General features: G+C 37.8%; 9 protein-coding genes and 1 long non-coding RNA gene across 12 annotated transcripts; 5 read left to right on the forward strand and 5 right to left on the reverse strand.

The window, feature by feature from the left end:
- Positions 1 to 5,257: 5,257 nt before the first annotated feature.
- Positions 5,258 to 30,592, reverse strand: LOC125249202 (alpha-2-macroglobulin-like). The gene is made up of 34 exons (XM_048161435.1): positions 30,443 to 30,592; positions 29,240 to 29,420; positions 28,981 to 29,137; positions 22,909 to 22,961; positions 22,797 to 22,817; positions 22,440 to 22,605; positions 22,250 to 22,334; positions 21,899 to 22,010; positions 21,666 to 21,786; positions 21,442 to 21,551; positions 21,179 to 21,349; positions 20,857 to 21,087; positions 20,522 to 20,734; positions 20,285 to 20,434; positions 19,912 to 20,037; positions 18,838 to 18,931; positions 11,375 to 11,507; positions 10,956 to 11,181; positions 10,759 to 10,885; positions 10,560 to 10,681; positions 10,410 to 10,461; positions 9,881 to 9,964; positions 9,623 to 9,799; positions 9,369 to 9,444; positions 9,015 to 9,171; positions 7,982 to 8,056; positions 7,738 to 7,900; positions 7,444 to 7,637; positions 7,139 to 7,351; positions 6,905 to 7,023; positions 5,969 to 6,050; positions 5,804 to 5,887; positions 5,597 to 5,702; positions 5,258 to 5,475 (listed from the first exon to the last, which is right to left on the reverse strand). The coding sequence occupies exons 1-34, from the start codon at positions 30,526 to 30,528 to the stop codon at positions 5,435 to 5,437; spliced, it is 4,308 nt and encodes a 1,435-aa protein (XP_048017392.1). The 5' UTR covers positions 30,529 to 30,592; the 3' UTR covers positions 5,258 to 5,434.
- A 17,831-nt stretch (positions 30,593 to 48,423) lies between these two features.
- Positions 48,424 to 58,515, reverse strand: LOC125249208. Of its 2 annotated transcripts, XR_007180512.1 has the most exons (6): positions 57,748 to 58,515; positions 57,582 to 57,644; positions 57,235 to 57,306; positions 57,071 to 57,124; positions 52,895 to 52,972; positions 48,424 to 49,785 (listed from the first exon to the last, which is right to left on the reverse strand). It is a non-coding gene; the product is annotated as an uncharacterized LOC125249208 (long non-coding RNA). The 2 variants fall into 2 exon arrangements; XR_007180513.1 differs by lacking the exon at positions 57,582 to 57,644 and having other exon boundaries at positions 57,748 to 58,514.
- Positions 58,516 to 61,101: 2,586 nt separating this feature from the next.
- Positions 61,102 to 80,081, reverse strand: LOC125249199 (alpha-2-macroglobulin-like). Its single transcript, XM_048161431.1, has 34 exons — positions 79,927 to 80,081; positions 79,249 to 79,429; positions 78,990 to 79,146; positions 78,436 to 78,488; positions 78,325 to 78,345; positions 77,973 to 78,138; positions 77,773 to 77,857; positions 77,482 to 77,593; positions 77,252 to 77,372; positions 77,028 to 77,137; positions 76,765 to 76,935; positions 76,444 to 76,674; positions 76,124 to 76,336; positions 75,887 to 76,036; positions 75,613 to 75,738; positions 67,439 to 67,526; positions 65,282 to 65,423; positions 64,789 to 65,014; positions 64,592 to 64,718; positions 64,393 to 64,514; positions 64,243 to 64,294; positions 64,079 to 64,162; positions 63,821 to 63,997; positions 63,634 to 63,709; positions 63,261 to 63,417; positions 63,087 to 63,161; positions 62,843 to 63,005; positions 62,549 to 62,742; positions 62,244 to 62,456; positions 62,009 to 62,130; positions 61,830 to 61,911; positions 61,545 to 61,628; positions 61,361 to 61,466; positions 61,102 to 61,263 (listed from the first exon to the last, which is right to left on the reverse strand). Exons 1-34 carry the CDS (start codon positions 80,010 to 80,012, stop codon positions 61,223 to 61,225), a joined length of 4,314 nt encoding a protein of 1,437 aa, XP_048017388.1. The 5' UTR covers positions 80,013 to 80,081; the 3' UTR covers positions 61,102 to 61,222.
- Positions 80,082 to 82,311: 2,230 nt separating this feature from the next.
- On the reverse strand, positions 82,312 to 97,218 carry LOC125249200 (alpha-2-macroglobulin-like). Its single transcript, XM_048161432.1, has 34 exons — positions 97,065 to 97,218; positions 94,901 to 95,081; positions 94,642 to 94,798; positions 94,088 to 94,140; positions 93,976 to 93,996; positions 93,623 to 93,788; positions 93,428 to 93,512; positions 93,112 to 93,223; positions 92,882 to 93,002; positions 92,668 to 92,777; positions 92,405 to 92,575; positions 92,084 to 92,314; positions 91,764 to 91,976; positions 91,527 to 91,676; positions 91,253 to 91,378; positions 89,037 to 89,124; positions 86,472 to 86,613; positions 86,022 to 86,247; positions 85,825 to 85,951; positions 85,626 to 85,747; positions 85,476 to 85,527; positions 85,312 to 85,395; positions 85,054 to 85,230; positions 84,864 to 84,939; positions 84,490 to 84,646; positions 84,316 to 84,390; positions 84,074 to 84,236; positions 83,780 to 83,973; positions 83,475 to 83,687; positions 83,240 to 83,361; positions 83,059 to 83,140; positions 82,774 to 82,857; positions 82,590 to 82,695; positions 82,312 to 82,492 (listed from the first exon to the last, which is right to left on the reverse strand). The coding sequence occupies exons 1-34, from the start codon at positions 97,148 to 97,150 to the stop codon at positions 82,452 to 82,454; spliced, it is 4,314 nt and encodes a 1,437-aa protein (XP_048017389.1). The 5' UTR covers positions 97,151 to 97,218; the 3' UTR covers positions 82,312 to 82,451.
- Positions 97,219 to 100,429: 3,211 nt separating this feature from the next.
- Positions 100,430 to 140,220, reverse strand: LOC125249201 (alpha-2-macroglobulin-like). Its single transcript, XM_048161433.1, has 34 exons — positions 140,080 to 140,220; positions 139,226 to 139,406; positions 138,954 to 139,110; positions 133,952 to 134,004; positions 133,815 to 133,835; positions 133,463 to 133,628; positions 133,261 to 133,345; positions 132,935 to 133,046; positions 132,707 to 132,827; positions 132,483 to 132,592; positions 132,220 to 132,390; positions 131,905 to 132,135; positions 131,585 to 131,797; positions 131,348 to 131,497; positions 131,062 to 131,187; positions 127,522 to 127,609; positions 120,203 to 120,344; positions 119,735 to 119,960; positions 115,897 to 116,023; positions 108,819 to 108,940; positions 108,669 to 108,720; positions 108,505 to 108,588; positions 108,247 to 108,423; positions 108,058 to 108,133; positions 107,695 to 107,851; positions 107,521 to 107,595; positions 107,277 to 107,439; positions 101,884 to 102,077; positions 101,579 to 101,791; positions 101,359 to 101,480; positions 101,177 to 101,258; positions 100,892 to 100,975; positions 100,708 to 100,813; positions 100,430 to 100,610 (listed from the first exon to the last, which is right to left on the reverse strand). The coding sequence occupies exons 1-34, from the start codon at positions 140,163 to 140,165 to the stop codon at positions 100,570 to 100,572; spliced, it is 4,314 nt and encodes a 1,437-aa protein (XP_048017390.1). The 5' UTR covers positions 140,166 to 140,220; the 3' UTR covers positions 100,430 to 100,569.
- A 1,372-nt stretch (positions 140,221 to 141,592) lies between these two features.
- On the forward strand, positions 141,593 to 156,786 carry LOC125249205 (alpha-2-macroglobulin-like). The gene is made up of 33 exons (XM_048161438.1): positions 141,593 to 141,746; positions 144,790 to 144,970; positions 145,073 to 145,229; positions 146,577 to 146,629; positions 146,738 to 146,758; positions 147,197 to 147,362; positions 147,475 to 147,559; positions 149,748 to 149,859; positions 149,972 to 150,092; positions 150,207 to 150,316; positions 150,409 to 150,579; positions 150,661 to 150,891; positions 150,999 to 151,211; positions 151,299 to 151,448; positions 151,609 to 151,734; positions 151,919 to 152,018; positions 152,505 to 152,625; positions 152,833 to 153,058; positions 153,129 to 153,255; positions 153,333 to 153,454; positions 153,560 to 153,611; positions 153,692 to 153,775; positions 153,857 to 154,033; positions 154,195 to 154,270; positions 154,462 to 154,618; positions 154,871 to 154,945; positions 155,027 to 155,189; positions 155,290 to 155,483; positions 155,576 to 155,788; positions 155,903 to 156,021; positions 156,320 to 156,401; positions 156,485 to 156,568; positions 156,670 to 156,786. Exons 1-33 carry the CDS (start codon positions 141,661 to 141,663, stop codon positions 156,784 to 156,786), a joined length of 4,272 nt encoding a protein of 1,423 aa, XP_048017395.1. The 5' UTR covers positions 141,593 to 141,660.
- A 4,470-nt stretch (positions 156,787 to 161,256) lies between these two features.
- On the forward strand, positions 161,257 to 177,620 carry LOC125249204 (alpha-2-macroglobulin-like). The gene is given in 35 exon segments (XM_048161437.1): positions 161,257 to 161,369; positions 161,458 to 161,638; positions 161,748 to 161,904; positions 163,514 to 163,566; positions 163,657 to 163,677; positions 164,971 to 165,136; positions 165,246 to 165,284; positions 165,287 to 165,326; positions 165,405 to 165,498; positions 165,609 to 165,726; positions 165,812 to 165,921; positions 165,991 to 166,161; positions 166,254 to 166,484; positions 167,823 to 168,035; positions 168,157 to 168,306; positions 172,237 to 172,353; positions 172,517 to 172,592; positions 173,117 to 173,261; positions 173,504 to 173,729; positions 173,800 to 173,926; positions 174,004 to 174,125; positions 174,224 to 174,275; positions 174,356 to 174,439; positions 174,521 to 174,697; positions 174,876 to 174,951; positions 175,145 to 175,301; positions 175,560 to 175,634; positions 175,716 to 175,878; positions 175,979 to 176,172; positions 176,265 to 176,477; positions 176,591 to 176,712; positions 176,811 to 176,892; positions 177,094 to 177,177; positions 177,256 to 177,361; positions 177,459 to 177,620. Coding segments are annotated over 35 exon segments (4,269 nt in total). The 5' UTR covers positions 161,257 to 161,283; the 3' UTR covers positions 177,500 to 177,620.
- Positions 177,621 to 180,187: 2,567 nt separating this feature from the next.
- Positions 180,188 to 209,283, forward strand: LOC125249203 (alpha-2-macroglobulin-like). The gene is made up of 34 exons (XM_048161436.1): positions 180,188 to 180,455; positions 195,275 to 195,455; positions 195,560 to 195,716; positions 196,574 to 196,626; positions 196,735 to 196,755; positions 196,942 to 197,107; positions 197,223 to 197,307; positions 199,137 to 199,248; positions 199,338 to 199,455; positions 199,570 to 199,679; positions 199,772 to 199,942; positions 200,033 to 200,260; positions 200,368 to 200,580; positions 200,668 to 200,817; positions 201,191 to 201,316; positions 201,480 to 201,561; positions 203,701 to 203,821; positions 204,029 to 204,254; positions 204,325 to 204,451; positions 204,529 to 204,650; positions 204,746 to 204,797; positions 204,878 to 204,961; positions 205,043 to 205,219; positions 205,381 to 205,456; positions 205,649 to 205,805; positions 206,076 to 206,150; positions 207,395 to 207,557; positions 207,645 to 207,838; positions 207,931 to 208,143; positions 208,257 to 208,378; positions 208,476 to 208,557; positions 208,759 to 208,842; positions 208,921 to 209,026; positions 209,124 to 209,283. Exons 1-34 carry the CDS (start codon positions 180,370 to 180,372, stop codon positions 209,162 to 209,164), a joined length of 4,281 nt encoding a protein of 1,426 aa, XP_048017393.1. The 5' UTR covers positions 180,188 to 180,369; the 3' UTR covers positions 209,165 to 209,283.
- An 812-nt stretch (positions 209,284 to 210,095) lies between these two features.
- LOC125249207 (pregnancy zone protein) lies at positions 210,096 to 224,581 on the forward strand. The gene is made up of 35 exons (XM_048161451.1): positions 210,096 to 210,641; positions 210,808 to 210,988; positions 211,237 to 211,387; positions 211,468 to 211,520; positions 211,777 to 211,797; positions 211,894 to 212,062; positions 213,692 to 213,776; positions 213,871 to 213,997; positions 214,076 to 214,202; positions 214,315 to 214,424; positions 215,512 to 215,703; positions 216,345 to 216,542; positions 216,633 to 216,845; positions 217,535 to 217,684; positions 217,763 to 217,933; positions 218,093 to 218,186; positions 218,323 to 218,532; positions 219,294 to 219,408; positions 219,518 to 219,743; positions 219,814 to 219,940; positions 220,018 to 220,139; positions 220,303 to 220,354; positions 220,516 to 220,599; positions 220,688 to 220,864; positions 220,952 to 221,027; positions 221,162 to 221,318; positions 222,058 to 222,132; positions 222,214 to 222,376; positions 222,477 to 222,670; positions 222,763 to 222,975; positions 223,077 to 223,198; positions 223,287 to 223,377; positions 223,821 to 223,883; positions 224,024 to 224,129; positions 224,212 to 224,581. The coding sequence occupies exons 1-35, from the start codon at positions 210,556 to 210,558 to the stop codon at positions 224,250 to 224,252; spliced, it is 4,542 nt and encodes a 1,513-aa protein (XP_048017408.1). The 5' UTR covers positions 210,096 to 210,555; the 3' UTR covers positions 224,253 to 224,581.
- A 1,354-nt stretch (positions 224,582 to 225,935) lies between these two features.
- Positions 225,936 to 238,830, forward strand: tbcela (tubulin folding cofactor E-like a). Of its 2 annotated transcripts, none has more exons than XM_048160364.1 (9): positions 225,936 to 226,132; positions 227,658 to 227,836; positions 228,427 to 228,599; positions 228,730 to 228,869; positions 231,404 to 231,585; positions 232,773 to 233,029; positions 233,207 to 233,333; positions 233,649 to 233,765; positions 235,878 to 238,830. In XM_048160364.1, the coding sequence occupies exons 3-9, from the start codon at positions 228,458 to 228,460 to the stop codon at positions 236,194 to 236,196; spliced, it is 1,284 nt and encodes a 427-aa protein (XP_048016321.1). In that variant the 5' UTR covers positions 225,936 to 226,132; positions 227,658 to 227,836; positions 228,427 to 228,457; the 3' UTR covers positions 236,197 to 238,830. The 2 variants fall into 2 exon arrangements, with proteins under 2 accessions (XP_048016321.1, XP_048016322.1); XM_048160365.1 differs by lacking the exon at positions 225,936 to 226,132 and adding an exon at positions 227,488 to 227,503.
- Positions 238,831 to 240,520: the final 1,690 nt, after the last annotated feature.

The raw sequence follows: 240,520 nt of genomic DNA on the forward strand, positions 1-240,520 counted from the left end.
CGGCCACCATATATATATATATAAAATTTTACACACAACTACATGATATTAAGTGTTAGTGCATACACACACGAAGTTTTCAGTAGCTTCAAGTCGCTGCAACAGGCCCAGGTTTACAGATGGATGGGTCCAGAACCTGGAGATTGTAAAAGTGGGGCAGAAAACTGTCGTCCGTTCAAAGGTATGCTAATGTTTTTAGCACACACTCCTCGCTCTCTCTCATCTATCTGCATGCAGTCAGAATTCAACAAACCTGTGTGTGTGTGTGTGTGTGTGTGTGTGTGTGTGTGTGTGAGTGAGAGAGAGAGAGAGAGAGAGAGAGAGGCGCGGGCGCGATCGAACAGTGGAAACATAAAAACATACTCCGTCATTTTGTTCATACAGGACATCTTTCAAACTGCAAAGTGTTTACTTATATTTGTGTACACACAATAAAACACAACATTGTGCTTTTGTCAAAATGTAAACTTGTCAAACTGTAACCCAACCAAAATCTCACACACACGCCATGGTTTGTTGAATTCTGACTGCATGCAGATAGATGAGAGAGAGCGAGGAGTGTGGTGCTTAAAACATTAGCATACATTTGAACGGACAACAGTTTTCTGCCCCACTTTTACAATCTCCAGGTCCTGCATCCATCTGTAAAAAAGACCTGTGCCTGCTGCAGCGACTTGAAGTTACTGTATAACACAGGTAGACGGCATCTTGAACACTGCGTTCTTCCCTCCATGCAAAGAAGTCTGGCGCCTTGTGCCGCGGATTCCCAAAATGCTTTGCGTTCACCACCGGGAATACGTCATGATGACGACACATTAGCAATCCCTATTGTGTCAAATACTATTTGTACTTCACTCCCGTTTCAATATCAACGAAAAAAATCATCCTCTTCAAATGAGCAAAAATGTATGGCAGGATCAGTTTCAGCGGTGGTCACGCTGAACGGCACAGATAGGATATTACGGGGTATGTAAAATGAGCAGTGTAATTTTTTATATGTTTGGCGGACGGTATTTTATTTTGATAATGAACAGGCTGTGATGTCAAGTTTGCAATGAATATGTTGAGTGCGCACGCGAGGCGCCGGCGCGATCACTTCAACTGTTTCCTTATACCAGCAGAAACAACTTAAATACTCCGTAATTTACAGATATGAGTAAGACAGTATTCGATACTGCGAAGTTTACTTTTATACACTCACACTAAAAACAGAACATTATGCTTTTGCAAAATAAAGAAAACAGGATGCGCTTTTTGCCATCTCGGTTTCCTTTCCTTGAACTTGTTTGTGGAGCGCCGCGCCTCACAAAACTGAATCAAACTCAGTAGTAGCTACTATTGGGCACAGTTTTTTTCTTTCGCTTTGTTAATCAATTAAGTCAAATATATTTTGTTTATTTATTCATTTTAGACTATGCTTTTATGAAAATGCCAACCCATTTTTTAAGTCTCGTGACACAGGGTTTGAAAACCTGTGATATAAAGAATACATATAAATTAGCCTATATATAAACTTCGATGACGATGTTTTCTGAAACTTAAGCGTGCAAGTTGCATGTTTTGCATTTTGAAGGGAATTTGTGACTACAGAGAGAGCTATTTGTGTTGTTGGATATCGTTTTATTGAAATACTGTGAGGAGACACAGAAGAACTGATAAAATACTGGTTAAACAAGTATATGCCCATACACTGGCAGTTTCCACATGAACGCGCTCGCGCACAAAATAACTACGAGTTTAAACATCTGATTTCTATGTCGAGGGCTGTTTGTCAGACTTTGTTGGGCCTAATACATAATGCCATGGTGTTTTACGCACAAATGGTCCTTAATACACACCATGAGTATGCCAATGGTTTCCATCACCTTAACGCGCATTTGAACTAACGCAAAACTCAAGATAATCTGCGTCTGCCTATTGAATTTCTTTGATAATTCTGGACAGTAAAAACGACCATAGGCTGCTATACGGTCATTTCAGCGCTAATGTGTGCACTTAGGATTTATTACGCATTTAGGAGAGTATTGCAAGAAGCTGCTTACATTAATCTTACTTTGGAAAAAAATAAATAAATGCAATCATTTTTTTTCATAACAAATTATGTTATAATTATAGGCTTAAATACCTTGGTATCAACTTAATGTTATCATCAATGGTATAGGCCTAATTAATTCAATTCAAATTTATTTGGTTTGTCATGATTAATTTGTGTCCATAATAAGTAAAATAATAAAAAACAAAAAAAATAAAATAAAAAAAATCTTCTAACAAGAATAAACACATATGAACAATGATTAAATTATTAATGTATTATTAATTATTTTTAACTAGCCTATCTTGAAATTATCCAAGCAGCGTTTTGCGCTCAGATGTGATGGCGAAATTACCTAAATGTGATTACAGAATATATTTAAATTAATTATCCATCAAATTGTCATTTTCTCCTTACAGTCTTGCGAGTTAACAATAATGCCCAGTAAATTACTTTGTGAACAAAGGAAACATTTTGGCATTAGGCATTAAAAATGTAGGCTAAAAGTTTTACCTTACAAATATAATGGGAACATGATTTATTGAAAATATTTGAAAATATAAGTGGTTCTTAAGTCAGTACTTTTTAATGGCTTGTCAACTTTCCATTCCTCCGCTGCGTGGCTCTAGTCAGCGCTGGATTCAAGCCACCACCGGATTGTTGTCAGCGCGAAACACATTTTTGTGCACGTGAATTCTTGTCAGCGCTTGAGCGCTGGTCTATGACTGGAAAAATAATCGTTGCAAAAGAAACGATACATAGCCTAGCTGACATGTTGCGTTAAACTGGCAAATTTTAGAATGTTGTAGGCAATTCTTTTGCAAGTAATTATACGTTTAATCTTGTCTTGCCTGGATCTTTGGTGTAAACTCGTGAATGCCCCCCTTTTAAAAAATCTTGCTTCCAATGCCCCCCGTTGGTCTCTGAACGCTCTGACGGTACCGCCCCCGTTGAGAAACACTATACGCTAAACCAATGCAATCTGAGCCGGAAAGAGAATTGATTAGTTCGTTTCATAATTCTTTCAGGTTTTTGAGTCCTTCCTTAATCACATGATAGAACCATAAGCTAAACCAATGCAATACAGTCAGGCTGTGTGACCCAAGCACATTATATTTCTAAGTAAATAACTTTAACTCTCCAGTTTTATTTCAGTTTGTGTTACAGCTGTTAAAGCTGAAGTTATCATAGCCTTAATGTTTTAAACTAACATTAATAATTCAAATTCAAAATGTTATTTGCTTTTAATTTATGTCATTATGTCCTTTTTGAGCAATCTTCTTATACATATATTAGACCAATATGTCAAGTCTGCCTAGGAAAAGCAATTATTATACCAGCAAACTCAAAATTGGAGTAAAAATGAACAAACTAGGCTATAAATACTTTGTATTGTATAGGCTTGGATTATTATATTATTATATAGCCTAGTGTTTATTTACAGATAGACAGTCAAAAAGATAAATTAATCAATATTTTATTTATAACAGGGCTTTATTTATTTATAAAATAATAACACACCACAGATCCTCAAGAAACAGTAACAAAAACAGTGACAGAAATGTCAGAAATAGCGTATGGATCTGTCACGTGCTTAAGGAACGACTCAAAACCCGAAAGACTCACGAAACGAACTAATCAATTCTCTTTCCGGCTCAGAATGCATTGGGTTAGCGTATGGATCTGTCACGTGATTAAGGAATGACTCAAAACCCGAAAGACTCACGAAACGAACTAATCAATTCTCTTTCCGGCTCAGAATGCATTGGGTTAGCGTATGGATCTGTCACGTGATTAAGGAACGACTCAAAACCCGAAAGACTCATGAAAAGAACTAATCAATTCTCTTTGCGGCTCAGATTGCATTGGTTTAGCATATGGGGCTGCCTGTCACTTCATTAAGGAATGACTTCACGTCATTTGACTGAAGACTTGTCAGACAAGAGGTGAGATGAGCTTAATCAGCTTATCATAAACTGAAGACCCAATGAATTAATAATTTCTGAATCTTATAGCATCGTAGTTTTGTATTGTTTGTAGTGTGATCAGCGTTTGCATAAGTAGTAGATGTGTTGGGGAAGTAACACGTAACATTTTAATTACATTTTGCTAAAATGAACAAAATGACTCGAAAAAAGATTCGTTCATTTTGCTGAACGAGACTCAAAAGTCTGAGTCGGTAAAATGATCCGAACTTCCCATCACTAATTTAAAGGGGCCGCACGCTTAATCGGTGCATATGTAATAATGGCTCAAAATAGGCAGTTAAAAAAATTAATAAAAAAAAATCTATGGGGTATTTTGAGCTGAAACTACACAGACACGTTCAGTTGACACCATAGATTTATATTACATCTTTTGAAAAGGGGTTCTAGGGCACCTTTAACAGTTCAACAACTCATTCGTGGTGCCATTAAGAAAATATTTATTTTTTATTTTTATATTTTGAATTTTGAATTGCATTTAAAATAGATCTGTTGTGCTTTTAATCTGTTAAAAAAAAGAAAGAAAAAAAGAAAGACAATACTGAAATCAAGGGTCAAGAATCACCTACACCCACTCAGTCAGAGCGAGATGTTTGTTTATTTGCAATCGTTTGACGTCTTCTAATGTGGTGTCTGAAAAGATTTTATCATTAAAATCTGTCAAGCAAATAAATGAGCAATTAAATTTTACTTTTACTTGAGATTTTACACCATGATTAAGATTTTACCATGTTTATTTTTATGCCTGACTTATAATGTTAGTAAAAATATTGTTTGTAACATTGGGATGGATATGCAGATCGGCAGGTGCACAGGAAAAGCACAAGATTTAGCAAACTTCCCAAATTATTATTGTGAGTTCTTCTGGTTTTTAGAAATAATAGCTTGTCTTTTCCTGATTACCTGGCTGTGATGGGATGAGTGAAGTTTCTGACCTTTCAGTGACTTTGGGTAAAGTGATTTGTTATTGATATTTGTTCATATTTTTCATAATTTGGTTGTTGTTTGTTGATGCTGTTCAGTTAATAATGAAGAACAAAAATATATATTCCAGAGCACAAGGACCTACAGTGGATATAAATTGTCCTTTTATAGTGTGTCAAGACAAGATAAAAAAACTGAGCTGAGATAAGATTTTAAAAAAATCACAAGATAAATAATAATAATCTCATCTGATTCTCAAAATGTTGCCATAGCATGTAAATGCTACACATTCATCAATTCAACCAGCTCACCATAATGTGTTTTCATCACTTTTATTAAGCATATGCATTGTGAATTGAATAGTCAAGGATTGGCAATGATGGATTGAAAATAATTTTGTCCAGGATAAAGAATAAACATTATAATATTAAACATTAGAGTGTTCAAACATCTTTATCCAAGCTGAACTACAAGGCGACACACTTCAGCAGCTTCATTCACAGTGGAAGGAGTACTCGGCCTCTGACTGATCACCTGAAGGAAAAGGAAGATGTTCACATTCATACAACAATAGAAACCTGTACATGGAATAAATCTGAATAAACACTGTGCATCACATGATCAAAACATTCAACATTGGCATATTAAATCTTACTTGTTTGGTAGTAATCGTACACTTTGACCACAGCTGGCTTGAGATTCTTCACCTGAAGAACCTGTTTCATTTGTAGCTGGTAATTCATTGGAATGTTTTGTGGGATCTGCAGGAGGAAACAAACTCATCAGTCATGGACATTATGGATAAAGTGTTTTTGAATCGACCTAATGACATAAAATCATATGAATGTTGCTGTTCTCTCACCTCCTTCAAATAAACAATGACATGATCATCTTTAGAATCGACCCGTTCCACAAGTGATGCGTATGTTGCAGAAGAAGTTCCAAGCTGTGGAGAAAAAGTGTTGGTTAATTTCTAAATAGTGAACTCTGGAAATGTTAAATTTTGTGATGAATCACTCAAATGCACCATTGATGTATCAGCTGTGAATCCAGATAAGAGTTTAATATCCACAATGACCATGTTAGTTCTTTCCTGCAGACCATCATATCTGGAAAAGAGCAAATGAAAAGGTATGGTTCTTAAATTCCTCATACTGTAAATTTACAAATAAGCGAGCACAAAAGCCAGAATAATTAACAAGACACATGCAGAGATTTTACACTCAAATTATGTGTCAATGATAAAAAAAAAATCTTGTTTCTCAAGTTAGTGTTTAGTGTTGCAGTTTTAACTACTGAGATATGTCATTTCAGTTTATATTGCTTTTGTGTTTATTAAGATGTTAAAAATATTCAGTAAAGATTTATTTGTTAGTTAACGGGTAACACTTTAGAATACTGATCCTTCATTAATGAATAACTATACAGGAACAAATGAGTAATGCCTTATTAACACTAGTAACTACTATTAACTAACAAGAAACTCTGATTAATGAATTAGTAAGTAATAGTGCTTAGTTGAAGGTGGTAGTTCAATATTAGCAAATCAGTAACTACTGTTTTTTCATTCCTCCCAGAAAACTACTAAGAACTACTAGATACAGGTTCATAATTAACATGAATGATGCATAATGCATCATTACTTAAACCTCAAAAATTTACAATGACTTACTAGAGAGTTATCATGTTTCTCACTGTAGAATACTGATCCAAATAATTAGTAATTCCTTCTGATGGATTTGGTAATACTTCAGTCATTACTAGTGGGTTACCATGATCTTCACTTTAGAATTAAATAATGCATTGTTAATAATGCATTACTCATTAATGTGTAAACAATGCATTATTCATTTGTTCCTGTGTAGATATTCATTAATGAAAGACCAGTATTCTATAGTGTTACCAGTTAAATTTAAGTCATAATCATGCTCAAGTCTTTTGACTGGAATACAAATTTTCTTACTTGACAGTGAAGTTCAAAATGAAATTTTGTCCCAATGATTTGCAATCTCCCTCAATCTTAGCTTCAATGCTCAATGTTTTAGCTCCAGTAGGAGTGGGAATGTTGTAGAACTGAGCCATCTGAGAGAATCAACACAAACAAAAACACATTCATAAATCATCTCACAGCAGAATAACCATAAAATGCCAAGAGAGAAAGTGAGTGTGAGTAAATGAAGCTGGACACACTACAGACCTGCACAGACACACAGGTCGAGCCCTTCACTTCAATGCTGTATTTGGCTGGAACGTTCTGCAGCTGCTTCTCCTGGTACAGTAACTTGTTGTCCTGATTGACCTCAAAGTGGTGAGAGTCTCCTGCTGACTGTACAGTCACTGTGCTGGAGCCGTCAGAGCTGAACACTTTGGTGGCGTACAAAGACAGAGCCTGAAGAGCCACCACTGTGTCCTGGGAAATAAATGAGTTCAGTAATGTCACTTTTACTCATTCACACCAGCACATTCAACAATAATGTGTTTTATTGGAGTAGTTTGAGTAACCTGTGTGGAGGAGAATCCTCCATAGGCATTCTGCTGCTTCACAAGCCAGCTGACAATCCTGTTAGCATAGCCCAGATCAGCTGTCGTGACTGAATCTGCAGTGAGAACAGCTAGCAGCACATATGAGCTGATCTCCACTGCCAGAGAATCAGAGTCATCAGCAGATGCAGACTGAGACCAGTGGAGAAGAGACCCTTAATGACAAAAGACACAAGAGTAACTCAATGAGCATGACAAAAAACAATAGTACTGTCATAAATGATGACAGAAAGTCATCAGAAACAAACCTCTTACCATCTGAAATAGCAACATCCTCCAGTTTCTTGAAAAGCTGCTGTCGAGTGTCCGTGTCTCTAGCCAGACTGAAAGTGTAGGTGAGCAGAGCAGTGGTGTAAATGTTTTTGACATCCTCAATGACGGACCTCAAGCATGACAAACCTTTACTGACGACAGGATCCTGTGACAAAAACAGAGAAACAGACGCTGTGAGTGTCATTTTTCTATGAGTTTATATTGTGTTTCCTGTAGATGAACTTACAGTGACTGGAGTTTCCAGTTCAAGCAATGATGCAGTAATGTAGGCAGTCATGGTCACATTATCATTCACTCCACCCTGGAATATATGGGAAATAAATTATAAATAAAGCACTCAAACTAAAGAGTTAGTTCACCCAAAAATGAAAATTATGTCATTTATTACTCACCCTCATGTCATTCTACACCCTTAAGTCCTTCATTCATCTTCGGAACACAAATTAAGATGTTTTTAAGATAAAAAATGTGACTACAGTGGTTCTACCTTAATATTATAAAGCGACAAGAATACTTTTTGTGCGCCAAAATAACGACTTTTCAAAAATATCAAGTGATGGCCGATTTCAAAACACTTCTTCAAAGATTTACGAATCTTTTGTTTCGAATCAGTGGTTCGGAGCACCAAAGTCACGTGATTTCAGTAAACGAGGCTTCATTAAGTCATAAGTGTTTAGAAAAATCCAATAGTTCATGTGACTTTGGCAGTTTGATATGCGATTCGAACCACTGATTCAAAACAAAAGACTCATAAAGCTTCAAAGCAGTGTTTTGAAATTGGCCATCATATTGTTGAAAAGTTATTGTATTGTTTTTTTGGTGCACAACATGTATTCTCGTCGCTTTATAATATTAAGGTTGAACAACTGTACTCACATGAACTGTTTTAAATATGTTTTTAGTAGCTTTCTGGGCATCTGAAAGTGTTAATTATCTTGCTGTCAACAAAGGCATCACTAAGCCATCAGATTTTATCAAAAATATCTTAATTTGAGTTCTGAAGATGAACGAAGGTCTTACAGGTGTGGAACGACATGAGGGTGAGTAATTAATGACAGAATTAAAATTTTGAGGTGAACTAACCCTTTAAAGGAAAGTTTATCTAGACAAACTTGATGTTGGTTTAAGAGAGTCTAAATATTTTACCAAAAAAAAAAAAAAAAAGGTTTTCTAAACAGTTACCAGGCCATTTCTAGGTGGTTGCTATGGTGTTCTGGATAGACAGAGAGAGAGAGATACAGAGATAGAAGTTGACAGACCTTCATTCTGTTGTTGAACAGTCTTCCCTGTTGGATGAAACAGCCATCTGAATCCCGTCTGTTTATCAACCATTCCTTTGCACTCTGAATAATTTCGGGATCAATAAATATGTATTTCTGTGCTCTGCCAAAAGACCTCAGGACAAAAGCAGTCAACCTGGTGGTGTGGAAGATATAATTCAAAAACTTTCATCAGGTGTTTCAATGAATTCCATCCATCATCAATCGCAAAACAAATAACTGAATTTAGAGACACATTTTTAAATGTGTTTTTTGTATCCTCTCAGGTTTATAATTGTAGATTACCTTGATATTATTTCTGATTAACAAAAGTAATAGTGAAAATATATTTACCATGTATTCCCATCACCATAACCAAATGTGCTGTATGATCCATCAAAATGCTTGTAGTTCATTTGTCTCTGGTATCCTGTTTAGTGTGATAATGGTTAACACTTCAACAGTTTGTTTGGGTAAATTCAATGTGTCTGATGATTCAGCTTTACTGAATGATATTCAGGTGTGTTGAAAAATGTATAATTTGATATCAAACCATCTCAGTATTTTCTTATTCTTAGTATTTTCTTGAAATGATTTATGTCTCTCACCGCTCTTCAGGAAGCCGGTGGCTCTCTCTCGGATGGCTGAGGTGAGCTGCTCCGTGTTCTCCAGATACTGCAGAATGTAAATATTGGGAGAAAGAACAGCCATGTTTTGTTCTCCACAGCCGTACGGCATCCGTAATAATCCGTGAAGATTCCTCAGTGCCCGACCCAACATGTCTCCTATAAACCATACACAAGTTAAAATATATTTTATAATCCAAACCCAATCTCCTAATTTCTGCTTGTATTTGTAAATGTTACCAATGACTGAAACAGTGGATCTGGCTGATCCCTCTATCACATCTTTAGGAAGAGTCAGAGCCACTTCCTCTGAGAGAATGTCACCTATGAACCAGAGAGACAGAAACACACATCAGTGATCAGATGAGTAACACTATAAAATTAACATTCTAATATCATCTGTGCAGTCCCAATAATAATAATAATATAATCACAAGCAGGAATTATTGAGATTCACACATTTTGGAAAATGGGAGAAAATAGCCACAATTCAGCAGAGACATATGAGAATAGTTTGGATACTGTATATTTTAGCTCCCTCTACTGGTACTCAAATTTGGTGTGTCCTCAAAATGTTCAATATGCAATGTGTACTAATTTTGATGAAGTTGGAGTTTGTGTTTAGAATATAAAGACCCAATTAGTCTTTACAGACTGTATGACAAACATATTGATGAGTCAGAAAACCCCCAAAACTGAACAAAAGCAAAAGGGTTCCATCATCATCAATGCTTGTACACCAAAATTGATGAAATATTTGCAGACAAACCCTTTGGACACAATAACCAGCTGTGGGTCTTTGTCTTTTCAGTTCCTTCCGCCTGCAGAATGAAACAATAAAATCCACATATCATACTGATATAAGCAGCATTATGATCATGAGTAAATGATGTCTGAAATCTGTTTGACGTGCGCTGACCTGTACAAGCAGACTTCGTGTGACCGTGTCAATGCGTCCTCTCTCTGGGACGCTCACAATCTCATTGTCACACACAGTCTGGGACGCCTCTGCCTCCGCACTGACTGTAATATTCAAGACTCCTACAACACAAGACATGTACGTGAAGATACAACAGACACAAACACTGAGAAACAATGATTCAGACTGGAAAACTCACCAAGAACAGAAGGAGTGAGGATCCATTTAAAGGTTTTTCTTCCATTAGCACATAGACAGGATGAATACTGATCATCAGAGGAGGCTTTGAGAGTGTAGTCTGAGGAAGGAGCTGGAGTCACTTTAACCTGTCAATCAACCACACATGATTAGTGGCATATTTGATATGATTTGATAAGACTGGGTGTGAAATCTCACCATGATGCACTTGGACAGATAGTTGAAGACAGTGGCCTTCAGCTCAAAGATCTCCCCACGGATGATGGAGTAAGGCAGAGAGAGCTCCAGGAAGAAGGGCTGGAAAACTGTCAGCTGAGCAGGAGGAGCCAGACCCAGACCTTCAGAGGACAGACAGAAGGCCTCCGTCTCCCAAGAAGTGATGGTGTCAGGAACCGTGACAGGAACCTGAACTGATCCAGAGTCCCTGTGGAGGAATTACAACAATAGGTATATCTGATTCTGTCTTGGGCATTTTTCTTGTAATAACATTCAGCACACACAGAATCTGCAAAGCAAGCAAGGTATTTTCTGTCCTGTGGGTGTGAGGGGAGATGATGTATTAAAGATAAGTAATCAGATAAATATGATGGTAAATGTACTGATGATGCTTCACATACCCCACTTCAGCAAGTTGCCAGATCCACGTTTCTGGAAAGACGGTCCGAATCGTCTTTGCTGGAGAATCTCTGTCGGTGTTATCAAAATCACTAATTTGTGACATCACTGCTACTGGAACATGTTGATACATCACTGGGAAAAAAAAGTGTTATTTTGTAATTTTAAGTGATATATATGTGAACAGCATGTCAATATAACCAATTATATACTCTAAAAAATCAAAAGTTGAGAAAACTTAAAAGTTTAAGGCAACAAACTTCAGCAGATTTTTTAGTTCTCAACTTCTTGTATTCAGTTTATACAACAAAAAGTTGAGAAAACTCAAAAATCTCCAACAAAAACAAGTTGAGAAAACTCAGAAATCTGCTGAAGTTTGTTGCCTTAAACTTTTAAGTTCTCAACTTTTGATTTTTTACAGTGTAGTATATACAGTCATAAGTTAACATCAAACAGAAGGCAGATCATCATTTTAATACACATTATTTTATTTTGATATACAGATTTATTTTAGCGTTGTCAGAGTGTTCTAGTTTTAGTTTATTAGTTTTTATTCAGGGGTCAAGCCCTAAAACGACTGTTGTATTATGGAGCTGGAAATATGACAAAATGATTTGAATTTGAATTGTGTAAATTTGAATTATAGACAAGTGTCATTTAACAGAATTGAATATTAAGTGCCATTTTATATAGTTTTGAATTTGAATTTTTTAAAACTTGAATCCTGGACATTTGATATTTAACGAAACAGAATTTTTGTTATGGCATAATTTTCTACATTTGTATTTTCAAAATATTCACTTCTTTAAAATGCAATTTTTCTCTTATTTTAATTGGATAAATGGAGGGAAGATAATGTGCCATTACTTGTTCTGTGTTTCAACTCACACACCTCAATGGTTTCCTCTAAACACACTGGATTGGTGTGATGGCTTTGGTAGGATAAATTATTACGACACACTTTCACCCATGATTTACCAGGTACAGGATGTCCGTAAGTTTATCTGTGAAAAAGGTACAAACAACTGATCTACAGCCCAGGGTTGAGTAAAGCAACTAATATATTAGGGTGGGGGTTACGGTATCTGAGCCCAGAGTAAAAAAAAAAAAAAAGAACACAATTAACAATTAAATCAAAATAACTTAATTGTGCTAAGAATGGAAGAACACACTTCTCTCTAGGAAATAAAATAAACTACTCACTTTTTGCAAACCTCAATTATCAGTTTCTCTTCTTCAATACTTACTTCATTTGGGCTTTTTACAGTAAAGTTTTATCTGCTTCGCAATAAAAATAATATGTCTTCACCGTGTGAAAAGGGTTCATTGCATCAGCCAAATCCAGCAGTAAATATTTTAAGTAAATGTTACTTAAATAGTATGTTGGAAATGCACATGTTTTTAAAGCCTTGTCTAGATTACTCAGGATAAGACGTGCAATATGTAATTATACAAAACATGTTTTTGCTACAAATCCAAATTAAGAGAGCTACTCAAATTATCCAAGTAATTTTTTTTTGTTACACTTACAGTCTCAATTATTCATCTTTATCAGTGTTCTTTCAACTTAATTTTGATTTAAAATTCATCATTCAAGGAACATTGATTTGTAACATTCCAAGAACATAAAAATGTCTAGTTTCCTTAATGTTAGTAGAATGTTATATAAAGGTTAGTTTGATATTCGTGAAACATTCTTTCAGTGTTCCTGAAACACTCCAAAAACAGCATTACCAGCTTCACTTATTACTAACCAGATTAACTTTATTTCTGTCAGACGTCTACAGAGGTTCTCACTGAGAATTAGCAGAGGTTTAGATGTTGATGTCTTATTGAAAATGTTATAAAAATGTACAGTTTTTTGAATTTTAGAACAATGAATTTGGTGTTTCGAATTAGTTCTTCATGTTAAAAATGTGAAGCTGTATATTAAGAAGTGAATATTTGCAGTCTAAGAATTCAGAACAAAAAATACACTGTTTGAAAATACATATGTAGTGCCACATAATACATGTATGCCATAAAAAATTTCAATTTTGTTAAATATCAAATGTCCAGGATTCAAGTTTAAAAAAATTCAAAGTCAGACAGCTGCCTTCTAACAATCAGAATCCTTAGAAATGCTTTGAACAACGCAGAATGTCAGTGGAGAAAGGCATATATAGTTCATCATAACATCGTAATATTCATCATACACCTGCCATATTGCTAAATCTACCCAATTTTTCATATCAACAGAAAAATATACCGGCATAACCAGGGACGGACTGGGACTAAAAAACGGCCCTGGACTTTGACTAGGCCCGGCCCAAAGCAATCGGCGTGCGGAAACTCGACAACAACAACAATAACGCCTGGCATGAGTGTCACAAGACTGTGGCTCATGATACTATACCATCCAAATTATAGCAATAGCACTGATGTTGACTAGATGTTGTGTTAAAAGCATATTACTCTAGTTTAACTTGAATACTCGTATAGCAGGGGTCTCAAACTCAAATTGTCGGGGGGCCGTTTCTGTGATTGACACCTCATAGGAGGGCCATATTAACATTCAAGCGCAAGAAAGCGCAACATTTCAGAAAATTTACTTTCCTTTGCATTATTTCTCATTTACTTCAAATTTCATTAGGCCTACTAAAATATTTTTATACCTATACTATAAATATCTTATTTACCATACTAAATGTAAACAGCAATGTCTCTCTCATTGTTACAGAGTGTAATATAATTATATAATACTATTACTAATATAATACTACTAATAAAATAATATAATACTACTAATATAATACTATTAATTGCAATAGTCTGGTGCGACTTCTCACATCCAACAAGGTGCATGGAATAAAAAAAAATAGTATTTTAGGAACAAAACCAGCAACACTTGTGGCATGGAGGGATCAGAAATAAACAAAAAACTGGAGCTATATATCAACTTTATTTTGCCAAAAAATAAAAATCTCTCATTGTTAGATACATTATTACTTTTTAATATCTAGTGGAAGTATTTTCCCTTTCTTTATGTTAGCTTAAATGACATTAAAATTTTGCACTGAACAACACTGTACTGAACAAATACAATCCCTGAATACATCTGTACACTCTTCTGTTTCTTGACAGACACCTGCAGCGCTTCTGCTCACACAGCTGAGACACATTTGACCAAGATGCCGTTTGAGCATCGGTAACGTTTAATGGTTGCATCGGACGCGTTTTGGTGGTTTAAATCAACGTTCGTGACTTAAAGTCGAGTGCTTTTACTGTAATTTAGGCAAACGCGCTCATAATAGAAGCGATTGAGAGCGCGGCTCATGGTTGCACAGCAACGACAGACGCCACTAGAGCGAAAGCGCATTGGAAAGAAGGAGAATGCGGCGCGGCCGCTTATGTGACGCGATATGTGAATGTCCCTTTGAACGGCGACTTTTTCTTTGCATATCAGACAGGTAGCAACTACTCTTCCACTTCTTCTTCTCCTTATTTGGTGGCCACGGCCAGTGCAGCTGGCATTCAACTTAATGGTGCATTGCTGCCACCTACAGTACTGGAGTGTGAAACAGATTAGTGGGGGAAAAAACAGGTGATGACTGCATGTGTGGCGGGTGGTGGGCCGGCCCGCCGGCCGTCCTGGAGTACCGGCCGTTCTGTGATTCTCCAGATCACACAGATGGCCAGTCCGCCCCTGGGCATAACCTTGTTTTGAGACTCCCTTGCGTGGTCAGGTAATGATATGCTAAAGCCCGCTGGCACGTTGACGTGATTGGTTACAAGGTAGTTTGTAATGTCTCCTCCTTCAAATTTTACCCAATTCTTATGAAAATTGTCTCAGATGATCTTTGGACAGATCAGCACAGAAATGACTGAACAGAATTTTTTTATTCATCTTTGTTCAAAAGCTACGATGTTGTGAACTTAACAATGAACCTAAAATTGGTTCAGAGGCTGTATCGGCCAAACTTTGATCAATCGAAATGAAAATTGGTAAGTTTCATCAGAACCATTATCTGATGGTCCATGCCAAATTTGGGAACAGCACCACCTACAGGTCATGAGATATGAAAATGGCTATTTTTTAAAATCAGAAAATCATGATCTTGGTGTCTATGGATTCCTTGTGTCATGCAGACGCCGAGGAAACCGATCGGATAAAACATCAGTCAGCCATTTTGTCATAAATTGCAATATCTTTTAAACGATTTAACGTATAATCACAAAATTGGGTAGGGATCATCGACAGCATGTCCTGAAGGTGCATCAGAAGTTTGAGCACAGCTCCACCTAGTGTTCCAGACATATAAGGATTTTTGCAAAAATGTTTATAACTTGAAAACATTGTCCAATTTTCTGTCATTTTGTTACCTGATTTATGTTGATTCTGACAATGTGTCATATGTCATTTTCCCTCAGTGTGCCTGCCCGCCATATTGAAGTAAATGAAAAACATTTTTTTTGCTGCTCCGCCTACAAATTTTGTCCAATTTTGTCCAAAATCTGATCAGATTATCTTTGGACTGAGTCACACAGAAATGATAGAACGGATATTTTATATTTGTTGACTTACGCTAGTTAGTTTAGCATGCTATCCAGTTGCTATTCTTTCTATTGTCACTCTTCATCTTTCAGGTAAACCATAAGTTACATTACCATTAAGTTAATCTGGTTAATTTGGTTAATATGCTAAGTAATGCCCTTTTTTTTTTTAACTCATTCTCACACAGAAGTGGTGCAAAAGTTGCTTCTTTTCCAGACATTGTCTCTTTCTGAGAATGATCTCATCTGAACTTATTAAATATAACATGCACTGCATTTATATACAAAATCTGCATTTTGGGTTTATCCTCGCTTGAAGCACTGAACCCCAGCAGTACACTCTCAGAAAATAAAGTACAAAATTGTACCTTTAGGGGTACAATGATACAAAGGTACAAATTTGTACCCTTGTGATTTGTACCTTAAGAGACCAGTTTTGTACCTTTGGAGACAATTTTGTACCTTTATTTAACAGTACAAAAATTGACCCTTCAAAATTGGCTTTGACAGCGTACAATCATTGACTATAATGAGATATATATATATTTTACACACACACACGCTGAATTAAAATCAGAATTTATTAAATCCTTTTCATTTTCACATTTTACAACATTTCATTTTAAACATTCCATATGAGGCCATCTTGCCGGGTGTTAAAAATGAACACTGAAGCAGTGTTAAAGTTAATGAGATAATTGATTGATGATTGAGTGATGATTGACAATTAGTGGAGACACCTGATGTTAATAAGCAGAATCATTGAAGAAACAACAAGAGAAAAAGAGAGAGACACAACAACTACAACTGACTTCCAGCCATTAAACATTACACTTATTATTAACCAGTTTGATCTTATTTCTGTCATACATCAACAAACGTTCTTATTGAGAATTAACAGATGTTTAGATGTTAATGTTTTAACGAAAGTTTAGTTTGAAGTCACCATGATGGTGAAAAGCATTTCCTTTAGTTGGGCTCTTGACTCTATTTATTTACATTAGTTTATCTCTGGCTGCTCCAACTTTGTGTTTGTAGAGCACATTTGTTATGGCCAGAAAAGCTATGATCTGAGCTAAATGTGATCAATTTAGGTTAACAATGCTTTGGGAAGCGCAGTCATAATGGTTGTGTTTTCTCATTGTGAAATGGGCAGATTCATTGGTGACATCCAAATCCAGTATTAACCAGTGATATAGATGTTATATTATTTCTTTATAGTAAATCTGTTACCGCTTGAGATCCAGCAGAGCTTTTATAATCTGAAGGGTTTTTTTTTTTAAACACACACAGACATCAAGAATCAGCATATGACCCTCAACAATGGTGACAATCAAACAAAGTGCTTCATGTTGCAGTGCATGATGGGAGCCACCAATCAAAACTCATCCATGGCTCCCATCATGCATTGCTGCATGAATAAATCATGCAGCTGAATTGTCCTGTAAATTGCGTAGATTGTTCATGTTTGCTTTTATTTTTCTGTTGTTTTGTTGTGACAGTAGCTTGTTTTGTGATGTTCAGAGTTGATCTGTTTGTCAGTATTTTGTATTTATTTATCGTCACCGTTCTTGAGAATCATATGCTGATTCTTGATGTCTGTGTGTGTTTAAACACTGATGCTTCAGTGCATAATGTATTATTCTTAAAAAAAGTAAAATCACAGGACTACAATCATTAATACTAAAGCTACACAGCAAGCACACGGTCAGAGATTAAGACTCTAAACTACATCAGGCCATTGCATGATGATAAAATCATTATATTATATGGTGACCATAACAAATGTGCTTTACAAACACAAAGTTGGAGCAGCCAGAGAAAAATTAATAATAAAAGGTAAAGAGACAAGAGCCCAACTAAAGCAAATGCTAACCTCTTTTATGGTGACTTGAAATGAAACGTCCAATAAAACATTAACACTTTTTTTCTCTCTTTCCTTCAATGATTCTGCTAATTTACATCAGGTGTCTCCACTAATTGTCAATCATCACTCAATCATCAATCAATTATCTCATTAACTTTAACACTGCTTCAGTGTTCATTTTTAACACCCGGCAAGATGGACTCATATGGAATGTTTAAAAACGTGTTTTAAATGAAATGTTGTAAAATGTGAAAATGAAAAGGATTTAATAAATTCTGATTTTAATTCAGCGTGTGTGTGTAAAATATATATATCTCATTATAGTCAACAATTGTACGCTGGTCAAAGCCAATTTTGTCCCCTTTTTGAAGGGTCAATTTTTGTACTGTTAAAGGTACAAAATTGGTCTCTTAAGGTACAAATCATAAGGGTACAGCCCCAGTGACAAGCCATTGTACCCCTAAAGGTACAATTTTGTACTTTATTTTCTGAGAGTGTAGGTGAAAACATGTCGTCCGAGTGGCACACAGCGATAAGCAACAAGCATGTGATCTAAAGGTTGTGGGTTTAATTCCTGCCAGGTACAGCTTTATGAAAGTGTGTGTAATGTTGTTACTTTGATTCATTTTGAGTTCATTCTCACCTTTACTTCTGAAATCAGTTTTTTATGCACATTCTATTTCTGCTGTTTTGCCCTGTATTGTTGCTTGCAGCTATTTTAGTTTTGGACTTTAAGACTGCCAACATTAATACATTAATTTTAATTTAGTTTTAAGTTATATAGTTAAGTTAAGTTTTTGTTACCCATAATAACACTGATTTAAAGTTAACTAATAAACGCAAAAAAAAAAAAAAAAAACGCCAACAACATACTTTTTCTACTACATCACTATAATTGTAAAATTGTAAAAATTGTTTAATTACAAATTAAACAAATTACAAATTGAACATATTTTATTTAAATATATATATATATATATATATATATATATATATATATATATATATATATATATCATAAACACCTACAGTACATACCTTAGATTGCAATAACAGTACATGTACCTATGTCATGGTATCGGTGATACATCAAGCCTCTGTATGACAGACACTGAGGGACTCGCACAACCAAATTTGTTGCCATCTTCAATCCCACTCTCTGTCAAATGGAAATTCAACTTACTTTTAATTGTCAGCATAATCAAGAAGACGTTTTTATGCATTTATTTACTCTTACTCATTTACTTTATATATATATTTATATATATACATATATGTGATCAGATATGGTACTGCATGTGCAATATACTGCAGATATATTTACTCATGCAGCATAAACACACATATATGGAGAAATGTATAATTAATATATTTCTTGTATTTATTTACATTATAAATGTTTCATGCTTTTTAAGCTAGTTAAGAAAAGTACAAGAACACCAGCATGTACTAATGAGTCTAACAAAGAAACTATCACTGTGCTGTAAAAAGCATAGCCATTACTTTTTAAATAAAGTAATTACAATAATAATTGTTTCTGGCCAATCATTAACCTAACCACAGACTCTACTCTTCAGCACAATGGTAACCCCAAAAACTCAGACATACCAGAAAAACTTTTAAATTCCAAAATAATAAAACATTAAACACTAGTATATCTCCTCCATAATTAATATTGAGCAAAACACATGAAATAACATTTCATTTTAGCATTTACTCTCCTTTAACAGTTGGAAGCAAAGCATGTTGGGAACTAGAAATCTGTTGTAACCACTGATTGTAACTCATTCAGTGAATGTGTGTATAAATGTGTGTACATACAATCAAATCTATATGGGAACATGTATGTGTAATATATGTATACAATAAAGGATTAAACTTTATGAACAGTACATGTAATGCTATTTTTGCCTTTATTTCTAAATATTTTATGTGTATCAATACATAGCCATACATGGTCAATGCATATATTGCAGTATATTGAAAAATATAAACACTAGTTTCCCCATATATGGAAATGCATTATGTAATGTATTATGCATTATATATTGCAGTATATTCCCGAATATTTTTGTTCCATAAGGGATCTTCTGCCAATCATTATCTACTGCACTGCCACACATATAATCCACCTGTTACCTTTAAGGATTCATAGGCGTTATCTGTCGGCACAGCTCGACGGGGTCTCACATGCAGACACTCCCGCTCATCTTCAACAGCATAAGGATAATCTGACCCCGATTGCACTGGCAGCAGGTTGAAGAGCTGTGACATGTTCACACACTATCAGTATGATTTCTAAATAATTCAAGTATTTTCCAACAAAACTTTAATTCCATTTTGGTAAGAAAGAATGAAGATTATAGTTAAATCTCCTGAGATTGGGATGTCAGTTTAAACAGTGATGGATCATAGCAGTAATAACGAAAAACTGTTATCACTTGATTCACACTGTAGATTCCCACTATGAAGACACATTTAATCAATACTAAATCTTAAAGCATCTACACACCTTGTCAGTATCCAGGCGTTCTCCTGACTTCAGGATCAGGACGCTCTGATCTACAGCACTGAGGCCGCACAGTGAACCAGGCTGAGCTGAGAGCTGGAGAGTGTTTTTCTCACCAGGAACTGCTTTAGCAGGAGAAAACTGCAGAGACACCTGTGACATACAGTCAATAGAGTTTATTTTAGAATTGAGTCAGTAATACAGTTTAAAGAGGCTCATTTCTAAAGCTAAAATACAGACCTTGTTTTTGAAACACTTTTCAGTGTCGAAATTTTTGCTACTAGCAACAACATTTTCACTGGGCAGAACACAGTACACCAGAATCTGCATTACTGGAGCCAGATCTGCACTAATAGACAGTTTGAATGACATTGTGTCACTTGCTACTCCATTAGAAGATTTCACTTCAACCTTCTCATATCCATGATGAACGATCACTCCTCTGGACAAGACCTGAAACAGACAGATGACAAACATCGATAACAAACTGACTAATGTAAACAATTACTGTTTACATTAAAAATTTAAAAATTAAGTCATCACTTTAATAATGTACATACTGCACATGTTCTCACCATATAGACAATATCCGTTTTGAAGTCTTCAATTGTCTCTCCAACAAAATAATACTTGATGGTGGCTGTAAACTCAGAGTCACACTTTAATGGTTGCTCAGTATTCTCTATAATCAGTTCACTTAGTGTTGGATTGTATGGAGCGGCAGGCTGGAGGAGCTGAACTATTTTTTCATCCGCAGAGATGTAAGGCTTGTTGCGGCTATAACGGACCTCTTGATAGAAACTTGCCTGGATAACAAAGAATGAAAAAAAAATAACTCATGCAATTAAACTCTTCAGGGAACACAAAAGTAAACTAATTGAATACAAACTCTCTTACAATCAGATTAATATCACTTTTAGAATGACTGGATGTATTAATAGAGAAGCTGGCCAGTCCATCGCTGTCTGTAGTGAGATTTAGGAGCAGTTTTGGGGACCAACTGTGACCCTCCATTAGATAAACCTCTTTGTTTTGAATCGGTGCGCCCTTGAAATTTGAGAGTTTGATCTGTTGAAAATATGATTTTAAAGGAATAAATTAAGGAATAATTCTGTACATATCAATGGTGTTAAACAGAGACAAACTCATTTTAGACTCACTTTTCCTTCTATAACTGATCCATGTTCATATGTTTTGGGCAGGTCAGTAAATGTGACTTTACCAATTTCATAAGTGAGAGATACAGATTCAGATTTGGTCATGGTGATCTCTGTAAATAGTAAAAACACCAAAATAAATATTTATTCAAATAAAAGTAAAACATCAAAAATGAGAAACTCAAGAAATGTATGTAACGTGGATCTGATCAAATCCAACAGCTCACCTGTTCCTTCTTCTGTAACCATTGCCTCAACATCAAGAGAATTCTGAAGCCTGTCCTTTAGTGTGGCGTTCAGAAAGACTGATGCATCTAAGGTATGGACGGCACAGCCTGTCTTTTTTATCTAATTATAATGAATGAACACAAACATAGCATATTAACTAAAGAGTGGTTTAACTGGATAAATGGAGGAAAGATAAAGTGCCATTACTTGTACTGTGTTTCAACTCACACACCTCAATGGTTTCCTCTAAACACACTGGACTGGTGTGATGTCTTTGGTAGGACAAGTTTTTACGACATACTTTCACCCATGATTTACCAGGTACAGGCTGTCCGTAAGTGTATCTGTGAAAAAGGTACAAGCTAATGATCTACAGCCCAGGGTTCAATTCAGCAACTATATTAGGAAGAGGGTTACAGTAATTAACTGACCCCAGAGTTAAAAAAAAAATAAAAAAGAAGAAGAAGAAGAAGAAGAAGAAGAAGAAGAAGAAGCAAAACAATTAAATCAAAGTAACTTAATGGTGCCAAGAATGGAAGAACACACTGCTCTCTTAGTGCAGGAAATAAAATAAAGCACTCACTTTCCGCAAACCTCAATTATCAGTTCCTCTTCTTCAACGCTGACTTTATTTGGGCTTTTTACAGTAACTTCAAACTTAGGCAAAACTAGAAGCCAGAAATTAGAGTTATTAGTAGTCAAATAAGATATTAATATACAAACATATAATTGAAATTCTTCCCATGCAACACTGCAATCGTTTGTTGACTTACCATATTTTTTCACCTCAAAATTATGTGAGATCATCCTGTCACTAATAAAAGCCTTCAGTTTGTACATGCCTTGATGGGCCTCTGGGTTTAATTCATAAGAACGCTGCAAAATCCATCTTGTTGAAGAAACATTTGTCCATTGACCAATCCGGTTACCTTGACTGTCCTGTTTAAAACCAAAGACACAGTTCAGATATTTAGTTACAGTCAGCTACACATATCCTGACCATCAATGAAGAAATGTTTAATTAGCCTTCTGAAAACACATTAATTGCAAACATAACAGATTTTCTATAGTGTTAATAAGATTTAAAAGGTGTGTTTGTTGTGACTGTACAGAAGGTTTTGTGTTCTTACCTCAAGAACCACTGAACTATACTGTAAAAGAGCAAATAGTAATTAAAGATTAAAAGCCATGTTTATTTATTAAATGTCTATTTATCAATGCAAGAGAAAACACACATCAGACCTGCTGATCAAGGGGTGCAAAGTTTGTATCCATGGTAACAACTCTGAAGTTCACTGTAAAATATAAATGTGTATTTCAAAAAAATAACACTTACAGTCAGTATTTCACTCATGCAAATGAGCGCACTGTGTGTGAACGTAACAGTATTAAGGGTGAAATACAGGGTTAACGATTGTATTCTGCTGCTGTGTGAACATGTCTTTTGAGCCAAATTCAACTGTCACAGTAGCCTGCTTTAGCCGTCATTTTACAAAACAATCTTTCCAGTTTGCATCAGCTGACCAGTTAGAATTAAGTAGGCCTATACCAGACAACTATTATCACATGTAATGATCTATAGCAGGAGTTTCAAACTCCCGGAGGGGCCACAGAGTTCTTTTTCTAACTTCGCTCTGTGTTTCACTATGGGATATCGCTTTGGGCGTGACCAACTACGGAAGCTCCAATGACACCACGTCTGTCCTTGACAGACAGGTCGATCTGAGATCAGGCTCCATCCCACCTATATCACTCAGGTCGACCCCTATCGAGATCATTTGTGCTTTCTTCCTGTGAGGGACTACAAGCTCTCTCAGCACATCTGACGTCGTTGCTGATTTCGCTAAACTGTTCATCAGGCAGACCGCCATTGGATTACGCCACCGAACGCGACATCAGTGGATTGGATTGGATTGTGTTGAGTGACATCGTAAATTCTGAATAGTGTCCACGTCAAGGCGAGCTATTCTGTTTAGACTACATCGTATTAAGTTACGATCTTCAGTGGCGTCAAGCCAACTTCAGGTTTACGCATTAAGGCGAGACGTTGGAAGGGATAACTACCCGACGATAACCTTTTTCACTCTTCAGCCATCATGTCGACGGTCATTACCCCCGCCAAAGGGAATGAGTCGAAGAGCAGAGAGGCTGCATCCCGCCCGTGTCCATCGTCATGTGGAGCAACCATCTCGCGCAGGGACCCTCACCCAATGTGCATCGTGTGTATGGGCCCAAAACACACTCAAACGTCGCTTGCGGACACACAAACATGTGTTCACTGAGCATCATACGTGAGCTACCACGAGCTGGGCGGACATAATGGAAGCCGAATCCCCGGATATGCCTCCTCTGTTCGAGGGCCTTCTCGCACAGGAGGAAGAACCGGTTGACGAGGACGCAGAGGGCGATGCCAACTCTGACCTCCTCGACTTAAACATGGATGATGAGGAAGAGGAAGATAATTCTCCATTCCCTATCCCACAGTCTAGACCCCCCAGCACGACTGACTGAGCCTCACAGGCAGACAGTAACCTGCATGAGGTGTGTAAACGAGCCGCGGCGAAACTGGGTCTAGCTTGGCCCGCAGCACAAGATGCGGAAGGAGAAGAGAGAGACCTTTACGACGGGAAAAGGCTGCCGCCTGCTCAACCTGCAGCGAGACAACTCCTGCCCGCTGTGCCTGCTTGCATGAAGGAAATGTCTTGCCATTGGTGCAGCCCCTTTAAGAGCAAGCTCCCGGCCAAAGGATGTTCTAAGCTGGAGATTCAGGGGATGGGAGAGCTGGGGCTGGCCGGACTCCCAGCGATAGAGTCTTCAGTGGCCTATCATCTCCACCCGAATGGGCGCTCTATTTCTGCCTCATCTCAAATTTCGTTGCCGAGCAAGATGGAACGCTTAACCGCGTCCGTCTATCAGAGGATGTATAAGTACGCGGCGCAATCAGTGTGCTCACTGAACGCAGTGACTTTATTGTCAGTGTATCAAGCTGAGATTTTGGAGGAGATGGGGCGACAGCTTGACACAGGAGTACCGAACCCAGCACTCTGGGACGAAATATGTGTGGTGAACGATTTAATTCTCCGCTCTTCGCATGGAGCGGTTCAGGGCTGTGGCCGCGTGATGGGTCTGGCCGTGTCAGGTGAGAGAGCGTTATGGCTAAACCTGTCAGGATTGGGTGACGCTCTGAAAGTGGAGGTGATGGACGCAGCGTACGATCCAACTAAAGGTCTGTTCGGTCCAGCTCTCGAGAAAATGAGAGAAATCAGCTCCCTCAGGAAACAAGAGGATGAAACTTTTAATCTCTGTTTACCACGCAAGCAAACACCGCGTCCACCCTCTCAGCCAGCGCGACAGGGCTTTGCAGTGGCCGCTGCAGCGAGAGGGAGACAGACGGGGGCATTCATTTGCGGCTGCGGCGGCTAGGAACCGCCCACCCCACCCCGAGGAACGGAAGAAGAAGGGTGCGACCTGACACTAAAACGTTCCCCTTCACTTCTCTCTCCGCCTGCAAAGAGAAGGAAGGTTTCCAGCCCTGCGGTTCTAAGTTCGGTAAGGGCTGTTTCTGTATGTTCTCCTCATGTTCAGAGAATAGAGGAAGATGTTCATCAGTGTCACCAAGCACTCACACGGTGTGTTCAAACACCCACTGTTTCAGGGGAATACATAATAAAGAATGCACTATCGCAGCCAAGCCACGAGCTAAGGGCGATATGCTCCCCAAACATAAAACACACAATAAATGTTTCACTATCGCAGCCAGGCAGACTGCCAAGGGCAATAGGTTGCAAAAAATCCAAAATAAAATGTGCCCCCCTAGTTTCACCACAGGAGGGAGCACCTGCTTCTCCGGTGGTAGCCAACGCAGAGACTGTTATGACGTCATCAACACGCACCCACGAGGGAGAAGTATACAGGTGGACTCTCTCGGCCCGCATACTCAATTGGTGCGCATGCACTGCTCACCCGTGGGTTTTAAACACAGTTCTACGGGGATACAGACTTCAATTTGCCATGAAACCACCCAAATTCAATGGTATAATAGCCTCTGTGGCCGAGGGAGAGTCGGCTCGCGTCTTGATGGCCGAGATCGACACTCTTTTAAACAAACAAACGATCAAAGTGGTGCCAAAGGAGGTAAGCTGTCAAGGCTTTTATTCCTGTTACTTTGTGATTCCAAAGAAAGGGAGCACGTGTCTGCTTTCTATATTAGACCTCCGTGTGTTAAACAAGCACCTACGAAAGTATACATTCAAAATGTTGACACACAAAACGCTTTGTCAGTCCATCCGCCAGGGCGATTGGTTTGTGACGATCGATCTGTCAGACGCATATTTTCACATAGACGTTTACCCGTCTCACAGGAAATATCTCAGGTTTACATTCCGAGACACTGCTTACGAGTTTCAAACTATGTCGTTCGGTCTATCTTTAGTGCCGAGAACTTTTACCAAATGTGTGGAAGCAGCACTTTTTCCGTTGAGGAACAACGGAATAAGAATATTGTCTTACATAGACGATTATCTGATATGCTCCTCGTCAAAGGAGCAAGCGGTCAGAGACACAGGAAGGGTGTTAATGCATCTCAGCAGCTTGGGATTCAGAATAAACATGAAAAAGAGCCGCTTAGAGCCCGCGCAATGCACAGAATATCTGGGGCTCAGAATAAACTCTCTCTCTTACCGAGTCAATCTGACAGAGGGGAGAATCACGTCGTTCACTCAGTGTCTCTCCCGTTTTCAAACGGGGAAAGTAGTCCCGTTCAGACTGTGCTTACAGATGCTGGGTTTAATGGCTTCAGTGATTTCGGTAGTACATTTAGGACTTCTCATGATGAGAGACTTTCAGCGCTGGGTCGTGCATCTACGTCTGTGTTCCTGGCGACATCTCAGTCGACCGGTGAGAATAACTCATATGTGTGTCAGAGCGCTCAGACATTGGAAAAGCCCCGCGACACTCAGAACGGGGATTCCCTTGGGGGCGGTGTCGTCGAGAGTTACTATGACGACGGACGCGTCAAAGGGCTGGGGAGCAACTCTGATGGGCAGAGCGGTGAACGGTGTGTGGCCTCCACAGCTCATTCACAAGCATATAAATTACCTGGAGTTGCTGGCAGTGTTTCTAGCACTGCAACATTTTCTGAGCTTCATCAGGGGCCAACATGTTTTAGTGAAAACAGACAATTCTACAGTGGTTGCATATATCAACCGGCAGGGAGGCACATGCTCTCTTCAGCTGCATCAGTTAGCGAAAAGGTTGATCGTGTGGTGCAACACAAGGCTTTTATCAAGGGATATTGAACAGGGGAGCAGATTTATTGTCCAGAGGAAATCCTCTGTACGGGGAGTGGAAGCTTCATCCCCAGGTAGTGAAGCAGATATGGCAGAAGTACGGTCAGGCTGCCGTAGATATCTTCGCCTCCCAGGAAAACACTCAATGTCCTCTGTATTTCTCTCTAGCAGACGAAAATGCACCATTGGGTGTGGATGCTCCAGCCCACCCATGGCCAAACGTCCTGCTGTATGCTTTTCCTCCTCTGAGCCTGATTTCACCCACACTGGCCAGAGTGAGGGAAACGGGTTTGTCACTGATAATAATAGCTCCACGTTGGACATCCAGACATTGGGTGGCCGAGATAGTTCAGCTACTGGCAGGTCAGCCGTGGCCCCTTCCTCCCTGGAGGGACCTCCTGTCTCCAGTGCTCAGTGAGGGACATATTATGTTTTCTCCAGGATCTGCTAGATAAAGGGAAGGCTTTTTCTACCCTGAAGGTATATTTAGCAGCTATTTCTGCTTGTCATGTTGGTTTTGGTGACAAGACAGCGGGTCAGCACCCCTTAATAAGTCGTTTTATGAAAGGGGCACGCCGTAAGAGGCCAGTGGCCAGACAGATGGTCCCTTTGTGGGATTTGTCATTGGTTTTAGAGGCCCTTTCTCAACACCCATTTGAGCCATTAGAGGGCGTTGGGTTGAAGTTTCTCTCTCTTAAGACAGCACTGCTTGTAGCACTGGTGACTGCTAAGCGTGTGAGTGACTTACAGGCCCTGTCTATCAGCCCGTCTTGTTTACAGTTTTCTCCAGGGTTTACAAAGGTTTCTTTTCAACCTAACCCTGCTTTTGTACCCAAAGTAGTGGACTCTTCTTATAGATGTCCAACTACAGAGCTTACAGCTTTTCACCCTCCTCCTCTCTCTTCTCCGGAGGAGGGGAGGTTGAATGCATTATGTCCAGTACGGGCGTTTCGTGTGTACGTGGAGAGAACAGCAGGTTTCAGAAGGAATGACCAGCTGTTTGTGTCTTGGGCTACTCCTCGTAAAGGGAAACCTTTGTCGCGTCAGCGGCTGTCCCATTGGATTGTAGATGCTATATCTCTAGCATATAAATGCAGAGGATCTCAACCTCCTGAAGGCTTAAGGGCCCACTCCACTAGGGCAATGGCCACATCATGGGCCTTACTTAGTGGAGTTTCGGTTCAGGATATCTGTGCGGCGGAAAGTTGGGCTACGCCGCACACCTTTGTGCGGTTCTATAGACTAAATGTGTCAGAGCCATCTGTAGCACATGCGGTGCTAGGAGCCAGTGGCTTGGGACCCACATAATCGTTATGTATAGCATGTTGTGCAATCCGGGAGTGGTCTATATCTCCCATAGTGAAACACAGAGCGAAGTTAGAAAAATAACGATGGGTTACTTAACGTAATCCCGGGTTCTTTGATAACAGAGTGAGGTGTTTCACCAACACTTCCCTCCTTGCACAGGAACGGGAAGAAATCTCTCTATAATGATCTCAATAGGGGTCGACCTGAGTGATATAGGTGGGACGGAGCCTGATCTCAGATCGACCTGTCTGTCAGGGACAGACATGGTGTCATTGGAGCTTCCGTAGTTAGTCATGCCCAAAGCGATATCCCATAGTGAAACACCTCACTCTGTTATCAAAGAACCTGGGATTACGTTAAGTAACCCATCGTTTAGGGACCATTTATACAACACCTCTTTCAGAAAAAAAATTATGCATTTTGGCTGTTCATTTACATGACAGTCATCCTTATCTGCTTTCCTTATCTTTTCTTCTGCACACCATTTTTGTTTACAAGTTTGTAAATCCATTGAACTGTTTACTTCATACTCTTTTACAATCTGCTGGTTTGTGCAACATTTGTCATTTTTGACCTATGGTGCTACATCAGCTTATTGCATGATATTAACATGCTTTACTTGATGTATTTATGTTATATCAGCTGTGATCAGGGTTTAGATGTCAGTGACACCAGCATTATTTACTGAGGTTTAGCCTTTGAAACATTCACAGCTCACCTGTCTGTCCTGGAAGATAGATGGGCTTATCAGTCTGGATAAAGGTCAGAGGATGGTAAGGCTTGAACATGACTTTTCTCTCTTCAGTCATCTTGAAAGTCTCTCCCTGAAGTTCGACATTCATTTTCTGCACTGATTCTTCTTTGACCAGAGGAGCCTGATGAGAAATAATTTGCTTTCACAACCTGCCATCACAAAAACTAGATGCATTATGATGAAAATGTAATAATATATTCATAATAATGTGCTAATGGCAGACCTTGAAGTTAAAGCAGCGATGAAACTCTTCCTCAGCTTTCTCCTGCAGCAGTAAAGTGCTCTGGTCACCATGAACCAGATGAATGTTCATGACAAGGCTTTCATTGGGCTTGAGAAGACTTGCACAGAGTTTGGCCTCAGAGCCCGACTCAATCACTGCTGGAAACGTCACCATGAAAGATCTGTCCAGAGACAATGATCATACAATATTTTTTGAGATAGATAGGTTAGATACACTTAAAAATTAAGTGGGGGTGAAAATCAATACAGTTAATTTGCTATTGATCAACTGAGAAGTGTGAATACAAGAGCAAACTGTGTAATGAAGTCTGGTGACTTTATTACTTTTCATGTTTATTCAGAACAATATTGCCCTTAAAAATACACTGTCATTAATTATGAATGATCTTATACATGCCTTAAAAGGTGATAAAGAGGATTTTTTCGTCAACTGAGAATCCAAACACTGTTAGTGAGTTTTTGAAATGAGCGCATGCGTAAGAACAGCCCCCCTCCTTCACAGCTCATTTCAAAGGAACGCCTCCCAAAACTCGTGCACGAGTATTGGAAAAACAAGTGTTTACCATTGGCATTCGCTGTGTCGTGTTAGTGGAATTATTATGTCGGACTCACCGCAGGTAACTCATAATCTGCAGTTGTTATTCCTGTCTCCTGACAAAAACATTGCAAGCAGCGCCACGCTCGTCTCTCACAAGGAATGTCACGGCAGTGATTGACAAGCCGGAGGGCCAATCGTTTACTCGATGATCGCGATTGATGAACGATTGGTTGATAAGCGATAAGGCCCTACCTCGTGCACAGATGATGTATATTAATATTATTACTTTCAGTGCACCTAATAAATAGTCTTTTATCAGTTAGTAAAGACAGTTTCAAGTAATATTGCAAAAATGTATAAAACAAAACATCCTATTTAGCACCTTTAAATTGTCTTTCAAACAGCAAACCTCTACTGTGCAAAACAGATCAGTTAAATAAATACAGGAGAAATAATCAAGACTTATTTTACACAATGACTAATGATATGATCATTTATCACACTTAGATTCATTGTTAGTAGTTTATTTTGGTACCGGAACATTAAATGAAATTTACTGGAATAATTTTGCTATTCAAACAAACACAATAGTGAATAACTGCCTTCCTCAGTAGAAATTAAAAAATATATATAAAAAAAACTTACGGCCTTGATGTTTGTCCATTAACACTGATCAGGAGGAAAGAGAGCAGAAGGAGCTCTTTCCAACAGCAGCTGAAATTCAGAGCCATGATGACGAGCGATCATCCAGGTCATGAGATGAACTGGACCGTCTCTTTTAAAGGGACTCTCATGCTAAAGGAGGTCCTTCAAAACATTTGTATTGATCATCTGATTAATGATTCATCTATGTAGGCAATGCAGTTCAAAAACCTGTGCTAATATGCAGTTTGTTGGTTTGTCCAAAAATTAATTTGTGATGAGTTCAAGTGGGCTCAGTTCAAGTAAAGACATACAAAAGCTTTACTCTTGCACACATTAGAATTAACATTCAGTTCATTATGAATGTTCCTGACCACATAATTCAGAGTTGAACTTAAAGGTTGCATGTTGGAATATTCAAGCATTTAAATATTCTAAATAGTCATTTTATTTGCAGAGATGCATGAGACGTTATGAACTTCAGTTCTTAGTAGTCAATAACATGCAAGAAATCAGCTTCTTTAAAGTACATATAAGTGTACATGAGATCTTCTGAAAACAAACTCCTACTCTTATCCTTATCTACAGTGAAATGGTCAGCTACTGACCTTTAACTCTGTGTAGACAAATAGTGGGCCAAGACAACTGATAATACATCAAACTGAGTGGGAGAGATACTGTAAGCTGCTGTTTGTATTTGTAAGTTCTCTGTCTACTGCCTACACAATACGACTAAACATGACTACTGAAAGTCACCTAAAATCTGTTTTGAAAAATTAAATATGCTGCTACCTGAGATTATATGCTATAATTACTTCTCGTCCTAAACAGATGTTCAGTGTCATAGGTTTCATATGTATTTATATTTCAAGACATAATATTAAATATTTCTGAAGTAAATGTTAATTATTATAGCATCGTTTGTTATGTCATTATCTTTAATTTCCTGAATATTACCTTTATCTCTGGAGAGAAAAAAAATAGTCTGGCTTCCATACTCATTGCACTCATCTTTCTGAGCAATCATTCCTGTATTGGTTTAGTGATTATTTTGAACCTTGTTCTGTTTATCTCCACTGCAAATTTTAGATTAGTATTTTGGATCTCTCTTCTGGTTTTGACCCTGTTTTTGGTGTATTCTGGTGTTGGGGATAAACAGTTTAGGACCCTTGAAACCAGATATGTTGAATAAAGACCCGGAGTCAAAGTTTTAAAAAAAATGTATAAATTGAAGAAAAATTTAATGAAGAATAGTTTGCAGTTGCATCAGCAGAAGCCAGCTTCAGGTCTCACAAGGAGTTCATAGGCCGCTCTGCGTACGTTCACATTTCCACAATAATTATACTCTAACAGAGTCAACTAACTACGTCATTAAACACCTAGTCTGGTCTTAACAATTTAGGCCACTTCAAAATTTAACATTGCTCACCCATGCTCCCCTGGCAGGTTACAATTGTACAAAATAGACAATAGGTTTTCCCTCGAAGGACTTAACTAGAACAGAATATTCTACAGAGCACATAGTGCATTATTGACCTTCAGTCCTTACACATAGTCGTCTTTACATCAATCTTTGTGATTTGGTTTATCATCAAATTCCTTGACTACAAAGCAAATATTTATTCTCTGGAAGCCGGGCTAAATGAGCAAGCGCTGTTACTGGATTCCTGGCATGGGCCAGACCCTCAGTCACTACTCAGATACTAAATACAGAAATTGCCTGTAATCATAAACACCAGGATCTATACACTGGTTTTTAGAAAAATATAATTTCCAATTCATTATATATTACAAGGTAATGGATCGTAAATCCACTCATTTCACTATATCCTTATAGATAATTTTTAATATTAAAAACAAAATTGTGGTCTAATTCAAAATAAACAACAACAATAAATAAATAAATAAATAACTAAGACCCAACCTAATCCATCCAAGTATTTTAAGTTTCTTAAATCATTGTTCAGTTTACAGTCTATAGACATAGCATGTACCACCTTAATTGTAGAACATCTTTTAAATCTCTTTTTTAAACACCTTTAAAAATAGAAATAAAAGAAAACAAATTTACATGACCATAACCATTTCAATTATCCTTTTCAATAAAACATAGAATTGTTACTTTTACTTAATAATCATTTTGTTAAGATTTCTTTTCACAACAGATCCATTATAGCCCACAAAAAAATAAACAATATAAATAAAAATAAACATAAACCTAAACCTTTGAATTTTAAAACATTTCGTTAAAAACCTTTCATCAAAATGAAATAATCATCAAAACATATAAATTTAGTTAGAGTAACAATTTCTTTGTCTTGACTGATATCTTTATCATGACATTCACTGTTAATAATACTCAATACCTAATTATTATTAATCTGAAACTCAATTTTCACAACATTTCACAGTATTGAGACTGTCAAAAGTACAGCATTCAAAATAATTTAATAATAATTAAGACTTCCTTTAAAGTCAGTTTTAAACTCAAGTTTCTTGTCAATTATAACTGCATAGGCTGACCAAAATCTTAACCCTCTTCTTTGGCAGGGATCTTTTTCACTATTACTCACTGCACCAAAATTGTCAAACAAAAACACAAATGGACAGATTTTCTTCCATAACACGTATAAATTATACAAATTTGTACTATAAGACATTATCAATTTCTTTAAAGCTGTTTTTTAAACAGTTTCTCTTTTTTTTTAATCACAATAATTTCAACTGCTTATAATTTTGTCACTCTATCCCATCAAATTGTTAGTCTGCGGATCTAAAAATATATTATCGTTACTGTTTCAGTCCCACTTATCTCTATTGTTTTGCAGAAACCAAATTATTGTTTTTCTCAAATCCCTAGGTTGCACAAACAGCCTGATAGCTTCTTTCACCTTCAACCCTTATTACATAAATTGTATTTCTCTAGACATCTAATGTCATGCATCCATTTAATGGATAAAAAAAATAATAATAAAAAAATAAAAAATAATAAATAAAACTTTTATCAATTATATTCACTCCTCCTTTGTTTGCCCACCGGCCTTCCATAAATTTGAGGGGTTTCTCTGGATAATTTACTAGTGACTTAGCCAATGTGTCACTTTGTCTCTGCCGTCAAAGCTTATGACATTTACATTTATCATTCTGATCAAACAAAGAAGACAGTGTTTAAATTTAGACAAGGGTTTTTAACCCATGGACGGCAATTTTCAATTCCACAATTCCAATTTATTTAAATGTTCTTAAAAATACTAATCCAGAGAATAATTAAAATCAACATCATAAATGACAAAAGTCATAATTACCATTAGCAGACAGAGCTGGATATCCAATCCACTTAAAGCTCGTCCCATGTTCTGTATCGTCTTTTCATAAGATTCAATCCGAAATATCGGCTTGTCAAAATTTGTCATTTCACTTAACCCATCTGTAATGATAAAACACTCATTCCAGAGGTTAATGACATATACACACTGAGGACAGATTATTTCCCCAAACTAAAACATACAAAACATAAAGTTCAGTCAGCCTCACACACACTAGACACGTGAATATGAACCTGCTCATTGTCAAGGTTGGCTTTTTGTTTTAATTCTAAAAACACGTTTAAATTTCCCATTTTCCTGTAGGTTTTACTCTTATGCAGTCTCAAATTATGTCTCTTCACTATAATTTGTTTTCAGAAAAGTCAGCTGGGTTGTTTTGGTTCTAATCTCATTGCTTTGTTTAAGCTTTAGCAGGCTGATAACAGACAGACAGAGCTCCATCCTTTTCCTCCACTCAAGCAGTCTCTCTCTCTTACTGCACTAATAATCTTTTCAACAGAATCACAAGTCTGTAACTTAGACAGAATTTAATATTAAATTATTTTATAGAACCCTTTGTTTTTCGCAAAGGTTAAAATGTAAATGTTTAACTTTCAAATAAAAACCATTACCACCATCTAAAATATGTTATGCTAGTAGCCATTTTTGAGGTTATCTTACTTTAAATGCTGAATGTACTTATCTGTCTCTTGACTCTTCAAAATCAGTCTTTATCTTTAACCACCACCATGTCTACGAATTATTCTCTGCCATGTCCAATGACCTGCAGGAGTAAAAACTATAATACAGACACATTAGTTCAAAATCAACACAGCCTCATTGATTTAGTGATTCATACTGTTGAATCTAAAACTTCTATACAGTTCTTGCCAATAGGGCAACCAACATTATGTTACTAAACTTTACTCTGGTCTCCCCAGAAATTACGGACAATCGCCTCATGGTTTCAGTCGGCTCTTGAAAGCTCATTCCCATCAGCTCTTTGTCAATAATCTTCTTCTCCTCAGGGTCTTGTCCCCTGGAATAGTTGCATCAAGTTGTGGGCTTGTCACAATGAAAAACAAGCCATCTTAGGAATGCGGTTTCTGGTGAGTGGTATAGAGGAGCATTTTTGGGGCAGACTGCTGTACCTTTCACAGCTCCCCCCTTAACCCTCTGGAGTCTGAGGCTGATTTGGGGCTTGGAGAAGTTTTGACATGCCCTGACATTTGTGCTTTTTTCAGTTGTTCATAAACATATAAATGACAAAAGTGTCATTACACTGTATTCAGCACAAACTAGGCTACAATAATATGTGAGGAACATGTATGTACATGTTTGTATTTTTGAAGGAATAATGTTTATGCGTGGTTATTGAAAAAACAAAAAACTTAAGTCACTGAAATAAGGCCAAAAAAAGTATATTAAATCTGTGTTCACAAGACTTTTGGGTATTGGAAGTTGTAGACTAGAGTTTTTGCTTCAGAATTATGTAAAAAATTATGCTGCCTACTCCTTCATATAAAACAATATATTGATTTAGTTTTTGTAAGACACTTTTTGTCAAGAAACACAGTATGCGTGGAGGCATGAATCTGCATGAATAATGGGCCATTTACACCTGAGAAGACAAAAGAATCACATAATAATGACCTGAAATGACTTGCATATTAATGAGGCCTTTCAGTCAGATAGGCTGTGAAAAAACCCCGTGTAATAATGTCTCAGCTCATCATAAACAGCAATACTGTGAAATATTATTACAATTTAAAATAATGGTATTCTATTATATTCTTTAAAATATAATGTATTTCTGTGATGCAAAGTGTCTGAACAATTATGTTACCTCTATGGCATTTCATATAGGCTTTTAGCTTAAAAGCATGCACATTTGGAGAAATATTGATGGATTCTTATATATTTATGTCAATTTTCTATACTGAGAAGTAATATTTATTGTCATCAATATGAGTGCTGGATACTATGTTTTCAATTCATACTTGCAGCCGGATGGCGCTCTCTGTGCACATTTAGTCCACAAATTATTCTAAAGAAGAAGAGGACATTTCAGGAATGGTGTTTTTAATTCACACTTGCAGCCGGAGGGCGCTCTCTGTACACCTTTAGGCCACAAATTCATATAAAGAAAAAAAGGAACTAGGAACTAACGGCATGTCTTCTAGAGATCGCTAACCATTGCTTTAACATCCAAATAAACACTTTTCAAGACAATAAATACACGATTGAAACAATGAATGCATGTATTGCCTCTGAATTTTCTTCTGAATAGCGCTGGCTCCATGGGCGTGGCCGCATTAGCGGATAATGAGCTGAATCACAGACTTCTGACATGGCTCTCTTTTCATACAGATTACATAAACACAGAATGTTTGTTTTCGATTTGACTTGCACGATTTAAAACCTGTCATTTCAACGTTTCATTAGACGTAAGTGTCATTTTTTTGTCATTAGTATTCATAAGTTACAGTTCATTTTCTGAGAACTATCAGATTGGACTTCGTTCAGAGGGAGAGGAGAGATCACGCATCATGTTAGTTTTCTTTATTTTACAAAAAGCACAACATTGTGTTTTTACTCTGAGTGTACACAAATAAAAGAAGACATTCTATAGTTTCAATTGATATATTACTTATGTCTCTATGACAAGAAATGACGGAGTATTTTAAGTCTGTTTTGCTGCAATGTGAAAAAAATCCTGCAAAACGCGCCGGCGCGTTTTCAGACCTCAGGGAGTTAATGATGCTGCTGGCCTCACAGACATCCTGCTCAACTCTCATACCCATCTCACATAAACACCTCCCTCCAGGGTAGATGCCCAGTGGCGGCGGTAACCCCTTGCCTTAGGTTGTCCTCTGTCTGGCCAAAGAGGATCTAACCCATCATTGAGAAATCACCATCGTGCACACTGGTACCCGCTCTTTCCCATCATGAAATCTTTGACAGTTTTCTTCAAACATAATTAGGTGTTTTCTGCAGCTTCGGGAAGTTGCATTCAAGAGCCACCAGAGCCATTGGACTGCCTAATAGTGTTAAAACATGGAGACAGGTTAATTACAGCAGTATTTAATCACTGAAATCATTTGACTGTGCATTCTCTGAGCAGCAACATATTAGTGCTGAGACTATTCTCAGTGAATTTAATTCTCACTGTCCATTCAGTGTAATGTTCTGTCAGCCATATTTTAGTCAAAGTTAATACTCACCTGAAAGAGATGGAGGCGGCGATCTTTAAACAACACAGCTTTGGCTTCTGCTTGATGAAACTGCAAGGTATACTCCAAAATCACAGTTACATACTGGTCCAATCCAATTAGGGTCATAAAGTTTTTACTTTTCTCTGAATCGTTCTAGATGCATCCCAGGCAAACAAGAAACCCTATATCTATTTAATATTTCTTTTTATTTTGTAATTAACTAATAGCTTAATCCCTAACTGTCTGAATCACTAAGTTCGGGGTACCCCTATCTGATGTGGAAGAGACAGAGTTAGGTTCACGGTGCCACTGGACCTTCTCAATCCAGTGCCTTAAACTCCCTGTAGGGGTACCTCTGTACACCACGCCGTGTATTAATCACTTTGTGTCCCTGTATTGGAGTGCGTTCGATGCGCTGCCTGCCGTCACGTGGCTTCAGCGACTTCTTATACTATCAAATTCAATGATCATCAATATCATAAATCTAGTATAATTAGTGTACCTCCCCGGCCTCCAAATCTGGTTCTACGGTACTCCTCACTCACGTCTGAGTGAAGCTCTGCTGCTCTCCTGCCCCAATCTCTTCCACTCAGACAGCCCTAACCAAATAATAAAACAGCTTCCTACCTTGTTTGTTGTTTAGCCAGGGATGTCACCGAAGAATGAGTGCCCGCATAATCCTCCACCATAAACTGTTGGGGATAAACAGTTTAGGACCCTTGAAACCAGATATGTTGAATAAAGACCCGGAGTCAAAGTTTAAAAAAAATGTATAAATTGAAGAAAAATTTAATGAAGAATAGTTTGCAGTTTCATCAGCAGAAGCCAGCTTCAGGTCTCACAAGGAGTTCGTAGGCCGCTCTGCGTACATTCACATTTCCACAATAATTATACTCTAACAGAGTCAACTAACTACGTCATTACTTCAGGTTGAATGATTCTGATCGGCTAAGAAAAATAGACAAGATTAGAAATTTTCCACACGTGGACAGATAGTAAGAAGCATATCTCCCTTTGTCACGGTGATGACGAGGGGACCCTGGATTTAGGTACCGGATGTCCTTTTGGGGTCATGACATGGTGTCTGCTGGTCTCAAGCAGAATGCCAGTTGTCCAGTACAAAGGGACCTGCACAGAACACTTAGCGCACATACACGATTCACAGCTTCTTCAAGGCTGAAGTTGATCTGAGCTCTGCTCTGAGCAGGAAACTTTCCCAAAACATACTGATAACATGTTCTTTTCTCTCAGTGAGAGGTACAGAGGAAAACAGATGCTTTAACATACATTGAAGAAGTCATTCAAATATTTTAACAGAAATATAAATGTTGATTAATAACTTAAAAGATATATATTGAAGCGGCAGTGGATTCCAGAATCCACCCCTTCACTGGCATTAAAGAATACTTTACATCAGGGATTTAATCTTTTCAGACACATGGACCTCTCACCCACACTCTCAATCAACCCTGGGACTCTAAATATAAAAAAAGCTAGATTTTCAAATTAACTTGGTAATGTTGTAACGACTGAGACAAATCAGACACATAATTATTTGTTACATTTAACAAATAATTTTTAAGGCCCACTCTTAGTAATGAAACATCCCCTGAAAAGAGCCATCTAGAAAAGGCCTCAGTCACAGGGCTACCATCAAATAAGATGGTTTTATTGCTGTGAAAAATGTGGTCACATGGAAAAGCAGAGGCCATAGGAAAGATCCATAGCCCTTAAAACAGACTTTACCCCATCGGGGCCCATGGGCACCAGCAGGCCTTGATCACAATCTTCACCCTCTGCCCGGGAGAGAGGACTCTCCCAACTGAGTCACACTGTAATTCCTTCATTCCATCTCGGAAGAAAATAGCAACTTTACCATCACTGAACGGGCAACCATCAGCTCTTCCTTCTTCTCTGCATCTTCTGTTTGCCATTCTGCATGGCCTTATCAGTTGGCGTGATCTACACCCAGCAATGTGCTTACCCATAGAGAGAGAGAACTCTCTCTCTCTCAACCAAACCGAGTCAAATTAACTATGCAAATTCATCACAACTTCTTCATTCAATGCAGAAGATATCGATTGAAACTCATTGAAATCCTTCTTCAGGAACTTCACAAACTGCTTCCACTGCAAAGGCCATGCAAGTATCGCACATTTAATTATGTGTTTTGAAAATAATAAGCTGATGGTTCTTTTCATGAAAAAATAACTCTTTTTGATAGCTTCACTCCCTATTTCCCTTTCGGTTTCATTCTGTCACTTTCCATTTTACCCATGTATGTGTGTGTGTGTTTGTTAGATTAGTTGTGTTTGTGATTTAGTTAATAAACTTGTGCACAATACATATTTGGTTCTGACTCTCTGCTTGCAACAAAGTCAATTTAATGATTCCTGGTCTTATTGCACACTCCAAATGCTGTACATGCTAAGAAAGAATTATTTTTCGGCGGCCATGAAAAGTACTCTTTCCTTAAAATTAATAAATAATTAATAACTAACAATTAATTGCTGGACGAACGGGTTAGTTGATTGTGGTATTAATTCTGCTACATCAAGTTAATTCTATTAACTGATCCAAATTTTCATAATTAATAATAACAAGTTATAATTATATTAATTTCCCTTGAGCTAATTTGCTACAATGTCTTCTGATTGGCCTGCAGTTGTTGTTGTTGTTTTGTTTTTCTTGCAGCTTATACAGCCCAGTGCTGTCACAGAAACAAGTGTTATATTTCATGACACCAATTCAGTGGTTTCTGTATGTATGTCAGACAATATGGATAATTTGAGTGCTAATCTATAAATGGATCTTTAAGAGCATTGACTAACATTATTTAATTACATAATGCTTAATGTCACAGTTCCCGTGTCTCCCGGACTCCATTTCCCATGATCCTCCTGTTTCCGCACCTGCACTCACTTCCCTCGTCTTCTCCCCATCATCACGGATCACCTGCACCTGGACTTCCTCATCAGCACTCCCTTTATAATGGACTCACTCCCCTCACTCCTTGTCTGGTCTTAAATGTTACCATATGTTCTGTTCTTGTAAAAGTTATATTCTATGTGTTTGGATGTATGTTAATCTCCTTCGTTTAAGTAAAACCCTTCTCTGTGGATCTCTGTGTACAGCCTCATCTATACACCAGCACACATGTAACAGAAGACCTGACCAAAACAACAACCGGATTTCCACAAGATATGGATATGTTTCTTCTCTCCGAGGCTCCTACTCCTCCCGTACCTCCCACTCCTATGTCGGCGAAGGATCGGATCATTGGACTCCTGCAGTTTGGACGTTCGCTGGAGAGGTATGTGGAGGAGTTTGTTGAGTTAGCTTTGTTGACAAATTGGCCAGATGCTCGTTTAAATGCCCTGTTTCTGGACGGACTGGACGAGAGCACAATCCGCTTTGACGAACCTGACAATTATGTTTCCTTAATCGATACTATTAATCTGATTTTGTATTTAAATGACTCCAAATTCGTTGTTGAAGAGGTTCAGGATTATAAGTGCATATCTCGTCCAGTCCTCCCGGAAACACGGTCGGCCTGGCCAGTTTGTCAATCTCCGTCTTCCTCCACATACCCCTCCAGTGAGCTTTTCCCCTGCACCCTATCTGAGCCACACCCCTCTATTATGTCCGGGCGGTCCAAAAGGAGGAAGAGGAAGAAGGCTAAACACACGCCAGTCTCCGCAAAGTCATGGTCGAGCCCTCTCCAGTCTCCACAGGGCCCTCTCCAGTTCCTATCGGACTTCTGATTATGTACGAGGGGATGGACTGGACCCCTCTTCAAGCCTTTCCAGTAGCTGCCAACGAGCCAGCGGCTCCAGTAGCTGCCAACGAGCTAGCCGCTCCAGTAGCTGCCAACAAGCCAGTGTCTCCAGTCTCAGCCGCCGAGCCAGTGTCTCCAGTCTCCGCCGCCGAGCCAGTGTCTCCAGTCTCTGCAGAGCCCTCTGCTCCAGCTGCCGCCGCCGAGCCAGCCGCTCCAGCCGCCGCCGAGCCAGCCGCTCCAGCCACCGCCAAGCCAGCCGCTCCAGCCGCTCCAGCCGCCGCCGCTCCAGCCGCCGCCGCCGAGCCAGCCGCTCCAGCCTGTCATGAGCCCACTGCTGGCGCCCACAAGCCCACTCCAGCTCATGCTTTTACTCCAGTTGAGCCTACCCTAAAACTCCCCAAGTATTTTTTTGGGGGGGGCCCAGTACCTGTGGGTGGGGATCTCCTGGGCGGGGTTTCGGGGTCACCAGAGCCCACCAAGGCTCCAGACCCACAATGGCTGCCTTCAGACACTGACCCACCATGGCCTGCTGCAGCTCCTGACCCACCATGGCCTGCTGCAGCTCCTGACCCACCATGGCAGCCCACGTCTCCAGACCCGCCATGGCAGCCCTCATCTCCTGACCCTCCATGGCCTGCCAAGGCCCCTGACCCTCCATGGCCGTCCGAGGCTCCTGACCCGCCATGGCCTGCCGAGGCTCCTGACCCACCATGGCCTGCCGAGGCTCCTGACCTGCCATGGCTCCAGGGCGCCCACCCTGTCACAGTTCCCGTGTCTCCAGGACTCCATTTCCCATGATCCTCCTGTTTCCACACCTGCACTCACTTCCCTCGTCTTCTCCCCATCATCACGGATCACCTGCACCTGGACTTCCTCATCAACACTCCCTTTATAATGGACTCACTCCCTTCACTCCTTGTCCGGTCTTAAATGTTACCATATGTTCTGTTCTTGTAAAAGTTATATTGTATGTGTTTGGATGTATGTTAATCTCCTTCGTTTAAGTAAAACCCTTATCTGTGGATCTCCGTGTATAGCCTCATCTATACACCAGCACACATGTAACACTTAAAGGGATAGTTCACCCAAAAATGAAAATTTGATGTTTATCTGCTTACCCCCAGCGCATCCAAGATGTAGGTGACTTTGTTTCTTCAGTAGAACACAGATGATGATTTTTAACTCCAACCGTTGCCGTCTGTCAGTTAAATAATGCTAGTGGATGGGAACTTCTACTATAAGAGTAAATAAAACATGCACAGACAAATCCAAATTAAACCCTGCGGCTCGTGAAGACACATTGATGTCCTAAGACACGAAACGATCGGTTTGTACGAGAAACCGAACAGTATTTATATAATTTTTTACCTCTAAAACACCATTATGTCCAACTGCGTTCAGCATTCGGTTAGTGAGGTCTGATCGCGCTCTGACAACGGCAGTGATGTCTAGAGGTGCGTTCCATCTGGGTGTGCCTCATACGTCCTGAAAAGTGAATCTGCGGGCTCTTTGATCGCCCCCTGGAGGCTGGATGCAGTACAGGTCATAAACCCCGCCCGCTCAATGCAGACGAATGAGACTTAAGCTAAAACATAAAAATAAATTATGCTTCAAATAAAATTTTCCGAAAGATGGTTTTGGTCATTTAATGTAGTTGTTATCACACTGATTTATATTCAATTGTTCATTTTTGTGATAAGTTTGATTTTAGCTAGCAATTTGGTGCTATAGAAACGGGGCATGTCATCGTGATTCACAGTTGATTGACAGCTTCTCTGAGGACTGTCGGAGCTTCGAGGGGAGATTGAAGATAAATAACTATTAATTTTCAATTTCTGTGTTATTTCACACCGACAAAATGAGCTGTTCAGCAGTAAACTGTACTAACTGACCTACAGGATCTGACGGATATCTGAGCTTTTCTCGGTAACATTAAATGTGGACTTCATAAGCTAATTAATAAACGTTATTAGTTAAGATAACACGCCTAACGTTAGCCATGACGGAAAAAAAGCAGGTGATCGTTATCTGGCAGTTATAATTATTTTTATGGGTATAAAATAATAATTAGCAGGATAAAACTAATGATAGCCTACTCTAATTAATTATAGAGCATTGTCTACAGCAATCGATCTCCTGTAACGTTAGTTTAAACATTTTATTTAAAATAGCAGGACCGTTTCTGACATTTTAGAGTTTCTAGAGGCATATTATATTGAGTTAATCTACTGAATTTGCTGTTTCAAAAATATTATTGCTCTAGAACAGTGGTTCTCAAACTGGGGGTCGCGGAATGATTTCAAGGGGTCGCGAGTTCGTTTGAATTCTGTATTTCTGATTACAAAAAAATATTTTTCAATATTAAAAAAATAAGATTACAAATAAATATTTTTTGATTTCTAAAGACAGAATTGATTAGAAGGTTTTTTAAAAAAAAATGTAAATAATATTTCGTAACTCTAAGATATGACGTCACCGTGCGATAGTATTGATAGTTATCAAGACTGCACGCAACTGCACGTGGAAACTGCAACTACAAGAATGGATAAATTTGTAATTCGCAAGGTTAAAAATGTTGAGGAAATTGTGGACAGTCTGCCTGAATCATCATCAATGGATGTACTGCTTCCGTTTGGCTCTACTTATTTGTACGAGCAGACTTTTTCCGCTGTTACATACATGAAAAATAAATACAGATCACGTCTTGATGTTGAGGATGATCTGCGAGTAGCCGTATCCAACATCAGCCCACAGATTACGCTTTTGTGCACCGAAAAACAAGTGCACCCATCCCACTGAAAGGTAAGCCTAAATACAGTAAATATTATGGAAGTTTGTTTCCGCCACGTAAGAAAATATTTGAAAAGATAATTGCGATTTTTTTATCTAAAAATTGCGAGTTTACATCTCGCTATTCTGACTAGTTTTCTCATAATTGTGAAATATAAACTTGCAGTGCGAGTTATAAAGTTATAAATTATATAAAGTCGCAATTACCTTTTTTATTTTTTTGTTCTGTGGTGGAAACAAGCTTCCATAGGAAGTGGATGTGGATTTAAAACAACTTTTTTTTTGTTTATTGTTTGTGTATTCTGTGGTAGTGGGTCGCGAGTTCTCGTCAATGTTAGTTTAGGGGTCGCTGGCTAAAAAGTGTGAGAACCACTGCTCTAGAAAACAGAATAGCCTATTATTTTATAGGTAGAATTTTAAATTGTGTATAATTTATATAGCCTATTTAAAATACATCAATGATGACGCAGCCGTCTGGGCGGAACTTTGATACCGCGAAGTTATCCACTGACGAGTCTTTCTGCGCATGCCCAGGTTCCAAACTTTTTTTTTTTTTTGACGTTTTTGCGTAACGTGTCAGCGCCCATCGGCGTCCGTTTTGGCTTCAGTTCAAAACAATGTAAGGAAGCGGCGTTGCGTCGTCCATCTTTTTTTACAGTCTATGGTTCCATCAAAGTCCCTTTAAGACAAGTCATTTCACTCGGCAGCCATCTTTGAAATGCCTCTCGGGCATTCTGGGCATCATGCAGCTCCTATCTCTTTGAATGGGGAAACATCAAATTCTCCAAAACTGTTCGCCAACCTTACGATTAAATTTCATATTTGAAATCACCAATGAAATCTAACATCAACCGGCTCATAAATGTAATTTCTAAACGCTTGAATCATGACAAAAAATAATTTTCAGGCTGGCTCAAGCTAATGCGCATGCGCAGACCTAAATGCGCGTCTCCTCGGAGGCTGTCTGACTGTTTCTATAGAAACCGGTGATTCTAACGGTCGCTGAAGTGACGCGATGACTTTACCAGTCAGCGATTGGCTCTTATTTAGAAGGCGGAACGGTAACACTTTACTTGAAGGGGTGTGCATAAGACTGACATGACACCTTCATAATCATGACATGACACGTGTCATGAATATGAAGGAGGTTTTATGCATGTTTATGACAACTGTCATTAAATGTCATTTGCTCAATTATGTCATTTTTAATGCAAAGATGACATTGTTTGAGATGTCTTTGTTACGACAACTTGACATAAACCAACACATCATAACCTGTCAGTGTCTTTGTCATGACAACTTGACATCATTTAGCTTTATCGGTTAACATTGCATTAAACTGTCATGTAGTTGGTTTTGACATGAGGCCATTATAATAGTGTCATAAATATGTATCTTGAGCTCAAGTACAGTGGTACAAATTGAACTTGTCATTAAAATGTCATTAAGTGACAATACTCTGACAAATAATTTTATAACAGCGTCATGACTATTTTTCATTTCATGTTTTTTTTGTTTTGTTTTTTGTTTTTTTAAGTTTCCTCCAACAGAAGGTCAGATAATAGACAATTTCAAATTTCTTAAAAAAATTGACACTGTTATAAAATAATGGTAACACTTTATTTTAGGGTCTTTTAACTAGTTGCTTATTACTATTAGCATTCATATGGCTAAAATATTGGCTATTTATTAGTACTTATAAAGCACATATTAATGCCTTATTCTGCATGATCTTATTCTACATTCTTAATCCTACCCAATACCTAAACCTAACAATTAACTATAATAAGCAGTAAATTAAGAGTTTATTGAGGGAAAAGTCATAGTTAATCGTTTATATATGTGTTCTGAAGTGTTACCAAAATAATGTAATGTAATGTTAACCCATAAAGCTGAGTAGTTTTTTAAGTTTGATAATTAATCTGCTATGTCATGTTTATGACAGGTTATGATGTTTTGCTAATGTCAAGTTGTCATGACAAAGACACTGACAGGTTATGATGTGTTGGTTTATGTCAAGTTGTCGTAACAAATACATCTCAAACAATGTCATCTTTGCATTAAAAATGACATAATTGAGCAAATGACACTTAATGACAGTTAACATGCATGTTATCATAACATGTTATCATAAACATGCATAAAACCTCCTTCATATTCATGACACGTGTCATGTCAAGATTATGAAGGTGTCATGTCAGTCTTATGCACACCCCTTCAAGTAAAGTGTTACCGGCGGAACTTGTTCCGCTATATTGCGTGTTAAGGCCTTTGCACACTGAGTCCGAAATTTTCGCATGTGTTTTTTTCGTATTCGCAATCCTAAAAATTTGTCACGCACAGAGTCCTTGCACACTGAGTCCAATGCGTTGTAATGAATGCGTTGCGAAAAAAATCGCAAAACAATACAAAATGAAGTCTTCAAGCAGTGAGCACGTTGTCTCCTCTCTTCTTAAAAAGAGAAAAAGAAAGAGGAAATATTGGGTCCATTCAATCCCGAGATTGCATAGAGAGAAAGGAGAATTCACCTCATCAAGGAGCTGCGGGATTATCCGAGCATTTCAAAGATGTCAGTGGCTCTGTTTGATGCTTTACTACTGGCACAATCTGACTTTATATTCGGTCTCTTTGTATTCCTCACGTTGTTTGTCATTCAGTGCTGCTGTTTTGTGCTGTAGGCAACGTGGATCAACTTGTCAGATGGCATTCTGGATTTTTGCGTTCGCGTACGGTGGCTCTGAATTGTCAAAACGTCTCTCAAAATGCGTGCCACGGATGCGAAAAACGCAGAAATTCGAACCTGATCCGAATATTTTTTTGATGGACGGAAGTTTCGCATGCGAATTTCGGACTCAGTGTGCAATGACCTTTACACTTTCTCCCACTCAAAACAATACGAGTGACACGTCTTGTGTTATTCTATAGTCTTTGGTTCCATTCGACTGTAAGTGGACTGTGAAGTGGACTTCACAGGGTATTTCGCCATCTTAAGTGAGATTCCATTCCGAAGGGAGCGAACATGTTCAGTTCGAAGGGCACTGCGAACGGCATAGGGAATAAGGGAACATCGATACATCACTTCACAGGAAGTAGAGAGGTAAAATTACCCAACTGTCATAGACCTTTTTCACAAGAATCGGAAATCACGTGACGCAGGGTAAAGTTAGTTCCGCTATGAGTCTACGGCTATTAGATTGATATGCTCTTTTCTCAAATATCGCTTCTTACCTTTTCTGTTTTGTCTCTTTTCCAAATAGCTTTTCTATAATCTACAAAGAAATTTTCTACTTGTTTGTAGCTTATACAGCCACTCAGACCGTTGATCGAATTTACCGGCAGGTGGATTTATTACGAGCCGTAAGCTACAGTAAAGGCTACGCAGCTACTCATTCAGCAATTTCCCAGATCGTATTACGTACGACGAACATTATTTATATAATTTATTAATTAAAAAAAAAAAATTAACTCCCAATATATACTTTAATGTGGGATATAAAGTCGTGAGATACATATATTGTCGTGAGTTTAATACGTTTTAAAAATATATAGCATGTTAATCTCATATGGCATCACATCCCACATTCAAGCATATGTTATAATTAATCCTGATCGATTAAAATGATTAAACTAAAACAATTTCCAACACCACACTGTACACAACTATCAGTCTTTGCATGTTACAACAGCACAACAATACTGTGCATAATACACACTTTAAGATGATGATGACAGGAAAATGAGTGAGAGATGACTTAAGTGTTTATATCCAGAAATATCCAGGGTGCGAGCGGTCCTGCTTCATGAATCAGAGGATCGGGCTTGTGTGATAAGGATCTGCCAGTCGATCATTTCCCCAGCACGTCGCTAAAAACACTCTATACATCCCAATATGTGCATACTATCCACCCTAAATAGTACTGAATATTACTAATGTCACATAGTAGCCTATGCACGTTGAGACGCAGACACTGTCTTTACAGCACATGGAGCGCGATAATGCACAGCCGCGCCAAACAGACACAAAGAATATAACTAGTTTAACCGCCATCACTTCGAATTATTTATTAAATGTAGCTCTTAATGAGAGCGCTGTAGTCTCACCAATAATTCACCAAGACCGTTCAAACATTTTCATGACATTTAATTCGTAAAACGACTTTGATTCCCGAACTGGTTCTGATCGAGGCTATCTATCACTGTAACCGGAAAAACTTTTACACTGCGTGGCCCATTCCGGAAGCCAGAAACCCGAAAGTGTGAAAAAGGTCTATTGTGCACCGCGTCACCAGTCAGAACTACGATGAAGCAGAGCAGTTGAAAGAGTTTAACGGCTCTCTGGTTTTGAGTATTCATATGTAACCCAGTAGAATAAAATTCTACAGGTATTGAGTTTATTTCACTTTATTTTGTTTTGTTCTTGCTCAGAGCTAAAATTTGAATGGAATATACCACTCTTAATATTGCTGTATAAAATGTGGGTGTGTATGCCGTTAAGAACACGAACAACATATCCGATTTGATTATCATACACATCCCACTGAGCAAAGGGACGTCCAAAAGACGTAATTTCGACGTCTTTGTCGGACGTTGAAAAGACGTCCCCAGAAGAGCCAGAATGAAAGTTTTTATGACGTCTTTTTTCGACGTCGTTTGGACGTCTTTTTTCGACGTCGTTTGGACGTCATTGTTGCACGTTGAACAGACGTCCCATGAGGAGCCAGAATGAAAGTTTTTATGACGTCTTTTTACGACGTCATTTGGACGTCCAATATTGACATCTATAGGATGTCTCAAGAAGGTTAAAATTTAGTTAAAATGTGTTACAAAATCAACTGTAGACTCACTTTAGACATCATTTATACTGCTTCTGCGTCAAATAAACAGTTACACTTTGCATTCAATCAAAACATTTATTTCAATGTGAAGTCCATATGTGATTGTGTGTATACCCAGAAATAACAAAAACATATAATAGTGGGTTAAAAAAACATATTTTATGAGCAATTCCATGCAAATATCAATCTTACTGAAACATTTTTTGTGCATTTAGTTCTGTATTTTACAGCATTAGCTGTGTTTTAATAGAAATTTGAAGGAAATCGCTATTATCCACCACATGTGAGGGGTACACTTAGCAAAATTACATCTTTATCCAATATTGCATTTTTAGATAAATATTTGTACCTTAATTATATAATAAATAAATTAATGATCAGTTGTTTTTTTTTATGACAGCATATGTTTACATGATCTTGATCAATAACACATATGATCAACAACGAAATAGATGTGTCGGTCAGTTAGATCATTTTAAAACTTCGATAGCCACAACTTATAGGTTGCAAGTGCGTCTGTCTCTGATATGAAGATTTATTTTAATATGGATCGCACACTTTAACGTTGACCTAGATAAATGTGCACGTTTTTATGCTAAGTATTAATGCACTTACATGACATGGAGGCACCGGCGAGATCACTTGCATTTTATTCCTGACATTTCCCCGACACAATAATTATTAGGCTATTTTTGTCGGTGATTTGCAGCAAGCTTTCTGCATGCGCTTGAGCGCGTATTAAATTATGCCTAAATATATCAAAGGCTCATTATGGTTTATTATATTAATGTAATGTATAGTCAACTAGAAAATTTTTATAGTCAGATAAATTCCGCTTTCAAAACCATCACGTCTGTAACATTGATCTTTACTAAATGCGAAAACGCAAATCAAAATAAAATAGATATTTTATGTTCTGTGAAGAGTCAACCATTCTCCATTTGGTAGATACTGTTGCTTTAGGTTTGTGCATTGTAATGCACATTAAGTCAAACAAAATATGTTGTCTGTTTTTTGTCATGTCCGCAAAGCAAGTGTATTTCCCTCATCTAAAATATAAAACACAGTTATAGGCTGAAATTTTTCTGATGTCTAGACTCTATTTTCAGGGGTTTAGAAAAATATAAACAGATGATTCAATATATTGGTAATGAATACATTCTATAAATATTTATATTTCAAGTTATGCCTGCAAATGTCTCATCCATAATGCTGGAATTGCTCGTACATAACATTTAGAAACAACATAAATAACAAATAACAAACAACAATCCATAACATTCTTATGAAGTCTTTTTAAAAATATTTTTGTGTGCGTCCCACTCCTTCCTTTCTTGTTGTGCATGAAGGTGCTCAGAAGCATGTTCATCTCAGCATTATCATCTCCTCTCAGTTGCATCTTGACTCCATTTCATTACTGCATCTGTATAGGATTGGAAAGACAGAAATTATAAATTTGCAAAAGCAGCCTGTTGTCATACACCAAGTACACATTTATATATTAAGAAAATGGCAAGGTTTGAAATCACTTCATAAATTCATAGCTTTTGCAGCACTGCACCAACTGTACTCTATTTTCCTTTGCCTCATGATTTTTATTTACAATAATGACATCCGATGTACAGAAGCCAATGGCACGTCTTAGTGGCACATCCAGTCTGTATTGGCAGTGTCAGTGGCTATTAAGGGTGTAACGGTTAGAATTGCTCACGGTTCGGTTTGTATCGTGGTTTCAGTACAGTTCTGTATGTGCTATTCAGGGAAAAAAGGATTACCATCAAATAAAGAAAATAAGAACAAAGAATCTACAATCTACTACAAGCAACAGCACAAATAAATTCAATAGAGCAAAAGATACAAACTTTCCTTTTGGTATCTTCACTTAAAAGGCCCTCAATGGTTCAACCCCAGAGATATGGAGATCTTAATGTGGCTCCATGAGTAAATTGGTAAAATGTACACATTTTCAGTGGTCAAAAACCAAATGTGGGTCACTTTCCATACAGCTGATACTTTTTTTTGTTTTAAAGAGCAATGTCTGAAGAACAAATAATGTTGAAACTAGAAATGTATCTTGTGATTTTCTATTATCTCAGTTGCATATAACATACCTGAGTGCCCTAAATACACTTTTTTCCAAAGTTTGCATGCCTGCAAATTATTGAAGATATCTTAATATCCTTCTTAATATCCTTCTAGATTCTCATTCTTAATAAACTTTACTTTGCGAAAGAGACAAAGAGAAAGTAAGTAGACAAGGAAGACCCCTACAAACTATCCCTGCATCTCAATCAGCTCCCTAGCTTCCTAGATCGTGTATCAGTATACCGTGTAAATGAATGTGGCCGACTCCCTGATCAGTGCCCTAACTACTGAACTAGGGAGCTGATTGAGACACACGCTATGGGTGCTCTGCCAGCTCTTGGCCACACCAATAGTGTATTATTTCTGTATTTTTACTGTTTGTTTTTTTCTTTTACATTCAAAAAAAAATGTTGAGAACGTTTATTTAATGTCTATTCACTACCGTTCACTTGCACTACTGTCATTGTGACTTATTTGCACTACCGTTTCTGACTACCATCTCTCATATGTTATATATATGCCAGTTTATATCTGCATTTTTATCTTATTTAACTTTATTAAAGGTGCTATAGAGGATGTTTTGTTTCATACATTTTTGCAATATTACTTGAAACTGTCTTTACTAACTGATAAAAGACTATTTATTAGGTGCACTGAAAGGATTAATATCAATATACATCATCTGTGCATGAGGTAGGGCCTTAAAAACATCAGCCAATTGTTTACGCGTTCATCGCATAAACGATTGGCCCTCTGGCTTGTCAATCACTGCCATTATATTCCTTGTGAGAGACGTGCGCGGATTGGCCCTCTTGGCCAATCATGCAGTGTATAAAACAAAACATCCTCTATAGCACCTTTAATATCATAAATATTTTATTTGCACTAACGTTAAAGGAACACTCCACTTTTTTTGAAAATAGGCTCATTTTCCAACCCCCCTAGAGTTAAACAGTTGAGTTTTACCGTTTTCGAATCCATTCAGCCGATCTCCGGTTCTGGCGGTACCACTTTTAGCATAGCTTAGCATAGTTCATTGAATCTGATTAGACCGTTAGCATCGCGCTTAAAAATCACCAAAGAGTTTCAATATTTTTCCTATTTAAAACTTGACTCTTCTGTAGTTACATTGTGTACTAAGACCGACGGAAAATGAAAAGTTGCGATTTTCTAGGCTGATATGGCTAGGAACTATACTCTCATTGTGGCGTAATAATCAAGGAACTTTTCTGCCGTATCATGGCTGCAGCAGTGCAATGATATTACGCAGCGTCTCTTACAAACGTCTCCATGGTTGCAAGGCACGTTCCCTGTGCAAGCAGGGGCTCACGGGCGCTGCGTAATATCATTGCACTGCTGCAGCCATGGAACGGCAGCAAAGTTCCTTAATTATTATGCCAGAATGAGAGTATAGTTCCTAGCCATATCAGCCTAGAAAATCACAACTTTTTATTTTCCGTCGGTCTTAGTACACGATTTAACTACAGAAGAGTCAAGTTTTAAATAGGAAAAATATCGAAACTCTTTGGTGATTTTTAAGTGCGATGCTAACGGTCTAATCAGATTCAATGAACTATGCTAAGCTATGCTAAAAGTGGTACCGCCAGAACCGGAGATCGGCTGAATGGATTCGAAAACGGTAAAACTCAACTGTTTAACTCTAGGGGTGTTGGAAAATGAGCCTATTTTCAAAAAAAGTGGAGTGTTCCTTTAAGCACAAGTGCCACATAATGTCAAATCGCTTGGGTATCACACAAAACGTCTCGAAAAATGCTGGCGATAAGCGTGTGCGATATTCGTCCCGGTGTGTACAGGCCTTAAGAATCTAGAAGGATATTAAGATATCTTGAATACTCTTAGGATGCTTTCACTCTGGCAGTTTAGTTCGAAATGGGGCACGGTTCACATGAAAAGTTGAGGCAAAAAACACAAGAAGTGCTTTTTACCATTGTAGAAATTGTCACTGTTGGCATATAATGAAACAAAGATTGCTGAAGTCAAATTGTTATTTTGACCCCCTCTACAAAGTAGTGGATTACTCAGTAAATGAGTAATGAGTTCATGGTCAGGGACTATTTTTTCCATCGGAAGGAATGCTTTAGTGAACGTTTACTTCATAAAAGTTGCATTGATACATATTTTTGGCTTTAATATTTGTATTGTGTGGTATCCGTTTTATAAAAGCAATAAGGTACTCAAGGCTAGTGCTGTATCATGAATAAGTCACGGTTGAAGGGGTTACTTTACTTCACGGCGTGCCTAACAAATGCCCTTCAGCTGTGACTTAGTCATGATACAGCACAGCCTCGAGTACCTTATTGCTTATTTTCATCACTATTTATATTTGTCTTTCTACAATAAAAAAATTAACAAAATCAAAATTTTGAGCTGGGGACCTCTAATTGATTTGACACAGAATGACAGTGTAAGTTTGAGATTTTACTTACTAGCCATATTGTTCATAACTTTGAGATGTTATCTGACAGGAGGTCCATTCAACTCTGCTGGCATCAGCATGGAAGAATCTAGGAACATAAGTGATTTGTCAACAATATTATTATATAATGTTAGGTTTGTTAGAAATACAGTACCATGCGAAAGTTTAGGGAACCCCTTGCAGAATCTTTGAAAATGTGAATAATTTTAACAAAATAAGAGAGATCAAAGATATTTACATATAGTCCACAAGACAAAAAAATTGCTGAATTTATTAAAATAACCTGATTCAAAAGTTTGGGAACCCTTGGTTTGTCACAGTCACCAGCACCGGCACTACGTTTCCCAGCATCCCTCCTGTTCCTCACCTGCACATGATCATCAATCACCTGCACCTGATTCCACCATCATTACCACTCATCAGCACTCCCTTCATAAGCAGTCACCATTCTCACCACAGTGTCTGGTCTCGTATGTTCCTTGTGTTGTGTTGCGTTTTACCTGTTCCTGTATTATCTCCTGTTGGATTACTAAGTAAAGACTTGTTTAAAAATCATTTTCTTCGTCGTGTGTTCCTGCGCAAGCAACCCGTTACAGAAGACCGGACCTCCCAAATGGATGAATGGGAAAAATTCATCACCGTGACACAGGAGAGCCACAATTTCCTGTCTTTTTCGTCTGCGTTTTCTCACCTTGCCATCAACCGGCCTCCTGGAGGATGAAACCCTGAAGACCTTGTTCTGGATCAGGGCAAACTTCCACGGCTCCAGCAACCTCCCAGATACCACCGGCTTTAACTGGAGGGAAACCTTGTTGAAGTGTCTGGAGAGCAAACAGCCCCGATCCAGAAACGTGCCCAGCCCAGTTCCCAGTCAGAGACCCACCGCAGATGGAGTGAACGACTCCGCCGTGACGTCAGAGCCCACATCAGGAGGAGCGGCCGAGCATGACCCCATTAGTGATGGGAAGTTCGGTTCTTTTCCGCGAACCGGTTCTTTCGGACAGTTCGATTCAATAAACTGGTTGAAAAAAACGGTTCACCGGTTCTTTTACACTCCGACGTAATGACGTCATCCGTGATGACGTCGTCTATTGCGGGCCGGGATGAAAAAAACGTAACACATTCAAATAAAGTCAGTAATCATAACATCAGTCAACTAAAACATTATAATCTGAAGCGTTTCTTACAATTTAGTTTTGCATCTAAAGCATCCAAACATGACATATACAGGCAGTGATGTGCAAACAAAGTTTTACAGTTATAAAGTGAATAAATTTGTCTTCATCAGAGCAGAAACCATGATCCTCTTACATTACGATTTATTTGTAATTAAATAAACTTACGTTTCGCCAGAATTGGCCCCTCATCCGAGTCCTCTCATAGCATCAGTTGTCCTAGTTAACCGGTGCTGTGATGTTACTGTTCGGTAGCTTCAGATCACACGCTGAATCACGCATGCGCAGTATCATCAGCTCACCGGTTCTCAAATCGGACACGTCCGAAAGAAGCGGTTCTCGGTTGTGTACTGGTGATTCGAAAACCGTTGCAACCGATTCTACTCGAGAACGAGATTGAGATTCGAGAACCGCGAGAGCGATTCAAAAGGAGTCGCTTGTTTGCTCTTGCTGTAGTTATCTTTATATCACCTTGTTTAGAAATTTAATAAACTGTCCATGGATTATTTATGAAACAAATAAATGTTTCGAATCTTTAAAAAAAATAACTTGAAAGCACAGCTGCACAACTTTCACTATATTGCTTTTTAAATAATATAGAAAAATAAATTTGTAGAACTATTTCTGAACATTAGTTTGATCTATGTACAAAATATTATGTTCATGTTGGCATGTAGTTTACAGTATTATGTACAGTATTATATGCTATCAATCTGCTATGGTGTATTTGGAAAAGCACAAAAAAAAAATTGTATTTTGAATTAAGTCATAAACATATTTCCAGTAGTTTTATATTATCACACTGTCCGATGTTCAACAAAACTGACCAACGTGCTTTGCGTTCTCTTGAAAAGTTAAACGCATGCGCAGTATCAATCAGCTCACCGGTTCTCAAATCGGACATGTCCGAAAGAAGCGGTTCTCGGTTGTGTACTGGATGACCGTTGAAAACCGTTGCAACCGATTCTACTCGAGAACGAGAACGGTGACAGGCCGTGTATGTTCGTTCGTGTACGCCACGCATGCTCACTCATATCAGCTGCTCTGCTGCTCGTGCCCATCATCATCAGTTCTCTCTTTATAACAGGTTATGTCAGTGTACTGTTGGAGTAACCGAATAACTCCGGGATGTTGGTTTATTTCGAGAGGTAGTGTCAGGCAGTCAAAAAGTGAATAACTTTAGTAATTTGTGGATTCGTGTTTGCTAACTGGATATGCGAACTGTTTGGAACGATTCAGACCGATTTGGTGAACTGGTTCAACCGGTTCACTGAAAAGAACCGGTTAAAAAAGAACGATTCGTTCGCAAACCGGACATCACTAGACCCCATAGCCTGAGGGGTTTCCATCTGAGGACAGGTCTGAGTCGGCAGTCCCATTCAGCGGCGAGCCCTTGCTCTCCGGCCCTCCACCCCTACTGCTCCAGCAAGCTCCGCCCTCCCTCAGGCTCCGCCTCTGCCCTCGGTATCCCTGCATCCATCTCAGGGGGGGGGTCGTCGCTGCGGCTCTGTCGCGGTCGTCTGGGTCATTGCCGTCGATCCACTCCATCAGCCCTCCATCTGCGCCGTGGGTTCCTCCTCCGTCATCGCTCGTCCCCAAGGTGGCACTGAAGCTGTCAACACCATGGCTCCTCCCTCCAGTGCTGCCGCTGTGGTCCACCATCCTGACTGGGGACTGGGCCACCACCTGGCTCATCCTCCAGCTCGACCGTCCTTCTCTGTACTGTCACAGTCACCTGCACCGGCATTACATTTCCCAGCATCCCTCCTGTTCCTCACCTGCACACGATCATCAATCACCCGCACCTGAAGACCATCACCATCATTACCACTCTTCAGCACTCCCTTCATAAGCAGTCACCATCCTCACCATAGTGTCCGGTCTCGTGTGTTCCTTGTGTTGTTGCGTTTTACCTGTTCCTGTATTATCTCCTGTTGGATTACTAAGTAAAGACTTGTTTAAAAATCAACTTTGTTTGTGTGTTCCTGTGCAAGCAACCTGTTTGATGGTTCTTAATACTGTGTGTGGTTACCTGGACGATCTACGACTGTTTTTGTTAATTTGAACCCTTTCCAGCAGTGACTGTATGATTTTGAGATCCTTTTTTTTTTTTTTTTCACACTGAGGACAATTGAGGGACTCAAACACAACTATTAAAAAGGTTCAAACATTCTCTGATGCTCCAGAAAGAAAACACGAACGGGATGATGTCCAAATTTTTCTTTTGAGGTTTTTTCTTTTTTCATTTAGTACTGCCACAGAATTCAGTACAATATTCCTTGATCTTCAAATTCAAAATGTTTTCACCCCCTGACTCTTAGTGCATCGTGTTTTCTTCTGGAGCATCAGTGAATGTTTGAACCTTTTTTAATAGTTGTGTTTGAGTCATAGGTTTGAGTCCCTCAGTTGTCCTCAGTGTGAAAATACGGATCTCAAAATCATTCAGTCACTGCTGGAAAGGGTTCAAATATGCCAAAAATGCTTAAACTGTAGAATCTGCAGGAGCTGGAGGACTTTTCTGAAGAACAGAGCTCAGTTTAAATGCTCAGAACAAACAGACTCAAAAACAACCATCACAAAACAAAAAAAAAACAGTCTTGGATCATCCAGATAACCACACACAGTATTGAGAACCAATGGTTGAATGGGGTTATTTTAATAAATTCAGCAATTTTCTTTTGTCTTGTGGACTAAATGTAAACATTTTGTGTAAAATATCTTACTCTGGACAGTACTAAATAAGAATAACATGCATTTTGTATAATCCCTGTTATTTTGTTAATTTTTGTTTCCCAAACTTTTGCCTGGCACTGTAAACAAGCTTGAGCATATGTGAAATGCAGAAAAGAGAAAGAAGAATATACAGAATATATATATATATATATATATATATATATATATATATATATATATATATTCTGTATATTCTTCTATATATATATATATATATATATATATATATATATATATATATATTAAAAAAAAAGATAATTTTTTTTAGGTTAACTTACTTAGTATTGCTCATACAGTGTCACTTACATTTGGATGTCACAGCCTTCTTAAAACTAATACATAGAAATATATAATTGAAAAAAGCACATATACATGGTGATATAGGTGAAGTATATCGTGAAAAATTGCATATGAAGTTATTTAATGAGCTTTCTCAATTCACCTGTTTCCTTCAGGTCAGCAGCAAGGGTGGAGCTTAATCACCCTTTGTTGTAGATGTTTTTTTCTGTCGCTCCTAAAACCACAAAACAATTTGTATTAATAGTTTACCATGAGAGATTAAACATGTTTGAACGAGTCTTTTCGCGCTTCATCTAAGTGACGTCACCGATTAACAGTACAGAGTACAGCGCATTCTTTTGTCATATAAATTAGCATACTTCCAATCACCCATTGACAAATTACCAGCAAAACCTTAACAAAACTTTCAAAACATCTAATCTACACATAAGATGTGATATAATGGCCGAATATTAATAAACAAGAGCTCAATCGATAGCTTTAGCATACCTTCTCTGAAAATGGTTGAGATGCTAACGGACTTTTTTCGAAGACACTAATGTTAAACCATTTCTATAAAAAGAAAATATTCAACAGAAGCGTATCAATTACAGGTAAGAAAAGTGTCAGGAACAGCTGTATGTATTATTTGTGTGATTTTATGGACTAAACTCACCTGAAAGCAGTGAAAACAACAGCGAGAGACGGAGGAGTTTTTGCTGCTTGCTTGTCCGTTGTTGTTTCCCCGTTTCCATGGCAACTCCGAGCTCCGCTTAACGCGCACGCGCATTAAATCACGCCAAAGTCATGCAGCATTTACATAAATAAATACATATAGGATTAAAACATATAACTTAAAATCTTTAAATAATTATAAGCCGCTGATTTTGTGCCACCCAAAAAACTCTGGCAGGCTGATATTTTACTGTTAGCTGAAATAACCCAATGTACCTATAAAACAATATTAGAAAATAATTCAACACAGTGACCCAATACGTGTAACTCAGCACTTGGGGTTAAAAAAAAGTTTTTTAGTGGATTGAATCAAGTGTTAACTTGTATGTACAAGTTATACATGAAATGAGAATATGACAGCAGTATTGAATGTAAATCAATGACGTCAGCTTAATATTATATAATGTTAGCTATGTAATATACTATGATATTATAATAATATTGCATAGTATACTTATAATAATATAATGTAGAGTGTGTCACAACGTTATACTGCCAAGTTTCTGTACCAGTCTTGCACGTCCACTGACGTCCAATAAACCTCCAATCTGGACGTAAATATTGAACTTAATATCTACGTCCGAGAGACGTCGCAAAAAGACGTCCGGATACCGCACCGGATTTGCGCGTCGTGTAGACGTACAGATATGGTCCCGACCGACCGACGCAATATAGACTTGATCTGCACGTCGGGCGGACGTCTCATGTTTGTTGGGATGTGGAAAACATGGTTTTGACCTAAAAGTTAGAGCTTTCTTTAGTTTATTGCTTTATGAAAGTTAAGTCCCGCCCTCACCTACTTGTTATGTTTTGGTGAGTGTGTTGGGTTTCCATGGAGACGAGAGTGTAGTTTAACCAAAGACTATAGAATACTAATGCAGCCGATCGGAAAGATAAGCAAATATAGATTACGATAAAGATAAGTTTTAACGGATTATTCATCATATTGATATCTTAAATTGTGTATATTTACTTGATTAATACACACGAGTTGTGAGTTTGTGTTTTTTTTTTTTTTGTAACTGAATTCTCCGTGTATGTTCGCTCGACATCGTGGACTTTCCGTTATTCTTTAGAGGGAAGAATCGTTGATAAAGACGGTGTTTTCAAGTTATTCTTCCAATCTAGAGACACATTATTTGCTGTTTGCTGATCTGAGCACAGACATCATAGTGCCTAACTTAGTTAACGAGAAAGTAGCGAGTTTGACTACTACAAGTTAGGAGTCTGTGGCCCGTCTGCAGAAAGCGCGCAGCTGCGCACCGGAGGAAGATTTCCCGGAGGCATACTACCGTGCATAGGAGTCGGTGGCCGGTCTTTCAGAGAGCGCTCAGCCGCGCACAGTAGGAAGATTGCGATTTCTACAGTGCAGCGGAGTCACTGTAATTATTGCATTATTGGTGTAATATTGGTTTGTGATATAATAGAAAGGGGTTGGTGCGAATGCTCACGTTCCAAACCGTTTGTCAGTTTGAGATAGTTTAATCCTTTTTATTGTTTAATTAAATTATTTTACATTTTGTTACTTTCACCAGAGTTTTATTCATTCTAAGCATTTATTCATTTACAAGTTATTCATAAGTTATTATAGATTTCATTATATATAACCTTCTAAAGGAGAAATAATTCATTTGTGACACCAGAGGGGCCTAACTTCAACATCAGTAGGCACATAGTAATTGAATCTGGTGCACTGCCCTACTTATTTAATTAAAGACAGGCGCCCCCTGCGCGACACATTTTATACGAACGAAAGTATGAATGGTTATGGCGATGAGTGTTACATTTGTATATTTTATTGTATGAATAGGCATGACAAAGTAAAAGTGTTGAAAAGCAGCTAAGGCTCTATCATTTATTTTATTTTATTTCCGTTACCTCAGGAGTGTTTATGCGGCTGCGCGTGGAAAAGAAAGCACACGAGACCATGGATTAAGAATACATTTATACAGTTAACCAAATGAGAATTTATTTTCATATGGCATGACAGTTACAGCTTCAAATCTATTAAGAGTCAATTTTAAATTCGAAAGTAAATTAAAATATCTATTTATTTATTTATTTATTTATGTTATCAATCTGCACGACAAATGTCATTGACTTTCTTTGATGACATTTGCAGGGTGTTCCAAATGAGCGATTATTGCCAGCGAAGTCCACTTCAACAGATATACCGTGCTCAGGGAGTAGGGAGCAGTGAACACTGCGTAGGGACCCTGTCGAATGGAACGCAGCTTAGCACTCGTTGAAGTATATGCACGAGACATCACTTCCGCTGTCAGAGCACGATCAGACCTCACTAAGCGAAAGCTGAACGCAGTTGGACATAGTGGTGTTTTAGAGGTAAAAAAATGATATAAATACTGTTCGGTTTCTCGCACAAACCGATCGTTTCGTGTCTTAGGACATCAATGTGTCGTCACGAGCCGCAGGGTTTAATTTGGACGTGTCTGTGCAAGTTTTATTTACTCTTATAGTAGAAGTTCCCATCCACTAGCATTATTTGCCTGACAGACGGCAACGGTTGGAGTTAAAAATCATCAGTTCTACTGAAGAAACAAAATCACCTACATCTTGGATGCGCTGGGGGTAAGCAGATAAACATCAAATTTTAATTTTTGGGTGAACTATCCCTTTAACAGATCATTCATGTTCTTTTAAGTAGTTAGAGTATGTCAAAAGACGTTTTTTTTTTTTTTTTTTAAAGAACATTTCTATTTTATATATCCTTTTAAACAGATTTCTGCAGTACCATCACTGACTTCCAGAGGTTTCTAGTTTAAAACCCTGACTGTACATGGATCTTAACCGCATTCTTGTAAATGCATCATCTCTTAGCATTATTAGAACAAATTGAAAAGGCATTCTCATGTCAGTAGCTGTGTCCCAAATGACATACTATACATTATGCAATTATAATATGCAATATGTCCTCAACCAGTGTATGAGGTTAAAAGGCTATTTTGTCATCCAGTGTTGGAGTTTGACAGCCTTTCCCCTTTAGCTATGCAAAGAAAGCTGTGACAGTTGAGTGCATGAAGTGTCCAACATTTCACACTGTAATTTTCATTTATTCATTTATTGATTTGGTTATTAAAGTGCATCATCCATTTAAAGTGCACTATTCCTTTTTTAAATTTTCAATGTGAACAAACTACCCATTCTACTATAAAATGGCTTAGAATAGTGCATAAGTATGTGAATTGGAATGCAAAAATATCTAATCTGACACTGAAATATTGCCATAGTATGTAAGCTACAAATCAAGAACAAAAACACAGTAAGCTCACCAAAGTGTTTTCAGGTTGTTTGGGTTTAATAAAACAGGCTAATCAGGAAAATAATTTGCCCAGGAAAAGATATAAACACTGAATAAAAACATATTTATCCAAGCTGCAGAACTGAAGCACGACACTTCATTCACAGTGAGATGAATACTCAGTCTCCACCAGATCACCTGAGGGAAATATTGATACCAAGAAATTAGCTTAATGCCAACTGATACTTTTGAATCACATAATAAAAACAATGAAAAATGGCACATCAAATCTTACTTGTTTGGTAGTAATCATACACTTTAATCACAGCTGGCTTGAGATTCTTCACTGGAAGAATTTGTTTTAATTGTAACTGGTGATTGACTGCAATATTTTTTGGAACCTGCAGGAGGATAAACAGTGAATAAAAAATGTACATGAATCACTGCATCTTATCATATGAATGTTGCTGTTCTCCCACCTCTTTCAAATACACGATGACATGATCATCTTTAGAATCGACCCGTTCCACAAGTGATTCGCTTGAAGTGCTTTGAGGTTCAAGCTGTGGAAAAAGTGATTTTTTTTAGAAATAAATGTATGATTTGTTACATCCCTAACAGGAGAGCTATTCTCTGTAAGCTATCATGCTGTTCATCAAGACGTGAGCAGGACAATATCGGCCATAGCTGCACCATCTTACAGTAGATTCACAGCGACAGTACAGTAAATCTAATAATGAATCACTTCACATAGTCAAACGCACCATTGATGTATCAGCTGTGAATCCTGACAAGAGTTTAATATCCACAATGACCATGTTAGTTCTTGCCTGTGGACCATCATATCTGGAAAAAAATATTATATCAACCATCAGAGTCCATGATGACTGAACAAAAGCCATAACCAAAATCGTGTCTTATAGCATAAAGTTATTTTTCTTACTTCACATTGAAATTTAACAATAGGTACTGTCCAGAGGATTTCTTGCAATCTCCTTCAATTTTAGCTTCAATGCTCAGTGTTTTAGCTCTAGTAGGAGTGGGAATGTTGTAGAACTGAGCCATCTGAGAGATTCAACATAAACAAAAATAAATTAATAAACCGTTTCAAAGCAGAATAACCATAAAATGCCAAGAGAGAAAGTGAATGTGAGTAAATGAAGCTGAACACTACAGACCTGCACAGACACACAGGTCGAGCCCTTCACTTCAATGCTGTATTTGGCTGGAACGTTCTGCAGCTGCTTCTCCTGGTACAGTAACTTGTTGTCCTGATTGACCTCAAAGTGGTGAGAGTCTCCTGCTGACTGTACAGTCACTGTGCTGGAGCCGTCAGAGCTGAACACTTTGGTGGCGTACAAAGACAGAGCCTGAAGAGCCACCACTGTGTCCTGGGAAATAAATGAGTTCAGTAATGTCACTTTTACTCATTCACACCAGCACATTCAACAATAATGTGTTTTATTGGAGTAGTTTGAGTAACCTGTGTGGAGGAGAATCCTCCATAGGCATTCTGCTGCTTCACAAGCCAGCTGACAATCCTGTTAGCATAGCCCAGATCAGCTGTAGTGACTGAATCTGCAGTGAGAACAGCTAGCAGCACATATGAGCTGATCTCCACTGCCAGAGAATCAGAGTCATCAGCAGATGCAAACTGAGACCAGTGGAGAAGAGACCCTTAATGACAAAAGACACAAGAGTAACTCAATGAGCATGACAATAAACAATAGTACTGTCATAAATGATGACAGAAAGTCATCAGAAACAAACCTCTTACCGTCTGAAATAGCAACATCCTCCAGTTTCTTGAAAAGCTGCTGTCGAGTGTCCGTGTCTCTAGCCAGACTGAAAGTGTAGGTGAGCAGAGCAGTGGTGTAAATGTTTTTGACATCCTTAATGACGGACCTCAAGCATGACAAACCTTTACTGACGACAGGATCCTGTGACAAAAACAGAGAAACAGATGCTGTGAGTGTCATTTTTCTATGAGTTTATATTGTGTTTCCTGTAGATGAACTTACAGTGACTGGAGTTTCCAGTTCAAGCAATGATGCAGTAATGTAGGCAGTCATGGTCACATTATCATTCACTCCACCCTGGAATATATAAGAAACAGAAATAAAGACAAATATTCAATTCATTCTCAGACCTGATGTCTACTGGTCACAGCAAACTTTAAGAAACAAACAAAATACCTTCATTCTGTTGTTGAACAGTCTTCCCTGTTGAATAAAACAGCCGTCTGAATCCCGTCTGTTTATTAACCATTCCTTTGCACTCTGAATAATTTGTGGATCAATAAATATGTATTTCTGTGCTCTGCCAAAAGACCTCAGGACAAAAGCAGTCAACCTGGTGGTGTGGTAATAAACACAATGTCATTAGCTGTAGCAGTACTTTAACTCCAGTGGTAACCGAAATTAACTGAATTAAAAGAAAAAAAGAATGCAGAAAACAGACTAGTAATTATTAATATTCTCTTATAGATACAGGATCTAATATTTTGTACAGTCTGCCTGGGTTATTTTTGTAAAGTAACATTTAATATTTTCTTTGATAAAGTTTTACCAAGTATTCTCTTCTCCGTATCCAAATGTGCTGTATGCTCCACTGTTATGCCTGTAGTTCAGTTGTCTCTGGTATCCTGTTGAGTTTGATAATGATTAAGATGTTCATTTGGGTTGACCAAATGTGTCTGAATAACTACAAAACGTCTCAGTATTTTATTTTTTTTTAAATGATTTATGTCTCTCACCGCTCTTCAGGAAGCCGGTGGCTCTCTCTCGGATGGCTGAGGTGAGCTGCTCCGTGTTCTCCAGATACTGCAGAATGTAAATATTGGGAGAAAGAACAGCCATGTTTTGTTCTCCACAGCCGTACGGCATCCGTAATAATCCGTGAAGATTCCTCAGTGCCCGACCCAATATGTCTCCTATAAATCATACACAAGTTAAAATATATTTTATATTCCAAACCCAATCTCCTCATTTCTGCTTGTATTTGTAAATGTTACCAATGACTGAAACAGTGGATCTGGCTGATCCCTCTATCACATCTTTAGGAAGAGTCAGAGCCACTTCCTCTGAGAGACTGTCACCTATGAACCAGAGAGACAGAAACACACATCAGTGATCAGCTGAGTAACACTATGATGCTAAATATAGTCTGTGGACAAACCATTTGGACACAGTAACCAGCTGTGAGTCTCTGTCTTTTCAGTTCCTTCAGCCTGCAGCATAAAACAATCACATCAACTCATCATACTGATATGAGCAGCATTAGGATCATGGGTAAATGATGTCTGAAATCTGTTTGACGTGCGCTGACCTGTACGAGCAGACTTCGTGTGACCGTGTCAATGCGTCCTCTCTCTGGGACGCTCACAATCTCATTGTCACACACAGTCTGGGACGCCTCTGCCTCTGCACTGACTGTAATATTCAAGACTCCTACAACACAAGACATGTACGTGAAGATACAACAGACACAAACACTGAGAAACAATGATTCAGACTGGAAACCTCACCAAGAACAGAAGGAGTGAGGATCCATTTAAAGGTTTTTCTTCCATTAGCACATAGACAGGATGAATATTGATCATCAGAGGAGGCTTTGAGAGTGTAGTCTGAGGAAGGAGCTGGAGTCACTTTAACCTGTCAATCAACCACACATGATTAGTGGCATATTTGATATGATTTGATAAGACTGAGTGTGAAATCTCACCATGATGCACTTGGACAGATAGTTGAAGACAGTGGCCTTCAGCTCAAAGATCTCCCCACGGATGATGGAGTAAGGCAGAGAGAGCTCCAGGAAGAAGGGCTGGAAAACTGTCAGCTGAGCAGGAGGAGCCAGACCCAGACCTTCAGAGGATAGACAGAAGGCCTCCGTCTCCCAAGAAGTGATGGTGTCAGGAACCGTGACAGGAACCTGAACTGATCCAGAGTCCCTGTGGAGGAATTACAACAATAGGCATAGTCTGATTTTTCCTGTAATAAATAACAACATTCAGCACAGAGATGATAAAAAAAAAAATTTAAAAAATGGATTCAGAATCTGCAAAGCAAGGTATTTTCTGTCCTGTGGGTGTGAGGGAAGATGATGTATTAAAGATAAGTAATAAGATAAATATTAAGATATAATATATCTTATAAGATAATATAACTTATATTAAATATAAGATATATGTTAAATGTATTGATTACGCTTCACATACCCCACTTCAGCAAGTTCCCAGATCCACGTTTCTGGAAAGATGGTCCGAATCGTCACTGCTGGAGAATCTCTGCCGGTGTTACCAGAACCACCCATTGGTGAAGCCATACCTTCCATTACATGGTCAGGATAATGATACATCACTGGAAAAAAAGTGATATTTTGTAATTTTAAGTGATATGTATGTGAACAGCACATCAAAATAACCAATTCTATATACAGTCATAAGTGAACAACAAACAGTAGGCAGATCATCTTTTAAATACACATTATTTTATTTTGATATACAGATTTATTTTAGTGTTGTCAGTGTTCTAGTTTCAGTTTAATTAGTTTTTATTTAGGGGCCAAGCACCAAAGTAGCTGTAGCCCCTACTGTATCTGTTTGTACTATTCTTCTTAATCTTTATTATTATTCCCCCCCAGTGGAAGTCTATGGCAGCCTTATGAACAGAATATAGGAAAATTATGAAAATTGGCACACTTAATGGCAATGAATGGTAATGAATAATACTCTGACCAGCTTTTGCGTCTCTACCAACTCTACCAACTCGCCACCACCAGTTAAAATATTCACATTTGAATTTCATTCTTATGAAAATGGACAGAGCCGCACAGAAATGACTGAACTGAATTTTTATTTTATCTTTGTTCAAAACCTACAATGTTGTCAACTTAACGTCGACCTAAAATTGGTTCAGAGGCTGTATCAGCCAAACTTTGATCAGTCGAAACAAAATTTGGTTTCATCAGAACCATGATCTGACGGTTCATGCTAAATTTGGGAACAGCACCACCTACAAGTCATGAGATATGAAAATGGCTATTTTTTAAAATCAGAAAATCATGATCTTGGTGTCTATGGATTCCTTGTGTCATGCAGACCCAGAGGAAACCGATCGGATAAAACATCAGTCAGCCATTTTGTCATAAATTGTAATATCTTTTAAACGATTTAACGTATAATCACAAAATTGGGTAGGGATCATCGACAGCATGTCCTGAAGGTGCATCAGAAGTTTGAGCACAGCTCCACCTAGTGTTCCAGACATATAAGGATTTTTGCAAAAATGCTTATAACTTTTGAATACAGTCCAAATTTAGTTTTGTTTCATTCCCTGGCTTATGCTTATTTGTCATTTTCCTTCATTGTGCCTGTCCACCATATTGAAGTAAATATGCTATGCCTATGATTTTTGTCCAATTTTGTCCAAAATCTGATCAGATTATCTGCACAGAAATGACAGAATGGATATTTTATGTTTGTTGACTTATGCTAGTTAGCTTAGCATGCTATCCAGTTGCCATTCTTTCTATTGTCACTCTTCATCTTTCAGGTTAACCATAAGTTAGCCTACATTAGCATTAAGTTAGCTTAGCATGATAATCTGGTTAATTTGGTTAATATGCTAAGTAATGTCTTTTTTAGCTCATTCTCACACTGAAGGCTCTCCTTAACAGCCTGGAGAATGTGTGTCAACTGTGTGGCGCAGTCCTTTCAAGTCGTGGGTTTGAATCCTGTGGGGCACATGCCCAGACTGCAAGAGGTACTGTGGCCAGAGGTGGTGCAAAAGTTGCTTCTGTTCATTGTGTCTTTCTGAGAATGATCTCATCTGAACTTATTAAATATAACATGCACTGCATTTATATACAAAATCTTCATTTTGGGTTCATCCTCTCTTGAAGCACTGAACCCCAGCAGTAGGTGAAAACGTCGTCCGAGTGGCACACAGCGATAAGAAACAAGCATGTGATCTAAAGGTTGTGAGTTTAATTCCTGCCAGGTACAGCTTTATTAAAGTGTTTGTAATGTTGTTACTTTGATTCGTTTTGAGTTCATTCCCACCTTTTGATCTTATCTGTTTCTCATGCACATTTTATTTCTGCTGTTGTTTTGCTGCCCCTTCAGGGCTTGGCCCAGTATTGCTGCTTGCGGCTGTTTTAGTTTTGTATTTTAGGGCTGCCAACAATTAATTTTATTTTACATAAGTTATGTAGTTACGTTTTTGTTACCCATAATAACACTGATTCAAAGTTAACTAATAACCTCAAGAAAAAAAAATTAAAAACACATTGCAAAGTGATTTTTTTTTTTGGAAATCTATTTCATAACAAACATACATAGCTGAGATTGCAATAACAGTACATGTACACATACCAGGGTATCGGTGATACATCAAGCCTCTGTATGACAGACACTGAGGGACTCGCACAACCAAATTTGTTGCCATCTTCAATCCCACTCTCTGTCAAATGGAAAAGATAAACCACAGTAAAAGTCATGAAAATTCTAATTACTTTTAATTGTCAGCATAATCAAGAGGATGTTTTTATGCATTTACTTATGCATGTGCAGTATATCCTTACAAAAAAGATATATTTCTTATAAATAAATATGAATGATCAATATATTAAATGATTTAAAGGTATATTTGAAAATATACAGAATAATATACTGTATTAATATATTACAATAATACATAAGGAATTGCCACTTTTCATATATTGAATAATATGTGACAATATATTTACTTATATACCATTATGTACGTACTTTTATTATTCAGTAATATACTTCATAATATATAGATGTATACAGTTGCAAGAATAAGTATGTGAACCACTTGCAGAATCTGTGAAAATGTGCAAAATTTTAACAAAATAAGGGAGATAATACAAAATGCATGTTATTTTTTATTTAGTACTGTCCTGAGTAAGATATTTTACATAAGATGTTTACATATAATCCACGAGACAAAAGAATAGCTGAATCTATTTAAAATAACCCCATTCATAAGTATGTGAACCATTGGTTCTTAATACTGTGTGTCATTACCTGGATGATCCACGACTGTTTTTTTTGTTTTGTGATGGTTCTTCATGAGTCTCTTGTTTGTTCTGAGCAGTTAAACTGAGCTCTGTTCTTCAGAAAAATCCTCCAGGTCCTGCAGATTCTTCAGTTTTCCAGCATTTTTTGCATAATTGAACCCTTTACAGCAGTGACTGAATGATTTTGAGATCCGTCTTTTCACATTGAGGACAAATGAGGGACTCAAACACAACTATTAAAAAAGTTTCAAACATTCACTGATGCTCCAGAAAAAAACATGATGCATTAATAGATGGGGGGTGAAAACATTAGGAATTTTTTGAAGATCAAGGTAAATTGCATTTAATTTGTCTTCCAGGAAACATGCAAGTATCTTCTATTGCTTCCGAAGGGCAGTGCCAAATGAAAAAAAATGATATTCAAGCGAAATAAGAAAAATTTGGACCTCTTCATCCTGTTCAAAAGTTTTCACCCCTCTACTCTTAATGCATTGTGTTTTCTTCTTAAAGGAATAGTTCACCCAAAAATGAAAATTTGATGTTTATCTGCTTACCCCCAGCGCATCCAAGGTGTAGGTGACTTTGTTTCTTCAGTAGAACACAAATGATGATTTTTAACTCCAACCGTTGCCATCTGTCAGTCAAATAATGCTAGTGAATGGGAACTTCTACTATAAGATGTCACACATTGATGTCCTAAGACATGAAACGATCGGTTTGTGCGAGAAACCGAACAGTATTTATATCATTTTTTACCTCTAATACACCACTATGTCCAACTGCATTCATCACTCAATTCGTTTGGTCTGATCGCGCTCTGACAGCGGCAGTGATGTCTCGCGCATATACTTCAATGAGAGCGAGACATTACTGCCGCTGTTAGAGCGCGATCAGACCTTACTAACGAGTACTGCACGCGGTTGGACATAGTGGTGTATTAGAGTTAAAAAATGATATAAATACTGTTCGGTTTATCGCACAAACCGATCGTTTCGTGTCTTAGGACATCAATGTGTCGTCACGAGCCGCAGGGTTTAATTTGGACTTGTCTATGCAAGTTTTATTTACTCTTATAGTAGAAGTTCACATCCACTAGCATTATTTGACTGACAGACGGCAACGGTTGGAGTTAAAAATCATCATTTGTGTTCTACTGAGGAAACAAAGTCACCTACATCTTGGATGCGCTGGGGGTAAGCAGATAAACATCAAATTTTCATTTTTGGGTGAACTATCCCTTTAAGCATCAGTGAATGTTTGAACCTTTTTTAAGTGTTTGAGTCCCTCAATTGTCCTCAGTGTGAAAAGAACTCAAAATCATTCAGTCACTGTTGTAAATCTAATATCTAATATTCTAATATGCAAAAAATGCTGGAAAACTGAAGAAAACTCAGAACAAACAAGGAACTCATGAAGAACCATCACAAAACAAAAAAACAGTCGTAGATCATCCAGGTAATGACACACAGTATTTAGAATCAGTGGTTCACAAACTTTTGAACTGGGTCATTTTAATAAATTCAGCTATTTTTTTTTTGTCTTATGGATTATATGTAAACATCTTTGTGTAAAATATCTTACTCAGGACAGTACTAAATTAAAAATAACAAGCATTTTGTACAATCTCTCTTATTTTGTTCAAATTTTGCACATTTTCACAGATTCTGCAAGTGGTTCAGATATGGTACTGCATGTGTAATATATTGCAGATATATTTATTCATGCAGCATAAACACACATATATGGAGAAATATATAATTAATATATTTATTATACTTTATACTTATTTACATTATACACATTTCACATTTTTTAAGCTAGTTAACAAAAGTACAATATTTAACAAAGAGTAATTATATATATATACAGTGGGTACGAAAAGTATTCAGACCCCCTTAAATTTTTCACTCTTTGTTATATTGCAGCCATTTGCTAAAATCATTTAAGTTATTTTTTTTCCCCTCATTAATGTACACACAGCACCCCATATTGACAGAAGAACACAGAATTGTTGACATTTTTGCAGATTTATTAAAAAAGAAAAACTGAAATATCACATGGTCCTAAGTATTCAGACCATTTGCTGTGACACTCATATATTTAACTCAGGTGCTGTCCATTTCTTCTGATCATCCTTGAGATGGTTCTACACCTTCATTTGAGTCCAGCTGTGTTTGATTATACTGATTGGACTTGATTAGGAAAGCCACACACCTGTCTATATAAGACCTTACAGCTCACAGTGCATGTCAGAGCAAATGAGAATCATGAGGTCAAAGGAACTGCCTGAAGAGCTCAGAGACAGAATTGTGGCAAGGCACAGATCTGGCCATGGTTACAAAAAAATTTCTGCTGCACTTAAGGTTCCTAAGAGCACAGTGGCCTCCATAATCCTTAAATGGAAGACGTTTGAGACGACCAGAACCCTTCCTTAGAAGGAAGGGTTCTGGTCGGGTTTGGCCGGACCCTTCCGTCCGGCCAAACTGAGCAATCGGGTTGTAGAAAGTCAACCATCACTGCAGCCCTCCACCAGTCGGGGCTTTATGGCAGAGTGGCCCGACGGAAGCCTCTCCTCAGTGCAAGACACATGAAAGCCTGCATGGAGTTTGCTGAAAAACCGGTTGGAAATAGAGGCGGACACGCAAATCAGATTGCGGGAGTTGGAACTGAAAGCAGCCAGAGATGTCGCAGTTTCCTCGGTGCCGCTTGTCTACTGCTCAACCTATGCAGACTGCTGCTGTTACGACTGGTGTGAATACGGCGAGTAATACGCTGGATGTGAGTAAACACATTTCTCTTGTTCCACAGTTTAGAGAGTCAGAAGTTGATTCATGCTTTAATGTATTCGAACGAATTGCGTCTGCTTTAAATTGGCCTAGAGATGTGTGGCCTTTGCTGCTGCAGTGCAAGTTAACAGGAAAAGCTCAGGAAGTTTGTGCTTCTTTAACATTAGAAGATAGTTTAAATTATGATGTTGTCAAAACGACAATTTTGAGAGCTTACGAACTGAAGCGTACAGGCAGCGTTTTAGAAACCATAAAAAGAGCACGAGTCAAACGTTCATAGAATTTGCTAGAGAAAAAGGTATGTTGTTTGACAAGTGGTGCACCTCAAACAAAGTTTCGGATTTTCAGGCACTTCGTGAGTTAATTGTGTTAGAGGAATTCAAAGGTTGTATTCCTGATCGTATCGTTGTCTTCCTAAATGAACAAAAGGTGGTATCGTTGTCTCAAGCGTCTGTTCTAGCTGATGAGTTTGCGTTGACGCATAAGAGCATTTTTGCTCCCGTTCGTACTGACAAAGTTTTATCTAGTTCCGTTGCTTCGAAAGATCAGTCGCGTTCGAAAAATGTTCCAAAGCCTAAGGAAGACCGAGAGTGTTTTTACTGTCATAAGCCGGGTCATCTCATTGCTGATTGCATTGTTTTAAAGCGCAAACAGCAAAGTAACACTTCTAAAAGTGTTGCTTTTGTGAAGCCTGTTGATATTGTTAATTGTAAGCTCGGTGATGAGTTAGACGTTGGCTATCAACCTTTCGTTATGAAAGGATTAGTATCTGTCAGTGATCAGTCTTCGAATCAGGTAAAAGTGACTATGTTGCGTGACACAGGGGCGATGCAGTCCTTTATAGTGGCTGGTGCACTGCCGCTCTCAGAACAGACTTTCTGTGGTACCCATGTGTTAGTGCGAGGCTTTGAAATGAACATTATGAAAGTTCCTTTGCATCAGATTTATCTGAAGTCGGATTTGTTTACGGGGTTTGTTAAAGTCGGCGTGCGTGACAGTCTCCCTGTGCATGGAGTAAGTTTCATCCTGGGTAACGACATCGCAGGTGGAAAAGTCGCGCCGCTGTTAGAGGTTTGTGATAAGCCTGTTCTGTCTGAGTATACTGACGAATTGTCCGAGAAGTTTCCCGAAGTTTTTCCTGTTTGTGCCGTGACGTGAGCGCAGGCTCGTAAATTTGCTGATGCAGATGACTTGTCTTCTACGTTTGTCACCTATTATTATAAATGACACTTTGCCAGTTGAGGAGGGTAAGCCAGCGGATCAAGCTCTCATTTTGCAGTCAGACGAGGTGAAATTGTCAATGACTTGTAAAAAAATGATTACAGCTCAGAAAGAAGATTGTTCCCTGCGGAAATGCTTTTCCTCTGTTGTTCCTTTGGAAGTGGCCAAGGAGAGGAAAGCCGCTTACTATATCGAGAACGGGTTGCTGATGCGTTGGTGGTATGCAGATGTTGCGTGCGATAGTGAGTGGACTTCTGTACATCAAATTGTCATTCCTGTATGTTACAAACAAGACTGTACTCTCTCTAGCTCACGATCATGATTTGTCTGGACATTTGGGCGTTAAGAAAACGTATCATCGAATTTTGAAACATTTCTTTTGGCCCCGAATGAAGGCTGATGTAACGAAATTCTGTAAAACTTGCCAGACTTGTCAGTTTTCAGGTAAGCCAAATCAGGTGATTCCGCGTGCACCGCTTGTTCCTATACCAGTGATGGGGGAACCGTTCGAGCATGTTATTGTTGACTGTGTTGGACCGTTGCCTAAGTCTAAGAGTGGTAACCAATACTTGTTAACAATAATGTGCGTAGCGACGCGCTTTCCAGAAGCTATTCCGCTTAGGAAGATTACAGTGCCAGTGATTAGTAATGCACTTGTAAGATTCTTTTCTATGTTTGGCCTTCCGAAAGTGGTTCAGTCTGATCAAGGTACTAACTTTTTGTCAAGAATCTTTGGACAGGTGTTGACGACCTTAAACGTTTCTCATCAAACTTCAAGTGCCTTTCACCCAGAAAGCCAAGGAGCTTTGGAACGGTTTCACCAGACGTTAAAAGCGATGTTGCGACGTTATTGCATGGAAACGGGTAAGGACTGGACGAGGGCATACCTCTACACTTGTTCGCTGTCAGAGAGGCAGTACAAGACAGTTTGGGATTTAGTCCTGCCGACCTTGTATTTGGTCATACGGTGAGGGGTCCTTTAAAGATGCTTAAAGAAGATCTGTTATCCTGTGAGCCTAGTACTAAAATTCCTGTGCTTGACTATGTAAGCAAATTTCGTGAGCGATTGCACAAGGCTTGTTCAACGGCAAAAGAGTCATTGTTGAGTGCGCAGGTGGCCATGAAACATCAGTTTGACCGTAAAACGGTTCAGCGTCACTTTAAAGAAGGTGACCAGGTGCTGGTTTTATTGCCAGTTGTGGGTTCTGTTCTGTCTGCACGATTTTCGGGTCCGTATGAAGTGATTAAAAAATTGAGTAACACTGATTATTTGATCCGAACTCCTGAGCGTAGAAAGAAATCTCGTGTATGTCATGTGAATATGCTGAAGGAGTATCATGTCAGAGGGTCGTTACAAGCTGTTGAGAAGGTGGATGAGCTTACTACCTCTGCCGCTCTTATATGTGAGGTGGCTGATGTCCCTAGTCAAGATAATGACGATGGAGTGTTAGTACGCCACACATATCAGCAGTGTGTTAGGCTGAAGAACTCTGAAATGTTGAGTGATTTGACTTTTCATCTGTCTCATTTACCTGATTGCCAGAGAAATGATGATGAAACATTAATTCACGATTTCTCCTTGTTATTTCAGGATGTTCCGTCTCGAACTACAGTCTTACAACATGATATTGATATAGGTCATGCCGTTCCTATTAAGCAACGAGCTTATAGGGTTAACGCTGTTAAACGTTCTGTGATGAAAGCTGAAGTCGAGTATTTACGCGAAAACGGTCTCGCCAAGCAGAGTTTTAGTCCGTGGAGTTCCCCATGTCTACTGGACTATCGCAAGGTAAATTCAGTTACTGTTCCCGATAGTTTTCCGTTACCCCGTATGGAAGATTGTGTAGACAATCTGGGGTCTGCTAAATTCGTCAGTAAACTAGATTTACTGAAAGGTTACTGGCAAGTGCCATTGACGGCTCGAGCGTCAGATATTTCTGCTTTTGTGACTCAGGACGACTTCATGCAATATTGCGTTATGGCTTTCAGCATGCGCAACGCACCAGCTACGTTCCAGAGGCTCATTAATATTGTGCTTGCTGGTGTTCGAAACTGCAATGCATCTGGACGATCTTGTGATTTATTCATCCAGCTGGTCCGCACATGTTGCAACGTTAAGAGAGGTGTTTGAACGCCTTCAGAATGCCTCGCTGACATTAAACCTTTCTAAATGTGAATTTGGTCAAGCTACAGTGACGTACCTGGGCAGAGAAGTGGGTCAAGGGCAGGTAAGACCTATAGAAGCCAAGGTCACTGCGATTGCAGAATTTCCAGTTCCGACCACGCGAAAAGAACTTCGCAGATTTCTGATGGCCGGTTATTATCGGAATTTTTGTAAAAATTTATCCACTGTGGCCAGTCCGCTAACTTCACTCCTCAGCCCGTCACGTACTTTTATTTGGAGTAATGACTGTCAAAATGCTTTTGATAACATCAAAGTTTTATTATGCAGTACGCCTGTTTTGACAGCTCCTGACGTGGGAAAAGGCTTCAAGCTGGAGATCGATGCAAGCTCGGTCGGTGCAGGTGCAGTGCTTGTACAGGAAGACGCAAATGGTATTGACCATCCTGTGTGTTATTTCTCGCGCAAGTTTAATAAACATCAGTTAAACTATTCTACCATCGAGAAAGAAACGTTAGCTTTGCTGTTGGCCTTACAACACTTTGATGTTTATATTAGTTCAAGTAATTTGCCTGTGGTTGTATTCACTGATCACAATCCTCTGGTGTTTTTAGCAAGGGTTGACCGATAATGAAACCTTTTGCTGCAGACAGCTCAGAGATAACATCAACTTCACTGACCATTGTTAATTCCGTATAGTGCGTGTAGGCTCGATTTGGTAGCTAGCAATTAATGTTAGTTATAATGTGGGTGCTCGCCTCCCTTGTATTTTTGTTTATTTATTTAGTGGAGTTTAGTTAAGGCGCCGCGCCGCGGTTTTCGGTTTTGTTTCTACATTTTATTTTTGGTAGTTAGTTTAGGGGCGTGGGCGCTAGTTAGTGGGTTTTGTTTTGATTATTTCTTTTCTTTGGCGACATCCTCGTTTTTTTTTCTTACTTTCATTGAGTTCATGTCTTACTTGTGTTGACTTATTTCTACCGTGTTAATAAATATCGGATATTAATAAATTACTGATTGTAACTCATTCAGTGAATGTGTGTATAAATGTGTGTACATACAATCAAATCTATATGGGAACATGTATGTGTTATATATGTACACAATAAAGGATTAAACTTTATGAATATTACATGTAATGCTATTTTTGTCTTCATTTCTGTGTTTCATGTTTATCAATATAAAGCCATACATGGTCAATGCATATATTGCAGTATATTGAAAAATATAAGCACTAGTTTCCCCATTTATGGAAATGCATTATGTAATGTATTATGCATTATATATTGCAGTATATTCCTGAATATTTTTGTTCCGTAAGGGATACTCTGCCAATCATTATCTACTGCACTGCCACACATATAATCCACCTGTTACCTTTAAGGATTCATAGGTGTTGTCTGTCGGCACAGCTCGACGGGGTCTCACATGCAGACACTCCCGCTCATCTTCAACAGCATAAGGATAATCTGACCCCGATTGCACTGGCAGCAGGTTGAAGATCTGTGACATGTTCACACACTATCAGTATGATTTCTAAATAATTCAAGTATTTTCAATAGCAATAATAACTAAAAATCTGTTATCACAAGATTCATTCCCACTATGAAGACACATTTAATCAATACTAAATCTTAAAGCATCTACACACCTTGTCAGTATCCAGGCGTTCTCCTGACTTCAGGATCAGGACGCTCTGATCTACAGCACTGAGGCCGCACAGTGAACCAGGCTGAGCTGAGAGCTGGAGAGTGTTTTTCTCACCAGGAACTGCTTTAGCAGGAGAAAACTGCAGAGACACCTGTGACATACAGTCAATAGAGTTTATTTTAGAATTGAGTCAGTAATACAGTTTAAAGAGGCTCATTTCTAAAGCTAAAATACATACCTTGTTTTTGAAACACTTTTCAGTGTTGAAATTTTTGCTACTAGCAACAACATTTTCACTGGGCAGAACACAGTACACCAGAATCTGCACTACTGGAGCCAGATCTGCACTAATAGACAGTTTGAATGACATTGTGCCACTTGCTACTCCATTAGAAGATTTCACTTCAACCTTCTCATATCCATGATGAACGATCACTCCTCTGGACAAGACCTGAAACAGACAGATGACACTCTGATAACAAACTGACTAGTGCTGCCAATGAACACTGTTAAACAAAAACATCTCTGTAATAATGTACATACTGCACATGTTCTCACCATATAGACAATGTCTGTTTTGAAGTCTTCAATTGTCTCTCCAACAAAATAATACTTGATGGTGGCTGTAAACTCAGAGTCACACTTTAATGGTTGCTCAGTATCCTCTATAATCAGTTCACTTAGTGTTGGATTGTATGGAGCGGTAGGCTGGAGAAGTTGAACTGTTTTTCTATCCGCAGAGATGTAAGGCTTGTTGCGGCTATAACGGACCTCTGGATAGACACTTGCCTGACAATGAACAAAGAATCAAAAATAACTCATGCAATTGAACTCTTCAGGGAACACAAAAGTAAACTAATTGAATACAAACTCTCTTACAATAATATAAATATCACTTTTAGGATGACTGGATGTATTAAGAGAGAAGCTGGCCAGTCCATCGCTGTCTGTAGTGAGATTTAGGAGCAGTTTTTTGGACCAAGTGTGACCCTCCATTAGATAAACCTCTTTGTTTTGAATCGGTGCGCCCTTGAAATTTGAGAGTTTGATCTGTTGAAAATATGATTTTGAAAGAATAAATTAAGAAATAATTCTGTACATATCAATGGTGTTAAACAGAGACAAACTCATTTTAGACTCACTTTTCCTTCTATAACTGATCCATGTTCATATGTTTTGGGCAGGTCAGTAAATATGACTTTACCAATTTCATAAGTGAGAGATACAGATTCAGATTTTGTCATGGTGATCTCTGTAAATAGTAAAAACACCAAAATAAATATTTATTCAAATAAAAGTAAAATATCAAAAATGAGAAATTCTAGAAATGTATGTAACGTGGATCTGATCAAATTCAACAGCTCACCTGTTCCTTCTTCTGTAACCATTGCCTCAACAGCAAGAGAATTCTGAAGCCTGTCCTTTAGTGTGGCGTTCAGAAAGACTGATGCATCTAAGGTATGGACGGCACAGCCTGTCTTTTTTATCTAATTATAATGAATGAACACAAACATAGAATATTAACTAAAGAGTGGTTTAACTGGATAAATGGAGGAAAGATAATGTGCCATTACTTGTACTGTGTAACTCACACACCTCAATGGTTTCCTCAAAACACACTGGACTGGTGTGATGGCTTTGATAGGACAAATTATTACGACACACTTTCACCCATGATTTACCAGGTACAGGCTGTCCGTAAGTGTATCTGTGAAAAAGGTACAATCAAGTGATCTACAGCCCAGGGTTCAATTCAGCAACTATATTAGGAAGAGGGTCACAGTAATTAACTGACCCCAGAGTTAAAAAAAAAAAAAAAACTTAATGGTGCCAAGAATGAAAGAGCACACTGCTCTCTTAATGCAGGAAATAAAATGAAGCACTCACTTTCCGCAAACCTCAATTATCAGTTCCTCTTCTTCAACGCTGACTTTTTTTGGGCTTTTTACAGTAACTTCAAACTTAGGCAAAACTAGAAGTGAGAAGGCAGAAATTAGAGTTACTAGTAATCAAATAAGATATTAATACAAACATATTATTGAAATTCTTCCCATGCAACACTGGAATCATTTGTTTTTATGACTTACCATATTTTTTCACCTCAAAATGGTGTGAGATCATCCTGTCACTAATAAAAGCCTTCAGTTTGTACATGCCTTGACGGGCCTCTGGGTTTAATTCATAAGAACGCTGCAAAATCCACCTTGTTGAAGAAACATTTGTCCATTGACCAATCCGGTTACCTTGACTGTCCTGTTTAATACCAAAGACACAGTGAAAATATTTAGTTCAGCTACACATATCCTGACTGTCAATGAAGAAATGTTTAATTAGCCTTCTGAAAACACATTAATTGCAAACATAACAGAATTTCTATAGTGTTAATAAGATTTAAAAGGTGTGTTTGTTGTGACTGTACAGAAGGTTTTGTGTTCTTACCTCAAGAATCACTGTACTATACTGTAAAAGAGCAAACAGTAATTAAAGATTAAAAGCCACGTTTATTTATTAAATGTCTATTTATCAATGCAAGAGAAACACACATCAGACCTGCTGATCAAGGGGTGCAAAGTTTGTATCCATGGTAACAACTCTGAAGTTCACTGTAAAATATAAATGTGTATTTAAAAAAAATAACACTTACAGTCAGTATTTCACTCATGTAAATGAGCGCACTGTGTGTGAACGTAACCATACCAGACAACTATTATCACATGTAATGATCTATAGCAGGAGTATCAAACTCCTGGAGGGGCCACAGAGTTTAGGGACCATTTACACAACACCTCTTTCAACAAGAAAAAAATTATTTTGGCTGTTCATTTACATGACAGTCATCCTTATCTGCTTTCCTTGTCTTTTCTTCTGCTCACCTTTTCTGTTTACAAGTTTGTAAATCCATTGAACTGTTTACTTCATACTCTTTTACAATCTGCTGGTTTGTGCAACATTTGTCATTTTTGACCTATGGTGCTACATCAGCTTATTGCAGGATATTAACATGCTTTACTTAATGTATTTATGTTATATAAGTTGTGATCAGGGATGTCAGTGACACCAGCATTATTTTCTGAGGTTTAGCCTTTGAAACATTCACAGCTCACCTGTCTGTCCTGGAAGATAGATGGGTTTATCAGTCTGGATAAAGGTCAGAGGATGGTAAGGCTTGAACATGACTTTTCTCTCTTCAGTCATCTTGAAAGTCTCTCCCTGAAGTTCGACATTCATTTTCTGCACTGATTCTGCTTCGACCAGAGGAGCCTGATGAGAAATAATATGTATTCACAACCTGCCTTCACAAACACTAGATGCATTATGATGAAAATTTAATTATATATTCATAATAATGTGCTAATGGCAGACCTTGAAGTTAAAGCAGCGATGAAACTCTTCCTCAGCTTTCTCCTGCAGCAGTAAAGTGCTCTGGTCACCATGAACCAGATGAATGTTCATGACAAGGCTTTCATTGGGATTGAGAAAACTTGCACAGAGTTTGGCCTCAGAGCCCGACTCGATCACTGCAGGAAACGTCACCATGAAAGATCTGTCCAGAGACAATGCTCATACAATATTGTTTGAGATAGATAGATTACATACACTTAAAAATTAAGTGGGGGTGAAAATCAATACAGTTAATTTGCTATTGATCAACTGAGAATACAAGAGCAAACTGTGTAATGAAGTCTGGTGACTTTATTACTTTTGCATGTTTATTCAGAACAATATTGTCCTTAAAAATACACTGTCATTAATTATGAATGATCTTATACATGCCTTAAGTTGTCTTTCAAACAGCAAACCTCTACTGTGCAAAACAGATCAGTTAAATAAATAGAGGAGAAATAATCAAGACTTATTTTACACAATGACTAATGGTATGATAATAATGTATCACACTTAGATTCATTGTTAGTAGTTTATTTTGGTACCAGAACGTTAAATGAAATTTACTGGAATAATTTTGCTATTCAAACAAACACAATAGTGAATAACTGCCTTCCTCAGTAGAAATTAAAAAATAAATAAAAAAAAAAAACTTACGGCCTTGATGTTTGTCCATTAACACAGATCAGGAGGAAAGAGAGCAGAAGGAGATCTTTCCAACAACAGCTGAAATTCAGAGCCATGATGACGAGCGATCATCCAGGTCATGAGATGAACTGGACCGTCTCTTTTAAAGGGACTCTCATGCTAAAGGAGGTCCTTCAAAACATTTGTATTGATCCTCTGATTAATGATTCAACCGTGTGGGCAACATAGTTCAAAAACCTGTACTAATATGCAGTTTGTTGTTTTGTCCAAAAATTCATTTGTGATGAGTTCAAGTGGGCTCAGTTCAAGTAAAGACATACAAAAGCTTTACTCTTGCACACATTAGAATAAACATTCAGTTCATTATTAATGTTCCTGACCACATAATTCAGAGTTGAACTTAAAGGTTGCATGTTGGAATATTCAAGCATTTAAATATTCTAAATAGTAATTTTATTTGCAGAGATGCATGAGACGTTATGAACTTCAGTTCTTAGTAGTCAATAACATGCAAGAAATCAGCTTCTTTAAAGTACATATAAGTGTACATGAGATCTTCTGAAAACAAACTTCTACTCTTATCCTCATCTACAGAGAAATGGTCAGCTACTGACCTTTAACTCTGTGTAGACAAATAGTGGGCCAAGACAACTGATAATACATCCAGTGGCACATACACCCACTCAAAATGAGTGGGAGAGATACTGTAAGCTGCTGTTTGCATTGGTTAGTGCTCTGTCTACTGCCTACACAATACGACTAAACATGACTACTGAAAGTCACCTAAAATCTGTCGTGTAAAATTAAATATGCTGCTACCTGAGATTATATGCTATAATTACTTCATGTCCTAAACAGATGTTCAGTGCAAAGATTTATATGTAATATTTCAAGACAGAATATTAAATATTTCTGAAGTAAATGTTAATTATTATAGCATCGTTTGTTATGTCATTATCTTTAATTTCCTGAATATTATCTTTATCTCTGGAGAGAAAAAACAATAGTCTGGCTTCCATACTCATTGCACTCATCTTTCTGAGCAATCATTCCTGTATTGGTTTAGTGATTATTTTGAACCTTGTTCTGTTTATCTCCACTGTGAATCTTAGATTAGTATTTTGGATCTCTCTTCTGGTTTTGACCCTGTTTCTGATGTATTCTGGTATTAAAGAATACTTTACATCAGGGATTTAATCTTTTCAGACACATGGATCTCTCACCCACACTCTCAATCAACCCTGGGACTCTAAATATAAAAAAAGCTAGATTTTCGAATGAACTTGGTAATGTTGTAACGACTGAGACAAATCAGACACATAATTATTTGTTACATTTAACAAATAATTTTTAAAGCCCACTCTTAGTAATGAAACATCCCCTGAAAAGAGCCACAATCTAGAAAAGGCCTGTCACAGGGCTACCATCAAATAAGATGGTTTTATTGCTGTGAAAAATGTGGTCACATGGAAAAGCAGAGGCCATAGGAAAGATCCATAGCCCTTAAAACAGACTTTCCTGCATTCATTTATAGACTCTTCACTCTCTCTTCTTCCTTCTACTGTTGTTTTTTTTTTTTTGTTTCTTGCAGCTTATACAGCCCAGTGCTGTCACAGAAACAAGTGTTATATTTCATGACACTAATTCAGTGGTATCTGTATCTATGTCAGATAATATGGATAATTTGAGTGCTAATCTATAAATGGATCTTTAAGAGCATTGACTAACATTATTTAATTATATAATGCTTAACAGCATTCATGTTCTTTCAAGTAGTTAGAGTATGTCAAAAGATGTTTTTTTTTAAAGAACATTTCTATTTTATATATCCTTTTAAACAGATTTCTGCAGTACCTTCACTGACTTCCAGAGGTTTCTAGTTTAAAACCCTGAAAACATGGATCTTAACTGCATTCTTGTAAATGCATCATCTCTTAGCATCATTAGAACGTATTGAAAAGGCATTCTCGTGTCAGTAGCTGTGTCCCAATTAAATGACATACACTATGCAATTATAATATGCAATATGTCCTCAATCAATGTATGAGGTTAAAAGGCTATTTTGTCATCCAGTGTTGGAGTTTGACAGCCTTTCCCCTTTAGCTACGCAAAGAAAGCTGTGACAGTTGAGTGCATGAAGTGTCCAACATTTCACACTGTTATTTTCATTTATTCATTTATTGATTTGGTTATTAAAGTGCATCATCCATTTAAAGTGCACTATTCCTTTTTTACATTTTCAATGTGAACAAACTACCCATTCTACTATAAAATGGCTTAGAATAGTGCATAAGTATGTGAATTGGAATGCAAAAATATCTAATCTGACACTGAAATATTGCCATAGTATGTAAGCTACAAATCAAGAACAAAAACACAGTAAGCTCACCAAAGTGTTTTCAGGTTGTTTGGGTTTAATAAAACAGGCTAATCAGGAAAATAATTTGCCCAGGAAAAGATATAAACACTGAATAAAAACATTTAGTCAGCATTCAAACATATCTATCCAACCTGCAGAACTGAAGCAGGACACTTCATTCACAGTGAGATGAATACTCAGTCTCCACCAGATCACCTGAGGGAAATATTGATACCAAAAAATTAGCTTAATGCCAACTGATACTTTTGAATCACATAATAAAAACAATGAAAAATGGCACATCAAATCTTACTTGTTTGGTAGTAATCATACACTTTAATCACAGCTGGCTTGAGATTCTTCACTGGAAGAATCTGTTTTAATTGTAACTGGTGATTGACTGCAATATTTTTTGGAACCTGCAGGAGGATAAACAGTGAATAAAAAATGTAAATGAATTACTGCATCTTATCATATGAATGTTGCTGTTCTCCCACCTCTTTCAAATACACGATGACATGATCATCTTTAGAATCGACCCGTTCCACAAGTGATTCGCTTGAAGTGCTTTGAGGTTCAAGCTGTGGGAAAAGTGATTTTTTTTAGAAATAAATGTATGATTTGTTACATCCCTAACAGGAGAGCTATTCTCTGTAAGCTATCATGCTGTTCATCAAGACGTGAGCAGGACAATATCGGCCATAGCTGCACCATCTTACAGTAGATTCACAGCGACAGTACAGTAAATCTAATAATGAATCACTTCACATAGTCAAACGCACCATTGATGTATCAGCTGTGAATCCTGACAAGAGTTTAATATCCACAATGACCATGTTAGTTCTTGCCTGTGGACCATCATATCTGGAAAAAATAAATAAATATGAACCATCAGAGTTCATGGTGACTGAACTAAAGCAATAACCAAAATCATGTCTTATAGCATAAAGTTATTGTTCTTACTTCACAGTGAAATTTAACAATAGGTACTGTCCAGAGGATTTCTTACAATCTCCCTCAATCTTAGCTTCAATGCTCAATGTTTTAGCTCCAGTAGGAGTGGGAATGTTGTAGAACTGAGCCATCTGAGAGATTCAACACAAACAAAAATAAATTAATAAACCGTTTCAAAGCAGAATAACCATAAAATGCCAAGAGAGAAAGTGAGTGTGAGTAAATGAAGCTGAACACTACAGACCTGCACAGACACACAGGTCGAGCCCTTCACTTCAATGCTGTATTTGGCTGGAACGTTCTGCAGCTGCTTCTCCTGGTACAGTAACTTGTTGTCCTGATTGACCTCAAAGTGGTGAGAGTCTCCTGCTGACTGTACAGTCACTGTGCTGGAGCCGTCAGAGCTGAACACTTTGGTGGCGTACAAAGACAGAGCCTGAAGAGCCACCACTGTGTCCTGGGAAATAAATGAGTTCAGTAATGTCACTTTTACTCATTCACACCAGCACATTCAACAATAGTGTGTTTTATTGGAGCAGTTTGAGTAACCTGTGTGGAGGAGAATCCTCCATAGGCATTCTGCTGCTTCACAAGCCAGCTGACAATCCTGTTAGCATAGCCCAGATCAGCTGTCGTGACTGAATCTGCAGTGAGAACAGCTAGCAGCACATATGAGCTGATCTCCACTGCCAGAGAATCAGAGTCATCAGCAGATGCAGACTGAGACCAGTGGAGAAGAGACCCTTAATGACAAAAGACACAAGAGTAACTCAATGAGCATGACAATAAACAATAGTACTGTCATAAATAATGACAGAAAGTCATCAGAAACAAACCTCTTACCGTCTGAAATAGCAACATCCTCCAGTTTCTTGAAAAGCTGCTGTCGAGTGTCCTTGTCTCTAGCCAGACTGAAAGTGTAGGTGAGCAGAGCAGTGGTGTAAATGTTTTTGACATCCTTAATGACGGACCTCAAGCATGACAAACCTTTACTGACGACAGGATCCTGTGACAAAAACAGAGAAACAGACACTGTGAGTGTCATTTTTCTGAGTTTATATTGTGTTTCCTGTAGATGAACTTACAGTGACTGGAGTTTCCAGTTCAAGCAATGATGCAGTAATGTAGGCGGTCATGGTCACATTATCATTCACTCCACCCTGGAATATATGAGAAACAGAAATATAGACAAATATTTAATTTATTCTCAGACCTGATGTCTACTGGTCACAGCAAACTTTAAGAAACAAACAAAATACCTTCATTCTGTTGTTGAACAGTCTTCCCTGTTGGATAAAACAGCCGTCTGAATCCCGTCTGTTTATTAACCATTCCTTTGCACTCTGAATAATTTGTGGATCAATAAATATGTATTTCTGTGCTCTGCCAAAAGACCTCAGGACAAAAGCAGTCAACCTGGTGGTGTGGTAATATACACAATGTCATTAGCTGTAGCAGTACTTTAACTCCAGTGGTAACTGAAATTAACTGAATTAAAAAAAAAAAAAAAGTGCAGAAAACAGACTAATATTTTTTAATATTCTCTTATAGATACAGGATCTAATATTTTGTACAGTCTGCCTGGGTTATTTTTGTAAAGTAACATTTAATATTTTCTTTGATAAAGTTTTACCAAGTATTCTCTTCTCCATATCCAAATGTGCTGTATGCTCCACTGTTATGCCTGTAGTTCAGTTGTCTCTGGTATCCTGTTGAGTTTGACAATGATTAAATGGTTCATTTGAGTTGACCAAATGTGTCTGAATTCTAATTACTAAACGTCTCAGTATTTAAAAAAAAAAAAAATGATTTATGTCTCTCACCGCTCTTCAGGAAGCCGGTGGCTCTCTCTCGGATGGCTGAGGTGAGCTGCTCCGTGTTCTCCAGATACTGCAGAATGTAAATATTGGGAGAAAGAACAGCCATGTTTTGTTCCCCACAGCCGTACGGCATCTGTAATAATCCGTGAAGATTCCTCAGTGCCCGACCCAATATGTCTCCTATAAACCATACACAAGTTAAAATAAATTTTATATTCCAAACCCAATCTCCTAATTTCTGCTTGTATTTGTAAATGTTACCAATGACTGAAACAGTGGATCTGGCTGATCCCTCTATCACATCTTTAGGAAGAGTCAGTGCCACTTCCTCTGAGAGACTGTCACCTATGAACCAGAGAGACAGAAACACACATCAGTGATCAGCTGAGTAACACTATGATGTTAAATATAGTCTGTGGACAAACCCTTTGGACACAGTAACCAGCTGTGAGTCTCTGTCTTTTCAGTTCCTTCAGCCTGCAGCATAAAACAATCACATCAACTCATCATACTGATATGAGCAGCATTAGGATCATGGGTAAATGATGTCTAGAAGACGTTTGACGTGTGCTGACCTGTACAAGCAGACTTCGTGTGACCGTGTCAATGCGTCCTCTCTCTGGGACGCTCACAATCTCATTGTCACACACAGTCTGGGACGCCTCTGCCTCTGCACTGACTGTAATATTCAAGACTCCTACAACACAAGACATGTACGTGAAGATACAACAGACACAAACACTGAGAAACAATGATTCAGACTGGAAAACTCACCAAGAACAGAAGGAGTGAGGATCCATTTAAAGGTTTTTCTTCCATTAGCACATAGACAGGATGAATACTGATCATCAGAGGAGGCTTTGAGAGTGTAGTCTGAGGAAGGAGCTGGAGTCACTTTAACCTGTCAATCAACCACACATGATTAGTGGCATATTTGATATGATTTGATAAGACTGAGTGTGAAATCTCACCATGATGCACTTGGACAGATAGCTGAAGACAGTGGCCTTCAGCTCAAAGATCTCCCCACGGATGATGGAGTAAGGCAGAGAGAGCTCCAGGAAGAAGGGCTGGAAAACTGTCAGCTGAGCAGGAGGAGCCAGACCCAGACCTTCAGAGGACAGACAGAAGGCCTCCGTCTCCCAAGAAGTGATGGTGTCAGGAACCGTGACAGGAACCTGAACTGATCCAGAGTCCCTGTGGAGGAATTACAACAATATGTATATCTGCTTCTGACTCGTCCCCTTTTCCTGTAATAAATAACAACATTCAGCACAGAGATGATTAAAAAAAAAAAAAAATGAATTCAGAATCTGCAAAGCAAGGCATTTTCTGCCCTGTGGGTGTGAGGGGAGATGATGTATTAAAGATAAGTAATAAGATAAATATAATGTTAAATGTACTGATTACGCTTCACATACCCCACTTCAGCAAGTTCCCAGATCCACGTTTCTGGAAAGACGGTCCGAATCGTCACTGCTGGAGAATCTCTGCCGGTGTTACCAGAACCACCCATTGGTGAAGCCATCCCTACCAGTAAATTATCAGGATAACGATACATCACTGGAAAAAAAGTGATATTTTGTCATTTTTTTGTGATATGTATGTGAACAGCACAAAAATAACCAATTCTATATATAAGATCATCTTTTTAATACACATTATTTTATTTTGATATACAGATTTATTTTAGTGTTGTCAGAGTGTTCTAGTTTCAGTTTAATTAGTTTTTATTTAGGGGCCAAGCACCAAAGTAGCTGTAGCCCCTACTGTATCTGTTTGTACTATTCTTCTTAATCTTTATTATTATTCCCCCCCAGTGGAAGTCTATGGCAGCCTTATGAACAGAATATAGGAAAATTATGAAAATTGGCGCACTTAAAGGTACTCTAAGTGATCCTGGGTGGAGTAACTTCCTGTTGATGTTCGAAGTGTTGTCAAACAAAACAGAGGCTAGCTAGACCCTCCCTCCTCCTCCTCCTCCGAGCTCCTCCCCTCCCCCTCCCCCTCCCCCTCCCCTCCGTGCTTCCTGAAACAGTCATGAACGCGCATTTAAAATCATTCTTGTCGGTTATTGGCTGGAGCATGTTTATTATGTTTCGTGGTCCAGGCTGCACCAGTTTGTTTTTATTGCTGTTTTCGGAGCTTGTGGCGACTACAGAGACCGCGTTTTTTTACAGTGTGATCAGGGGACAGGCAGCTAGCGGATAGTGAGGAGATGTTTGCTCTATGTGACAAAAAATGTTTTGGCCTAAAAACACGTGACATCACTTAGAGCACACTTAATGGCAATGAATGGTAATGAATAATACTCTGACCAGCTTTTGAGTCTCTACCAACTCTATAGTGCCACCACCAGTTAAAATATTCACATTTGAATTTCATTCTTATGAAAATGGACAGAGCCGCACAGAAATGACTGAACTGAATTTTTATTTTATCTTTGTTCAAAACCTACAATGTTGTGAACTTAACGTCGACCTAAAATTGGTTCAGAGGCTGTATCGGCCAAACTTTGATCAATCGAAACAAAATTTGGTTTCATCAGAACCATGATCTGACGGTTCATGCTAAATTTGGGAACAGCACCACCTACAGGTCATGAGATATGAAAATGGCTATTTTTTAAAATCAGAAAATCATGATCTTGGTCTCTATGGATTCCTTGTGTCATGCAGACCCCGAGGAAACCGATCGAATAAAACATCAGTCAGTCATTTTGTCATAAATTGCAATATATTTTAAACGATTTAACATACACAAAATTAGGTAGGGATCATCGACAGCATGTCCTGAAGGTGCATCAGAAGTTTGAGCACAGCTCCACCTAGTGTTCCAGACATATAAGGATTTTTGCAAAAATGCTTATAACTTTTGAATACAGTCCAAATTTAGTTTTGTTTCATTCCCTGGCTTATGCTTATTTGTCATTTTCCTTCATTGTGCCTGTCCACCATATTGAAGTAAATATGCTATGCCTATAATTTTTGTCCAATTTTGTCCAAAATCTGATCAGATTATCTGCACAGAAATGACAGAATGGATATTTTATGTTTGTTGACTTATGCTAGTTAGCTTAGCATGCTATCCAGTTGCCATTCTTTCTATTGTCACTCTTCATCTTTCAGGTTAACCATAAGTTAGCCTACATTAGCATTAAGTTATCTTAGCATGATAATCTGGTTAATTTGGTTAATATGCTAAGTAATGTCTTTTTTAGCTCATTCTCACACTGAAGGCTCTCCTCAACAGCCTGGAGATTGTGCGTCAACTGTGTGGCACAGTCCTTTCAGGTCGTGGGTTTGAATCCTGTGGGGCACATGCCCAGACTGCAAGAGGTACTGTGGCCAGAGGTGGTGCAAAAGTTGCTTCTGTTCATTGTGTCTTTCTGAGAATGATCTCATCTGAACTTATTAAATATAACATGCACTGCATTTATATACAAAATCTTCATTTTGGGTTCATCCTCTCTTGAAGCACTGAACCCCAGCAGTAGGTAAAAACATGTCTTCCGAGTTGCACACAGTGATAAGAAACAAGCATGTGATCTAAAGGTTGTGGGTTTAATTCCTGCCAGGTACATCTTTATAAAAGTGTTTGTAATGTTGTTACTTTGATTCATTTTGAGTTCATTCCCACCCTTTCTTTTGATCTTATCTGTTTCTCATGCATGTTTTATTTCTGCTGTTTTTTGTTTTCTGGCTCTTCACTGCTGTCACTGCCCCTTCAGGGCTTGGCCCGCTATTGCTGCTTGCGGCTGTTTTAGTTTTGTATTTTAGGGCTGCCAACGATTAATTTTATTTTACAAAAGTTATGTAGTTAAGTTTTTGTTACCCATAATAACACTGATTCAAAGTTAACTAATAACCTCAGGAAAAAAAAATTAAAAACACATTGCAAAGTGATTTTAATTTATTTTTTTGGGAAATCTATTTCATAACAAACACACATAGCTGAGATTGCAATAACAGTACATGTACACATACCAGGGTATCGGTGATACATCAAGCCTCTGTATGACAGACACTGAGGGACTCGCACAACCAAATTTGTTGCCATCTTCAATCCCACTCTCTGTCAAATGGAAAAGATAAACCACAGTAAAAGTCATGAAAATTACTTTTAATTGTCAGCGTAATCAAGAGGATGTTTTTATGCATTTACTTACGCATGTGCAGTATATCTCTTACGAAAAAGATATATTTCTTATAAATATATATGAATGATCAATATATTAAATGATTTAAAGGTATATTTGAAAATATACAGAATAATATACTGTGTTAATATGTTACAATAATACATAAGGAATTGCCACTTTTCATATATTGAAAAATATGTGACAATATATTTACTTATATACCATTATATACGTACTTTTATATTCAGTAATACACTTCATAATATATAGATGTATACAGTTGCAAGAATAAGTATGTGAACCACTTGCAGAATCTGTGAAAATGTGCAACATTTTATCAAAATAAGGGAGATAATACAAAATGCATGTTATTTTTTATTTAGTACTGTCCTGAGTAAGATATTTTACATAAGATGTTTACATATAATCCATAAAGACAAAAAAAAAAAAACCTGAATTTATTTAAAATAACCCCATTCATAAGTATGTGAACCCTTGATTCTCAATACTGTGTGTCATTACCTGGATGATCCACGACTGTTTTTTGTTTTGTTTTGTGATGGTTCTTCATGAGTCTCTTGTTTGTCCTGAGCAGTTAAACTGAGCTCTGTTCTTCAGAAAAATCCTCCAGGTCCTGCAGATTCTTCAGTTTTCCAGCATTTTTTGCATATTTGAACCCTTTACAGCAGTGACTGAATGATTTTGAGATCCGTCTTTTCACACTGAGGACAAATGAGGGACTCAAACTCAACTATTAAAAAAGGTTCAAACATTCACTGATGCTCCAGAAGGAAACACGATGCATTAATAGATGGGGGGTGAAAACATTTGGAATTTGAAGATCAAGGTAAATTGTATTTAATTTGTCTTCCGGGAAACATGCAAGTATCTTCTGTTGCTTCTGAAGGGCAGTACTAAATGAAAAAAAAATGATATTCAAGTGAAATAAGAAAAATTTGGACCTCTTCATCCTGTTCAAAAGTTTTCACCCCTCAACTCTTAATGCATCGTGTTTCCTTCTGGAGCATCAGTGAATGTTTGAACCTTTTTTAAGTGTTTGAGTCCCTCAATTGTCCTCAGTGTGAAAAGAACTCAAAATCATTCAGTCACTGTTGTAAATCTAATATCTAATATTCTAATATGCAAAAAATGCTGGAAAACTGAAGAATTTTTGGGACCTGGAGATTTTTTCTGAAGAACAGAGCTCAGTTTAACTGCTCAGAATAAACAAGGAACTCATGAAGAACCATCACAAAACAAAAAAACAGTCGTAGATCATCCAGGTAATGACACACAGTATTAAGAATCAGTGGTTCACAAACTTTTGAACTGGGTCATTTTAATAAATTCAGCTATTTTTTTGTCTTATGGATTATATGTAAACATCTTTCTGTAAAATATCTTACTCTGGACAGTACTAAATTAAAAATAACAAGCATTTTGTACGATCTCTCTTATATTGTTCAAATTTTGCACATTTTCACAGATTCTGCAAGTGGTTCACATACTTATTCTTGCGACTGTAAGTGATCAGATATGGTACTGCATGTGTAATATATTGCAGATATATTTACTCATGCAGCATAAACACACATATATGGAGAAATATCTAATTAATATATTTATTATACTTTATACTTATTTATATTATACACATTTCACATTTTTTAAGCTAGTTAACAAAAGTACAGTATTTAACAAAGAGTAATTATATATATATATATATATATATATATAGGTATTCGGCCAATAAACACTAATAGATCTCCCCCCATAATATTATTCAGCAAAACACTTGAAATAACACTTTAACGAGTTCGTTTGCCCATATAATCTTTAGGGTATTAGGTTAGCTAATTTGGCTTGCTGTCCACTGAGGAGGGGCTTGAAGAAGCATATTCATTGAAAAATATAAGCACTAGTTTCCCCATATATGGAAATGCATTATGTAATGTATTATGCATTATATATTGCAGTATATTCCTAAATATTTTTGTTCCGTAAGGGATACTCTCCTAATCATTATCTACTGCACTGCCACACATATAATCCACCTGTTACCTTTAAGGATTCATAGGTGTTGTCTGTCGGCACAGCTCGACGGGGTCTCACATGCAGACACTCCAGCTCATCTTCAACAGCATAAGGATAATCTGACCCCGATTGCACTGGCAGCAGGTTGAAGATCTGTGACATGTTCACACACTATCAGTATGATTTCTAAATAATTCAAGTATTTTCAATAGCAATAATAACTAAAAATCTGTTATCACAAGATTCATTCCCACTATGAAGACACATTAAATCAATACTAAATCTTAAAGCATCTACACACCTTGTCAGTATCCAGGCGTTCTCCTGATTTCAGGATCAGGACGCTCTGATCTACAGCACTGAGGCCGCACAGTGAACCAGGCTGAGCTGAGAGCTGGAGAGTGTTTTTCTCACCAGGAACTGCTTTAGCAGGAGAAAACTGCAGAGACACCTGTGACATACAGTCAATAGGGTTTATTTTAGAATTGAGTCAGTAATACAGTTTAAAGAGGCTCATTTCTAAAGCTAAAATACATACCTTGTTTTTGAAACACTTTTCAGTGTCGAAATTTTTGCTACTAGCAACAACATTTTCACTGGGCAGAACACAGTACACCAGAATCTGCACTACTGGAGCCAGATCTGCACTAATAGACAGTTTGAATGACATTGTGTCACTTGCTACTCCATTAAAAGATTTCACTTCAACCTTCTCATATCCATGATGAACGATCACTCCTCTGGACAAGACCTGAAACAGACAGATGACACTCTGATAACAAACTGACTAGTGCTGCCAATGAACACTGTTAAACAAAAACATCTCTGTAATAATGTACATACTGCACATGTTCTCACCATATAGACAATGTCCGTTTTGAAGTCTTCAATTGTCTCTCCAACAAAATAATACTTGATGGTGGCTGTAAACTCAGAGTCACACTTTAATGGTTGCTCAGTATCCTCTATAATCAGTTCACTTAGTGTTGGATTGTATGGAGCGGCAGGCCGAAGGAGCTGAACTGTTTTTTCATCTGCAGAGATGTAAGGTGTGTTGTAGCCATAACGGACCCCAGGATAGACACTTGCCTGACAATGAACAAAGTATCAAAAATAACTCATGCAATTGAACTCTTCAGGGAACACAAAAGAAAACTAAGTGAATACAAACTCTCTTACAATCAGATTAATATCACTTTTAGGATAACTGGACGTATTAAAAGAGAAGCTGGCCAGTCCATCGCTGTCTGTAGTGAGATTTAGGAGCAGTTTTGGGGACCAAGTGTGACCCTCCATAAGATAAACCTCTTTGTTTTGAATCGGTGCGCCTTTGAAATTTGAGAGTTTGATCTGTTGAAAATATGATTTTAAAGGAATAAATTAAGAAATAATTCTGTACATATCAATGGTGTTAAACAGAGACAAACTGATTTTAGACTCACTTTTCCTTCTATAACTGATCCATGTTCATATGTTTTGGGCAGGTCAGTAAATGTGACTTTACCAATTTCATAAGTGAGAGATACAGATTCAGATTTGGTCATGGTGATCTCTGTAAATAGTAAAAACACCAAAATAAATATTTATTCAAATAAAAGTAAAATATCAATTCAATAAATGTATGTAACGTGGATCAGATCAAATCCAACAGCTCACCTGTTCCTTCTTCTGTAACCATTGCCTCAACAGCAAGAGAATTCTGAAGCCTGTCCTTTAGTGTGGCGTTCAGAAAGACTGATGTATCTAAGGTATGGACGGCACAGCCTGTCTTTTTTATCTAATTATAATGAATGAACACAAACATAGCATATTAACTAAAGAGTGGTTTAACTGGATAAATGGAGGAAAGATAATGTGCCATTACTTGTTCTGTGTAACTCACACACCTCAATGGTTTCCTCAAAACACACTGGACTGGTGTGATGGCTTTGATAGGACAAGTTTTTACGACACACTTTCACCCATGATTTACCAGGTACAGGCTGTCCGTAAGTGTATCTGTGAAAAAGATACAATCAAATGATCTACAGCCCAGGATTCAATTCAGCAACTATATAGGATGAGGGTTACAGTAATTAACTGACACCAAAAAAAAAAGAAGAAGAAGAAGAAGCAAAACAATTAAATTAAAGTAACTTAATGGTGCCAAGAATGAAAGAACACACTGCTCTCTTAATGCAGGAAATAAAATAAAGCACTCACTTTCCGCAAACCTCAATTATCAGTTCCTCTTCTTCAACGCTGACTTTATTTGGGCTTTTTACAGTAACTTCAAACTTAGGCAAAACTAGAAGCCAGAAATTAGAGTTATTAGTAGTCAAATAAGATATTAATATACAAACATATTATTGAAATTCTTCCCATGCAACACTGCAATCGTTTGTTTTTATGACTTACCATATTTTTTCACCTCAAAATGATGTGAGATCATCCTGTCACTAATAAAAACCTTCAGTTTGTACATGCCTTGACGGGCCTCTGGGTTTAATTCATAAGAACGCTGCAAAATCCACCTTGTTGAAGAAACATTTGTCCATTGACCAATCCGGTTACCTTGACTGTCCTGTTTAATACCAAAGACACAGTCAGGATATGTGTAGCTGACTGTAACTATCTGCACTATCAATGAAGAAATGTTTAATTAGCCTTCTGAAAATACAATGATTGCAAACATATCAGAATTTCTATAGTGTTAATAAGATTTAAAAGGTGTGTTTGTTGTGACTGTACAGAAGGTTTTGTGTTCTTACCTCAAGAATCACTGTACTATACTGTAAAAGAGCAAATAGTAATTAAAGATTAAAAGCCACGTTTATTTATTAAATGTCTATTTATCAATGCAAGAGAAAACACACATCAGACCTGCTGATCAAGGGGTGCAAAGTTTGTATCCATGGTTACAACTCTGAAGTTCACTGTAAAATATAAATGTGTATTTAAAAAAAATAACACTTACAGTCAGTATTTCACTCATGTAAATGAGCGCACTGTGTGTGAACGTAACCATACCAGACAACTATTATCACATGTAATGATCTATAGCAGGAGTATCAAACTCCTGGAGGGGCCACAGAGTTTAGGGACCATTTACACAACACCTCTTTCAACAAGAAAAAAATTATTTTGGCTGTTCATTTACATGACAGTCATCCTTATCTGCTTTCCTTATCTTTTCTTCTGCTCACCTTTTCTGTTTACAAGTTTGTAAATCCATTGAACTGTTTACTTCATACTCTTTTACAATCTGCTGGTTTGTGCGGCATTTGTCATTTTTGACCTATGGTGCTACATCAGCTTATTGCAGGATATTAACATGCTTTACTTAATGTATTTATGTTATATCAGCTGTGATCAGGGATGTCAGTGACACCAGCATTATTTGCTGAGGTTTAGCCTTTGAAACATTCACAGCTCACCTGTCTGTCCTGGAAGATAGATGGGTTTATCAGTCTGGATAAAGGTCAGAGGATGGTAAGGCTTGAACATGACTTTTCTCTCTTCAGTCATCTTGAAAGTCTCTCCCTGAAGTTCGACATTCATTTTCTGCACTGATTCTTCTTTGACCAGAGGAGCCTGATGAGAAATAATATGTATTCACAACCTGCCTTCACAAACACTAGATGCATTATGATGTAAATTTCATAATATATTCATAATAATGTGCTAATGGCAGACCTTGAAGTTAAAGCAGCGATGAAACTCTTCCTCAGCTTTCTCCTGCAGCAGTAAAGTGCTCTGGTCACCACGAACCAGATGAATGTTCATGACAAGGCTTTCATTGGGATTGAGAAAACTTGCACAGAGTTTGGCCTCAGATCCTGACTCGATCACTGCAGGAAACGTCACCATGAAAGATCTGCCGAGAGACAATGCTCATACAATATTGTTTGAGATAGATAGGTTAGATACACTTAAAAAATTAAGTAGGGGTGAAAATCAATACAGTTAATTTGCTGTTGATCAACTGAGAATACAAGAGCAAACTGTGTAATGAAGTCTGGTGAAATCAGAACAATATTGGCCTTAAAAATACACTGTCATTAATTATGAATGATCTTATACATGCCTTAAGTTGTCTTTCAAACAGCAAACCTCTACTGTGCAAAACAGATCAGTTAAATAAATACAGGAGAAATAATCAAGACTTATTTTACACAATGACTATGATCATTTATCACACTTAGATTCATTGTTAGTAGTTTATTTTGGTACCAGAACGTTAAATGAAATTTACTGGAATAATTTTGCTATTCAAACAAACACAATAGTGAATAACTACGGAGCCCCTAAAGGGACATGGTGGTAGAAAAAAAAATGGGAAGGAAGGAAATTTTACGTGGTGGTGGAAAAAAAATTGGGATGGGAGGAATTTTTTTTCAAATCTTTTGCGTTCCCTCGCAAAGTTATAATCGTTCCCTTGCTGTGAGCTCGGACAAACACTTCCTCTTTAATGTCCCGCTGGCTGGCAGTAGTGTTTTAGTTAGTAACATACGTTAATAATGCACACAAATAATGCCCGGCTCATAGAGTTTGAACTTGTTGGACTCAAAAATGAAGAAATGCAGTCAGTGCTTATGTCAAGCAGTTCGGTTGGCAATATATTCACAGATTCGAGCTTCCCGGATTAGTAACTCGTGAGCTAAACGTTGTTAAAAACACAAATGAAGCTACTTCCAATCATAGTAACCTAGACAACAAGCTACAACAACCCAATTTTCCTCAAATGTGTTTTATAATAAATTGGTCTCTATGAGCAGGCGGCGGAGATACACGCCTGAAGGGACCGTCTGAAAAGTGCAAAACCCAACACTTAGTTTGATAAAAAAAAAAAAAATGCATAACGTTTATGATTATTAATTATTAAATAAAATAATATAATAATATTAAATAAATTGTAATGCCATCAAATCCAGTAAGCCATTATCATGCAAAAGCTGTTGTATGTAAGCTGTGTACCAACATCATTTGTGTAAAGAAGGCCTTTAAGTGCTACTTGCCAAACGAAGTGTTGTAGTACCTAGAACCAGCAGGAGAGCAGTGATGTATGAACTGAATTTGGTGCCAGTACAGTGTGTTACAGTGAAGTTATTGAGTATTTTTCGTAATATAAAATGAGCAAAAGGGTTTCGGGTTTTGCACTTTTCAGACGGTCCCTTCTGGCGTGTATCTCCTGATCTGCTCATAGAGACCAATTTATTATAAAACACATTTGAGGAAAATTGGGTTGTTGTAGCTTGTTGTCTAGGCTACTATGATTGGAAGTAGCTGCATTTGTGTTTTAACAACGTTTAGCTCACGAGTTATTAATCCGGGAAGCTCGAATCTGTGAATATATTACCAACCGAACTGCTTGACATAAGCACTGACTGCATTTCTTCATTTTTGAGTCCAACAAGTTCAAACTCTATGAACCGCGCATTATTTGTGTGCATTATTAACGTATGTTACTAACTCAAACACTACTGCCAGCCAGCGGGACATTAAAGAGGAAGTGTTTGTCCGAGCTCACAGCAAGGGAACGATTATAACTTTGCGAGGGAACGTAAACATCTTTGCGTGTGAACGCAAAATATCTTTGCAAGGGAACGCAATCTTTGCGAGGGAACGCAAAACATCTTTGCGAGGGAACGCAATCTTTGCGAGAGAACGCACAACATCTTTGCGAGGGAACGCAAAAGATTTGAAAAAAAAAATTCCTCCCATCTCAAATTTTTTTCCACCACCAAGTAAAATTTCCTTCCTTCCCATTTTTTTTTCTACCACCATGTCCCTTTAGGGGCTCCATAAATAACTGCCTTCCTCAGTAGAAATTAAAAAATAAATAAAATAAAAAACTTACGGCCTTGATGTTTGTCCATTAACACAGATCAGGAGGAAAGAGAGCAGAAGGAGCTCTTTCCAACAGCAGCTGAAATTCAGAGCCATGATGAAGAAGCGATAATCCAGGTCATGAGATGAACTGGACCGTCACTTTTAAAGAGACTCTCATGCTAAAGGAGGTCCTTCAAACATTATGTATTGATCATCTGATTAATGATTCAACCGTGTGGGCAATACAGTTCAAAAACCTGTGCTAATATGCAGTTTGTTGGTTTGTCCAAAAATTCATTTGTGATGAGTTCAAGTGGGCTCAGTTCAAGTAAAGACATACAAAAGCTTTACTCTTGCACACATTAGAATAAACATTCAGTTCATTATGAATGTTCCTGACCACATAATTCAGAGTTGAACTTAAAGGTTGCATGTTGAAATATTCAAGCATTTAAATATTCTAAATAGTAATTTTATTTGCAGAGATGCATGAGACGTTATGAACTTCAGTTCTTAGTAGTCAATAACATGCAAGAAATCAGCTTCTTTAAACTACATATAAGTGTACATGAGATCTTCTGAAAACAAACTCCTACTCTTATCCTCATCTACAGAGAAATGGTCAGCTACTGACCTTTAACTCTGTGTAGACAAATAGTGGGCCAAGACAACTGATAATACATCCAGTGGCACATACACCCACTCAAAATGAGTGGGAGAGATACTGTAAGCTGCTGTTTGCATTTGTTAGTGCTCTGTCTACTGCCTACACAATACGACTAAACATGACTACTGAAAGTCACCTAAAATCTGTTGTGTAAAATTAAATATGCTGCTACCTGAGATTATATGCTATAATTACTTCATGTCCTAAACAGATGTTCAGTGCAAAGATTTATATGTAATATTTCAAGACAGAATATTAAATATTTCTGAAGTAAATGTTAATTATTATAGCATCGTTTGTTATGTCATTATCTTTAATTTCCTGAATATTATCTTTATCTCTGGAGAGAAAAAACAATAGTCTGGCTTCCATACTCATTGCACTCATCTTTCTGAGCAATCATTCCTGTATTGATTTAGTGATTATTTTGAATCTTGTTCTGTTTATCTCCACTGCAAATTTTTAGATTAGTATTTTGGATCTCTCTTCTGGTTTTGACCCTGTTTCTGATGTATTCTGGCATTAAAGAATACTTTACATCAGGGATTTAATCTTTTCAGACACATGGATCTCTCACCCACACTCTCAATCAACCCTGGGACTCTAAATATAAAAAAAGCTAGATTTTCGAATGAACTTGGTAATGTTGTAACGACTGAGACAAATCAGACACATAATTATTTGTTACATTTAACAAATAATTTTTAAAGCCCACTCTTAGTAATGAAACATCCCCTGAAAAGAGCCACAATCTAGAAAAGGCCTCAGTCACAGGGCTACCATCAAATAAGATGGTTTTATTGCTGTGAAAAATGTGGTCACATGGAAAAGCAGAGGCCATAGGAAAGATCCATAGCGCTTAAAACAGACTTTCCTGCATTCATTTATAGACTCTTCACTCTCTCTTCTTCCTTCTACTGTTGTTTTTTTTTTTTTTTTTGGTGGATGTGTGTGTGGGACCCCTTCGGGGCCCATGGGTACCAGCAGGCCTTGATCACAATCTTCACCCTCTGCCCGGGAGAGAGGACTCTCCCAACTGAGTCACACTGTAATTCCTTCATTCCATCTCGGAAGAAAAAAGCAACTTTACCATCACTGAACGGGCAACCATCAGCTCTTCCTTCTTCTCTGCATCTTCTGTTTGCCATTCTGCATGGCCTTATCAGTTGGCGCGATCTACACCCAGCCATGTGCTTACCCATAGAGAGAGAGAACTCTCTCTCTCTCAACCAAACCGAGTCAAATTAACTATGCAAATTCATCACAACTTCTTCATTCAACGCAGAAGATATCGATTGAAACTCATTGAAATCCTTCTTCAGGAACTTCACAAACTGCTTCCACTGCAAAGGCCATGCAAGTATCGCACATTTAATGAAAATAAGTGCTTTGAAAATAATAAGCTGATGGTTCTTTTCATGAAAAAATAACTCTTTTTGATAGCTTCATTCCCTATTTCCCTTTCGGTTTCATTCTGTCACTTTCCATTTTACCCATGTATGTGTGTGTGTGTGTGTTTGTTAGATTAGTTGTGTTTGTGATTTAGTTAATAAACTTGTGCACAATACATATTTGGTTCTGATTCTCTGCTTGCAACAAAGTCAATTTAATGATTCCTGGTCTTATTGCACACTCCAAATGCTGTACATGCTAAGAAAGAATTATTTTTCGGTGGCCATGAAAAGTACTTTTTCCTTAAAATTAATAAATAATTAATAACTAACAAGTAATTGCTGGACGAATGGGTTAGTTGATTGTGGTATTAATTCTGCTACATCAAGTTAATTCTATTAACTGATCCAAATTTTCATTATTAATAATAACAAGATATGATTATTAATATTTCCCTTGAGCTAATTTGCTACAATGTCTTCTGATTGGCCTGCAGGTGTTGTTGTTGTTGTTTTTTTTTTTTGTTTCTTGCAGCTTATACAGCCCAGTGCTGTCACAGAAACAAGTGTTATATTTCATGACACCAATTCAGTGGTATCTGTATGTATGTCAGATAATATGGATAATTTGAGTGCTAATCTATAAATGGATCTTTAAGAGCATTGACTAACATTATTTAATTATATAATGCTTAACAGATCATTCATGTTCTTTCAAGTAGTTAGAGTATGTCAAAAGATGCTTTTTTTTAAAGAACATTTTTATTTTATATATCCTTTTAAACAGATTTCTGCAGTACTTCCAGAGGTTTCTAGTTTAAAACCCTGACTGTACATGTATCTTAACTGCATTCTTGTAAATGCATCATCTCTTAGCATCATTAGAACGTACTGAAAAGGCATTCTCGTGTCAGTAGCTGTGTCCCAATTAAATGACATACACTATGCAATTATAATATGCAATATGTCCTCAATCAATGTATGAGGTTAAAAGGCTATTTTGTCATCCATTGTTGGAGTTTGACAGCCTTTCCTCTTTAGCTACGCAAAGAAAGCTGTGACAGTTGAGTGCATGAAGTGTCCAACATTTCACACTGTCATTTTCATTTATTCATTTATTGATTTGGTTATTAAAGTGCATCATCCATTTAAAGTGTACTATTTCTTTTTGAAATTTTCAGTATGAACAAACTACCCATTCTACTATAAAATGGCTTAGAATAGTGCATAAGTATGTGAAATGGAATGCAAAAATATCTAATCTGACACAGAAATATTGCCATAGTATGCAAGCAACTACAAATCAAGAACAAAAACACAGTAAGCTCACCAAAGTGTTTTCAGGTTGTTTGGGTTTAATAAAACAGGCAAATCAGGAAAATAATTTGCCCAGGAAAAGATATAAACACTGAATAAAAACATTTAGTAAGCATTCAAACACATATATCCAAGCTGCAGAACTGAAGCACGACACTTCATTCACAGTGAGATGAATACTCAGTCTCCACCAGATCACCTGAGGGAAATATTGATACCAAGAAATTACCTTAATGCCAACTGATACTTTTGAATCACATAATAAAAACAAAGACAAATGGCACATAAAATCTTACTTGTTTGGTAGTAATCATACACTTTAATCACAGCTGGCTTGAGATTCTTCACTGGAAGAATCTGTTTTAATTGTAACTGGTGATTGACTCCAATATTTTTTGGAACCTGCAGGAGGATAAACAGTGAATAAAAAATGTAAATGAATTACTGTATCTTATCATATGAATGTTGCTGTTCTCCCACCTCTTTCAAATACACGATGACATGATCATCTTTAGAATCGACCCGTTCCACAAGTGATTCGCTTGAAGTGCTTTGAGGTTCAAGCTGTGGAAAAAGTGATTTCTTTTAGAAATAAATGTATGATTTGTTACATCCCTAACAGGAGAGCTATTCTCTGTAAGCTATCATGCTGTTCATCAAGAAGTGAGCAGGACAGTATCGGCCATAGCTGCACCATCTTACAGTAGATTCACATTGACAGTACAGTAAATCTAATAATGAATCACTTCACATAGTCAAACGCACCATTGATGTATCAGCTGTGAATCCTGACAAGAGTTTAATATCCACAATGACCATGTTAGTTCTTGCCTGTGGACCATCATATCTGGAAAAAATAAAATAAATATGAACCATCAGAGTTCATGGTGACTGAACTAAAGCAATAACCAAAATCATGTCTTATAGCATAAAGTTATTGTTCTTACTTCACAGTGAAATTTAACAATAGGTACTGTCCAGAGGATTTCTTGCAATCTCCTTCAATCTTAGCTTCAATGCTCAATGTTTTAGCTTCAGCAGGAGTGGGAATGTTATAAAACTGAGCCATCTGAGAGATTCAACATAAACAAAAATCACAGCAGAATAACCATATAATGCCAAGAGAGAAAGTGAGTGTGAGTAAATGAAGCTGAACACACTACAGACCTGCACAGACACACAGGTCGAGCCCTTCACTTCAATGCTGTATTTGGCTGGAACGTTCTGCAGCTGCTTCTCCTGGTACAGTAACTTGTTGTCCTGATTGACCTCAAAGTGGTGAGAGTCTCCTGCTGACTGTACAGTCACTGTGCTGGAGCTGTCAGAGCTGAACACTTTGGTGGCGTACAAAGACAGAGCCTGAAGAGCCACCACTGTGTCCTGGGAAATAAATGAGTTCAGTAATGTCACTTTTACTCATTCACACCAGCACATTCAGCAATAATGTGTTTTATTGGAGTAGTTTGAGTAACCTGTGTGGAGGAGAATCCTCCATAGGCATTCTGCTGCTTCACAAGCCAGCTGACAATCCTGTTAGCATAGCCCAGATCAGCTGTAGTGACTGAATCTGCATTGAGAACAGCTAGCAGCACATATGAGCTGATCTCCACTGCCAGAGAATCAGAGTCATCAGCAGATGCAGACTGAGACCAGTGGAGAAGAGACCCTTAATGACAAAAGACACAAGAGTAACTCAATAAGCATGACAAAAAACGTCTCGGGTTACGAGTGTAACCCCTGTTCCCTGAGTAAGGGAACGAGACGCTACGTCGGATGACGTGATGGGAACCCTCTGTATTTTGTGTTCGTGAAGCACCTCTGTATCCAACCAATGAAAAGACGCAACATCAGAGGTGGGTGACGTCACGGATCAGGAAGCTACAAAGCACACCTGAACACAAAGCACGCCAGCTTCTGTAAGTTGTCTGAAGCAAGCGCACCAGGTATGCAGGAGATACGGCCACATGACGTAGCGTCTCGTTCCCTTACTCAGGGAACAGGGGTTACACTCGTAACCCGAGACGTTCCCTTTCGTGGGAACTATCGACGCTACGTGCTGGGATGACCATCCAGCCGCACCACAAATGTCGTCCATAGAGACACCAGATAGGAGAGCTCTGGACGCGGCCATACCTCTCGTGGAGTGAGCACGCACCATCAGAGGACACGGGCACCCCACCGTCTCATACGCAAGTGAGATGGCCTCGACCACCCACTTGCTCATCCGCTGTTTAGATGCTGGGCCCCCCCTCTTAGGGAACCCATAACATACAAACAATTGTTCTGTTTTTCTCCACAGGGCAGCTCTGTGGACATACGCATCTAATGCTCTTACAGGGCAAAGCAGATTCTTCCTTTCCTGATCCGAATTCACAAAAGGAGGCGGGCAGAAAGCCTCAAGTACAATGGGACCTGGGACCCTTGTCAGAACCTTTGGAACATAGCCCGGCCTGGTATGCAGAAAGGTTTTCACCATACCAGGCGCAAACTCAAGACAAGATGGAGCGACTGACAGCGCTTGTAAATCACCAATTCTCTTCAGAGAAGAGACAGCCAAGAGAAAGATAGTTTTAAGTGTCAAGAACTTGCCTGACACCTCCTCTATTGGCTCGAAGGGAGCCTCAGCCAGCCCTTGGAGCACAATAGCGAGGTCCCAGGTCGGGGTCTTTGTGCGCACCACAGGTCTCAACCTGAGTGCACCACGGAGGAAGCGTACTACTAGGGGGTCTCGACCCAGCGAGGAGCCCCCTACAGGGATATGATGAGCCGAAATAGAGGCCACATATACTTTCAGCGTGGAAGGGGTTAAACCTTCCGAGAACTTTTCCTGAAGGAACTGAAGCACGTCTGAGACTGAAGAATGGACCGGGTCCAAATTATGCTGTTCACACCACACAGAGAACAATTTCCATTTATATAAGTACAACTTCCTCGTGGAGGGAGCTCTGGAGTGAAGGATGGTCTCCACAACCTTGGTTGGGAGACCAGTTCCTATGAGCCTTGCCCCCTCAGGGGCCAGGCCCACAGTTTCCACATTTCTGGGCGGGGATGGAGAATCGTGCCGCCCGCTTGAGACAGGAGATCCTGCCTGAGGGGAAGCTCCAAGGGAGAGCCGTGAAGTAGAGACATTATGTCCGAAAACCATATTCTGGTCGGCCAGTAAGGGGCCACCAATATTAGGTCGACCTTCTCCAGGCGAACCTTCTCCAGAACTCCCGGGAGCATTGAGACTGGGGGGAATGCATACAGACGCAGCCTCGGCCACGTCTTAAACATGGCATCCAGCCCAAGAGGTGCTGGGTGCTGAAGTGAGTACCACAGAGGGCACTGAGCTGACTCCTCTGTGGCAAATAGATTGACTTGAGCTCGACCGAAAGTTTTCCATATCAACTCCACCACCACGGTGTGGAGTTTCCATTCCCCCGGTCTCGCGGCCTGTCTCGTCAGGGCGTCCGCTCCCACATTCAACCGCCCGGGGATGTAAGCTGCTCTCAGCGATCCCTGGGACCAGAGGAGGATGCGACTGGCCAGCTTGGATAATAGGCGAGACCGCAAACCCCCCTGATGGTTGATGTACGAGACCACCGCAGTGTTGTCCGTACGGACCAGCACATGATGGTCTCTCAGGTCTGGGAGGAAGTGTTTTAATGCAAGAAACACCGCCATCATCTCCAGCCGATTTATATGCCAGGAGCGCTGATGGTCCTCCCACAGACCCTGAGCTGAGCGGCCACTCATGACCGCTCCCCAGCCCGTGAGGGAAGCATCTGTCGTAAGCATTACACGACGACCAGAAGTCCCCAGCACGGGTCCCTGGGTTAGGAACCAAGGCTTTTTCCACATGACCAGAGCACGAAGGCATCGCAGCGTGACTTTGATCATGCGAAAAGGATTTCCCCTCGGGGAAAACCCCTTGGTCCTGAGCCACCACTGTAAGGGTCTCATGTGCAGGAGGCCAAAAGTAATGACGATGGACGCAGCTGCCATCAGACCCAACAGTCTCTGAAACTGTTTTACAGTGAGTGACTGGCCTAACTTCACCCCTTTCACGGCCCCGAGAATGGAACTCACACGAGCAGGGGACAACTGCGCCTGCATCGTGGTGGAATCCCAGATTACACCTAAGTAGTTTGCAACCTGACTCGGGACCAGCACACTCTTTTTGCCGTTGAGCCTCGGCCCAAGCCTCTTCATGTGCGACAGAACAACATCTCGATGTTGAACTGCCAGTTGTTCTGTTTGAGCTAATATCAACCAATCGTCGATACAGTTCAGCACGCAGATGCCCTGGAGTCTCAGCGGAGCCAGCGCTGCATCCACGCACTTCGTGAACGTGCGGGGTGAGAGGGATAGGCCGAAAGGAAGAACCCTGTATTGGTAGGCTTCGCCCCCGAAAGCAAACCTGAGGAACTTCCTGTGTGAAGGATGGATGGATACATGGAAGTATGCGTCTTTCAGATCTATCGCTACGAACCAGTCCTCGGACCTGATCTGAGGGATGATCTGTCTGAGTGTAAGCATTTTGAACTTCAACTTCCTTACTGATCGATTTAACACACGTAAATCTATGATCGGACGCAACCCTCCATCCTTCTTCGGAACAATGAAGTAGCGGCTGTAAAAGCCCGACATTTTGCTGGGAGGGGAAACCCTTTCTATAGCCCCTTTTTGGAAAAGCGTTGTTACTACTTGCTCCATCACCAGAGACTGCTCTGGGGTTACCACCGTAGGAAGCACCCCATTGAACTTGGGTGGTCGTGAACCGAACTGAATTCTGTAGCCCTGTTCTATCATGAGCAGCACCCACTTTGAAACATTCGGGAGATTTTTCCACTCTTCCAAATATTCTACTAAGGGAACCAATCTCTCGAGACTGGTCTCTGGTGTTTTTTGAGCACTTGGCAGACAGGCGAATCACGTGCTGGCCGACCCTCCTCAGAGGATCGGTGGAGACCGCTGCGCCCTGACTCACACTTGGTGGCAGGGTTGACAGAACGGTCCCCTGAGGGCACCGAGGAGGACCCGATATCTGAATCCTCCCGGAGGGGGCTGCCCTCGAGAGATCCTGCGCCACTAACGTCAGGACCTCTTCTTTGAAGCCTTCCGAGAGTTAATGACGGTCCTCAGATCAGCCCTACCTCCGGAAAGCTACGCCTGTGCCGCCCATCCTGGTCCCCAGGATCTGCGTGGGGGAGTACGGGAGGCGACACTGGCCTTCTGTTGCGCTCTGTGCGCAGATGTTGCTGAGGAGCTGGCTGTCGGCCGAGGCTGCTCCCGCCCAGCAGCCTTGGGGGGATGAGAGCGGCGGGGAATAATTTTAGAAAATGCCGCTGTTTGTCTGCGTGACTCCTGGAACCTGTCGACGACCGTTGACATTGCGTTGCTGAACAGGCCACCAGGAGACAGCGGCGCGTCCATAAGCATATTTTTGTCACGCTCTTTGATGTCCGACAGATTTAACCACAGGTGCCTCTCCGTGGCCACCAGGGCTGCCATAGAACGGCCGATGGATTTGGCCGTCTCCTTAGTGGCCCGGAGAGCTAAATCTGTGGCTTTACGTAATTCGTGAATTGCCTCAAAGGACGCTTCCCCGCTCTCATCAATTTCCCCCAGCAGGTCGGCTTGGTATGCCTGGAGAATAGACATGGTATGAAGGCATGCCGCCGCCTGACCTGCCGCCGAATAAGCCGGGCAGCGCCGGGGTCTTAAGGGACGACGCGGTCTCGGGCGAGAGATAGCTCGCAAGCGTCTCTTCTACCCGAGGCATCGCCCCATAGCCGTGATGTTTCAGACCGACAATATTGCTGTACAGCGATGTCTGCGGGCTGTAAAGCCGATACTGCACGGGTCTCTTCCACGACCTCGACACCTTGGCATGGAGGTCGGGAAAGAACGGCAGACCCCGGCGCTGAGGCAGTGACTGAGGGGGAAGAAAGCGTTCATCCAGTTTACTTTTAACTCTGGACTCAGCTTTCTCCGCAGGCCATTCAATATTTAATTTTTCAACAGCCCTGGTCACCACCTCTAATAGCTCCTCATAAGCTGGTGAAGCTGATGGCGGTTCATCATCGATGCTCTTTACATCAACCTCCTCAGAGGAAGATATATTGAGCATCGGTGTCTCTCTTCGGGGGGAAGAAACCGCTACGCGTGCTTCTGCCGCCAAAGGAGAGACACTGGGTCTAGTGGGTAAGGGAAGCGATAAGGCAGAGCCCGTCTCTTCCCCCTCCGCTAGATCCATCTGTGAACCCCACGAGTGCAGCCTGCGCTGTGCCTCGGCAGCAGCGGGACCAGACCCGCGGGGAACACTCGCCTCGGCGCCCTCCTCGAAGAGCGCTCGACGCGATCGCAGCACTCTGAGGGTGAGTCGCTCACAGTGCACACAGACGGCTCCCTCGAGAGCCGCCTGTGCATGCTCAACCCCCAGGCAACATCTCGTGTGTATCCCCAGCCACAATGAAGTGTGGGCAGGGAGGAGCACACTTTCTAAACTGCTGCTTTTCCGCCATAATAACTGTGTCTTATATTGTGCTTGAAACTCTTGTCCTCGGACGAAGAGATCACTGTGTGAATATATCAGACAGACAACAATAAATAAGACAGACAAGATACAGAGAGCGCTTGCTGAAGACAACAGAAGCTGGCGTGCTTTGTGTTCAGGTGTGCTTTGTAGCTTCCTGATCCGTGACGTCACCCGCCTCTGACGTCGCGTCTTTTCATTGGTTGGATGCAGAGGTGCTTCACGAACACAAAATACAGAGGGTTCCCATCACGTCATCCGACGTAGCGTCGATAGTTCCCACGAAAGGGAACAATAGTACTGTCATAAATGATGACAGAAAGTCATCAGAAACAAACCTCTTACCGTCTGAAATAGCAACATCCTCCAGTTTCTTGAAAAGCTGCTGTCGAGTGTCCGTGTCTCTAGCCAGACTGAAAGTGTAGGTGAGCAGAGCAGTGGTGTAAGTGTTTTTGACATCCTTAATGACGGACCTCAAGCATGACAAACCTTTACTGACGACAGGATCCTGTGACAAAAACAGAGAAACAGACGCTGTGAGTGTCATTTTTCTATGAGTTTATATTGTGTTTCCTGTAGATGAACTTACAGTGACTGGAGTTTCCAGTTCAAGCGACGATGCAGTAATGTAGGCAGTCATGGTCACATTATCATTCACTCCACCCTGGAATATATGAGAAACAGAAATAAAGACAAATATTAAATTTATTCTCAGACCTGATGTCTACTGGTCACAGCAAACTTTAAGAAACAAACAAAATACCTTCATTCTGTTGTTGAACAGTCTTCCCTGTTGGATAAAACAGCCGTCTGAATCCCGTCTGTTTATTAACCATTCCTTTGCACTCTGAATAATTTGTGGATCAATAAATATGTATTTCTGTGCTCTGCCAAAAGACCTCAGGACAAAAGCAGTCAACCTGGTGGTGTGGTAATATACACAATGTCATTAGCTGTAGCAGTACTTTAACTCCAGAAATTAACTGAATTAAAAAAAAAAAAAGTGCAGAAAACAGACTAATATTTTTTGATATTCTCTTATAGATACAGGATCTAATATTTTGTACAGTCTGCCTGGGTTATTTTTGTAAAGTAACATTTAATATTTTCTTTGATAAAGTTTTACCAAGTATTCTCTTCTCCGTATCCAAATGTGCTGTATGCTCCACTGTTATGCCTGTAGTTCAGTTGTCTCTGGTATCCTGTTGAGTTTGACAATGATTAAATAGTTCATTTGAGTTGACCAAATGTGTCTGAATTCTAATTACTAAACGTCTCAGTATTTAAAAAAAAAAAAATGATTTATGTCTCTCACCGCTCTTCAGGAAGCCGGTGGCTCTCTCTCGGATGGCTGAGGTGAGCTGCTCCGTGTTCTCCAGATACTGCAGAATGTAAATATTGGGAGAAAGAACAGCCATGTTTTGTTCCCCACAGCCGTACGGCATCTGTAATAATCCGTGAAGATTCCTCAGTGCCCGACCCAATATGTCTCCTATAAACCATACACAAGTTAAAATATATTTTATAATCCAAACCCAATCTCCTAATTTCTGCTTGTATTTGTAAATGTTACCAATGACTGAAACAGTGGATCTGGCTGATCCCTCTATCACATCTTTAGGAAGAGTCAGAGCCACTTCCTCTGAGAGACTGTCACCTATGAACCAGAGAGACAGAAACACACATCAGTGATCAGCTGAGTAACACTATGATGTTAAATATAGTCTGTGGACAAACCCTTTGGACACAGTAACCAGCTGTGAGTCTCTGTCTTTTCAGTTCCTTCAGCCTGCAGAATGAAACAATCACATCAACTCATCATATTGATATAAGCAGCATTAGGATCATGGATAAATTATGTCTGAAATCTGTTTGACGTGCGCTGACCTGTACGAGCAGACTTCGTGTGACCGTGTCAATGCGTCCTCTCTCTGGGACGCTCACAATCTCATTGTCACACACAGTCTGGGACGCCTCTGCCTCTGCAATGACTGTAATATTCAAGACTCCTACAACACAAGACATGTACGTTGTCGTGGAAATTCTCAATACAAATCTGACTTCACCACTGACAATTCAAACAACCTCCAGTTGTCAATATAATATATATAATACTCAGTACCAATACAGTACTACAGTACCTTCGAGGTAATTCCCATCCCGAATATAATACAATACAATACTACAATACCACAGTACCTTCGAGGTAATTCCCGTCTCGAATATAATACAACATAATACTACAGTATCTCGAGGTAATTCCCTTCTCGAATACTTCTAATACATTTCCAATACTTTGAGGTAATTTCCTTCCCAAAGTAAGGTGACGGCGTCCCGTCAAGAAGCTACTATCACTACCTCAATCACACATGAGCACACAGGTCTTTAGCATCTATACACTCTCACCGTCCTTCTCAGGTGTACGCTGGTCCGACACAGGATCATTAATACTAACTCAGAGTATTACAGCCTCACCCCGAGGGCGACTCTATAGTCTTCCAACACTATCACTGTCTCTGCTGTGGTCTTTTGAGCGTAGAATCTTCTATTCCTCAGCTGCGCAGCATATACCTGACACGACTTCCAAGTTGCTCTTTGTAGAAATGAAGTTTTATTTACGGCCGGGAGATCACTTGTCACAACAACAGAGTGAGTCTCAATGAATAGAAAGATACATGCACATTTAAGTCTTACAGTTGAGTAAAAATCAATGTCTTCATCACTGTGATTTGTTCTGGTGATTGGTTTGTAATGATCTAAGCTAATCATGTGACTGGTCTTTGACCTAAGCATCCTTAGTCTGCATTTTCTGTACATTTCATGTTGACATAAAATATTTCCATCACATTCCCCCCTCTGATCGTTTTTACACGATCACATTCTCAAATCCGGTTGCATTATCTCATAAAATGACCTGCTTTTTACCTTTATCTTCCCATACAGTTTCTTTCTAAAATCCTCTGATCTTCAGCTCTCTCTGTTCTCCAAGTATGAAAAACATTTTCCTCCAACTTAATAATTTGTACATACAGTCCTTCCCGCTCTCTTCTAATACTTCTTGAATTAACTTTTTTCATTAATGCATGAATACATTTAGCAGTACATAAAATTGCAAGTGCTATGATAAGCAGAATAAGTAATAAAAGCATAAAACAAACTTTGTAATTGATCCTAAAAATTGAGATAACATTATTACTGGAATTTTTATTGTACAAAATCAGAACGATTTGCTGGCCCAAAGTTGATCCCAGACTCCATGCTTGTCTGGCTGGCCCCACAGATGTCTCAACATTTTCATTTCAGAGATGTTGCGAGATCTTTTCAGCAGGTGTAGTTCCTCAGCTCTGTTTGCGTGTTGTCAGGTTAGTGAGGTTTGCAGTCCGACACGTGAATCCAGGTATCATCCTCGGCAACCTTGATGGCAGTGTTGATTGTCAGGATTATTTCATATGGCCCCAACCACCTCTGACAGTGCCATTCCTTCCTCCGGAAGTCTCTAAACCAGATCCACTGTCCTGGACTCCTGGCTCGTAGGAATTTTGCGGTTCGTCACCTGAAACTGGCAAAGCAGCTTTCACCTGCGAGTAGATAGACTTGATAGCTTTAGTTAAAGACATCATACTTTCTCAATTGTTCATCAATCGCCGCAAGTTCCTCCTGGGAGGAGGCTCGAATTCCACTCGCATAGGCCAACCTGTAAGAATTTCATGTGGGCTGAGTATGTCCTGGTCCCTTTTCAGGCTCTCATGGCCATCAAGACTATTGGAAAGGCTTGAACCCATGTCATACATGTTTCTGCTATAATTTTACACAATTTAGGTTTTTACAGTCTGATTTGTCTTTTCCAGTCTGCCACCATTTTGGAGTTTGTCAAATTTATTCTCAATTCTGTGATCTCAATATCACTGATCAATCTTTCTGGTACTCCCCACCTTGGGATAACTTCTCTTATTTAGAGCTTTTGCTACAGTCGTAGCATCAGCTTTTCTACTTGGAAAACACTCAACCCACTTTGAAAACATATCAACAATGTCAACTCAAAGAAATCCATCGTGATGTGCTGAAAAGGAAGTTTAGGTGTGGAGTGGGCGGAGTAAGTTTGTGGCTTACTTCGTCTTCCCACGTTATTCGCTGCGCAGATATAAAGTTCTGACAGAATTTTTCTGCCGCAACTGTAAATCCTGGAAGTTCCAATTAGAATATTCATTGCCAATTTTAAGGTGTGGTCTGTCCCGTGAGACCACTTTGCAAAATTTAGATACAATTGTTTTGGTAGGAAAGTTTTTTTTTTTTTTTTTTTTTTTTTTTCCATCTTTCCCCATCTTTGCATTTTGCACCCCCCTCTGACCAACGTTTTCTCTCCTTGTTGCCTTTTTTTGAATTTCGATCAATGTTAGTGGGAACTGAAATTTTTTTAAAACTGAGTCATTTGTGACTGCATCAGCAGAGTGTGCATTGCATGTGGAATAAACACAGTTAAAGGGTGGAATGCCACCATATTCGAGCATGCTAAAACAACTTCAGTAGCGGCGGCTACCAAACGAAGGCACTGTGGTATTCCACGTACGACAGTGTCTAATCGTTTGAGGTAATATGCAATCGGTCGACGGCGATCACAGTGGGGATGTGTTAAAATGATAGACATGAACCCCATTGTTTTTGGAAACAGAGCTCAAATTTTTTTTTTTTTTTGAATAGTCAGACATGGTGCATTTGAGAGAGCCAATTTCAATTTTTCAAATGCAACCTGTCATTCCTCTGTCCACACCAATTTATCAGCTAGAACTTTCTGCTCATGAGCTGCTGTTAGTAAAGGATTTGAAATTTCTGCTTTATCTTGGATCCATGGCCTACAATATCCCATAACTCCCAGAAATTATAAAATTTGTTATTTTGTGACGGGTTCCGGAATTTTCTGAACTGTCTCAATTCGTTCAAATCCTAGCGCGCAACCTTTTGCTAAAATGAGGTGACCAAGGTAACTAACTTCCTGCTGTAATAACTGTATTTTTGATTTTGACACTTTATGTCCATTCTCTGCTAAAACTCCAGTAATGCGCGCATATCGATCTCACAGGTGTTTCTGTTGGGAGAACACAGCATCAAATCATCTATATTCTGAATTAGGGTACTTCCCTTCGGGGGAAAGAATCTTTCCAGATTTCTAGAAAGTTCCCCAGAAAACACACTTGGTGATTCTTTTGAGATCAAATTTGGGTTTGTTCTCCTTGCTACACAGCCTGTGAACCTCGATTGCCTGCATTATGGATCTGCTTTTACCCCTTTTTGGTTGATGTAGTGTTTCCTACAACTATCCCAAGTCCAGTTCCCAATTTTTAACTGGGTAGTGAGCCAAACTATCATATTTGCCCATGAACCTTCTTTCTTTTCCACAGAGATGTGGGGCTGGACTGGTGTCTGATAGAAAAAGAGCAGATTGAGCAGGTGTTATGCAGAGTATTGCTGGGAAACCAATAAAAAGCAAGATAATTTTTTCCCTTGGTGGTCTATTAAAGTATTCCTCCTCATATACATTGTTCCTATCTTGGCCTATAATCCTTGAGGTACAATGTAGATGAGGTGGTTTTTGCTAAATCTGGCAACATTTGTTGATAAGCAGAGTATGGATTAAAGGAAGGCGTTAAAGCCCAATTATAATACCAGTTTGGTGTAATTTTCATAAAAGCACCCCTGGAATTGAACACTTCCATAGCATCGTTTGAAGTGAAAATGATCAACTCCAATTTGGACAATAAATCTCTAGCCAATTAATTTACATGGCATGTAGCAGAAACCAGGAAAGAATGGGTCACCTGTTTCAGCTTGTTTGTTACCCTCAAAGTCAACAACCAATGGTATGCCAGATAATATGGCCCCATATTTGAGTTTTGCCAGAAAGCTAAATTTGGAATTTTTAGAGCGGTCTCTGGAGTGATCATAGAAAATGTGGCACCTATGTCCACCAAAAAAAAAAGGTAATGAATGTCCTTCAACTTGAATAGTCATTATTGGATTTGGTCTTGGATTGTCAGTTTTTTGCAATAGTTGTTTTAGTTGAGTGTCTCCCACCTTGTCCTCTTCATGGTCTCTCACATTTGATGATGGAAACCAAAGGGAGGGAGAAGATGGTTCATGTTTGAGATGTTGTTTCCTCTCTCTTTGGCAATCCTTGGCCCAATGTCCTCTTTCATCACAGACTCAGCAGCAGCAGTTTTCCACTGATATGATGGACCTTGGCAGTTTCTTGGAGATGGCATATTCTGGTGGTCTTCTTGACTCCCTTCAGCTGCTTTGTGATTGCACCACAGTCAAGACGTGTGGGGTATGCCAGCCTCATTCAGTCATCCTGTTCCAAGCAGTCTGCTTCCCAGGAGTGTCAGTTACCTCTGCACCTGCATTCATTCTTACAGTGCTTGCATGAGTTAAAAGCATCTTCACCAGTTCCACATACCTCAGTCCATTTCAAAGCCAACTTGTTGCTGAAGATAGCTGCCCAGTCTCGGCTTGTGGGTCTGTATGTGGCATCAATGTTCTCCTCTGCTCTGATAAACTGCTCCACACCCTTTTCTAGGTCCAGACGTGCAGCAGCCACATTTGAAAGTTCCTCTAAGTTCCAAGAGTTCTAAGTTCGCTCCACCCATTTAGGCTCTCCTTCTCCAGGAAAAGACAAGGCCTTCTCCATGCTTCTTGACTCCCCAGTCTGGCCTTGGATCTTGTTGTTATGTTTCTCATCACTTTTTTTTTTTTTTTTTTTTTTTTGAAAGGAAGTGATGAAGCAAAAGTTCCTTTGAATATTCTCTCTTGCAATTTGATTTATTTTTTTATTTTTTTTATTTTTACCTCCTCCTGTAGCAATGCCAGTGGCTCATCAGTCTCTGTGTCACTGTCATCAGGTTTAATCTTTTCCTTTTCATTGATTGGGGCAGAAGGGACCTTTGCTTCCTCAGTTGCAGCTGCCTGGACACTTTGATCAGTCAAGAGTCTGTAGAGAGGGGGACAATGGCTTACGCATTCCACATCCATATCTTCCTTTTCCGGATTCTGCTTTGTGGTTTGCACTGCGTTAAGAGCTGCAGGTTCTGTGGGACATTTTCTTTGCGGTTTCTGTTGCTCTGCCCACTGCTCTGCTTCTCTCTCCCACTTGTTGAACAGCACCCAGTCTACCCGCTTCTGCTGCTTCGAAGGCAACTGCTTTCTGGCTTCTTCTAGAATTGAAACACTCAGAGTACCGCATCAGTCAAAATACCCTTTTGTCAATTTTGGCCACTATTGTATCTGTTCAATTTGTCCATTACTCAAATTCCATTTTTTTTTTTTTTTTTTTTTAGGGTCCCTTCAATTCAAGGACCACATCTGGTTTACCACAGCAATTCCCCATTCTATTTAAGCAATTCTTCTTTGCAGAAAGGAAAAATAGAGAAAGATCCCTTTTTTTTTTTTTTTAAAGTGTGAAAGCAAGTAAATTCTTTTTTTGCAAAAATGTAGAAAAACAGTAGTGATAGTGTTATTATTTTTTTTTTCAGTGCCTCAATGTATTTCTACAATTCTCCTGATTCCTGTTTGAGTAGGAATAGAGTTTCTATACAAAAGTGTAATATTACAAAAAAATAGTCAAAATTTCCTTTTCTTTTCTTTTCTTTTTTTTTATCTTGGTCACCCAATTTCAGACATTCAATGCAGTATCATACTCGGTGATACATCAATATATAAAACAATATCAAACTACAATTTTTTATTATATTTTCTTAGGATATGGGATATTTCTTAATCTATTTCATTCATATAATTCTATACCTGAGATCTCAGTTCTGATATTTCAGAATTGTTGTTATTATTATTATTTTTTTTTTATTATAATTATTATTTCATTCAAACAAAGAGCAAGTTGTAGTCTGTCTTACCTTACAAGTTCTTCGAGGCCGTGAAAGGATTTGTCCCCCTCCTCCGACGGGTTTTGGTCAGTTTGAAATATGAGGAAAATGTCTCCTCTTGTGATTTAAATCAGTGATAAAAGAGGAAGAAAAAAAGCTTCCCTTTCCCGTCGGTGAAGGGAGAAGATCCTCAGGCCTCCTGGCTAGGCTCGCCAAAACTGTCGTGGAAATTCTCAATACAAATCTGACTTCACCACTGACAATTCAAACAACCTCCAGTTGTCAATATAATATATATAATACTCAGTACCAATACAGTACTACAGTACCTTCGAGGTAATTCCCATCCCGAATATAATACAATGCAATACTACAATACCATAGTACCTTCGAGGTAATTCCCGTCTCGAATATAATACAACATAATACTACAGTATCTCGAGGTAATTCCCTTCTCGAATACTTCTAATACATTTCCAATACTTTGAGGTAATTCCCTTCCCAAAGTAAGGTGACGGCGTCCCGTCAAGAAGCTACTATCACTACCTCAATCACACATGAGCACACAGGTCTTTAGCATCTATACACTCTCACCGTCCTTCTCAGGTGTACGCTGGTCCGACACAGGGTCATTAATACTAACTCAGAGTATTACAGCCTCACCCCGAGGGCGACTCTATAGTCTTCCAACACTATCACTGTCTCTGCTGTGGTCTTTTGAGCGTAGAATCTTCTATTCCTCAGCTGCGCAGCATATACCTGACACGACTTCCAAGTTGCTCTTTGTAGAAATGAAGTTTTATTTACGGCCGGGAGATCACTTGTCACAACAACAGAGTGAGTCTCAATGAATAGAAAGATACATGCACATTTAAGTCTTACAGTTGAGTAAAAATCAATGTCTTCATCACTGTGATTTGTTCTGGTGATTGGTTTGTAATGATCTAAGCTAATCATGTGACTGGTCTTTGACCTAAGCATCCTTAGTCTGCATTTTCTGTACATTTCATGTTGACATAAAATATTTCCATCACAACGTGAAGATACAACAGACACAAACACTGAGAAACAATGATTCAGACTGGAAAACTCACCAAGAACAGAAGGAGTGAGGATCCATTTAAAGGTTTTTCTTCCATTAGCACATAGACAGGATGAATACTGATCATCAGAGGAGGCTTTGAGAGTGTAGTCTGAGGAAGGAGCTGGAGTCACTTTAACCCTCTGGAGTCTGAGGCTGATTTTGGGCCCTGGAGAAGTTTTGACATGTTCTGACATTTGTGCTTTTATCAGTTGGTTATAAACATATTAATGACAAAAGTGTCATTACACTGTATTCAGCACAAACTAGGCTACCATAATATGTGAGGAACATGTATGTACATGTTTGTGTTTTTAAAGGAATAATGTTTATGCGTGGTTATTGAAAAAACAAAAAAAAAAAGTAACTGAAACAATACCTCAAAATGCATACTAAATGTTTTTTCACAAGACTTTTGAGAATTGTATATTTTAGTGTAGAGTTTTTGCTTCAAAATGATGTGGAAATGATCCTCCCTACTCTGACACATAAAACATTGTATTGATTTTAAATTTCTAAGACACTTTTTGTTTAGGTAGGCCATATGCGAAGAGGTGTGACTCTTCATGAATAATGAAGTGATTTACACCTGGGGAGATTAAGACCCTGCCCCTAATGAGCCGCATAATGAGCCATTCAGTCAGGAATGTGACTGAGTCAACTAAGAAAATGCAAAGACAAGACATATCATTGTTTTTTTTCTTTTTTCTTTAAAATAAAGTTAACAATATAATCCACATATAAACTAGAGTCAAAGGCACATTTTGTGTATACAGGCAAATAAAGGTAAGGTTTATAAAAAAAAGCCCACTTTTACACCCTATACATAACCTGCTTGATCACATATAGATAATCTTTGCAGCCCAATGGTCAGTGAGAGGTGGTGAACAGAGAATCTGAACAGTCACACATCTGTGTGCCATTTTTGAAAACAGTTCCTTTTCAACTGAAGACACAAGTAAATGTCACATGCCTGGCATTTCCAAGGTGTGTCTTGCCTTTTACCAAGCTGTACTTTGCAAAGCATGCAGTTCCGACGACCAGCGGTGGCATTATTCCTTGCATTTTGAACATTTTGAAGAGACTCTTAGGAGTGTGTTCATCAGCAGGACGCAGCTGTGGTCCAGGTTCCCGTGCAGGTAGGAATCTCAGAGTCTGTGGAACCATGTCAGTGTCATTATCTGTTTTCCATGACAGAGCTGAATGCCTGTTGCTTGTCTGAATGTTTTTCTTGGCCTTTTTTGCAAGGGGTTTTGGAGCACTCTCATTAGGGCTATAGCTGGAGAAAAAAATAACAGTGAGATGGTTATTACACAAGGAGCTATACTATTTGCATCATCAATAACTAATACTAATATAATGTTTATTATTGTATATATTAACATTACCAAGCACTAATGCTAATATATTGTGCACGCATAAGAAAGAAAGCCATACAGACACATATATACATACACTACCGTTCAAAAGTTTGGGATCACTAAGATTTTTAATGTTTTTAAAATACGTTTCGTCTGCTCACCAAGGCTACATTTATTTAATTAAAAATACAGTAAAAACAGGAATATTGTGAAATATTATTCCAATTTAAAATAACTGTGTACTATTTAAATATATTTCACAAAGTCATTTATTCTTGTGATGTCAAAGCTGAATATTCACCATCATTACTCCAGTCTTCAGTGTCACATGATCCTTCAGAAATCATTCTAATATGATGATTTGCAGCTCAAGAAACATTTCTGAACAATTGTAAACAATAAATGTCTCTTGAGTAGCAAATCCTCATATTAGAATGATTTCTGAAGGATCATGTGACACTGTAGACTAAATAGTACACAGTTATTTTAAATTGGAATAATATTTCACAATATTACTGTTTTTACTGTATTTTTAATTGAATAAATGTAGCCTTGGTGAGCAGACGAAACTTATTTTAAAAACATGAAAAATCATACCGATTTCAAACTATTGACCGGTAGTGTACATAGGCCTACCATATAGTGGGTGAACATGTACTTACTCTTTCTCATTTCCGCCTGTGTTGCTGGGTGCCCTCTTAGTGGGAATTGCAGGTGAATGTGAGAGTGATGGATCCACATTCCTAAAAAAAACAAATTGTAAAAAAAAAAAAAAACTGTTATTATTAGCATATAAGATACTACTCTCATACCATTACCTATGCATAACGGACAGGAAAGTAACAGGTATACAAGCATGCTGTATATGTCTGTCAACTGGCCATTACCGGACAAAGTGTGCGAATGTGTAAACGTTACAGTCTGCTATATCAGTTTGCACATATAGTGGGTAAACGTGTACTTACTCTTTCTCATTATCGCCTGTGTTGCTGCGTGCCCTCTTAGTGAGAATTGCAGGTGAATGCGAGAGTGATGGATCCACATTTCTAAAACAAACAAATTGTAAAAAAAAAAAAAAAAACTGTTATTATTAGCATATAAGATACTACTCTCATACCATTAGCTATGCATAACTGACAGGAAATTAACAGGTATACAAGCATGCTGTATATGTCTGTCAATTGGCCATTACCGGACAAAGTGTGCGAATGTGTAAACGTTACAGTCTGCTATATCAGTTAGCACATTTAGTGAATAGCAACACGTTCGCGCATTTCACAACCAAGCATATTTTAGCACATTCACGTCTATCATAATATGCTATTCAACTGCATGCAGTTAATCGATCTAACGCGTGTATCCAACGTATCTATGCATATTAATAACAAGTCGAATATCAACAGAAAAGCATTCTATTTATAAGCATTTTTATGAGATAAAGTTATATAGATAGATGTAAATATAAGGCAAATATATATGTACGCTTATATAAAAAAAACACGTCAAATAATTTAAGTATATCAACAGAAAAGCATTCTATTTATAAGCATTTTTATGAGATAAAGTTATATAGAGTTATATAGATAGGCCTAGATGTAAATATAAGGCAAATATATATGTACGCTTATATAGAAAAAACACGTCAAATAATTTAAGTAAAACTAAATCACTTACTCATCAGAAACTGTATCTTCAGCTGGATCAAGTCGCTCTTCAAAATACAGACGTTCATCGTCAGAGTCGTGTTCTTCTTCCGAGGAAATGTGAACTCTTCCTCACTGTCCAGGACCACTGAAGAGCCTGCTCACCTGAGTAGCGTGCCATCTTCCAAACGCGCAGGAAAGCGAATGAATCTGATGAAACTTGATGCTTTTTAAGACACTGTTAGGGGCGTTTACAGTTTGCATAGATCGCCTCAGCACATTATCTTATGAATAGAGCGCTCTGCGCGTGGGCGGGCACACATTAAAGATAATTAGGTAAGACAGGAGAAACAGTACCTCTCTTTACTTTTATACTGATTACATAAAGGGAGAATATTTTTTTTAGAATGTATTTGTTTCATTTAAAAGTAGACACTTAAAGCTTTGCAAAGACATATCTCTCATGTCCATGTAGCATGTATAAGCCGTCTATTTTAGTTACTTTTAGTGACGTTTTAGAATGATGTTTGCAGAGACGGAGATGGCAGGACAGCACACCCTGTATATTTTATTTATTTTTAAAAAGCACAAAGTTTTATTTTGATTGTGAGTGTACACAAAAAAAAGAAGACATTCTATAGTTTCAATTGATATATTACTTTTTATCATTACGTCTCTATGATAAAAAATGACGGAGTATTTTAAGTCTGTTTTGCTGCAATGTGAAAAAAAAACTGCAAAACGCGCCGGCGCGTTTTTAGACCTCAGAGTGTTAACCTGTCAATCAACCACACATGATTAGTGGCATATTTGATATGATTTGATAAGACTGAGTGTGAAATCTCACCATGATGCACTTGGACAGATAGCTGAAGACAGTGGCCTTCAGCTCAAAGATCTCCCCACGGATGATGGAGTAAGGCAGAGAGAGCTCCAGGAAGAAGGGCTGGAAAACTGTCAGCTGAGCAGGAGGAGCCAGACCCAGACCTTCAGAGGACAGACAGAAGGCCTCCGTCTCCCATGAGGTGATGGTGTCAGGAACCGTGACAGGAACCTGAACTGATCCAGAGTCCCTGTGGAGGAATTACAACAATAGGTATATTTGATTCTGACTCATACCCTTTTCCTGTAATAAATAACAACATTCAGCACAGAGATGATAAAACTTTTTTTAAAAATGAATTCAGAATCTGCAAAGTAAGCAGGGTATTTTCTGTCCTGTGGGTGTGAGGGGAGATGATGTATTAAAGATAAGTAATAAGATGAATAAGAAGAGTAAGTAATAAGAAAAATGTATTGATTATGCTTCACATACCCCACTTCAGCAAGTTCCCAGATCCACGTTTCAGGAAAGACGGTCCGAATCGTCACTGCTGGAGAATCTCTGCCGGTGTTACCAAAATCAGCCATTGGTGAAGCCCTACCATCCAATGAACCATCATGATAACGATACATCACTGGAAAAAACGTGATATTTTGTAATTTTAAGTGATATGTATGTGAACAGCACATCAAAATAACCAATTCTATATACAGTCATAAGTGAACAACAAACAGTAGGCAGATCATCTTTTTAATACACATTATTTTATTTTGATATACAGATTTATTTTAGTGTTGTCAGAGTGTTCTAGTTTCAGTTTATTTAGTTTTTATTTAGGGGCCAAGCACCAAAGTAGCTGTAGCCCTTACTGTATCTGTTTGTACTATTCTTCTTAATCTTTATTATTATTCCCCCCAATGGAAGTCTATGGCAGCCCTATGAACGGAATATAGGAAAATTATGAAAATTGGCACACTTAATGGCAATGAATAGTACTCTGACCAGCTTTGGAGTCTCTACCAACTCTATAGTGCCACCACCAATTAAAATATTCACATTTGAATTTCATTCTCATGAAAATGGACAGAGCCACACAGAAATGACTGAACAGAATTTTTATTTTATCTTTGTTCAAAACCTACGATGTTGTGAACTTAACAATGTCGACCTAAGAGGCTGTATCGGCCAAACTTTGATCAATCGAAACGAAATTTGGTCTCATCAGAATGTCTCGGTTACAAAGGTAACCCTCATTCCCTGAAGGAAGGAACGGAGAAGTACGTCGGACAGACCGACAAATAGGAATCTTGCTAGAGAGGCCAATCTACTTCAAGTGTAACTACAACGAGCCAATGAACATTGGCATGCAATCATATGCATCAGCTGCTCGCCTCGCAGCGCGGGTATATAATGAGCAGCAGATGCGTTGCATCTTCAGGTTTTCGCTGAGGAGCCGAACCAAGCAGGCGGCAGCATCAGCAGGACAACGACGTACGTCTCCTTTCCCTCCTTCAGGGAATGAGGGTTACCTTTGTAACCGAGACGTTCCCATTCAGTCGGTCACGTTCAACGTACGTCGGACAGACCAACGAATAGGAATCCCTACCAAAGCACCACAGGAGCTGCCCTCTTCCAGCGCTCTGTTGTAAGCCACCTGAACCCCCTTGCCTGAGGACGGTGGGACAGGGCTAACACACAGAGAGGGTCGCTCACTGCTGTTCCCAAACCCATTCAGTGAGACTATTGGATAATGCTGGGAAAGCGTAACATTTCGTTAGAAAAGGAACGCTGCGGAAGCCACATCCTTCCCCAAAGGAGTTATGTGGAGAAGTACATATGAACTAACCTTGTAGGTTGTACAACATATGGAAGAACTGGGGTGGCTCCAACTCGATGAGAGATGGGTTCTCCCAGAGGGAAAGACACGGGCTTCGTTTAGGAGCAACCGTGGAAAAAACCATATGGGATCCCCGTAGGGTCACACATATGGAACCCAGCCTAAATCCGGTTCTCAAGGATGCAACGGAGTATACGCCTGGCGCCAGATGCTCCGCCATGTCGGCTGCCGAAGGGTAACCGAAGGACTCAACAGGGTCTGCCCGTAGGGACTCTCTGGAGCAAAAGAGCGCATGTAGCACAGCAAGCCGACACTAAGCCGGGGCCTCTCCGTGCCTCTGACCTGAGGCGAGAACACGGGAGACCAGCTCGACACGAAGGCTATAGTATCTAGCATATGTGTTAGGTGTCGCCCAGCTCGCAGCTCTACAAATGTCTGTTAGCGAGGCGCCACGAGCCAGCGCCCAGGAGGATGCTACACCTCTCGTGGAGTGAGCATGCAACCTGAGTCAGATGGCATCCAGTGGGCCATCCTCTGCTTGGAGACAGCCTTTCCCTTCTGCTGGCCTCCGTAACAGACAAAGAGCTGGTCTGAGGTCCTGAAGCTTTGAGTTTGGTCTATGTACAGTCGCAAGGCACAAACTGGACAGAGCAAAGCCAGGGCTGGGTCTGCCTCCTCCGAGGGCAGCGATTGCAGGCTCACTACCTGGTCCCTGAAGGGAGTGGTAGGAACCTTGGGCACATAGCCAGGCCAGGGTCTCAATACCACGGCTGTCACCCGGCCCGAACTCTAGGCACGATTCGTCGACCGAAAATGACTGCAGGTCCCCTACCCTCTTGATGGAGGCCAATGCAACCAGCAGCAAGGTCCCAAGAGGGTATGGAGGGAGGTCGAGGAGGATTTAACCATCTCGCCCCCCTAAGGAACCTGACGACCAGGTCGTGCTGACCAACAGTTTTGCCATCTATGTGGTCGTGGTAAGCGGAGATAGCAGCAGTGTGGACTTTGAGGGTGGAGGGGGACAGCCTACGCTCCAACCCTTGCTGCAAGAAGGACAGCATGACTATGATCGAGCATCTTCGGGGGGTCTTCTCGATGAGAAGGCTCGAGGCAGCTGATGTGCCACTGCAGATGGGGTCCCGTCCAAACCCCTGAAACTGCAAGCCCTGCACCCCAGGTGGTGGTCGAGGCATCTGTGAAGACCACAGCATGCCGAGACACCTGTTCTAGGGGCACTCCTGCCCGAAGAAACAAGGGGTCCGACCACGGACTGAAGGCTTGGCGACACTCCTGAGTGATTGCCACCCAGAACATGCTGCATTGCCACGCCCATCTCGGGAATTTCAGTGGGACCGCTGTCCTGCCGTTGAACATATTCAGGCAGTTCAACACCGACTGAGCACGTTCCTCTGTGAGGCGTGCTTTCTGTTAGACCGAATCCAACTCCATGCTGAGAAAAGAGATCCTCTGCACCGGGGTGAGTTTGCTCTTTTCCCAGTTGACCTGAAGACCCAGCTGGCTGAGGTGTCTGAGCACCAAATCCCTGTGCTCGCACAACTGATCCCGAGACTGTGCTAGAATGAGCCAGTCGTCGAGATAGTTGAGAATTCTCTCATGGGAACAAGGGCTCCCTCCACGACTTTCGTGTAGACGCGGGGAGACAGGGCCAGCTCGAAGGGTAGGACTCTGTACCGATATGCTCGACCTTCGAACGCGAACCGCAGGAATGGCCTGTGTCGCGGAAGAATCGAAACATGAAAGTACGCGTCCTTCAGGTCGATCGCTGCAAACCAATCCTGGGGACGGATGCATTCGAAAATGGCACACTTATGAGCATCTTGAACGGTAGCTTGTGAAGGCTCAGATTCAAAACTCGCAGATCCAGGATAGGTCGTAACCCACCGCTCTTCTTGGGTACAATGAAGTAGGGACTGTAGAACCCTGACCTCATATCGGCTGGAGGGACCGGCTCTATCGCGTCCTACTGGCGAAGGACTGCGATCTCCGCACACAAGACAGGCATCGACATCTTTCACTGTAGTGAAGAGGACGCCCCTGAACTTGGGGGGACGCCGGGCGAACTGAATCGCATAGCCGAGCCTGATGGTCCGAATGAGCCAGCGAGACGGACTGGGGAGCGCTAACCAGTCTCGCAGAGACCGTACAAGCAGGACCAAAGGGACCACCGGCGTACCCGCAGTGGGGCAGCGAGGTGGAACACAGGGACGCAGTTCGGGGGGCTCTCTTTGCGAGGCGGCCCGAAGCGCTGCTGTCCGCTGGCGAAAGAAGAGGGGGATGAGAGTGGTGAGGTGCTTGCCCTCCCACTGCTCTCCGAGCCCTCTTCGGACCCGGAGATGAAGGAAACTGCTCTTTTATTGAAAATTTGGGTACCGCTGGCTGTTGGGCCAGCGGCGGAACACAAACAGACATTAACAAAAGATTCCCCATCCGGCCCTCCTCCGGGGGAGGGAACGGTGCAGTCACCACCTCCCAAAGAGCAGTCCTCTCCATCTCCGGGTCGCCCGTCCTAGGGCCTCTTGCTCTTGGCTTTGCTGCCCTTCTTGGCGGGGGCCTGGACGGGCTGGGCACCCCGACCATGAGCGGCTCCACGGTGCTGCTTGGGTGGAGGCTGCCGCGGGGGGGCGCCCTCAGCGACGAGCAGCCTGAGGTGCTGCGGGCGGTGGAGGTGCAGCAGCTGACTGCCTCAGCAGGATGTGGGATATGGCCTCAGACTGCTTCTGGACAGCCGAGAACTGCTGGGCAAAGTTCTCGACTGCGTCGCCGAAGAGGCCGGTCTGGGACACGGGGGAATTAAGGAACCTGACTTTGTCGGTATCCCTCATGTCCGTGAGACACAGCCAGAGATGGCGTTCCTGGACCACTAACGTGGATATCGCACGACCCACTGACCGCGTCGTGACCTTCGTCGCACGAAGCACGAGGTCCGTCGCAGCACAAAGTTCCTGTAGAACTTGCGGGTCATGACCACCCTCGTGCAGGTCCTTCAGTGCCTTGGCCTGATGGACCTGCAACAATGCCATAGCGTGTAGGGCAGAGGCGGCTTCCCCACAGGCCTGGTAAGCCTTGCCGGTAAGATCCGACGAGTACTTACAGGCCCGGGAAGGGAGAGACGGCTCCCCCCACCAGGTGGTCACAGTTGCATGGTAACGGCCCGTTCCACAGGGGGTATGCGCGTATAACCCTTAGCCGCAATGCCATCAAGGGTGGTGAGGGAGGAGGACCCACTGACACGGTTTCGGGCAGTAAAAGGTGCCGTCCATGTGCCAGTGAGTTCTTCATGCACCTCCGGGAAGAATGACACTGGGGTGGGGGGCTGAGAACCAGCCCTTGCCACCCCGATATACCAATCATCCAGCCTCGAGGGTTCATGACACGGTGGAGGATTCCACACAAGTCCGACCCTGTTGGCGGCCCGGGAAAGCATAGCCATCATTTCTGGGTCCGTGTCGGGCACAGATGTCACTCCAGAAGGAGGCAGCTGTGCGACTCATCATCCCCCGAAGTTTCAGGCTCACCCTCCGATGCAGCGATCGACATTCTATCATCCTGGGGAGCCCCGAAGGATACGGATGGTACACACCTTTGGGGTGGTCCACCGCGTTCCCCCGGCAGCTCTACTGGCTGCGGAGTGCAGGAGGGATAAGGGTTCCTAGGGGGTTGGTTCCCTGAAGGAAGCGCGCTCACCGTAATCCTCAGATCACCAGAACCGCTGCCCGAAGCAACCCTCTGAGGAGGATTGGATCGAGGCAACGGAACTGGGACTCCGCCCCTTTGCAGGAACTGGAGTCTAGATCGCAACTCCGCGATGGTCATCTTCCCACAATGGGTACATGACTCATCCACAAATGCCACCTCAGCGTGCTTTAAGCCCAGGCACGTGATACAGCATTGGTGACCATCCCGTGGTGACAGATAACGACCGCATCCAGAAACACACAAGTAGAACGACATCTTTAAAAAGATGCAAATCTACTTGTGTAAGCTCTTTTAGGACTACTCTTTCAGGTGCCGAAGCACGCAGGGGAATGACCGCTGCAAAACACAGACAGGGAATAGTGCAGCCTGTCATGTGCATTCTCTCTCCTTGTAGCCGCCCTCTTACCAGGTGTGAAAACAGCCTTTGAGCGCTCAAAAGCGCACCGCTCACCAGCCGTGAGAACGGCTTTTGTACTGGCTTGCTCTCTTGAAAAAGGCAAAACAAAAACAAAAGTGAAAGAAAAGAGAGATCGGTCCCGCTGCAGTGCTGTCCGCCTGCACCAAAACAAAAGAGAAATCTTCAAAGAAGCTTTCTTGACTCGTAGTAGAAACACACTTCGTAGATACCACTGTATAAACAGAAGGTTCGGCTCTGAAGCGAAAAGCTGAAGATGCAACGCACCTGCTGCTCATTATATACCCGCGCTGCGAGGCGAGCAGCTGATGCATATGACTGCATGTTCATTGGCTCGTTGTAGTTACACTCGAAGTAGATTGGCCTCTCTAGCGAGATTCCTATTCGTCGGTCTGTCCGACGTACATCGAACGTGACCGACTGAATGGGAACCATGATCTGACGGTTCATGCCAAATTTGGGAACAGCACCACCTACAGGTCATGAGATATGAAAATGGCTATTTTTTAAAATCAGAAAATCATGATCTTGGTGTCTATGGATTCCTTGTGTCAATATCTTTTAAACGATTTAACATATAATCACAAAATTAGGTAGGGATCATCGACAGCATGTCCTGAAGGTGCATCAGAAGTTTGAGCACAGCTCCACCTAGTGTTCCAGACATTTTTTTTGCAAAAATGCTTATAACTTTTGAATACAGTCCAAATTTAGTTTTGTTTCATTCCCTGGCTTATGCTTATTTGTCATTTTCCTTCATTGTGCCTGTCCACCATATTGAAGTAAATATGCTATGCCTATGATTTTGTCCAATTTTGTCCAAAATCTGATCAGATTATCTGCACAGAAATGACAGAATGGATATTTTATCTTTGTTGACTTATGCTAGTTAGCTTAGCATGCTATACAGTTGCCATTCTTTCTATTGTCACTCTTCATCTTTCAGGTTAACCATAAGTTAGCCTACATTAGCATTAAGTTATCTTAGCATGATAATCTGGTTAATTTGGTTAATATGCTAAGTAATGTCTTTTTCTCACACTGAAGGCTCTCCTCAACAGCCTGGAGAATGTGCGTCAACTGTGTGGCACAGTCCTTTCAAGTCGTGGGTTTGAATCCTGTGGGGCACATGCCCAGACTGCAAGAGGTACTGTGGCCAGAAGTGGTGCAAAAGTTGCTTCTGTTCATTGTGTCTTTCTGAGAATTATCTCATCAAAACTTATTAAATATAACATGCACTGCATTTATATACAAAATCTTCATTTTGGGTTCATCCTCTCTTGAAGCACTGAACCCCAGCAGTAGGTGAAAACATGTCGTCCGAGTGGCACACAGCGATAAGCAACAAGCATGTGATCTAAAGGTTGTGGGTTTAATTACTGCCAGGTACAGCTTTATAAAAGTGTTTGTAATGTTGTTACTTTGATTTGTTTTGAGTTCATTCCCACCTTTTGATCTTATCTGTTTCTCATGCACGTTTTATTTCTGCTGTTTTTTCTTTTCTGGCTCTTCACTGCTGTCACTGCCCCTTCAGGGCTTGGCCCGGTATTGCTGCTTGCAGATGTTTTAGTTTTGTATTTTAGGGCTGCCAACAATTAATTTTATTTTACAAAAGTTATGTAGTTAAGTTTTTGTTACCCATAATAACACTGATTCAAAGTTAACTAATAACATCAGAAAAAAAAATCCTACTACATCACTATAATTGTAAAATTGTACAAATTGTTTGATTACAAATTAAAAACAAATTGCAAAGTGAATTTTTTTTTTTTTTTTTTTGGAAATCTATTTCATAACAAACATACATAGCTGAGATTGCAATAACAGTACATGTACACATACCAGGGTATCGGTGATACATCAAGCCTCTGTATGACAGACACTCAGGGACTCGCACAACCAAATTTGTTGCCATCTTCAATCCCACACTCTGTCAAATGGAAAAGATAAACCACAGTAAAAGTCATGAAAATTCTAATTACTTTTAACTGTCAGCATAATCAAGAGGATGTTTTTATGCATTTACTTACGCATGTGCAGTATATCTCTTACGAAAAAGATATATTTCTTATAAATATATATGAATGATCAATATATTAAATGATTTAAAGGTATATTTGAAAATATACTGTAGGAACCGTGGACGAACCAGACAAATGAATCATTCAGATGATTCTTTCAAATCATAATTCTAATTCAGAATCGAGGTTTCAGCTCCAGCTCGTCTGCAGAGAAAACCAATGCTGATTACTTTTTACGACATCCATGTTTCCTGACAAAAGGAGAAGTGATGAACTCAGCCATTTGTGACACCAAAGGGTCACCTAGAAGATAAAGATTCTTTGATCACCAGATCAAAGAAACAGAGAGACAATGCAGACCTTTTGTTTCCTTCACAGAAAAGCCAACGGAGACTGTTCTACAAATAAAACTGCAAACAATTTTAAATGGACTTATCATGCATCTTTTAACTACATACATTTTGCATTATGTGTTCGCAAATAGTACCTGTAACCAGTTATGCTTTAGAACACTCACAATTCATGTAAATGTGTTAGCTCTTGACTGAATGAATGAAAGTATGCCTTATTTGGACTTAATTTAATTCTTTTCATCTTTCCTAAATTATGGCTTGAATGAAATCTGTTTAAAATGTATCATATTCCAGTTAATAGAATTTTAATTATGGTTAAAATGACACTCTCTGCTAAAGTAGAGAGGGGAATTTAACACTTCCTAATTGGGGGCAGAGAAAAGCCCTTTTGAAACAGGATGATATCCGATTGACTAAAACTCCTCTGAGGTGTGACAAACAACTACAGTAAGTTTAAATAGTCATATTGCAAGAGAAGACTAGTTCAACAAGTAGAGAAAAGAACCAAGACAAAGACAAGTATCAAGAACCATGGAGTAACAAGAAGAACAGACAAGCAGCTCATTCAAGCCATCCAACCTTCACTCACTCACTTTTCTTTTCTTTTACTTAATTTCTTTTCCGCTGAAAGTCTCGTGCCATAAGTTTTGCCGCAAAGTTCAACCAACGACTTCTGCCGCCTCAGCTTTAACTCCAGCGACAAAAGAGACTTCCTTTCATTGTTCCACACGGACCTTTAAGAACCTAAGACGAATCATCGAGTTGGAAAACTCTTCTCTGCACGCCAACGAGGGAAATTCACATTTAAAGTCAACGCAAGCAAGTACCCCAGATAAAAACTGAACTGGTGCATTTAAATTAATGGTTCGTTCAGGTCTTGAAGTGCATTGCTAGGAATTATGTCCATCATATCACACTCTCGCTCTCTTAAAACTCTTTCTCTCCCCTTTCCCTTCTTACTGCAAAGCGTATGAATGAATGTGTGTGTGTGTGCGTGTGTTTGTGTTAGATTGGTTGGGTTAGAATAAATAAAGTCTTTTGGAGATTTTTAAAAGAAAGTGTCTTTTATTATGTGCTTCTAAAATTTACTGTCTTAAACTGTGATCTTAAAGTTACCGTGCTTTAATCAGTGTTTTCACGATTGTTGGATATTCATATCCGCTACAAGAGCTTATTACGGCTCGAACAAATGAACGCTGGATGACTCAGCTGCTCGGTCGTAAACTTACAACTCTTTATAATTCCCTATAAATTATTTCATTTGAGCTAATTTTTTTACTTCCTAGGGTGTGTTTTCCCTACAATACAGAATAATATACTGTGTTCATATATTACAATAATACATAAGGAATTGCCACTTTTCATATATTGAAAAATATGTGACAATATATTTACTAATTATACCATTATGTACCTACTTTTATATTCAGTAATACTCTTCATAATATATAGATGTATACAGTTGCAAGAATAAATATGTGAACCACTTGCAGAATCTGTGATAATGTGCAAAATTTTAACAATATAAGAGAGATCATACAAAATGCATGTTATTTTTTATTTAATACTGTCCTGAGTAAGATATTTTAAATGTTAAAATAATGTTAAAGTAATGTTTTACATATAATCCACAAGACAAAAAAATAGCTGAATTTATTTAAAATAACCCCATTCATAAGTATGTGAACCATTGATTCTCAATACTGTGTCATTAGGATGATCCACAGCTGTTTTTTTGTTTTGTGATGGTTCTTCATGAGTCTCTTGTTTGTTTTGAACAGTTAAACTGAGCTCTGTTCTTCAGAAGAAATCTCCAGGTCCTGCAGATTCTTCAGTTTTCCAGCATTTTTTGCATAATTGAACCCTTTACAGCAGTGACTGAATGATTTTGAGATCCGTCTTTTCACACAGGACAATTGAGGGACTCAAACTCAACTATAAAAAAAGGTTCAAACATTCACTGATGCTCCATAAAAAAAACATGATGCATTAATAGATGGGGGGTGAAAACATGTGGAATATGAAGATGAAGGTAAATTGTATTTAATTTGTCTTCCGGGAAACATGCAAGTATCTTCTGTTGCTTCCGAAGGGCAGTACTAATGAAAAAAAAATGATATTCAAGCGAAATAAGAAAAATTTGGACCTCTTCATCCTGTTCAAAAGTTTTCACCCCTTGACTCTTAATGCATCGTGTTTTCTTCTGAAGCATCAGTGAATGTTTGAACCTTTTTTAAAAGTTGTGCTTGAGTCCCTCAATTGTCCTCAGTGTGAAAAGAAAATCATTCAGTCACTGTTGTAAATCTAATATCTAATATTCTAATATGCAAAAAATGCTGGAAAACTGATGAATCTGTAGGACCTGGAGGAATTTTCTGAAGAACAGAGCTCAGTTTAACTGCTCAGAACAAACAAGAGATCTGTTAGTGTTTACTGGCCGAACACCTATATATATATATATATATATATATATATATATATATATATATATATATATAGATAGATGTTCGGCCAGTAAACACTAACAGATCTCCCCCATAATATTATTGAGCAAAACACTTCAAATAACACTTAATTTTAACATTTACTCTCCTTTAACAGTCAGAAGCAAAGCATGCTGGGAACCAGAAATCTGTTGTAACCACTGATTGTAACTCATTCCGTGAATGTGTGTATAAATGTGTGTACACACAATCAAATCTATATGGGAACATGTATGTGCAATATATGTACACAATAAAGGATTAAACTTTATGAATATTACATGTAATGCTATTTTTGTCTTCATTTCTGTGTTTCATGTGTATCAATATATAGCCATACATGGTCAATGCATATATTGCAGTATATTGAAAAATATAAGCACTAGTTTCCCCATATATGGAAATGCATTATGTAATGTATTATGCATTATATATTGCAGTATATTCACGAATATTTTTGTTCCGTAAGGGATACTCTGCCAATAGTTATCTACTGCACTGTCACACATATAATCCACCTGTTACCTTTAAGGATTCATAGGTGTTATCTGTCGGCACAGCTCGACGGGGTCTCACATGCAGACACTCCAGCTCATCTTCAACACTATAAGGATAATCTGACCCCGATTGCACTGGCAGCAGGTTGAAGATCTGTGACATGTTCACACACTATCAGTATGATTTCTAAATAATTCAAGTATTTTCAATAGCAATAATAACTAAAAATCTGTTATCACAAGATTCATTCCCACTGTAGATTCCTGCTATGAGGAAACATTAAATCATATTAAATCTTAAAGCATCTACACACCTTGTCAGTATCCAGGCGTTCTCCTGACTTCAGGATCAGGACGCTCTGACCTACAGCACTGAGGCCGCACAGTGAACCAGGCTGAGCTGAGAGCTGGAGAGTGTTTTTCTCACCAGGAACTGCTTTAGCAGGAGAAAACTGCAGAGACACCTGTGACATACAGTCAATAGAGTTTATTTTAGAATTGAGTCAGTAATACAGTTTAAAGAGGCTCATTTCTAAAGCTACAATACATACCTTGTTTTTGAAACACTTTTCAGTGTCGAAGTTTTTGCTACTAGCAACAACATTTTCACTGGGCAGAACACAGTACACCAGAATCTGCACTACTGGAGCCAGATCTGCACTAATAGACAGTTTGAATGACATTGTGCCACTTGCTACTCCATTAGAAGATTTCACTTCAACCTTCTCATATCCATGATGAACGATCACTCCTCTGGACAAGACCTGAAACAGACAGATGACACTCTGATAACAAACTGACTAGTGCTGCCAATAAACACTGTTAAACAAAAACATCTCTGTAATAATGTACATACTGCACATGTTCTCACCATATAGACAATGTCCGTTTTGAAGTCTTCAATTGTCTCTCCAACAAAATAATACTCGATGGTGGCTGTAAACTCAGAGTCACACTTTAATGGTTGCTCAGTATTCTCTATAATCAATTCACTTAGTGTTGGATTGTATGGAGCGGCAGGCCGAAGGAGCTGAACTGTTTTTTCATCTGCAGAGATGTAAGGTGTGTTGTAGCCATAACGGACCCCAGGATAGACACTTGCCTGGATAACAAAGAATCAAAAATAACTGCAATTGAACTCTTCAGGGAACACAAAAGTAAACTAAGTGAATACAAACTCTCTTACAATCAGATTAATATCACTTTTAGGATAACTGGACGTATTAAAAGAGAAGCTGGCCAGTCCATCGCTGTCTGTAGTGAGATTTAGGAGCAGTTTTGGGGACCAAGTGGGACCCTCTATAAGATAAACCTCTTTGAATTGAATCGGTGCGCCTTTGAAATTTGAGAGTTTGATCTGTTGAAAATATGATTTTGAAAGAATAAAATAAGAAATAATTCTATACATATCAATGGTGTTAAACTGAAACAAACTGATTTTAGACTCACTTTTCCTTCTATAACTGATCCATGTTCATATGTTTTGGGCAGGTCAGTAAATGTGACTTTACCAATTTCATAAGTGAGAGATACAGATTCAGATTTGGTCATGGTGATCTCTGTAAATAGTAAAAACACCAAAATAAATATTTATTCAAATAAAAGTAAAACATCAAAATTGAGAAATTCTAGAAATGTATGTAACGTGGATCTGATCAAATCCAACAGCTCACCTGTTCCTTCTTCTGTAACCATTGCCTCAACATCAAGAGAATTCTGAAACCAATCCTTTAGTGTGGCGTTCAGAAAGACTGATGTATCTAAGGTATGGACGGCACAGCCTGTCTTTTTTATCTAATTATAATGAATGAACACAAACATAGCATATTAACTAAAGAGTGGTTTAACTGGATAAATGGAGGAAAGATAATGTGACATTACTTGTGTTTCAACTCACACACCTCAATGGTTTCCTCTAAACACACTGGACTGGTGTGATGTCTTTGATAGGGCAAGTTTTTACGACACACTTTCACCCATGATTTACCAGGTACAGGCTGTCCGTAAGTGTATCTGTGAAAAAAGACACAATCAAATGATCTACAGCCCAGGGTTCAATTCAGCAACTATATTAGGATGAGGGTTACAGTAATTAACTGACCCCAGAGTTAAAAAAAAAAAAAAGAAGAAGAAGAAGCAAAACAATTAAAATTAAAGTAACTAAATTGTGCCAAGAATGAAAGAACACACTGCTTTCTTAATGCAGGAAATAAAATAAAGCACTCACTTTCCGCAAACCTCAATTATCAGTTCCTCTTCTTCAACGCAGACATTATTTGGGCTTTTTACAGTAACTTCAAACTTAGGCAAAACTAGAAGTGAGAAGGCAGAAATTAGAGTTATTAGTAGTCAAATAAGATATTAATATACAAACATATTATTGAAATTCTTCCCATGCAACACTGCAATCGTTTGTTTTTATGACTTACCATATTTTTTCACCTCAAAATGGTGTGAGATCATCCTGTCACTAATAAAAGCCTTCAGTTTGTACATGCCTTGACGGGCCTCTGGGTTTAATTCATAAGAACGCTGCAAAATCCATCTTGTTGAAGAAACATTTGTCCATTGACCAATCCGGTTACCTTGACTGTCCTGTTTAATACCAAAGACACAGTGAAAATATTTAGTTCAGCTACACATATCCTGACTGTCAATGAAGAAATGTTTAATTAGCCTTCTGAAAATACATTAATTGCAAATGTAACAGAATTTCTATAGTGTTAATAAGATTTAAAAGGTGTGTTTGTTGTGACTGTACAGAAGGTTTTGTGTTCTTACCTCAAGAATCACTGTACTATACTGTAAAAGAGCAAATAGTAATAGTAAATGATTAAAAGCCACGTTTATTTATTAAATGTGTATTTAACAATGCAAGATAAAGCAAAAGCAATAAAAACAAGATAAACACATCAGACCTGCTGATCAAGGGGTGCAAAGTTTGTATCCATGGTAACAGCTCTGAAGTTCACTGTAAAATAGAAATGTGTATTAAAAACTTTACTTTTGACGTCTTCAGCTCTTATGTAAGGGACAACACCAACAGTCAGTATTTCACTCCTGTAAATGAGCGTACTGTGTGTGAACGTAACCGTATTAAGGATCAAATACAGAGTTGACGACTGTATTCTGCTGCTGTGTGAACATGTCTTTTGAGCCAAATTCAACTGCCTGTTTTAACCGTCGTTTTACAAAAAAATCTTTCCAGTTTGCATCAGCTGACCAGTTAGAATCAAGCATATACCACAAAACTATTATCACATGTAACAATCTATAGCAGGAGTATCAAACTCCTAGAGGGCCACAGAGTTTAGGGGCCATTGACACGATACTAAAACTGAAAACTTTTTATGCGTTTTGGCTGATCATTTACATGACAGCAGCATTTTGGGACCTGAAAAAGCAAGCTTTTGAAAAAAGGGTTCAAAGTTTTTGAAAACAATACCGTTATCATCTACATGTAAACAACAAAAACACAATTTGTGAAAACGATGACATCAAGGGCATGTGTATTACATGTTCAGTCTATAGGCCTGGCCAACTACTGGCCGGGCAGCATAATACCCCTTACGAAAAAGAAGTATACTTCAAGTTCATTTTATGAAGTATTCTTATTTTTAAGTATACTTTATGTAGGAAGCATACTAATATCAATGTACTAGTAAACTTGTAAGTGTACTATTTCAATACGGGACTAAATTGGTCCACTTTTAGTTTAAAAGTATACGTTTAAGTGTACTATGCACTGTAAAAAATTGCTGTAAAAAAAAGGCCAAATTTCTACAGTAACATGCTGTTTTCCATTAATACAGTAATATACCATAGAAAACAATGCATTCTGGGTAATATGTGACGTTTTCGAGAAAGTAGCCTACAGGAATATACTGTGAGTTAACATCGCTCAAAGTCGACACTCTGAGGCTGTGTTCCAAATCACACCCTATACCCTCATTTAGTGTTGTCACGGTACCAAAATTCCAGTAGTCGGTACCGATACCATGAAAATTTTACGGTTCTCGGTACCAATTTCGGTACCACAGCAAAATCTGTTGGAACTATTTTACTATTTTATATAGCCAATTTTAAAAACATTAAATATGATTTGGAGCATGTGTGTATGTTTGTGTGTGTATAGGCTGCCTCAATGAAATAAATTTTGAAATATAAAAAATAAATAAATAATTGGTATGTTATGAAGCTCGTATGCTGGTTTGAGCTGGTGTATGCTGGTCAAGTGCTGGTCCATGCTGGTCCTAAGATGGTCCTGGAGCAGCATGGTCCAGCATAGGACCAGCATAATCCAGCTCGAACCAGCATACCAGCTTCAAAACCTACCTTACCAACATATGCTCGTTTTTTCAACATGGGTAACAAACGTGCGTGTTTATTTTAGCTATTCCGTCAGTGAAACAATATACTAGCCTGTAAATCTATGAAATAAATATAAGTAAATAATGGTAACCTACATAATAAGAAAGTTAAATATTATTTTAAAAAACATTCGTTTTTTATTTCCACACAAAGATGCGTCATATAGCCAATGTCCCGTTATTATAGGCTTTGATATATCCTACCGCTCTGCGCTTTGAGAGGGATGAGGACACGAGCAGGAAATAGACCATTTCTCTTTAATAATATCTTCATGTTATCTCCTGATGTTACAAACAACTGTAAAAGGTCTGAAGAGCGAGTTTTATCCTCCGCAGGGGCAAGACATTCAGGCTATGTTGGATTTAGCGCTGCCAGAGAAAGCGAAAGTAAAAATCACCGGCGTGTGTGAAACGCGCTATACAAATAAACTTGACGCGCCTAGACTTTAAGTCTAATAACAAGCGCAAACTGTGTTAAATAGAAATTGACGTGCAAGCAAAAAGGTTTCTGTCCTACGGTGTTTTTCTACTTTACCACAGTAAAGAATGCGAATAGCCTATAATAGGCCTAAATGCGAACGAAAGGAACGTTTATAATCCCCTGCGTGAGTGAAGATTTGGGAAAAGAAACGGAGATTCCATGTGGAATAACTAATGGAATATTGTTAATATTGTAATATTGTGGAATAACTAATGGAATTCTCTGCTAAGCAGGAGATCAGATCGCGATTCGCAAAACAGAATACAAAGCTTAAATTTATGGACTCACGTACCTCTGTCATTCGGCATGAACCAATATGTTTCCATGGCTGCGATGTCACATTTAATTGCTAACCTATTATTTCTTTTGTAGCTAAACAAAGCTTTGTGCTTCACTCGTGTCATATTCAAGTAAATACTGCCAACAGCCTTATCAGTGGGTACCGGATATACCCGGAATCTCGGTACTACCGGTACTACAGAAATGCGGGTATCGTCACATTTTCAAAATTTCAGTACCGACTTGGTACCGAAGTACCGGTACTTTTGACAACACTACCCTCATTCACTATTCCCCACATTAGTTCACTAATATAGTCCACTTGAGAGAGTGAATGAAAACATGTGTGTAAATTCAGACACTGATGAACACCTGCTGTTAACAAGCAGAATCACTGAAGGAAAGAGAAACAAGAACAGAAAAAGATTAAATCAACTGAAGATAAAAGAAGACATTAAATCTGTGAAGATCTGATTAAACAACTCCACAAACAGCATTACCAGCTTCACTTATTACTAACCAGATTGACTTTATTTCTGTCACATGTCTACAGAAGTTCTTATTGAGAATTAACAGAGGTTTGGATGTTGTTTTATTGTTTCGTTTGATGTTACCATGATGGAGGTCAGCGTTTGCTTTAGTTGTACTCTTGACCCTTGATTATTTAACATTAGTTTTTCTTTGGCTGTTATAAATGTGTTTTTAAGACACATTTGTTATGGTAAAAAAGAAAATGTGTTCAGATGATGTTTGCCAATTATGAATGCTTACAATTATCGTTTTATGGCCTGATATTGATTTCATAAGAGTCTAATCTATTATTACATAGGTGATGTTTTATACGTTTATTATGGTATTCCTGGATTCTACACATAACATCCATTGGCGCTGTTACAACCAAATATGAAGGTTTTTTGAATACAGTTTGTGCTCAATACACTTTGAACTACTAAAAAGTCACACAGACATTAAGAATTGCCATATGAATCACAACAATGGTGACAATCAAAAGCTTCATGTCGCAATACATGCTGGGTACCAACATAGTACTAAAATCATCCATGACTCCCAGCATGCATTGTGGCATGAATAAATTATGCAGCTGAATTGCCTGGTTATTTTCTAATATTTTCAAACAATGTAACACTTGTTAAAAAAAAAAAAAAAAAAAAAAAAAAAAACACTATAGCAACATCTATTTAAAATAGGCCTACATTTATTTCATACTAAGTATACTTCAAATCCATTTATTGACATCATTTAAGACTTACTGATAAAATTATAATTAAACTTTATTTGGAGTAGTCTATTTCTTTATTGCACAATGCACATTTCTTAATATTATGCTTAAAATAAGTGTATTAATATCACTTTTAATAAGGATTATGATCTTTGTATAATTATAAGTCTTTAAATATTTAAAGTGTACCTAAAGTATACTTGCAATAATTTTTACACACTCACTTTTACACAATCAAATATACTTAAGTATATCTTTAGTTGGACCCTTAGCACTACTTCCGCACAATTAAAGTGCATTAAGTACAAAATTAGTTGTTCCAATTTAACAGACTTTTTTAACAGAGTTCAGTATAGGCTACCAAAAGTACAGTTGCAGGGTATTTTTATTAAGCACATAAAAATGTACATGTATTTAGTATACTTAGCACAAAATAAATGTATTTCAAATACATTTTAGTATATATTTTTTCACTAGGGAAGTTTATAAGACTGTGTGTAAAACTATATAAAGCATTTAATAGGCTACTCAATCAAAAGAGTAAACACAACTACAAGCCAAGTATACTTAGAATACTTAATTATACTTTTAAGTATATCTCGATCAAGAGATTGAGTATAACCCCACTAAAAATTTAACGTATTTATTTAATGGAAAAAATGGCACTAGCGCTGCATTCGTTTCGTAAGTTGAATAGGGAAGGCGTAGGACATACAGCATAAGTTTTTTGAAGAATATGAAAGTGCGGTTTTGGCAGAAACACTTGGAAGGCGATCATTTGTTTATATAAAGCATATACATTTACATTTTTTTCAAAAATGACTGATCGTTTCGCTAGATACGACCCTGTGATCAGGGTTTAGATGTCAGTGACACACTAGACTAAGTCTAGGACTATTTTAAACCATGACAGAGAAAACAGATTTCTGTTAATCTGGTTTAAAGGGCCATTTTATTCTAGGACTAGGCTTAATCCCTGTCCAGGAAACCACCCCCTTTAGTTTAGTCCCAACCCTGCTTCAACACACGTACAGTTTTCAAATAAATCTGAAGGATTGATTAGCTGGATCAGGTACATTTAATTAAGGCTGAAGCTAAACTCTGCAGGGCTGTGGCTCTCCAGGAACTGAGTTAGACACCCCTGATCTGTAGTATCTCTAGATTTCATATAAAATAAAGTTATAAAGATACTGATATCAAGAGATTTATTTTATCAGTTATTTGTAATTGCAATATAGCTCAAACACACACTAGATGACCATTCTTGAGTTTCCAAAGCTCCTTATTTGCTTTCCTTATCTTTTCTTCTGCTCCTCTTTTCTGTTTACAAGTTTGTAAATTGAATTGTTTACTTCTGTACACTCTTTTACCATCTGCTGGTTTGAGCAAAATTTGTAATTTATTTTTTACCTATGGTGCTCAGCTCATTGCATGATCATAACATGCTTTACTTAATGTATATTATCTTCATCAGCTGTGATCAGGGTTAAGATGTCAGTGACACCAGCATTATTTGCTGAGGTTTAGCCTTTGAAACATTCACAGCTCACCTGTCTGTCCTGGAAGATAGATGGGTTTATCAGTCTGGATAAAGGTCAGAGGATGGTAAGGCTTGAACATGACTTTTCTCTCTTCAGTCATCTTGAAAGTCTCTCCCTGAAGTTCAACCTTCATTTTCTGCACTGATTCTGCTTCGATCAGAGGAGCCTGACGAGAAATAATATGTATTCACAACCTGCCTTCACAAAAACTAGATGCATTATGGTGAAAGCAACATAATTGATTGTGTAGTCATTATCTTGTGCACATTTTGATGGCAGACCTTGAAGTTAAAGCAGCGATGAAACTCTTCCTCAGCTTTCTCCTGCAGCAGTAAAGTGCTCTGGTCACCATGAACCAGATGAATGTTCATGACAAGGCTTTCATTGGGATTGAGAAAACTTGCACAGAGTTTGGCCTCAGATCCTGACTCAATCACTGCAGGAAACGTCACCACGAAAGATCTGTCCAGAGACAACGATCATACAATATTTTTTGAGATAGATTAGACACACTTAAAAATTAAGACTTGGGTAAAGTTGGTTTTATATTTTATAACGATTGTCAACTTACAACATTTTTCACAGTCGATCAAAATAGGCAAGTATTGTTTTAATGGCATATTTACTTGTGAATGTCCACTGAATGTCCAATGTAGTGTGATTAACAAGGCTATTGAATAGGGATGTCCGAATGTGCGAATATAAAACCAACTTTACCCAAGTAAAATTAAGTGGGGGTGAAAATCAATACAGTTAATTTGCTATTGATCAACTGAGAAGTGTGAATACAAGAGCAAACTGTGTAATGAAGTCTGGTGACTTTATTACTTTCATGTTTATTCAGAACAATATTGCCCTTAAAAATACACTGTCATTAATTATGAATGATCTTATACATGCCTTAAGTTGTCTTTCAAACAGCAAACCTCTACTGTGCAAAACAGATCAATTAAATAAATACAGGAGAAATAATCAAGACTTATCTTACACAATGACTAATGGTATGATAATAATTTAGATGCATTATTATTAGTGTCTTTTGGTACCAACTTTAAATAAAAATTACTGGAATAATTTTGCTATTCAAACAAACACAATAGTGAAAAATAATAGCCTTCCTCAGCAGAAAACTTACGGTCTTGATGTTTGTCCATTTACACAGATCAGGAGGAAAGAGAGCAGAAGGAGCTCTTTCCAACAACAGCTGAAATTCAGAGCCATGATGACGAGCGATCATCCAGGTCATGAGATGAACTGGACCGTCTCTTTTAAAGGGACTCTCATGCTAAAGGAGGTCCTTCAAAACATTTGTATTGATCCTCTGATTAATGATTCAACCGTGTGGGCAATACAGTTCAAAAACCTGTGCTAATATGCAGTTTGTTGGTTTGTCCAAAAATTCATTTGTGATGAGTTCAAGTGGGCTCAGTTCAAGACATACAAAAGCTTTACTCTTGCACACATTAGAATAAACATTCAGTTCATTATGAATGTTCCTGACCACATAATTCAGAGTTGAACTTAAAGGTTGCATGTTGGAATATTCAAGCATTTAAATATTCTAAATAGTAATTTTATTTGCAATCAAATGAGAAGTTATGTTCAATTCTTTGTAGTCAATAACATCCAAGAAAATAGCTGAGATCTTTAAAGTACATACAAGTGTACATGAGATCTTCTAAAAACAAACTCCTACACTTTATATTTTATTACCAAATATATGTAATATAATTAATTTAACTTACAGTCAAATGTTTTCCTTGACATCTCGTGATTTCGGTACACGTGAGTTTCCGAACATAATGCATGATGGGATACGCTTAGCCTCGAATACTGCTCGGTATTCAAGATTAAGGGCACTGCACTTGGGCATTTTTAAGACATGGGACAGTCTTGCGCACTTACTTCCTGTCGCGTGCACGAGCTCTCAAGTGGCCAAGACCGCAAGTGTGGGTATTTGGACAGAGCAAAACTATCCCTGTGTCTCAAACAGCTCCCTAGCTTCCTAGGTCGTGTATCAGTGTACTGTGTGAATGAATGTGGCCGACTCCCTGATCAGCCCTGACTACTGAACTATGGAGCTGATTGAGATGTGCACTGTCATTGTGACTTATTTGCACCACCGTTTCTGACTACCATCTCTCATATGTCATATATATGCCATTTTATATCTGCATTTTTATCTTCTTTAACTTAATTAATATCATAAATATGTTTATTTGCACTACCGTTTACCACAAGCGCCATATACAGCTTACAGGGAGTGAATTTAAAATCGCTTGGGTGTGAGGTATGAACACGAAACGCTGGCGATAAATACGTGCGACATTCGTCACGGTGCAGGCCTTTTTTTTGGGGGGAAAAAAAAAACCCCAGATAAATCTCATTGGTGTATCAGTCGTATTTTATTATACATTCAAAAATAATGCAGCTAAAACGAAAATTTAACAAAAAATAGGCTATAAACCTGTTAGGCTTTTTCCACAACAAATCCTTAAAATTTTACGGTATTTATTCAATAATACAAGGTTTTGTCATTCTTTGACAGAATGAACCAGTCCACAGAGCTGCGCATGCGCTCGCTGCTAATAGCGCCGCGCTGCTGTGGACGGAGGAATTTCAGTGAATGAGAAATAATCGATCGTAACATCACTATCGTTACATGAGAGTAGAGACGGTCCAGTTCATCTCATGACCTGGATGATCGCTCCTCACCATGGCTCTGAATATCTGCTGCTGTTGGAAAGAGCTGCTTCTGCTCTCTTTCCTCCTGATCTGTGCTAATGGACAAACATCAAGACCGTAAGTTTTTAACAGTTTCAGTGGGAGGTTAGTTTGCTTTCTAACCCAGTCAACAATTTGGTCTCACAGTGATCTTACCACGAGCTCCCAGGATACTCATGATGTGGTCACAATAATACATCTAACATCTATATAACATCTAATTAGTTAGACCTACCTAAAAAAGCATGCAAACAGATTGCCTTAAAAAAAAAGTGAAATAGGAATAATATGTTGTACTGACAAATGCTTAGTATAGTTCACTAAGACAAGTGTTTTAGTAACTAAAAAGAAGTAGCGATTACTTAATAATTTACTTTAAATTTGTTATTTTGTTTTGCATGCTGATTGTTGAAGTCTGTGTGTGACTCAAGCATGATCAATGGCAAGATATTGTCACAAAGATCGAGGGGTTAAAGACGCTTTCAGAGCTTGTGAAAGATGCTCGGGACAGTAGATGGGACTGTCACTGTCCCGATCGAGCCAGTGCTGAATCTTCACGAAAGTTATAATTTGCTTAAGTGTTTAAAGCCTTGCAAAATGCAGCGCGCTCACATCTCAAACAATGTCTGTTAGTTAGATCACAACACTGGAGAACAGAGCGCTATGGATCCTTCTTCGCACACACAGTAACTGAAATTAAATCTTAAAAGAAAATGCTCAATAAACTGCTGCGTAGGAGCGCTGCGCACTGTGACTCTGTGTCGCTTCAAGCGCATCATTCTGCACACGGGATGCGCATAGGAGAAATTGTGATTTTCTCCTTTGGTGATTCTGCTTGTTATAATCAGGTGTCTTCAATAATGGTCAATCATCACTCAATTAAACACTTATTTATCTCATTAATGCTTCAGTGGGTGGAATAAAAATATTTTACTCCCTGACCCCTGGACTTCCCACCTCTGGTTATGTCCTACCTAAAATATGTTGTTGGTTCATTAAAAATCTGCGCTATACAATTAAAAGGAATGTCTTTTCATTTTATAGAATATACAATATATACACAAATACAATATTTCCCTGTTTATCAGTTTTTTGACATAACACATTTGAGCACAGAACAAAAATACTTTCTTGACTGTTTTCATGTCATTAGATTACTGTGTGAATGTTTTATTCGTGAATGTTCCAATCAGAGTGCAGGATGTGAAATTTAAAAATAATTGTTTATGTTATATAATTTGGTTGCAGTTGTGAGTTATTAAAAATGTAACTGGTAGTGTAAAATAGACATATGATGGGGCGGTTTCCCAGACAGGGTTTAAATTAAGCCAGGATAGGCCTCAATCTAGAATTGGTAATCGTGTCTTAAAAAATGGCTTTCTAAAACACAGATTAAGTACAGATTACTAAAACCTGGACTATGGAGTCCTGACTTAAAATAAACTAGATTAATTTAAAACCAAAAGTGCTAAACTGAATTATCATGAGGGAGTTGCCTGTAAAACATGGAATGAACCAAGAAAAGCTTAAAATTGCATGGAACTCAGAAGCAAATCCAAGGAAAACAATGGCAGCAAAAAAAGACTGCAAAAAAAAAAAAAAACCTTTACTAAACAAGAGACAGTTCTTTTAAAGCAAGCAATTACATCAGCTGTGAAAAAAGAAATGCCTGGAAATCTGTTTGTAATGAATTCTATTTAAAAAGATAATTATATATATATATATATATATATATATATATATATATATATATATATATATATATAAAATCCTATGATTATTAATGCTTTTGTTTTGTTTTTACATAGCAACAAACTAAACATAACTATTTACACGTGTGATGATCAGTGTTGGCAGTCTAGAAATAATATTGGTTTATTGGTTTGATCCAAAGCACTATCATAGTGGTTGCTTCATTATTTATATATATATATATATATATTTATTAAAAAAAAAAAAAAGTAATTCTTAGCAGGTCCTCAACCCAAGCACAAGCTCTACACTTCACCACAACAGTAATCTCCAAAAAACACTAACATCAAAAACTTTTACATAATAGAACAGTAAGACATCTCTCCATATTCTCATCTTTCTAAAAAATGCATAAAATAACACTTTTTCAACATTTACTCTCCCAATTCAGCCCAGTGCAAAGCATGATGGGAATTGAAAGTCTTGTTTGATTGGGTTACTTGACTGAAACATGTTATTTCAAAATGAAAACATCAAGTGAGTTGTAGTAACCATTTCAAGTCCATTTAACATGAAGCAATCACATTTGAACCAGAAACAATGGTGTTAAATAAATAAATTGTTTAAATAAAGTGAATAGCATAAAAAAAAACGAATATAGATATATATACTAATATATATATATATATATATATATATATATATATATATATATATATATACACACACAGTGTATATCATTATCGATATATATATATATAAGTAATACATAATCTGAAGTTAAACCTGTCTCCTGGTAGGTTTAATTTAAGCCTCAGTTTAGTCCTGGAGTAGCTCTAGTCTTCCTCCAGGAAATCACCTTATTAAACTGGACTAGACTAAGTCTAGGACTATTTTAAACCATGACAGAGAAAGCAGATTTCTGTTAATCTGGTTTAAAGGGCCATTTTATTCTAGGACTAGGCTTAATCTCTGTCCGGGAAACCACCCTGTTATTTCACAATGAAAACATCAAGTGAGTTCAAGTAACCATTTCAAGTCAATTTAACATGAAGCAATCACATTTGAACCAGAAACAATGGTCAAAATAAATTGTTTAAAGTGAACAGCATAAAAAAATGGAAACTGTGGACAAAACCGGCTGGGCCCCAGTTAGACAGCCCAGGTGACACTCATCTGGGCCCCACATAGCTGTGCTGGCTGGGTAAAAGATTATTCATAATTAATGAGTGGATTTTTATGGGCAATATTGTTCTGGATAAACATGAAAAGTAATGAATTAAGTTACCAGACTTCATTAATATTGCATTCTCACTTCTCAAGGTCTATAACTGATCAATAGCAAATTAAATTTTTTGGTTTAATTTTTTGTATTTCTTATTGTATCTATTTACTTAGACAACATTGAATGATCATTATCTCTTGGCAGATCTTTCATGGTGACGTTTCCTGCAGTGATCGAGTCAGGATCTGAGGCCAAACTCTGTGCAAGTTTTCTCAAGCCCAATGAAAGCCTTGTCATGAACATTCATCTTGTTCATGGTGACCAGAGCACTTTACTGCTGCAGGAGAAAGCTGAGGAAGAGTTTCATCGCTGCTTTAACTTCAAGGTCTGCCATTAGCACATTATTATGAATATATAATTACATTTTCATCATAATGCATCTAGTTTTTGCGATGGCAGGTTGTGAAAACAAATTATTTCTCATCAGGCTCCTCTGGTCAAAGAAGAATCAGTGCAGAAAATGAATGTCAAACTTCAGGGAGAGACTTTCAAGATGACTGAAGAGAGAAAAGTCATGTTCAAGCCTTACCATCCTCTGACCTTTATCCAGACTGATAAACCCATCTATCTTCCAGGACAGACAGGTGAGCTGTGAATGTTTCAAAGGCTAAACCTCAGTAAATAATGCTGGTGTCACTGACATCTTAACCCTGATCACAGCTGATGAAGATAATATACATTAAGTAAAGCATGTTATGATCATGCAATGAGCTGAGCACCATAGGTCAAAAATAAATTACAAATTTTGCACAAACCAGCAGATGGTAAAAGAGTGTACAGAAGTAAACAATTCAATTTACAAACTTGTAAACAGAAAAGAGGAGCAGAAGAAAAGATAAGGAAAGCAAATAAGGAGCTTTGGAAACTCAAGAATGGTCATCTAGTGTGTGTTTGAGCTATATTGCAATTACAAATAACTGATAAAGTAAATCTCTTGATATCAGTATCTTTATAACTTTATTTTATATGAAATCTAGAGATACTACAGATCAGGGGTGTCTAACTCAGTTCCTGGAGAGCCACAGCCCTGCAGAATAATTCTAGTCCTAGAATAAAATGGCCCTTTAAACCAGATTAACAGAAATCTGTTTTCTCTGTCATGGTTTAAAATAGTCCTAGACTTAGTCTAGTCCAGTTTAATAAGGTGATTTCCTGGAGGAAGACTAGAGCTACTCCAGGACTAAACTGAGGCTTAAATTAATTAAACCTACAGGCAGGTTTAACTTCAGATTAACGTTGTGTTTCAAAGAAGACACATGTATTACTTGGATATATATCGATATTGATATACACTGTATGTGTATGTGTGTAATATATATTGCTTGTGCTTGGGTTGAGGACCTGCTAACAAGAAATGGCTTTTTCTTTTTTCTTTTTTTCCTTTTTTTCTCCTGTGAAATATACTGAAGTAACCACTATGATAGTGCTTTGGATCAAACCAGCTCATTTCAACCAAATCAATTTCAGATTATCACAGTTGGTTTTAAATTAATCAGGTTTATTTTAATTCAGGACTCCATAGTCCAGGTTTTAGTAATCTGTACTTAATCTGTGTTTCAGAAAGCCATTTTTTAAGCCACGATTAACTATTCTGGATTAAGGCCTATCCTGTCTTAATGTAAACCCTGTTTGGAAAACTGCCCCTAGGAGTTTGACACTCCTGCTATAGATCATTACATGTGATAATAGTTGTCTGGTATATGCCTTCTTGATTATAACTGATCAGCTGGTGCAAACTGGACAGAATTTTTTTTTGTAAAATGACAGCTAAAACAGGCTACTGTGACTTGAATTTGGCCCAAAAGACATGTTCACACAGCAGCAGTCATTTACAGGAGTGAAATACTGACCGTAAGCAGTTTCCCGTTACGTAAGAGCTGAAGATGTCAAAAGTGGAGTTTTTTTTTTAAATTCACATTTTTATTTTACAGTGAACTTCAGAGTTGTTACCATGGATACAAACTTCACACCTCTTGATCAGCAGGTCTGATGTGTTTACCTTGAAAATGTATTTTGTCTTGAATTTTTGAATACACATTTAATAAATATATTTTTGGCTTTTAATCTTTAATTACTATTTGCTCTTTTACAGTATAGTACAGTGATTCTTGAGGTAAGAACACAAAACCTTCTGTACAGTCACAACAAACTCACCTTTTAAATCTTATTAACACTAATAATAACACTAATCAAATTCTGTTATATTTGCAATCATTGTATTTTCAGAAGGCTAATTAACATTTCTTCGCTAATTGTCAGAATATGCAGTAGCATGTTTACCCACCACGCAAAGCATGCAATTGCGTGGGGCCCTGCGATTCATCATGACCATAAACTCGTTAGTCAGCTAGAAAAATGAACCATAGAGAGGAGCATTTAGCTTAATATATTCACCATATTACATATTAATAATATTTTTTAATGTTCTTTAACATATAATGCATATTTGAATAAATCTAATCTAAATGTTTAAATTGGCTATCAACGCCACTAAGAATATGTGTAGCTGACTGTAACTAAATATCTGAACTGTGTCTTTGGTTTTAAACAGGACAGTCAAGGTAACCGGATTGGTCAATGGACAAATGTTTCTTCAACAAGGTGGATTTTGCAGCGTTCTTATGAATTAAACCCAGAGGCCCGTCAAGGCATGTACAAACTGAAGGCTTTTATTAGTGACAGGATGATCTCACATGATTTTGAGGTGAAAAAATATGGTAAGTCAACAAACGATTGCAGTGTTGCATGGGAAGAATTTCAATTATATGTTTGTATATTAAAATCTTATTTGACTACTAATAACTCTAATTTCTGCCTTCTCACTTCTAGTTTTGCCTAAGTTTGAAGTTACTGTAAAATGCCAGAATGAAGTCAGCGTTGAAGAAGAGGAACTGATAATTGAGGTTTGCGGAAAGTGAGTGCTTTATTTTATTTCCTGCATTAAGAGAGCAGTGTGTTCTTTCATTCTTGGCACAATTTAGTTACTTAAAATTAATTGTTAATTGATTTTTTTAAACAATATTACATACTGTAACTCCCATCCTACACTGTAAAATCTAAATAGTTAGACTAAATAGTTATAAACCGATTGCCTTTAAAACCAAGTAAAGTGAAATAGGATGTTGTTCTGACAAAAGCTTAGTTAGTATAGTTCATTTACACAAGAGTTTTAGTAACTAAAAAAGAACTAAGAGTACTTGATAATTTATTTTAAATAAAATTGAATTGTTACCATTGTTGTGTTTTGAATTCTAAAGTCTGTCTGTGACTCAAGCATGGTCAGAAGATATTGTCACAAATATAGAGGGATTATATCAACCTAATTAAAAGTTTCACGTTTCAGGCGTTTTTGACATAAATGTTACCAATAACATTGTAAAAAAAAATTATTTGCACCTTCACACTTTTGTTATGGAACCTCATCATTGTCCCGCGTTCTCATTGGTTTACTGGCCTATGGCAAATTTCATACGCAGGATAAGCTATGAGCTGATGGCTTGCTCAAGAGGGAAATTGAGCTGCTGCCAGATCTCGATCACCGAAAATCACATTGTATTTGATACAAAGCTAACTAGACTTAACCAAGTGGGGAAAAAATCATAACTAAAAGTATTTTCATAGTATTTAATTTTCTCCATAAGGAAAACTAAGAGTATAGAAGTATAAGTTCTTTGCTGTAACTAGGCCTATCAGAGGATGTTAATCGATAGTCTGTGCGTTTGTTAAAGTCATCAGTTTGCATAATTTTAACTTATTTTTGAAAGAATACTGATATTTTTATTTATTGTACTGTAGCCTACTTAGATTTATTAATATTACATTTTATTTTTTTATTTATAATAGGCTGCTAATACTAATTATGTTATAATTTTTCTAAATTATTAATTAAAAAAGTACTTCTGGCATACATTTAAATTGACGCCATGGTGTTTTTTATTTGTCGTGTCTGATTTAGATCTGTGTCCTAAACTGATAAAGGTGAAGTATGTCGTTTGTGTGACACTAGCGGCACCTAGCAGACTTACAAAAATACAACATACTTTGCAAACGCACCTTTCGCATGTTGGGCCTCCGTCGACTCAGACATCACAAAAGCTCTTAGGGTTGCTTGTGAAGGCACGTCTCAGGTAAATGTAGGGCACTCTCAATAAAAGGTCCAGCATATTAGAAATACTTTTCACTGTGTTGCTATTTGTCATGAGCAAGCAAATGAGTAAACTAACAATGTCTAGAGAGAACGCAAGTGTGTCGCATATTAGCTATAAACTCATTCAATGTAACTGCATCAGCTCCATTTTTTACATGACGCACCACCCAGCACCACTCGCCTCTTGTCTTCTTTCCTTTCTTTCTTTCTTTCTTTCTTTCTTTCTTTCTTTCTTTCTTTCTTTCTTTCTTTCTTTCTTTCTTTCTTTCTTTCTTTCTTTCTTTCTTTCTTTCTTTCTTTCTTTCTTTCTTTCTTTCTTTCTTTCTTTCTTTCTTTCTTTCTTTCTTTCTTTCTTTCTTTCTTTCTTTCTTTCTTTCTTTCTTTCTTTCTTTCTTTCTTTCTTTCTTTCTTTCTTTCTTTCTTTCTTTCTTTCTTTCTTTCTTTCTTTCTTTCTTTCTTTCTTTCTTTCTTTCTTTCTTTCTTTCTTTCTTTCTTTCTTTCTGAAGTGCCCAACCAAAAGGGAACACTAATCACCATAATGGTGAGTTCAAACTAAAACATTTTAGGAAAATCTACATCAGTTTATTAAGTCAGCATATGTGATGTTCTCTCAAATTTCTCATGACTTTGGGGAATCAGTGAACGCAAATAGAAAAATAACAACAGAAGTGGAAGAAATTAGTGAAATGTCTATTAAGAATTGGCCCGCCTTTTTTTTTTTTGACAAAATGTTACTCAAACCAATCAATTAATCTTATCTTAACTTGTGTTTTCTGAGTACAAAAGGCATAGTGTGTGAATAGTACAGATTACTAGAGTTATACAATTAAATTAAGATATATTAATTAAAGTTAACTAAAAAGAGTTAAAATCACTATTGGATTTTACAGTGTAATATATTAGTTGCTGAATTGAACCCTGGGCTGTAGATCATTTGCTTGTACCTTTTTCACAGATACACTTACGGACAGCCTGTACCTGGTAAATCATGGGTGAAAGTGTGTCGTAATAATTTGTCCTACCAAAGACATCACACCAGTCCAGTGTGTTTAGAGGAAACCATTGAGGTGTGTGAGTTGAAACACAGTACAAGTAATGGCACATTATCTTTCCTCCATTTATCCAGTTAAACCACTCTTTAGTTAATATTCTATGTTTGTGTTCATTCATTATAATTAGATAAAAAAGACAGGATGTGCCGTCCATACCTTAGATACATCAGTCTTTCTGAACGCCACACTAAAGGATTGGTTTCAGAATTCTTTTGCTGTTGAGGCAATGGTTACAGAAGAAGGAACAGGTGAGCTGTTGGATTTGATCTGATCCACGTTACATACATTTCTAGAATTTCTCATTTTTGATGTTTTACTTTTATTTGAATAAATATTTATTTTGGTGTTTTTACTATTTACAGAGATCACCATGACAAAATCTGAATCTGTATCTCTCACTTATGAAATTGGTAAAGTCACATTTACTGACCTGCCCAAAACATATGAACATGGATCAGTTATAGAAGGAAAAGTGAGTCTAAAATCAGTTTGTCTCTGTTTAACACCATTGATATGTACAGAATTATTCCTTAATTTATTCTTTCAAAATCATATTTTCAACAGATCAAACTCTCAAATTTCAAAGGCGCACCGATTCAAAACAAAGAGGTTTATTTTATGGAGGGTCACACTTGGTCCCCAAAACTGCTCCTAAATCTCACTACAGACAGCGATGGACTGGCCAGCTTCTCTTTTAATACATCCAGTCATCCTAAAAGTGATATTAATCTGATTGTAAGAGTGTTTGTGTTCAATTAGTTTAGTTTTTAAGTGAGAAGAGTTTAGTTGCATGAGTTATTTTTGATTCTTTGTCAGGCAAGTGTCTATCCAGAGGTCCGTCATGGCTACAACACGCCTTACATCCCTGCGGATATAAAACCAGTTCAGCTTCTCCAGCCTGCTGCTCCATACAATCCAACACTAAGTGAATTGATTATAGAGAATACTGAGCAACCATTAAAGTGTGACTCTGAGTTTACAGCCACCATCAAGTATTATTTTGTTGGAGAGACAATTGAAGACTTCAAAACAGACATTGTCTATATGGTGAGAACTTGTGCAGTATGTACATTATTACAGAGATGTCTTTGTTTAACAGTGTTCATTGGCAGCACTAGTCAGTTTGTTATCAGAGTGTCATCTGTCTGTTTCAGGTCTTGTCCAGAGGAGTGATCGTTCATCATGGATATGAGAAGGTTGAAGTGAAATCTTCTAATGGAGTAGCAAGTGACACAATGTCATTCAAACTGTCTATTAGTGCAGATCTGGCTCCAGTAGTGCAGATTCTGGTGTACTGTGTTCTGCCCAGTGAAAATGTTGTTGCTAGTAGCAAAAATTTCGACACTGAAAAGTGTTTCAAAAACAAGGTATGTATTGTAGCTTTAGAAATGAGCTTCTTTAAACTGTATTACTGACTCAATTCTAAAATAAACTCTATTGACTGTATGTCACAGGTGTCTCTGCAGTTTTCTCCTGCTAAAGCAGTTCCTGGTGAGAAAAACACTCTCCAGCTCTCAGCTCAGCCTGGTTCACTGTGCGGCCTCAGTGCTGTAGATCAGAGCGTCCTGATCCTGAAGTCAGGAGAACGCCTGGATACTGACAAGGTGTGTAGATGCTTTAAGATTTAATATGATTTAATGTTTCCTCATAGCAGGAATCTACAGTGTGAATGAATCGAGTGATAACAGATTTTTAGTTATTACTGCTATGGAAAATACATGAATTATTTAGAAATCATACTGATAGTGTGTGAACATGCCACAGATCTTCAACCTGCTGCCAGTGAAATCGGGGTCAGATTATCCTTATAGTGTTGAAGATGAGCAGGAGTGTCTGCATGTGAGACCCCGTCGAGCTGTGCCGACAGACAACACCTATAAATCCTTAAAGGTAACAGGTGGATTATATGTGTGACAGTGCAGTAGATAATGATTGGCAGAGTATATACTGCACATGCACAAGTAAATGCATAAAAAAGTTATCTTGATTATAATGACAATTACAAGTAATTTGAATTTTGACCTTTTTACTGTGAATTTGACTTTTACTGTGGTTTATCATTGCAACTTGACAGAGTGTGGGATTGAAAGTGGCAACAAATTTGGTTGTGCGAGTCCCTCAGTGTCTGTCATACAGAGGCTTGACGTATCACCGTCACCGATACCATGGTGAAGGTACATGTACTGTTATTACAATCCAAGCTGTAATGTTTAAATATGTAGGTGCTTGTAATGAAACATATTTCAAAAAATAAAATATGTACAATTTGTGAAATTTTGAAACTCGTACAATTCTACAGTTGTACTGATATAGTAGGAAAAGACAAAGTTTTTTTTTTTTGTGGGGTTATTAGTTAACTTTGAATCAGTGTTATTATTGGTAACAAAAACTCAATATAAAACTTAACTACATAACTTTGTAAAATAAAATTACCACATTAACTTTGGCAGCCCTAAAATACTAAAACTAAAGTAAAAACTAAATAAACAGAAGCTAGAAAACTCTGAAAACACAAAATCTGTATATGAAAATTAAATATGTATTAAATGATGATCTGCCTTCTGTTTCTGTTTACTTCAGACGAGGTGTAGAATTGATTATTTTGACATGCTGTTCACATACATATCACTGAAAACTACAATATATCACTTTTTTTCCAGAGATGGTATATGATTATGATGATTTGTATTCTGAATCGGATTCAACTGACAGAGATTCTCCAGCAGTGACGATTCGGACCGTCTTTCCAGAAACGTGGATCTGGAAACTTGCTGAAGTGGGGTAATGTGAAGCATCATCAGTACATTTAACATCATATTTATCTTATTACTTATCTTTATTACATCATCTCCCCTCACACCCACAGGACAGAAAATACCTTGCTTGCTTTGCAGAGTCTGAAACCAGTTTTTTATCATCTCTGTGCTGAATGTTGTTATTTATTACAGGAAAAATTAAAATATGCCTATTGTTGTAATTCCTCCACAGGGACTCTGGATCAGTTCAGGTTCCTGTCACGGTTCCTGACACCATCACTTCTTGGGAGACGGAGGCCTTCTGTCTGTCCTCTGAAGGTCTGGGTCTGGCTCCTCCTGCTCAGCTGACAGTTTTCCAGCCCTTCTTCCTGGAGCTCTCTCTGCCTTACTCCATCATCCGTGGGGAGATCTTTGAGCTGAAGGCCACTGTCTTCAACTATCTGTCCAAGTGCATCATGGTGAGATTTCACACCCAGTCTTATCAAATCATATCAAATATGCCACTAATCATGTGTGGTTGATTGACAGGTTAAAGTGACTCCAGCTCCTTCCTCAGACTACACTCTCAAAGCCTCCTCTGATGATCAGTATTCATCCTGTCTATGTGCTAATGGAGGAAAAACCTTTAAATGGATCCTCACTCCTTCTGTTCTTGGTGAGTTTTCCAGTCTGAATCATTGTTTCTCAGTGTTTGTGTCTGTTGTATCTTCACGTACATGTCTTGTGTTGTAGGAGTCTTGAATATTACAGTCAGTGCAGAGGCAGAGGCGTCCCAGACTGTGTGTGACAATGAGATTGTGAGCGTCCCAGAGAGAGGACGCATTGACACGGTCACACGAAGTCTGCTTGTACAGGTCAGCGCATGTCAAACAGATTTCAGACATCATTTACCCATGATTCTAATGCTGCTTATATCAGTATGATGAGTTGATGTGATCAATGATTGTTTTATGCTGCAGGCTGAAGGAACTGAAAAGACAGAGACTCACAGCTGGTTACTGTGTCCAAAGGGTTTGTCCACAGACTATATTTAGCATCATAGTGTTACTCAGCTGATCACTGATGTGTGTTTCTGTCTCTCTGGTTCATAGGTGACAGTCTCTCAGAGGAAGTGGCTCTGACTCTTCCTAAAGATGTGATAGAGGGATCAGCCAGATCCACTGTTTCAGTCATTGGTAACATTTACAAATACAAGCAGAAATTAGGAGATTGGGTTTGGATTAGAAAATGTATTTTAACTTGTGTATGGTTTATAGGAGACATATTGGGTCGGGCACTGAGGAATCTTCACGGATTATTACAGATGCCGTACGGCTGTGGGGAACAAAACATGGCTGTTCTTTCTCCCAATATTTACATTCTGCAGTATCTGGAGAACACGGAGCAGCTCACCTCAGCCATCCGAGAGAGAGCCACCGGCTTCCTGAAGAGCGGTGAGAGACATAAATCATTTCAAGAAAATACTGAGATGGTTTGATATCAAATTATACATTTTTCAACACACCTGAATATCATTCAGTAAAGTTGAATCATCAGACACATCGAGTTAACCCAAACAAACTGTTGAAGTGTTAACCATTATCACACTAAACAGGATACCAGAGACAAATGAACTACAAGCATTTTGATGGATCATACAGCACATTTGGTTCTGGTGATGGGAATACATGGTAAATATATTTTACTATTACTTTTGTTAATCAGAAATAATATCAAGGTAATCTACAATAATAAACCTGAGAGGATGGTACAAAAACATTTAAAATGTGTCTCTAAATTCAATTATTTGTTTTGCGATTGATGATGGAATTCATTGAAACACCTGATGACATTTTTTTAATTATATCTTCCACACCACCAGGTTGACTGCTTTTGTCCTGAGATCTTTTGGCAGAGCACAGAAATACATATTTGTTGATCCACAAATTATTCAGAGTGCAAAGGAATGGTTAATAAAAAGACGGGATTCAGATGGCTGTTTCATCCAACAGGGAAGACTGTTCAACAACAGAATGAAGGTCTGTCAACTTCTATCTATCTATATCTCTCTATCCATTTCTCTATCTATCTAGAACACCATAGCAACCACCTAGAAATGGTCTAGTAACTATATAGAAAACCTGGAATATTTGACCTGTATGTTTACTTGTTGTTGTTGTTGTTTTGAATAACATTTATACTTTCTCAAGGCAGCCTCAAAGTTTGTCTAGATGAACTTCCCTTTAATAGTTTGAGTGCTTTATTTATCCTTTATTTCCCACATATTCCAGGGTGGAGTGAATGATAATGTGACCATGACTGCCTACATTACTGCATCATTGCTTGAACTGGAAACTCCAGTCACTGTAAGTTCATCTACAGGAAACACAATATAAACTCATAGAAAAATGACACTCACAGCGTCTGTTTCTCTGTTTTTGTCACAGGATCCTGTCGTCAGTAAAGGTTTGTCATGCTTGAGGTCCGTCATTGAGGATGTCAAAAACATTTACACCACTGCTCTGCTCACCTACACTTTCAGTCTGGCTAGAAACACGGACACTCGACAGCAGCTTTTCAAGAAACTGGAGGATGTTGCTATTTCAGATGGTAAGAGGTTTGTTTCTGATGACTTTCTGTCATCATTTATGACAGTACTATTGTTTTTTGTCATGCTCATTGAGTTACTCTTGTGTCTTTTGTCATTAAGGGTCTCTTCTCCACTGGTCTCAGTCTGCATCTGCTGATGACTCTGATTCTCTGGCAGTGGAGATCAGCTCATATGTGCTGCTAGCTGTTCTCACTGCAGATTCAGTCACGACAGCTGATCTTGGCTATGCTAACAGGATTGTCAGCTGGCTTGTGAAGCAGCAGAATGCCTATGGAGGATTCTCCTCCACACAGGTTACTCAAACTGCTCCAATAAAACACACTATTGTTGAATGTGCTGGTGTGAATGAGTAAAAGTGACATTACTGAACTCATTTATTTCCCAGGACACAGTGGTGGCTCTTCAGGCTCTGTCTTTGTACGCCACCAAAGTGTTCAGCTCTGACGGCTCCAGCACAGTGACTGTACAGTCAGCAGGAGACTCTCACCACTTTGAGGTCAATCAGGACAACAAGTTACTGTACCAGGAGAAGCAGCTGCAGAACGTTCCAGCCAAATACAGCATTGAAGTGAAGGGCTCGACCTGTGTGTCTGTGCAGGTCTGTAGTGTGTTCAGCTTCATTTACTCACACTCACTTTCCTCTTGGCATTTTATGGTTATTCTGCTTTGAAACGGTTTATTAATTTATTTTTGTTTGTGTTGAATCTCTCAGATGGCTCAGTTCTACAACATTCCCACTCCTACTGGAGCTAAAACATTGAGCATTGACGCTAAGATTGAGGGAGATTGCAAATCATTGGGACAAAATTTCATTTTGAACTTCACTGTCAAGTAAGAAAATTTGTATCCAAATCAGAAGACTTGAGCATGATTATGACTTAAGATTAACTAACAAATAAATCTCTTCTGAATATTTTTAACATCTTAATAAACAAAAGCAACATAAACTGAAATTACATATCTCAGTAGTTAAAACTGTAACACTAAACACTATTATTTTTATTATTGATTTGAGTGATAAAATCTCTGCTTGTGTCTTGTTAATTATACTGACTTTTGTTCTCACTTATTTGTAAATTTACAGTATGAGGAATTTAAGAACCATACCTTTTCATTTGCTCTTTTCCAGATATGATGGTCTGCAGGAAAGAACTAACATGGTTATTGTGGATATTAAACTCTTATCTGGATTCACAGCTGATACATCAATGGTGCATTTGAGTGATTCATCACAAAATTTATAACATTTCCAGAGTTCACTATTTAGAAATTAACCAGCACTTTTTCTCCATAGCTTGGAACTTCTTCTGCAACATACGCATCACTTGTGGAACGGGTCGATTCTAAAGATGATCATGTCATTGTTTATTTGAAGGAGGTGAGAGAACAGCAACATTCATATGATTTTATGTCATTAAGTCGATTCAAAAACACTTTATCCATAATGTCCATGACTGATGAGTTTGTTTCCTCCTGCAGATCCCACAAAACATTCCAATGAATTACCAGCTACAAATGAAACAGGTTCTTCAGGTGAAGAATCTCAAGCCAGCTGTGGTCAAAGTGTACGATTACTACCAAACAAGTAAGATTTAATATGCCAATGTTGAATGTTTTGATCATGTGATGCACAGTGTTTATTCAGATTTATTCCATGTACAGGTTTCTATTGTTGTATGAATGTGAACATCTTCCTTTTCCTTCAGGTGATCAGTCAGAGGCCGAGTACTCCTTCCACTGTGAATGAAGCTGCTGAAGTGTGTCACCTTGTAGTTCAGCTTGGATAAAGATGTTTGAACACTCTAATGTTTAATATTATAATGTTTACTCTTTATCCTGGACAAAATTCAAATCCATCAGCCCAAATTTTAACAAGCCCCCAAATCCACATCAATTTTTGCCATGTCTCTTGAGATTTTGACTAATCAATTCACAATGCATATGATTAAAGGGGTCATGAACTGCGTTGGTTTATAGTTTATAATGTTTCCTGGGGTGCACTTATAATGTTAGTATGCTTTTTACATCCAAAATTGTCATCATTTATAAATAAAAGGCATTTTTCCTACCATGATTTTAGCCTCTGATTTAAACGCTCCTTTTTAAGGGCCGTGTCTGCTGTGAGACTTCGGTGTAAACGCCCACTGCTGTGATTGGCTAACATCTTTGCATATGAAAATATCCAAGTATTACTCTCTCTTTTAGCGCGTTTTTACTATTTACAGCTCTAAGGTTAACTAATCGTGAAAAGTTGCATTACATTTCAGATCTATGTCATTATATTGAGAATTATATTGGTTGCAGAGATTAACATAGTAGTCGATCACAGACGTGTTGTTGAGCACATGAAAGCAGTGATCTCGTCATTGACAGAGCAAACACGATATAACTAAAGGATTCGTTGAATAAAACAGGAGTTTTGCGTGTCAGTCACTGATAAACTCGCGCTGTTTGATTGACAGCTTCAGCGCGCGCTGCTCCAACGATTGCAAAGGGCGCTTTCTTTTATCGCTTTCTTTATACAATTTAATCACCGATAAATAACAGATTATTTTCATCTTACTAAGAGAAACAACACAAGGTGACGTTTAGTCACGGGTTTGATTTACTGACACACAGACAAAGAACATCTGACTGTACATGAATCATTAATATCAGATTGTGTTGTATGTTCGGGAGTGCAGCATGCTCAGGCAGCTCTCGAGGGCGCTGCCTGCGTGCACTGTGAGCAGTTTCCGATGAGGACGCTGCGCTCCCGTCGAGCCCTCTTCGAGGAGAGTGGCTCGGTTCGTGCTCCCCAAGGTTCGGGCCCCGCTTCTGCTGAGGCAGGATGGCGTCTCATGTCTTGGGGTTCGCAGATGGATGTAGCAGCGGGGTTAGAGTCGGGCCCAGCCTTATCTCTGCCCTCACCTGCTGCATCCGGTGTGTCAATTCGGAGGCAGGAAGCACGCGTTGCGATTTCTTCCACTCCGGTCAACACAGTCACACTAATGGCGTCTAGTTCTGAGGAACTGGATGTTGTTAGTGTGACAACGGGAGAGGCTGAGGACTCGCCACTTCACTCTCCTACAGAGGTGGGAAGTCCAGGGGCTAGAGAGTAAAAGTCCTGCCATATTTTTATTCCACCCACTGAAGCATTAATGAAATAAATAAGTGTTTAATTGAGTGATGATTGACCATTATTGAAGACACCTGATGATCATCAAAGTAGAAAATCACAATTTTTAAGTTACCATCATTGAGGTCAGGGTTTGCTTTAGTTGAGCTCTTGACCCTTGACTTTTTAATATTAGATGTTCTCCTGTGAGTGAAGAGCTCATGAAGGTGCTTACTTGCACTATCACCAAGCTCAACGTTGTTTGGCTAGCTGAGAAGCAGGAGCAGCACATTAGAAGCAAACTCGATGAACACTTCTTACCATCGAGGTCTGCTCTACCTCCACGTCAGGCACTACCGTTTTTTCCCGATCTCCACACCGAGGTGTCGAGATCGTGGAATAGACCAGTTTCATCCCGTGTTTTCACCTCTCAAATCTCCACTTATAGCAATGTGGGGGGCAGAGAGTAGCATTAATGAGATAAATAAGTGTTTAATTGAGTGACGATTGACCATTATTGAATACACCTGATGATAACAAGCAGAATCACCAAAGGAGAAAATCACTATTTTTAAGTTACCATCATCGAGGTCAGGGTTTGCTTTAGTTGAGCTCTTGACCCTTGACTTTTTATTGTTAGATTTTGTTTGGGCAGTTTTAACTGCATTAAAACCAACCAGACAAGCAAAGTTAAAAGATGATCAGGTGCTGTTGGTTATGTTTTCACATAATCATTATTTGATCTAAATCACTGAACTCATTTAGCGCCCACTCTTAGTTAAACTTACATTATTGATTACAGCAGCACTGTAATTCTACAGCAGAAGATCAACTTTATCAATGCAATTTTTTTTTTCTAAAGTTCTTATTTACAAAAAAAGTTTAATTTAAACACACAGACAGACATCTTTTAACTTTGCTTGTCTGGTTGATTTTAATGCAGTTAAAACTGCTCAAACAAAACCTAATGTTAAAAGGTCAAGGGTCAAGAGCTCAACTAAAGCAAACCCTGACCTCGATGATGGTAACTTAAAAATAGTGATTTTCTCCTTTGGTGATTCTGCTTGTTATCATCAGGTGTCTTCAATAATGGTCAATCATCACTCAATTAAACACTTATTTATCTCATTAATGCTTCAGTGGGTGGAATAAAAAATATGGCAGGACTTTTATTCTCTAGCCCCTGGACTTCCCACCTCTGGTGGTGGGTATGAGAAAACACGGGTATGGGGCGATGCCAAGAGCGGAAGAGATGCTTGCGAGCCATCTCTCTCCGCAGGCGGCATCGTCTCTCAAAGCCCCGACGCTGCCCACTAAGCTGCTAAAAACTACCTCAGTGCTAGTGGGCAAAGCGTACTCGGTCAGGCTGCGGTGTGCTTGCACACAATGGCCACCATCCAAGCATACAAAGCTGACCTGCTGAAGGACTTGGGCAATAGTGAGGAAGTGGGGGCTGATTTCATTCATGAGCTACATCAATCAGCAGATTTAGCGCTCTGTGCTACCAAAGAAACGGCCAAGTCTATCGGCCATTCTATGGCAGCCCTGGTGGCCATGGAGCACCACCTCTGAGGAGTTGGGAGGCAAAGCGACGCTCTCAGCCGAAGCCCTCAAAGTGCAAGACAGATCTGAGGGCTGTCATTGCGGCTAAGAGGGCTTCGGCGAAGAAACCCTGACGCCAGGAGTGTCAGGATCCTGAGGGTGGTCCCCTCCGGAGACAAACAGTGTTCACCTCTCTCAATGGTGCCCGTATGTCTTCGGTGCCCTCAGGGAGATGCCGGGGCGCAGTAGTTCCTCGTGTGTCACCTGAGGGTCGCGCACTTTCTCTGCAGTCAGTTCAGTTGTTCCCTGCCGGGGCTCCGCTTCAGGGCACTGTGCTGGCTGCACATATTCCACCAGAGGCCAGCCTCAAGAGGCTGGTTCCCTTAGTAGATTTTTTTGTCAGAGTGGAAAAATCTGTCAAAAGTATCTCAGTGGTCCTGCAAACGATAGAAAAGGGGTATGCGATTCATTTCAGAACACGCCCACCCCGATTCAACAGGGTTCTACCCTTTTGGTTTTTTACATTCCCAGAACGAACACTGAATATTTAGAGAACGTTCTTATAACAAAATTCTGTTAGCTGGGTATTCAGGGGGTTGCGTTAAATTGGTTCTCCTCATATCTCAAAGGTCGCACTTTTTCAGTTAATATTGGCAAACAACTCATAACACTTTTAAATCTAGCCTAAAGACTCATTTATTCTCTTTAGCTTATGATGTTGCCTGAATTATATAGGAAGTTTTATGGTCTATCTTGCATGCTTTATATTTTATCTTATGAATTAGTTTTATTATCTTTTATCCTCTGTGTAAAATTGTACAGCACTTTGGTACAACACACGTTGTTTTTAAATGTGCTTTATAAATAAACGTGAACTTGAACTTGAACATCTGCACATCCATCCTAATGCCAGAAACATGTTTGTTTTTAAAATATCATTTTACCAGTTTGTGCAGCACATAATTTATTCTTAAAATTCTTTATTGAAATATTTATTTCAATATAATATTTATTTATTGAGCAGGGCTTTCAGAAGCCATGTTAGAAGGGGTCAAAGGATTTGCAAACCTAAACATTAATTTACGGTAACTCGGTCACTCAGATTGAGTGGGTGTAGGTGATTTTTGACCCTCAGTGCAAGTGCAAGTGTTTGTTTAATCAGGAAAGAGGTCAGTAGCCTTATGTTTTGTTTTGTTTTTCTGTACATATTCAGATGGTATGATGTGTATATTTCACTATTTCATATTTTCTTCAGGCTACTGATAGAAAACATAGTAGAACAGATAGCACAAGTTAACTTTGGTGTTTTAAATTTATTTAGTTAGCAGTGCTAATTCAGCACACAAGTTTTCAGAATAATGCCTGCATGGTTGAATCATTAATCCGATTTTGAAGAATCTCCTTTAAAAGAGACTGTCTAGTTTATCTCATGACCTGGATGATCGCTCCTCATCATGGCTTTGAGTTTTAAGTGCTGTTGGAAAGAGGTCCTTCTGCTCTCTTTCCTTCTGGTCTGTGCCAATGGACAAAGTTCAAGACCGTAAGTTTCTATTGAAGAACATTATTGATCACTTTATTGTCTGTGTTTGAATAAATAATTATTGATTACTTTATTAATCTCTCAACAGATCTTTCATTGTGACGTTTCCAGCAGTGATCGAGTCGGGATCTGAGGCCAAATTCTGTGCAAGTCTTCTCAAGCCCAATGAAAGCCTTGTCATGAACATTCATCTGGTTCATGGTGACCAGAGCACTTTACTGCTGCAGGAGAAAGCTGAGGAAGAGTTTCATCGCTGCTTTAACTTCAAGGTCTGCCATCAAAACATGCAAATGATTAATATTATCAAAAATGTATCATCATAATGCATCTAATGTTTGTGATGGCAGTTTGTGAATACAGGATATTATTTCTCATTAGGCTCCTCTGGTTGAAGCAGAATCGGTACAGGAAATGAAGGTAGAACTTCAAGGAGAGACTTTCAAGATGACTGATGAGAGAAAAGTCATGTTCAAGCCTTACCATCCTCTGACCTTTATCCAGACTGATAAACCCATCTATCTTCCAGGACAGACAGGTGAGCTGTGAATGTTTCTGTGGAATGGTATGCAGAAAATGACTGTTCCCCCTGAAAGAAAACTGCAATAATATTACTGAGATACCATCCCGATCTCTGTGAACAGAGACTTTGTGCAGCCAGTCAGAAGGTTTTTGACACGATTCTGCCTGTTAATCATTTTGCGCATTAAGTAGGTAGTGCCCCTTAGGCATAACCTGATTTTGCTGAGTTCAACATGTTTCTGGATCAACATTTTTGTTGATCCTGGAACAACATTCAAATCAACCAATCAGATTTGAGGGACAAGTTTACAGATTATGTCAAGTTTAGGCTTAAAATCATGAATTGGTGCATCTACATCAGTGTTATTCATCTATCATTTCCCTCTGATTTTTGGGATAACTTATGGGTAGGGTTAGGTTTAGGGGTAGGAATAGCGTTAAGACTAAATTTTCTGACTGGAATGTTGTTCCAGGATCAACAAAATATGTTGACCCAGGAACGCATCTAACTCAGCAAAATCAGGACATGCAGTCGGAAACTGATAGGTGGAAACGGAGAGTGTGATCGGAGAACTTGGAGCGGTTTTCATGAGTTTGGAGGACAGAGGAAAACGATAGACAATAGGTTATCAGTTACCATATTTCACCCTTACGGAACAAAAATATATGGGAATATACTGCAAAATATAATGCAATATACATGATACATTTCCATATATGGGAAACTAGTGCTTATATTTTTTAATATACTGCAATATATGCATTAACCATGTATGGCTATATATTGATACATATAAAATACTTATAAATGAAGACAAAAAGAGCATTACATGTATTATTCATAAAGTTTAATCCTTTACTGTGTACATATATTGCACATACATTTTCCCATATAGATTTGATTGTGTGTACACACATTTATACACACATTCACTGAATGAGTTACAATCAGTGGTTACAACAGACTTCTAGTTCCCAGCATGCTCTTCTTCTGATTTTCGAGAGTAAATGTTAAAATTTAGTGCTATTTCATGTGTTTTGCTCAATATTGATATAGGGGGGAGATCTGTCAGTGTTTAAAGTTGTATTATTTTGGAATTTAAAAGGTTTTCTGGTATGTGTGAGTTTTTGGGGTTACCACTGTGCTGAAGAGTAGAGTCTGAGGTTAGGTTGTCGATCAGCTAAACAACATTAAGGTTATAATAACTTTATTAAAGTTAGCAGCTGTGCATACTATAGCATAGTGGTAGTCTCTTTGGTAGAGACTTTAGTACATGCAGGTGTGTTTTTGTTAACTAAATTGAAAATGTGTTACATAATTTATTTTGCCATATATGTGTTTATACTGCATGAGTAAATATAACTGCAATATATTATGCTGATTTTAAAATTACCTACATTATGACATGTAATATATTTACGCAATCTATTTTCAAGTATACTGTTAAATCATGTAATATATTGATCATTCATATATAGGGAAATATATTTTCTTTCCATAAGGGCAAGCTTTTAGGATAATTAAGAAAATAAGTTATCATTGCTTTTAACCCTTGGTTATGCAAAGCTATAGCTAGTACGAAACAGCATTTTAGCCTATTTAAAACGCATTTCTGTTTTCACAGTGAACTTCAGAATTTTTATTATGGATACAAACTTTGTACCCTGTGATCAGCAGGTTTGACATGTTTTATCTTGCACTTTGATATTTATCTTATGTTGACTTTTAATATTCCAATATGTTAAATTGCCATTTCATCTTTTACAGTATAGTACAGTCATGCTTCAGGTAAGAACACGGATACCCTTCCCATAGGTGGATATCTCCACTCTATGTTTCAGAAAAGTGGGGCTGCAAACAGTAACCTATTGATTACATGATTTAATGTTCAATTACATGATAAAAAGCTCATTATTTTTCTTATAGCTTGCATTGTTACAACACCTGTTTTCTCCCTCTGTCTGAACGCTCAGTTTTAGTTTTGTTTTCTTTAAAACACACCTTCTGAAAAGACCAGTCTACTCCCACGTAGAAGACAACGATCTCAGGACCTTGCGCAATGTTCCCTAAAAGTTCTCAAAAGGTGATGAAAATTCCGAACCTTAACAGAACATTCGGGACGTTCCTAAATCGTTCTCTTTTGGTAATGAAAGTGCTGCAGTTCAAGTTTCCTTACATGACTTTAGGGGAACGTTCCATTTTGGTTATTTTATGGTCAAAAAAGAACATTACAAAGAGGACATTTGGGACATTAACAGAACGTTCCCACACGGTCCTCTATTGGTCATTTAATAACGTTCTCGATATGAGTTTAGGGGGACGATCTATTTTGGTTATTTTATGGTCATGCAAGAACGTTACAAAGAGGACATTTGGGAAGTTAACAGAATGTCCTATAGTAATAGCCCATTAAACATTCCCAGAACATCCTGAATGTTCCCTGATGGTCCACCAAATAAAGTTCCCCAAACCTTAAAAGAACTCCACATCGTGAACGTCTCTGAACGTTCTGGGAAAGTTACTAGGTGAGAGGTTACCCCACTAGAAATTTTACGTTCCCAGAACATTCTCAGAACATCTACTGGTATTAAGGACATTGTCTAGTAACGTTTTTTGTTAAAGAACTTTTAGGCAAAGTTGCGCAAAGTCACAAGAATGTTGCCTTCTACGTGTGTGTTTTAAAGAAAATAATGAAGTTTGAAGTCACCATTACTGAGGTGAGCGTTTGCTTTAGATGGGCTCTTGATTCTTGCCATCTAAGCATAAGATTTTCTCAGTCTGTTTTAACTATGTTGTCAAGACTAGTTCGTTATAGCAAAAAACACAAGCGAAATTCTGATCCGGTTAATTGGGATGTTTACGTTCACTGTTCCTCTCCAGAGTCTAAACTATGAGTGTGTTGTTAGTTTTGCATATTAGTTAGGGTTTTTTTTACAACTTTTTTAAAATGTCATTATACAGACAGAGTTTTGAGCTGTGTCATTTATGACTCACACAGACCTCATGAATCAGTGTATGATCCTCAACAATGGTGACAATAAAAAAAATGACTGTAACCTAACAAATTTGGCTATTAAACAGGACAGTCGAGGTAATCAGATTGGTCAATGGACAAATGTTTCTTCAACAAGATGGATTTTGCAGCGTTCTTATGAATTAAACCCAGAGGCCCGTCAAGGTACATACAAACTGAAGGCTTTTTTTGGTAACAGGATGATCTCACATGAATTTGAGGTGAAAAAATATGGTAAGTTACAAAAACAAACAATGTGCAATGTTTAAGTGGGCCAAATTCAATAATATCTTTGTATGCTCTTATGAAATTTGACTAATAATAATTTCCCTCTGACTTCTAGTTTTGCCTAAGTTTGAAGTTACAGTGACAGCACCAAAAACAGCATTGATGATGAATTAATGGCAGTTCAAGTTTGTGGAAAGTAAGTGGAGTGGGGTTTTTTTATGCATTAAGAGAGTTATAAGAATTTTCTTGTACATTTTCTTGTACATTTTCACAGATACACTTATGGACAGCCCGTATCTGGTAAATCATCGGTGAAAATGTGCCATCACTGCCATGGTCGTTCACTGTGTGTGAATGAAACCACTGAGGTTTGTCAGTTTCTCTGCAGTACCAAAACTGACGTGTGGCATTTATTTCCTGCATCTAGCCAATTAAGTCCCTCTTAAACAGTAAGTTTGCATTCATTCATTACCTTTAGATAAAAAAAACAGGCTGTGCCATCCATACCTTTGATATACCTGCCTTTTTAAAATCAACATATGATCCTCTGAAACATTCTCTTCATGTTGAAGCAACAGTAACTGAAGAAGGAACAGGTAAGCTCTTAATTATTTAAATGAGAGCTTTAAAATCTGATTTCATTAAAATGCAAGTTTTAGACTCGCTATTTGTATTTCACAGAGATCACCATGACCAAATCTGAATCTGTATCTCTCACTTATGAAATTGGTAAAGTCACACTTACTGACCTGCCCAAAACATATGAACATGGATCAGTTATAGAAGGAAAAGTAAGTCTAAAATGAGTTTGTCTCTGTTTAGCAATATATTATTCATTCCATATGTTTTTTTATTATTAGGTCAACCTAACAAGATTCAAAGGAACCCCTCTTCCAAACAAAGACATATATTTATTGAAAGATAACAGTTGGCCATCAAAAGTGCTGCTAAATCTCACTACAGACAGCGATGGACTGGCCAGCTTCTCTCTTAATACATCTAGTCTTTCTAAAAGTAATATTAATCTGATGGTATGATCCTTTTGATTCTTTTGATGGTATTTTCTTTTGTGTTCCCTGAAGGGTTCAATTGCATGAATCATTTCTGATTCTTTGTTTTCCAGGCAAGTGTGTATCCAGGGTATATTTGTCATCATCACAACACACCTTACATCTCTGAGGATAAAAAAACAGTTCAGCTCCTCCGGCCTGCCATTCCATACACCCCAATAATAAGTGAATTGATTATAGAGAATATTGAGCAACTATTAAAGTGTGATGCTGAGTTTACTGTGACCAACTATTATTTTGTTAGAGAGACAATTGAAAACTTCAAAACGGACATTGTCTATATGGTGAGAACATGTGCAGCATGTACATTATTACAGAGATGTTTTTGTTTAACAGTGTTCATTGCAGAGGTGGGAAGTCCAGGGGTCAGAGAGTAAAAGTCCTGCCATATTTTTATTCCACCCACTGAAGCATTAATGAGATAAATAAGTGTTTAATTGAGTGATGATTGACCATTATTGAAGACACCTGATGATAACAAGCAGAATCACCAAAGGAGAAAATCACTATTTTTAAGTTACCATCATCGAGGTCAGGGTTTGCTTTAGTTGAGCTCTTGACCCTTGACTTTTTAATATTAGTTTTTGTTTGGGCAGTTTTAACTACAAACAAAGTCAATCAGACAGTCAAAGATAAAAGATGATCAGGTGGTGTTGGTTCACATAATAATTTTTTGAACAGAGTCACTGAACTCATTTAGAGCCCAATCTTAGTTAGATTTACATTATTGATTACAGCAGCACTGTGATTCTACAGCAGAAGATCAACTTTATCAATACAAAAATATTTTTTTTAAAGCTCTGATTTAAAAAAAAAAAAGTCTTGTTTAAACACACAGACATCAAGAATCAGTCTGTGAATCTCAAGAGTGGTGAGAGTAATAAAGCATGTTGCAATGCATTCTGGGTGCCACCAATCAAAATGTATCCATGCCTCCCAATAAATTATGAGCTGAATTGTCTTAGTAATTTTCTTTATTCTCACTATTTAAATTTTGCTGTTTTTCTGTGACTTTTTAGTAGCTTGTTTTCTAATGTTCAGAGTTGATCTGTTTATCAGAATATGTTGCTTGTCACCATCATTGAAATTCATACGCTGATTCTTGATGTCTGTGTGTGACTGAAATTTTTTTTTGAATTGTATAGATGAAGTTGGTCTTCTGCTGTAGAATCTCAGTGTTGCTGTAATCAAAGTAAATCTAACTAAGATTGGGCTCTAAATGAGTTCAGATCAAATAATGATTATGTGAACTCATAACCAACACCACCTGATCATCTTTTAACTTTGCTTGTCTGGTTGGTTTTAATGCATGTAAAACTGCCCAAACAAAAGCTATTATTAAAAAGTCAAGGATCAAGAGCTCAACTAAAACAAACCCTGACCTCGATGATGGTAACTTAAATATAGTGATTTTCTCCTTTGGTGATTCTGCTTGTTATCATCAGGTGTCTTCAATAATGGTCAATCATCACTCAATTAAAGACTTATTTATCTCATTAATGCTTCAGTGGGTGGAATAAAAATATGGCAGGACTTTTACTCTCTGACCCCTGGACTTCCCACCTCTGGTTCATTGGCAGCACTAGTCAGTTTGTTATCAGAGTGTCATCTGTCTGTTTCAGGTCTTGTCCAGAGGAGTGATCGTTCATCATGGATATGAGAAGGTTGAAGTGAAATCTTCTAATGGAGTAGCAAGAGGCACAATGTCATTCAAACTGTCTATTAGTGCAGATCTGGCTCCAGTAGTGCAGATTCTGGTGTACTGTGTTCTGCCCAGTGAAAATGTTGTTGCTAGTAGCAAAAATTTCAACACTGAAAAGTGTTTTAAAAACAAGGTATGTAAAAACACTTTGGGATCTTTTACGCTTGTTTGGAATTAATTTTGGGCAGCTTCAGAAATGAGTCCCTCCTCACTGTCACAGTCATTCTGACTCAATTCTACTGTTGTTGTCACAGGTGTCTCTGCAGTTTTCTCCTGCTAAAGCAGTTCCTGGTGAGAAAAACACTCTGCAGCTCTCAGCTCAGCCTGGTTCACTGTGCGGCCTCAGTGCTGTAGATCAGAGCGTCCTGATCCTGAAGTCAGGACAACGTCTGAATGCTGACAAGGTTTTGATGCTTTAATATTTAGTAGATGAAATGCCTTTCCATACCAGCAGGTGACAGTAGCTGAACAGCCAATCAAAATGATCAGATGCCCCTATGGATCGATGAGCTCCAACAACGTTGATTCAACATGTCGAAAGGCAGGAACACACCAAGCTGACGGTCGACCATCGGGCAGTTTTTGTTCATCTGCTTTCATCGCCACTAGTTCATCAGCATCGGCTTAGTGTGTTCCTGCCTGAGTCGGCTAGAAAAAAGCGAACGAGGACCAACTTCAGCTGATGGTGTGGAACACACTGAGAAAACTTAGTCGGCTGCAGAGGTGGGCAGAGGTGGGAAGTCCAGGGGTCAGAGAGTAAAAGTCCTGTCATATTTTTATTCTACCCACTGAAGCATTAATGAGATAAATAAGTGTTTAATTGAGTGACGATTGACCATTATTGAAGACACCTGATGATAACAAGCACACAGTAAAATCCACAGAGTTAAATCAACTCTGCTCAGATAACATTTGGTCCCTCTCTGAATAGTGTTAAAATAACACTGAAGCAGGAGGAGTTAAAGTTAATGAGATAATTAAGCTATTAATTCATGGATGATTGAACATTAATGATGAACACCTGCTGTTAACAAGCAGAATAACTGAAGAAAAGACAAACACAAGAACTACAAGTGACTTCAGCCAGAACCATTTAATTGAAATCAACTGAAGGTAAAGCCGAGTTCAGACTGCACGATTTTAGCCCCGATTTTGGCCCGCTGACAGGTTTTGAGAAATCTCCGACAAATGCCCGAAATCACAGGCAAATCGGTGCTCGTTCACGCGAGTGACAATCACGCAGTGTGAATGAGCAAAGACGCGATCTGAGAGAATCGCCGACGCCCGTGAGATATTTGGCATGCTAAATATCTGGACCTGTTGGCGATTCAAAATCCTGCCGTGTGAAAAGTGTTCTGACTGAAAACTACATCGGCGATGACCGACAGCCAATGAGAGAGCAAGATACAGAGCAGCGGGGAGTTCGGGGAGGAGTTATAGACCACAATATCAGCAAGCATGGCTTTGTACACGTAAACATTACAATTCAAACAAAAACAAAGCACAAGCATTTGCTTGACCATCCGCAACAGCAGCACATTGAAAAGTTATGTTTTTAGCTCCAACTGTTGTTGCAGAACACACAATCCTTGTTCTTCGCGTCTCCCCAAACATTTCCTCCTCCATATTCTTCTTTTCTTTATGTTGTTTTCGCTGCAAATCAGCGCACAGGCAATTCGTATTTCAAGCTTCTTGCGGGCTACTATATTAATAATAATCCCACCGTGTGTCTCAATCAGCTCCCTAGTTCAGTAGTCAGGGCACTGATCAGGGAATCAACCACATTCACTTTCATGATATACTGATTCACAACCTAGGGAGCTGATTGAGACGCAGGGCCAGTCTCACAGGAGAACTCCAGTCTTGCACGCATGATATCGCGTTGTTTCCTTGTCATGTCTCGCATGTGTTTGGTTGTGAAACGTAGTTTGCGTGCCAGACAGAGTTGTCGGCGATTCTTTCTATTGTAAAGTCATGCAGTGTGAAACCTTCTGTCGCCAATCCATCATGCAGTATGAACATAGCAGCGACTGAATTCTGGCCAAGATAGTCATGCAGTGTGAAAAGAACAGTGACCCGACTACTTTGAAAATCGTGCAGTCTGAACTCGGCATAAAAGACATTACATCTCTTAAGATCTGATTAAAAGATCTGATTTACTTATTACTAACCATATTGACTTTATTTCTGTCACATGTCTAAATAATTTCTTATTGAGAATTAACAGAAGTTTAGATGTTGGTTTTATTGGTCAATAAATTATGCCACCATTGTAGTGGTCAGGGTTTGTTTTAGTTGGGGACTTGACCTTTTTATGTTTTTAAAATAATTTGTGTTTGTGCAATTGCAATAGTGTTTCACAACAAACACTTCTGCATTGCTGAATCAAAAGACTAAAGGAGCAGATCCACATAAATTTGCAGCTTGAAAGACATTTCAAATAAGCATCATAAAGAGGTTTTGTTCTCTTTGGTTTCTGGACTGAGATTCAGCTATCAAAAAAACTGCAACCAAAAAAAAGCCATTAAACAAATACCACCTTAATACTTCAGTGCTAAAAGCAGCTATTTTTGCTCAGGCTTATACAAGAAAATATAGCATACAATCCTCAACAGTGGTGACAATAATTATTCATACTGCAGTGCATGATGGGAGTTTTGTCCTATGGTGATACCCAGCATGCATTGTAGCATGAAGCATCTTATTTTTATCACCATTGTTGAGATTCATATGCTGATTCTTGATGTCTGTGTGTGTCTAAGTGTTGGAGTAGTTCAATTTTTTTTATGCACTACATGGTTTTACAATTAAATGTTTGCTGCAGTACTTTTTTCTCATGTTGTAGTTTTACAGGATTGCTAATGCAAAACCAAAATGTACAGATGATTAACATTCAATCAGGCCATCTCACAATAACTATAACAGCATATAAGCACTGAATTCACAACAAATTATTTTAAAAACATAAAAAGGTCAAGAGCCCAACTAAAACAAACCCTGACCACCATGATGGTGGCATATTTTATTGACCAATAAACACCAACATCTAAACCTATGTTAATTCTCAATAAGAAACTATTTAGACGTGACAGAAATAAAGTCAATATGTTTAGTAATAAGTAAATCATGTCTTGAGACATTTAATGTCTTTTAAAAAAGATTTATTTCAGGCACACACAGACATCAAGAATCAGCATATGAATCTCAATGACGGTGACAAGCAACATATTCTGATAAACAGATCAACTCTGGACATTAGAAAACAAGCTACTAAAAAGTCACAGAAAAACAGCAAAATTTAAATAGTGAGAATAAATAAAATTACTCAGACAATTCAGCTCATAATTTATTCATGCAGCAATGCATGATGGGAGGCATGGATGAATTTTGATTGGTGGCACCCAGAATGCATTGCAACATGATTCACAGACTGATTCTTGATGTCTGTGTGTTTAAATGAAACTTTTTTTAAAAATCAGAACTTTAAAAAAAAAAAAAATTGTATTGTAAAAGTTGATCTTCTGCTGTAGAATCACTGCTGCTATAATCAACAATGTAAATCTAACTAAGATTGTTTGAACGCTAAATGAGTTCAGTGAATCAGATCAAATAAAACTGCTCAAACAAAATTAATATTAAAAAGTCAAGGGTCAAGAGCTCAACTAAAACAAACCCTGACCTCGATGATGGTAACTTAAAAATAGTGATTTTCTCCTTTGGTGATTCTGCTTGTTATCATCAGGTGTCTTCAATAATGGTCAATCATCACTCAATTAAACACTTATTTATCTCATTAATGCTTCAGTGGGTGGAATAAAAATATGGCAGGACTTTTACTCTCTGACCCCTGGACTTCCCACCTCTGGTTAAACCTAATTTCTTCTCATTGTAACTGTAACGATTAGGCAAAGAAGCAGGCAAAGAGCAGGATGGGAAGAGAATCCACATGCAGCAAAGTTTTATTTAAAAAAAAAAAAAAAAAAAAAATATATATATATATATATATATATATATATATATATATATATATATATATATATATATATATATATATATATAAAAAATCCAAACCACAAGCAAGATGAGGAAACATACTATGATGACAAACAACAACTGAAGACGTGACTTTAAATAGACAAACCTTAACGAGCTAATGACACACAGGTGGATGTAATGACAACACTGACGGGGAAACTAGTTTTCTGATACAATGGTAAAGGACTAATGGGGAGTGCCCTCTGGTGGATATACTCTGGCTGACTGGTGTGACAGTTACAGTAAGGATTAAATGATACACAAAAATCTGATAGTGTGTGAATGTGTTCTTTTCACAGATCTTCAACCTGCTTCCAGTGCAGTCGGGGTCAGCTTATCCTCGTAGAGTTGATGATACACAGGAGTGTGTGTATATGCTGTATGTGTCGATAGACAACGCCTTAAAGTCCTCAAAGGTGACAAGTGGATCATAAGAGTGACAGTGATATAGATAATGATTGCCTACATACATAAAATGGCATGATATTAAAATTAAGTATATTTGTGATTATCAATATTATAAAAATTCTGATTTTGGTTACAGTATATTTAATTTGGTTAAATTTTGCTGTTTGACAGAGAGTGGGATTGAAGATGGCAACAAATTTGGCTGTGACATCCGAAAGCTTGACTTGTGAAATGTACAGGGAGTTATGTATGTCTGTTATTCTTACATATAGGCCTATACCAGTTCAATGAATACATTTGCTAAACATTATTTATAGTAAATTTTACGATTTTATATGATGAGTGAATCCAGTATTATTAGGCATTATCAACATGACACTGCAATAGTACAGTAAGATTAAAATAAGTTATTTTCTTAATCTTGATGACAATAAGGACCCACAAATAAGAACCAAGAACCCACAAATGATCCCTTTGAAAGAGACCCCCTTCCTAAAATATTAATGCAGTTAAATATTGCCATGTATAAAGACCCATATAGACTCAGAGAAAAGTGTGAGACTATGAGATTAAAGACATGTTTGCAAAATAATTTTGGCATTAGTGTTACTGGCTTTATATTATTAATGTACAAAGCAAATAATTAAAATATCTTCAAGACATTTACTTTGCATTAAGATGACAGTATTCCTCATTATCTTTGAATAAAGCTGCAATTTTTAATTTATGATGGAGATACAGAACAGATTTATTTTGATTTTCTGTATTCAGTTTTTTTTCTTGAAGATAGAGGCTTTTACATCAATAGAATGAAGGCCCGGAAAGATGACAGTGAAAAGAAAGATGATCCTTCAGCTGAAGAAAACGTTCGGTCCTCCTTTCCAGAAACATGGATTTGGCAACTTGTTGAAACTGGGTTGGTAAAGCAGCCTTAGAAAGTCAGTTATCTGTCAACATAAAAAAGTAACAAATATAGCACAATAATTGTTATGATTAATTTATTCTCATGCCCAGCACTGATATCCAAAAACATGTGGATAGAAAACATCCTTCATTCTGTTTTGGATTCTGAATCCAGAGTGTTTTAAATGCTGAATGTTGTTTGAGGAAAAGTGTATCTTAACAGCACAATCAAATATTGTTGTAATTCCTCCACAGGGACTCTGGATCAGTTCAGGTTCCTGTCACGGTTCCTGACACCATCACCTCTTGGGAGACGGAGGCCTTCTGTCTGTCCTCTGAAGGTCTGGGTCTGGCTCCTCCTGCTCAGCTGACAGTTTTCCAGCCCTTCTTCCTGGAGCTCTCTCTGCCTTACTCCATCATCCGTGGGGAGATCTTTGAGCTGAAGGCCACTGTCTTCAACTATCTGTCCAAGTGCATCATGGTGAGATTTCACACTCAGTCTTATCAAATCATATCAAATATGCCACTAATCATGTGTGGTTGATTGACAGGTTAAAGTGACTCCAGCTCCTTCCTCAGACTACACTCTCAAAGCCTCCTCTGATGATCAGTATTCATCCTGTCTATGTGCTAATGGAAGAAAAACCTTTAAATGGATCCTCACTCCTTCTGTTCTTGGTGAGTTTTCCAGTCTGAATCATTGTTTCTCAGTGTTTGTGTCTGTTGTATCTTCACGTACATGTCTTGTGTTGTAGGAGTCTTGAATATTACAGTCAGTGCAGAGGCAGAGGCGTCCCAGACTGTGTGTGACAATGAGATTGTGAGTGTCCCAGAGAGAGGACGCATTGACACGGTCACACGAAGTCTGATTGTACAGGTCAGCACACGTCAAACGTCTTCTAGGCATCATTTACCCATGATCCTAATGCTGCTCATATCAGTATGATGAGTTGATGTGATTGTTTTATGCTGCAGGCTGAAGGAACTGAAAAGACAGAGACTCACAGCTGGTTACTGTGTCCAAATGGTTTGTCCACAGACTATATTTAGCATCATAGTGTTACTCAGCTGATCACTGATGTGTGTTTCTGTCTCTCTGGTTCATAGGTGACAGTCTCTCAGAGGAAGTGGCTCTGACTCTTCCTAAAGATGTGATAGAGGGATCAGCCAGATCCACTGTTTCAGTCATTGGTAACATTTACAAATACAAGCAGAAATTAGGAGATTGGGTTTGGATTATAAAATATATTTTAACTTGTGTATGGTTTATAGGAGACATATTGGGTCGGGCACTGAGGAATCTTCACGGATTATTACGGATGCCGTACGGCTGTGGGGAACAAAACATGGCTATTCTTTCTCCCAATATTTACATTCTGCAGTATCTGGAGAACACGGAGCAGCTCACCTCAGCCATCCGAGAGAGAGCCACCGGCTTCCTGAAGAGCGGTGAGAAACATAAATCATTTCAAGAAAATACTAAGAATAAGAAAATACTGAGATTGTTTGATATCAAATTATACATTTTTCAACACACCTGAATGTCATTCAGTAAAGCTGAATCATCAGACACATCAAGTTTACCCAAACAAACTGTTGAAGTGTTAACCATTATCACACTAAACAGGATACCAGAGACAAATGAACTACAAGCATTTTGATGGATCATACAGCACATTTGGTTCTGGTGATGGGAATACATGGTAAATATATTTTCACTATTACTTTTGTTAATCAGAAATAATATCAAGGTAATCTACAATAATAAACCTAAGAGGATGGTACAAAAACATTTAAAAATGTGTCTTTAAATTCAATTATTTGTTTTGCGATTGATGATGGAATTCATTGAAACACCTGATGACATTTTTTTAATTATATCTTCCACACCACCAGGTTGACTGCTTTTGTCCTGAGGTCTTTTGGCAGAGCACAGAAATACATATTTATTGATCCACAAATTATTCAGAGTGCAAAGGAATGGTTAATAAAAATACGGGATTCAGATGGCTGTTTTATCCAACAGGGAAGACTGTTCCACAACAGAATGAAGGTCTGTCAACTTCTATCTATCTATATCTCTCTATCCATTTCTCTATCTATCTAGAACACCATAGCAACCACCTAGAAATGGTCTAGTAACTATATAGAAAACCTGGAATATTTGACCTGTATGTTTACATGTTGTTGTTGTTGTTGTTGTTTTGAATAACATTTATACTTTCTCAAGGCAGCCTCAAAGTTTGTCTAGATGAACTTCCCTTTAATAGTTTGAGTGCTTTATTTATCCTTTATTTCCCACATATTCCAGGGTGGAGTGAATGATAATGTGACCATGACTGCCTACATTACTGCATCATTGCTTGAACTGGAAACTCCAGTCACTGTAAGTTCATCTACAGGAAACACAATATAAACTCATAGAAAAATGACACTCACAGCGTCTGTTTCTCTGTTTTTGTCACAGGATCCTGTCGTCAGTAAAGGTTTGTCATGCTTGAGGTCCGTCATTGAGGATGTCAAAAACATTTACACCACTGCTCTGCTCACCTACACTTTCAGTCTGGCTAGAGACACGGACACTCGACAGCAGCTTTTCAAGAAACTGGAGGATGTTGCTATTTCAGACAGTAAGAGGTTTGTTTCTGATGACTTTCTGTCATCATTTATGACAGTACTATTGTTTTTTGTCATGCTCATTGAGTTACTCATGTGTCTTTTGTCATTAAGGGTCTCTTCTCCACTGGTCTCAGTCTGCATCTGCTGATGACTCTGATTCTCTGGCAGTGGAGATCAGCTCATATGTGCTGCTAGCTGTTCTCACTGCAGATTCAGTCACTACAGCTGATCTGGGCTATGCTAACAGGATTGTCAGCTGGCTTGTGAAGCAGCAGAATGCCTATGGAGGATTCTCCTCCACACAGGTTACTCAAACTACTCCAATAAAACACATTATTGCTGAATGTGTTGGTTTGAATGAGTAAAAGTGACATTACTGAACTCATTTATTTCCCAGGACACAGTGGTGGCTCTTCAGGCTCTGTCTTTGTACGCCACCAAAGTGTTCAGCTCTGACGGCTCCAGCACAGTGACTGTACAGTCAGCAGGAGACTCTCACCACTTTGAGGTCAATCAGGACAACAAGTTACTGTACCAGGAGAAGCAGCTGCAGAACGTTCCAGCCAAATACAGCATTGAAGTGAAGGGCTCGACCTGTGTGTCTGTGCAGGTCTGTAGTGTTCAGCTTCATTTACTCACACTCACTTTCTCTCTTGGCATTTTATGGTTATTCTGCTTTGAAACGGTTTATTAATTTATTTTTGTTTGTGTTGATTCTCTCAGATGGCTCAGTTCTACAACATTCCCACTCCTACTGGAGCTAAAACATTGAGCATTGAAGCTAAGATTGAGGGAGATTGCAAGAAATCCTCTGGACAGTACCTATTGTTAAACTTCACTGTGAAGTAAGAACAATAACTTTATGCTATAAGACATGATCTTGGTTATGGCTTTTGTTCAGTCATCATGGACTCTGATGGTTGATATAATTTTTTTTTTCCAGATATGATGGTCCACAGGCAAGAACTAACATGGTCATTGTGGATATTAAACTCTTGTCAGGATTCACAGCTGATACATCAATGGTGCGTTTGACTATGTGAAGTGATTCATTATTAGATTTACTGTACTGTCGCTGTGAATCTACTGTAAGATGGTGCAGCTATGGCCGATATTGTCCTGCTCACGTCTTGATGAACAGCATGATAGCTTACAGAGAATAGCTCTCCTGTTGGGCATGTAACAAATCATACATTTATTTCTAAAAGAAATCACTTTTTCCACAGCTTGAACCTCAAAGCACTTCAAGCGAATCACTTGTGGAACGGGTCGATTCTAAAGATGATCATGTCATCGTGTATTTGAAAGAGGTGGGAGAACAGCAACATTCATATGATAAGATGCAGTAATTCATTTACATTTTTTATTCACTGTTTATCCTCCTGCAGGTTCCAAAAAATATTGCAGTCAATCACCAGTTACAATTAAAACAGATTCTTCCAGTGAAGAATCTCAAGCCAGCTGTGATTAAAGTGTATGATTACTACCAAACAAGTAAGATTTGATGTGCCATTTTTCATTGTTTTTATTATGTGATTCAAAAGTATCAGTTGGCATTAAGCTAATTTCTTGGTATCAATATTTCCCTCAGGTGATCTGGTGGAGACTGAGTATTCATCTCACTGTGAATGAAGTGTCGTGCTTCAGTTCTGCAGCTTGGATAAATATGTTTTTATTCAGTGTTTATATCTTTTCCTGGGCAAATTAGTTTCCTGATTAGCCTATTTTATTAAACCCAGACAAACTGAAAACACTTTGGTAAGCTTACTGTATTTTTGTTCTTGATTTGTAGTTGCATCTGTGACAGCTACTGAAACAGGAATGCATTTTCAATACATTCTAATGCTAAGAGATGATGCAGTTACAGGAATGCCGTTAAGATCCATGTAGAGCCAAGTTTTTCAACCAGGAATCTCTAGAAGTCAGTGAAATTATTGAAGAAATCTGTTAAAAAGGATATATAAAACATGTTCTAAAAAACACTGTCAGAGCAAAGAATCCAGGAGTCACCATGAAACGGATGCTAGAAGAAGCATACTTCTTTCTTCTTTTGTTTAATGGCGATTTACATCTATAGTGCACATCACCACCTAAGGGCAGTTGTGCAACCATTTTTGATGCTAATTATAAATTAAAAAGACTGACTGAACTAAAAAACAAGTTTGTAAAGATAATATGGCTATAGACTTACAAGTTAGTTTTTATGTTTGGCCATTTTGCTTTCACATTTGTTGTAAGGTGAGATGTCTTAAGGATCTGCTGCTAACATCTTGGTGCCAGATACCACAGCACACCTTCAGGGGTCTAATCATGTAGTCCATCCCTCGATGGGTCAGGGCTGTTTTGGCAGCAAAAGTGGGACCAACGCAATATTAGGAAGGTGGTCATAATGTTATGCCTGATCAGTGTATACATATATAAGAAAAACTGCATGCCAATCAGAAGACATTACCAAATTAATTAGAAAATCTAGCTTTTTACATTAAATCCTTAATATAAACTTAAATACATATTTACCTCATATTGTGACAAAAGAAATTCCGCCACTGCTGTTGGTCAGAAACCTCAACAATGTGTTGTCAAAGTTAATATTGTGGCTTTAGATTATCATAAGCTACTTGCATGTGTCATTATATTAACATTTTACCAAAATCCATATAGAATATTTTATAGATTTTTGGAATTAGGTCAAATTCCTAAAGGAAAAAAAAAAGGTTTGCGGCTTAATGACCATGGGAAAATGTGGGTCCCATTGGGGACCAGTTGAGAACCACTGTATTAATGCATGCTTCTGAATGCCTCAAAATCTTAATATAAAGGAAAGGATGCATGTCATTAGTTTCAAAACCTTCTAGTAAATGTTGTTAAAGGTGCTAAAGAGGATGTTTTGTTTTATACATTTTTGCAATATTACTTGAAGCTGTCTTTACTAACTGATAAAAAGACTATTTATTAGGTGCACTGAAAGGAATAATAATAAATATCCATCATCTGTGCACGAGGTAGGGCCTTAAAAACATCAGCCAATCGTTTACGCGATCATCGCGTAAACGATTGGCCCTCTGGCTTGTCAATCACTGCCATGACGATCCATGTGAGAGACGCGCGGCTGCGCGCTCCAGTAACATTCCACACTACACAGGCGCCACATGCAGTTTTTTTGTCAGGAGACAGGAGTAACAACTGCAGATTATGAGTTACCTCTTTAGCACCTTTAAATCGGTTCATGTGAGTACAGTGGTTCAATATTAATATTATAAAGCGATGAGAATATTTTTGGTGCGCCAAAAAAAATAAATAATAATATAATAAAAATAAAAATATAATAAAAATATTTTGCTACTAGTAGCCTATAACAAAAAAAAAAAAAAATATATATATATATATATATATATATATATATATATACCCCCGGACCCCCCTAGAGGAGGTATACAGAACATTTTACAAATTCCAGTGGGAAATAATAATGTTGCCTATGAACTTTACTCATGAATACCACAACAAAGCTCCTTTCATGTCAGTAAAGCTGTTAACAGAAAATTAAAATTTGACAAAAGTTTTAATTTCGTACAGTATAAACAGCTCGTGAAAATTAAAATATTCAATTCAATAATAAATGTTGTAAATATTATTTGTGTTATTTATCTCACATTATATTTTGTAATGTGATTTTTCAAAATAGTGTAATAGTTTAATAGTTTTTTTGTACTGGCTAGTTATTTTGGTGAACTGTATTAAAACCAGATCAAAAATCCTAATAATAAAATTAAATCATATTTATTAATGTACAATGTGAAACCCACAGCAATAAAAAAAAAAATGGACTAATATATTAATTAATATTAACTTTTTAATTAATAGATAATAACAAATGAGATTTTGGTGGTATTTTGACCACTCACATAGGAAATGTCCCCGGAAATCTGGTCACCTTACTGCAAAATCAAGCTGTTATATTCATATATTTATTGTCATATTAATTCAGTGTTTATAAGCTTAATGCTAATACTAGATCTTTTAAAGAATTTTAACCCAAACTGACTAGGTTACTAGAGCAAAAAGGTTTTGTGAAAAAGTGGAAGACTTAAACACAAAGTCTGTAAAATAAACTGTTAAAAGGATTTGATGATCACTACTGATAGTATTTTATCCTTTGTTAAGTTTTATCAAACAGCTGATATTGCCATAGAAACTAGTGACTGCCGACTCGCTTTCACCCCAAAATGGCGGAAACTGAATTCAACAAATCACATGCTCCGTTACATCTCATACTCGAACGCTATTGGCTCGAGGTTTTGTCATTCTTTGACAGGATGAACCAGTCCCAAGAGCTGCGCATACGCTCGCTGCTAATAACGCCGCGCTGCTGTGGATTCATTTCGTTCACCTAAAAGATTCGTTCAAAAAGAACGATTCGTTCACGATTGTAACATCACTGACGTTACATGAGAGTAGAAACGGTCCAGTTCATCTCATGACCTGGATGATCGCTCCTCATCATGGCTCTGAATATCTGCTGCTGTTGGAAAGAGCTTCTTCTGCTCTCTTTCCTCCTGATCTGTGCTAATGGACAAACATCAACACCGTAAGTTTTTAACAGTTTCAGTGGGAGGTTAGTTTGCTTTCTAACCCAGTCAACAATTTGGTCTCACAGTGATCTTACCACGATCTCCCAGGATACTCATGATGTGGTCACAATAATACATCTAACATCTATATAACATCTAATTAGTTAGACCTATTGAATGGGGGGGGTTCGGGGGTTCCCTCACTGCCAAAGATCCAGAATTTAAGTCGGGTTTATTTTTTTAAATGTGATTATTGTCATCATTTTTTTAATCAATGTTTGTGACAAATATTCTGGGTTGCTGTTTCAAATTAATATGATACATTATTGTAGCTGGACGTGTGTGCGTGTCGCGCGTGCCGTGCGTGCTGTTCAGAGAGTAGGCGTTTCTCAATGTCAAGGATACTTCCTTGGCAGGACTGGTCCTTCCAAGTCACTTCCTTCAAAGGCTAGGCGAGGCTCCTCTTTAGCATTCGGAGAACACGTAAATGGAATAGACTAGCAAGTGCACGTCATTGCGTCATTACGTCAGTGAAAAGGTTTCTCCCGCTTTCGGGAGAAATAAAATGATTACACAGCTATCACTTCTGATCTGAACATTAAATAATTTGCTTCTCACCGATATCCGTTCACCGCGGTGTCTCTCCCCCCGGTAAACAGCTGCTTGTTTTCTACACGGAGACGTATAAACGCCTCCATTTGTTCCTTGGTCCCTGTTAAAAAAGACGAGAAAGCTATGACGCTGTGAATGGTATAATGGTATAATATTAACGTTAAATTACTTTGGACAACTTAACTAGTTATTTATAAAAGAAATGCCGGTGACGGCAACCAAGCTAACAATTGTTAAATGATGGTCCGGTTCAATAACGTAATTTGTATTTGTATAATTTATAATCAATACGGTAGTAATTCGTACTGGCATTTAAACGTTAAACTTTATTTATCTGACATTTACTACAGTTATAACAAATTTTGGTAACGTAAATATACTTACATTTGAAAGCATATTGCCCGCTAACGTCCGACATTTTTAAAAAAAATTTTTTTAACAAGATCGCAAAGCTGCGCGCATAGGATTGTGGGTGATTTAAGAGCGCGAAGGCTACACATATGCATCCTTTCCTGTATATGGGATATTTTTCGAACGAAGGACTCAGTCCTTGTTTGAAATTCCGAGGATCCTCGACATTGGAACAGTCCTTCGACGGATGTCGATGACGTAGCATCCTCGAAATTCTGGCTTCCGAGGATCCTTCCTTGACATTGGCTGTTTCTCAATATGCGTTCTTCAGCGATCTTGCGTCCATGGCTGCGTTCCACTCCAGTTTTAGACACGCACTCGCGAACTTCCCTAAACACTTCCCCTCGGGGGAATCCCTGCCGCCATTTTGAAGTGCGTTCCACTTCGTGAAGTGGACGAGGGAAGTTTACATGGACAGACCCTCGCTCCCTCGATTTTAACCGAGTCTACTTCACATGTACACTTCAGGCAGCTCCATAACCCACAATGCAACACGATTATGACGTCACCGCATATCGCGTTTAATTTACCCTACCACAAACAATTCTATGATATATTAATTATTTTTTAAAACATTTAAAACACACATATATACATATAGGATACTGTATTAAACAAATTTGTAAGGGGAAAAAATAAATAATAAATCAGCTCCATTGCGGATTCCAAGTGATCAAGGGCTTAGGACGTTCCAGTTCAGCCCACTGCAAGGTTCCGCCAGAAGTGGGCACTCGTGCAACGTAAGCAATGACGTACATCCGAGTCAACGAGACCGAGGCAAGTTAGCGAGGGAAGGGCTTTTAAAAACCGAACTGGAACGCAGCCCTTGTGTTCTTGCTCTACGTCATCATCAACCGTCGAAATTCGTTCCAATACTAAAGAACGCAAGAATGGAGGACGCATGAAAGCACCCGGATGTGTTCTTGATATCGAGGATGCATTAAATGCAAACTTCAGGGAATCGAACCGTTAAAAATCCCAGAAGACGCTGCGGCGATCGACGTACGGAAGCCTGTAAGCTTTAAAGTTCTCGTGAGATTCCAGCTACAAGCTCGCAAATACGTGACGGCTCGTGAAAGTAAACCGTTTGTTTTGCTTAATTTTAATAAAATGATAACCTGAAGAAAGCCTGCAGTATTTTTATTGGCATATAAAAAATAATCTTAACATTGACAAAGCATAACAGCCAAAGGCTACTTATTTTCATAAATACACGCGGTGAAATAAAAAGATATAAAATTATATGAAAACAATGTCTATAATAACATGAAAGAATTTTTTTAACAGGTTATGACAATTGTTTGTGATGTTATGTTGTATTTATTGTGCATTAGCCACTTATAATATGCTGGGACGGTTCTCAAATGAAATTCTCAAATGATGCGTTCTGTCCTCGCGTCCTTCCGAGATCGTTCTTTCAAGGTCGCCTGGCAAGACCGGACTCCACGTGAACGCAAGTCCGTTCTCTGCATTCTTGGAATGCAGCCATTGAGAAACGCCTAGTGCCTCAGGGATGACGCATTTTCGTAGACAAAACCCGAAAGCAAGTTAGCATTTTAGGACTTCTGGTTTTTTTTAAACTTTTACTGTGTCTTAAAATCGGCGGTTGCTAACAAATTGCTAAAAGGGACTACTTCCTTTGGCGAGGACTTTAGACGTCATCATTAAAAACAGGACATATAGGCTGCGTCCGAAATCGCATACTTCCCTACTATATAGTATGTGAAAAACAGTATGCGAGGCGAGTAGTATGTCCGAATTCATAGTATTCGAAAAACAGTAGGCGAGAAGTACCCGGATGACCTACTGCTTCCGCCCGAATTCTGTAGTAGGCATTCGATGGACGCTGCGCTATCCCGTGATGCCACAGGAGAGGATTCTTCATATTCAAAAATGGCGGAAAGCGGCGATATGCAGCTCATTCAAGTCTTTAAGTACCTCAGGGAAAAACAGTGTTTACTGTGGTTAAATTGCACTTGTTTAACATAATGTAAGTAAACGGCTGACTTATTGAAAGTTTAAACAATGTAATGAGAAGATTAAGAGTTGGCTGTAAAAAGATGTTTACTCATCATTACTGACAGCCAGTGATGGGAATAACGGCGTTATAAATAAACGGCGTTACTAACGCCGTTACTTTTTTCAGTAACGAGTAATCAAACGAATTACTTTTTCTCCCGTTACAACGCCGTTACCGTTACTGGCAAAAAAATGCCGCGTTACTATAATTGAGCTCACTGAAGCGGTTTTCATCCGAGTAGGCTCTCTCTCAGCCACAGGACCTGCAAAGATTTTTCTCTGGTGTGTGCTGCGGTTAGTCATACACAAATATAATTTTAAATTGATAATAACGATGCTCTGTGTGTGTCTGTGAGCATGCGAGCTGAGCGCGAGCTCAAACCAGAATACACTTTATGACATGCTGGATCGAAAATATGTGAAATAAGTTTTTCTAGTCGACTAGTCATTTAAGCCATTAGTTGACTAATCACATTTATATTAATTTAATTTCTTAAATACTGGAGAGAATAAACCTAATGATCGTAATATAGGCTATATCACCCAAGCGCACGCATAAAGCTTGCCATAAAGAACCGGCAAAAGTAATAATTATGAATGTGACCAAAACAGCAAGGAGACATTTTAATTGTTTATTAATAAAGTAATGTTTTCTGAATCAGTGTCCGCTGTGAAGATGAAGCTGACATACTGACTCTCGTCATCTCCGCATACTGGACGTGCCTAGAGAGAGAATGCACATTTAATCCGGATTAGGCTACATAATCAGAGTAGCCTATTTCTTTTAGTTTTTAGATATTTCATGCTTTCTATAGATATATTTCTCATGTCTGCGAGGCAAGCAGCCTATACGCTGAGTTTCGGTTCATTTAGCCTATAAGACGCGCTCCAGTTCACGCGCCAGTGATCGCGCCCGCGCCTGCCATTATTATATTGTCTGCTAGATTTGCTTCTTTTTTATTAAATCCAGGCAATTGGTTGATGAAACATTGATTAAAATTAAGATACAATTTTTACAAAACGAAATTCACTTTAAAGAAAGGATTTCTACAAAACTTAATGAAGTGTTTAAAATCATGTCTGACCCACTCCATGTCTCCCGATAGATTGCGTATCTTATGATGTATTCTGTCTCATGCTTTTCACTTTTCATAATCAAGTAAAGGAATTTAAAACATAACATAAGACTATTTAAACATAAATATGAAACTACATTTTCTTTAATGGCTACCAACACGTATTGTACAGTGAAGAGAAATTTCATAAGCAAGAGCGGATCATGAGTCACGAGTCGGATCATGATTAATTTATTCTTATATTTAATATTAGGGGCATTCAAGTTATTTGACTTTTTTTTTTTTTAAGTAACGCAATAGTTACTTTCCCTGGTAATTAGTTACTTTTATAATGATGTAACTCAGTTACTAAGTTACTATTTGTGAGAAGTAACTAGTAACTATAACTAATTACTTTTTTAAAGTAACGTGCCCAACACTGCTGACAGCACATCAAGCTAACGAACAGGTCGAGATAACATTACATTCACTTGTTATGAGATTAGAAAACTTAACGGACAGCAACATTCAGGCGGCAGTAGTTTATAGGGCTCACAGTTTGTAGTTTTTTTTAGAATATGTATATTATTATCATTGTATTTATTTGTATTGTAAATAATATTTAGTGTTGTGTATTTCTCTCGCCCTCTCTGTCTACACATTTATTTATATATAATGTATTCAAGTTTGTTTATTGATTCATGTCTTTTGTTTCTCGTGTATTTTTATATGCATTTATTTTTAACAATAAATTATTTAATTTCGTTGCTTCAAATCAGCCTCTGTCGTGATATTAACAGATGTATTTTTATTCTGAGGGAAAATTTCCTAGCTAAATACGTTAGGTGATTATACTTTGACATATTTAACAAGCTGTTGAAGAAAGCTGTTGATCTGCGAGCAGCTGACCGACGCCTCCTTTGAGCTGTTGATTGAATCGACGTTAAAACACTGATGGAAGCGGTAAGCATTAATAAAAAACATTGCTGATGAAAGCGGAGTAGAGCAGGCCCTTTAAATGTTCGCGCTGTTGTGACGACGCATGACACGTGACAACATTAACATGGCGGATGTAGTACATCCGAATTCCATTCATACTACCTATATTCATACTATATACCCTAGTGAAAAAAAAGTATACTTTATTGTATTTTAAATATATTCCCTTTTTCTATAGTACACTGCAAATATACTAACAAAAAATGTACTATCATTAAATATATAAAAAGTATATTAGTATCATATTTTCACAATGCAACTTTTAACACACTTTAAAATAATTGTACTTTAGTATATTTTAGAAAAATATACTTGAAGTGTAAGTTCAGTTTATTTTTTAAAAGTGTATTTATTTGCACTTTATAAAAATATATTTGAGGTATATTTTAACAGTGTGCTGAAAATGATCATTGTAACAATGCACTGAAAGTATATTTAAAAAATACATTATTTAATATCCTGAAGTTGTAGTGTATCTAATGTTAAATTTGAGTATATTTTTTAAGTTTACTTCTTCATCCTTGGAATTCATTATATTACTTGTGCTTATTTATTTCAGTATGAATGCATTACAAGCCCATTTAGTATATGCAGTGTAGCCTATGCAATTTACAAATATGTGTAAATGTTTATTAAGTTTACAGTGGCAGAATCATTTTACAGTCATACACACAAATCTATATTAAACAACACACCAGCAGCACAAGTAATGCGGAAAAATATGTCGAGTGGTTAAACTTAACGGAATTCAAATGTCTCTTCAACTTGGTCTGTGACCAATCAGATTTTGTTGCTCACTGCCTTCAGCCAATCAGAGCTGCTGACGTCACGGTCGTCGTCTGAATCCCCTCGTTCAGTCACTCAGGTGAAGTATATTGTCGCAATGTATAATTTATTTAATAAAACACTGAAAGCGCAATACATCGCTCAATCTTGGGGATTCTGACCAGTTCAATCAAGTGACATCGCAGACTGACCGTGATGGCGACGACAACCGGCGAATCTAATGGCCTACGCGATCCTGAAAGAACCGGAGAAAAGTGCTGCTATTGGGAGGTGAGTTGTAGTCTACCAGTTAACAAACTTTATTTTATTTTCTTTAACAAACGGAGAGCGATATTTCGGCTTGATATCTCCTTTTTGAGTTTTTGTGTGGTGGTTTATGGCCAGGGCCGTGCACAGACCTTTTGAGGGGCATGTGCCGAAACTAAAAAAGGGCACCCCCCCCAACCCCAATAAATAACACAAAATAATAGTATCAAAAGCTTTATATTTATTCACTATTAATGACAGTTTTATATATATATATATATATATATATATATATATATGTGTGTATGTATGTATTAGGGATGCACCGATCCGCCTTTTTCACTTCCGATACCGATCCCTGGGATTCAGTATCGGCCGATACCGATCCGATCCGATCTTCAAGTAATAAGAAAAGCGCTAAATTACCTAATAAACTGTATGCCTCACTTAGGGCTGTGACGGTCGGCATGACAACCGCGCCACCGCGGTCGTGGAGTGTCACCGGCGGTAGTGTGGCGTGTATATAATATATAATCTCAAAGGTCGGGTTAACCGAGAATTTTCCGTCATTGATGGAATTTTTTTTAGCAGTGACGGAAAAAATCTGCAGCCTGTCCGTCATTTTGACAGATTACTGAGGCTGATGTAACTTAACTGTGATTCCCACCCCTGTCCAGTAGGTGGTGAGCGTGCTCCTGTGTGGCAGCAGAGCGCGAGTTCAGTCTCCAGAATAAAATGAAAACGATGCCTTATTACACACACCCAGTTTGTCCATTTTATTATATATTATATTATAATACTTATGCTTACATAAAGTTTCTAATCCGTTTTGTTTTAAATAGTTTTTATTTTTGTTGTTGCTGACTAAGTTTATGGTCAATGAATGGCTTTTCCTACGTAACATTGTTTACAACACTGATTGAACTGACGTGATACAGATTTCGGTAAGCTACTGCAACTTTCAACATATTTTTTGATTTTCATTCATGTTTATTTCCTTCTGTAAAGTAGTAAAGAAGAAGAGATGATCACGTTCACTCACGATCCTCAAAAAGTGTTGAGATGAGATGTAAGATGAAAACTGAAAAGTGACGCAGACTTTAACTTTTCATAATACTTTCTTTTCATAATATAAATAATTGCATAGCCTATGCCTATTTGTTTATCTTATACGTTTGTGAATACATATGAAAATGTGGACGAAATCAGAAGCTATTAAATGTCTTATAATTAAAATATAAAAATTAAAATGATGCAGCAACATATGATAGATAGGACAGAACAAAAAAAATGCTATTAAACAATCTTTCATTGCGCAAAAATATTATAATATGAACGGCTCCCATGAGCGGCACAAAGCGCTTTTATGCGTATCCCGTGTGCAGAATGATGTGCTTGAAGCACCATGGAATCAGCGCGCAGCGGCAGCGCTCCGCAGTGAAAAGTTAAAAGCACAAAGTGAAGAAATATTGATGCGTATTGTATTACCGGTATCTTGATTAAGTATAATAATAGAAACATTGATTCATCTTGGAGAGAGTTTCATTGTGTTGACTGTCGTAACTGAACGCGACACGCAGTCTGAATGCTGAATGGAGAGTGACTGACAGCCGCAGCGGAGGGAGGCCTTTACATGAACTTTAATTTAACAACTAAAATATTCATCTGTACCTCAAATTAAACTATGGAATGGCTTCAGAACACTTGGAATATAGTGCACAGAAACTTTATGGTGCTTTTTAATGTGTTTGTGCCTTTTGTAGAGCTTAACAACAACAGAATAGTACACGCACAATATCGGATTTTGGATCAGTCCCGTCCGGCCGATACCCGATCCGGCAAAAATGGCAGTATCGGCGCCGATACCGATCTGAATATCGGATCGGTGCATCCCTAGTATGTATGTATGTGTGTGTGTGTGTGTGTGTGTGTGTGTGTGTGTGTGTGTATATATATATATATATATATATATATATATATATATATATATATATATATATACACACACAGGGTTGCAGGGCTTCTTTAAAACTAATTACAACAGCAATCTTCTGTGAGCCATGTGCTTGAAGACGTTTATGACTTCAATGTGATCCACTGGGATGTCCCTCTCAACACACATTAATACACAGACTACATTCTGCATGATAAAATATAAAGAAGCACAGTGACCTGATGATTCTGTAATATTTTTTAGTTACTACAACATTACTGTAGTAAAACCATGTTTTTCTATGTTTATACATGTGAAGACAAGCGGGGAGTAGTATACAAGATTAAAAAAAATATCTAGCGAGCAAATACTTAACATCGTAAACATTAACCATACTGTGTGACCATATATAATATGATTAAATGTTAATGAATTAAGTGTATCAGCAGATAGCCATCATAAATCAAATAAGAAATTTCTTAGAAATATATTTTACCTAGCTGACGAGGATCACTCGCTTTGTGTCAAAGTCAAATGCAGTTATATGTGTGGAAATGTGCAATGTGCAAAAACATCATCACATTAGACTACGTCATCATCAATAGGTTATGAGCGCTCAGTTTTTCCTGTTGTAAAATACGTTTGGCCAAAATCTCAATTTATAAAAGATGTAATACTACTGTATGCACAGGCTATTTAAGGCTATTTGTATGCTATTGGCTATGACTAACTTAGATGGCAAATGCTAGCCCCCTCTCTCTCTCTCTCTCCGCCGCCGGTCTCAGGATTCAAATGCATAAAATATGAAACTTTATAGACATACTAGTGTTTCTTTCGTAAAGACAACGACTTGTAGCCTAATTATTCAAACAACAAGATATTTATTTACCGTTGCAAGACGTTCAGCTGCTCTGCTGTGGAACTTCAGTTCGCGGCACTCAGGGGGCGGAGTTAAGAGGTTTGACTGACAGTTTGAGCGGAACCAAAACGATTTTGTCACAAGCTCTTTTTAATACCTTTTATTAGGCTAAATATATTTGTAAATCAGTCAGACATGCTTAAAGGGTGACCAATAGCATTGATTTATTGAAGAAAATGAATAAATAAAATAAAACACCTCCAAAAAAAGGGCACTTCGGAGTGTAAGGACAAAAAGGGCATGTGATCTGCACAGGTTGAGCCCTACCTGTGCACGTGCCTGTTTATGGCACATGTTTGTATGCAGCACCAAAACATTCATATGATTGGTCAAATCGGCCCGTATTCTGTACGATATTAATTCATAAAGTGTTTTATGCTTGACTATGTACCGAAAACAGTATCGACATGTAATTCTGATACAGTTCCCTGCTGCTAATCCTCATTTACTGTTCAAATAATAGTATTGGTTCAATGTAGGATTCAGACAGACTATTGTAAATGTGAATAAAGAGTTGAACATGCTGTCTTATATCTTTGGTATATTCTGTCAACAGATGCTGTTCTTCACGAGTCTCTGCGGTCATCATTGTGCCATCAGACACAATGAGAAGCTCATCAGAAAATGGAATATAATGTGTAATTTGTATTTGTGTATAGAGGGTTAGGGTTAGGGTTCTTTAATGAAAAACATGGTAAGTTTTGCTGAATCTAAGTTTAAGTAAAAACTATTGGATTTGTCAATGAAATATGTCTCTTCATTAGTGATGTTGTTACATTTTATTTGTTTTAATGGCCTTGAAAACAAATGCATTCAACTTTGGGAAAATGTGTTAAACTGTATTTAAATAGTTGCACAACTGTATTGTGTGAGATTATGTAATTCAAAGTACAGTAGTCAACATTTGAAGTGGATCAAAAAAGTTAGGACAACTTTGATTAAAGGTTTTGATCCGCTTCAAATGTTGACTATATTATACAAAGTATAAGTAATAACAAAGTGTATTGTTATTGACTGCAAAGTGTGTAATGTTTAATATTTGAAATAAGCCAAAGGTACTGCGCATACAGTATATACTATTACCTGTAAAATAATATATTCATTGTATATTGCTTGTGTTTTCTGAAGACACTCGTAATTATTTTGTAATGTACTTAAATCACAAATAAAGTGTACTTATAACATAAAGTGTACTCATAACAGAAATAAAGTATACTTATAACACAAATAAAAGTATACTTATAACAGAAATAAAGTATACTTATAATACAACATATATTATAACAAAAAATTATACTTTTAACACAAATAAAGTATACTTATAACACAAATTAAGTACACTTTAATATCACTAATCAAGCATGTAATTAGTCCCTACACAGACATATACTTAAAGTGTACTAAGTATACTTGAAGTTGTTCCAATTTAGTACACATAAGTATACTAAATATACTTAAAGTTGTATTTTAATACTACTTAATTTCAACTTAAATATACTTAGTACAAAATTAGTTGTTTCAAAATAGCACACTTTAAATGAACTAATCATTAACACACTTGAAATATACTAATAATTAGTCTTGCTGCAAGTATACTTAGTATACTTTTTTTTCACTAGGGTAGAACGTACTGTTTTAACGGTCGGAAAGTACGTTCAAATTCAAATGTAGTACCTACTCATGTAGTATGCGATTTCGGACAGCATTTCTCATGAAAAAGTGGATAAGTATTAATAACAGCACAGATCATAATCAGCGCGCATGTTTATAAATAAAGTTGTTTTCTAAATAAAGTTTGAGGAAGCTTGGTGGTGGTGACGTTGGTCCGCGACCATGGTGTGCTGTAGTCCGTTTACCCCGGAACGCGATTTTTTTTACTATGGGACCCTCCTGAAATGCGATTGGGCTAGTTTTGGGCTAGTTTCGAGGAGCAATTGGGCGTGTCTTGTTGTGAAAACCTGGCAACCCTGGTCCCAGTATAACATATAAATAGTGCGAGTAGTTTGTTCACACTGAACCAGAGCTGCGTTCCAGTTTTTAAATGCCCTTCCCTCGCTAACTTCACTCGGTCTCGCTGACTCGGATGTACGTCATTGCTTACGTTGCACGAGTGCCCACTACTGGCGGAACCCTTGCAATGGGCTGAACTGGAACATCCTAAGCCCTTGATCACTAAATAACTAGCTTCCAGCGGATGACAGTGCGCAGAATTATGGAATAATTTTTATTTTTGGGTGAACGATTCCTTTAATGTCTCAATGCATAAGCGGATTTATTATTTATTTTGTCCCCTTAAAAAATATTTAATATAGCATTCTATATGTATATGAGTGTTTTAAATGTTTAAAAAAATAATTAATATATCATAGAGTTGTTTGTGGTGGAGTAAATTAAACATGATATGCGGTGATGTCATAATCGTGTTGCATTGTGGGTTATGGAGCTGCCTGTACATATAAAGTCGAAAATTGAGGGAGCGAGGGTCTGTCCATATAAACTTCCCTCGTCCACTTCACGAAGTGGAACGCACTTCAAAATGGCGGCAGGGATTCCCCCGAGGGGAAGTGTTTAGGGAAGTTCGCGAGTGCGTGTCTAAAACTGGAGTGGAATGCAGCCCGGATGTGTCTCATACATCCTGAGTTCAGTGATTCAGATCATGATTATGTGAAAACATAACCAGCACCCCTAGTGAAAAAAAGTATACTAAGTATACTTGCAGCAAGACTAATTATTAGTATATTTCAAGTGTGTTAATGATTAGTTAACTTAAAGTGTGCTATTTTGAAACAACTAATTATGTACTAAGTATATTTTAGTTGTAATTAAGTACAATTAAAATACAACTTTAAGTATATTTAGTGTACTTTTAATTGGAACAACTTCAAGTATACTTAGTACACTTTAAGTATATGCCTGTGTAGGGACTAATTACATGCTTGATTAGTGATATTAAAGTGTACTTAATTTGTGTTATAAGTATATTTATTTGTGTTATATTTTATTTGTGTTATAAATATACTTTGTGTTATAAGTATACTTTATTTGTGTTATAAGTACACTTTATATGTGATTTAAGTACATAACAAAATAATTACGAGTGTCTTCAGAACACACAAGTGTGTACAATATATTATTTTACAGGTAATAGTATATACTGTATGCTCAGTACCTTTGGCTTATTCCAAATACTAAAAAATACACACTTTGCAGTCAATAACAATACACTTTGTTATTACTTATACTTTGTATAATATAGTCAACATTTGAAGCAGATCAAAACCTTTAATCAAAGTTGTCCTAAAATCTTCTTCTTATGACAACTTTACTGAACTTTTTTGATCCACTTCAAATGTTGACTACTGTACTTTGAATTACATAATCTCACACAATACAGTATTATAATTGTGCTACTATTTAAGTACAGTTTAACACATTTTCCCAAAGTTGAATGCATTTGTTTTCAAGGCCATTAAATAAAATAAAATGTAACAACATCACTAATGAAGAGACATATTTCATTAACAAATCCAGTGGTTTTTATTTAAACTTGACATACATTCAGCAAAACTTACCATGTTTTTCATTAAAGAAAAAAAAATATCGGACCAATAGTGACCCTCTATACACAAATACAAATTACACATTATATTCCATTTTCTGATGAGCTTCTCATTATTGTGTCTGATGGCCGCTTACACAGAGACAGTGACCGCAGAAACTCGTGAAGAACAGCATCTGTTAACAGAATATACAAAAGATAGAAGGTCATAAGGACAGCATGTTCAATTCACGTTTACAATAGTCTGTCTGAATCCTATATTGAACCAATAATATTTCTGAACAGTAAATGAGGATTAGCAGCAGGGAACTGTATCAGTATGGCATGTCGATGTTGTTTTCGGGTCATAGTCAAGCATACAACACTTTATGAATTAAAGGATTAGTCCACTTTTAAATAAATTTTTCCTGATAATTTACTCACCCCCATGTCATCAAAAATGTCCATGTCTTTCTTTCTTCAGTCAAAAAGAAATGAAAGTTTTTGATGAAAACATTCCAGGATTTTTCTCCTTATAGGGGACTTCAATGGGCACCAAACAGTTGAAGGTCAGAATTAGTTTCACTGTAGCTTCAAATTGTTCAACACGATCCCAGATGAGAAATAAGGGTCTTATCTAGTGAAACCATCGCTCATTTTCTGAAAAAAAATTGAAAATTATATAAGTTTTAATCTTAAATGCTCATCTTGAACTAGCTCTCTTCTTCTCCTCTATTAGAATTCCAGCAGTGTAGACGCTGCTAAGTGTATTACTGCCCTCCACAGGTCAAAGTTTCTTTCAGGATCGCGTAGGCCATTAAATTCCCGGTTGTCGTCGCCATCTGTCAGTCTGCGATGTCATTTGATTGAACTGGTCAGAATTCCCAAGATCGAGCGATGTATTGCGCTTTCAGTGTTTTATTAAATAAATTATACATTGCGACAATATAATTCACCTGAAAGCCCCTGAGTGACTGAGCGAGGGGATTCAGACGAGGACCGTGATGTCAGCAGCTCTGATTGGCTCAATTTGGCTGAAGGCAGTGAGCAACAAAATCTGATTGGTCACAGACCAAGTTGAAGAGACATTTGAATTCCGATAAGTTTAACCACTCGACATATTTTTTTCGCATGTAACGTTACTTGAGCTGCTGGTGTGTTGTTTAATATAGATTTGTGTGTTCGATTGTAAAATGATTCTGCCAGTGTAAGCTTATTAAACATATTTACTCATATTTGGAAATTATAGGCTACACTGCATATACTAAATGGGCTTGTAATGCATTCATACTGAAATAAATAAGCACAAGTAATATAATGAATTCCAAGGATGAATAAGTAAACTTAAAAAATATACTCAAATTTAACTTTAGATACACTACAACTTCAGGATATTAAATAATGTATTTTTTAAATATACTTTCAGTGCATTGTTACAATGATCATTTTCGGCACACAGTTAAAATATACCTCAAATATATTTTTATAAAGTGCAAATAAATACACTTTTAAAAAATAAACTAAACTTACACTTCAAGTATATTTTTCTAAAATATATTTTTTAGAAAATATACTAAAGTACAATTATTTTAAAGTGTGTTAAAAGTTGTATTGTGAAAATATGATACTAATATACTTTTTATATATTTAATGATAGAACATTTTTTGTTAGGATATTTGCAATTTATTAAATATTATATAATATAATATTAAATCAGCTTATGTGATGTTCTCTCAAATTTTTAAGTTGTATTGACAATTCAACATTTCAGATAATGTTAACAGTTCCACACTGAGAACAGAACACCACTGTACAGCACAAACGGTTTGCTAACAAATCCTACAGTATCCACATTTTTCCATGTTTGAGAAACAGGAATGTCCCCCGGTGACTGATATTTGAATCGTCTTTTCTCAACCTGCTCAATATGTTGAATCCTCAATGAACTCATATTAATTACACTGTGACTATTAAAGTATAAGATATGAGAATGCTGTGATGTCACTGTGATCCTCGCATAATCTCACACGTTGACTGGGAAGTGTGATAAATTATTAGTATATCATTACCATATTTAAAAGGCAACTTAAGGCATGTGAAAGATAATTCATAATTAATGAGTGTATTTTTAAGGGCAATATTGTTCTGGATGAACATGAAAAGATTCATTAATCTTGTATTCTCACTTCTCAAGGTCAATAATTGATCAATAGCAAATTAACGGTATTGGTTTTCACTCCCAGTTTAACTTTTTTTTAATATTTCTTGTTTTATCTAACTACTCTGGCAATATTGTATGATCATTGTCTCTGGACAGATCTTTCGTGGTGACGTTTCCTGCAGTGATTGAGTCGGGATCTGAGGCCAAACTCTGTGCAAGTTTTCTCAATCCCAATGAAAGCCTTGTCATGAACATTCATCTGGTTCATGGTGACCAGAGCACTTTACTGCTGCAGGAGAAAGCTGAGGAAGAGTTTCATCGCTGCTTTAACTTCAAGGTCTGCCATTAGCACATTATTATGAATATATAAAATTACATTTTAGTCATAATGCATCTAGTTTTTGTGATGGCAGATTGTGAAAACATATTATTTCTCATCAGGCTCCTCTGGTCGAAGCAGAATCAGTGCAGAAAATGAAGGTCGAACTTCAGGGAGAGACTTTCAAGATGACTGAAGAGAGAAAAGTCATGTTCAAGCCTTACCATCCTCTGACCTTTATCCAGACTGATAAACGCATCTATCTTCCAGGACAGACAGGTGAGCTGTGAATGTTTCAAAGGCTAAACCTCAGCAAATAATGCTGGTGTCACTGACATCTTAACCCTGATCACAGCTGATGTAGATAATATACATTAAGTAAAGCATGTTATGATCATGCAATGAGCTGAGCACCATAGGTCAAAAATAAATTACAAATTTTGTTCAAACCAGCAGATGGTAAAAGAGTGTACAGAAGTAAACAATTCAATTTACAAACTTGTAAACAGAAAAGAGGAGCAGAAGAAAAGATAAGGAAAGCAAATAAGGATGAGTAGCTTCAGAAACTCGAGAATGGTCATCTAGTGTGTGTTTGAGCTATATTGCGATTACAAATAACTGATAAAGTAAATCTTTTGATATCAGTATCTTTATAACTTTATTTTATATGAAATCTAGAGATACTACAGATCAGGGGTGTCTAACTCAGTTCCTGGAGAGCCACAGCCCTGCAGAGTTTAGCTTCAGCCTTAATTAAGTGTTCCTGATCCAGCTAATCAATCCTTCAGATTTGTTTGAAAACTACAGGTATGTGTGTTGAAGCAGGGTTGGGACTGATCTCTGTGGCCGTCTTGGAGTTGGATACTCCTGCTATAGATCGTTACATGATAAACGTTTTGTGGGATTTGCCTTCTTGATTCTAATTGGTCAGCTGGTGCAAACTGGACAGAATCTTTTTGTAAAATGACAGCTAAAACAGGCTACTGCAACAGTTGAATTTGGCCCAAAAGACATGTTCACACAGCAGCAGTCATTTACAGGAGTGAAATACTGACCGTAAGCAGTTTCCCGTTACATAAGAGCTGAAGATGTCAAAAGTGGAGTTTTTTTTAAAAATTCACATTTCTATTTTACAGTGAACTTCAGAGTTGTTACCATGGATACAAACTTCACACCTCTTGATCAGCAGGTCTGATGTGTTTACCTTGAAAATTAATTTTCTCTTGAATTTTTGAATACACGTTTAATAAATAAATTTTTGGCTTTTAATCTTTAATTACTATTTGCTCTTTTACAGTATAGTACAGTGATTCTTGAGGTAAGAACACAAAACCTTCTATACAGTCACAACAAACACACCTTTTAAATCTTATTAACACTATAGAAATTCTGTTATGTTTGCAATTATTGTATTTTCAGAAGGCTAATTAAACATTTCTTCATTGACGGTCAGGATATGTGTAGCTGAACTAAATATTTTCACTGTGTCTTTGGTATTAAACAGGACAGTCAAGGTAACCGGATTGGTCAATGGACAAATGTTTCTTCAACAAGGTGGATTTTGCAGCGTTCTTATGAATTAAACCCAGAGGCCCGTCAAGGCATGTACAAACTGAAGGCTTTTATTAGTGACAGGATGATCTCACACCATTTTGAGGTGAAAAAATATGGTAAGTCATAAAAACAAATGATTCCAGTGTTGCATGGGAAGAATTTCAATAATATGTTTGTATTAATATCTTATTTGATTACTAGTAACTCTAATTTCTGCCTTCTCACTTCTAGTTTTGCCTAAGTTTGAAGTTACAATAAAAAGCCCAAATAAAGTCTGCGTTGTAGAAGAGGAACTGATAATTGAGGTTTGCGGAAAGTGAGTGTTTTATTTTATTTCCTGCATTAAGAGAGCAGTGTGTTCTTCCATTCTTGGCACAATTAAGTTACTTTAATTGTTAATTGATTTTTTTAACTGACAGAGTCAGTTACACACTGTAACTCCCATCCTACACTGTAAAAGACTTCTTTAAAAAAGCATGCAAACCGATCGCCTTTAAAACCAAGTAAAGTGAAATAGGATGTTGTTCTGACAAAAGCTTAGTTAGTATAGTTCATTTACACAAGAGTTTTAGTAACTAAAAAAGAACTGAGAGTACTTGATAATTTATTTTAAATAAAATTGAATTGTTACCATTGTTGTGTTTTGAATTCTGAAGTCTGTCTGTGACTCAAGCATGGTCAGAAGATATTGTCACAAATATAGAGGGATTATATCAACCTAATTAAAAGTTTCACGTTTCAGGCGTTTTTGACAGAAATGTTACCAATAACATTGTAAAAAATATATATATATTATTTGAAATGAAATGTCATGTTATTTATCATTCGTTCATACACACACACACAAACACACACATATGTATGTCACAGTTCCCTTCTGTTCCGGACTCCATCACTCATGTTCCTCCCTGTTCCATACCTGCACTCACTTCCTCGTCATCTCCCCATCACCACGGATTCTCTGCACCTGAACTTCATCATCTGCACTCCCTTTATAATGGACTCACTTCCCTGCACTCCTTGTCTGTTCTTATGTTTGCTTATTGGTTTGGTTGTTCCGTTCTCTTGTTCAATAAACCCATCTCTACAGAAGTCTGATTCTGAATCCTCTTTGCTGCAACCACACCTGTAACAGAAGAACAGACCTAACAGTGAGGACTTCTGCAGCAAGATGGGAATTTTCCTGGTACCGATCTTTCCTGCTGTTCACCAACCTACCAGCTCAGCGGTGGACCGTCTATGGTCCCTTAGACAGGACGGTCACCTGCTGGAGAGGTACGTGGAGGAATTTTCTGAGCTTTCTTGCTTGGTGAGCTGGCCGGATGCTCCATTTAACGTGTGTTTTCTGAAGGGCCTGGACAAGGATACAATTCGTTATATTGAACCTGCCTGTTCTTTCTCCCTAGTCAAGTCTATTAATCTGATTCTCTTTTTAAGTGGTTCTGATTTCAAAATTGAAGAGATTCAAGAAAGAACGTATCTTCCTCGTCCAGTTTCCTCAGAAAAACACGCGGCCTGGTCAGTTCACCTACCGCCAGTTTCCTCCATGTATTCCTCCAGTGGGTCATCCCACGTTGTCCTGCCTGTCCCAAAGTCCAAGCCACCAAAGAAAATGGCCACCGCGAAACCCAAGCCGCCTAAGAAAATGGCCGCCGCTGCGTCTAAGGCTCGCCATGAAGTGGCCGCTGCGAAGCTCAAGCCACCATGGATAATGGTCGTTGCTGCGCCAGAGCCACTGAATAAAATGGCCACTGCCAAGCCTGGACATTCACCAGGAGAGGACCACTGGCTCATTGATTTCTGGACTGAACCTGCCGCTCCAGTTCTCCACAAGCCCGCTCCAGTCTGTCCCAGACTCTGCTCCAGTGACCAAGTCGTTTTTTTTTTTGTTTTTTGTTTTTTTTAATGTTACTCAAACCAATCAATTAATCTTATCTTAACGTGGGTATTCTGAGTACAAAAGGCATAGTATGTGAATAGTACAGATTACAGAGTACAGATTAGAGTTAAATTTAAATTACGACATATTAATTAAGGTTAACTAAAAAGAGTTAGTTAAAATCACTATTGGATTTTACAGTGTAATATAATAGTTGCTGAACTCAACCCTGAACTGTAGATTATTGGCTTGTATCTTTTTCACAGATACACTTACGGACAGCCTGTACCTGGTAAATCATGGGTGAAAGTGTGTCGTAAATACTTTAATACCAAAAGCCATTACACCAATCCAGTGTGTTTAGAGGAAACCATTGAGGTATAATGTCACATTATCTTCCCTCCATTTATCCATTTAAACCAGTCTTTAGTTAATATGCTATGTTTGTGTTCATTCATTATAATTAGATAAAAAAGACAGGCTGTGCCGTCCATACCTTAGATACATCAATCTTTCTGAACGCCCCTGAGGACAGGCTTCAGAATTCTCTTGCTGTTGAGGCAATGGTTACAGAAGAAGGAACAGGTGAGCTGTTGGATTTGATCAGATCCACATTACATACATTTCTTGAATTTCTCATTTTTGATGTTTTACTTTTATTTGAATAAATATTTATTTTGGTGTTTTTACTATTTACAGAGATCACCATGACCAAATCTAAATCTGTATCTCTCACTTATGAAACTGGTAAAGTCACACTTACTGACCTGCCCAAAACATATGAACATGGATCAGTTATAGAAGGAAAAGTGAGTCTAAAATGAGTTTGTCTCTGTTTAACACCATTGATATGTACAGAATTATTCCTTAATTTATTTCTTTAAAATCTTATTTTTAACAGATCAAACTCTCAAATTTCAAAGGTGCACCGATTCAAAACAAAGATGTTTATCTTATGGAGGGTCCCTCTTGGTCCCCAAAACTGCTCCTAAATCTCACTACAGACAGCGATGGACTGGCCAGCTTCTCTCTTACTACGTCCAGTTATCCTAAAAGTGATATTAATCTGATTGTAAGAGAGTTTGTATTCAATTAGTTTACTTTTTCTAAGTTAGAAGAGTTTAGTTGCATGAGTTAGTTTTGATTCTTTGTTCATTGTCAGGCAAGTGCCTATCCAGAGGTCCGTTATGACAACACACCTCACATCCCTGTGGATATGAAACCAGTTGAGCTCCTCCAGCCTGCCGCTCCATACAATCCAACACTAAGTGAATTGATTATAGAGAATACTGAGCAACCATTAAAGTGTGACTCTGAGTTTACAGCCACCATCAAGTATTATTTTGTTGGAGAGACGATTGAAGACTTCAAAACGGACATTGTCTATATGGTGAGAACATGTGCAGTATGTACATTATTACAGAGATGTTTTTGTTTAACAGTGTTCATTGGCAGCACTAGTCAGTTTGTTATCAGAGTGTCATCTGTCTGTTTCAGGTCTTGTCCAGAGGAGTGATCGTTCATCATGGATATGAGAAGATTGAAGTGAAATCTTCTAATGGAGTAGCAAGTGGCACAATGTCATTCAAACTGTCTATTAGTGCAGATCTGGCTCCAGTAGTGCAGATTCTGGTGTACTGTGTTCTGCCCAGTGAAAATGTTGTTGTTGGTAGCAAAAATTTCAACACTGAAAAGTGTTTCAAAAACAAGGTATGTATTGTAGCTTTAGAAATGAGCCTCTTTAAACTGTATTACTGACTTAATTCTAAAATAAACTCTATTGACTGTATGTCACAGGTGTCTCTGCAGTTTTCTCCTGCTAAAGCAGTTCCTGGTGAGAAAAACACTCTCCAGCTCTCAGCTCAGCCTGGTTCACTGTGCGGCCTCAGTGCTGTAGATCAGAGCGTCCTGATCCTGAAGTCAGGAGAACGCCTGGATACTGACAAGGTGTGTAGATGCTTTAAGATTTAGTATTGATTAAATGTGTCTTCATAGTGGGAATCTACAGTGTGAATGAATCAAGTGATAACAGACTTTAGTTATTACTGCTATGATCCTGATCTCAGGAGATTTAACAATAATCTTCATTCTTTCTCACTATAATGGAATTAAAGTTTTGTTGAAAAATACATTAATTATTTAGTGTTGAATTTTTAGAAATCATACTAATACACTCTAAAAAATGCTGTGTTGTTTAATTCCATGTTTGGGCCAAATATGGACAAACCCAACCGTTTAGGTTTAAAATGTAAAAACTTGACCCAAATATGGGTTGAAACAGGCCAGCATTTTTTAGAGTGTGAACGTGGTCCCATCACAGATCTTCAACCTGCTGCCAGTGAAATCGAGGTCAAATTATCCTTATAGTGTTGAAGATGAGCAGGAGTGTCTGCATGCGAGATCCTGTCAAGCTGTGCCGACAGACAACACCTATGAATCCTTAAAGGTAACAGGTGGATTATATGTGTGGCAGTGCAGTAGATAATGGTTGAGTATATACTGCACATGATCATGTAAATGCATAAAAAAGTTCTCTTGATTATAATGATAATTAAAAGTAATTTGAAGTTTCATGACTTTTACTGTGGTTCATTATTGCCACTTGACAGAGTCTGGGATTGAAGATGGCAACAAATTTGGTTGTGCGAGTCCCTCAGTATCTGTCATACATGTGGTATGACCATAATGGAGGTACATGTACTGTTATTACAATCCAAGCTGTAATGTTTAAATATGTAGGTGCTTGTAATGAAACATATTTCAAAAACTAAAATATGTACAATTTGTGAAATTGTGAAACTCATACAATTCCACAGTTGTACTGATATATTTGGAAAAAGACAAAGGTTTTTTTCTGTGGTTATTAGTTAACTTTGAATCAGTGTTATTATTGGTAACAAACTCAATATAAAACTTAACTATTGTAGGGAACACACCCTAGGAAGTAAAATAATTAATTTATAGGGAATTATAAAGAGTTGTTTAGTTTACGACCGAGCAACTGAGTCATCCAGCGTTCACTTGCTCGAGCCGTAGGCTAATAAGCTCTTGTAGCAGATATAAATATCCAACAAATGTGAAAACACTGATTAGAGCACGGTAACTTTAAGATCGACAGTTTAAGACATTAAATTTTAGAAGCACATAATACAAGACAATTTCTTTTTTTTTTAAAAATCTACAAGAGAGTTTATTTATTCTAACACAAACTAATCTAACACAAACACACACATACATACACACACACACACACACACACACACACATTCATTCCTACGTGTTTCAGTAAGAAAGAAAATGAGAGAGAGAGAGAGAGAGAGTTTTAAGACAGAAAGAGTGATATGATGAACAGAATTCCTAGCAAAAATATGCACTTCAAAGATCTGACCTGAACGAACCATGAATCATTAATTTAAATGCACCAGTTCAGTTTTTTTAGAACCTGGAGGCGCTTGCTTGAGTCGACCTAAACGTGCATCTTCTCGTCGGAGTGCAGGGAAGGGTTTTCCAAGTCGATGATTTGTCTTTTCAGGTCCAGATGGTAGTTGGGTAAAACCCAATCACGTTTGAGCTTGCTGGAAAAATGAAAGGAAGTCTCTTTGTTGCTGTAGTTGAAGTTGAAGCGGCAAAAGTCGTTGGTTGAACTTTGTGGCAAAACTTAGAACACGAGACTCTCAACGGAAAAGAAAATTAAGTAAAAGAAAAGAAAAGCGAGTGAAAGTTGGATGGCTTGAATGAGCTGCTTGTCTGTTCTTCTTGTTACTCCGTGGTTCTTGGTACTTGTTCTGCTTACTCTGGTCTTTGCTGACTGGTTCTTCTAGTTTGCTCGTTCGTTCATTTACTCTTGTCTTCTATCTTGCGATATGACTATTTAAACTTAGTTGTTTGTCACACCTCTGAAAGGAGTGATATCAATCAGATATCGTCCTGTTTCAAAAGGGCTTTTCTCTGCCCCCAATCATAAATAGGTGTTACTTCCCGTCTCTGCTTTAGCAGAGAGTGCCATTTTAACCATAATTTCTATTAAATGGAATATGATACATTTTAAACAGATTTCATTCAAGTCAGGATTTAGGAAAGAGGAAAAGAATCAAATCCATTCCAAATAAGGCATACTTTCAGTCATTCAGTCAAGAGTTATCACATTTACATGAATTTTGGGTGTTCTAAAGCATAACTGGTTACAAGTAGTATTTGTGGACATGATTTATAATGTAAGCAGTTAAAATATATTTATGTCCATTTAAAATTGTTTGGAACAATTTTGATGCAGTTTTAGTTGTATAACATTCTCCGTTGTTTTTTTTTTTCTGTGAAGTTAGGAAACAAAAGGTCTGCGTTGTCTCTCTGTTTCTTTGATCTGGTGATCAAAGACTCTTTATCTTCTAGGTGACCATTTGGTGTCACAAATGGTTGAGTTTGTCACTTCTGCCAGGAAGCATGGGGGTTATAAAAGTAATTAAGCAAGGATTTTCCTGTAGACGGCTGGAGCTGGAATTCCGATTCTGAATTAGAATTGTTTTGAAAGAATCATCTGAATGATTCATTTGTCTGGTTCGTCCACGGTTCCTACGCTATATAATTTTGTAAAATAAAATTACCACATTAACTTTGGCAGCCCTAAAATACTAAAACTAAAAAAAACCCGAAATAAACGGAAACTAGAAAACTCTGAAAACACAAAATCTGTATATGAAAATAAAAAAATCTATTAAATGATGATCTGCCTTCTGTTTGCTGTTCACTTCAGACGAGGTGTAGAACTGATTATCTTGACATGCTGTTCACATACATATCACTGAAAACTACAATATATCGCTTTTTTTCCAGATATGGTATATGATTGTTATGATTTGGATTCTGAATCGGATACAACTGACAGAGATTCTCCAGCAGTGACGATTCGGACCGTCTTTCCAGAAACGTGGATCTGGGAACTTGCTGAAGTGGGGTAATGTGAAGCGTAATCAATAGATTTATCATATTTATCTAATTACTTATCTTTAATAATTCAACTCCCCTCACACCCACAGGACAGAAAATGCCTTGCTTGCTTTGCAGAGTCTGAAACCAGTTTTTTTTTATCATCTCTGTGCTGAATGTTGTTATTTATTACAGGAAAAATTAAAATATGCCTATTGTTGTAATTCCTCCACAGGGACTCTGGATCAGTTCAGGTTCCTGTCACGGTTCCTGACACCATCACTTCTTGGGAGACGGAGGCCTTCTGTCTGTCCTCTGAAGGTCTGGGTGTGGCTCCTCCTGCTCAGCTGACAGTTTTCCAGCCCTTCTTCCTGGAGCTCTCTCTGCCTTACTCCATCATCCGTGGGGAGATCTTTGAGCTGAAGGCCACTGTCTTCAACTATCTGTCCAAGTGCATCATGGTGAGATTTCACACTCAGTCTTATCAAATCATATCAAATATGCCACTAATCACGTGTGGTTGATTGACAGGTTAAAGTGACTCCAGCTCCTTCCTCAGACTACACTCTCAAAGCCTCCTCTGATGATCAGTATTCATCCTGTCTATGTGCTAATGGAAGAAAAACCTTTAAATGGATCCTCACTCCTTCTGTTCTTGGTGAGTTTTCCAGTCTGAATCATTGTTTCTCAGTGTTTGTGTCTGTTGTATCTTCACGTACATGTCTTGTGTTGTAGGAGTCTTTAATATTACAGTCAGTGCAGAGGCAGAGGCGTCCCAGACTGTGTGTGACAATGAGATTGTGAGCGTCCCAGAGAGAGGACGCATTGACACGGTCACACGAAGTCTGCTTGTACAGGTCAGCGCACGTCAAACATCTTCTAGACATAATTTATTCATGATCCTAATGCTGCTTATATCAGTATGATGACTTTTGATTGTTTTATGCTGCAGGCTGAAGGAACTGAAAAGACAGAGACTCACAGCTGGTTACTGTGTCCAAAGGGTTTGTCCACAGACTATATTTAGCATCATAGTGTTACTCATCTGATCACTGATGTGTGTTTCTGTCTCTCTGGTTCATAGGTGACAGTCTCTCAGAGGAAGTGGCTCTGACTCTTCCTAAAGATGTGATAGAGGGATCAGCCAGATCCACTGTTTCAGTCATTGGTAACATTTACAAATACAAGCAGAAATTAGGAGATTGGGTTTGGATTATAAAATGTATTTTAACTTGTGTATGGTTTATAGGAGACATGTTGGGTTGGGCACTGAGGAATCTTCACGGATTATTACAGATGCCGTACGGCTGTGGAGAACAAAACATAGCTGTTCTTTCTCCCAATATTTACATTCTGCAGTATCTGGAGAACACGGAGCAGCTCACCTCAGCCATCCGAGAGAGAGCCACCGGCTTCCTGAAGAGCGGTGAGAAACATAAATCATTTCAAGAAAATACTGAGATGGTTTGATATCAAATTACACATTTTTCAGCACACCTGAATATCATTCAGTAAAGCTGAATCATCAGACACATTGAGTTTACCCAAACAAACTGTTGAAGTGTTAACCATTATCACACTAAACAGGATACCAGAGACAAATGAACTACAAGCATTTTGATGGATCATACAGCACATTTGGTTCTGGTGATGGGAATACATGGTAAATATATTTCACTATTACTTTTGTTAATCAGAAATAATATCAAGGTAATCTACAATAATACACCTGAGAGGATGGTACAGAAACATTTAAAAATGTGTCTCTAAATTCAATTATTTGTTTTGCGATTGATGATGGAATTCATTGAAACACCTGATGACATTTTTTGAATTATATCTTCCACACCACCAGGTTGACTGCTTTTGTCCTGAGGTCTTTTGGCAGAGCACAGAAATACATATTTATTGATCCAGAAATTATTCAGAGTGCAAAGAATTGGTTAATAAGTAGACGGGATTCAGACGGCTGTTTTATTCAACAGGGAAGTCTGTTCAACAACAGAATGAAGGTCTGTCAACTTCTATCTATCTATATCTCTCTATCCATCTCTCTATCTATCTAGAACACCATAGCAACCACCTAGAAATGGTCTAGTAACTATATAGAAAACCTGGAATATTTGATCTGTATGTTTACTTGTTGTTGTTGTTGTTGTTGTTGTTGTTGTTGTTTTGAATAACATTTATACTTTCTCAAGGCAGCCTCAAAGTTTGTCTAGATGAACTTCCCTTTAATAGTTTGAGTGCTTTATTTATCCTTTATTTCTCATATATTCCAGGGTGGAGTGAATGATAATGTGACCATGACTGCCTACATTACTGCATCATTGCTTGAACTGGAAACTCCAGTCACTGTAAGTTCATCTACAGGAAACACAATATAAACTCATAGAAAAATGGGTAACACTTTACTTGAAGGGGTGTGCATAAGACTGACATGACACCTTCATAATCTTGACATGACACATGTCATGAATATGAAGGAGGTTTTATGAATGTTTATGACAACTGTCATTAAGTGTCATTCGCTCAATTATGTCATTTTTAATGCAAAGATGACATTGTTTGAGATGTCCGAGTTATGACACATGACATAAACCAATACATCATAACCTGTCAGTGTCTTTGTCATGACAACTTGACATTATTTAGCTTTATGGGTTAACATTACATTAAACTGTCATGTGGTTGGTTTTGACATGAGGCCATTATAATAGTGTCATAAATATGTATCTTGAGCTCAAGTACAGTGGTACAAATTGAACTTGTCATTAAAATGTCATTAAGTGACAATACTCTGACAAATAATTTTATAACAGCGTCATGACTATTTTTCATTTCATGTTTTTTTTTGTTTTTTGTTTTTGTTTTTTTAAGTTTCCACCAACAGAAGGTCAGATAATAGACAATTTCAAATTTCTTAAAAAGAAACATGACACTGTTATAAAATAATGGTAACACTTTATTTTAGGGTCTTTTAACTAGCTGCTTATTACTATTAGCATTCATATGGCTTAAATATTGGCTATTTATTAGTACTTATTAGTACTTATGCCTTATTCTGCATGACCTTATTCTACATTCTTAATCCTACCCAATACCTAAACCTAACAATTAACTATAATAAGCAGTAAATTAAGAGTTTATTGAGGGAAAAGTCATAGTTAATCGTTTATATATATGTGTTCCCTATACTGAAGTGTTACCAAAATAATGTAATGTAATGTTAACCCATAAAGCTAAGTAGTTTTAAGTTTGATAATTAATCTGCTATGTCATGTTTATGACAGGTTATGATGTTTTGCTAATGTCAAGTTGTCATGACAAAGACACTGACAGGTTATGATGTGTTGGTTTATGTCAAGTTGTCGTAACAAAGACATCTCAAACAATGTCATCTTTGCATTAAAAATGACATAATTGAGCGAATGACACTTAATGACAGTTGTCATAAACATTCATAAAACCTCCGTCATATTCATGACACGTGTCATGTCAAGATTATGAAGGTGTCATGTCAGTCTTATGCACACCCCTTCAAGTAAAGTGTTACCGAAAAATGACCCACACAGCGTCTGTTTCTCTGTTTTTGTCACAGGATCCTGTCGTCAGTAAAGGTTTGTCATGCTTGAGGTCCGTCATTGAGGATGTCAAAAACATTTACACCACTGCTCTGCTCACCTACACTTTCAGTCTGGCTAGAGACACGGACACTCGACAGCAGCTTTTCAAGAAACTGGAGGATGTTGCTATTTCAGACGGTAAGAGGTTTGTTTCTGATGACTTTCTGTCATCATTTATGACATTGAGTTACTCATTGAGTTACTCATGTGTCTTTTATCATTAAGGGTCTCTTCTCCACTGGTCTCAGTCTGCATCTGCTGATGACTCTGATTCTCTGGCAGTGGAGATCAGCTCATATGTGCTGCTAGCTGTTCTCACTGCAGATTCAGTCACTACAGCTGATCTGGGCTATGCTAACAGGATTGTCAGCTGGCTTGTGAAGCAGCAGAATGCCTATGGAGGATTCTCCTCCACACAGGTTACTCAAACTGCTCCAATAAAACACACTATTGTTGAATGTGCTGGTGTGAATGAGTAAAAGTGACATTACTGAACTCATTTATTTCCCAGGACACAGTGGTGGCTCTTCAGGCTCTGTCTTTGTACGCCACCAAAGTGTTCAGCTCTGACGGCTCCAGCACAGTGACTGTACAGTCAGCAGGAGACTCTCACCACTTTGAGGTCAATCAGGACAACAAGTTACTGTACCAGGAGAAGCAGCTGCAGAACGTTCCAGCCAAATACAGCATTGAAGTGAAGGGCTCGACCTGTGTGTCTGTGCAGGTCTGTAGTGTTCAGCTTCATTTACTCACACTCACTTTCTCTCTTGGCATTTTATGGTTATTCTGCTTTGAAACGGTTTATTAATTTATTTTTGTTTGTGTTGATTCTCTCAGATGGCTCAGTTCTACAACATTCCCACTCCTACTGGAGCTAAAACATTGAGCATTGAAGCTAAGATTGAGGGAGATTGCAAGAAATCCTCTGGACAGTACCTATTGTTAAATTTCACTGTGAAGTAAGAACAATAACTTTATGCTATAAGACATGATTTTGGTTATGGCTTTTGTTCAGTCATCATGGACTCTGATGGTTGATATAATTTTTTTTTCCAGATATGATGGTCCACAGGCAAGAACTAACATGGTCATTGTGGATATTAAACTCTTGTCAGGATTCACAGCTGATACATCAATGGTGCGTTTGACTATGTGAAGTGATTCATTATTAGATTTACTGTACTGTCGCTGTGAATCTACTGTAAGATGGTGCAGCTATGGCTGATATTGTCCTGCTCACGTCTTGATGAACAACATAATAGCTTACAGAGAATAGCTCTCCTGTTGGGGATGTAACAAATCATACATTTATTTCTAAAATAAATCACTTTTTCCACAGCTTGAACCTCAAAGCACTTCAAGCGAATCACTTGTGGAACGGGTCGATTCTAAAGATGATCATGTCATCGTGTATTTGAAAGAGGTGGGAGAACAGCAACATTCATATGATAAGATGCAGTAATTCATTTACATTTTTTATTCACTGTTTATCCTCCTGCAGGTTCCAAAAAATATTGCAGTCAGTCACCAGTTACAATTAAAACAGATTCTTCCAGTGAAGAATCTCAAGCCAGCTGTGATTAAAGTGTATGATTACTACCAAACAAGTAAGATTTGATGTGCCATTTTTCATTGTTTTTATTATGTGATTCAAAAGTATCAGTTGGCATTAAGCTAATTTCTTGGTATCAATATTTCCCTCAGGTGATCTGGCGGAGACTGAGTATTCATCTCACTGTGAATGAAGTGTCGTGCTTCAGTTCTGCAGCTTGGATAAATGTTTTTATTCAGTGTTTATATCTTTTTCTGGGCAAATTAGTTTCCTGATTTGCTTGTTTTATTAAACCCAGACAAACTGAAAACACTTTGGTGAGCTTACTGTGTTTTTGTTCTTGATTTGTAGTTGCATCTGTGACAGCTACTGAAACAGGAATGCATTTTCAATACATTCTAATGCTAAGAGATGATGCAGTTACAGGAATGCCGTTAAGATCCATGTAGAGCCAAGTTTTTCAACCAGGAATCTCTAGAAGTCATTGAAATTATTGCAGAAATCTGTTAAAAAGGATATATAAAACATGTTCTAAAAAACACTGTCAGAGCAAAGAATCCAGGAGTCACCATGAAACGGATGCTAAGAAGAAGCATACTTCTTTCTTCTTTTGTTTAATGGCGATTTACATCTATAGTGCACATCACCACCTAAGGGGCAGTTGTGCAACCATTTTTGATGCTAATTATAAATTAAAAAGAAAGACTGACTGAACTAAAAAACAAGTTTGTAAAGATAATATGGCTGTAGACTTATAAGTTAGTTTTTTTTTTTTTTTTTTTTTTGTTTATCCATTTTGCTTTCACATTTGTTGTAAGGTGAGATGTCTTAAGGATCTTCTGCTAACATCTTGGTGCCAGATACCACAGCACACCTTCAGGGGTCTAATGTAGTCCACCCCTTGATGGGTCAGGGCTGTTTTGGCAGTAAAAGGGGGACCAACGCAATATTAGGAAGGTGATCATAATGTTATGCCTGATCAGTGTGTGTGTATATATATATATATATATATAAGAAAAAAACTGCATGTCAATCTGAAGACATTAACAAATTAATTAGAAAATCTAGCTTTTTACATTAAATCCTTAATATAAACTTACATATAAATACATATTTACCTCATATTGTGACATAAAATACATTTTTGGGTCCCCCCAAAATCCGATATTGTGGCTTTATATATGATCATCATAAGCTACTTGCATGTGTCTTTATATTATTAACATTTTTCCAAAATCCATATAGAATATTTTATAGATTTTTTTTGTAATTGGGTCAAATTCCTAAAAAAAAAAAAAAAGGTTCCCATGGCCAAACCAGTTGAGAACCACTGTATTAATGCATGCTTCACATGCTTCACGCTTCACATGACAAATTATAAATTGTAATTTTTAATTGTTCTTTATCAAAGCATCACAAATATTAACAGTTGTTGTTGTTTAATAATTAACCCTGCTGTCCTGCATTTCCCCATACTAAACAGTTAATCATCACTGAGGTCATGTTCAGTCAAACAAAAAGTGTTTGGAAAAGGTTTAGACATTGCTTGATGCTTCTTGTAAACAGTCTTCTCATCCCTTTACGATGACTTTTTTTATTGTGTCAATCAAAAGAGGAATATTTATAACTTGCGTTTTATTGCTTTGTATCTATCAAGGAACTTCTGAGCCGTAAGTGTTAGAACCTTTTTTTTTTATGTAGTCTGTATTTGGAAGTCCTTTTGTGTGTGTTTGTATAGTGTTCTCTTATCTCAGAGTAACGTAACTATGAAATCATTAGTTTGCCCGTTGATGCATAAAAAGGGGGTTATTAAGCACAAGCTGTTTCTTCTTGCAGGTTGTTCATGGTGACATTTCCAGGCATTATAAGATCAGGCTCAGAGGCTAAACTATGTGTGAGCCTTCTAAAACCAGAAGAAGATCTACAGCTGACCATTTCTCTAGTTGGCAATAACCAGAACAGAACCCTTCTACATGAGAGAACTGAGAAAGAATTCCACCGATGCCTTGACTTTCAGGCCTGTCACTAAAACAGCATATCCATTATCTTAAAAGAATATTCTGATTAAAAAAAAAAAATGTATTTGTTAATCAAATCTGAGCACCCTACAACACCATTAATGTCTACAATAATTTTTCATTTGTAATATAGAATAGAATATGATCTATCAATACTTCCAAACACAACAGTTAAAGAATATTTTCAGGTAAGTTCAGAATATTTGCTCTCTCGAAAAGATTTGTAATGCAATGTGTTGTTCAACAGGCTCCTGAATCTAATTCAGTGCAAGTGATCCAAGCGGAAGTTCAAGGGAAAAAAACTCATCTGATTGAAAAAAGAAAAGTCAAATTTGTATCACATAATCCATTGACAATAATTCGAACAGATAAACAAATATACAATCCTGGACAAACAGGTATTTTCACTCTATATTTAGCTGCAGTGTTCGCTAGCTGCTTTTATGCAGATCCTAATATGTCTTCCTCAATTTTACAGTCCATTTCAGGATTTTCACAATGGACCAAAACTTAAAACCAGTTGATGAAACAGTAGGTTGCAATTTAAATTTTGCATTCAAAATGTAATATTAGTTGTGAGTAAAGAAGGCATGACCTTGGTTCAGCTTTCAGCCGACCTTGCTGGTCATGTGTGCATATGTTTACACTGTTTACACTAATATATTGTGTAAGTGTGGACTTGTACCTCAGAGTAAACAGACTTATATGTTGAAAATCAATTATTTCTATCCAATGTTTTCATAGTGTTATACAAACCTGAACTACTGTTTTCTGTTTACACCCACAGTACAAACTCATAGCAGTGCAGGTAAACTTCATTTCTTGTTTTCCCCCTTTCACTAACATTTTTTTGGTACATAAATATTCCTGTTATTGCTATGCCAATGCCTTCTCATAAAAATAGGACAATCGAAGAAACAGAATCAATCAATGGATTAATGCTACATCCACCCATGGCAAGATTGTGCAACTTTCTCATGCGCTGAATCCAGAGGCATCTGTTGGTTTATATGAGCTGTCTGTTGAGACCAGCAAAACAACATTTAAAGAATATTTTCAGGTTAAAGAGTATGGTGAGTACTACCAAACTTTTTAGAGTGTGCCCTTAAAGGATTAGTTCACCTTCAAATTAAAATTCCCTGATAATTTACTCACCCCCATGTAATCCAAGATGGTTATGTCTTTCTTTCTTCAGTCGAAAAGAAATTAAGGTTTTTGATGAAAAACATTTAGGATTATTCTCCTTATAGTGGACTTCAATGGCCTCCAAACGGTTGAAGGTCAAAATGACAGTTTCATTGTAGCTTTAAAGCATTCTACACGATCCCAGACGAGGAATAAGGAACTAAATTGTCATATAAAATATGCTAGTTACGACCCAAAAACATTTCACGTTGCCTAGGGAATTGCATTAAGGGAATGCAACATTTAAGAAAAACCAAATTACCAAAATTAAACTTAACATATTAGTGCAAAATCAAACAGTGGGCATGTAGTGAAGAGGAGGACAGAGGTTCAAGCAGAGAATATTTATTCAATTTACCCCCCCAACCAATAGAACAAAGGAAAAACTTTAAATATATACAAAAATATATGTATTTACAATTAACAATAACCAAAAGAAAAAGAAAGAACTTTGAAATGAATACAAACTCACCAAACGAACCAATAGAGAGCACGAGTGTTGCCAAATCAAAGAACAGAATAAAACAAAATCTTTCTAACTAAGGACTTTAAATCTAACCTAGACTATTCAAAAAACAAAAAACAAAATAACATCCACTGGCACGCCCTAACTTAACTATACTAACTAAACCAAACAAAACTTACAGCGAGTGGCAACACTCCTAAACTAATGACCTAATACATAGAAAATAACCTACGTGAAACGCAATGTAAGTCACGTGACATAGTATCCTGCTCTCCGTCTTACCTGGCCAGGCTGGTGAACAAAGCGCACGGTTACTTAAATCAAGTAAGAAACAGAATACAAAAGGATATACAAGATAATCAAAAGTAAAACAAATATACAATGTGGGGGATAACAAAACAGGCAAACGTTTGGGCTACACAAACATTTCATGAGGCAAACAAACTCAGCACAGCCCAGCCCAAACCAGTCCCCGACGGAAACAGATGCGACCTCGCCCTTTATACTTCCGACGGGAGGCATCAACGGTCAGCGCCCAAACCCCTTTTTAAAAGGACAGAAAGAAAAACCAATCAAAATCAAATAAAAACACAAACAATAACCATATAAAGATAACTAACTGTAACATGCAAGTATATAAAAATTAGTTCAAACTTTGACCTGTGGAGGGCAGTAATGCACTTAGTACCGTCTACACTGCCGGAATTCTAATAGAGAAGAAGAAGAGAGCTAGTTCAAGGCGAGTGTTTGTGGTTAAAATTTTTAAATTTTTTTAGAAAATGACCGAATATTTCGCTATAAGACCCTTCTTCCTCAGGATCGTTTAAAGCTCTTTGAAGCTGCACTGAAACTGTAATTTTGACCTTCAGCAGTTTGGAGGCCATTGAAGTCCATTATAAGGAGAATAATCCTGGAATGTTTTCGTCAAAAACCTTAATTTATTTTATTACTTTATTTTTATTACCTTGAGTCATTTTTCTTGGTTTTCTTGTTTTTGTTACTCATTTGCAAAAACAAAAATGCTAACATCACTATTTCCTTTGTGGTTCAGTTCTACCGAAATTCGAAGTGATATTAGAAAAGGCAAAGACAGTGAAAGCGAATAAACAAGAAGTAAACCTGCGAGTATGTGGGAGGTGAGGCGATCTGAACATCTGATGCGAACATTAAACATGAACATGTTAAGCAGAATGATTGATTAACTGATATAACTGGTTATATCTTCACCAGATACACCCATGGACGGCCTGTTGAGGGTAGTGTGAAGATGGGACTCTGCAGTCCCTTGACAATGAGTTACTCCTATTACTATAACCCTCAGTATAGGACTCCACTCTGTGTTAATAGTTCAGCAATAGTAAGTATGACTAAATATTCCATTAAAATAAAAAAAAACTGCTATTAATTATTTCTGAATAAAATCATTTTTTTCTAGCTGAATGAGACCGGGTGTGTCTCTCAGAAGTTCCCCATGTCAGTCTTTGTCCGAAAATCAGAAAATTATATGTCTAACATGCCACAGTTTCTTGAGTTCACTGCATCAGTAACTGAGGAGGGGACAGGTGTGTACTGTAACAGACATGAAAACAATTGGCCAATATGCTGAAAAATCAAGATCTAATTGTGCTTGCTTGATGAGTTGTGCCTAAGATTTCACCTTTTTTTGTTTTTCAGACATCTCAATGGAAAGGACTGAAAAAGTGTTTTTGTCCTATAATATTGGTAGCTTAAAATTTATTGACCTGCCAGAGTTCTTTGAGGATGGATCAGTCATACAGGCAAAGGTGCACTATTCAATTCAATCAGTTCAATTTAATTCTAATTTAACATGACTGATTGCATTTTATTAGTTAAATTAAATATTACTGCATTGTAATAAAATGGGTGGTGGTTATGGGTGAATATGCACATGCATAACCATACTACTATTAATATTAATTTATAAAGTTTAAATCACTGCATACATTTGTGAAGATGCCATGGAATTAGTTATTAGGGCCCGAGCACCGATTTTTCTCTTCAAAATGTTATTACAGTTTTTCCTATTTCCAGACGTTGTACTTCCACAAACTCCTCCCAGAGATTTTATCAGATAAACATCATAGTTGGTCAGTCTAATCTAAAGGCCTTTGTGACGTTAAATTGTGAAGATCTTGAGTTTTCACTGAAGGGTGTGTCTGTGGCGGCCAGACAAAATTAGATGTTTCGTCACGAAACAGGAAGTTGTTGTAACTCAGGCATACAATGTCCAATTTGCCCCAAACTTCACATGTTTGAGAAAAGTCCTGCCCTGAAGACATCTATATGACAATATTCAGTTATAGTAATAGCGCCACCCACTGGCAACAGGAAGTACTAAAATATGCAACATATTACATACTAAAATATGCAATTGGGTACTAAACATGCTAGAAACATTCTAAAACATGCTAGCAACACTTAGCTGACTGCTAAAGCATGCTATTATCGTCATGAAACAGGAAGTTGTTGTAACTCAAGCATACAATGTCCAATCTGCCTCAAACTTCACATGTTTGATAAGTGCTCTGACCTGAAGACATCTACATGCCAAAATTTAGTTATAGTCATAGCGCTACCAGCTGGTAGCAGGAAGTGTGGCAAATACATACGACATAAGTAGTTCTCATATATTTATATATTAAAATGCATATTGCCCACTGTGTTCTGTTTTCCTAAAGCCACCATGTGGCGGTGGCACGGGTGTGAAGACCCTTTCATTGCTGCTTGCAGCTTTAACTAATATTGTTTCTAAATATTTTGACTATTATCGTTTGCTTTTTTATTATTCAGGAGTTTGTATCTGTATTCTTTGAGTACTGTATGTCCTTGATGAATTTCTTTTTCCACCAGGTTAAAGTTGAGTTCTCCGATGGGACCCCAGTTTCTAACTTTAAGATTGTTGTTCATCACAACTTTAATCGCATCGACTTCACACCTCAAGAACTTATCACAGACATCAGTGGCATGGCCAATTTCACCATTGATACATCCCTTGCAAATAGTGCACCTTTTTCTGTATCGGTGAGCTTTTTATATATATGCGTGTATATGTTAGTTCTGTGCCGCTTTGCAGATGCTCTCCATTCATAACAACCTATGCATGAATTTAAGCATTGTACCCCTGAAATAAATGCTTTGTTTAAGGGGTTAGTTCACCCAAAAATGAAAATTCTGTCATTAATTGTTCACCCTCATTTTGTTCCACACCTGCTTTGGCAGTTTGACACACGCTCCAAACCACTGATTCAAAACAAAAGATTTGTAAAGCTTCAAAGCTTTATGAAGCAATGTGTTGTGAAATTATTCTCGTCGCTTCATAACATTAGGGTTGAACCACTGTAATCGCATGAACTGTTTCAAATATGTCTTTAGTAGCTTTCTGGGCATCTGAAAGTTTTAATGATCTTGCTGGCAATGGAAGCCTCACTGAGCCATCGGATTTTATCAAAAATATCTTAATTTATGTTCCGAAGATGAACGAATGTTATTATGGGCGTTGAAAGACATGATGGTGAGTAAATGACAGAATTTTCATTTTTGGGTGAACTAACCCTTTAAGGATTTCCTCTGGTAATTGGGTATCACATTCGATCATGCCTGCATTTTAGTCAGTTGCAGCTGGTTTCTCTGACCATGTGTTCCTTGATCTGTTCGTGACAGGCAATCCTTCAGTAAGCAATCAGCTTGGTTTTCCATTTAATTTTGAATCTGTGCACAAAACTCTGCAAATAAAACCCAAAGAAAGCCCAACAAAAATGAGTCAACTGGCTATAAAGGATCTAAAGGAACCTCTGAAGTGTGATATGGAGATTCCAGTAACCGTTCAGTACACTATTGCTGGAGAGACTGTTGAAAGTGGTTATGTTACCATAGTCTACCTGGTGGGTGCAGAAATGAAGCAAAACACATCACAGACATTTTTTTCCCCATACAGTTATTTTGTTCACTTTTTTTTTCTTCATTTTTTTCAGGTTTTATCCAGAGAAAAGATAGTCCACCATGGGTATGAGAATGTTGAAGTAAAAGGTGCTGATGGAGTGGTGGAGGGAGAAGTGATGTTCAAAGTCCTTGTTCGCACCAAGATGGCTCCTAAGATGGAGTTTCTTGCATACTGTGTGCCGCCCAGTGAGAATGTACTAGCTGTTTCCAGAACATTTCAAATTGAGAAATGTCTTGAAAACAAGGTGTGCTCGCTGAGTTCATAACAATATGGTGATTGCATACATGTAAGAGATGATGTACAGTCTCTGCTCTGCTCAGGATTATTTGATTATAATGACCAGTCAACTGTACAGATTATACCAGTTATTGCACAGCTACTCACCAAAAAAATATATATATGTATGGGCAAGAAATGTTGAAATACTCCTAAAAATTTGATCTGTATATTATCTTCTGCTTGTCCATTACAGTGTATGAAATAATCAGCAACAAGACGAACACTGCAACAGTCTTGCTGTAATAATAATAGTGATTGTCAATTAGTTGTTTATTATCATGATGCTGATGATTATCATGAACAGTTTATTAAGCGTAAGAAAGTATATTAAGTCCTATTTGTTTTATTATGCACCATATAGTATGCAATTATATATATATTTTTTAAATTAATGTAGTTTGTGTGTACTTAGTATGACAATTAATGGTTGATGGAGACCCGATTTGAGAGAGACAATGGTTTCAGTTACGAGGATGATTGAATTGATATACAGCGTTGCCAAAGATGGCAGCGAATATTAGGAAATATGAGACCACTGAATGCCATATCAGATTTTTCACTGATAGCAGGGTAATGCTTAGTGATAGTGATTAGTAATAATTGGTTGAAATACTTTTGTTTTGAAATTAAAGACTGGACCACTGTATGTCACAGGTGTCTCTGCAGTTTTCTCCTACTACGGCTGTTCCAGGTGAAGAAAACACTCTTCAGCTCTCAGCTCTGCCTGGTTCATTGTGTGGCCTCAGTGCTGTAGATCAGAGCGTCCTGATCCTGGAGGAAAATAAACGCCTGGACTTTGACAAAGTAATATGTTTCAGACTCGTTTTCAATTTCTTCAATGTCAATTTTCCAAATTACTGTATTTATTCCAACCTTCTGCAGGTTTTCAGCATGTTGCCAGACAGTGTTTTTTCATTTGACATTGAAGATCAAGAGGAATGCTTTAATATCAGATCCATAAGAAGTCCTCAGTCTCTTGGACCAAGTATACAGTCCTATCCTCTCCCTTACCCTTCACAGAGTAAAGCAGATGCTGTCTATAAGGTTTTCCGGGTAAGTATTTAAAATTGTTTGGGTTTAAGGTTTGTGTGTTATTTGAAAGGCTTATTGTGATTAATGTTTTGGGACAAAAAATGCAGTTAGTTGCAGCTGAAATACTATGTAACAGACTTTGTTTCTTCCCTTTTTTCATTTTTTTGTCATTTGGACAAGAACATGGGATTGAAGGTGGCAACAAATTTGATTATTAAAATGCCATCTTGTATTAAATTCAGAGATGTATTTTATCTTAGAGTGGATGGTGGAGGTAAGACATCTGTTTATTTTCTCTCTCTCTCTCTCTTTATATATATATATATATATATATATATATATATATATATATACACTGTGGACATGTTGTAAAAATAAACTATGATAGTAAATGTCCTGCTGAATTCCAGGATATGGTCCCATTGGTTTACACCCAGGGATGAGTGTTTTACCTGGATATGGATATTCAGCTAGATCTGAAGTTGGAGGTCTGGGTCCAATAGGTCCACTGGGTAAAATATTGGAAGGATTTGGAGGAGCTGGAGGAATTCCTGGAGGAGTTCCGGGACAAGCTGAAGGAATTCCGGGACCAGCTTTTAGCATCATGAGAGTTCAGGGATGTGAGTATGACCCATGTGAATCTCGAAATTGCCTTAAACAATTAGTGAAATTGCAAAATGCTTGCCTTAATAATTTGCCAGTGGTTCCCTCAAGATTTTTGTAAACATGTGGTAAGCATAAGTTGATGATAATTGGACGTTTTAGACGTAAAAAAAACAACACATATCGAAAACGTATATAAATAAAGCATATTTTGAAGCTGTTATGTTTATTTTTAAAAAAAGTTTGTTTCTAAAATGTAACTAAATAAGAATGTTTGGGGTATGAGTGTGTGTAATATACATTGTAGAGCAAAATGTAAGTATCGTCAATGTATGTTTACCACAGAAAAATCCCATATAAAAGCCCAACGGAAAATCTCAAGGGAACCACTGCCGAATTAGTCTTCCGGGTTTTGATGTCATCCCTGCACCAATGTATTACTTAAATACATAGTCTTGCTCGCTGAGTGACACTGTTTTCATTTTACATGCGTACAGCCCATTATCCGATGTTTTCAGTGGCTCAGAGTGGCTCAGTTTGCAGTAAATGCTGCTTCACACAAACTCAATCTCTGCAAGAGTTTGTGCTGCTTATGACATGCATTTGAAGACAAATGTGTCAACATGCACCAGCCATCTTCCTAAATTTGTAATAGTTTATAAATATGTTGTCAGCAAATGAGAAGCTTTAAGTTTGAAAAAGCAAAAATGAAGACAGCCCTATACACTTATAATAATATACTATATACTATTATATACTATATCATTTTTTTTGTCAGTTGGTCAAGTGGGACTTGAAGCAGCCCCAGGAATTCAAAACACACCTCTCTTACCCGTAGAAACAATTCGCACATTCTTCCCAGAAACTTGGATTTGGGAACTTGTTGAAGTTGGGTGAGTGAATGATGGGTTAAAAAGTCTGAAGGTGCTGCCCGCCCCCTTGCAAATATTTTTGGCACTCTTGTGGTAAATGTCCTGACAATAAATTCAAACTTCTCTTCAGGGACTCTGGATCAGCTCAGGTTCCTGTCACGGTTCCTGACACCATCACCTCTTGGGAGACGGAGGCCTTCTGTCTGTCCTCTGAAGGTCTGGGTGTGGCACCTCCTGCTCAGCTGACAGTTTTCCAGCCCTTCTTCCTGGAGCTCTCTCTGCCTTACTCCATCATCCGTGGGGAGATCTTTGAGCTGAAGGCCACTGTCTTCAACTATCTGTCCAAGTGCATCATGGTGAGATTTCACACTCAGTTTTATCAAATCATATCAAATATGCCACTAATCATGTGTGGTTGATTGACAGGTTAAAGTGACTCCAGCTCCTTCCTCAGACTACACTCTCAAAGCCTCCTCTGATGATCAGTATTCATCCTGTCTATGTGCTAATGGAGGAAAAACCTTTAAATGGATCCTCACTCCTTCTGTTCTTGGTGAGTTTTCCAGTCTGAATCATTGTTTCTCAGTGTTTGTGTCTGTTGTATCTTCACGTACATGTCTTGTGTTGTAGGAGTCTTGAATATTACAGTCAGTGCAGAGGCAGAGGCGTCCCAGACTGTGTGTGACAATGAGATTGTGAGCGTCCCAGAGAGAGGACGCATTGACACAGTCACACAAAGCTTGCGTGTAAATGTGGGTAGAAACATATTATGTACAGTATAATGTAAATACATTGCATAATACTATTGTATCTAAAACTATAACTTTATTTTATCTAAATCTAAAACTTTATACTTTATGCTGCAGCCAAAGATCATAAAAAGCTATTGTGCTAACATTAACCTGTATCTCTCAGGCTGAAGGAATCGAAAAAACTAACAGCCACAACTGGCTGCTTTGCCCCAAAGGTAATGGCTGTGCACTTTTATGTCATGTACATTGTTTTTAAAGTAAAAATATTTAGATTAACCTTAAATCTGCTTCTAGCTTTATGGATTATTCATTTTATTTTATTTAATGGATTATTTATTTCCAACTGTATGGATTTGTTTTGTGCCTCAATCTACAGGGCAAAACCTTTCAGAGGAAGTAGAGCTGGCGTTTCCCAAAAATATGATAGAGGGATCAGCAAGATCTACTGTTTCAGTGCTTGGTAAATTTGAAATCATATTTCACTTCAATACTGTTTTGTGAACATTTCTGAGGTAGAAATGTGCAACGAATCCCATGTTCTCTGGTAGGAGACATATTGGGTCGTGCACTGAAGAACCTTGATGGATTATTACGGATGCCGTACGGCTGTGGAGAACAAAACATGGCTGTTCTTTCTCCCAATATTTACATTCTGCAGTATCTGGAGAACACGGAGCAGCTCACCTCAGCCATCCGAGAGAGAGCCACCGGCTTCCTGAAGAGCGGTGAGAGACTATTCAGAGCCATTTCATACTACTACTTTTTTTCTCAGCACATTTAAGAAAAATAATCTCACCAAAAATTTTGAACAGGATATCAGAGGCAACTCAACTATGAAAGCTCGGATGGATCATATTCTACATTTGGCCAAGGAGAAGGAAATACATGGTATGAATTCTTTTTATTGCATAAATTAACCATTGCACAAACCTATACCAGCTGTTTAGCAATGATTATCAATTCAGATTTAAAGGTAATAATATCTTGACAACCAAATGTATTCGATTGAATACAACAAACAGGCTGACCGCGTTTGTGCTGAGGACATTTGGGAAAGCACAGAAGTACATCTTTATTGACCCCCAAAAAATTCAGAAATCAAAGCAATGGCTGGTACAACACCAAAGACCAGATGGTTGTTATGAGAGCAAGGGAAAACTCTTAAATAACAGAATGAAGGTAAGAAATTACTAATTATTTTAGAAATACTAATATTAATCATGAATTAGAACATCTAATCTATCTAAATCAGTATTTTGGACCCACTTTATATTAAGTGGCCTTAACTACTATGTACTTACATTTAAATTACTCATTTGATACAATGCACTTATTATGTACATACTTGTTTTTACATTGTACTTATATTTTAAAAACACCTGCATGTAATTACATCTGTAATTAATTTCTGTAAGTACATTTATAATTACACTGTTGACCCATCCCTTACACCTTACCCCTACCCTTAAACCTACCCACAACACCAAAGCTTTCCCTAACCTTACCCGTATCCACCTCAATAGCAGCAAAAGAGTTTTGTAATTCAATATGAACCGAATAAGTACATTGTACTTATCTTTTGATGTAAGTACATAGTACTTATATTATATTAAGGCCACTTAATATAAAGTGGGACCAGTATTTTTCTTGTTACCCACTACAAATATATTTTTTTAATTCGTATTCCATCTGTAAATTGTTAGCATTAAGAAAAGCAAAATTGTTTGATGTGTGCTTAAAATAACGATGAAATAAAAAATATATAAAATAAAGTAATACAAGACATTTCATCTGAAAATGAGTCTTAACACCTTATGCAATTTTGCTTCACAAGTTCATTTTTCTTGTTGTAAGAAGCCAAAACTACTTGTTTAAAATTGAACATTTACAGACTATATCCCTTATATGTGTGTTGTAGGGAGGTGTAAGTGACAGTGTGACCATCACTGCCTATATTACTGCATCACTACTTGAGCTGAACACATCGGTTACGGTCAGTATGGACTAAGCACAAACTAGTATTTTAAGGCTTTTATGTCTTATTTATTTGTCATCTGCACTATTTCTGCCACAGGATCCTGCTGTGAGCAAAGGTTTGTCATGCTTGAGGTCCGTCATTAAGGATGTCAAAAACATTTACACCACTGCTCTGCTCGCCTACACTTTCAGTCTGGCTAGAGACACGGACACTCGACAGCAGCTTTTCATTAAACTGGGGGAGGTTGCTATTTCAAATGGTAAGAGGGTCGCTTCTGATGACTTTCTGTCATCATTTATGACAGTACTATTGTTTTTTGTCATGCTCTTTGAGTTACTCTTGTGTCTTTTGTCATTAAGGGTCTCTTCTCCACTGGTCTCAGTCTGCATCTGCTGATGACTCTGATTCTCTGGCAGTGGAGATCAGCTCATATGCGCTGCTAGCTGTTCTCACTGCAGATTCAGTCACTACAGCTGATCTGGGCTATGCTAACAGGATTGTCAGCTGGCTTGTGAAGCAGCAGAATGCCTATGGAGGATTCTCCTCCACACAGGTTACTCAAACTACTCCAATAAAACACATTATTGCTGAATGTGCTGGTGTGAATGAGTAAAAGTGACATTACTGAACTCATTTATTTCCCAGGACACAGTGGTGGCTCTTCAGGCTCTGTCTTTGTACGCCACCAAAGTGTTCAGCTCTGACGGCTCCAGCACAGTGACTGTACAGTCAGCAGGAGACTCTCACCACTTTGAGGTCAATCAGGACAACAAGTTACTGTACCAGGAGAAGCAGCTGCAGAACGTTCCAGCCAAATACAGCATTGAAGTGAAGGGCTCGACCTGTGTGTCTGTGCAGGTTAGTGAAATACAGCAAACCAAACCGAAAACAGATTAAGACACTTTATGAACAGATTATGGTTTAAAGAGATGTTCTAATATTATGTGACTTTCTTGTAGATGTCTCTTTTCTACAATATCCCCACTCCCATGGAATATAATACATTATTCGTCGTTGCTAGGACAATAGGAGAATGTAATAAAATGACTGGACAAATTTTGGATGTTGTAATAAGCATTGTGTAAGGACAGATTGTTATTCACACATTCAGTGTTCGGGTTTAATTCTTTATTGCATTACTATATAATATCGTTTTTTTCTCCAATTAGATATACCGGGACACAAGTGAGTTCAAACATGGTCATTGTAGATATGAAACTCTTGTCAGGTTTCCAAGTAGAACCCTCTTCCCTGGACAAGGTAAGGCACCGTAAGCAAGGCAATTTTATTTGAATAGCACATTTCATGTGATTCAAAGTGTTTTACATAAAGAAGAACCAAATACATAATAATAATGGAATACATAAGAAATAGAAATAACAGTAAAAACAGAGAATTTCGCTATCTGGATGGAAGAGTTAGGAAGTTTCAGGGAGTTTTTTGTTGTCTGTCAGAGCGGATCTAAATGGATCTTCCTCACGCAGAGGGATAACTGTTTATATTTGTCAGGTAGCTGTGTATTTAAACAGTACCCTTACAGACAAATCTTCCTGGACTAACTCTAAACAGAGCTGCATCCAGGGATAACTAAAAATATTTGTCAGGTAGCTGTGCGTTTAAACATAAGCCAGCGTCTGTGGGAGTCAATCCTCAACTTTTCACAGAATATTTTAGTCTGTGCTAAAAAAATTATTTTTCCACAGTTAAAGAAAGCAGTACATCGTGTTGAATCCAAAGACGACCATGTCATCATGTATCTACAAGAGGTGGGAATGATATGTAATGACAACCATTGTGATTTAAATGACAATTAACTATTAAATCAATTTTAAATCCTACTATATTACAGAAAAGTAATTATTCTCACAGACAAAATTTTTTTTAAACTGTTTCATATTTTTTACAGGTTCAAAAGAACATTGGCTTCCGCCAAACACTAAGTATTAAACAGATCTTCTCAGTTAAAAACCTTAAACCAGCGGTTGTAAAAGTCTATGACTACTACCAGACAAGTAAGACTAAATTACTCAGTGCTTACATACTTATACACTCAAGTCTTGGCACCTTTGCAGCTTTTTTAAATCTTGTTTCCAGGTGATCGGTTTGAAACAGAGTATTTAAATCACTGTGCTTGAGGAGTGATGCTGCAGAAGAAGCAACAGATGTCATCATCACACATATTTAACATATAACTGTGCTAATTATGAAGCTGTAAGCTTTCATTTTATATGCTGCCATGTATTTTATACACCTTTAGGTCTTTTCATTTGTGTTTTATCAGTAAATGCACATTGAGACTGAGGTGTAGGTAGGCTAAGCTTTTGCTCGCATATAGGCTTGATCATTTTAGAGAAATATTATCCTTGTTTGTTGTTAGCATGCAATAACACTGTATCTTTATGGCAAATATAAATGCTTTGTGAAAAGAGCAAATAAAATAATTATTGTGAAATGTCCAGAAAAAGTGGCATGTGCCTATCAGTTGTCTTTTGTAATACAATTCCTTGTTCTTGTATTATTTAACATATAGTAATATATATAGTAAAGTCATGCTGGAGAAAAGTAAACTTTAGATTTGAGATAAATATGTTCATAAAAAAGAAAGGTCCATATGTCCACATCAGTGTTACTTGTAATAGTATGTATTAATATTTTTAATTTGCTTTTATTTTAGATGTTCCATTTTGTCATTTTAAATACATTTTTAAAAATATTTTTATTTAGCTTATATTTGTTTTGAGTTGTAATTTTAGTTCATTCAGTTATTTTTTATTTAATTAAGTTTTTCTTCTAATTTTTATATTTAATTTAAGTCTGCCAAAATTAAAAATAAATAAATACATAAATAAATATACAAAGAAATGCAAAAAAGCAAAAAATAAATATATATTAAATAAATATATATATAAAAGCAAAAAGAAAAAAAAAATATTATTTATACATTTATTTCCTTATTTATGTATATATTTATTTTTTCCACATTTACTTATTTTTTCTTTTATTTATTTATACATTATTTATTTATGTATTTATTTCCATATTTGTTCATGTCCACATTTCTGTATTTTTACATTCCTTTGTTCGTAGGGTAATGAGGAGGGCGTGGTTTACCTCAGACATAGCAATCGAGCTCAGAGTTTGTGAGAGCGAAGCGTTGAGGCCACAGTGACACCTTGTGGTGTACCTGAAATACAAGTGTAGCCTACTGATGTTGATATTGGGATGAATGATTTGGATAGGTAGTCTGGCCAAAATCTTATATCACGGGTTGAGTAATATCATCCTAACTGTACTGTGTGACATGGATAGGCTACTCTTTATTCCGGACAAGGCCGTAGAACATCATCTGGTCTGGATTTGTAAAATGTCCTGCGCTGGCAAACATGAACAGCAGACTTGGGATTCCATAATCACTGAGGACTATTTGTAATAGTTTTAGCTAACAATAATGCAAAAGTTTTCCTCAAAGTTTCCATGCAATTAAAACCAACCATGTGAGAAGTTTTCCAACCGCTAGATGGAAGCATTGATCAGTCTGGATCAGCACTGCAAGATTTTATCAAAGATGCTGCTGTGTTTAGCTCTATGCAGGGTGTCATGCCATGCCCCTCAAACACCCCATGATTCATGAGTCACCTTTTCTGATCTACGTATTTGCATCATTAATTCACCCTGTTCTACATATTATAAAACAACATACTCAATCTATAAATTCACAAATTAAACAGTAAATTGCGTTAAATATTGTCCGTTGTTCTCCTTTCCGCCAGCGAGGGCGCTCAAGTATTCGTACACAACTGAATAGTCCAGTCACGAGCGCCCAGCTGGAGTGACGCCACTTCCGTGACAATAGGGTCAGCGTGACAGATTTATCAACAATAACAAGAGCGACTTGTAACAGCTCGTCCATCAAAGCGCGAGGTTTCAAGAGATGACGTGGATGAACTGAGCGTTAGGAGTTGATGTGAATTACATCGTCTTTTCCCGAGTCTCTCTGAGGAGCTGCTCATTCAATGTAAGACACTTTATGATGATGGAAGGATGTTTTCGGTTCAAGCTAGCTAAATATTAGCAGAAGTATGATAATTCACTGGTGTTGACTTACAATGATACATTCTCACTCCGAGTCATTTAACATTTAGTGGTCTGTTTTGGTGAGTGATGCTGTCAGCTTAGATATGTATCCTCATGCAGAAGAAGCTCAAGTTACTGTAGATTTAGCGCCAGTCTCTATTATAAATGACATGTGCTCTTATTAAATCAGATGAAGGTGACCCACCTTTATGACTTTATCATTGCGTTATTGTCATGTGATGGTTTGTTAATACTCCCGTGTTTGAAAATGAATGAATGCAGGACTGTAGGACAGTGTTTAGTGTATATAAAATATACTCACGATCCTTTAGAAGTCATTCTAATATGCTTATTTGGTAAAACATTTCTTAATTATTATCAATGTTTAATAAATGTTTGCTGCTTAATATTTCGTGCAAATTGTGCCACATTTTTTTAGGATTCTTTAATGGATTAAAATTACAGTTAAAATACATGTTTTAATAAAAATCACATTACTAATTTGTGCATTGAGTCAAACTAGTCTCCAAAAAAAAAAAAAAATTAGAAACTAGTAAATTTAACTAGTATACTATAATCTTTTGTTTTCGTGGATATAATATGTTATATTTGTAATGCAAGGATTGTATTGCACAGTGATATTTCCCATGTGTCTCTTTGAGAGTTATTTATATTAAAATTTAGGCAGACATTATGTAGATTACAAATTAAAATAATTTGTTGCAGATGCAATAAAACATAGTAGCAATATAGCTTTAAATATTTTTTATTTCAGTTTTAGTATTTATTGCATTTAATGCGTTAGGAAAATCAAACAAAAATGACATGACCCATGTGTCAGACAACCTCGAGCAGTTCATAAATAATATGTATTTAATACAAATTTAATCATTTAATCCATAAAAGTTATCATTTTATCATCAATTTTATTCTTTAATTTCAGCCATATTTGTAGAACTTCTGCTCTACAGCTATTATTTATTTGATTTAATTTATAGGTGTTTCTTCATCTGTTTTAAATATGCGGCGTACTGTAAAATAGAGTAAAGTCCCGTATATATATATATATATATATATATATATATATATATATATATATATATATATATATATATATATAACGGCTCTTGTTCTTGTAATTTGACACTCGGACGCTAGACTCTAATGAAACTGCTTCCGGCAGTGTATTGTCTTGGCAACTTTTTGTTTCACAAGTCAGCTATTGTTCTTTTAGCACTCTTATATGCACAGCTGTGTAAAGAATGTTTACATGGTTTTAGTCTCTTTGTCATGTATTTTCTTTAAACAGGCTGTGAGTTGTATCTACAGTAAGGTTTTTCAGATGCATATTGAGTGTGTCTACTTAAACAGAAACTCTGGCTTTGTTGAGTCAGATTAGTGTAGTTACAACTGAAGGTGAATCGGTTGTCTGTCCTTCATGCTGACCTGGTGTCTTCTTTCTACAGATCTCTGAAAAGTGTGGTGAGGACACTGAGCAGTCTCTCTCCTGGTCTGCAGCCTCGTTTATCCACTGAACTTTGACACTCAATGGACGAATAGCATTTTGTAGTAAAAGTAAACGTTATTTTATGGCACAGCTGTCACTGTGGACTTTGGACCTGTGAGGACAAATCGCCCAAAGCAGGTGAGAGCCCTAAAAAACTCATGCATTTCATATTTATATTGATTAATATAGGGAAAAATGTATTCACCAAACATGTTTAGTCATCAGTGGATTAACATGTTTAATGTTATAAGCCAGTATTGCTGTGCTCAGTAAAGCTGTTGGTTTCATTTTAGCAAAGAACATGATTTATTTAGCCAGCAGATGGTTAAATCTAGGCCAGCTCTGTTTAAAAATGGAATTTGTAGCCCAGAGGATTGCAGGTTCTGACTATATGTTTAACTGAACTGCTTGAGGTTGTCTGACACATGGGTCATGGCATTTTTGTTTGGTTTATGAATTTTTCAAAACGCATTAAATGCAATAAATACTAAAACTTTGACAACTGATTTACTGTTTATTAATGGTGCAACAATCACGCAATGACAAAAATCAAAACAGGAAATGCAATGAAGTTGACATGTAGGAATCTTCAAACACCATTTTGAAACCACCGTTTTAGGAAATAAACATACAAATGGATTTCCTACCTCTGCACATTGAACTGTTTAGAATTAAAAAATACACACTTAATCTTTAGATTAATACTTTTGATAATTGCGTATCCACAGCTGCATAAGGTGCGTGGCTTGGAACAGTGCAATGGAAGCTTCTGAGATAGAAGGCCGCACCTTTATGCAGGCGATCAGTGAGAAGTACAGCCCGGAGAACTTTCCTTGCCGTCGGGGTCCAGGCTTGGGAGTCGTGGTTGTGCCCTCTGGACCACAGGGATCACCTATGAAAGGTGAGGCTTGGGTCAATTAAAAGCAAGTCATGTAAGATTCCTTCCTAGGTGATTTTAGTGTTTGATTTGGCAGCTGTATCCTGTTGCTGTGTTTCCTAGTTCATTAATTGTGTGGTCATTCTGCCTTCAGACCGTCTGAACCTGCCCAGTGTTCTGGTTTTGAATGGCAGTGGAATCAGTCATGCAGGAGATGAGGGAGAGATCGCTGCCTTCTGTGCTCATGTAGTTGAACTTGATCTGTCCCACAACAAGCTCCAAGACTGGTATGAGGTGAGTTAGTCAGTTCATTTGGGGATCTTATTGCTTCAGATTTTTCCTCATTGTATAATAATACAAATGGCCAATTTTGTTTTAAAAGTTTTAAAGGGATAGTTAACCCAACAATGTACATTCTGTCATTATTTACTCATGTCACGAGATCTTGCGATCTTTAAAATGTGACGAGATTTCTCGTCGAGGCAAAAAGTAGTCTCGTGATATTGCCATGACAGAGTGTTAGGATGATTAGGAAAGAATATGCCACCGCTACGTTTACATTACGCCTCCACTGTCATTTTGCTTTGTATTTAAATAAAAAACATTTAATTCAGTTGGATAGCGGTCGCCGCCGCTCCATATTTACAGAGTTACGCGCGATCGCTGAAAGGGAAAGTAAACGCGAGCGCGCATTCAAACATGATTTCAATACCCGGCATTTTGAAAGCGGCTCCCTGATGAATGCAAATGCATCTCTGAGCTCTGTATCAAAGAAAAATTTGGTCTTATTTGCTTTTTGAATATTGAGAGAGTGCGATTATGATTGCACTTAATGTAAAGTGTTACCATAAAAATGAATAATTGTTTTCTCTTAATCTTATTAAGCACAAACAGTAAGGTTTCATTTGTTAACATTAGTTAATGCACTGTGAACTATCATGAACTAACATTGAATGACTATTTTTATTAACTAACATAAAGATGAATAAATACTGTAGCAAAGATATTGCTCATTGTTAGTTGATGTTGGTTAATACATTAATGTTAATAAATGAGACCTTATTGTAAAGTGTTACCATTTTTATTTATACTATTTTTATTTCTATGATCAGTTTGTGGAAAGGAGTTCAGTTAGGAGGTCAAAAGTTGTAGAAGCTCATAAATCATGTACAGTAAGGTCTGAAGAGACTGAAATCATACAGGAGAGAAGTCAGTCAGTTGAGTTAGTAGCAAAACCTTTTACAGTGCTTGAGTATTGTTGTCTTTTACTGCATATGATAATTCATACTCAGAAAGTAGAACTGAAATGACATTCATTACAAGATGATTAGTTAAAACATTTCAAATACACCTGCAGAATATTTTTTCTAGTCATGTATTTCGCAGTTGAGGATTTCTTAAAAATAGTGTGTAAAAATCTCGTCTCGTCTTGTGAACTCAATCTCGAGTCTCGTCTCATCTCGTGAGATACCGGTCTCATCACACCCCTATTATTTACTCACCCTCATATTGTTCTTTATACCATGCTCTTTCTGAATACTCAAATCTGATTGGTTTTGAAGTAATTAAAGTTGGGGTATGTATTTTTTCAACAACGCTGTTGGACATTGTTGATATTTGAAATCAACCCAAACAAACCCACCCCTCTCTTCATTGCTCCCCCTCCAAAACTCACCCTCCAATCCTAACCACCCTGCTCCGAGTCGGTCTCGAACCTCGGCCCGATCGCTGCTGGCACTGGCAGACGAGTGCACTGACACCGCATTCTCCAGCAGTCGTCAGTGTGCTGTGGTTTACCTGCACAACTCTCACTATCTGGCCACTGTTACACATGCAATACGAGAGTGGGTGTCTGTTTATCACAGCTGATGCGCAACAAAATTCTGCACGAAAAATAAAGTGCAGATGATGAACAAACGACAAGGAAGCACAAAAAATGAACGTACAGTTCACAAGAGTAAATACAAACAAGTGTTTGTTGTTAGTCACCAACAGCACAGCAGTCCCAGACAATCAATGACACTCAAACCCAGTTTTACTCACATGTGAAGCAGAATCAAAGCATCCTCCACATCTGTTTTCAGGCCTTCCCACTTAGCTTTCTCAAGCGCTGGAAAGCTTTTCTAATATTACCGCGGGTCCTAAAGTACTTGCCCAGTCATAAACCTTCATTCCAGTGATATTGTTTTGAGCTGTTTTGTATTGTGTCTCATCATCTCTCTTCCTGCATTTTTTTTTTCTCTTTTCTTTGTTCAAAAATACAATAAAACAGTAATATTGTGAAATATTATTAAAATAATTATTTTCTAGTTTATATTTCCTGTGATGGCAAAGCTGAATTTTCAGCATAATTACTCCAGTCTTCAGTGTCACATAATCCTTTAGAAGTCATTCTAATATGCTGATTTGGTAAAACATTTCTTCTTATTATCAATGTTTAATACATTTTTGCTGCTTAATATTTTTGTGGAAATTGTGCTACATTTTTTCAGGATTCTTTAATGATTACAATTAAAACAGTTAAAAAATAATATCATTAAAAAAAAAATAGAAATCTGTTGTAACATTATAAATGTCTTTACTGTCACTTTTGATCTATTTAATGCATCCTTGCTTTCTTTAAAAAAAAATCTTACTGACCCCAAACTTTTGAATTGTAGTGTATATATATTTTTTTTTACCTACCATTGAATATCAAGAGCTGAGTAACATTTCTGTAAATATTTTGTATCCTTTGAAAAAAAATAAAACAGCATAACAGCTTTAAAAATGACATGAGAATGGTTAAATGATTTTAACTTTTGTTTTAACCCTTTAATCTGTTCCAGATCAGCAAGATTGTTTCTAACATCCCGCACCTGGAGTTCTTGAACCTCAGCTCTAATCAGCTGAGTGATGCAGTCTTAGACCCAGACTGCGCCAAGGCCTTTTCTAGCATCCGCCGCTTCGTTCTTAACAATACTCAAGTGTCCTGGGACACGGTGCACACGTTCACACGAGAAATGCCTGAGTAAGTCACATTTTGAACCCCTGATGTTTTATTGAAAAAATATGGACTGGCATTTGTATAACAGATACTGAAGGTGTACTTGGTATGTAGTATTGATTGCTCTCACTAGTTTGAAATTTGAGACATTGTAGTATTGATTTTACATCTTTTTTCACATAGAGTATTTTAATGGCTGTATACAGTACATGCAATCCTGTGAACAAAACTTGCATTTGGATTATTGAGTGTAATAGAATAGTTTAACATGCTTTAATGTAAAAAAAAAAACACATTATTTTTCCACATATTGTACATTATTGCAGCTTCTCTATTCCCAGTCTGACTGAAACTTGCTGATTTCTACAAAGCCTCTTCTTCCGAAAAGCTCAGAGTGCTTTGATTGGCCAGCTGACCCAGTGCGTTGTGATTGGCCAAACACCTCAAGCATGTGTCGGAAATGTAACGCCCCTTACCATAATTGTTCCAAGGCTTCTAAAGCATTTGTAAACACAGTTAAAAATAATTTTGTCAGTTTTACCGTATCAGATATATCAGATTTAGATTTTGATCATTTTTGATATTGATAATTCGGATGATCAAGCTGATTGATCAGAACCAACTTTGCAAGCACGACTTGAGTAGAACATTTCTCAGTGGTAAGTAGTCTTTGTTTATAGTCTGCATTATACTTTCCTAGGTTCAAGAAGCTGTCCTCTGAAAAACACGCAGTGCACAAGCAAACATTTGGGTTGTACTGTTCACAAACAAATAAATCTAACCTCTGATTAACCTCTTGAAAACAAAACCGCAACATGCCACCTCTGATTAACCCCCTGAATTGCCGACAACAATTAGCTGAAACCTTGTGTTCTGTGTTAGAATAAAGCTCTTTGTGGGAGTGTATGAGCTTTGTAACTTTGCAGATCATATACATGCACAAACAGATACATTACACACTAAAGGAAAAGGAAAACCGTAAAAAGCATCATATGATCCCTTTAAAGTTCACGGCCATGGTCCATTTCGCTGGTTCTTTGCTTCATATGTTTCACACCAGACCTAATGAAATGTCATCATTTAATATTTAAATAGCACTTGAGGAAAAACAAGACTGCTTATCCCGAATATTATCTGATCAGATCCTTGATATTTAATGAAGGTTTCTCTGGTATGAGAGCTCTCCACTAATATCGATCGGCTTTGTCCAGGCTTGAGGAGCTGTTCCTGTGCCTTAATCAGTACACCACTGTGACACCGGCTACCATGCCCTGCCCCACACTGCGTCTGCTCCACATCACAGACAACAGCCTCCATGAGTGGAATGAAGTACGAAAAATTGGCTCCATGTTCCCTGCACTGGACACTTTGGTCATGGCCAACAACAACCTGAGCTCCATTCGGGACTCAGGAGAAATCCTTCAGCGGCTCTTCCCTAACCTTCGAAGCATCAATCTGCACAACTCAGGTGTCATTTTGATAGTGACGGTGTTTACAAATGTCTTAACCCGTGCTGGAAGGGTCTAAAAGATCATACTATTTGTGTAATTGTTTAATTTAGCATTATTACTATTTTAGTACAGTGCAATTACATTGTAATAAACCCCACAAAAATAAGTTTCCCTTATCGTTTTGTGTGAGTCAGGACTTAATCGATGGGATGACATTGAGAAGCTAAACTTTCTGCCCAAACTGGAGGAGGTGAGGTTGCAAGGCATTCCTCTACTGCAGGCTTACACGAGCATGGAGCGTCGCAGTCTAATGATAGCACAGTAAGTCCAACACGTCTAATGAATAGTTCACCCAAAAATGACCTGTATGACTTTGTTTCTTCTGTGGAACACAAAAATATATATTGGTAACCAAACAGTTTGATGACCATTGACTTCCATCGTATGGATAAAAAAGAATATTTCCTTTTGTGTTCCACAGAAGAAAGAAGTTCATACAGGTTTGGAACATCATGATGATAGATTAATTTTGACAGAATTGTCATTTTTGAGTGAACGATCTCTTTAGCTTCATTAGAAACTGATAGTAATGTTCTAGAAATGTTGATGAGATGATCTCATTGCACCCGCCCGCAGGCTGCCGTCAGTGACCAACCTAAATGGGAGTGTGGTGACGGATGGCGAAAGAGAGGACGCTGAGAGATTCTTCATCCGTTATCACTTGGATTATTCAGAGGAGGACCTCCCTCACAGGTACATTTCAGACAGGAATGCTGTAGTGTAAAATATGAGTGGGTCAGGATGGTTGACTAGTCACCCACTAACCTACTCAATTAGGGCTTTTTTTCTAATTTTTAAAAATATCTTAATATACACTGATCAAAAGTTTAAGGTTGGTAAGATTCTTTAAGGGTTTTTTTTTTTTTTAAAGAAGTCTCTTATGTTCACCAAGGCTGCGTTTATTTGATCAAAATAGGGCTGCAACGATTAATCGCGATTAATCGTTTGCAAAATAAATGTCTGTGTTTACATAATATATATATGTATGTGTTCTGTGTATAATAATTATGTATATATAAATACACACACATACAGGTATAAAGTTTAGAAATATATGCATGTATTATAAATATATATATTTATATTACATATAAACATAAATATTTTATATATAAATATAAAATTTTTCTTAAATATGTACATGAATGTGTGTGTATTTATATATACATAATTATTATACACAGAACACACATATATTACGTAAACACAGACTTTTATTTTGCAAGCGATTAATCGTGATTAATCGTTGCAGCCCTAGATCAAAAATGCGTTTTTGTGATGGCAAAGCTGATTTTTCAGCAGCCATTACTCCAGTCTTCTGTGTCACATGATCTTTCTTTATGATCCATCATTCTACTAACAGGGCTCCAGCCCTGAGTTTCGCCTGTATGACCTGCAAATGTTGTAAAACGAGTAGGGAGTGAGTCCACCAGTGTTGGCCTATGTGTGTCAGCAACGCCCCTTCCAATTATTCCCCATTGCAAGTTATGCCCCCTAAAATAAAACCGCCAATTAGCACCTCCCTCTACAATCGCTGATGTCAGTACCTCTCTTCTACTTCACCTTCCTTGTTTTTTTAAGCTTCACTATCATCACCTAATGATAAGGCATACAGATCATATTACATTGATCAGCAGATGCTGTAAGTCATCCTGTTTTTTTTCCTCAGTTTTTAAAGTATTTTTAATTTTGATACTCTACAGTAAATTTTATTTACTGTAGAGCGCCAAACATAGCACTTGGAGTCCAGAAAGGTCAATTGTGGTCTCATCAGACTATAGCACCTTTTGCCAGATGGCATCAGAGTCTTCCAGGTGTGTTTTTGCATATAAACAAGACTGAGTGTGGCAGTTTTTTAGGAAAGGCTTCTTTCTTTTAGCGCTATGTTTGGCGAAAAGCAAACCAAGCACACCACCCAGCAGCATGGCGGTGGCAGCATTGTGTTGTGGGGGTGTTTCTCTTCAGCCCGGACAGGTCAGGATTGAAGGGAAAATGGATGCTTCCACGTACATCCAAATTCTTGTGGAAAACCTGCGTCCCTCTGCTAGACAGCTGAAGATGGGCAGGTCATTCACCTTCCAACAGGACAATGATCCTAAACATACCGCCAAAAGAACAACATAATGGCTTTGGGATAGGAAGGTGAATGACCTTGTGTGGCCAAGTCAGAGCCCTCAAATCCGATAGAAAATCGGTGGATGGACTTGAAGAGAGCAGTATTTTGACTGAATTTGACTGAACTTGAGCAATTCTGTAAGGAAGAATGGGCAAATATTCCCCAATCTAGGTGTGCAAAGCTAGTACAGACATATCCAAAAAGATTAATAGCTGTAATTTAAGCAAAAGGTGGCCCTATGAAGTATTAAATCAGGGGACTGATGACTTTTCCAACCCTGTTATTCTAGTTTTTCATTTTCTTATTAATTTTCAGAACTGTTGCTTTTTGTTTCATTATTTTGATATTGTAAATAAAGCTAGAAAATGATGTTTTTTAGAATTGGTTTTGATTTCAGGCTGTACGACAAATAACGTATGATGATTTTCTATAGGCACTGTATACTCCACATATGAGGATTTTGTAGATTGTGTTTTTAGACCAGAATCACATTCTATGCAATATAAATTTTTAAAATAAAAACATAGTAGTTATTAATAATAATAATGATAAGATGATGATTATCCTGAGTTTGCATAGCTAAAATTGCTTGCATTACTGACAGTATTTTGACTTTCTAGGTATTATTTTGGCTTGAGCATGTAGTGGAAAGCTGAATACAGATTAGGTATTTGCATTTTGTTTTGAAGATATCACTGTTTGGTGACCAAATATGGGAAACTGGCTCCTTTGGCTGAGATCGACCTGCGACCGCGTTACCACGCCAAGGTGGAGGTGCGCTATGAAGACAAAGTGGAGCAGGTGAGCATCCGTTTGGACCAGACTGTCGCAGACTTGAAGAAGCAGTTAAAGACTGTAATGCAGCTCCCCAGCAGCAACATGCGCCTTTACTACATCGACAAGTGCACTGCCTTCGGCCCTGATGAGTTGAAATACAGTGCACGGGCCTTGCACTCCTACAGCATTCAAGATGGGGATGAGATTCTGTTAGTTCCCAAAAAAAAATAACTGTCTTTTACCAGGATCATGGAATGCTATATTTAAATAACCAAATCCACTTTGAACTAGCGCTATATATCTAAGCTCCACAGAGTGATTGGGACTGTGTTTCAGGGAAAAACTGGGGCTTGCTGGGGCTTCAGTTGTACTCAAGCGGCACTTCATGTGTCATGTCACTACGCGGTCATAAGAAACACCGTGACTCGTGTGCACCTCAAGTTTTGTTGCTGTTATTAAAGCTTTCATTTTTGTCTTCAGACTTCACAAGCACCCCTGTATTTTCAAATTAAGCACAGCGAAGGGCTCTGGCAGCCCAGGATGTGCTTTTTACAGATCTTAAGACAATCACCCATAGCTGAAAGAAAATGTTGCACTGTACTGATGTCTTATAGATGAAATCATGGATATTCATTGCCTGCTGATGTGTATTGTATGCTGTGTCAGCCATTAATTACATGCAGAAGACTCTCAGGCCTTATACACTGTATGGGCAGTGCTAGATTCTCATTAGGAAAGATTTGCGAAACATTTTACTCACTTATTGTTTTTAAATATCCGGTTCATGTAAGACTTTTTACAATCTGATTGATTCCAGAAGGTAATTGCGAAGCCGCATGCATCTACTATTTAATTGTGGTATTTTTTTGTAATGTTTTTTTTTTTATCTATTAGTACTTTCAATGTTGCTTTGGAAGTGGCCGTTCAAATTCGTACCTCCAAGACAAAGCATACCCTGGGAAAAGTGCTTATTCTTATTTCCCTTATGTCCATATTATGGACTGTGTTGATTTTGACTTTTTATTTTCAGAATAATTAGATCTGTTCAGTGACAGAAAATCAACACAGTCCACTGAAAATTAGTATGTTATGATTATTATTATGTGCAGTATTTATTATTAATTTACCGATTGGTGTTATTTGTTAAACAAATCATTAACAGCCCAATCGTGGTGTACGACTGTATCCTGCCAGTATAACATAATCAAGAATTTGGGTTCCTGTCTTAAATTAAAGGCATAGTTCACCAAAAAAAGAACATTCTGTGATCATTTACTCATGACATTCCAAACCTGTATGACATTCTTTCTTCTGTGGAACATAAAATAAGATATTTTGAGAAATGTATAAGTGTTTTTTTTTCCATCCATACATTTGAAGTCAATGGTAAATCATTCCTCAAAATATCTTCTTTTGTGTTCCCGCACAAGAAACTCAAGGGAGAGTAAATGATGACAGAATTTTTGTTTCTTTGTGATCTGTTTCTTTAATTAAATGTGCATGAACCATCTAATTTTCTTGTTAATTCAACAGAATCCCCCATGTTTAGCAGCTAAAACTGGCTTAAAAACATAGTTTGTTGCATTTTTATTTCATATATATGATAGCATGACTTGAAGGATGGACTGAATGGAAAAGCACAGAGATCCTTTCGGTTTAACTGTTAGTGTGCAGTGTTACACTGACACTTATTGCAAATGCTAAGGTTAGTATAGATTAGATTTTCTGTTATGTACTGATATATAAGAAGATGTATGAAAAGATGTGAGAACGTCAAAGGCTTTTTCTCATTAAACATTTCAGGTTTCAGACATGCATATTACATATACTCGTCATTAAGACGTGATCTAAACCGTGTTGCTTGAATTAAGTCATAATCTTCAGTCAGAATTTTAAATCTTTTTTTATAATAACCAAAAAGAGTAGATAGTCAGAGATTTAATAGTGGCTTGTAGGTGTATAACTTATAATGAAGTGGGATGTTAAAGATCCCTTCTAGTTGTAGAAGTAATTTAAGGGTTGTTGTTTGATCGGGGGAAGAAAGATGATGAAGATTATATATGAAGGTTCTAGCATCGTCTATGCCTTTAACACTCTTAATGCCTTTACCTGTGACCCCTAATCAAACATTAAAGCAGAATGAAGCACTGTTTTTCAATTCAGAGAATTCCCTTTTAGAGTATCAATATTTGATGTTCTGTGCCCACACAGGACATGCTATTGATATTAGTGTTTCACTTTTGCATAATTATTTAATGTTTTTTTCTATATATGTATATCCATTATTAATATTCCAGTTTTACAACTTTGAAGGTAATGCCACTTGAACTGTGACTGACACGTATGTAGATGAAAATTGTTAAATATACCACTGAAGACAATGTTTACCTAGTGAAATTTACTGCAGTTACTTTTCATTGTCATTTAGCTGACACTTTTCAATCCGTGTTACGTTTTTCTTTTTCCAGATTGTAATTTTTATATTTATGTTTCTCTCTTTGTTAGGATATTATGCATTGTGTGTAGGTTAAAAAGTGTGTCTCTCTCAATTTACATTGTCTGTTGTACATTAGCAGTTCTTAATCTTAAGTTTAAGTTCATTTGTTGGGGTGTGTAAAAGGCTGTTAAGCATCAAAGGGATGAGAGATCCAGAAAGTCATTTATCTAATGGATTCATTAGGCCTGTTATTGTAATGAACACTTTGAGTTGAGTTGCACAGTCACACCATTAATGCATCACTATTCTGAATCAGATTTGACTGTTTAATTCCATTGATTTGCCAACATATGTGCACACTAATGTATCTATGTTTGAGAGTTGAATGGCTCAAAGGATTAGAGAAAATAAACTTTTAATGATGGTCATTACAGTGTTATTTTATGAAATATTACAGTATTATTTTAATTGTATGTTTTCAGTTTTCATTTTAATAATTTTGTAATAGGTTTTTATCATTTTTATTAGTTTTTATGTATTAAATATTTCTATTTAGCATTTTTTGTTTTAGTTCTTCAATTTAAACTTATTTTATTTCTGTTCAATTTTGTTAAAGTTAAGTTTTTTATCTAATATTTATTTATTATTTTATTTCAAGAAACATTTTTTAATAGCTGTTTAAACATTGTTTAAAAGTTGTTTAATAGTTTTTAGGGTCACACTTTAGGGTCCAATTCTCACTATTAACTACGTATTTTGCCTCAATAAACTCCCTAATTACTGCTTATTAATGGTTAGTAAGGTAGTCGGTAAGATTGGGCAGGATTAAAGGATGTAAAATATGGTCAGGCAGAATAAGGCATTAATAATAAACACATTCAAGGAATGAGTTACAATCAGTGGTTACCACAGACTTTTAGTTCCCAGCATGCTTTACTTCTGACAGTTAAAGGAGAGTAAATATTAAAATTAAGTGTTATTTCATGTGTTTTGCTTGATATTAATATACTCAGAAAAATCCCCAGAGTTAAACCAACTCTGCTCAGATTACATATGGTCCCTCTCTATATAGTGTTAAAGTTACACTGAAGCAGAATTAAAGTTAATGAGATTATTAAGTGATTAATTAAAGGTGCCATCGAATGTTTTTTTACAAGATGTAATATAAGTCTAAGGTGTCCCCTGAATGTGTCTGTGAAGTTGCAGCTCAAAATACCCCATACATTTTTTTTTAATTAATTTTTTTAACTGCCTATTTTGAGGCATCATTAAATATGCACCGATTCAGGCTGCGGCCCCTTTAATTGCTCGTGCTCTCCTTCCCCTCCCGAGCTCTCGACTCTATCACTGCATAAACAAAGTTCACACAGCTAATATAACCCTCAAAATGGATCTTTACAAAGTGTTCGTCAAGCAGCATGTCTAATCGCGTAAGTATAGTATTTATTTGGATGTTTACGTTTGATTCTGAATGAGTTTGATAGTGCTCCGTGGCTAAAGCTAACATTACACACTGTTGGAGAGATTTATAAAGAATGAAGTTGTGTTTATGAATTATACAGACTGCAAGTGTTTAATAATAAAAATAACGACGACTCTTGTCTCTGTGAATACAGTAATAAACGATGGTAACTTTAACCACATTTAACAGTACATTAGCAACATGCTAACGAAACATTTAGAAAGACAATTTACAAATATCACTAAAAATATCATGTTATCATGGATCATGTCAGTTATTATTGCTCCATCTGCCATTTTTCGCTGTTGTTAGTGCTTGCTTACCTAGTCTGATTCAGCTGATTCAGCTGTGCAGCTCCAGACGTTAATACTGGCTGCCCTTGTGTAATGCCTCGATCATGGGCTGGCATATGCAAATATTGGGGGTGTACACCCCGACTGTTACGTAACAGTCGGTGTTATGGTGAGATTTGCCTGTTCTTCAGATGTCTTTTAAACAAATGAGATTTATATAAGGAGGAGGAAACAATGGAGTTTGAGACTCACTGTATGTCATTTCCATGTACTGAACTCTTGTTATTCAACTATGCCGAGGTAAATTAAATTTTCAATTCGATGGCACCTTTAAGTTATGATTGAGCATTAGTGATGAACACC

This window comes from Megalobrama amblycephala, linkage group LG16 (assembly GCF_018812025.1).
Source record: "Megalobrama amblycephala isolate DHTTF-2021 linkage group LG16, ASM1881202v1, whole genome shotgun sequence".
In the NCBI taxonomy this organism is placed as follows: Eukaryota; Metazoa; Chordata; class Actinopteri; order Cypriniformes; family Xenocyprididae; genus Megalobrama; species Megalobrama amblycephala.

Excerpts from the sequence above, each read along its gene's own strand:
- LOC125249207 (XM_048161451.1), top strand. The coding sequence starts at position 210,556 with ATGACTTTTTTTATTGTGTCAATCAAAAGAGGAATATTTATAACTTGC. Across the intron at positions 211,521-211,776 it reads TAAAACCAGTTGATGAAACA|TACAAACTCATAGCAGTGCA; the intron begins GTAGGTTGCAAT and ends TTACACCCACAG. Across the intron at positions 220,865-220,951 it reads CACCGGCTTCCTGAAGAGCG|GATATCAGAGGCAACTCAAC; the intron begins GTGAGAGACTAT and ends AATTTTGAACAG.
- LOC125249202 (XM_048161435.1), bottom strand. The coding sequence starts at position 30,528 with ATGGCTCTGAATTTCAGCTGCTGTTGGAAAGAGCTCCTTCTGCTCTCT. Across the intron at positions 9,445-9,622 it reads CACCGGCTTCCTGAAGAGCG|GATACCAGAGACAAATGAAC; the intron begins GTGAGAGACATA and ends CACACTAAACAG. Across the intron at positions 6,051-6,904 it reads ATTTTGAACTTCACTGTCAA|ATATGATGGTCTGCAGGAAA; the intron begins GTAAGAAAATTT and ends GCTCTTTTCCAG.
- LOC125249201 (XM_048161433.1), bottom strand. The coding sequence starts at position 140,165 with ATGGCTCTGAATTTCAGCTGTTGTTGGAAAGAGCTCCTTCTGCTCTCT. Across the intron at positions 131,188-131,347 it reads AACGCCTGGATACTGACAAG|ATCTTCAACCTGCTGCCAGT; the intron begins GTGTGTAGATGC and ends AACATGTCACAG. Across the intron at positions 127,610-131,061 it reads ACACCTATGAATCCTTAAAG|AGTGTGGGATTGAAGATGGC; the intron begins GTAACAGGTGGA and ends TCCATTTGACAG.
- LOC125249205 (XM_048161438.1), top strand. The coding sequence starts at position 141,661 with ATGGCTCTGAATATCTGCTGCTGTTGGAAAGAGCTGCTTCTGCTCTCT. Across the intron at positions 147,363-147,474 it reads TTTTGAGGTGAAAAAATATG|TTTTGCCTAAGTTTGAAGTT; the intron begins GTAAGTCAACAA and ends TCTCACTTCTAG. Across the intron at positions 152,019-152,504 it reads TCACCGATACCATGGTGAAG|AGATGGTATATGATTATGAT; the intron begins GTACATGTACTG and ends CTTTTTTTCCAG.
- LOC125249200 (XM_048161432.1), bottom strand. The coding sequence starts at position 97,150 with ATGGCTCTGAATTTCAGCTGCTGTTGGAAAGAGCTCCTTCTGCTCTCT. Across the intron at positions 95,082-97,064 it reads AATGGACAAACATCAAGGCC|ATCTTTCATGGTGACGTTTC; the intron begins GTAAGTTTTTTA and ends GTCTCTCGGCAG. Across the intron at positions 91,977-92,083 it reads AAACGGACATTGTCTATATG|GTCTTGTCCAGAGGAGTGAT; the intron begins GTGAGAACATGT and ends TGTCTGTTTCAG.
- tbcela (XM_048160364.1), top strand. The coding sequence starts at position 228,458 with ATGGAAGCTTCTGAGATAGAAGGCCGCACCTTTATGCAGGCGATCAGT. Across the intron at positions 228,600-228,729 it reads ACAGGGATCACCTATGAAAG|ACCGTCTGAACCTGCCCAGT; the intron begins GTGAGGCTTGGG and ends TTCTGCCTTCAG. Across the intron at positions 231,586-232,772 it reads TTCACACGAGAAATGCCTGA|GCTTGAGGAGCTGTTCCTGT; the intron begins GTAAGTCACATT and ends GGCTTTGTCCAG.
- LOC125249199 (XM_048161431.1), bottom strand. The coding sequence starts at position 80,012 with ATGGCTCTGAATTTCAGCTGTTGTTGGAAAGATCTCCTTCTGCTCTCT. Across the intron at positions 77,594-77,772 it reads ATAATTGAGGTTTGCGGAAA|ATACACTTACGGACAGCCTG; the intron begins GTGAGTGCTTCA and ends CCTTTTTCACAG. Across the intron at positions 62,131-62,243 it reads CGACCTGTGTGTCTGTGCAG|ATGGCTCAGTTCTACAACAT; the intron begins GTCTGTAGTGTT and ends TGAATCTCTCAG.
- LOC125249203 (XM_048161436.1), top strand. The coding sequence starts at position 180,370 with ATGGCTCTGAATATCTGCTGCTGTTGGAAAGAGCTTCTTCTGCTCTCT. Across the intron at positions 207,839-207,930 it reads GAGGATTCTCCTCCACACAG|GACACAGTGGTGGCTCTTCA; the intron begins GTTACTCAAACT and ends TTTATTTCCCAG. Across the intron at positions 209,027-209,123 it reads GTATGATTACTACCAAACAA|GTGATCTGGCGGAGACTGAG; the intron begins GTAAGATTTGAT and ends TATTTCCCTCAG.